Here is a 288,358-nt window from a genome sequence, read left to right on the forward strand (position 1 = left end):
AAAAATTAATCTCTTTTATTGATTGTACAATTATTGATGACAGAATCAAAGTTAAAAACAAAACAGTCACAAAACAAGAAAAAAATAAAGAATTTCACAGCTTGATCAGACCATTTTTAATCATTTTGAAAATAACCGATGTTAAAAAAAAAGAAATGATGAAAACGATGACAGAAGTGTCTTTTTATGTTTCCATTGCTTCAAGGTTTTTGCTTCCTTAGCCATGATTGAGAATTATTGGAACGTATCTCCAGATGCAGCTAAAGTAAGTGCTAATGATCCATCGTAAACAAGCGGTTCATGAAAAGCAAACATTTCCTTTTGTTAAAAATGGCGGTTCATTGCAGTATTGTACAAATAGGATGCATCATAAGCATACGCGTGTTCTAGACAAGACTTAGCGGCCTCCCATGTGAACTGACAGTTAGAGCACATACAGGTCAGCTAGTTTTGTAATCAAGTGAAGTCTAGCTGACAAAAAAAACAATTGTTCTTCCAAAAACCAGGATAAAAATAAGAGCACAGACTGCAAGTAGAAAGACAGAGAAAAAAAAGATAAAACTTCAAGCTAGAAATAATCAAATTCACAGTCATCGTCTTTAGCACTGCAGATTTTCTGAGATATTTTATTGACAGATCGCCAAAAGTTTACACGACATCCCCGTATTCGAATCAAGCTCTGCTGTATATCGTCACTTTCATTTAAAGTTGACTGGCCTTCAACGGCCGACTTGAGACCTTGCTTCTGTACCTCCGAGAAATCAGAGATAACAATCAGGTTCACCGGACAATATTCTGGATGTTTTTTCTTCACCTCGTCAAAGAGAACTCCAAAAGCTCTCTTATAGGCACCTCAATGCAAATTAGACTTGAGCACACGGGCAACAGTTATGTGTTGCAAAATTTCGCTGTCGTATTCAACGACATTCAGCAGATATTGGAAAGGGTTGAACGTTCCAGGGTAGGTAACATCAGGAATCAAAAAATCAGCTTTTGCCTGGACATCGATGTGAATGTTGAACATTAAAAGACAAAGAGAATTGTCTGGATCCAAAGAGAAAAAATGTAGGTACTTTTGCGTAGCCTGATGCATCTCGAGGTTGATATGTTCGTCATCGTTTTGATTCAATGGTATGTCCTTAAGCATAACCTCGTTAAAGGTTTCAAGAAATCGAGGAAGAGAATCAGGCCCCTTCCGCCCTGCATCAACAACCTTTCCGACGCGGTCCAAGTTAACCACAGATAAATTCTTTTCGCCCAAAATATAGCCAACACCAAACCCTTTGTGAATCTCAGAAACTGTCAATGTTGGGTCACGTGCACCAGCACCAACAATGTCAGAACGAACCCTAGAGACTAGACAGTTTTGCGGTTGCCGGGCGTGAGAGTGGAGTCGTCCATCATCATTGCTAAAGGATATGACCCACCGTCGACGATCTTTCTTTGTGACAGGACAAACGAAAGCTATTCGACAACCACAACACTTGTTTTTGAGCTGCTCGTCTGGAATTTTGAGGCAAGTGTTTCTGCTTAAACAGTCTGCTTACCCATTAGGAAAGCATAGTCTTCATCTCCGTCGTAAATTTTTTTCACGTCGTCAATAAAGAGAACCTCGGAAACACCCGAGTTTTCAGTATAACCTGGATATTTGAGCATGCCCATCGTTGCATTTTTCCAAGATCCAGAGAGTAGTGCTGCCAGAACTTTGTCAACGACGCCTGGTCTCGGTTTTCTAGAAGGCGTGAGTGAGGTGCAGACAGAAAAAGCACTCTTTGAATACAGAACAGATGGGAGCTTGACCACTTCTGGCAAAGACATTCCAAGCAAAAAAAATTTCCTGACCTCCCTTCTACCGCCAAAAACATTTCACGCAAGTGAATCGTTACAATACCTAGCGACGACGCTTGACGAATCAGTCCTGAGAGTACATGCTGGCCTTTAACACCAACGAAACTATAAAAAGGATAGGCTGTGTAATCTGCATCAACCAGATGTTCCCGCAGCCACTTGTCCGACCTGCCCATGAGAAAAGATGTTATATGTCTTTCCGAAACGGATGAAATTCCCCTATCATAAAACCGCTTCAAACAGTCAACAACTTTACGAATTTCACGGGACACATCCTGAAAACTCTGGTCGTCACAACTCTGGCAGCAGTTTTGAGCGTCCTCCTGGGGCAAGTTTGACCTGAAATATTTGACCTGAAATTTACGAAGACAATGGCCAGATAAGCCAGAATAGGCGTATTTCAGGACATCCATAAAGTCGGTTAACATTGATTTTTTGTCTCCATAAGATGATCCGTCAAGCCAGAATACACAGCGATTAATATCATACTTTTCATTCAAGAGAATAATGGCCCTAGCAGGTTGTCCCTCACGTCCTGCTCTGCCTTGTTCCTGCATCCAAGACGACATGTTTTTTGGCAAGCCAAAACGAACAACACAACGAACATCTGGAAGATTCAAGCCACAGCCATACGCAGTTGTGGCGCAGAGTATTTCAATTTTTCATTGCAGCATGAATGTGATTTTTATCCATTGATGAGTATTCTCCAGTGAACGCAGCAGCCTTGACTCCTAAACTGGAAATGGCTGAATATGCAGCATTGGCCTCCCACGCATACGAGAAATATACTATGGTTAGCTGTCCATTAACTGTTCCATTGATCCTCTTGGCAGCTTTAGACCAACTTTCAACCCAATCCACACTACCTTCCAAACCTGAAGGTGGGTTGTAATGCGAAATCTCCAGCCTCACATTTGGCCTATCGACAGTCATCTGAACTACACAGGGGTTGTGAAGAAACACCTCTATAATCAGTTTTTCGTCTTTGGGCAGCAGAGTTGCTGTCAATGCAAGGAAAGTTGCGCGAGGGAAAAAACTTCTCAAGCTCTTCAGTTCCAAAAAGGGACTTCTAAAGCCACACCATTCGCAGAGTAGATGGCACTCGTCGAAGACTACAAATTTCAACCGTCTGTCTAAAGGAGATCTATGCCTCAGAAAGAACCCTAACGATACTTCCCGGCCCATAAAACTTTCTGGAATACCTACTAAAATCACAGGTTTATTGTCAGACAAATCTGAAATGGCGGTCACTTGTTGGTCGTATTCGACAGGAATAATTTTATCACCAACAACAAAGGAATCGATGCCACGGGAAAGTAAAAAATCACTTTGATGCCTGCGCAGTGCTATGGTTGGAACAACCAAAAGAGTAATACCTGATTCAATAACAGATGGAATTTGATAGCAAATCGACTTTCCACTTCCAGTGCCTGAAACAACTAAAGCATCTTCTTTTTTAAGAATGTTTGTAATAATACGAATCTGAAAATCTTTCAACTGCGTGATGCCAAAATTTCGAAGAGCAGAGCTAGCGACAGCATCCAAGATCATTTGAGACGGTTTCGTAACAGGCACCATAACTTCTGAAACCAATAAATGAGAGTCAGGTAGACCGGAATAGGAAATTTCGGAGTGAGAAACAGGTTGACTAAGGTCAGTCAATGGTAGATCTGACACAGACAAATTCTCATGACAAGAATCATTATTGGAATTGAGTATTGGAAATTGAATTGTGGAATTGAGAGCACGATCTGGCTGCATGAAAGCTTCAGGGGCAGGTTCAGTCAACATTTTGCAAAGTTTGAAGACAGTGGGTCGAGCTTTCGGCTCAAACGCGCAATATTTCAGAAAAACTTCTTTTAGGGGACTTGACATATCTTCATGACAAGGCAACACTCCACTCCTAATTTTATTGACTATCACGTCAACAGGAAAACCATCCTTTTCGAAGGGAAAGTTGGTCGTAAAATCATGTAGCTCGTATGGAAACATTCCAAGAGAAAACAGGTCACAAGCAAAGGTAGGGCGTTTGCTGTCGTATCTTTCTGGGCTCATAAAACATATTATCCCACCCCGATTTTGCTGAGACTGATCTTGAGTAGTTGAAGTAACGACTGACGTCACAAGCGATAATCGGCTTTCTCCAAAATCTGCTAATTTAAAGAGCCAAGAGTCATCGTGCCCCCTGTTTTCAGTGACCAAAACGTTAGCCGATATAAGGTCAGGATGGATTATCTTTATCGAGTGAAGATACCTTAAGCCCTCTGAAACCTGACAAGTCATGGAACTAAATAAGGCAGGAGCGATTTCCCTGCTTACTTCACTACTCAAGACGGACAGGAAACCAAGAATTTGCCTGGCATTGTTAAAAAAATGTGGATTCCCATCTTCATATGTCAAAACTTTCTCGCAGTATTTGAGGCCGAGGGTCATCTCCTTCAAACAGACAAACCTAATCCCAACGACGTTTTCATAGCGTGCTTTATAAATGGCAGCAGCTTCCTTTAGAATAACTGAATCGTATTCGGTATTACCGCGGATTCCTATATATTTTTTAAGGCTACTTTTTGTCTGCCAAAATGACCAACAGAAACCTCACAAGCCCTCCCACTCCCAATTACTATTTCTGAAGGTGGAACAGAGTCGATCAAAAATGCTTTTGGTTCGTCTAGACTTGATATGGGCTTAGCAAAACAGGGCACTTTCAAGCTGAGAGCCATGGTACTAACAGTGCAATAGAAACAAAAACAAAAAATTAACTGGAAAGAACGAAACAATCCTTTCTACATAAACATCAATACAAAAAAAAATGGAAATGAGGAAACAATCCCATCTTCAAGACTGAGAATCGTCGCAACACAAACCCGCCTAGATTAGGCGAGGGCACTTACTTTACAAATGTCATTTCACATTATATCAACTTGGTAGAGGCTCTAGAGGCTCGGAGATGGTTCCACAACTTCGACCTGAAATAAAAGCTATACTAAATGAGAAGTTATTCTCGCACGAAAAATGTCAGTCCACGGGGTAACCTTAGGGTGGAGATTATCAACGGGATGATTAAAGCTAAGTGTCCGTTGATTTTTCAACAATTGAGATTTTTCTTTTAAGAAAAATCAGGTAAGAGGGCACGCAGAAAGCTGCAGCACAGTCTCTTCTTGTAGATGAAAGTTCAAATTGCATCCTATTTTGGGACACACTGTGAAAAATAAAATAAATAAAAGATGCGTTGAAATTTCAAACGCTTAAAAAAGATCAAATTTTCTTGTTGAATTTTCAACAAAATTTTAAAATAAATCAAATGATTGGGATCTTTAACGATTGGCTGGATTTAAAAAAAATGAAAATAAAACAAGTGAGTGTAATCTCCAATCTTTTGTTGCCTTTTCAACAGCAAATGTTTGAAATCCAGCGAGTGAATATAATCTTCACTCTTTTGTTTGATTTTCAACAATAAATGTTCAAAATCCTGCCAAACAGTTTAATACACCATGTTCTATTGAATTTCCAATACCCAAATTTGAAAGTCCAATCAATTGGTATTGAAATTCCAATGTAAGAATTTCATATTTTACACTTTGCTGACTTACCAAAAAAAGATGTCGGAAATCTAACAAAAAACTTGAAGCTGTGATAAAGCGAACTTCTAAAAGTCGAGGTATAAAAATACAAGTCAGGGTGTCCCTCGACTCTTTAGAGACTGTCAGCTATCAGAAACCTTCAAACAGCACCAGTTATCCAATTATCATGCCTCATGAGAAATTTGATTTGAAATTGCCGAGATTCTCGGGTCCTTCAGTTGAAACATTGTGAAATATCTATCTGCGCCTTGCAAAGCTTAATATCCAACAGGAGAGGAGCTAATGAGCAAAATATTGCTTTTCCTTGATGCTTTTACAGATATTAAATAAAAAACAACAAGTTTGTCTTTAACTGCAGGTAAGGAGCGTTATTAAAACTTAAAACAAACAGAAATTATTCCGTAGATGAAAGGCGTTGTCCCCTCCTAAACGCCCCACTCTTTACTCCAAAGTTTGACCCTTTCTCACAACTCTACTTTTTAAAACAATAAAAAAAAAGTTTTAGTGTAAAGAGCGGGGCATTTAGGAGGGGACAACCCCTTTCATCTACGGAATAATTCCTGTTGGTTTTAAGTTTTAATGTCGTTTCTTACTTGCAGTTGAATTTTTTTTTAAATTAATTTCTGAACGTTTTTGAATCAATACATGCTTTGATTTTGACTCATCGCATATGAATAATTAAAACGAAATTTGCATATTAATTTGTTTTGGCTAAATGGCTTTCTCATAGTTTTGCTCGGACGATTTTGATAAAAAAAAGTGTTGGGGAAGGAGGCCTAGCTGCCCTCCAATTTTCGGTAACTTAAAAATGCAACTAGAACTTTTTGTTTTTTTACAACCGTTTTTACTAGTCATAAATATACGTAGCTTACGCATTAACTTACGTAACGAACTTCTATATTTGTATACATTACTTATATGAGGGGGTTTTACCCTCGTCAATACCTAGCTTTTTACACTAAGGCTTGAATTTTGTCCCAGTTATTTAAGAATAACCCCTGAATCACAAAGGCAATAGAATAAATAGTTGAAATTACTAAGAATACTTTAGCGTAAAGAGTAGGGTATTGCGGAGGACACAAACCCCCTTATATACATAATATTTTTGTTCGTTTTAAGTTTTAATACTGCTCCTTGCTTCAAGTTGATTTTTTTTATTGTTTTTTTTTTTAATAATGCTATAATACATTTTTATAGATAGGAGTTTGAAAATTCTAATCAGGGTTCTTTGATACGCTGAATCTGCTGGTGTGATGTTTGTTAAGATTCCATTACTCTTAGGGGAGATTTTCCCTATTTTCTTTAAATAAGGCAAATTTTCTCAAACTCGTAAATTTTGATGGGTATGACTAAACTTGATAAAAACATATATATTGAAAATCAGCATTAAAATACAATTCTTTTGATGTAACTATTGGTATCGAAATTCCGTTTTTTTTAGTTTTGGTTACTATAGAGGCAGGTCCTTACCACGAACTGTCTGATATATTAAAAAAAAAACTTTCCTGAAAATTTTGAGAGTTGAATATTTAACAATATGTAGACCCTTACCTGGGATTTTTTCTTTAGAGGGGGGATGGTTGATTTTTTTTTAACAGTTTTCTGAGATAGTAAGGGCCTATACAGTTTTGACAGGCTCAGGGCTCTTACAACCAGTGTTGCCAGATGTAGCATAATTATGCGGAACGTAGCATAATTAGGAACGAAAAGCATCCAGGCATAATCTTCCTTAAGATAGCATAATTATAGCATAATCTAAGACGATGTAGAACAACTCATAACGTCACATCAATAAAACGGACACCAAAGATTATCAAATTTTTCGACCAAACTAAAGTAAAATTTTCGGCACAGCGTTTAGGTGTTTCGGTTTCTACATTACCGCAGCAACACAGACGGTCAAGCGATTCCCGCACGGTAATCCTTTTTTGAAGTCCCTTCAATTTGTAAATCCCAAGATGGCCCTGGGAACTGAAAAAACCAGTATTCCGTCACTAGCTGTTGTAATGAACCGATTTCCAAGTCTCATGCCAAAACTCACAGATATTGACTCCCAGTGGCGCATTTGCTATATGCTTTAAGTGACTCCGAAAAGATAGATTTGAGCAGCATTACTACATAATTGATGTGGACAAAAATACATGAAATGAGAAACTTTACCGACGATAGAGTTTTTCCAGATCTGGTAGAACTCGCCGAGAGGGTGCTCTCCCCACCGCATTCGAACGCAGACTCAAAAAGAATTTTTTCTTGGATCAGTAGGTAGAAGAACAAAAGTGTTGAAGCCGTGTCGGTCACAAAACCACGATTAAGAACAAAAGATACAGTTTGCTACAAATATGTCCCTACAGACAATCAGATTCCGAGAACAATTCCGCTCCACAATTCCGAGAACCTCTACGTAGCCACCCCACCCCCTGGTCAAGAAGTCGAATCCGAAAGCGAAGATGAAGAAGATCATTGAATATGAACCGCATTTTTTCCCTTCTTTTTTTTAATGTATCTGAAGTAAAATTTTGATGATGATGTAAGACACTATGTTTCTTAAATGCCACCAACCACTTCGAGAAGAAAGACGGCTTGCGAAAAAGACAAAAAACGTGAACCAAATTGTGAACCAAGATCCTTCCCCTGAATGTAAAAAAAGCCTTTTTACTTATTTTCTATGCTATTTTACCCTTTTCTTTGCCTCCTTTGCTTATACCCCGCTTTTGTTCCCTTAGCGGGTTATAAATGAATTATTAGGCTATTATTGTCAGATCATATTGTATTCAGAACCTTTATTAAGATAAGACAGAATTCGACTTGTCTTAACTGATCAGCTTTTTCGTGAAACCTGAAAAAATATAGAAGTGCAGCATAAATCTGTCCAAAAAAGCATAATTTTGGGCTCAAGAAAGCATAATCCTCTCCGCCTGATCTGGCAACACTGCTTACAACTACTTTTTCCGACAAAATGCACGCTATTTTAGCTTAATAGGAAAAGCACGTAATTTCAAAAAATACAGTACTTACCTTACCCTCAGGGGCCTCTCAATGTCGATTATTAGAAAATGCATAATGCCCGAATCACGAAATCGTTTCTTCAACAAGGTTAATGGCGCTAAATGTTTGACTTTTCTTCAACTGAAAAAACGGCGAAGGTGGATCTTACCCTAGCGCCACAAAGAAATTAAATTACGTCAGATAGAAATTTACGAGTGGAAAGTTGTTTTTCTGCAGAGAGAGTTACATTTCTGGTTTCATAGTGACAACATCAAAGTGAAGAGAAACAAAAACATTGACTGTAAATTGTATTCTCAAACAAAAATAAGGTTGGGTAGTGAATTAAAAAAAAATGTCTCGACCTAAAAAAGGTGCCGGGATGAACAAGAAAGGAAACAGTGAAAGAAACCCTAGATATATTGAAAAGGTGAAACGAGTGATAGCTCTATAGAAAGGAGACCTGAAACCAAAAGGCATCGACCAGAGTCAGCAAGCTCTTCGCATACTGAACTAATAGAGGCTGAAAGTGTGGATATAGCCCCACTAATATTGAAGCTCAAAGAAAATGAACAAGGCCACAAAATCAGCAAAGTTACTGGGTACCTATGGCTCTCAAGGCATTACCAAGTACAGGAAGAAATGAAAATCATGGTAAGAGGAGATATTCTAGTTAAGGTAACGAATAAAATTCATTTTGAAGATTTGAAGGCACTCGACTATATTAACGATTACCCAATTGAGGTATCACTGCCAAAAAGCTTAAGCCAATTTAAGAAAGTTGTTACATTGAATGAAAACATCAACCCTGAAGAAATGGACCAAATAGAAATAGAATGGAAAAATAAGTACGGCATCTCAAAAATTGAGAAACTTTTAAAAAAGATAGGGGAGGATTTGGTGCCCACTAAATCCTTATTATTATATTCAAATGTTCCAATACCAGATAGGGTTACAGTTGGACCACTAAGTTTTCCTGTTAGGCCATGGACACCCAAACCTAGAAGGTGTACCAACTGTCAATTGTCTGGCCATATAAAAGATGTATGCCGTACCAACACGCAAACTTGCGGAAAATGTGCCTGCAGAGGTCATTCTGCGGAAAATTGTCCTGAAAGTCAGATTAAGTACAGAAATTATCAAAGCACAGATCACATTAGTGGGGACAAAAATTGCCAAAAGTACAAGGAAATCCTGGAAATCAGTAAAATTGCATCAAAGAACAAAGTTCCTTGGAAAGAAGCAAAAATGACTTATGCCGAAAAAACAAAAACAGGACTTGAAAGACAAATGCCTATCGACAGCACCAACCAAACCAATAATTTATTTTTGGAAAGAGCTCACATAGAAACAATTGAACCTGCGCAAATTCAGAAAGTATTGAAACTACTTATAGAGACTGTAAAAATAGTATCGAAACCAAAAGTAAATGGAAACAAGATGATTAAAGAAATTAAAAGAGCGGCAGAAACAATATTCCCCGGGATTATTAATTCTGACGAACCTGAAATAGAAGATTTTTAGCAGTAACTGAATATGAATCCAGGGCCTAGTAAGAGTATTCAAGATAGTAGATTAGCCAGAAATAGTAAAATGAGGTTTTGGCAATTATACTGCAACAGCTTAAATAAATCGAAATTGGTAGAATTTAAGAAGATATTAATGGATGAGAACCCTACAATAGTTTGCTTGCAAGAGACATGGTGGCACAGTCCAATTATTACTAATTTTAAGGGGTATGAAATAGCCAGAATAGACCGAGAAAACACAGGAAGCCAACAATCAGAAGGTGGAGGAGTAGCTATCTTAATAAATGAAAATCATTTCCAAATAACAGAAATATTAGATGTGAGTGATAATATGATAAATCTAGAAGTTGTTATAGTAAAATGTGTAAGAACAGATGGTGCGGTTTATACTGTGGCAAACATTTATAATAGTAATGGCCAAAACACTATAAAAAATGATCTTGACTTCATTTATCAGAAGATGGAGGGGACCAAGATCCTATGTAGAGATTTAAAGGGCCACTCTTTTCTATGGGAATCTAATGGTAGACAAAATAGGTCAGGACAGGATATTACAAATTTTGCCTATGATGTATCTGATTTGGCATATATAACTCCAGTGGATACAGTAACATATATGAATATTCAAACTAATTACTCAAGCACCATTGACCTAACACTTGCATCCTGCCAAATCATGCAAGTAGCGGAATATAAAACAAGGGTAGATCTTGATATAGGTAGTCCGCATTCATCAATACAAATAAGCTTTGACCTACTACCGGAAAAGGAAATGCAGTACTATAAAAAGAGGAAATTTAATCAAGTCGAAATTAGTCATATATGTAAAAACTAGAAGAAAATTTACCAGAAAAACTAAAGTGTCTTGAAACAGATACTAAATCGCTTCTGTCAATAATGGAATCCGCAATCAAGGAAATAAGTTCAAATTGCTAAAGAAAGTTGAAAAAGGTGCATTTACACGGGTGGAATGACCAAATTCAGAAACTGGTGCAAGAGAGAAGAAAGGCCAAGAGATACTTACAGCGTCAATTTAGCACTCAGTTATACATCCAATACAAGGAGCTAGATGCAAAAGTAAAATATAGAATAATGAACTTAAAATGGGACACGTGGAGAAAGTTTTGTGAATCAAAATTAAATAAAGATACCCCTATTAAGAAGATGTGGGCCACATTTAATACCTTAACCAGGAAATTCAAAGAAAAAGCAAACAAACCAATACAGGACCCACATACTGGACAAATCACAAATGACCCTAAAACCATTGCAAATATCCTAGCGGCAGTACTTGTCAATAAAAGGGAGCAATTACCAAGTTACTCTATGGAAGAAAACAATACTATGAAGAAACAAATAGAGGTTGCAGTCAAAGAAAAGGGAGATTATGACAAAGACTTTGAGATAGAAGAACTGTATCATGCCATAAATAAACTACCAAAGAATAAATCTCCTGGGTTAGACGGAATTACAAATGATGTAATCAAAGAAATGGGGCCAAAGAGTAAGGAAGTTGTATGTCATTTGTGTAATATATGTTTAGCGAAAGCAAGATTGCCTAGGGCATGGGATACTAGCCTTTTAGGGCCAATTCTCAAACAGGGTAGGAACTCGCTAATTCCCGACAATTATAGGCCAATATCTTTGACAAGTGTGTTCAGAAAAATTCTAGAACATTTAATAAAGCACAGAATAGAAGAAAAAATAGATAAAGCCCTTAGTAGACGCCAAGTTGGTTTTAGAAAAAAAACGGAGTACAATAGATGCAGTAGTTAAACTAGAAAATGAGATAAAAATTGGAATACAGGAAAAGAACTCAGTTTATGCAATATTTTACGACCTAACATCAGCTTTCGATTCAGTCCCATTACAACTTGTGGCACAAAAGCTTTCAATGCATATTAAAGGGAAAATGCTCGACCTAATAAGCAGCTTAACTAAGATTGAAGAAACTTATGTTGCAATTAAAACTGTAATCTTGGACAAGATACAATTCACAAAAGGTGTGCCACAGGGAGGTGTCCTAAGTCCTCTTCTTTTTAACTTAGTATTGTCAGATTTCCCCTTTAAGAATGTAGACGGCCAAATATTTGCCGACGATATTGTCTCATGGGCCAAAGGGAGAACCCCAGAAGAAGCTCAGAAAACAATGAAGATTTCCGTCATAGAGGCAGTTAATTGGGCAAAATTAAATAAAATGGTGTTTTCAAATAAAACTGTAGCTATGATTTTTAATGCAAACAAAAGAAATGATCTTCAGCGACTAGAGATTGATGTGGATAGCCTACATATCCCATTGGTGAACCATACCAGATATTTAGGAGTGTCAATTGATCTGAAACTCAACATGAAGCTGCATATCAATCATATTTTAAGGGAAACTAGCAATATTATTAATCTAACTAAATGTTTAGCTGGCAAAAACTGAGGAGCTGACAGATCAATGTTGAAACTTTTTTATACAGCTGCAATACGGTCAAAAATAGAGTATGCGGCTCCATTGATGGCAGAAATGTGTGACAATAATTATTACCAACTAGAAAAAATACAAAACCAAGCCTTAAGAATAATTACAGGCGGAATGAGAACAACACTAATACCAGCCTTGAGGATGGAAACGGGAATAATGTCACTTAAAGGAAGAATTCAACAGCTTGCAATAAAATACATTTTGAAAATATCAGACGAAGTTAACCACCCTAACCAAAAAATAATCCAACTACACACTTCAGAAGCTTGGAAATTTATTCCATGGAACTATGCTAGGCCACTGGTCCCTGCTGTGGCCAATTTTATTAGCAAATTAGGAATTAATGAAGATCTCATACACATAAGACTAGAATCTCCAGAAATAAATTTCAAAGATGTTATTATCAATATAGATACTTATCCAGTTTGCAAGAAAGAAGACTAATTGCAGGTTAAAAGAAATTGTTTGCTCAATATATTAAGTGAAAAATTTCCATCTTTTCAACAATATTAGACAGATGGATCGAAAATAAGAGAGAAAGTGGGATATTCTGTATTATCAAAAGAAACAGGCATAACAATAACAGGAAGACTTGAATAAGGAGTGTCGGTTTTTGATGCAGAAATGACAGCAATAGAAAAAGTGTTAAGAATGATTCATGGAGAGTGCTCACAAAATAGCAAAGCAGTAGTACTTTCAGATGGCAGGTCAGCGATTGCAGCAATAAAAGGAAATAGTCATAAATCTGTAATGGGAATCTACCACGAATTTAAAAAATGTCAAGAAAAAGCTATAACAGTTGGATTACAATGGTGTCCAAGGCATTGTGACATAGATGGAAATGAAAAAGCGGACAAACTAGCAAAGGAGGCTATTAAGGAAATCAGAAATAAATCGGAACCTTGAAAAATCTTGTAATCGTTATGTAGAATATTTTAATGGAAAGACTCCAAATAAAAAGTATATACCAATTACACGAAAAGCAGCTAACATTATATTTCGATTGAGAACCCAACATGCCGTGACAAAAGAACACTTGAAGAAATTAAATTTAAGTGAAACAAATATGTGTGATTGTGCAAGTGATATACAGTCCATTCGACACCTATTGGAAGAGTGCAATATCACAGAAAACCTAAGGTCTGCAGTGAAACAAATATGCGACTCATTGAACTTCAGTTATGGCGAAGTGCCTATACTATTTCCCCCGCAAAGTACAAGCCACTATGCCACTCTATTAATAGAATAGGAAATGTACTTTCAGCTTCAAACCTTGCATGGATTTAGTTAGGATTTAAGTGGAATAAATAAAGAAATTGCATGGAGATTATGCACTTGCGTCTCCAGATAACCAATCAAGAAGAAGAAGAAGAAGAAGAATTTTTCTGCAGAAAAGGTTGTATCCAAAGAGATTTCACAGTAAAGTTGATAAATTTAGTGTTTCTGGGGCAATGTTGTTTGTTAGTTAGTTGGTTTACAGAATTGTTTCTGGGGCAACAACTTTTTCCAGCTAGTTGGAAAAGGAAATGTTTTCTGAGGCAAAGTATTTCATCAGCTAGATGGCTAATAAAAAATTTTCTGGGGAAAAGTAACTTGCCAGCTAGATGGTTAATGGAAGTGTTTCTGGGGCGGTGTTTCTTTCTAGCTAGTTGGAAAGAAAATGTTGTCAGGGACAAATTGCTTGCCAACTAGTTGTAAAGTAAGTGTGGCTTGGGAGAAATTACTTGCCAACTAGTTGGAAATAGAATATTTTTCTGGGGCCAATTTTTCTTGTCAACTAGTTGACAAATTTGATTATTGTTATAGGGATTATAGGCCTATTGCAAAGCTGATTATTAAGGCTAGAACTTTAAACTAGGCTTGTTAAAATTTTAAATGATGGTTTTTTCTCTATCTGGAAAAATAGTTGAGCTTGCTAAATTATTTTCTTAGGGATGGATCTAGGGTTCAACAGTGGCATCAATTGAGAGGGATTTCCCCTAAAATTTGAAAAATACTTCAGGCTTTTTTCATTGGAAAAATTTGTCAACTAGTTGACAAATTTGAATATTGTTACAGGGATTATAGGCCTATAGCAAAGCTGATTATTAAGGCTAGAACTTTAAACTAGGCTTGTTAAAATTTTAAATGATGGTTTTTTCTCTTTCTTGAAAACTAGTTGAGCTTGCTAAATTATTTTTTTTAGGGATTGATCTAGGGTTCAACAGTGGCATCAATTGAGAGGGGATTCCCCTAGAATTTGAAAAATACTTCAGAGTTTTTTCATTGGAATATATCTATTTTGGGACATCCATCAAAGAAACAAAAACACCCCCCTAGATTTTAAAACTGCACTTAGCAATGGGTATAATATATTGTGGTTACTAAAAACTTTGACAATCTTACACATTTTACCACCATTAACTAGTAAAAAAAGATGATCTAGACATTTAACATTAAATTCACCCAAAAAAAAAACCTTTCTTTAGACCCCCTAAAGGTCAGATAGTAATGAAAAAGCTTCAATTACAATTTTTAAAGCAGATTTTTAATTACAATTTTTAAAGCTTCAATTACAATTTTTAAAGCAATTTTTAAAGCAAATTTACCCAAAAAAAAAAAAACGTTCTTTAGATTCACTAAAGGTTAGATAGTAATGAAAAAGCTTCAATTACTATTTTTAACGGAGTAAGCCTCATAGCTTCTAGAAATTTAGCCATACCTTTGGAACCAGGGATCCTGAAGTAGGTCAAAATCTTGAAAATGAGCTTCTAGTATAGGTCATTTGTAAAAAAAAAGAGTATCAAAACTGAGACAAAAACATTCTTACATACCGAAAAGAAACTAGACAGATGAATAAAGGAACAAATAGCATTTATGCTAATAAAATACAAGATAGAAAAGATCAAAACTTCAATTATGCACCTGTTTTCTTTAAACAGATCAGAGGAATAAACCTCCAAGCTTTGAAAAATTCAATCTCACTTTTGGGACCAGGTAAGTAACTTGCCAACTAGATGGTTAACAGAAGAGTTTCTGTGGCATTGTTGTTTGCAAACTAGATGGTTAACAGAATTGTTTCTGGGGCAACAACTTTTTCTAGCTAGTTGGAAAAGGAAATGTTTTTTGGGGGCAAAGTTTTTCATCAGCTAGCTGGTTCATAAAAAATTTTCTGGGGAAAAGTTACTTGCCAACTAGATGGTTAAAGGAAGTGTTTCTGGGGCAATGTTTTTTGTTTCTAGCTAGTTGGAAAGAAAATTTTGCCTGGGAGAAATTACTTGCCAATTAGCTGGAAAGTGAATAGTTTTCTGGGGCAAAGTTTTCTTGTCAACTAGTTGACAAATTTGATTATTGTTATAGGGATTATAGGCCTATAGCAAAGCTAATTTTTAAGGCTTGAACTTTAAACTAGGCTTGTTAAAATTTTAAATGATGGTCTTTTCTTTATCTTGAAAAATAGTTGAGCTTGCTAAATTATTTTTTTAGGGATGGATCTTGGGTTCAACAGTGGTATCAATTGAGAGAGAATTCCCCTAGAATTTGAAAAATACTTCAGGGTTTTTTCATTGCAATATATCCATTTTGGGACATCCATCAAAGAAACAAAAACACCCCCCTAGATTTTAAAACTGCACTTAGCAATGGGTATAATATATTGTGGTTACTAAAAACCTTGACAATCTTACACATTTTACCACCATTAACTAGTAAAAAAAAGATCTAGACATTTAACATTAAATTCACCCAAAAAAACCCTTTCTTTAGACCCCCTAAAGGTCAGATAGTAATGAAAAAGCTTCAATTACAATTTTTAAAGCAGTAAGCCTCATAGCTTCTAGAAATTTAGCCATACCTTTGGGACCAGGGATCCTGAAGTAGGTCAAAATCTTGAAAATGACCTTCTAGTATAGGTTATTTATAAAAAAAAAGAGTATCAAAACTGAGACAAAAACATTCTTACATTCAGAAAATAAACAAGACAGATGAATAAAGGAACAAATAGCATGTATGCTAATAAAATGCAAGATAGAAAAGATCAAAAATTCAATTATTCACCTGTTTTCTTTAAACAGATGGGAGGAATAAACTTCCAAGCTTTGAAAAATTCAATCTCACTTTTGGGACCAGGTAAGTAACTTGCCAACTAGATGGTTAACAGAAGAGTTTCTGTGGCATTGTTGTTTGCAAACTAGATGGTTAACAGAATTGTTTCTGGGTCAACAACTTTTTCTAGCTAGTTGGAAAAGGAAATATTTTTTGGGGGCAAAGTTTTTCATCAGCTAGCTGGTTAATAAAAAATTTTCTGCTGGTTAATAAAAAGTGTTTCTGGGGCAATGTTTTTTGTTTCTAGCCAGTTGGAAAGAAAATGTTGCCTGGGAGAAATTACTTGCCAATTAGTTGGAAAGTGAATAGTTTTCTGGGGCAAAGTTTTCTTGTCAACTAGTTGACAAATTTGATTATTGTTATAGGGATTATAGGCCTATAGCAAAGCTAATTATTAAGGCTTGAACTCTAAACTAGGCTTGTTAAAATTTTAAATGATGGTCCTTTCTTTATCTTGAAAAATAGTTGAGCTTGCTAAATTATTTTTTTAGGGATGGATCTTGGGTTCAACAGTGGTATCAATTGAGAGAGAATTCCCCTAGAATTTGAAAAATACTTCAGGGTTTTTTTCATTGCAATATATCCATTTTGGGACATCCATCAAAGAAACAAAAACACCACCCTAGATTTTAAAACTGCACTTAGCAATGGGTATAAACATTGGGATCTAAACATTGAAATGGGATCTAAACATTTAACGTTAAATTCACCCAAAAAAAAACCTTCCTTTAGACCCACTAAAGGTTAGATAGTAATGAAAAAGCTTCAATTACATTTTTAAGGAGTAAGCCTCATAGTTTCTAGAAATTAAACCATACCTTTGGAACCAGGGATCCTGAAGCAGGTCAAAATCTTGAAAATGAGCATCTAGTATAGGTCATTTGTAAAAAAAAAAAGAGTATCAAAACTGAGACAAAAACTAGCATACATTAAGTGATTCATTAACCACAGAAATGACTTTACAATTCCCCCCTTAGTGTGCAAATATATACCCTGAACTGCATATATGCAATAGATTTCCTATTATTTTGAAAAATGTTAGACAAATTTGTGTTGTAAACAGTTATAACGAAATCTAAGACAATATAGATATTATGCTACCAACCCCTATAAGTAATTACAGAGCTCTTGAAGCGAGAATATAAACCGCCCCTAAAAGTCATAATATTTCAAAATATCATTTTTACTAAAATTTGACCATTAAACAGGTTAATGGAACAACAAAAGAGATAATAATGAGGACTTTTTTTCCCAAGACAGTGAACCAACAAAATTTGCAATCGCTATTTCACTTGATTAATACCAAGTGCCATAAAAAAAAGATTGCCGAAAATTTAAATAAAGTAATCACAAATATCGCACCTGAGCCGTTTATGTCGGCTTTTCGAAGGAATGATGAAATTCACCAGCATGATACTCGACATGAATCGCAGCTAGTTACAAAAACGAGATGTCGCACGTCATATGTTTTTTCAATCAAATTGACTGGACCGAAAATATAGAATTTTTTGCCAAATACATTGAGAAATACTAATAGCCTACCAGAGTTGAAAAGCAATATTAAAAGCTTCTTATTGGAAAATATTGAATTAGATCATCTTTTTTACCGATAGTTCTCTACAATTTTTTTTATTAATTTGCGTTTGTTTATTTTTCTTTTCCCTTCTTCTTCTTTTCTATTCTTACCTTATATTTCTTTTCTTGATGAACAGATGAATACTGTCACCCTTTACGGGCAGTGCTCTCTTAGGGTGCAGCTAGTTTACAGTGTGTGATTTGTTTTTTTATTAATGAACAAACTGAACTGAACTGGACAAATGAATTTCGAGTCAAACGAGCACTTATCGAAGTTTCTACAGCAACTCCTTCGATACGAAGTGCCCTGGTCAATAATAGAACAAAAAACAAACCTTGTGCCCACATTGCTCTTTACTTAGGCAGGGCTATTGCGCTGCCTATGATTTTGGATCCTTCTGAGAAGACCTGTCGATATAGTTATCAAGACAGTAAATTATGTGTCTTTTTTGTTTCATTTGTAATTTCCATTCACATTATGGGTCAAAAAAGAAGACAAGAGGCTCTCGTGGCAACGAATACTAAGAAAAAAAAGATCACATATTTGTGTGAAATGCCCAAGGTTCAATGAAGTAATACCGAGCGTTGTAGAGATTATGAACACGAAATAGTAAATGTAATATTCAAATCCACGGAGGAGGACGAACAACGGCGAATTAAAATCAACAAGATTGGTTACCAAACACCCTTTCAATCAATTCAATCAATCAATTTATTGATACTAAAAGAAAAAAACTATTACAAAAGTAAAGTGGTTACTAGGCCCAAGAAGCTTTGCTTGTAATGGACCACAGAGAACAAGAATAAAACACTACTATAAAATATATACAAAAAAAAACAAACAAAAAAAAAAAAAAAAAAAAAAAACACTGGAACAAGACAAGGACATTGAATAGATAGGAAATTTAACAGATAGAAGATTTAGGAGATTAACATATAGCTGAAAATGATTTTAAAAGAAGAGAAGAGACATACAAATTAGGAAAGGATTAATAAAGAGAGAAAAATTATTGAATTGGAAATACCCGACGAAATAATGCCTTTGCAGAAAGAAAAAGAGGGACATCCGAAGGGATGGAGTTCCATAATAGAATTGATTGCTTTAAAGCAAAGGTGTCAGAAAAATCGATACCGAAGTGAACTTTGACATTAATAAGTAGGAAAAAATGAAGAATGGTATGCAAATAGGCATTGGTTAAAATAGAGACCGCGTAAATGACAGAAGTTCAGCAACAAAGAGTAGTGATACGGCTCAAGGAAAATGTATTCAACAACACATTAAGGACTGCAAGGACATGGGAAACGTTGACCACCAAGAGAATATGACGAAATATTTTTGACTAGAAGACGAAAATTAGTTCCAGATTAATGAGACCCACGATTTAAGAGACCCAGAGCAAATAAGCAGTGTTGACAAAACGTTATACATAGCCTATTAATTATGTGAAAACAAGGACCAAGAATCTTACGAAGCACATATCTATTCTATACAGTATGGAAAAAAAATCGGCTCTTATTAAACCTGCTCTGAATGTTTGTTGTTTGTCCAAAAGAGCAATAATAAATGATGATTCAAAGTGTTTCTCAGGACAGCCTCAACAGAACAGCCATACTCAAGGGAGGCTAGCTCTTTCCAACCTTAAATATCTGATGAATGGAATTGATGAATACCACATCGAACTTGAAATTTACTCGTGCGCAGTTTCTATTCAAGTAGAATCTTCAATTGGTTGTCCAGCTATGATTTTTCACAATTTAAGTTTGACTGATGAAAAACTACTAATTTTATCTTAATGAGATTAGCTTACCAATAAGATTATCAATGAGCTACCTTTTTTATTATATTTGAAAAGATAAATTCTTTAGCTATTTCCTTTGTCAGATCCATGTCAGATGGGTACGTCAAGTTACTTCAAAGGAAATGGGTTGCTTTTAAGATTGAAAATTGACACCAGTTTAAAAATAAAAAATAAAAATAAAATAAAAAAGAACATGCCAAGAGCAGCATTTATTTTTATTTTTTTAGTTGGAATAACGAAAATTAATGAGTTAGCAAGTTGCAAATCTCAGTTTGCAAAAGAAAAAACAATATAAAAGTATGAAAAAGATGTCAAGAAACACCAAATGTTAGATGGTATTGGTGATTTTTCCTGATTCTAGCCCCAGTTTACTTGTACTCTTTAGCATAAGTTACATGAAAACTTCACAAAAAGAAAAAAATAGATGCGGTTGGCAAATTTCTATAATAATTATAACGTATGAAAACAAAGAAAGGAAATAATAAATGAAAAGAGAAAAATGAAATAGGTGAAAAACGAGGTTTTTATCAGCCAGTAACAAAATGTTAAAAACAAGCAAATATTTCGACAAGGACCTCCGCCAAGTCGTCCTCAGTGCTCAAAAAATAAGAAAGAGGGAAAAAAGGAATAAAGAAGAAACAACAACAAAATCTAACCTTCTTAAGTGAACTGTACGAGAGGAAAAAAGTCTTTCAAACCTTTTTTGAGGGATAAGTCGATTGAAGTTTCCTACATATTTCATAAGACCCAAATTCGCTCTTATTTCATTGGTTAATCCTGTTAGGAAGCTTCGTTCTGGAATAAGTCTTACAAGATTTCACTGCCCACGACGGAGATCCTTTTTCTTTGGGTTTGACACTAAAAGTGGTTGGTTCATGACCCCAATAGTTATGTGATAGGTATGTTTAAAATACTCAGCAAATGTTACCTGAAAAAAGATACTACTTTAACAAAGAGACATTATAAACAAACTTCTAAAAATAAGGAACGGTTTTTTTATAGATCCGAGGGATTAATGGATTAATTAGCAATTTGATACAGTCACTGTTTAATTTGGTGATTCAAATAAACAACTTTAAAAAAATTATTAATTGGAACAATAATAATAGCACTAATAATGTACCTAACAACAATATAATGCAATAATAAAAAACTTCTCAATAATTCAAAATCTTTTTGCGATTATTCCATTTGAATATTTGAATGGTAATTTGAAAACTTTCTTCCTCAAAGGAAAGACCTGATATTACACTTCTCATGTACTGCTAATGTTTTTAGGCTCATTTAACTACCTCCCTTCCACTTTATTGCCTTAAGACAAAATATAAGTCTTAAGGCAAACCCCGGGAAAGCAAAAACAACACGTCTATGATTGCTTTTTGATAAAAATGTATCTCAAGAGCCCTCAACTACAAATATTTTGTTCCCCTGGACTTCAACTATCCATCTGATCTTCCGAGAACGATGTTTGCCGTCCTTACTTGGCTGCTAGATTTTGAACAGAAAACGCTTCAGACACTAAGTAACTGAAAAGGCTAAATCTTAACCCCGTTCAAATTCGATATATCATTTCTCTTCCTCTGTTTGTTATATTTAAAACTCTAACATAACCTCCCTATTCATCGGGTTTGAACTATCTAAACTATTCATTAAATAATTATTTTCATTGGGTTTATTTCATACAATTCATTTTATAGTGTTATCGTACTTCTGACAATCAATTAAATCCAAAATAAATGCATTCAATTCGATTAAAAGTTTAACTAGAATCCATTAATTAAATTAAACTATTAAAACTGAAATTTTTTAAATTGGAGCAGAATCATTTTGAGGAATAATGAAATGTTTAGAGCACCATCTCCTTTCCGTTGCCGTGCTAAACCGTGCAAACAAATTAGTAACAATTGATTAAAAAGGAAGCTTCACCTTTAAAGGAAAGCTACACCTTTAAAACTGATGATAAAATCTTTTTTTAGTCTATTTTCTCTTGATACACCTTTTCAATTAAGTGTAGTTCCCTATTTCCGTCTTTAATTGTTGGGCAAATCTAAACAAGCTCGGACAGAGGCAAATACAAGAAATGTATTAATTATGTACTATAAATTTACTGTTTCAGAATAACACAACAATAAACACAAAACAGAATAGAACATATAAATATATAGCATAAATATATGTACATAGAAATATATATATACACATATATTCATGCATAAATCCAAATACATAAGTCACATATAAACAAATAGCTATAGAACAAAGATTTAATGGGTAATGTTAGGAAAAGCACAAACAACAACTATGTATAGCCATTTTGGGTCGCTGACCATTAAACAGAGATCATGGGACACACCCAGCTCCAAATAACTACCTTTATACTTGCGATTCCTACTAAAAAATAATGTTTATTAATCATTTGCAAAAAAACCCTCTATGTTCTTAAATAAAATACACTTTATATTTTGAAGTTTACATCTTTATTGTAGCTGTCTAGCACAGCTTATAATTATGATATACCTTATATTCTAAATATAAACTAAAAAGATGCCCCGTTTTATTCTCCGAAGGTACAGGACCTTTTAGAAAAATCTTGGGAAAAATCCCAAACGTGTGCAGGGGTTCAATTTCGAGGGCTAGTCAACTATTAGCTTATCAATCAATACTTTAAATGAAAAACCGATTATTTTTTATTAACAACAAGTATTAACCATGATCTCATGCTACATACAATATTTTCTGAGTAAAAGTTTTTGGAAAAGAAAATTACGATATTCCAAAGTTGAGCATTTTTGACCTCTTCTTGGTTGCAGAAACCATTGTTTGCGATCCACTTAAGAGGAAACCATTGCCCATACTAGTAAAAAATGTCTTTTTTTAAACAGAAGTCTTACTAAATAATTTACCTAAGGAACTCCTAAGGAAAGCCTAGATACATTTTTAGATAGCAATATAGGTCACGCCAGAGCGAAGTGCTCTTTTGTCCTATAATCGTCACTTTCGGTTCAAAGAGACAATCATAATAAAAAAAAAATGGATACAACAAGACAAGCCATCGAGCCATCGATTTATCATTATCAAAAACCCTGAACTGGAGGTTTACAGGTCTCCATCTTCAAAACCAAAGAAAAGAAAAGAAAAAAGGCTCTATAAAACTTTATCCTAATTAACGGATAATCCGGGAAAATCTACTCCGGTTGATACTACCTAAAAGGATCATAAAACAGAAGATAGAGCAAAAAACATAAAGATAGACATAGCAGAAACTAGTAAACAGGATTCGAATGAGATCGTTGAAATAAAGGAAGAATCAGCAAAAAAGATTGACATAATAGAAGCTGGTGAGTTAGAGTTATAGGATGGTATTAAAAAAAATTGTATCTAAACCCAAAATATATTGTAAACTTTCAGAACCGACGCCTATTGACTACGTTTATACAAACAATGAGTGTCAGCCACTCGTAGCTATTAAAAAAAAATTAAGAATATTCCAATAGGTTCTATAAGAAAGTTGATCCGGAAATAGCCAATAATCGGAAAATCTTTCTGTAAGAAAAACTAAAGCAAAGGGTCGTTACAAAAAAGAATGGATAAACCAAATAAGAAGGACTGGTCACATAAAAGCTTAATTGTGTTGTCTCAGTAGCTGATATGTTATTTTTTTCTTGAGCTTTTTCTTGTTGTTTTCATTTTTGTTTGATTTTTCAGTATTTTTGTATTCCTCTAAGTGCATTTCATGACTGCAAAGAGGGTGTAGACCAATTATTATTATTAAAAGCTAGTGAAGAAGAGTTAAGTAAAGTTGTAGATTTAAAAAAAAGATTCTATCCCTAAAAAGTCACTATAAAAAAAAAATTGAAATGTGGTATACAAACATTATATCACAAAAATATCAAGTGGATACTTGAGTATCAAGTACTAATATACTAATATCAGGTGGATACAAATTCCATTTATAATGGAGAGTTTAATCCAAAATGACTCAGAGTATCTACTTATTTGTCGAACTGCAAAATTACTACAGTGTACATTCGCCTTTGATATTTCAATCACCTAACTTAATAGTCAATTTAAGAAATTCTATTTTAAAAAGATTTAAATAGAATTTAGTTACTTTAAACATGTTAATTAAATTTTGTCTTGAATATAGTTATTTTGAATTAAATTTGAATATGTTTCTTAAATTTGTTAATTCTCTTAATATTTCAGTTTTGACTATTCTCTGTATTAAGTTATCCAAACATTTTTGATAACAATAGATTTTAAAACAAAAGCTTATAAGGCCCGGTCAATATGAGATTTTATCAACACTGACCTTTAACTGGCACCCACTTCCCTTCTTCCCTTCTTTTTCTCTCGATCTAACTTAAAAGTAAATTCGATCGGTGTATAGAGTTACAGTAATTCCATATGTCTGATTGTAATACTTCGCCATAATTGTTTTGCCCTTCAGCTCTATTAACGCAAGCTCCCTGCAAATAAAAATTATCACACTAAAATATTATTAGGAGGCAAGATGGTCCATCAGAACAAATTTTCAAAAGCTCTAGCTCGTTTCTGCTCTTCTATAAAGCAGTATGATATAGCATAGGATGTACTCAAAACTTTATTCTAAACTTTTTTCCAATGACACAGTAGGCTTTAGATTTTTAAAGGTAGGAAAGGAAGAAGTAGCTAAATTCTTGTTTGTAGTGAGACTATATTTCTCGTGAACGGTCTTGGGAAGAAATAAGGTTAAACTAAATAATTGGTATATAATGATGGCAACTGCTGAAAAGCCAATCAGTTCAAAATTTTATTTTACAGCAACTTTTTTTTTTCATTGACGCAAAAGGTTTTAGGATTTTGCTATTAGGGAAGGAGGCAGTACCCATACTCCTGATCTTTGTTCGCTTATTCGTTTTAAGGCTTATTTATCTACTTATGCTAGTGCATTTTGTATGTTTGTTTACTATGATTGTTTATTTAGTTCCTGTTCATTTTGGGATTCATTTATGCTACAACAGTAAAATATTTTTGCTTGCTTTAAGCTCAATTTGCATATTCAATTTTTGCTGAGCTCATTGAAAGATTTATTCACTCATTTATATTAGCACAACAAAAGAATAAAAACGAAAGCAATACGAAACCGGAAGAATGGAACAGCAAGAACAGTCCGAGAAGATATAAAAATAACTAGAAAAAATATTTTTTTAAAAGAAAACAAAACAAAATTTGACCCCCCCTCCTCCCCCAACACAAAGAAAAGCCTAACAAATGTATTTAAGCTAATCCAACTCATCCAGGAAAAAACAGTCCAGCCTAATGCAGGTTAGATTTTAATTACTTTTAGTTTTATTACGAGCAATTCTGATTGTCCCCTTCTCTTCTTTACTTGATTAGCTGCAATTCCTTCTTTTCTTATTGTTAGACGTTTCTGTTCTTTTCTGGTTTTTACCTGCATCAAGCATGCCTTAACTGACCAATCTAAAGATATTGGCGGTCATTCTTTCCTTGTCCTTTTTTGGCAGCCAGCGTTAATCCCCCCCCCCCCACAAAATACACCACACTAGAATTTCCCCCGAAAAAAACACGAAACCCCTCCCTCCACAAAATATCACCTCCACGCAGCAGGTTGGTCTCCAATCCCTTTTGACTTCAAAAAAAGGACTAGAAGTCTCAATTACATATCTAACGAGCGCACTCCTAAGTTTTTTTAACTTGAGGGGAGGTGTGGATAAGGATAGGGCAATACCCCTCCTGTACGGAATAAATTCTGATCATTTGGGATTTAATGTTTTTCTTAACTTTCAGTATAACAGTGTAGACCTGAAATATACTCAGAAATCATAAGGGAGTTCATATCCGTTTCACATTTCTGATGCAATACTAAAAGTTTCTTTTGTACCTCCCCCCCAAAAAAAACCTTTGCTGAAAAATACCCCTTTGCTGGGCAATTTATCACGGAGGGGATTATCTGCATGATGTCAACAAGAGCCAAGAGCTCATATGGCATGAGCTCTAGCAAAATGTTAAGAATCAATAGATAAATTTAAAAGGAAAATCAGAGCCTTAATGCCGGCCGGGATTCAAAACAAGAGTTCTGAGACACGAGGTCCTTTTAAATATGAAAATTCACTAAGATCTGATCACCCACTCGTAAGTTAAAAATACCTCATTGTTTCTAAAAGATTCCTCTTCCTTTAGCCCCCCCCCCTCAAATGGTCGAAACGGGGAAAACAACTTTATTAAGTCAATTTGTGCAGGTCCCTGACATGCCTACCAATTTTCATCGTCCTAGCACGTCCAGAAGCACTGAACTCGCCAAAGTACTTGATTCTCCCTAACTTCCCTAGAGAACGGATCCAGTCGGGTTGCGTCAATCACGTATCTACGACAATTTCTAAGTTTCGTCCTGATCTCTCCACTCTAAGCGTTTTCAAAGATTTCCAGTTTTCCCCTCCAACTCCCCCCAATGTCACCAGATCTGGCCGCGATTTAAAGTAAGAGCTTTCAAACATGAGTTCTAACTTTTCCGAATTAACACAACCTCCATCTCCCCCAAGAGAGAGCGGATTCAGTCCGGTTATGTCAATCACGTACCTAAGACTTGTGCTTATTGTTCCCTCCCAGTCTCATACTGATCTCTCCAGTCTAAGCGTTTCCCAAGATTTCCGGTCTCCCCTCCCGCAACTACTCCCAATGACACTGGATCCAGTCAGGGTTTAAAATAAGAGATCTGAGTTACGGGATCCTTCTAAATATGAAACTTTATTAAGATCCAATAACTCCTTCGTAAGTTAAAAATACCTCATTTTTCTAATTTTTCAGAATTAACCCTCCCCCCAACTCACCCAAAGAGAGAGTCCATTCCGGTTATGTCAATCACGTATCTAGGACTTGTGTATATTTTTTCCACCAAGTTCCATCCCCATCCCTCCACTCTAAGCGTTTTCCAAGATTTTAAGTTTCTCAATCCTACCCCCCCCCCCCAATGTCACCAGATTCGGTTTGGATTTAAAATAGGAGCTCTGAGACACAATATCCTTCAAAATATCAAATTTCATTAAGATCTGATCACCTGTTCGTGAGTTAAAAACATCTCAATTTTCTAATTTTTCCAAATTAACTGTCCCCCATTCCCCACCCCCAGATGGTCGAATCGGGGAAACGACTATTTCTAATTTAATCGACTCTGGTCCCTGATGCGCCTGCCAAATTTCATCGTCCTAGTTTATCTGGATGAAACTAAACTAGCAAAACCGGGACCGACTGATGGACAGAATTTGCAATCGCTATGTCACTTGGTAAATACCAAGTGCAATAAAAACCATTAGAAATTAGTCTCTTTCAAATGAAAGTGCGCAATAAACATTTTATTAACATTGTAATAGTAAATATTTGGAATAAATAGACATCCCCTGAATGTCTAAGTTCAAAACCCATAGAAGTTACTGAGTGCGGCAGATATGCATTTTTGACAACAGTGATGTATATAATGTCTACATTTAGTAGAACATCTGTTTCAAAACTCGATGAAATTTTCAGATACCTTTAGCCATTCCAGGTGTCACAAACTGACCTGTGACAAAGAGCTAGGACAAAAAGCGTCTTTTGAAATTGCTCGGTGGCCTAATTGTCATACCAAAAAAGTTTCAATTTAATACCCTTAAAAATTCCTAAATATTACAAATATGACCTCTTGGCAACCTGGATGCACGTAGCGTGTCTTTTGATTGAGTTCAATTTCTGCCTAAATATTCCCGGAAAGTTCAACCTTACTTTCATTAGCCGCTCCTAAGGTTTTACAAAAGCCAATTTGAACACCCGGAGGTACACAGTGTTTAATTTAGTCCAGCATGTCTAGAACATTCCACGAAAATTTCAAAGTGATACCTTCAACCACTTCTGAGATATTGCAGAAACACGTTTTTGAGAAGAATGATGCATGTTGTGTTTTCTGCTAGTTAAACATCCCTCAAATTATCCCTGAAATTTCCCACTAAATTACTGTGTTATGATTTGGTGCAACATCCCCCTGGACATTCCTGAAAGCAGCCTTGTGTTTAAGATGCCTTAGTCTATCACGGGACCCCAAAAAAAGATGTGGACTTTGAAAAAATCTGAGAGAAAGCCATTAAACTAAATGAAAAATAATTGTAAATGATGAGTAAGTCCTGCCCTTCTGTTGTCCGTGCCTATTTTCATCATTTTTGCTGGAATTTTATTTTATTTTTGTTTATTTTACCCGTATAAACAGGGGTTGCTATTTTCAAAAAACACGCAGGGTAAAAAGCAACATACTGAAGTTTAACATCTGTAAATATCTTATTTCCTCTGCAAAATGATTTGGCTTAAACTACACTCTTTAAAGGGTTCAATAGCCTCCTGCTCCATTAACTTCTGAAAAATTAAATTATTTATTTTCTTTCAATTCAAAACTTTTCAAACATTTTTGTACTAGGGATTTTCATATTTTAGGCAATATTCGTTCCTTTTTAATTCCAAACATTTACTGATTTTTAAGACAAAATATGTCATCAAATGTGATAAGAAAGAGACAAGCATTAACATTGCTAAACTGTGGTATACTCCGTCCTCCTGTTCCACTTGTAGATCATTTCAGCAAAGTTTTTCATCTATCTATTTTTGTCTGTTGAGTACACGGAATTCTGTTTGCAAAAATCAGACAGAGTAAAAAGTGGAAACTGAAGCAAAACAAAGTTTGTTAGACGGATCAAACCAAACAGAACAAGACTGTACTTGTTTGTAGGGCGTCTATATATATTCTGTATGTGATTATTAACTCTGATATATTTGTAATAATCCACAATTATTGTTGTAGGTATTTTTTCTACTAAATGATTAATTAAATTGATTACAGTCTTTTCTAAAGTGATTGTAACTTTTCCCCCCTAACGTAACGAGTCAATTTAGTTAATAATGAATAGCCAATTATATTTTCAAAATGTTTTTCTTTCCTTTAGATTAAAGTAGCATGAATCAAAAGAAAATCCAAATTAATATAAAAATTTGAAACATAAAATGTAGTTTTTAGTATAAATTACTATTTTGAAAAAAATTCACAATCCTGAAACTTGAAAATTGATAGTAAAACCTGAAAATTTGCTTCAAATTACAGCCTTTTTTAGTACTATATATAAAAAAAAAATGAAACTTGAGACAAATTTCATAGGATATAGGAAACACAAATGACAAGAAATATAAACACAAATGAAAGGAAATACAATAGTCTGATAGGAAATATAAATACCTGACACAAACAAGGAAATATAATATGGAAAACGAGGGTGATTTTGAGCTTTTTCTTAAAACAAAGACAGAAGATAAAAGCAGATATTTCAACAAGCTTCCTCCTCCTCCTTTAGATTTAGCACTGCTGGTCTTAATTTAAAGAAATGAATGGATCCACTATCAGAGGACAGAGGTGCATCAACAAGTGAACCCTAAAATGGAGAGCCTACTTGGAAATGGGTAAGTAAAAATATTTGAGATTGAGTAGCAACAGAAATCGAAATGTCGGAGATAAACAATGATATCTAAAAGCTGTACCAATTGCTTTCTGAAGTCATTTTCAGAAAGACAGAAGAGCGTCTCACTTCTAAAAAGCAGACCGGAAATACATTGTTGATAAGATGATGAGGGTTGACTGATGATGAACATAATTCAAGTCTGTTCAGTCTGAAAACATTACTGACGAATTGTTCTAGGCGTCCAGCATCACCTACCTCCCTCGCTCCCTACCGTTCAAGGCATTCAAGATCATATGGAGTAATAAACGTGGATCATAGAACTCGTAAGTAGCAGCAAATTACCTAGCAAAGACTCAGTACGTCGTAAAAAAGGTGCTAGTGCTTTTTGAGTTTGATCTTAAACTTGGATAAAACAGTAAACGAGATCGAAATCTGTTTTCTAATTCCCCACGTACATTTTTTGTGTTGAGGGGGGGAGTACAAACTCGAAGAATTTAGTTGTGTTTTCTTTTCTCATGATTGAACTACGTGTTTTTTGCAACTCTTGAGTTTTCTCCATGACTCTATTCCTGTAGTTTTATTTATTTATTCTTTAGTACAGAGTATACTAATGCTCATCTTTTTCTAGGTTCTCCTTCTCTCAAATTTTTCGTTAGAGTCATCAAAAGCCTTTTTTTCTAAATATCAATTAAAATAAATAAGGGGGGGGAAACGAAAAACAAGATTTTAACAAGACTTTACTTGCTTGTAGGGTGTCTCTATATATTCTGTATGTGTATACTGTGATATGATTTAAATAGAACATAATTACTGTTGTAGGTTTTTTCTAGATTTGATCCACTGATTGATCACTGCATTGTTTAAAGTGATTTAAACTTTTTCCCTTAACTTAACGATTTAGTTTTGTTCATAACCAATAGCCTTGAATCTATTTTAACTATCTACCCAATTATATTTTCACAATTTCTTCTGTATTTTTTTTAGATTAAAGTTGCATGAATGATGAGAAAATCCAAATTAATATCATAAAAATGACGCATAAAATGTAGGGTTTTGTTTAAATTACAATTTTGAAAAAAAAGAATAGAAATTCACCATCCTAATCTAGATAAGAACCTGCGTCAAATTGCATTTTTTTTGCGTAGACTTTAATTTAATAAGAAATGCATGCACTTCTAGAAATACAAGGTTTTTGCACAAAAAAGTTTTTTTTTTTACCAAAAAGATCCATGATGTATGACAACAAACAAGGAATTATTATCTAGAAATTGACGGATATTTCTAGCTGATGGGCAAACGAAGAGAGAATATAAAAACAGATATTTCGACAAGGATCTCCACCAGCCGATAGTTAGAGCTAAAAAAACTAATAATAAAAAATAAAAAATTAACTTTTGAATCATACTATGTTTTGTGGAAAATCTTCTCCATTAGATAATTCCACTGGAAAATTCCATCCCTTTACCAAAAATTCCACTTGGACCCTCCTTCATCTACGCAATATTCCCTCCGCATAAAATTACTTAAAGAAAATTTATTAATTTGTTTCATTTAACACTTTTCTTTGAGGTATATGATCGGGGTTATACTTCTCCTAATAGGCTGAGAAACGCATTGTTTAAATTAATTTGCTTGTTTATTTAAAATTAGAAATGTTGGCTAATCGTTCATGGGAGCTTTCAAAAAACTCGTAGATATAAAAGAATACACGCAAATTAATGGTTTGGTTTCCTTTCCGATAAGTAAACTAAATAGTAAATTACACTAGAATGCTAAAGGTATATTTTACAAAAGCGATACCCAAAAAATCTCAAATATCTTCTATTCTATCTCTTACATTATCCCTCTGTCTTCTCTCCATCCCTTGCCCCCTCTCCACCTCATTTCCCTTCCCTTTGATTTAACGCCTCTATTAGTAAATTTATTTCTTAACCTTTCACTTGGGCCCATCTCTTCGTCCTGCATGATGCCCTCATATTGCCTTTGACAGAGGAAGTGTAGTTTTCATCTCTTTTTTAGAAGTTGTCAAAGTATTTTCCCATTTGTTTTAATATTTATAGCAGTCAACTATATTAGTCAATATAAGAAATCACTCTTTATTTCCAAAAACAGTTCGCAGACGTTAAGTTATGATAATGTGTATCATAACTTAATCTTCCAGGTTAACTGTTACTTCAAAGAAAACATCACAACCATACAATTTGCATGGCATCATATTTTTTTAGTCACACATAATTTCAGAGACAGAGATGGATACCATTCTCCTTTTATTTGTGGGATTCAGAATGATCCCATCAAGAAGAAAAGCTCTGTAAAAAAAAAAAAAACAGAAATTAACGTAAGGAAAACCAGATTTTGACTCATTAGAATATTTGGTTAAAATATTCAGATAAAAAATAATGTAGCAGAAAGTATTACTAAGCTTGGTTAATTGTCCTGTTTTAGTAAAAATGATATTTTGAAATAATGAGATTCTCACCTTATATACCCCCAGGACACAACTTACGACCCTTCTCCCCAGCTCCGGAGGTTAGTTGCCCTCAAATCAAAGAAATCTAGAATTTTAATTTTTCAATCAAATGAGTATCGTCCAAAGTTGATATGACCACTTATTCCACAATAACCTTATATGCACGCAGAGCGAAACTTGAAACCCTTTCCCCCAAGCAATACGTGCCGAGGGTTATACGACACATGGAGTAGTTGAGGGGAGAGCGTGGGAGGCATGTAGCCCACCAATCAAATTTATTTGTTCAAAATAAAATTAGAACTTTCCATTTTCAATAAAATGAGCTTCCTGCTGAGTTGATAAGACCACCCCTTCCACAATAACATTACATGTCCCAAGGGCATCACTTATAATCCTTTCCCCAAAGCTCTGAGGGGCTGTGTCTACCCCAGAGGCACAGTTAAATGGCAGGTGGATTATAAAAAAGCTAATTGAAAAATTTGATCAGATATATTTGGGGAAAAGGGTGTTGGAGAGGGGAGGGGCTAGTTGCCCTCTGATCACTTTTTGACACTTTAAAAGAAAACTAGAATCTTAGTGGAGGAAAAATACGGTTTGACCTCGGGGAAATTGCAACAGAGTTTTTTTTTACACCAAAATGTTCAGAAAAATCAGCTTAATCACACAAAAAAATCCCTCCGAATCCCCCTTGTACAACTACCCAAAACCCCCCTTGAAGGGGGGTAAATCGAAATTTCTATTTGGACGTATATTTGGGTTTAAGTGGTCATTTTCTATCAAATCAAGCATGACGAATCCGAATCCAACGTCAGAAATCAAGTGTTTCGTACCCCAGTATCAACTTTCACCTTCACGGAACGGGAGGGGGGTGCAGGTCATTATTTGCCAAATTCCTACGGCTAAAGTATCATTTTATATCAAATAAAGTACCGTATTGCCAGATATGAAGTCAAAAAGCAGGTTTTTTTTACTATTTACCTCATTTTCACCTCTAAGGGGCCTGTAATATGAGGGGTTGCTAAGTATGACATCTTGAAAAACCGCTTCTTCAATCGAGATCAAAACTTCAGATCAATCAGTTATAAAAAGGAACGTTTAAAACTCAGATAAATTAACCACGAGAACATTTTGATTTGAAAGCACAACCTAAAGCTAATTCTTCTTCCTACTCGCCTTCGTTATCATCCCCATCCTAATTTGCTGCAGCGTTAACATATAACGCCCCTTTACACTCCCCGCAGGGAAAACCGTTCCGACGGCAGCTACATCTGAGCGACTCGCGCCCGCTGGTGCACTGGCACCGCACCATCTTCAATCGAGATCAAAACTTCAGATCAATCAGTTATAAAAAGGAACGTTTAGAACTCAGATAAATTAACCACGAGAACATTTTGATTTGAAAGCACAACCTAAAGCTAATTCTTCTTCCTACTCGCCTTCGTTATCATCCCCATCCTAATTTGCTGCAGCGTTAACATATAACGCCCCTTTACACTCCCCGCAGGGAAAACCGTTCCGACGGCAGCTACATCTGAGCGACTCGCGCCCGCTGGTGCACTGGCACCGCACCATCTTCAGCAGGTCCGTCATTATGAGAAGATACATATTCCGTGACGAAGAGAGGCGCTAGCACCACTTTTCGGGCTTTAGCGAATTGGACGTGTCTTGCCACTTTATTATTTGCAAATTGCACCTGTAAAAGTGGTACTTTGCGGCAGCCAAAGTCGGCGGATGCCGCTCTGCCTGAATGAAAGCAATTGGACTTGCAACCTGCATTGTAAATACTTGCACCCGAAGATCCTTCAGGGTCTTCTCATTGCTTTTCCCTTTGTAGATGCGGAGCAAAGTTTTCTCTCCAGCTTCTGCGATCTCCTGGTGGTTGGATCCTAGTGTCATGAAGGTCTTACAAGCATCCTTAAAAATCCCATCTTTAAGTGACAAGGAAACATCTGCTGATTTCCCTACGCCGTGAAGTCTAGATGTTGTATCGCAGCCAGACATTGCGTGTCAAACGAGTAGATTTTCTGCTGCTTCGGTTCCTAGTTTGTTATTAATCCTTTTTATGTTGTACACTCGTCGGTTATTTCCATATGTGCCTATCTGCATAAAGATATCACATGCATCAAGCTTGGCATGGTACAGCAGAAGGACTAATAGGTCGGTATGACTCCCAATCAAAGTGGTCGACGCAGTTTTAGCGAAACTGACTGCAGTTTATACAACTAAGACATCGGCATAATCCTAAGCGTGTTGAACGTTGCATCCTGAGTTCACCAGCCTCTCAGCAAGTAGGCTGATGAAGCGTTGTTTTTGTTTTTGTGATTTCTCAGAAATTCTTCCTTACTTTTGACAATCTTCATGTTAGGAGAGAATTGAATCGTTGGACATAACAAGCCTTTGGTTCTCTTCAGTTGTGTGCAGTTTTTCATCGTTTGTGTATCAGTGTAAGAGTCAAAAACTACCACTGCCTGGCCGAAATGTCTTGTGACATAACCTATGTAAGATCCTGCCACCTCAGAGTAGGTGGATCCTGGAGTCCACGGGATTTTCTGGACTAGCCAGCCACCGTCCAAGACTCTCTGGGAGGTTGGCAATGTCACTGGACCATAGAACCCCTCAATTTTGATCTGTGCATTTGTTAGAGAGGCTTTGTCGGCTGTCCTCATCACCTCGAACGAACTAAAGAGCGATGGTGGAAAGCTACAGAGCTCGAACGACAGAACCTCGTCAAGTCAGAACCACTGGTGCTAGCCACTGCGGCAAGACGTTGGAAGATCAGAGCTAGGTCGACCATAACCATTTCGCTATCTTTCACTACGGATGACCTCTCAGCCATAGTTACAGCTTTCTCCTTTCTCCTGAAAACATATTTTTCAACGTCTTTTAATTCCATATCCTTCAGAATGTTTTTCCAACATATTTGGCATCGTCTGCGTTTACAGATGATGAAGCGCGAACACCAGTAACCACGCTCAACAGATGTGATTCCTGCCTAAAGGGTTCTAGGGGTTCAATGTCTTGAACTATCTTTTCTATGTCCGCCAGATCTCTAGCTCTCCTCGAAGATATCGATTCTGCGTGATTTTCAACTGTCAATTCCATGAGGCCAGTCAGATTCTGCATGTGTTCGTTAACGAGAACCAAAGTAGGCATAGCAGACGTCCAAATTGTGCGCTGCAATTCAATCATAGCTCTACCTCCCGTCAGACCGCCACTCGTTTTCATACTTCTCATTAACGTCTGTTCGATCACCAAATCAGGAGAAGGTGCCGCCCAGTAGTTGTCAGTTCTTCGGATGAGCAGGTACTCCTGTAACGTTCTGTACTGCTCTGGGTTGTCTTTCCTCTTCTGAAACATGGACTGCATGAACATCCAAGTAGACTTCGTGTAAAGATTCTGTCCGGAAGCAGCAAAGTAAGGAAGCATTTCCAACAACGACTGTAGATAAAGCTCAAGGCTGCCACTTCGTTCAGCTCTCAGGTTCTTTCCCAGGATTCCAAGTAGGTCCAGATACTGAAGCCAAAGACGTGCAGTTCTAGACTCAGATAATCGTTCTTTTGCACTTTGAACTATCTCATAGATAAGCTCTGCTGCTTCCAGAACTATTTCATAGATAAGCTCTGCTGCTTCCGACACCTGCGCTTCGTCGATGTTATCTCCTTCAAGGAGCGACTCGTACGGCTGTTTCGCCTTTTCAAGGGGTTCTGGTAGCATGTCATTGCCATCAAACGCTCTGCTATCCAGTTTTGATGATAAAAGTTTCATATAAAGCGCTACCTCCAACAGACAATGGCCTCGCAAAGCACGAGAGACAGCTTTGCCTTGTAACATACTACGCACAGTGTTAGGCACGTATACTTGACTTAGGCTTTCCAAAAGTCCCGAATCAGCCATAAGGAAGCCAATGGCACCTAGGAAACTCATGTGTGTATGAAATCACCCTAGGACAACAATAGCATTGCTTAAAGCACTTGTGGCAGGCTCTGCATCAGCAATACACTTCGCCTTCCAGTAAAGCGGTTGGTCAAAGATAATGAATAGAGTTTTTAAAGCTCGACTAGCGCGCTCGTTAGCATGCATAAGTGTAGAATAAACACAGGAGATGTCGCTTGGGTTGTGGTTAATCATTGGCAAAAAACGAGTATTTGACTTTCCCGGATGAGGTAGCTTTTGGTGTATTGACCACATAAAGGCCGACCAGCTCATGTATGAGCTTCTGAAAAAGCCAGAGATGCGCCAGAGCGTTTCACCTTTCCATTCATTGTCACGAGTGTCACCACTATTTGTCAAGCCAACAAAAGTCCTTGGTAGCGATTTGGCGGGGTTTCGGTAAGTGTACAATAACACGGTGCCGATTGACTTCATCTCATCTCCACTTGCTTCTTTTCTTGGCACTGAAAGCTCCGTTACCGGCAACTCAGGTGTAGACACTTCAACAAGTCTCATGCCTTGAAAGGTATTCAGGCCGTCGATAGTAGCAATATCATGATCGACGTTGTCTCCTATATACTGAAAAAAAATGTGCTTTCTCTTCGGACTGTTCCAGCAACATTTGATTTACTGCTTCACATCTCTCAAATTATTTTACCTCTTAGTACGAAGAGCAGAAGCCAAGACTGTGCAGTGTGTTAATTAAAAATCAGGATTAGAAATGATGATGCAGCTGCGAAGCCAGTCCCATTTGTACAGGAGACATTAAACCACGTGGTCTGCATGCCTGCATTATAGCCTGTCCGATAGAAGATATTAGACCAGGCGTGTCGACCCCAATCGATGAAAGCAGTAGTCAAAGAGATGGGCACACGGAGTTGAAACACTTCTCTACTGGCAATATCTCGTTAAGAAATTCGTAGGAATCCTTCCTTGTTGTGATGGATTTGATTTCACTTCTTATTATCTTTCCAACGACTTTGATGAGCTGATCCCTTTCTCTGTTTTCACATTTTACTTTTTCCTCTGGGTGAAATTCTTGTGATATCCTGTCAACCGTATCTCTAAATGTTACGAGTGTCTCTTTCCCATTTGAATCGGACACAACCACTTGTTCGCCACACTCACTGACTAGCAAATCCTTGGCTTGACGAAAGCTGTAGGCCAAACTATCACAGTCAGTTTCAGAGAGAATATGAGCCATCTTTCTTAAAGTGATCGTCAGAGGTACAGGTTCTTCACTGTTGGCATAGCACCAAAGCGCTTCTTCGAGAGTGGCTTTCCTTGCACTATCGCACTGTCTTCCATTCCGTTTCTTTGGTGGAGGCACGTCACTCACTTCTTCTTGACCACGGAATTTTTGGGAATTTCTTTTCCTGTCCTGAAGTTCACTGAGCATGTTTGATAATAAACGGCATCCTCTGCATGAAGGTCAAAAGTCTTTGAATTTTTCCGACCAAGCACTGTTATGGCCAACTGATCGTTCCTGCTTTTACACATTTCACTAATAGAGTAGTCAAAGCTATGAGTTCGTACTGCACAAGCTTCAGAGAATCCACGACTTGTGATCTTGCATAATTTCACTGATTGACCACAGAACAGGCAGTTCTTCGAAAAGTCAAAACGTGGAGCTGAAGATCTAGTCGGGGGCTGTAACCGGTTCTTTCTGCTCAAGTTTCCTTTGAGCGTTCTTGTCTCTGCCGATTCGACGTCTGTCACAGAAGTTACGACGACACGTTGTATGGACTTCATTTCCAGTCGTCACAGCTATGCTATTACCTCTTTCTTTGCTTGCGTTATTCACGGCATCGGCTCCTTTCTCGGATAATATGGCAGTGTTTTCACCGGGTTCAGACCGGGTCTTTTCTTTGTGGAGGTAAATAAAACGGCACAATAGCCTTGAACACGCCAATCATCTAGCAAGTACTATGGTAGATGGCTCCACTGACTAGATCACCCAAAGAATGACACTAAGGAATGGAAACTGCAAACTGGAAGGGGAGTCTGGAATACTGGTATGAAATTAGACTGTTTGAGACTCATATTCTAAGGCGCCATTCCTAGCTTGATAGGAAATGGTTAATCAACTGACAAATGATTAAAATTACTAGTTCATGTAGGTCAACTTCCACAGCCGTCTTAGGTAATATGAGGTACTTGACCCCGTAAAATCGAGCTTTTAACTTCATTTTTGAATTCAATGCCATTGATTCCAAAGGAAACGACCAAATAATGCAACAACCTCTTGATTTCGAGTTTTGCCCCCCTCCCCGCCCTTTAAGGGTAGAAATGGGCATTAGGGTGCGGAAAAAAGGGAAATCTGAATTCAAATTTCGAGTCAGCATACTTGATTTGGTAGGAGACGACTATTTAAACTCAAAAATATTTATAAACACAAAAGTCAGGTTTTTCCCCTTATTTTTCCCCTTCAAGGGTAAATTTGGGATACTTGTGCAAGGGGGATTCGGGGGGATTTTTTTGTGTGATTAAACTGATTTTTCTGAACATTTTGGTGTAAAAAAAATTCTGTTACAATTTCCCCGAGGTTTGACGACAGTACTAGAAGGATTAAAAAATAATAAGGCCCCAGGTGCTGATAGTATGATTAATGAGTTCCTTAAATATGGTGGCTCTGAGGTTAGGAATAAGCTACTGAAGATTATGAACATGATTTTTGAAAAAGGGGAAGTACCCAATGATTTTAGGAAAACCTTAATTAAACCACTGTATAAGAAAGGTGACAAGAGTGAATGTCGGAATTATCGAGGCATTAGTCTGGTCTCTGTAGGTAGCAAATTACTGAGTAATATGATACTTTTTAGACTGAGACATGCTGTAGACAAAGTTTTAAGGGAAGAACAATGCGGTTTTAGAAAAGGTAGAGGATGTGTCGACCATGTTTTCACTCTTAGGTTAATAATTGAGAAGTCCCTTCGTTGTCAAACACCTTTGGTCCTTAGTTTTATCGATTATGAGCAAGCTTTCGATTCTGTTGATAGAATAGCGTTAACAAAGGTCTTATCGTTATATGGTATACCAGAAAAATACATTAAAGTGATTTGCGCTATGTACGAGAATAATACTGCTGCGGTTAAGGTAGGAAATGAGGTTAGCAACTGGTTTTGTATTAAATCAGGAGTTAAGCAGGGTTGTGTTCTATCCCCCTTTATATGGATCATTTTGATGGACTTCGTCTTAAGGAGCACAGGAAAGGCAATTGGAGACCATGGAATCAAATGGGGAGGAAGAACGATCCTGGACTTAGATTATGCTGATGATTTAAGCATATTAGATGAAAGTGTGAGCAAAATGAATGAATTTTTAGAGGTTTTACGAGTTCAGGGTGCTAAAATAGGCTTGAAAATTAATGTTAAGAAGACTAAGTCACTAAGGTTAGGAATAAGTGAAGATGAACAGGTGACCTTAGGTAACGAAAAGATTGATCAGGTTGGGAGCTTCAGTTACCTTGGTAGTATTATTAGTAAAGATGGTGGGAGCAGTGAAGATGTTAAAAGTAGAATAGCTAAAGCTCAGGGTGTTTTTTCACAGTTAAAAAAAGTTTGGAAGAATAGAAAGATAAGCCTACAAACCAAGATTAGAATATTGGAAGCTACAGTGATGACAGTGGTCAAATATGGCTCTGAAGCATGGACACTCCGAAAAGCAGATGAAAATTTACTAGATGTTTTCCAGAGAAATTGCCTACGGATTGTTCTGGGTACCCGGCTGACTGACCGTATTTCAAACAGTAGGTTGTACGAAAAGTGTGGTTCAATCCCGCTTTCTGGGGCTATAATGAAAGAAAGGTTGAGATGGCTAGGCCACGTTCTACGGATGAAGGATGACAGATTACCGAAGATTGTCCTTTTTGGCCAACCGTCTGGGGCTACACGGAAAGCAGGTCGTCCTTGTCTGGGTTGGGAGGATGTCATAAATAAGGATTTAAAGGAAATGGGAACTTCATGGGAGGGTGTAAAGAGGGAGGCTTTAAATAGATTAGGTTGGAGGAGGAGTGTGCGTAGCTGTGTTGGCCTCAGGCGGCTTGGTGCTGCAGTGAGTTATTAGTAGTAGTAGTAGTAGTAGTAGTATCTTTCCTCCACTACTTCCCATATCAATTCAGACATGTGTTATCAAAGGCAATATCAACAAATAAAGTGTGGGCGTTGCTAAATGGTGGTATGCCTCAACCTCCTGCTCCACTAATAGATCATTTTAGCAAGACTTTTCATCTATCATTTGTCTGTGGAGCATACGGGTTTCTGCTTGCCAAAATCAGACACAGCAAAAAGTGAAAATTCAAGTCTATCATTGGTAAAATATTTACCACTCCATGTAGGATTATTATTCAAATTTTTTACACATTTGAAAGTTTTTTTTGCAAACATTCATCACAGTCACTCATTTTAAACTGGATATATTCAAGGACACAATCAGTACTAGAACGGATTAAACAATGGAAAAGAATTACAAATATGTTATTAAAGCAATAAGTGGGTTTATCAGGAGAAGGGAGTACACTGTCAGGGTAGGTAGTTTTATTTTGAAAACTAGCATACATTAAGTGATACATTAACCACAGAAATGACTTTACAAACCCCCCTCCCCCCTTAGTGTACAAATATACACACTGAATTACACATATGCAATAGATTTACTATTATTTGAAAAATGTTAGAACCACTTGTGTTGTAAAGAGTTATAACAAAGACTCTGACAAAATAGATATTACGCTGCCGACCCATTTAAGTAGTAAGAGATCTCGTTAAGTGAAAGTATAAAACGCTCCTAAAAGTCTTATTATTTCAAAACATCATTTTTACTAAAATTGGACAATTAACCAGGTTTAGTAATACTTCCTGGTACATTAATTTTGAACTGGACATTATAAACATAAGTTTTACTGAGCCATAATCTGGTTTTTCCTATGTTATTTTTTTTTGACATCCTTTTTCTTGATGTGTTATTCAGAATCCCACGAGTAAAAGGAGTATAGTATCCATCCGTGTATCTGAAACTCTGTGCGTAAGTGAATGGCTACCGTGACTTAAAATATAAACTTTAAAATGCCTTGTAAATTATATGGCAGGGTTGTTTTCTTTGAAGATCTTATATTACACCCAATGGATTGAGATATGTGATGATACACTTTATCACATTTTAAAGCCTGCGAACTTTTTTTTTTGAAATAAAGTGATTTCTCAGACTGAATTAATTAGTTGACAGCTTTGAATATAAAACTAGATGTAAAAAAACTTTTACAACTTTAAAAGATGAGATAAAACTAGATTTATCTTTGTCAAAGGGAATATGAAAGCATTGTACAGAACGAAGAGGTGCGCCCACGTAAAAGATTAAGAAACAAATTTACTAATAGGGGTGGTAAATGAAAGGGGAACCAGGTGGATGAGGAGGTTAGGAATAGAGAGAAAAACCGAGGGATAATGTAAGAGGTAGAATAGAAGATACTTGCGTTTATATGGATCTTACTTTTGCAAAATATTGATTTAGCATTTTAGTATAATTTTCTATTTAGTTTAATTATCAGAAAGAAAACCGAACAACCAATTTTTTTATATTCTTCTTTATCTAGGAGTCTTTCAAAAGACTCAAATAAACGATTGGCCAAAATCCATAATTCCAAATCAACAAGTAAATCAATGAAAATATTTTGTCAATAATAGAGCTTAAATCCCAACCACTAAACACAACGAAAATATTTAAAAGAAATAAATTAATGTTACTACTTTCCTCTAGTGATTTTCTGCAGAGGGAATAGTCCGTAGAGAGGAGAGTCCCAAAGGGAATTTCTAGTGAAAGGCGGGAGTTTTCCAGCGGAATTCTCTTACGGAAAAGATTATCCGCAAAACAGAGTTTGCATCAAAGGTGTTTGGTCCACAATGTTTGGTTGTTCAGGCACATCTTACCTCTTTGATAGCGGATCCAACCATTTATTTAAATTAAGAACAGCAACACTAAATAGTCCGGGACAGTTTTGAAACTTTGCTGAGGTTGGCTAAGACAGCAAAACGTTTACTGGGGAATAAACAACCTTAGGTGCAATCTTTCAGATATTAATTTTGAGAGGGGGATTCAGAATGTCCGTGACCTAGAGTGTTTTAACATCACAGGAGTTTAACTTTGAGCCCAGGAGATAATGAGAGTAAAACTCAAATTACTAGAATGTTATTGATTTTTGTACGTCGCATCAAATTAAACCGCATTCCAAAGCTATTAGACAAAATCCGGATAGGATCAAAAAATATAAATCGAAAACCCTGAATTATTAAGTATTTATGGGCCCAAGAAGTGAGGCTCTTGCGTATTCTTAGACTGAAATATTCCTGTCCATGTCCCTCTTCACTGGGAGGACCTTTTGATCCGTCTACCGTAATATTTTCTCTTATGTCCCTACTTTACTTACTACACGGAATTGTTATTATGTTTCAAAAACATTGGTTTTAAATTACTCCAAGTGAAATACCAGAAAAGGGTTTTGGATCTGTCTAATGATTTATTCTTATAATAGAACTACTTCCTAGAACGAACCCTTCCAGATGTCTTGATTATACATAAAAAATTCAAAATTCTGAGCATTTTGGTTTGATATTTATTTATTTTCTTAAGCCCTCCCCCTCCCCAGTCTTCAGGGTTTTCTTAATCTTATTAAAATTGACATCCCTTTTCCATGCATATTTTTGCATCAACCTTATCAGGGGGACTCTCTTAGGCCGCTCTTAGATCTTAGATCTGCTTCTTTTGTTATTTATTTTTGGTTCCTTTCCCTTCAGCTAAAAATATCCCCGTCTCCCTTAGTAAATTTTATCGTTCCTTTGTACCAGCTAATGTTTGCTTTTCAATATCATAACTTATTTTTACGATCTAAATTCCCATGCCTCCAGCTCGGGGTAGCTTTTTGACCTTCCTCCTTAAATTGCTACCGTACTTTGTTCATTCAAATTTTCACTTTTTGGTACTACTTTTATACATTCCACACGTGTTTTTACATTTCATCATTTGATGTTAACCTCTCAATTCCCCTTCCTCCCCCCCCCCAAATGGCCAAACTACCTTATTGTTTCCTTTATTTAAAGCTATGCTTTCCCAGACGTATTTATACCTTTCAATAGGGCCACTTTCAGCTTCAATTACACCGGTTAGCTAACAGCAAGAACACTGATTACAGATTTTTACCAGCCTCTTTGTTTTCTTCGGGTCATAACCACAACCAGCCAGGCACTCATGGCAACTTTTGACAGTTGCTCCAAACTGGGAAAACGCAGATGTTTAAAATTTCTCAAGTAAAAACAATATCATAGATATTAGTACACCCTTTTTTTTCTATGGCCCTTCAAACTTTTAAATCAAAAGTAAGGCTTCTGTTTTCAAAGTTTTAGTGCCTCATATTAGAAGCAAAAAAAATTAATATTTTTGAATTTGATTTCAGTTATAAATTACTGTTTTGTTTAAAATTATGTTTAAATGTTCGATTTTGTTCAAAAAGTTGTTTTAAATTGTAATTTTGTTTTAAATATTATCTAATTGATGTTTTTCATTCCGTTGTTTTATTTTAAAACCTCTTCTTCTTCTCTCTCTTTCATCACATAATTTAAAAGAAAGAATCTAAACCTTCCTGAATTAAGTTAACATTCTTCATTTAATTGACAGAAGCCCGTAAACAAAGAATTTATTTGTTGTAATTTTTTCTTTCTCACCTCTAATAGATTTACATCTTCAGGCGAATTTAAAGCAGTTGGATTTTAGAATTAAAATCAAGCTGGTGGTCTTAAAATAAAAGAGTTAAGAGACGTGAATAGTTGATGAAAAACCCTATACTGATAGTCTACTTTTCTTTTAAAGCATCAGGGCAAGAAATTTGTTAAAGAAATTTGTCAATTTGGACAAGAAAATTGAAGCAAGACCAAAAACTGTTTCTCAATGAGACTGAGAACATAATATAAGCAGAAGTTAAAAATAAATATTACCTTTAAACTTATATTCATCCTTTACAATTGGTAGCTCCTAGTGCATCACCTTTCCTTTCACAATTATAGCAAAATTCCTATGATCAGTCCTTCTTCTTACATGATTTTGTAGTGTTCTAAAAACCGACCAGATTTCTTTAGTTTACCTACAAAATAATTGACAGTTTCAAATTTTTCTCTTTTTCATACATCTTTTCTTTAACTTTCAAATTAACGGAACTTTGAACTTTGTATAAATGCTATTTTACAGTGTCGAAAACCATGGTAGTTTCACCTCTTTATTTTAGAGCCTCTTTGTAGGTTTTACCGAAAATACTATAACAGACGGCGTCATAAAAATAGACTACGAAAACATGTTAAAAAAAAAATTAAGCAGAGATTAAAAGACACAAAATATATAAGACGCAAATTAGCGACACCTCTAGTCTTTCTCTTATATCAAGTTTCATATTTCTATAAAAAGAAACTCAATCAAGTTATATAAAGTAATCTATAGTTATGGTTTCGATGCCAAAAATTAATATTTTAATGCTTATCAGTCTCAGACGATGTATTTTATGTAATTTATTATTCCAATTTCATGATGACAGCATCAAGTGCTACATATTAAAGAAATAGCTTTAGCCCATTATAAGAACAAAGCGACTGTGCAGCCACGTTTCTTAAATCAAGTTACTTCTCTCAAATTTTGGTTGAGAACACACCTCTCCACTTGAGTTTAAAACGCCTCAAATGAGGACCAGACATTTGAGGCATAAACGTTAAACGATATATCTTAAACAGTACCAACTTCAAAATACTAAAATTATCCAATACTTTTATTATTCAAATTTGATGATGGCGACATTAAGCGTAGCATAATAAAGAAAAATTTTAGCCCATTATAAAAACAAAGTGACTGTGAAGCCACGTTTCCTAAATCAAGTTACGTCTCTCGAATTTTGGTTGAGACCACACCTCTCCACTTGAGTTTAAAATGCCTCAAATGAGGACCAGACATTTGAGGCATAAACGTTAAACGATATATCTCAAATAGTACCAACTTCAAAATGCTAAAATTACCCAATACTTTTATTATTCCAATTTCATGATGGCGGCATTAAGCGCAGCATAATAAAGAAAAATTTTAGCCCATTATAAGAACAAAGTGACTTTGAAGCGACGGTTCTTAAATCAAGTTACGTCTCTGGAATTTTGGTTGAGACCACACCTCTCCACTTGAGTCTAAAATGCCTCAAATTAGGACCAGAGTGTTGGCATAAAAGATAATATTTTACATACTACTTTTACATACTATAATTATAATATAATTTTATAGTATAATTATACAATTATAGTATATAATTATACTATAATTTATAATACTATAATTATATTTTACATACTACTGACTTCAACATACTAAAAGCTTAAGTCTAAAGTTTCATAACATTTGTTTTGAATAAAAAAGTGTCATTTATGTTGTTCACTGGGCTTTTTTTTAATTAGCCCGAAAATATCAGAAGAATTGTTATATATAGTGCATTTTTCAAAAGGAAAGTACAGGAAGAATTTGAAAAGAAAAGGTAAGTAGTCAAATCTTTAGATGTAATAACAGAGACATAAGCTTGATCCTTTAAGTTAGATGAAAAATATTACTGAGAATTACATCTGGGTGATGAGATTAACCTAAAGCATCTTCATACCAAACCAAATGAGATAAAGAAGAAAAATAATATAACTATGAAAGTTCGCATTTACAGGCCATCAAAAGGCCATATCAGTGGTATCTCAGAAGTAACAGGGTATTAAGCTAAAACTTTAGGACATGTTGAACTGACAAAAAAACATCTTATATGCAATTACGTTGTCAAAACAACTTATCAGTATTTTTACAGAAACCCCATCCATTGAAACTTTCGGGGCATGTGGAAGAAAATATATCTAATTTACTCACTTGTAACTGAATCCTTATTTCTCTATTTAACCACTGAATCTCTGGATCTGTTCAACCAAACTTAACTCAATCCCTTTTTAACTAAATCACCATGCATCTCACTACAGAGCCTTTTTACCACCCCCATTGGTTCCGTGTTTTTCAATAGCCTTTGCTTATCTCCTTGGGCCCAAGTCTATCAAAATAATCTATCCAAATAGGCATAGAACACAAAACTGCTTAACTCTTGCTTTTGAACAAAACCAGCTACTAACTTCTGTTACTACCTTGACCTTAGTAGTGTTATATTGCCAAGGCTAGGAGTAAGTCAAAATGAACAGGTGACATTGAGTAACAAAACATTGATCAAGCAGACAGCTTAATTTACCTAGGAAATATTATTAGTTAAAAATAGTGGGTGCATTGAAGATATTAAAAGTTGAATACATAAGTCACAGGACATTTTTCCACAGTTGAAAAAAGTTTGACAGGACGTGAAGAAAAGTCTTCAAGCCCAGATTAGAATATTGGAAGCTAAATTTATGAGAGTCAAGTATGGTTCTGAAGTATAGGTACTTCGAAAAACAGGAAGATTTTAAGATGTTTTCCAGAGAAATTCCCGATAGATTGTTTTGGGTACCTGACTGACTGACCATATTTCACACAGTAGGCTATACAAAAGTTTGGTTGTATTTTACTTTCTAGGGTTATAATGATGAGAAAAAGTTAAGATAGGTGGGATAGTTTCAGCAGAGGAAAGATTGTTCTTTTTGGCCAACCATCTAAGACTAAACAAAAATAAATCACCCTTGGTTGGAGTGGGAGGATGTTTTAAGAAAAGATATTAAGGAAATTAGAACATCGAGGGAGGATGTAAAGAGAGAAGCTTTGGTTAGAATGGGATGAGTGTGTAGCTGTGTTGGCTTCAGGCAGATTGACACTGTTTAGTTTTACCAGTAGCATTTACCTAAACTCCAGGATAGATTTTCCACAACCTAGTGTTTGGCATCTTTCTATTTCAAAAAAGGAACTGAAAAGTTGGCTCTGTAGTGAGTTGCATGGTGGTTCAGTTTAAAAGGGATTGAGTTAAGTTTGGTTAAACAGATCCAGAGATTCAGTGGTTCAATAGAGAAACGAGTGTTCAATTTCTCCCTATACACCCTCCCAGAATGTTCCCATTTCCTTTTTATCTTTCCTTAAAACACCCTCCCATCCCAAAGAAGTATGATTTATTTTTGTTTAGCCCTAGGTGGTTGGCCAAAAAGGACAATCGGTCATCCTTCCTCTGCAAAATCTACCCCACTCATCTCATCCTTTCTCTCATTATAATTCTAGAAAGCAGAATTGAACAACACTTTTGAATGGCCTACTGTTTGAAATATAGTCAGTCAGTTAGGTACACAACACAATCTGTTAGCAATTTCTCTGGAAAATATTTTTAAAATCATCCAGTTTTTAGGAGCACCTATACTTCAAAACTATGCTTAACCCTGTCATCAATTTAGCTTCCAATATTGTAATCTGCGTTTGCAGACATTTCTTGATATCTTTCCAAACTTTTTTCAACTGTGAAAAATTATCCTGGGACTAAATTTAAGCTGTCTGCTTGATCACTGTTTTGTTACCCAATGTCACCTGTTCATTTTGACTTACTCCTAGCCTTAGCAACCTAGTCTTCTTAACATTAATTTTCAAACCTATTGTAGCACCCCAAACTTGCAAAACGTCTAGAAGCTCATTCATTTTCCTCATACTTTCATCTAGGATGCTGAAATCATCAGCAAAATCTATCTCCAAGAAATTTTTACTTCCCCATTAGTCCCATGTTTTCCAATAGCGTTTGCTTATCTCCTTAAAACCAAGTCCATCAAAATAATCTGTCCAAATAGGCTTAGAACATAAAACTGCTTAACTCCTGATTTTGGACAAAACCAGCTACTAACCTCTTTTACTACCTTTACTTTAGCATTGTTATTTATGTACATAGCACTAATTACTTTGAAGTATTTGTTTGTTAGGCTACACTGTAAAAAGACAATACCTTTGCTAAAGGTCTTCAATAAGCTGAATCAAACTATTGCTCATTATCTATGGAAATGACGACAAAAGGTGTTTGATTACTCAGGCACTTCTTAAAAATTAATGTCCCAGTAAAACAGTGTACATTCTCCATGTTTCCTAAAAGAACACTGTTCTTCTCTTAAAGTTGTGTCTACAGTATCTCCTAGTCTGCAAATTGTACCCTGAATTGCAGTTGCTAGCAATAGGACAAATCCTGTGTGATTTTCATACAAGTCGTTTCTATATTTTAGTACCTGTGGCAATAAACCTATTACAAAAATTCTAATAGTCAATTAGAAACTAGGAAATTTAAACAATGAGATCCCTACCCCTAGTGATGTTCTCTTCTTTAAAATACAATAAATATTACTTTTATGTAGAAAACATACAGTAAAAATTAAAAGTTACAGAAGTAGAGTTATTACTACTCAAATTCATTGAATTTGCAAAGTTAAATTGACTCGTTTCGATGCCCTCTATCATCCTACCACGCAAGTCTTTGTCCAAGGATAACTAGCATATCAGGGATTCTTAAACAGAAGTGGATCAAAATTCATAAAAGGGCCATTGAATCATGAAACTGTCTAGCTCTATCTCTAAGGTTAATTAAAAGGTCCGGAGGCCAATTTAAATCAAATAAGAAAAGTGAGAAGAAATCAAACGCGGAAAGTGCTACTATTTGGCAATAATCCTTATTCGTAGGGAATTTCTGATGAGGCCCATGTGCTAGGCTCAGAAGAAATTCAACCTCTTTAAGCTCTTATGCACCTTTCTTTGCTCTTCTTTTCAAAAATCAGTTTTCACGGAAAAGCTGGGTTTTAGGCTTGTGGACATCAGGAGACTATTCCCCCCACCCTAATTTTAAGTGCCACTGTTCTGGATATCAATCTACAAACTGCCAGTCTGAAAGTGACTTGCAAGGTTAATTTGTATCTCACCCAATTAAATTGCCATTGAATTCAATGGAGCACACATTCACTTAACAAGTTAAGGTTGATAGCTGGAAAATATTTGTTGAATGCAGCGGGGTAAGAAAACAAGGCTAATATTTATTTTTTATCCTTTTATGATAAGCTTGCACTTAGTCAAGAACAATTCAAACTTGAGAAATGAATTATATTGCTTAAGAATAAAGAATTTTAATTCTCATTTTACTGCAAATAAATTTTTATCAGCTGATCTAATCATGAAAACTAATTTTCAGCAACAGTAATAATGATAAATTGGCAACGATATTAAGTACTGAATAACGCTTAAAAATATGGCGATTGACAACAGTATTTTAGGAAACTGTGAGAACATCTTCAAAACATCGAACCCTACCGTCAACAGCAAAAAAATTAGCTTTAATAACACGAATCTGGGCAAGGAGACTTTGACCCTCTGCCTTCCTAGAAACTTAGTTTGTCTTATTTTAATACAGTATTGCCTTAGATTTGGATCGAAATAACTCACAAACTGAATAGCCACAGATGAATAGATTATTACTTAATTTTGATCTTCCCAAGAGTAGCAGATTTCGCTCCTATAAAATTGAAAATTCCTGAGTTTAAAATATACGCTAGTGTACTTACTGTGGCTATTTAAGACTATTTATCCAACATAAAAGTAAAACAGCGATTAAGATACAATTCGGCAAAATTAATTGAAAAAAAGAGTAAAATGAAACCAAGCAACATAATCCCCTCTCAAGAAAATATTCTGACTTTCTCCACCGACCACCCCCCGGCAACTTCTACCCCACATTGAAGACGGCTCCTGGGTGTACCAATGACAGCACATTCATTAGTACAGGCGATATGACAGGGAGTCCGTTTTCAAGGTTGGAGGAAAGACTATTTTACCCAAGTGACCTGTCTTCTGACAGCCAATTTTTTTAGTGTCATCAATAAAATAGGGCAAGCTCTTTTATACAAACAGTCCAAAATAAAGTGAATTCTAGCCTGCCATGGCTAATGGAATGTGCAAAACGAGTGCGCGATGTTTGTGGAGAGCAGGGGTCAAGCAGCTTTTCGAGTATTGTTGATTCTCAGTTGGGCTCAGAATATGACAAAGAAGTCGATGTGAGCTACACACAGTAGAAGAATGAAGTCAACATCAAGACAGGAAAATTCGAGATACACAGAGGCACAAGGACTGGCTCTGCTAAAAGAGTTCGTATGTGCCTCAAAGAAAACCTCAAAAAATTTCCCTTCATCTCTATAACGCGCATCGCCAGCACTATGAGCTAAGGAAAGTAAAAGAAACTGTAAGAGGGGCTGACATTGTCTTACAGTCCGACTTTACTGAGAACGATGCAATCAAGAAACAAAATGAAATCATGAGTACTCACTGGGTTAGTACCTTCCTTTTAATGTTCACATGTGTTATCCATTAAAGTAGTCTGAATGAAAGTCTTGCAGACTTGAGCTATGCAGTCGTAAGTGAGGACCTAACCCATGACAAGAATGCTGTTGGAGTTGTACTAAGATTTGTGTCGACCACTTTCGTGCACGTCATTTCCAACATAGCATTATACATCACTAAAGTGATGGTGCTGGCAGTCAGTACAAAATAGCTACAAGATTGGTGCACTTATTCAACACGCATCAGATTATAAGTGTCCTGGAACAAGATCGTTTTCCGGAACAAGCCACCTTAAAGGTCCCAGGGATGGTATTGGAGCTGAAGTAAAGCGAAAGGTCTGACTGAAGACTGCGAGGCCAAGTTAATGTTAACACTGCTGAACAGTTCTATGAAGCCCTGAAAGTAGACGAGACTTCTATTATGGTCCTTTACCTCGCCAGTTCAGAACTTGAAGGTATCCGTTCATCTTTTGAATCCTCACGCTGGTCCACCATAAGGAAACAGCTAATTTTCAAAACGCACGAGATTCATTTTGCCAATGCATGCAGTAAGAAGACACTCCACGTTAAGTTTCATCCCGTCTTTTCATCCATCTCATCAGATGGGCACTTCCACATAGTTTATGATCCTGAACCATTGTAGACTGCAGTTCAAAGTTCAAGCAAACCCGAAATCGCGAACCCCAATGAAGAGAAGGATGACAGTGAAACTCCCCTCAAAGCACCAACTGGTAGATTTCAGCACAAGCATTTAAGGGCGGGTATGTTCATCACAGTTGTGTATGAGGTGAAAGGGAAAAAGGAAGTACAAGTGAAAAAGTTTATGTTGGAATGAATGATACACTTCGTCCACATTCTGTTGAAGTGATCTTCCTCAGAAAGGCTGGTGCTTCTGTGCTGCTTCAAGTTTCATGCCAATCACCATGATGAAATTGAACTTTCTAGAGTGGCCCAGATTCTGCCCAGTCCTGTTATTGATGGCAAGTCTTTCAGTTACAGGTTTCCATGTCAAATCCCTAGTGATGCTTGAAAGAAAGTGCTAAGTGCTCCTTTAGTTTTTTCCCCTATTTTTTATAATCGAAGTTAACAAAATAAACGAAACATTTAAATATTTTTTCACAGCGTCAAAAACGTGACTGAAAGTCACGAAATTTTCATGAAAGTTCATGAGATTAGAAATTTAAAACTCCAATTTTCTAAAACTGGAACGTTTTCACCTACAAATTCAACAGAAAAATAAGTTCCCTGTCTTCGTAATTCGGAACCCAATTTGACCTGTCAGAACACTGCTTTTTACTTTTTTCTTCGTTTCTCTTCATCCTTTTTTAATGTGTAAATATATAAACACTTTTTGGATAGTGGAAGAAAAAAACTGAAAAAATTGCCTCAAGTATAGGGATGAAATTAGATAATCGCATAGAGTCTAATTGTGTGACCTAGGTCTCTATAATATAATGCGTTCTAAAATAGTGTGATATAGGTCTCTCTATAAATGCTGCCTGGAATAGCACGATTCCTCTCTGCTTTATGGCCCAACAAAGATTTCTTTTGTTGTTCAGAGTGAAAGTGTTGTCAACATTTGGTCATTTCAAAGTAAATCTACCATTTTAATCAAATTTAAATTTTTTTAGCTTTGACAATCCTTTGTCTGGAAATTTCTGAATTCATGAAATATGCATGCACTACTTAAGATTATAAGAAGTTTATGAAACATGTTTCATAAGCATTTTGGGTGGGATATGGTCTACGTAAACAGGGGTGGATTTCGAGAATTTTAAGAAGTTTATTGTCATTATATTTGCCTTGGTGGAATTCATTTTCATATGTAAATTTTTAGCTTTGTCCTAAACATAGGTAGGACTATGATGGGGTCATTTTTTAAAGTTCTATAATATACTTCAAGAATCAACAGGTCATCTACATATTAGAGCCTTCGTGGGAATCTTACCAATTTCATTAATCAATACTACATATAAGAGTGGTCCTAACAAGGTTCGTTGAGGAATTGAACGCTTTTAGGGAGGGGTTCAGAGACAACATTTTGTATTTTACAGCTTTGAATCAATTTGCAAAAAAAAAAACATATATAAAATTTAGGCTAATAATAGGGTCAATTTCAAATTTATCCACTGAAAAAATGAATAAGGGCGTTGTGATCAACCCATTCAAATTCTTAAAAATACGAACATAGTATGAGGCCAAATAGCAGTTCCTTAGATGACAGAAAAATCTAGCATCTAGCATCAAATCAGTAAAACTACAATTTAAAAGAAAGCTTTCTTTAATGTTTTTCTCATGTGAAATATTATTACAAATAATAATTATCAAAATCTCTTGTTGTAGAAAAGGTACCCATAAATTGAACAACTATGTTTTCGTCAAAGGTCCCTTGAATTTCAAAACAAATTGTTTCTCATCTATTTCACATGTTCAGTGAAGTTTCAACAGAGTCACCTGTATTTCGACAGGTCCTATTGCTTTCCGTCAAAACTTTAGAGAAGTTTCTACAAGATATTCTTAAAAGCAATGAATGTCATAATAGAAGCCAATATCCCTATTTTATTCCAGCAGAAGGAACATTTTAAGTGGCTAAAATACCAGCCGGTTAATACCTGCTAAAAGGTGGTTTCTGCCGGTATGGTTCAAATCAAGTGGCATTGATAAAATCAAATTTTTAACTGCTACTATGTGATTTTGGTAGCACTCCGCTATTCTAAGACTGTCATACTTCTTCCAATAGCGTCCTTGTTTAATATAACACGGTACGATCCCCGGCATAAATAAATCGCAGGAATCAACGTGACGTGATGAATCGCTGCATCGCTAGCGACTGCTTGTACAGTAGATGCGACTTGATCGTGTCAACCCCAAACTGGTTATCTTGACTGGAGTAGGTGAGCTAATTAATCCGGGGATCACTGCGATTTGATTTTAGCCGGCAAAAATCGATTTTTATTAATAAAAGCAGATTAAAACCAACGGTATAGTAAAAATCAATTTTTTGCCGGCAAAAACGGAACCTGCCTGTACCGACATTTTCCGACGTGTAGGGTAAGCCAACATGTCGAATCGATATGTCAATTTCTTAGATGAAATGCCATTGGCCTGAAATCTGTTTCCAAATTCCAATAATAAAAATGTTCAACGAGTCCTGCAAAGACCACATATCTACAAGACTGCAAACTGTCCAAGACCACATATCTACAAACTGTCTGAATTAAATATCAACAAAAAGAGGGTTTATTGTTTTGTAAAAAGTTGATGTTATTGCCGGGATGTTCGAAAATCTGCAAAACGGGAGGGTATTGTTAATACTAAATTTTTAAGAACATCTTTGTCCAATGGTTAGAGTCAAAATACAGAAAATAAGACAACTCATACAACTTAAATGGGATGACAGATTCTGTGCTAAATCGTTAAGACATGTTCAAAAATCCGTACTTTGTTTTGCAACTAATGTTAGTTTAAATGCTTACAAATATGTCAAACAGAAAGAAGCAAAGCTGAGCACCACTTCCTACTGGAGAAGTTCCAAGCGCAGCTGCAAGGGACGAGGAATGTTAGTCGACGACCTTTTGCGCATAAACCAGGATAACGACACTCATTTGCCTGAATCCTGCACACCACACATTCAGAAAATGGCGAAGCTGCTAAAGAAGAAGGCTGTTCAGAATCCAAGCACGGGGGCGCTTCAAATCTTCAGCCAAGTCCGAAGGAAACTTGAGGACAAACATGGAACCAATATCTCCGAAACGGTTAATACATTCATTGACGGATAAATGGTCCCCTTGGTCTACCTCTTGCTCCCAAAGAAGTCCGAAAGAGTCTACGTGAAGGCACTGACGCTTCTAGCAGAGAAGACCGAAGACCTTCGACTTGATGTCTCATAGCCGACTTTCCATTCAGACTACGAACAAGCAGTCATCAAAGCATTCTTCATTGTTTTCCCGAGGGTGAAGCATATTGGAGGCTATTTTTATTTCGCTCAAGCAGTATGGAGGCATGCGCAGGGCCTGGGACTTCAGGTATTCTACTCCTGCAGCCATTAGTTTGCGAGCTTTTTCCACCAATGCTTGGCACTAGCATTTTTACCAATACACTACGTTCTGTTTGGCTGGTATGGACTATTTGCGTCTTCACCTTCAGTACCGAGGATTGACGAGTTGAACGACTATCTTGAAGGTGCGTATCTATTTAGCTGAAAAAAACCCTCATAAGACCTTGCTAGGCTTTGCCTGGACTAGACCTCCGTTCTTCCGTTAGAAATCTGCGAAAAAGTGTAGAAGCGTAACGACAAAAATCTATTGAAGGCTTTTTAAGAATCTATTCCCTGACGTTTTCATACGACTAAAGTCAAGTTCGTGTTACTGTATTTGTGCTTGCTAGAGTAGAACTTGGAAATCTGCGACACAATACAGAAGCGTAAGCCTATTGAAGGCTTTTTAAGAATCGTAAATCGTTTATTGAAAACCAACTTCATAGCTTTCTTAAGTAGAGGATGCTAAAATATTGCTTGTCGCTTATAAAAATGAAATTAAATATTTACACTAGTTCACTTTGTAAACGAATCTCTGTAAAAAAAAGGCACAAACGAATTCAAAAACCTAGTTGATCGTCCTAGAAATTTCCATTGTACTGAAGTCAAGTTCGTGTTACTGTATTTGTGATTCAACGGCATCGATTGCCAACTGCCATATATTTCCTAGTGTTTTCGTTCATTCTTTCAAGCTTACGGTCTACCATCGATTCTATCTAAAGAAATTATTAGGCGATAATCTCGAGGATAATCTTGAAATAATAACACCTCTTGTTTTCTTTATAGATACCTGGCTAAGTGCGAGTTGTGCTTATGCACCAAAACCTGGAATCACCATGATAACAACGGACCTCGGACCACGAACCACATAGAGGCCTGGCACCGAGTCCTCAACAGACGAGTTCCGGCCCGACCATGTTTGTTTTGACTTTCAAGAGAAGTTCAGACCATCCAAGACGCGGTGGAATCAGACCTTCTCCAGATCGGTGTTGAAGCCAACTTCCGACGAAGGAACCGAAGAATGGTCCGAAAGACGAGCAGATTCAAGCTTTAAAAGAAAAGTTCCAAAGGGGCTCCGTATCCGTCAGAAGCTTCCACGAGAAAGCGCAGTGCTTTTGTGACATCTAGCCGCGATGCAATAGGCCACACACGTTTCTCGTAAATCTTTAACCAGTATTGTATTATAATTGATAATATACAAGTTTAGATCGATTATCGACATTCTGGTACTCTTCTTCTACTCCTCCCGTCGCTCTCTCACCCCAAGGGTCGCTCACTCTCCAGCACCCGACGTGCACTCATTCCCAGCACCTCAGGGCACCTTCCACTTTTGTCAGTTCTTACCCTCTCTAGGATGAAATGGCCTCCCAGCACCGGCAAACGCTGTATACTCATTCCCGGGACCTTCCACTTTTGTCAGTTTTACCCTGTCTAGGATAAAATGGCAACCTCCCGGCACCTTCCACTTTTGACAGTTTTTACCCTGTCTAGGATGGAATGACACCCTCCCAGCACCGGAACCCGGTGTACATGGGTTTGGGAAAGTGAGCACAAAATCTAGGAGAAAATATATTCTTACGAATTAATCTGAATTCTCTAGTGTATTAAATGCAATATTCTATGCACAGAATTTAATCAGCTTTCCATTTGGCTAAGAGTAATTATGTCCCACCCATTTTAATTCACCTCCGGACTAGAATTAAAAATAATAAATGGTTTTACAAACGAGGAAAATAAATAAGCAGTGGGCGGGGCCTATTATTTTTAATATCGGTGACGTGGAACAGATATCAGTAAAAAAAAAATTAATCATCATTAATTGTGATCACGACAAGGAATGCAAGCGCTGTCACCTTTTAAAATGACAATGTAACTCAATCAATTACAAGCTCTCCAGACTTTAAAATTGTGGTAAGCTTCAACAAGAAGAGCAACCTAGAAAAGTTTTAAAAAGATCAATTAATTTCAATATTTGGAGGAGCTAGTTCGTTCCCTTGGTTAACAGCCCATCATTTACCCCCCCCCCATAAAAATATAAACATTCAAGCCTATATAAAACAAAATGTCCCAGGTAAGCCTGAACTAAACAGCATTATAATTTTAAAGTAAAATAGTTAATGAAATTCAAGAAATTGAGCCTATGATGTACACTTAATCAAATCAAATATAAAAGCTTTTATATAGCTAAAAATTCAACGTAGGTTATTGTTGCCCAACAGCAGTTATCATCCATGCATATCTACAAGCATCACCCAAAAAATGACAAACACTTTGTAATCTAGCTAAGAATTGCTGAAACCATCCTATGTTATGATAATGGCGGGCTTCAGCAGTTATAAAAGGCTTGTGGTGATACAATTACAATAGTAATTTTGCACCAATATTCTCATTTTGGAAAAAATGAGACAATAATAAAAGATTATTATGTATAATTGACCATTTAAGTGTTTTCAAGAAAAAGTTTCACATCTCAAATTTTGCCAGTTCCCTTCCTAATGGGTGGATATCAACCTTTAGTTAATTAAAAAACAAACTTTGCTGTTGGTATAAATTTATTTATGTGCCTAGTTCTCATTATAAATTCTTTTGATATTAGCCAAGACTTTGGTATTAGCCGAGACAAAAATATAAAAAAATTCTTACTTCATAATATGTACAAAACATTTAGCCCCAAACCCCCGATGTGCAAATATTTATCCCAGACTATATTCCATGTGTCACTCTTGTTTTAAGTGTGCACTCATAAATAGAATCAGTGCAGGAAAAAACAGGAATATATAATTTTGGTTAGCCTATATATATTTTCAAATAAGAGGAGGGGGTTTTGCATGGTGGAAAATATTTCAAAATGAGTTAATTTGAATTTTTTACATATTATGAAATAAAAATTGTCTTTTCAACATGTCCCCTTATCAGTAGCCCAAATCCTAGGCTAATTAATCCCAAGTAACAAGAAATTTAAATACAATTATATAGCCTTGAGTTTCACCTGGTTTAATAAAGTACTTTAATGCAAGTGGTGAGCTAACAATAATATTTAAAAATACTGCTGAATTACAAATCAAATAAGCAAATCTTGGTAAGTGTCGGTATTTTTTTAATACTGACCAATAAATTAGCTGAACATATTACCTCATATCTTATTCCCAAATATACTAATCATTGTTCTTGGAAATTCAGTTTTGGGACATTTATTGACCCTTAACAACAATAAATTTTTGTCTTAAATTACACACGGCAAATTTTCAAAGATTTAGCCTATAACTTGTTGACTGAATTGGATCATAATCAAGTAGTGGAAGTGTATTATACAAATTTTGCACAACAGATATACACAGAAATAATACCCTCGGCTTTAGACCAATGTTTTAACTGTCTCCTATAGCTAGCCTATCTAAAAACAAAAATGGAAAAAATGTAACATTTTTGAAGACAGGCCTAACAAAGGCTTGGAATTGAATCCCCAAGTAAATTTATTACTATGCACCAAAAGAGAGAAAAGGCACTGGGAGATGTGTATAATTAATTGTAGTTCAGTGATGTAAATGTCTCTGCTTACCTTGTTTCTGGTTCTCATAGTGTTTTGTCATAGGCTTTGTAATATTTGGGATACTGGTTCAAGAGTAACATATTAATCACAGAGTAGGCTCCCTTTATCTCTTTCAACGATAGCCTAGGCAACACCTTGTTACTTAGGCTACAAAACTCAAATTAGATCCAAATCAAAGAAATATAGCTTACCATTTGATTCCCAGGTTAATTTTTTTTCAAATTTAAAAGCCTAGGCAACGAGGTAAATTTCAAACATTTTAATGAGGGGAGGGATCCATATTCGGATTGCAATGGTGCATATGATATTTAATAGACTTTATTCCATTTTTTTGGAGGGGAGAGGAAACATCTCCCCCCTCCCAAATGACGCCCCTGCCCAGGCCTAATCAAACCTGTTGCTAGACTGTCCTAAAGATAGCCTAATCAGGAAATCTTAAACAAAGCCCACAGATTTAAATATATAAACTCTTGCTTACTGGTCAAAGATTTTTCTGCAAAGTTCAGGATTGGCTCAGCAAAATGTCACTAAACACAGATTTTCACAAAATGTTACAAAACACAGTTGTTTTGTGGCATAGACATTGATATTGTGTAAACACTGATAATTGAACAAAACAAAAGAAGTTACGAACAAAGAGAAGTTACATAAAGCACCGGTTCACAACTGTTAATCAGAAAGACAATCTTCTAAAAGCATGGAAACCAATTCACAGAAAAATATTATAGTTGAAGAATAACCTAGAAATTTTTTGCAAGTAAGATCACTGCTGCCGCTGTAAAAAAAAAACAGAAAAACATGCTCTGCTGTCGCCATTTACATAAGGAACAAAATATAATTCGACTTAAGGATTACCACTGTCAATGACAATTTTTTTTCTCCTGGACTCACCATAGGTCGTTTTATATATGAAACCGAAATTTCTCTAGAAATTTTCTATTGACTGTTATTACCTATATAAGTGGGTTACCCACTCCTCGGTACCTTGTAATCTATGCTGTTTGTGAATTTGTAAAAAGCTAGTTATCCTAATTAAAAGGTCCTTGTGTGCCAGAAGTCATTCTTAAATAATTGGAACAAAAAGTAAAACATTAGCTTAGATAATGAGATACTCAGAAGGGGGCAACCTCATCATATTCATTATTTCAGATTCATTATTTCTGATCATTTTTCCGTATATGAAAGGGGCTATCCACTCCTCAACGTCCCGCTGTTTACGCTAAAGCTTGACTTTTTGTCACCATTATTGTTTTTTAAAATAATAAAAAACCTTAGCGTAAAGAGAGAGGCGTTGAGGAGGGGAAAACCCCTTTTATATACGGAATAATGTCAGTTCGTTATTTTAATGTCTCTCCTTACTTGCAGTTAAAAAAAAAACTAGTCTTTTTTATTTAATTTCTGACTGTTTTTGAATTAATGCATGTTTTGATTTTAGCTCACCACATATGAATAATTAAAACAAAATGTGCATAATAATTTTTTTTTGGCTAAATGGCTTTCTCATGGATTTGATCGGACGATTCGAAAGAGGGGTGAGGGAGGAGGCCTAGTAGCCCTCCCATTTTTGGCTACTTAAAAATGCCATTAGAACTTTTTATTTTTTTATAGACGTTTTTATTAGTAATAAATAAGCGTAACTTACGAATTAAATAACGCAACAAGCTTCTCTATTTGTATATTTTTATTACGTATCTGAGGGGGGCATGTCCCCTCGTCAATAACTCGCTCTTTAGACTAAAGCTTGAATTTTGTCCCAATTCTTTAAGAATGACCCCTGAATGACAAAAGCCGTAGAATAAATAGCTGAACTTACTAACAATATTTTGACATAAATAGCAAGGTATTGGGGAGGAGATGAACCCCCTTATATACCTAATAATTTCTGTTCGTTTTAATGCTGCTCCTTAGTTCCAGTTGAAAAACTTGTTTTATATTTATTTCCTTATTGTTTTTTAATAATGCTAGAAAATCTTGCGCCACCTTCATAGAAATTCTCTTCCCTCATGATAAATTCCTCCATGGGAAGATCCTCCCAAATAACCTCCAAACCCCGACCCACCCCCACACCAAAGCGAAAAAACTCCCACTGAAAACGTGTGTACACTCCCCAATAACCATTACTATATGTGAACAATAGTCAAAGCTTGTAACGCAGCCTTTCCCTTAGAGCTGCGGGGGATTAAGTCGTCCTCAACGACATAGTTATTAAGTTTTTCGACTGTGTGGAACAAAATGGCTAAAAAGGGAACTTCAACTTTTAATTTCTGTTAGAAAGAGCCCTCTTACAAGATTCTAGGACCACTGGATTGATACGATCACCTAGGAGAAAAAAGAAAACAAGCACATAAACACGCAGCCGTGTTCTGTCTTTGCGCAAAAAATAAAAATTCCACATTTTGTAGATAGGAGCTTGAACCTTCTACAGTAAGGTTCTGTCTCAGAGCTATTGATGAGTACGACTGAACTTGATATTTAAAATCAGCATTAAAATCCGATTCTTTAGATACAACTATTAGTATCAAAGTTTCGTCTTTTAGATTTTCGGTTACTATTGACCCGAGTCGCCTGTTCATATAACAAATGTTCATACCTGTTATATTGGAGCTCAAAATTCTGAAATCGTTTTTTCTATCACTATTCCTTGTAATAGAAATATATGGAGGTTTCTATGGTAGTGACTTGGCTCTTCCCCCTGAAAATTTCTGGGTTCTTACGAGCTTTCTACTATGCCCTGTTTTTCATGCAATTGGCCTGCTTTCTTTTGTCTTCTTAGATTCCCCCATCCTTCCTCTACAAAATAGAAATACATATAGGGCATATGGCGTTGGTTGTGCCTCGGTCCCTCCTCCCTACTTCAGAATTTCAAATATTTTACGAGCTTTCCTACAAACCACTACATGGTTTATACAGTTGAGCAGGTTCTTTTTTTCCTATAATCCCTTAACCCATCCCTCTAAAAAAAATTTTGCCCACTCACAAAAAAAATTTCTGCGAGGATGCTTAATTAGGTTTTTTATTAAATTCACATATGCCGACCACTGATTAAGAGAGAACTGACCTAAGTGCTTTCTAGAAGTATTGAAAAAATGAAATCTTAATAATTTTAGTAATCAAAATAAGCATTACAGCATTTGTACCATATTTTTTTCCACCAATCAGTTAATTTTTTGACTTCTCAAAGATGTATTTTGTCGATATATATATATTAAACCATAAACGATATTCGATATTCGAATGATGTTTTTTGCTTTATTTACAATTCATTTATTTTCGGTCTTCTTCTTTAGAACTGAAGTTTCAAATAGTAAATCGAGACGACTTGATGTTTCTTATTGTTGTGCTGTAGGTGCTTGTCTATTAAACTGTATAAAATTATAACGTTCCTTTCGAATAGTGAATATTTTAAAAGCGATTGGACAACCTGTAAGTTCTTGTCAAAAATCTAAAACTAAAAAAAGGAAGAAACAAGTTAAGGGTTTGAACCTCTATTTTTAAATTCTTGAAAATTCCGTTTCGTAACTGCTGCTACTAATAATATTTTGTAAAGGAGAATTTTGCATAAGGAATTGGATTTTAGTCATCTAAAACTCCGAGAAGATACAGGGGATCATATATCCCTTTGACTCTTTATGTGACAAAATTGTATTTTTTTTATTTTCTAAGGGAATAAGTAAGAAGTAGAACATAAATTTTCACCCTATTTTTACGAAATTTGGAGAAAGTTTTTAGTTAGCCCAAAACCCTTGTATTTGAGCAGTCGCTCTTAAAAATTGGACAAATTGGTCTTAAATTGAACAAAAAGTCAAACCTCTGCACAAGGCCGCATCCAAAGGAGAGTTAAGGGGTTTGAGTCCCATTCCAGACAATTTTGTCCCACTTAAAACACAACCAAATGCATGCAAATTTCTTTATCCAGTTATAAAAAAGAAATTTGTAAGCCCCTCCCCCCCACAAAAAAATCTGGATGCACCCCTATGTCAGCTTGAATAATCCTCAAAATTAATCAAGCAAAAAAGATCATTAAATTCTAGCCAGCAACTTTGTCCTCTCATATCCTTCATGTTGTTTATTAGATCTACTGGAGAAGTTACATTTTGCCAAGTCAAAAGGTCCATAACGAGTAGCTGAGATGTGTTTAGTGGTGTCAGTTCGAGAAAAATATAACTCGTGGAATGTATATTTCAAAGTCAAGGGGTTTGGGGGTAAGTACTCAATAAGGCCATTTTAAATATAGTAAAATTCAAAATAAAGGGAGGGGAAGCATAATCTTGGCAGCTTAAGTCACTTTGCCTTACTACTCTCTTCCCAAGTGAAACCACTGGATGAGTTTAATTTGGTAGCTCAATTTCTTAAATCTAAGTTATGGGCCACTTAACACCTCCTTTAAGCCTAAAGATAGACTAACTCGATTGTCCCTAGCCGCCACACAGAAAATAGTACTCCATGGGCTGAGCATACAGTTTTGTCTTTTTTTGGGGGACCCCAGAACCAAATTTCCTTCATTTCCTCCTCAAATTAGCCCGGTACTGGGAATAGCCGGTATAACTACATCCAGAAACCCACTTAATAGAACAATAAGATTTGGCATCATCGGAAGCTGTTGATCTGGTTATTGAGGCTTTGGAGAAAGAAAGTATGCGAAAAGACAAACCACAGAAACCAAAGGAAAAAGAAACAGAAGAACAATCAGGGAATCAAAAGAATCCTTCGCAAAAAGGTAGACCCAAAACCAGTTTTGAAATCGAGTCAATATGAGGTCAGTGAACGTGGGGCGCCGCTGTCCTCAGCCAAAGAAAAAGATAATCCTGTGACCACCCATAAAAAAGAAAGAAGTAATACCTCCTAGTACGAGAAGGGGAGACCAGATTTAAACAAAAAGGACAGAAACGAAAAGAATAATTTCCAAATTAAAGTGATTCGAAGGATTGGAACACTGAATTTAAATGGTGCAAAACAGGAGAAGAGACAAAAACTGTCGCTAAAGTTTTGAACGATGAGAAAATTTATATACTATGTGTCCATGAGTTAGACACGAACACAAACGATGGATTGCAACATGAGATTATGGAGTGCCTCTGGAACGGAGAGATATTGGAAAAAATGTTTGAATTGTGAAAGGGGAAAAAATGAGACTAAATAGTGTGGAAAAAAGAAGAAAATTGTAAAATAAAGTTTTGAATGTGAAAAAAAATAGGAGAAAGAGCATTGGTTTTTTTTTAGTGACGTGTGTTTGTGTACTTGTGTGGAAAACGAGGAAGAATAAAGGAATTTTGAGTAAGGAATAGTTTCAGGTATGTTATGAAATGCGTGTGAATGTGATAAGAAAAAGTAAGTGGGGGTCAAAGGATATGGATGTGGAGTGGTTGATGGGAGTGAAAATGGATGAATGAATGGAAAATGATTGATTTGAAATGTAAATGTAGATTTTGTATTTTGGTTTTTGGAATAGCGGTAAAAGGAAAAGAAGAAAATTTGTTGATCTCTTTTGTTGTGTTATAGTTTCAAAGATCAGGGAGGTTGAAGTTTAAGTTTTAGTGAGAAAATTTTAAATTTTTAATGATATTTTAAAAATGATTTTTTTTTAAGATGTTTTGAGGAATTTTAAAAGGTTATAAAATGGTGTATTTAATGAATTCAGATTCGGTTTTGTTTTATTTTATAATAGATAATAAAGAATATTTCGTGTTCTTTTTATAAAATGAGAAATATTTACTGGAAAGAAGGAAATGAATTTTCATTTTTTTATTAGTAGTTGGTTTTAGTTACCCAATAATGCAAGACCCAATGGTTTGAGAGTGAATGTATTTTATTTTTAAGTTTATATATATTTGTATTATGTATGCAGAAAAATATCGTAAATTGTGATGATTTTTTTAATGCGTTTAATGTTTTTATGGGTTGGCAGTATATTTTAAGATGAGAAGGGAGCAGCCCCTTGCTGCTGTGGGCAACTAGTGACAGCTATTTTTTGAGCTATATGTTCATTTTAATTCCGGTAAATTTGTTTTTTATTAATTTAAATTTCATTTAAGTTTAATAGGTTCATTATTCTATAATTTTAATATTGAAATTTTTGAAGAAAGGTAGAATAGGATTTTTAAATATAATAGAAAGGATTAATAGAATTTTTTTAAGTTGAAAAAATTAGGGTGCTCAGAGAATTTTAGTAAAGAGGATTAATTATTTGATATACAATTGATAAGTAATAATGATATATAATGATAAGTAATTCTTAGTTCAATAGTCATTAACATTTATAGGTTGACGTTGCAATGGAAGACGTTTTTACAAGAGTTAAGATAAGAATCATCGCTTTGTTCACTATTCTGATAAGGACATTTGCCTTCACGTCGCCAAGAAGTCTTCGAGGAAAACGATTTTTGTCAATGGTAAAAATAGCTCTGAACAAAAAGATACTTAAAAACCATGTACCGATTTCCATACCCGTTCCGGCTAAATTTTTAGGACTCCCAGCAGATGCTTTGGGAAAATTATCAAAAATTTAAGGGAGAAGACGATAAAGTTTTTTAACTTTTGTGAAGTTTTAGTTTTGTAATATATTGACTGAAGGTTAAAAAAAAGAAAAAAAAATAATGTTGGAATGCTTTTAATTGGCATACAACAAGCCAACTTTCAAAAATAGCACTTTTATTTTGCTGTCATTGCATATGCATTTTAGTATATAGCCTAAAATATGTAGCCTAAAAGTCAAAATTCACGGTTGACAGTAAACATTCTCATTGGTGAATCTGTATATATTGCGATCAGATTATTGTCTACTGTTGTATTTTCATTGCGTTTATTGCTTTCAACTTTTAATTGTCCAACGAATTTTCATTTTTTTATGCTTCTTAACAATTAACTTGTATGTCAATTTTAGGGAGATTGTCGCAAATTATAGGAGACACGTTGATGATGTTGAAAATATACCCGAGGCCCCAGAAATACCCCCTAAAAACGGCGTTCCCGTCGGTAGAACTGCAGTTCCAAAGAATCATCAATCTGATTGGTACAATAAATTGACCGATTTGGATACGGTCACCTCGCTCTGGCCTGGAGACCTATTGGAATTTAAACGGCAAAAAAACTGTATGGTTACTCTCACTGAGTAATTTACATTGGTGCAATCAAACACTAAACTGAAAATGGTGAAATTATTGTGATGTAACACGCCGTCTCTCACGTACATGGAAAGTCGTCGATGCTCTCAGAACATATGTGTTCGGAGGGAAGTCCGTGCATATTTTCAAAATATAGGCCCGCCTCTCTTGCCAAAATGAAGGTTGAAATGAAAAAGAGCAAGGAATCAAGAATCAATAACGCTAACGTCCCCAGATATGTTAAAAGGGATAGATTTACTATAGCAATAATCGCCACGGCGGCACCAAGGCATGGCTCATCGCCGGCAGCCAAAAAATTTAAGAATCACAATCTTCTGTCTCGGAACTGTGGGCATTTCGTGAAGTGGGTTGCTTTTGGCAAGAAAGAATCAGAACAGGTCAAACTACAAAACATTCTAAGGTCAATTCGCCATGGGCCTGTAATCAAGACAGTTTTCGGTCTAAGTTAATACTGATATCTTGCTGATTTTTTTAATTTTATATCATTTTTATATATTTATTCACTATTCAGAGGAATTTGACCTTTCTTATCCTTTAAAATTTCTGATCTCGTGTTTGCTATGTGCAGTAAAAAAATTGATTGTGAAAAAAAGCCTAAAGATGTAGGGGAGAATGGGGTAATGGCGGCCAGTGGGTAATGCAGTCACTATGATTTCTCGTAAAGTCGATACCGCGGATTCATACCGATTGTTGCTGCCATCTCAAGACAGTTTATGGAAATACTACTGGAACGCTCGCCATCTTGCCAGCTTAATTTTTCTGTTGTGCAAGAAAGACCATTTTGACGTTTCACCTTATAAGACAGACAATAGTTTAATCCACTATCATCTCTTTCTGTTTACATTTCACGAAACGAGACTTATCTCGCAATAACAAGGTAAGCTGTATTGTTGTACCTTGTAGCATTTTATTAAGGTTTAAGCACTGACATTTTCATTTTTAGCCGATAAATAATGACCATGCGGTTGGGGTAATGGTGGTCACCGCCCTTGGGGTAATAGCAGTCGCGACCGACATTGCCGCATTAGTGCCAATATTTTTAATATATTTTTTTCCGTGTTTCAGATGCCCAGAAAATACATAAGGAAAACAGATAAAGCTAAATTGATTGCAGAGGACTTAAAGAAAGCAAAAACAGCCATTACTAGAGGATTATCGTTTCGAAAGGCTGCAGATCAGTTCAAAATTCCATTCAGACCGTTACAAGAACGAATGAAGAGTGGGATTGATTCTGATCGAAGCTTAGGCAGGAAGTGTGTCTTCCCTCCTGCACACGAAGCAGCTCTAGCTGACCATGTAAAGACTTAATCGAAGATTTTCTACGTCATCACTGCATTAAAATTAAGAAAAATTGCATTTGAATGTGCAGAAAAAAAAACAGTTAAGCCGTAGATTCGATAAGGAAACAATAATTGCTGGCCTGGATTGGATGTACGGGTTCATGGAAAGAAACAAAACTAGTGTGCGCAAACCCGAAGCCACAGGCATCGAAAGATCCAAGGGGTTTAACAAAGAGGAATTACTGTGGAGGATCCTGGTCTAATACTGGAAGAACGGGGTCAAAAGCGTGTGGGTTCTATAACAAGTTGGGAAAGGGGCAAAAACATTACAGTTGTGTGTACAATGCGTTCAGGAGGGCTTTATGCTCCACCAATGTTCATTTTTCCTCGATCTCGTATGTTCCCGCACTTAGAAAAAAACGGACCACCTGGATCACTTTACTAATGCTCTAAGACAGGCTGGATCAATGCAGAGCTGTTCGTTATTTGTTTAAAACACTTTGCTCAGTTTACTCATGCTAGAAATGACAACAAAATGCTTCTTATTCTGGACCACCATCCCACTCATTGCTCAGCTGAGGCTTATGATATTTGTAGGGAGAAAAGAATTGTTATTGTATCGCTGCCACCCCATATATCACATAGACTTCACCCTCTTGATGTAGTATTTTACTCACCCTTGAAGACCGCTTACAAAAGGGAATGTGATTTGTTCATGAAAACCAGGAACTTAGTAAAAATTATCCTTTACGATGTAGCAGAGATATTCAATAAGGCCTATTCACCAGTTAATACGATTGTAAAAGCCACAGGTGGGTTCAAAAACACTAGGATACATCCTCTTAATCCAGGAGTTTTCACAGATGAGCATTTTTTGGTAGAGGACATCCTCCAGAAGAATCAAGATTTAACGCCTGATTGTGTGGACGATTCCTTGAAAGCTAATGCAAATGAAGTCATCACAGAAGTAGACCAATACGAAGTAATGACTGAACAAGACTTAAAATCCTCGGCCCAACTTGAAAAAGTTCATATTCAGCCTAACACAGAAATTGATGCGTCTATACAAGAGATTTCTCATCTACCTGGATGCAGAAGTTGGGCTGATCAACCAAGAAAAGGAGCGAGACAAAAGCAACATTCTTAGATCTTGGCTTCAACACCGATGAAAATCCTGCTTCACGAAAAAAAAGAAAGCTAATCGATTGATGAGGAAAACATTTGTCAAGACGAGTCAAAAAGTGAGCTTTTTTTGACAAATATGGATAAAGAAACATGTTTCTATTGCTAAGACACAGGGAAAGATGGAGAGATGTGGTATTGGTGCACTTCTTGTGCATTATGGGCACATCAAGAATTTTCTGGATGGGACACTTCTGACGGGTATTTTTGTGACATATGCTCCAGAAAGTGAAATTGACTTAAAGCTCTTAACGCTCATAAGTTAAATATATTAGCACTTCAATTTTGTGAGCCATTTTTAAGTATTGAAAGATATTTTTTTCCAGTAATTGGCTTCTAATTATGTCCATACTTTCAATTACATATTTCTAATTTCCTAAATGCGGATTTATGTAACAATGTAAATATAATGATTTCAGTTTAACATGTTTATGTCTTTGAAATTTCTCATATTTCTTAATTTATAGCCATTTAGTAGAACATGACATTACCGACTGCCATTACCCTATGATAGGGGGTAATACCAGTCAAAGTTGATTTTGCAAAATTATTCATAATACCAATAGGTAAGCTTGATTAAGGCTCAAATTAAGTATTCAATAGGTAAAATATACTATGTCAGCGATTTAACATGATTTTGTGAGAATCTTATTTTTATGCTAATTTTTATTCTCATTTTACCTTAGGTGAACGCCATTACCCCAGTCTCCCCTAATCTGAACATTATCTTCGCTTGATATTTGGTTAAAAAAAACAATCTCTCTATGATTTCTGCCTATTTGTTATTAATAGTGGCAAGTTTTTAAGGGAGTGTCATTATTTATCTTCCTTATCTAACACCTTCGGCTAAAATGTCTTTATAATGTTATTTGTTCTTACTTCTTCTGATGTTAGATCATTTTCCTGTCTCTTTGCCTGCACTGGATTCTTACAGCATGACCAGTAAGATTAAGAATTATTTACCACATTGCACTCTCGCTATAAAGACAGATCTCGAAAAAAGACAAAACTCTGGGTTCACACTAAGAACTTCTATGTTTATGAATTTCAAAACAAATTTCTGTTACGGTATGGTTAAAAAAAAAATATATACCGAGAGATAAAGATGCACAAGTGCCATCCTGGCTAAACTATGATTTTAATCTGTTACATGGTGGGGATTAAAACCTCCAGCTACGAATTTCTTAACTTGTTGATTCGGAGGGTACAATTTTATCTCGATACACTACAGATTTTGAAAGGTTTCGAGCTTCTGAACTTACTAATTTGTTTGCAGTGAGTAAATATGTGACGTATGGCAACAAAAAGTGCCGTTTTGATGCCGTAGGGCACTTAAATCTGGTGTTGTCTCTAAAAATAGGACGTAGGTGCAACTATTAGCTTTCATTAGGCCATGTAAAGATCTATCTATAATGATCTGGTGGCATGCCCTCCCAGGAGAAAAAAAAATAAAGCAGATTCATCAACGTCATCTCGGCTAGAGTATACTTGATTTGCTCTGTTTTGTAAAGGCTGAGGGGAAGGCGGAGGTGGGTGAAACCCAATATTCAAGGGCTTCGAACCATGATGATTCTGAAGGTCCAGTTTTTCTTTCGATTCGCTGTTGTTTGTGAAGGCTTTTTGATTCTTATCAAAATTTCTGAAATTTGTTTTTGTAAGTAATTGTACTATTGTGTCTAAATGGGATAATAATTACCATTTCAAACCAGTTACCAATAGTAGTCTCTTGGATTTGACAATCCTGTTCAAGAGACCTTTCTTTAATTCTCAGTTACTGAGGAATTTGGTTCACTCTTTACTTGGTTGTAAATGTTGCTGCAAACACTGAAGTAATATAACGTTGTTGTGAAGGAATATAAGGATTTCATTAACTTTTGACTCGTTCTTTCCTTGCCATGGCCTTACAGCTTTTGTTTTATTCAACACATGCATATACATATCTTGTATTATGTATTCTAGTCCGTGCACGATTCAAACTAGATTATCTTGGCAAGATGTGTGCTTGAATGGCCCTGTCTCGTTCGGGCCTGGTAATCATTTTGGGGTGTTTTCAGAAAATGCAGATCAAATGGTATTGAAGGTAATTCAGAAGCTAAATCCTATCCCAAGCCTTTAAAAGGCTCATCGTCTGATGATACAGACGGAAATGTTAACTATTGCTGGTAATATTTCCCAAAGGATGCTTTTACTTTTGCTTTATTCCGTTGTGTTAGTGTTTTAAATAACCATGCTGGCTTGTTAAGGATAAATTTTAGTTTGTTTTTTGTTTTATTTTTGACAAAACCAGAGCTTGTTAAAGTCTGATTTTGGTTACGGATTTTTTACATTTTCTTTTGTATGGTGTCTTGCCTGGCACTTGGTAGTAGGGCTAATGTTTTCTTACAAGTTGGGAGGGGAGTGTTTAGATCTTAAGTCTCTAAAATATTTACATCTTCGTTGTGTTACTTTCAATTAGCATTATTTTCTGCATAATAATAACGTTTTTACTTTTTTTTTTCTTGAATTTATGTTCTCTTCACTAAGACAGAAATCCCTGAATTATATGTAGACACAGACTAACCAGAAAAGCTTGAAGTTCCTGTCATGACAAGACGAATATTGAAATTTGGCACCCGTAATTCTAGTCCCAAAGAAAAATAACTACCTTAGATTAGTCGTAGATTATAGAGCCTTGAACAAACGAGTGGTTTGTGAAAAATTTCCTCTACTTAGAATAGATGAAATCATAGATTCCATTTCAAATAAGAATAAAATATTTACTTCCCTACATTTAACACAGGGATTCCACCAAGTGAAATAACCGAGGGTGATGTATATAAAACTGCAGTCTCTACAGCAGAATGCAGCTAATATGAATATTTAAGAGAGCTTTTGGACTCAAACTGAGTTCAGGCACATTGTGTAGACTTTTTTTCCCTTATTAAAAGGTTAAAGTAACATATTTCATTTCGTTGATAACGTGAATTGTATGGTTAAAAATTCAAAAGATTATTTAATTATCCTTTAATTACCAGAAGACTATTTATATAGAAGGAAATTTTATATGCAAACCAGAAAAAGTAAATCTGCTTCAAAAAAATTAAATAATTGGAGTATTAGGTTCAATGGAGTATTAGGTTATTATTTCGAGCTTAGGTTCAATGATTTTGGATTTTTGATAAATTCAACCTTGATTTTTATAGACTATCAATTATTATATGATCAAACATGTCACAAAAATGGCTAAAGCTCAAAAATAATACCAATAGAGGTGAATCTATCGAGACTGAGGATGAAAGTTATGACAAAACCAAGATGAGACATGAAATGCAATCTCTGGGGCCTGAGGATAAAAGTTGTGATGCAATCAAGATGAGACGGGAAATGCAACCAGAAATTGTGGTGCTTAGAGGGAACGAAGAAACAGTGACTACGCGAAGAAGTCCAACAAAACCCAGCCAGTCCCAAGAAGCTCAACCAGTTTTAGATTCACAAAGACCAAGACCTAATCAAGACCAGCCGACATGGTTAAGGTATGCAAGGATCATTTTAAAAGCTTTGACCCCTCAAACTTGGGGATTTGGGGATGGGAGACGGGCAATGATACGGATGAAGCACGAGGAGAACAATTAGGATTCATTACAAGACAATTATTGAATGCAAAAATTCTCAGACCTGAGTCACGTTGACAGGGTAGGCACGAGGGATAAAACGAATGGGCTGGGGTTTCGTAAGGTGCTGGGAAAGATTTTTATTTCAAGATTTTTAATTATACTTCTGTACAACACACACAATATAAAAAGAGGGAAAAGGGGGGCTGGTTGGGAATAGTGATTCATGTCCGTCAAGAAATTTCTGGTTTGCGGCAGAGTAGGGAGAGTATAGGGCAGCATACTGTGAGGAGGGAGGAAAGTTCGGAATCGGGAAGGGTTTGTTAATTTTTAAGCTGTGTCTGATGAACTTTGATTATAAATTTTTGCTTGAGTGCGGTGCACTAAAAAAGGACGGTGGAAGGGAGGATTTTTATCTTTGGACAGGGACACTGGAACAGGGCGCCAGGGAGTAGAATTAACATCATCTACTGGTGGTGCATGGGCAAAACTACAATATTTGTTATTACAAGCTAAAACTGGACAAAGCTTCAAATGGTAAAAAACTACACTCAACGGAACCACAACTACCTGAAATAAAATTACGACATATATGTAAACATTTGCACTGCTTATTAAATTTACAACGATTATGATTAAAATGTTTGCATATCACATTTTTTTTTGTTGGAACTTGATTGATGCAGTTGGTTGAAAATCACTGAGTTCATTTCTTTGAGTGTAATTTGCCTTAACTCTATTTTCGAAAACATTTTTTTGCTGGATGTTGGTTGAAAAAAAATGTGTTCAAATACACAATTGTCTCCTAATTGGCAAGAACCTGCGAAGATTATGTTAGCACATTTACGTTTATTATCAGAAGAGACAGTCTTATTATGCAAGCTATTCACCTTGTTAATGTCCACACGTTTTTGGCCATCGGTAATGTGGTAATTAAGGTTACCATTATAATTAGGCTGTATCAAGGGTGGATTGAGGTCAATGAAAATTTCCGGATATATGTCACTTGTTGTGACAGGTATCACTGGATTTAATCCTCTAAGTCCTTCATCAATATTCAATGTGTTTATGGAAATTGCACTTTTTTATGGTCAGAGATGAAAGTTTTATTAACCTCATTCAAAATGGAATTATATGCAGGTTGATTTGCTAGATCGCTTTGGTGAATTGTCAAAAAATTGGAGATGAAAGTTAATGCATCCGTTAACTTTTCTTGTAAAACCAAGATTTTGGTAAAATCTGGTTCTTAGATGGAGTGTGTAGGGACAGTGTCCGTTTGAACTGATTTATCAATGCTACAGTCAATTGTTTGGCAAGATGCATTTGTTTTCCTTTCAGAACAGACTCGGCGCTGGGGAAGGACAAGGGAAATTATCACACAAACTAGCACCAGCTTTGTTAGAAACGGTTGGTTCTTCAGTCAATAGAGGAAACTGGTTGAGCAGAGTGTCTGGAAAATCTAAGAATCCGTCTTCTTTCAAGATGGGTACGGGGTGTCCGAGAAGTTCCGGATGGGGGGGGGATAGAAAGCACTGGAGAAGAAGTAAAATATACCTTAGACTTAGTAGAGCAATCTAGGCACATCCAGAAGTTATTCCAACTAGTAATTTCTATCCTAGCACACTTTTCAATCCCTGCATGGAACCAAGAACTGCAATTAACACATTTGACTGGGTTCGGAGTAACCCGTAATGTGCATTCAGGACAAAATTATTTTCATTTCGTCATTTAGTCTTGCATTACAGATTTAAGCCTTACTTAATTGAAAGGTCTTAATATGTCTAAACAGGGCAGAGACTGAAAGGATGTTATCTGACTGACAGAAGAGAATAAACTGAGAGATTTTTATTTACCAAAGTGAAGATCCATGGTCGCGGGACTATAATTCTGTAAAAGCTGCAACATATATTCGGCTGAATTCCGATAACACCTCAAGTTTCACTTCCTTGTGAAAATATAGACTTTCAAATTAAAAGGAACAATTCCATTAATCTATACCACAATTAATCATTATCTTTTGTTTATTATCCATTATGTCCAAAACCTAAAGTAAAAGAAAATCAGACTTTAACCAAATTTACAGAAAGATTTTTTGTTTTCCAAAACTTAAAAATGTGTAAAATTGTCTCCGCAATTTTTTAAGCTTGTGACTAGGCTACTGAAGGAGTGGAGACATGAACTTAAATTCAGCTTCCAAGAGGATATTTTAAGCTCGGATTAGTCCAGGACTTTTAGGGTTTGACCCGGACAAAATTGCAATATAAACGAAAATGGTACCAAAATGATCAGAAAAAAATTCTGTACAACATACTAAAAGTCCTCATAAATCCGAGTGGGGCAAGTACCCGAAAAACAGGGGAAAAGGGGGAAATGCGGGGGAAAATGGGAAAAATGGCGAACATGCCCAGAAAATAGTTTAAAGTGAGTTTTCTGGGGTTTTCACATACGCTGATTACGAAATTGACATCTAAAATTCAGTATAGAAAAAGAGTACTACGGAAAACGGGGGAACAGGGGAAAGAGGGGAGAAAAGAGAAGAATACAGGGTAGGGGTAGAAAGCGGTTTGAAAGATATTTTCTGGGGTATTCCTATCTGGTGATTACGAAATTGAGAAATAAAATGATATAAAAAAATCGATTAACATAAAACGGGGAAATGGGGGGGGGGAGGGGAAAAGGGAAATATACAGGGTAGGGGTAGAAAGCATGTGGAAATGTGTTTTCTGGGGTTTTTCTATCTGCTGATCACGAAACTGACCCCTAAAATGAAGGAAAGAAAACGAGAACCATGAAAACCGAACAAAACTGGAGGAAACAACGGAAAAGGGGAAGGGAGGCCTGACTCTTGAGCCAGCTGCTAATGGCTAATAAGTAGGCCTATGGACAAAATAACTCGCTTAAGTATCAAACTTGTACTTTCTTGAATCACAGACATTTCTTACAACCATTTGAATTACTAAACATAAAGAAAACAACCGCTTGGCAGTTATATATAAAATGGCTATTATATGTAAAATTTGCACTTTCGAAGGCAGTATAGTTGACTTGAAAAACACAGCATTGACATCACTAGTCGAGCTCCTCGTCTTCGACAATCTCGTTGTCCCTGTTCAAACAGTTGATGACATTCCCCTGACATTCTCCGCACACGAACGTACACGCTAATCCATTTTTCTTGCAGCTGCATCGCGAGTTCTCGCAGCCTGTCTTACAGTTGTATCTCACGACACTCAAAAGAATCTGAGGTGCGGGCAACAAATGGGTCATCACAGGTGAGTATTTATGGTCTCTGAGGACCCAACCCCAGTCAGCCGGGTCGAGGTCAGCTGGTTCCCCTTTCCAACGGGATACCTGGAGGCGCACTCGCTGGGAGTGGAATGAAGCTGCAGCTTCGGTTGGCGGAAGCCTTTCAGGCTTAACAAACGCCGTAGTATTAGACGAAGAAATTTTTTCCAAGAAAATTCGATGTCGCAGCTTAGTGAGATCTTCGTTTGGTCGTGCTTTATACAAGCTGAGGAGAAGATATTCACCCGCTTTCACAATTTCATCTTTGGACGATGATTCATCCAGAAACACTTTGCATTTTTTTTTGAACACTTCGCTCTTCTTCAAAAGAGGTAGCACAGCTTGCTTTCCAAGTCCGAAAACTCGTGAGGTCGTGTCACATCCCAAGAGTGCGTGCCCTACCAGAAGCAGCCTGGATACTTCTCCCATTTTTTTTGCACTTCGTTGAGGCACCAGAACCGTGCTATCGCTTCTTTTGCGTTCGTTGACGATTCGAAGTAAAGTGTTTTTGCATTAGGCGGGAGGTGATACAAGAGTAGAATCAGAAGGTCAGTGTCGTTGCCAAGAACTATTGTTTCAGAGTTTTCTGCTTTCGTTACGGCAGTCTTCACGATTAGATAGTCAGCATTGTCCTTCGCATGGACGACTTCAAATCCTTTGGCTCTGAGTTTTTCCCCGATGTAGCTTATAATTCGCTGTTTGTTCTGAGAGTTGCTCAAAAACTCTTCCTTCTTTTTCTGGAGCTTCATCCCTAAACTGAAATCGATCACTTGATGCTGGCTTCCCTTACACCGTCGGTTGTGCGTAGCATCTTTCGTGGTTGGACCAGCGCTGTATCCATCGAAGACAACAGTAGGGGAGGTACAGCGTCGAGTAACGAAACTAACATAGCTGTCACAGATTGAATCATAAGTATCACCAATCTTCCAAGGTACTTGCTGAAGCAGCCAACCTCTGTCAACTACAGTGACACGATCTGACACTGGCAGGTGGTGAATCGAGTCCGTGTTCGCTTCTTTCCATATTGCTTTCGCTAGTGCAGGTTTGTCTGGCTGACGCATTATGCCAGGATTCTCAAACAAAGCGGGCGGATAACTGCACAGTTCGTAACGTAGAGTTTCTGCCATGTCATTTTCAGATGTATGGGCAGCAGTCGAAAGACGTTGAAAAAGCATCGCTTGATGCTTTTGATTTGTCATCATCGCTTGATATGTCCTGCTGACAAAGAATGCAGAGTCTGTTGGAGCCACTCATCTTGTACTGAAAGAGAAGAGCAGCTTAGTTTCGGTAAAAATAGGACAGATACCTTGAATCTCACCTCTCCATGACATGAAAATTTTCCACTTCTGATACAGCAGCAGGGTTTCCAAAGAGCTTTATCTTTCATCAGCACCATTCGCACGGCGAACGTAACTCTCTAAATGAATTCTGAACCTTCCAAATGCCGCGCCATCTCGAAAGACCGTCTCTGAAAACAAGCTGAAAAACTAGATGTCGCTCTTGCTTAATCTTGACAAAACGCAACTAATAACCATTAATTCGGGCACCCAGGGAAAATAATGAATTAAACTTGGCTTAGTACTGAAAGAAGAGTTGCCGATACGCAAAATTATGCTTGAATTAAAAAAAAATCTCGTCGTACCTTGATTTATCCTGCTACCATGTCACATGTGTAAGCATCCACGCAGACTGGGGACTATTGGATCCGCTAGATGTCATTCCGTCAGGATAGGTTTTGTCGTCGGCACTGGAACTCCGCGGTGACTAGTCTACCTTGCTTCTCTTACTGGATGTCGAATTAGAACAGGATTATGTTGACGAACCCACGCGCTTGTCGATAACGGCGAGGAATACGGAATAATGTAATTTCAGTATTTTTCCGTATTTCTTTCTCGAATTTTTTTTTTGCCTTTTCCGAACCTATGGGGTAGCCGAACCTCTATAGATCTCCTGTATTTGTTCTCGAACTTTGTTTTAGATGTCAATTTTATAATCAGCAGATAGAAAAACCCTAGAAAACACATTTCCACATGCTTTCTACCCCTACCCTGTATATTTTCCTTTTTCCCCTCCCTCCCCCCCCCCCATTTCCCCGTTTTATGTCAATCGATTTTTGTATATCATTTTATATCCCAATTTCATAATCACCAGATAGAAATACCCCAGAAAATATCTTCCAAACCGCTTTCTACCCCTACCCTGTATTCTTCTCTTTTCTCCCCTCTTTCCCCTGTTCCCCCGTTTTCCGTAGTACTCTTTTTCTATACTGAATTTTAGATGTCAATTTCGTAATCAGTGTATGTGAAAACCCCAGAAAACTCACTTTAAACTATTTTCTGGGCATGTTCGGCATTTTTCCCACTTTCCCCCGCATTTCCCCCTTTTCCCCTGTTTTTCGGGTACTCGCCCCACTCGGATTTATGGGGACTTTTAGTATGTTGTACAGAATTTTTTTCTGATCATTTTGGTACCATTGTCGTTTATATTGCAATTTTGTCCGGGTTCGACCCTTTTTTGAGCTAAAAGTCCTGGACTAGATCTTATTCCTGCAGGCTTCATTTACCTGTCTTATGTTATTCAGATTATTTAGCTTTGAACTTGGTCAGTGACTGATTGAAGACTGGAAAAGGACGAACTATTTTCTCTAACTTCATCTTAGAAAAATGATGAAGAATACCCGTATGATATTTAATAATTCTCCAAATCTTGTTGTCCAAATAACCTGTTGATTCACCGAGTTTAGAATACTATACTTGAAAGAAACAAGACCTACGCCATCATTTTTTTACAAATATAGAGGACACGAGAAATCAAAATCAGTTAAATTATAATTATTGGATTCATCTCTCAGATACTTTTCATATTTCCTTTTGAATTATTGGGTCAAAGTTATGAGTCAACCTTAAATAAATGTTTCTAGCTTATTTGATAATTTCTGAATTAATTTTTATCATGTTCAAATTAATTTTAGAGCGTCATGGCCTTTAAAGTATTTCTAACAACAAAGCACCAAAAGCAAAAAAAAACGAAAACAAAAAGCAAACAAATAAATGAAAGTACTTTCGCAAAAGGCGATGGGGATTCCAGGCTAATGTGAAAACTAAATTATGGAGATAAACAATCAAGTGTTTTCTCTTGCCTTTTTCTTTTAGCTCACTCCTAGAAATAAATGGCGTTTTAACTAAGAAATTTTATTTTAAATCCAGGAATTACGAAAATTAAGGAGACAAAGGAGTGAGTTTTATCATAAATTTTGAAGTTATTTTCATCCTCCCTCCCACTCAATTTTCTATCATTAATCCATTAATCGTTTTCAAGGTTATATCTGAATGCGAATAAATTTGCGAAATGCTATACGTATATGAGCATTGAAGGGGTAAAATGCTGTATGTGTATAGATTAGGTGGAGGTGGTGTTTAGGGTTTTGAAGATCCTTGAATACCTAATTTCTTGTAACTACCCCTTCCATAATGAAACACCCTAGAAGGTTTTTGCTAGTGTCGCTAGATTCGGTTTTATGGCTAATTTTTTTTCTGTCTTTTTGACTTTAGCGAAAACGATAGTCTTTTTTTTAACAAGGCAACCGACTTTTTTTTTCAGCATTTGGACTTATCAGCAAAAAAAAATCTGAAAGATGAATAAGTTTTTACAATTTAGAATAAGTAGCTGCAAGTCGAATCAACGACATTCGCTAAAGACAAATTCAAAGTTTTATCTCGGAAGTAATACTGAGTGTGTTTATATATTTGGTTAAATAATAATCTGTATTTGCGTCAATTTGTTAAGCAGTAACGTATATCCCATTTTTTACTTTAGATATTCCCTTTAAATTCATTATATCAAACAGTTCGTGGTAACGAACTGTAGTAAGGAGCGACCCGGCTCAATAGTAACCGAAACTCTAAAAAACGGATACCAATAGTTACATCAAAAGAATCGTAAAAACTTTACACGAAAGTTTTTTACTGTTTAAAAAGTAGAGTTGAGAAAAAGAGTCAAACTTTAGCGTAAAGAGCGAGGCGTTGAGGAGGCAACAGCCCTTTCATATCCGGAGTAATTTCTGCTCATTTTAAATTTTAATGTCGCTCCTTACTTTAAGTTAAAAAAAAATTTTGTCTTATTTAATTTAAAAAAGAATCGGTAATATATGGGATTGGTCATACACAATTAAATATATAAGGCTTTTTTTATAGGCTGAAGCGTAATTAGATGCTAATCTGTCTTTATTTCATATCTTTGTTTTCCACCCCTAGACACTCCTTAGTTATCTCAGAATTTCATTCAAAATGGTCAATAAATCTGAGTAGTTGGTAGTGGCAACTAACCAAATTACGGAAATATTTTGATCATCGTAGGCAAAAATCTACACGGATTGCAGATTGTTTAAAGCCTAAATCCCTCAAACATTTTCTTTTTTAATAATTTGGAGGAAAAATTGGGTCGCCCAACCTTGCATTCCTCTTCAGTGCAATTCCTAATACAGGGAGTTTTTGTACAACCATTTCAAGCAATGGTACTGGAATTTTCAATCCTATTTCTATTTTTGATATTAAAATAAGCTGCCTCAGTTCCAAGAAAGAACTCGGTTTAAAATTAAGAAAAGCTCAAGCTGCCAGCCCCCCTAATCCTTTTCTAATGTCGAATTCATAGGGGAAAGGTAGATGTTCAAGGAGTATCTTAAGGCCCTTGCTGGTGATTGCTGCATCTATGTGGTGAAACTGAGGCCTCTTAGCAAAGAATGGTAAAAAAAAAGGTAAAAGATACGGCATTAGACTTTACAGTCCGTATCGGCGGTGCTGATCTCCGTTTCTTGGCCCTTCAGCCAGGAAGTGCAATGGGGGGTTGGGGGCCAGCCATCCTGTGCTTTCGCACACCCTTCCTTTTTACCTTCCCCAGATTTCTCCAGGTACCCATTTAGAGCTGGGTCGACTAAAAAGAATGGTGCGTAATATTTGATGACAAAGACGCAGCAAAGTCTCTTGTTGAAGCGCTAAATACTGCTAAAGACACAGATGCTCGGCTGAAGACTCCCACTCATTGTGGCATTATAAGACATGTTCCCGAAGAAATCTCCCCGAACGATCTATGTTTAATTTTTAGGAATTGCACAAAAGCCGAAAATATTTGACAAACTCGCTAAAGCAAGCCTGTCTTTGACAGTAAGAACGCTTTACAAGTAGCAATGAACAACCTAATAACTTTTGGCTATGAGCACTTCTAATTTTTTCGGTAAAAATGGAGCGAATATGAAACATGAGACAAAGGAAAAACAGGATACCAAGAGGAATTTGGGGCAGAATTTAGTTATTTTCGGCCCTTTGTGTATCCTGCTACATTCTTCTTTATGCTTTAACACAAGAAACTTACCGAACAGTACCGAGTGAGAGTAACAAAGGGAGTGTAAATTTTATGTTAACTCCTAGACTAGCCATATTGGGGAAGCAGCATTAAAGCGGTAGGAGCTGCATTTTTTTTTATCAGACTGATAGATGATAAAAATTAAAATGATCGTAAAAGTTTATAATGAAGATAAACAAAACCAATTCTTGCAACCTACAAAATACTAATAGACAAAGTATACTAAATAATAATAAACAGACATAAATATAATAGACAAAATGCTAAATAGACATGTATCGGTGTTTGCCGATAAGATGTTATCAGTGCCAAGAGTACGGTCACGCTGCTAAGGACTGTAAAAACGCTATTCGTGGCAGGGTTGCCAAAGGGACACTTTTAGTGCTTTCTTGACACTTTTTCACTCTGGGTGACACCGTGCCACTATTGAGTGAAAAAAGGCAACCTTTTGGAAAACAGGACACTTTTTCAAAATCAGCACCATATGTATTTATTTTCAGGTTTTTCTTACTGCAACTGCTTTTATTTTGTGCTTTGTACTTTTCAGGTTCGTTTTCGTTTTAGGGATTTTTTTTTCGTATCCGCACTAACCAACCAACTTTTCAGGATTATGCACACAAAACAAGTTATGAAGCGTCTAAAATCGACCACAGATATGTAAACAAGCAGAATGCCCGAAGGCAATGCTAACTTGACCAACTTGGGTTTATTCCTCATTTCACAGTTTGATGCATCTCTACATGAGGGTATAGGCCAGATGTTCATTGTATGAGTAATATAGATTCTATACCTAGAAACCTAGTAATTAAGCAAGATGTGGTCACCCTTTTTTTAGCATAATGTTTACACAGTTATTTCAGTTAGGACAGCTTTTCACATTAAAGTAGGTGTGTAACCACTTAGTGTCTCAGTTGTGATTCTCTGACACCCCTAAACATAAGAAGTTCAAATGTGAAAGGACTCTGTATTGACCTCTTTATACCATTATCATGAAGATGTGAAAAAGTGAGGATTCTATTTTGCTGAGGAAGGCCAGCTAGTTCGGCTGTAAAATCTGACATATCAAAAGTATTTTTTTTTTTCGTGGTTATTGCTGACCTAATGAAACATTAGTTTTTCTCGTCTTTCTGACAATGGTTCTGAAAAATCTGACTTTTGTGCCATTGTTTAAATCTACCCTCAAGGCACATAATTTCATATCTAACCTTATGGACTATCTTTTCAAATTTGTGTGAACTGAAAAAATCACTATGCACTGTATAAACAGCCTTTGGGGATAAACTGAGTTTAAGTTGACAGCCAGTGTCTGGTGATCTGCCATTTTGCTTGGTAAGGTAAATACCCTGAACGTAGAGTTCCTGTCTCGGGACACAATGATCCACACTTTGATAACAAGCTTCAGATCAACATTGAAAGCCATCAAGAGCTTCGTGAAACTAGAAATCTTGAACAGAAGTGATTCTTTTGAGTTACCTCATGAGCCCCAAAACTACAAAGATGTGAAAGATGTATTGTGTGGTCCCAGCACAGAAGCTTATCTGAATGAAGAAGGAGCATCAGGAAAAGCTGTTGAATAGTTTAGGCTGACGCGCTTGGGATTCTACGATGAACTGGTGAAGCAGATGAGAAAGCGGGTCAATCATAAAGATAAGATTTTACAAGCTCTCGAGTACTTAGACCCAAAAGTTGCTGTGAATGGAACTGTTGAAACGATTAGTCCTTTGACCAGCAGATTTAGCTAACTCCTGTGGAAAAGTCAGATCGAGATAGAGTCTGTTAGAGACACTCTCGAAAACTAGTAGCTGAGCCTGCCGGATTTTAAAGAAGAAATGATCCTGAAGTCTGGTAGTGAAGAGCTAGTGTCCTCACCATCTTATTTTTGGATACTCTTGTTAGATGTGAAGAATCCCGACAGCACTCCCAAATTCTTGGAACTATCAAACTTTTTGTTGAACTTATGCGCGTTACCTCACTCAAGTGCTGGTGCCGAAAGACAGTTTTCTCAACTAACAAACATTAAAACTAAGTTACGAAATCGGTTGGAAGTGAAAACTGTGGATTCCCTCATCCATGTAAAGCAGATGGTAACTCGTAGCGCTGCGTCGGTGGATCGGTGGCAGATTCCGTGAATATCACTTAACAACTTTTCGAGGTGGTACTGCAAGGCTGACGAGAAGGATGAGCAAATAGAGAATGAATCTGAACCTGACCTATTTGACTGACCAATCAGAAAACCAAATAACTGAAATCAGATTGCAGCCGAAGTTTTTTCTCCAAAAGGGTTAACCACTAAAAATTGATTTTTTTTTTTTTCAAAAGCGAAAGCTGAAGCTTTAAACAGATTTCTTGTACAGGAATTCTGTATTAAAGTTTCCCTTCATACTCTCACATTCTTGTAATTTTCTCCTTTCTTTCTTGAACAACTTGGCCTTTTCTGAATCCAAAATGTGGCTAGACCTCAGCATAACGCTTCTGAATTGGAATCCGATTCATTCTGTATCTGCTCACTTTTCGTAGGCCTTCATAACATGGAATGCAGCGTACGTGAAATCCAGCACAGTCTTTCCCTTATAAAGGTCTTTTCATGCTGTCTAGGTTTTTCGGTTCAACCCATCTTGAGTCGCGAAGATGGCTAAAGCCTATTGCAAAATATTTCGGATTTGCTTAGACATTTGTTGTGCACCATTCTGCTTTTGGTGAAAAGGATTGCGGTTAAATAAGCCTTTCCATTGTCTATTACAGACGCCGTCGACCTCTTTTCAGAAGAAAGAGAGCGGGCAGAGAGAAACGGATGTTCCTCGAAAAATCATAGCTATTCTTGACACCAAAAAGCCTTTTTCTTTGGTTTTCTGTGCTTTTTATTTTTCATTTCAACATTTGATTGAGCACATGTGATATTTGTCTTGTCACTGTTTGCAAAGATTTTGACATTTGTTTGTTTTGTGAAGAATAAATTAGCTTTATACAGAACAAGTAATATTTGGTTGTCATTATTTCTCCCCTTATTTATCTCCTAGTTAATTGGTCTCATGAATACATTAATGTTTGGATGAAATAACGATGTGGTTGTGTATTTTTGCGAGAGCAGCGCTACCAAACGCGCTGGCGAAAGCCAGGTGAAAAGGATGTGAAGCACGTTCCAAGCCAAGCTCGTTTCACTCGCTTTTCGATATAAGTCTGCGGGAAATGGTCGAAAATCTTTTGCAGAAGATCTTATATGCTACTGAAGGAAAAGAGGGAGCAAGGGCAATTAAGCCGAGTCGGCAGCGACAGACATCGTATCTGTGGTCTGCTGGCGCTAATCTTTTAAGCCCTGTCTTCATTATGGCCTTTTCCGGCCGAGACGGCTGGGGTGGCTCATAGTGAAGGCAGGTTTTATCGCCGTACAGAGTAGATATTTTGGCTAAAAACTTAAAAATTAAACAACACATTTTGTCATTCATCTTAGTTGTACTCCAACTTTTCTTTATGTTCCTGTAATACCGCAAACGCAGCACAAATGATTCAGAATCTTCTTCAGTTCATGAAATAAGACCGCGCTTTCGAATTTTTTGCCAAAAACAACAAAAATGAAAACTGTCGTCCAAAAAGCGGCGAAGCCAGTTCTGGTACCGGAAAACGCCATAATAAAAACAGGGCTTTACTGAGTTTTCGGAAGAAGAATAACTAGGACAACTGAAGGTTCGAGAGAACCCGAGAAATTGTACTTAATTCTTTTTCTTCTTCGCGTATTAGGCGATTTGAGGTTTTACATGGGATTTTACTTATTTGAAGAGCCACTTTGCTTTTACTTGAAAAAGAAGAACGTAAATCATTGCTGAATTTGACACTTTAGTCCCATAAAGTTTTGGCAAGCCTGATTCGTGGTTCTCATTGCAGTGGCAATCATGCGAATGATAAAGATAAACCCAGCAATGCCGCGATGAAGTGTACTCTCTGTAAGCAGACAGAAAATCCGTGCTAAAGTGTTATGTTTCCCGTAGCCGGAAAGCTCAAGTTTAAGTTATAATCAACTTTGAGCTAAAAAGGTCTTCGTGGAATCTGAATGGCGCTGTAGCCAATAAACTCCCACTGATTGAAAGCTTGATGTCAGACAACGACGTTTTGTGTCAACAAGAATATTTTCTTTCAGCCAACTCGCTTTCCCTGTTAAAAGTAAATGACAAATATCACCTTTTCGCGATGGCAGCTAAGAATTCGGGCATAGGAAGACCTTCGAGTGGACTTGCGATACTAACGAGTTGTCACCTTTCGGTACCAGCATTTGTCAAGATCGAGTGTTTCCAAAGCATAAAAGTTACAAACTTGATAGCATATTGCTGCTACTTACCAACTGATTACATGAACTTGGCTTCCGAAGAAAAGTTCTCTCTAGCAACAATAAAGCCTGCTAAATCTTTGCAGCAGTTTGCCTGTGCATCTCATCATAATATCCTCACCGGGGAAGACAACTGTCACCAGGTCACTCAAAATCTCAAATACTTCTGTCTGCTCTATCCAATAAGTATGCTGTCCCAAATGACCGTTCATATACGTATATCCATACTTCAAAAGTGACGGGTTCGCTTGATTTCATACTAAGCTCAAACTGCGTGGCTGCGAATGGCTCAAGCCATGTTGACTTTAGCATATCGGGTTCGGATCATTTACCAGTCTCCAACTATTTTTTTATTGATAGCGTTCTCTTTAAAAAAAGACAAAAAGAAAAGGAAGTGGGAATTCAAATGTGACTGGAAGAAAATAAATCCTCTTATATCTAAAGCAGAGCATGCTGCCACACTTGACGAAATTTGAGTAGCCTTTCCAACTGCTACAAAAATCCTCAGAAATGACGAAGGTGGAGAAAAAACTTCTAATCAACATTTACTGTAGTGAAGTCACTCACGCAATGCGTTATGCCGTTCCTCTACGTAAATCTTGTCCATTTTCGGAAATACCTGGCTGGTCATTAAATCCAGCTTTACAAAAGAAGTTGCAAATCTTCAAAGCTTTGGCACCGAATATGGAATGATTACGATCGGCAGAAATCTGGTGCCTTTAGTGACACACGGTTATATATCAAACATCGTTTTGCTAAGTGTCTTGCATATCAAAAGGCTGAGTTTATTGACTGCAGGAGTGAGTGTCTTACAACTAACCCAAAGGAAATTTGCACATATATTGGGGGGAAAAAGTCAAAATGTATCGCTTCAGAGCTTCCAAGTGAGAACGACTGGATCAACTATTTCGCCAGCGAATTTTCTCCATCTGATCCAGAGCTAGAAGCCCACTAGGAATCAGTACTAGTGGGTAGTCTAGTTGATACAGAATCAGATATTGGTTTCATAGTCACGGCTATTTTCACGGGTTTTCATTAATGACATTCAAGTGATAGGCTGTTGCAAAATCTACACATTTCTTTTACCAAATCATTTTTAATTCTTGCATTGTCCCCGATTGTTTTTGTGCTGGTAAATAGACTCTTATTCCAAAACAAAAGACAAAGTTAGCCGGCAATATTGTTCGTATTAACCTATAATAGTTTCTTCTGTTCTATGTAAATTACTGGAGTTTTTAGTGATTAATGACGTAAATAAGGCTTTTTCAACTCCGGGAAATCAATTGAGATTTGAGGAAGGCTACAGTCAGGATCACGTGTATTATAAACTTGCCAACTCTCTGATGGATACAGAAAAGTGGCGAGTTTCTCGTCCTTCCGGCTCATGATGTTTCTCGTGCTTCCGAGTCTAGTTTAGATTCCCATTTACTGTATGGTAAGCAGCAGCGATGTCTCAATCGTTCAGTTGTGCGGGTATTTAATTGTTGCATCTCAATTACGCTTAACATAATAAGCTTATTATTGAACATCGTTGACAGTGCTTACTGCTATATTGCCTACTGCTACGGTGAAATCTTTGCCAAGTTCGTGATGGCTGTCGTAGGCGTTGTTGTGTATTTGATTCTTTATCAAGTTGAAATGGCAGTGGATGTCGAGGATAAATGGCAGTTTAAAAAATAAACAGACTGGTGAGGTGTCTACAAGCATAGTGCAAGACAATACTTGGCAATGTGCTTATGGATTTGGCTTTGGCGTCCTTACAATTCAGGGACTGCTGATTTCATTAGCCATTGCCTCACCACGAACCCTTCCAGAAATTGCAAGCTCTGAAGTTGAATTTATGTTTATTATTTTATTGATGAAAAATCAACAAATGAAGACATTACGAAGCTTATAAATAAGGCACAAAGCAGATCTGAAAACAAACTGTTTCATGTGCTGCAAACTGTTGATTATGAAAACAAATTTAGCCGACCCAGGTCAAGTCTAACGCAAATATCACTCAAGACACATCGGAAACCATACCACCTGAAATTCAACCAACTCAAATCGAATCAAATATTGTAAAACGGAGGAATAAAATACCCGAAAAAATGAAAAGGTACCGAAGGCATTCAAATAACACCTAATTCTACTAATTGTGTAAGTAGACCAATACACGAATTTAAATGCCGATTTTTCTATAAAAGAATAAACGCAACAACGGAAGTAAAGAAAAATAACACAATATTCCAACATCTCAATGTTACCATCATTAGTAATATAGGACCAACCACTAGCAGAGCATCAGCATCTTCGAAAAAATGTATTTATCGCAAAGAAATATTCAACCACACCTATCTTCTGGGAATTCCGAACTCTAAACGAAGAAGACACTGCAGCTAAAACGAAATATACCACCTCAATAGATGTAGGAGGTATGATCCCTACCACAATACCACATATTGACCCAGAGTGGATGGAATTGGATACTTTAATTTCAGATACTATAACAAAACCATCCCTGACATGCTAAATCCAAATGAACATTACAACAAGTACCTAATTACACTAAGACAACCAGCAAAATCTACTAGTTGGATAAGGCACCCTCAAGAACGATAGGAAGAATACGATTCAGTATATGTTGTAGAAGTAATGAGTTTAGATATGGTTTTGTTTTAATTTAAAAAAAATGTAATAAGGAATATTTAGTTTTTTTGGTTATAAATTGAATAATATCTACTGAACAGAAGTATTTGTTTTTTTTATTAGCAGTTGCTTTTAGCTGTCAAATAATGCAAGGCCCAATGGTTTGAGAGTATATGTATTTTATTTTTAAGTTTATATATATTTGTATTGTGTATGTAGAAAAATATTGTAAATTGTGATGATTCGGTTAATGGGTTTAATGTTTTTATGTGTTTGTAGTTATTTTAAAATGAGAAGGGAGCAGCCCCTTGCTGCTGTGGGCAACTAGTGACAGTTATATTTTCAGTTGTATGTTAATTTTAATTCCAGTAATTTTTTTTATTAATTTAAATTTTATTATAAATTTAATAGGTTTATTAATTTATAATTTAAATATTTGAAGAAAGGTAGAATAGGATTTTTAAATATAATAGAAAGGATTATAGATCTTTTTTTGACTTGAAAAATTAGGATGTTCAGAGAATTATAGTAAAGAGGATTAATTTTTTGTTATATAAAAAATTCAGTAATTCTTAGTTCAATAGCCATTAACATTTATATGTTACGTTGCAACGGAAGAGATTTTGCAGGAGTTAAGATGAGTTTGCTCACTATTCTACGGACATTTTCCGTCATGTCGCCAAGGGCTCTTCGAGAAAAACGATTTTTGTCTATGGTAAAAATAGCTCTGGAGAAGAAGATACTTCCAAACCCACCAAAATAAAAAGCAACTTGGACATGGAAGAACTAAATAATGACCCTATTTTATTGCGGGTTTGAATTCCTGAAGATATATCCAATGAGGAGATTCTCAACCACTTTAAGCAATTTGGTCCCCTTTTCCCATCCTCAGTCATTTGCAGGCTTGGAGATCATCGAGAAAGCCTATCTTTTGGAAAAATTAAGTACATAAGGATCCAAGATGCTATTGAAGCTTTCAAGAATTAAGATCGTCAATTTTGTCGACTCAGATCAAATTTATTCGAAACTTCAAAGATCAAAATTCCATTGAATGAAATTGGGTACTCGTATGATAAAATATTTGGCCCCTATCTGGGAGAAAAAATAACACAAGTTATGGTGAACGATTCATACCTACGGCAACCGTATCAGATCAAAAAATTTCGCCCGGTTCTGCAGCGTGCTTGTGAGCCGCTGCCATGCTTTAAAGACAAAATATTTAACTACAGGCAAAGAGGACAGAAAAGCCCAAGAGCAAATGTTATATGAAATCATCATGGATTTGGAGTCCCATGATGTGAATATGAAAACTCTTTATTCCTCTACCCTGCAAGACATGACTGTCAGGCTCCTTGATGGGAACATGAAATAAAACATGTGTGGCAGAAATGGGGTGCGGCTTAGATATTTATGAGCCAGCCAAATCCTCATAGGGTAGGGTTAATGGAATTTAGACCTCCGACCATTCAAAGACACCTCAGTGTGCTTTGACTTTCATCAGGGGGACAATTGAGTCAGTAAAAGAGCGAGGGAGCAGCAGTTGTTAACTCCTTGGAAAAAATCTACATCCTTATTCTGTTTAGATATTGCTTGGAGGAAATCGAATGTGTCAAGTGAACAGAACAGAAAGCTATTGAAACGTAAAGTAATTGTATTTAATACGTTTTTTTTTCTGTGTAGTGAGTTTTAGCTGTTAACTGATCCTTATTCAGTTTGGACATTATTTGACGGAAATCTAATGTGTGAACGCTGTTGAAAGTGAAGAAAAATTTTTTGTTGGGTCTTTTTCTGTGTAGTTGCTGCTGCCTTTTAACTACTCCACACTATGTTTTCGGGATTTCTTGCAATTTCACAGAAATGTGGTGCAAGTTTATGCATAATCAGGGCTCCGGCGTGGTGTTGAAATTTTCGAACTGCAGTTGAAAAAATTATCTGAAAAAAAAATCATATTTAGACTTTCGTTGTAGCTGCACGTATTACTGTTCAAAATATATCACTAACAGATCAAGAAAAGCCAGTTCCAATGTTTCTATCTTTCAGTGAAACATAGAAACATTAACAACGCAAGGATAAGTTGTACTAATTTATTTCAGATTTCAATAAAAACAAATAAAATCTCAAAGACCTACCCGGTGTGGTTGCCTTATGTACAGATCTTCCGCTGTAGCGTCATTTACATTTTTAACCAGATGGGGCTAAAATATTTGTTCATAAGAATAACCAATTGCATTTTCTTGAATATGGATTTTCAAATATGAAGTAACATCTGATCTGCCAGGTGAAAATTTATGATCGCATTTCTCAAACCCTTAATGTAAAATGCGTCAGTGTACTAAACTAGATTTTTTTGTCCAAAGAAATGTTCAGAGAGATTTTACATAGCTATAAAAACGGGTTAAATCGGTGCTGAAAATATACCAAAAAATAGATGGCAATTATTGTTCAACTTTTTTGGAGGAACTCAGCCCTTTCGTTAAGTAAAACCTTTAATGAGGTGAGATTTTTCAAAGAACCTCTGTGTAATTACACCATACTTCTTGTTTTTACATCACAGCTTTTTAAAGCCAACTCGCCAGGGTTTTTCAATTTTCTCATTCCTGTCTAGCTCTTAAAATAAGTCATTAGGTAAATTAAATATGTAAATGAACTCCAACGCGGTAAATTCCATGTCATTATCGTTTTTTTATCATAGATGAATTGGAACCCATTAGAAACATCCCGAGGAACATGCCGCACATTACATATGCCCTTTTCATATTTGTCCATAGTAGTTCATCTAGTGAAAATTCGATCACTCATTTTCACAAAGTTTTTGGAACCTCTATGAAACCATATTCTTCCGGTGATTGCCCCATCAAGCTACATTTTGAATTATCTTTTTTGGCAATTCATTGAAAAATAAAACGTTGAAAAATAAACTCCCCCCCCCTCTATGTTTTCAATTTCTTTTTCCATTAAAAAAAGGAAGGGAAATTCTTAACCTCCACCTGTCCATCCTATTTTTGGAAATGGCTTGATGTCAGACAACGTGTCATTTTGCCTTGTGTCTGCGCTTTGTTGTATTTTATCATCCCTTATTGATAAAAATTTGATTTTTTATATACTCATACTTTTGTATACCATTTTTCGTGATACTTTTGACAAGACATATATTCGAAGAAAAAATTAACAAAATTGATTATTAAAAAAAAATTAGGAAGAATACGATTCAGTGTGAAAGTCCCTTTCGGTGATACTGACTATGAAAAACCAGAATGCATGGATAAAGATGAAAATTGTCCGAATAAGTGATTCCGATTATCGGCGAACTTGCATTCACCTTATTCGGTTCGTCCATCAAAGAAGATTTAAATTTACTAAGAAAAAATCTGAAAATTAAGTATAGCCATGAATACTACACAACATGTACAAGAAATACAAGCAAGCGCAGCCAACTATCGAAAAGACAAAAATGAAACGATTTCCCTCCAAAAAAATATTCAAAAACCGACAACACAATGAATTACTTGTAAAATGAAGTAGATTGAGTAATATCTGATCCATGCTTGACGATGTTTTCAATTGATATATTGATATAATATCTAATTCAAGCTTGACGATGCTTTCAAATTATAAATTGACAATGGCATTATTAAATCTGACTACTAATGTCAGTAAATTCCAGTTCGCACTGTTTGCCTTTACGGGTGGAACCCTAACATACGACTTAGTAGACCCGACATGCTTGAAAAATATTTTCTAAATGAAATAAAAACTCACTTAACATTTGATTTCCATTTGCCAGTAGAACCAAAAGAAGCAAACTTATTTTTATATAGAAGTTAATAATTTAGATGATTTTAGACTGGGAGTCGATAATATTTTAGAAGATTTTGGTAATTTTCAAGAGAACCTTAAGAACAAAGATACAAAAATTTTGAAAGATTAAAAAAAGATGATTCTCTAATAATAACGAAAACTGATAAGAGCAATACGGTAGTAATCCTAGAAAAAGATGATTATGATGGTAAAATAGAAACATATCTAAAGGATATTTCAAGATACAAAAACTTAACTCAGACCCAACTGAATTCTATGTTGCAAAATTAAGAAAGGACATAGAAGGCCTTAAAAATAATCGAAGTATCACACAAAAGATGTATTATAGTTTCTTTCCGAGGGGACCAGTTTGCCCAAGAATATATGGTTTGCCGAAAATACATAAAACAGGCATTCCTCTAAGACCTATAGTATCAACAAGCAACTCACCAACAGAAAAATTGAAAAATGGGTAGTAATGACGCTTAAGCTTTTATTACATCTCCAAAATACGTACATAAAAAACTCTGAATTTAAAAAAAAACTTAAAAATATTGAAATATCAAATGAATCTAGATTTTTTAGTTTTGATATAAAATCAATGTATACGTACATACCTTTCGATAAATCTGTATTTGTTTTATCCAAAAAACTTGAAAACATAAAAATGATATAGAAGAATGATCTGCAGGAATTGAGATTGAAACTATATTAAATTTGATTAAAATAACTAGCAGGTATACTAATTACTTCAAATTTAGAGATAATTTTTACCATCAAGTCAGAGAATTAGCAATGGGAGGACCCTTAAGTCCACTGTAAGCAAATATTCATGTAGAATATGTAGAAACGTTAGCTATTGATACATATTTCTTAAAACCTAAATTTTGGGGCAGATATATGGAAGATGTTTTAGTTATTTGGAATTATGGGGAATCGCAAATTGAAGGTTTTCTAGAACATTTAAATAATTTAGGAGGGGAATTAGTTGTCATAATTGAAAATGAAATGGAGAATAAGTTACCGTTTCTGGATATTTGGATCCAAAGAAACACTAATGAACTAGCTTTTTCAATTTACCGTAAACCAATTAACAACAACCGTTATTTGTCTTTCGCATCAAATCACCCGATCGAAGTAAAAAGGGGGGTATTTATTCCTTTAGTTGATAGTGTTAAAATTAGCTTCACCAGAATACATGAGTAGTGAATGAATTTTTTATTAAGGATATTCTAGTAGGAAATAGATATCCCGAAAATATGATTTCTCAAATAATTGAAAAAAGGAAAAAAAGTTAATGGAACCTGTAGTATTTGAATAAAATGGGTCAACTCAAAAACAAATTACATAACTTGACTTATATCTCAATGTTGTCACAGAAATTAAGGAGGGAATTAAAAAAACATAATATAAAAACAGCTTTTAAATCAGGGCATGCTATAAGCTCATGGCTAAATAATGGAAAAGATAAAGTTCCAAAAAATATACAAAAGGGGGTATACAAAATTTCATGCTCTTGTGGTAAATTTTATGTAGGCAGAACACAGCAGAATTTACAAAATAGGATACAGCATTACAAAAATGCAATAGACTGCTCGCTAAGACATAATAAAAAACTAGAAATGTTTGAATCCAGTATAGCGGAACAGGTGTATGATTTTCCTCATCATAGTATTTTATTTGATCAGACAAAAATTCAGAGGAAAGGAACCCATGGTTTCATTATAAACAATTGCTTTGGTTTTGTTTTAAAGTTATTACCATCAGTGTTAGGGAGTTTTGTTTTATAATACGAGTTGTTCTTATTTATTTTATTGTTTATATATATTTTTTTCGTTGTGTTTTAGTTGTCGTGTTTTTTTATTTGTTTGTTTTTGATGTCTTAAATTGTCGGTTGTACTTTTTTTCAGTTGAGAAAGGCTCCCGGAGGTGGGGCAGAAAATCCGGAGTATTTTTTTTTAGTTAAAGTGTAGTTTTTACATTTTATTTTTGATCACTGCTTTGTCGTTTTTGAAACACGTTTTTTCTTTGTTTAATTTTAAGTAAATGAAAAAGCCGTGTGGTGTTAGAAATTATGTGTTGCATTAAAGCGAGGAAGCTATTGGAAAGCTTCCAATGGCCCGTGAATCAATAAGAATCAATGGCCCGAGGTTTAGCAAGCCCGTCTGATATCTCATACCGAATTGACATACAGAGTAAACTTACTTTCCCTTGCAAAATTGTGGCCTTAACAACGAGATTCCAATTTAAAATTAAAATTATATAGACGGTAAATCTAAGCAAAATGGAAAGGGACATTTATCTGATTTGCATCTACCACAAAGTTTTGTATGATAAGCGTGGATAAATCCCCCTTTCAAGGGCTATAATGTGGAAAAGGTAGAGATGGCTCGGGCACGTTCTTCAGAAGAAGGATTCCAGATTTTCCAAAAGTGTCCTTTTTGGCCAATCGTCTAGGGCTAAACAGAAATCGGGTCTTCTTTCGTTGGAATGGGAAATGCCAGACCAGAGGGAAATTGGAAATTCCTAGGACAGTGTACAGAGGGAGGCTTTGAATGGCCTGGGATAAAGGACGAGCATACTTTCTGGGAATTCGTGGCTATGTTGGCATCAAGCGGCTTTACGCTGCAGTGAGTTTTTAGTAGTAGAAGCAGTAGTAATCTCTAACGTTCATTTGTGGGCTGTAAATACATAACTAATTTTAGGCAAAGATTCATATTTCCTTAGCTTCCTACGTTCTTTGGTTTTGCTTTATTAGGGTATATCAGAAATACTCCTATTATTTACTGTGGAAATTTATTTTTAGAAGCTAAATCGCTCCTCTCTATAATTGTTAATGAAAGTATTGACATGTTCATTATTCATGGCTTCATTGTGGAATTCCTAACTACAATCATGTTTGCGTGTTTCATGATCTTAGATATTATACTGATATTTTGCTTGAAAATATTCAAATTCAACCAACGGTAAGGAATAAAATAGATTTTTTTTTTTCTTGGTATAGCTTGTAATATGCCAAGAGCCAAGCATGGGCTTTTCAAATCCCGCCCCCTCCCCAACCTTTATTCTCCAATGAACTATCTCCCAGTTGCAAGTGACGCAACATTCCAATGACGCAATGCTAGGTAATTAGGAATACCTGGTGGTTATTACACAATTTAAACTAGGCTACTAAATCTATGAATTTTAATTCTTTCTATGCTACATAAAAATTTCTAAGAATAGGTCAGGTTTTTCCGGCTTCCAATATAGTATAGCTAGTTGGAGTAAGAAGTAGACATGGACACAATAAAAACCACACAAAATACATGAAATATACAAATTAAATAAAATATATACATAAATAGTTTCCTTGTGAGAAATTCAGGAATGCTGGAGGAGAACTCTGTAAACAAAAGCGATATTTACGATTATCACAAATGAAAATCAAATTAAGAGAACTATTGCGGAAAAAGGGGGTTACATTCTTTTTGCAAATCTTGATAATTACAATCCGATGCTCGGCAAACAAAGGTGTTGTCGAAAACAGGGTTCAAGTTCAAGTTCAAATTCAAGTTCTATTTATTTTCATAAAATAACAATAACAAAAACAATATCCCAAAGGGCTCAATGGCCTGTTATTTGGGAAACGGCATAAAATAAATAAAGAATCATAAAAACTTGTCATAAACATACTAAACAACATCTAAATATAAATATGTAAGGAAAAGAAATCAACTCACCGGCAGTCCCCACGAAACAGCGATTCTCACATCACCCGATAATAAAATACAAATTAAAATTCACGCGTCATCGAGGATACAACACCAACAAAACAACAACCCAAAAAAAGGAAAAGAAATAATAAATAAACCATAAGAAACGTTTAATAAGAAGCCTTTAATAAGAAACTTTTCATCTGTCTCCTAAAGGAGCCAAGTGTTCGTGACTGCCGGATCTCAGCGGGAACCAAGTTCCAAGCACGTCCCACAGTCACAGCCAGGCCGAAGTCTGAACGAACCGTGGGACTAGCTGGGATCATCACATCCTCCCGGTTACGAACGATATATAAATTTACTTCCCCTACTAGTTTAAGCAGTCCCGAAAAACAACATGGGAGATCTCCCTGGAAATATTGATATGCCAACGAAGATAGAGATAAAACATAAATATCTTTAATTCTGAGGAGGTCAAGAGGAGTGTGTGTAGCCGACTGGAAAATTCTTGCCGCTTTCTCATAAAGATTGTGAATAGGAGCAAGTACCGAGGGAAATGTGGACATCCACACAGACGAACAGTAACACATATAAGGGTAAATCAGAGAAAAGTATAAAACACGGAGGATAGGGAAAGGGAATAAACGCTTTAATTTTCGGATGATCTTAAGTCCACGGGAAATTTTCCCTCTTATTATTTGAACATGCCACTTAAATGATAAATTTTCATCCAAAAGAACTCCCAGGAATCGCACATATCGATCCGGGGGACGACTTATGGAGCCTCTTGGTGTATGAAGCTCAGTAATTGTGGGGCAGCTCACACCTTTACGAGAAAAAATAAGAAGGTAGGACTTTTTTACATTTAAAGTTAGTTGATTTATGTCAAACCAAAAGAGTATTTTCTCAGTCATTGCTTGAAGCTTTAGAATAAGGGATGATTCATCCGGAGCTGCAGCACCTAAAGTAGTGTCATCTGCAAATGCTATTAATTCTTCTTGACTATTAGGTGTGAACACCAACGTACTCTGAGAGTAAGATTTGTGACATAATCCAAATAATAATAAATAATTTATTTATAACCCACAAAGTACATTAAACTGTGGAGTAAACACACAAAAAAAGAAAAAACAAGACAAAAAACATAATAACATAAATAACATAGCAGCATAACGACATACAACATAAATAAATTACCTCCAATCAAAAAATGGCCAAAGAGGGTCAAAAACACCGACCATTTGCCGAGTTTTAAAACATATATCTTTAGATAAATGTTTCAGTCGCGAGGGCGCATCAACGATGTCAAATTTAGAGACGACTGTATGATTCCGATACCACCGAGGCAGACGCAGCAAATACTTGCAATACTTAAAATATCCTGAGCGTATTTTCTTTGTATCCTTCTTGCGAAGGAGGAAAGCAAAACCAGAAAGATAAAAAACAGCAGGGGCACAAAAACTAGAATAAAGACGGCATAGTCCATTTCGGTTATACCGACCACGATTTGGTGAAATTTTCGCGTATCCAACCCGCATACTTTTCAGCACGCTGGACGTAATAGCGGAGCAAGTAGACGAGAGTGACGGGGAAAAAGAGAGACCCAACCATTTAATACTTGCTGAACATGGTATAGTTGAAGAACCCAAGCAAAGAGGTGATGCTGGTGGAGGACTCCCAAAACACAAAAACTCACATTTGGAGGCATTAACTGAAAGGCCTACTGTGGATAGGCTTAACAAAGCAAACATTGTTAATTGGGGTGTTAAAAAGTCGGTAGAGATCGTTCACATATATGAGGAAGAGGGTTTGCCCAAGAATAGAACCTTGGGGTACTCCGTATTCAATTGGAACTTTTTCGTCTGTAACTTCTGTGGCGATAGATCTGTCAGTTAGGTATGACGAGAACCAAGACAATGCTTCCCCACGGACACCAAAATGAAAAAGTTTACCAATGAGAATCTTATGTGTAAGGCTGTCAAAAGCTTTCTTTACATCAAGAAAATGGCTGCAGGAATAAGATTAGAATCTAAAGATCGTCGTATAAACTGAAGAAGTCTATTACAAGCATGTTCTGTAGAATACTTTGCGCGAAACCCAAACTGATGCTGATGGAAAAAAAATTTAGCTTCAAGAAATCTCACCAGACGTTTGAGCATTGCTTTTTAAATATCTTAGAGAACAATGACAGAAGAGAGATCGGTCTGTAGTTCCCAGGGTCCTTTCTGTCACCTCCTTTAAAGAGAGCTATAACACGAGCAAGTTTAAGACGTTGGGGACATACTCCTAGTTCAAATGACCTATTAATCAAGTGGTAAATTGGGACGATAATCGATGGAAGAATATGTTTAATTACTTTAGCAGAAATTTAAATGTTTAGCAGGTTAGATATGTTTTGCAATTGTTGACACTTCTGCATTCCGAGGACCGGTAAAACTAGGTGTTACTATAAAAAAAGTTCAAATATCTGTAAAAAAATTTTAAATAATGACATTTTAATTAGCTGCAAATTCCTCAAATAGAAAATTGATTGACATGTTGTGAAAAGGGGGGGGGGTTTCCGAATAATGCATAATCTGGAGCGAAAGCTATTAAGGACGAGGGTTTAAAGGTCATTGCATCAGTTACAGTTTTGATTACGATTAGAAATTATTCAGTGATTTATCATGGCAAGTGAAAATTTCAACAGTGGAAGTAGTCAGGGTTCTGGATTTTCAGAACCACCAGCGAAAAAGGTAAGAGTTTCAATTAATGGTAGCTACACACAAACCAGTATTGACTCACTAGTTCAAAATTTTTTTGATGCTGATGATGATGATCTCTTCTTACAAGTCGGTTTAGATCAACCAGGTCCTTCTAATCAGTTTGGAGCGGCTCAATTTGAATTGAAAGATCATACCTTCCGAAATTACTTAAGATATTCCAGCTTTAAATCCAACGTTACCATTGAGACCCAAAGATCTGGCGAACTAGTCAATGTTTTGTGCCAAATTATCGGTGGAATAATACGGCAAATTCAAGAAGAAGAACGTACTAGTGTAAGGGCTCAACTGGGAATTAACGCAATTTTTAGTCGGGAAGGTGAAGAGGATAGACTGTCCTTTTGCTTTCATACAGGAAACTTTTTTATAGAGGTGGGGATATATCTACGAAAATTAATAAATACATCATAAAATCAACAAATCTGTAGAGAAGTATGCAGAAAATGGAAGCATATATTCACTTACGAGGATCGAGGCTCGACATTAATATTGCAAAATTTTACGGGGATTTTCCACTTCCTGTCGGCCGGAATGGACCTCGAGTCCCGCAAGTCCTTGCTAGAAAAAAAGAAATTTTACAGATACGGTTCGACCAAGGATTACAATGTTTCAATGAAGGTGAAGAGGATAATACTGTCCCTTTGCTTTCGTACATGGAACGTTTTTATAGAGGTGGGGATATAGATACGGAAATACCTCCAGCTACGAATTTTTTAACTTGTCGATTCGGAGGGTACAATTTTATCTCGATATACTACAGAGTTTGAAAGTTTTTCAGCTTCTGAAATTACTGATTTGATTGCAGTGAGTAAATATGTCACGTATGGCAACAAAAAGTATCATGTTTGATGCCGTAGGGCACTTAAATCTGGTGTTGTCTCTAATAAAAAGTACTTAGGTTTAACTATTAGCTTTCATTAGGCCATGTAAACATCTATCTATAATGATCTGGTGGCATGCCATCCCAGGAGAAAAAAAACTAAAGCAGATTCATCAACGTTATCTCGGCTAGAGTATATTTGATTTACTCTGTTTTCTAAAGACTGAGGGGAAGGCGGAGGTGGGTGAAACCCACCGTTCAAGGGCTTTGAACCATGATGATTCTAAAGGTTCAGTTTTTTTTTCGATCCGCTGTTGTTTGCGAAGGCTTTCGGATTCTTATCAAAATTCCTGAAATTCGTTTTTGTAATTAATTGTACTATTGTGTCTAAATGGGATAATAGTTACCATTTCAAACCAGTTACCAATAGTAGTCTCTTGGATTTGACAATCCTGTTCAAGAAACATTTGTTTAATTCTCAGTTACTGCGGAATTTGGTTCACTCTTTACTTGGTTGTAAATGTTGCTACAAACACTGAAGTAATATAACGTTGTTGTGAAGGAATATAAGGATTTCATTAACTTTTGACTCGTGCTTTCCTTGCCGTGGCCTTACAGCTTTTGTGTTTGATTCAACACATGCATATACATATCTTGTATTATGTATTCTAGTCCGTGCACGATTCAAACTAGACTATCTTGGCAAGATGTGTGCTTGAATATCCCAGTCAAGTTCGGGCCTGGTGATCATTTTGGTGTATCTTCAGAAAATGCAGATGAAATGGTATTGAAGGTAATCCAGAAGCTAAATCCTGTCCCGTCTTGAACAGGCTCATTATTTGATGATACAGAAGGAAAATGTTAACTATTGCTGGTAATATACCCCAATTGCTGCTTTTACTTTTGCTTTATTCCGTTATGTTAGTGTTTTAAATAGCCATGCTAGCTTGTTAAGGATAAATTTTAGTTTGTTTTTTTATTTTATTTTTGACAAAACCAGAGCTTGTTAAAGTCTGATTTTGGTTACGGATTTTTTACATTTTCTTTTGTATGGTGTCTTACCTGGCACTTGGTAGCAGGGCTAATGTTTTCTTACAAGTTGGGAGGGGAGTGTTTAGATCTTAAGTCTCTAAAATATTTACATCTTCGTTGTGTTACTTTTAATTAGCATTATTTTCCGCATAATAATAATGTTTTTACTTTTTTTTTGTCGAATTTTTGTTCTCTTCACTAAGACAAAAATCCCTGAATTATATGTAGACACAGACAGACACAGAAAAGCTTGAAGTTACTGTCGTGACAAGACGTATAAAGAAATTCGGCACCCGTAATTCTAGTCCCAAAGAAAAATAACTACCTTAGATTAGTCGTAGATTATAGAGCCTTGAACAAACGAGTGGTTAGTGAAAAATTTCCTCTGCCTAGAATAGATGAAATCATAGATTCCATCTCAAATAAGAACAAAATATTTACTTCCCTAAATTTAACACAGAGATTCCACCAAGTGAAATAACCGAGGGCGATGTATATAAAACTGCATTCTCTACAGCAGAATTCAGCTAATATGAATATTTAAGAGAGGCTTTTGGACTCCAAACGAGTTCAAGCACATTGTGTAGTCTTTTTTTCACTTATTAAAAGGATAAAGTAACATATATCATTTCGTTGATAACGTGAATTGTATGCCATGCTTCCACTCCTCCCGATATTTCGGGAGATCTCCCGACTTTTTGGAAAATCTCCTGACTGAAATTTCCTCCCGATAATCTCCCAATTTCTGTTGAATTGAGCTCTGTCCAACTTGAAGTTTCTGATCTTTCTTGATTGTCTGGCAGAATGCAAAATATGTCTTTGTTGCCCGTAAAAGGGGGATTTCAAAGCCGCCGGCCGCGCTTGATTCGCGGAAGTCAACTGCGGACCATAATTAATGATCTAGTCGGCAGCTTGTCCCGTGAGAGACCATTGTTGTGTTCGAAAAAGGGTTGATTTGATTTTATTATCAGTTCATAACTTCATCTGATCTGATCAGTCAACTCAGATAGTTCCACTGGATAATTTGTGTACAATAAGGACGTGGCTTACCTTACGTGACAGGATTTTTATAGGGTAAGTACCAAGTTTACTGGAACTGGACAATTATACATCCCTGCACGTGGGCAACCCAAGAAGTAGGCTATTGACCTGTACTAGGGGGTAGGCGGCTTTTCTGCTTCTATGATCTGTTTCTTTACCAAAATAACATGTTTTAACTTGAAACCAATTCTTAACCTGTTGCCAGTTCAAGGATTCTATAGTACAAATTCGAATACACTATTCTTACAGGTCTTATAGATATCCGGTATTCGCCAGACTACTAGCCTAGCCTATATCAAAACAACGATTTCGAGTGTCGGCGAAATCGGCTTTACAAGTCACAACAGAGCAAAATAACACTAGGGAGTAGGGTCAAGAACTATGCTTTCCTTGCTTTGCAAACGAGCCATACTCATAGCGCCACCCACTACGCTTGCGATATTTAAAGCGAGACAAACATGCGGGTTTAGAAATTTCTAGTAAAGGTAATATGCGGTCTGCACACGTCGAGGAAACTGGGGAGGTCGTATCTTTTTTTGCTTTGTTCAAAATATGAAGTTACTGGAGCCAGCGCTGGTGCAAGACCGATTGAGTTTCAGTAGGGACGTTCACTATCGCTAGTGGTGCTAGTATGGCTGCTGTTCGAGTGTGTCTCACTTTTTCCAGGTCTTGGCGCTACTGTCTAGTGTTATTTTGCTCTGCTTCACAATATAGGAGGATAGGAGGATGGATTTTAAGATGTAGGCTAAAGCCAGCCATACCAAATCTGTTTTCAAAGGGACAAATCTGTTTTCAAAGTGCCGATATGTCTAAATTTTATGTCACATTGTTCAAAGTGTATTAAAAGTGTATTATTTTGCTCTTCAAAGTGTGTTATTTTTTTCTGTTTTGGGGAGACCGGAAATGTCGAAAAACGGTTAGAATGGTGGGATCGGCGTATCAGGGACCCGATCAAACTGACTTGTAAATAAAAATTTACTCTTTCCGATAGTCGTAGGGGGAGTGGAGGAAGGGAGAATCCGCAATATTGAGTCATGCGTAAATTTGAAACGGGTGATCAGATTCGAGTGAAATTTAATAATTGAACAGAGGACATGTATCTGGTGATTATTTTCAGGTCCGAACCGGATCCGACAACTATTTGGGGGAGGGGGAGGATACGTGACCGGCTTAGACTGGAGAGATCGGGATGTAACTTTGTGGGAATTAAAAACAGATGCTCTGGATAAATCATTTTTCAGAAAAGTACGCATCATTACAGCCAAATCCAAAAATAAAATACTTTTTTCAAAACAATACATTCTCGTGATTTCCAAGTTCATGGTCATTTTTATCTCAAGGGTTTTGGTTTCAAATGATCAGAACGAAAAGCAAATTCTGTATTTCATTTTCTGAACCAGCCTTGCAAGTGCCATACGAGCTACTAGCTCTTGTTGTGTTTCATATCATTCCTTTTAGATTGTTTTGTATAACTCTGCTGGAATTAACAAGTGGGCCAAAATTAAATAAATCATTGTCTGTAGGTAGCCTACTCTCCAAGTTCCAAGGCTAGACAGCTGTTAAAATTAGAAACATTGTGAGAACAAGTGTTATAATGAGTCTTGTTTTCATCAGTTGTGTTAAAGTGATGGCTTACCTTTTGTGGCGTGAATTTTGTCTAGGGTTTGTGGCCTACCGCCCATTTGCGCTCATAAGAAATACTTCTGATAACTATAGGCCTATACTCCTGAAGAATATTAATGATTCAAACCACCTTAAACTTCCAATGTTCAAACTTTCCAAAATATTAGTCATTTTAACTAACAGCTCTCTCCTTAAAATATAAACAAAAGGAAGATAAAACAAAATCACCTTAGTAAACAGGAAAATATTAGTTCCTTACTTATTCAAGAAAATGGATTTTAACGCACGGAGAGAACCAATAAATTGTTTTCATGTATATAAGACTAATATGCATGACAAAAGTACAGCACGTGTCCACTGCAATGCGCTCTGACTATAAATCTCACTATCAACACTCCTGACTTGCAGGGTTCTCTCAAAATATAACATAACAAGACCAAAGGTTTCGATGAGATCCCATAAATTGTATATTTGATCCAGATAATTGCGTCTTGTAGATCCAGTCTTCGCCAGACTCCTTGAATATCTGTACTATTTAATATTTGACCAATAACTGGTCTTCGGAGAAAACAAACTTATATTATAAGTGCACATGAGCCTAAACAAATACATGTTGCAGTATTTCCAGTAACAAACAACACCTTCCAGGCTCATGAGAAATGTCGGACGCAGAATATTCTGACTCCAATGAAGCTCAGGAGATAAAAAGAAGGAAAATTGAAAAGAAAATCGATATTGTTCCTAGCAGTAGTGGCTCAGATGAGGAATTGGTAATTGTGGAACCAAGCCCCAAGCCCCGAAAGAAAAAGAACAGTGGAAAACGTTACGAGCAAAAGTATGTGAAATCCTGGGAGATGGAAGATACATTTAAAGGCTGGCTTTCGAAGAAGCACGGATCTGAAAATGCTATCTGTTTGTGGTGCAACGCTGAGCTTTCCAACAAAAAGGGTAAAACAGATCTCACTGCCCATGCCCGTACTTCTGTGCATGTTAAAAACACAGTGACCCCAAAAGCTATGTCTCCTGCTATTTCAGTGTACATGGTTCATGACGAGTTTCCGTCTGTGCTTGAGACTGAAGCTAAAATTGCTTCATTCCTGGTCAGCAACAACCTGCCATTTTCCCTTTCGGATCAGTTGATTCCCCTGCTGAAAGCGATGCCACCAAAATCGGTCCTTGATAAAGTGCGTCTCGGGAAACAAAAAGTTGTGAATGTTGTTCGTCAGGGACTCGGTCCTTACTACAAGCAAAAAGTTGTCGAAGAAATGAAAGTGAGACCTTTTTCTTTGGTCATCGACGAAACGACGGATGTGGGAACCGTTAAACAGCTCGCTGTATGTGTTTCCTTTTGTAAGAACGAAATAGAAACGGATATCGATGTCATTGATTTTGTGGAGTGCTCAAACGGATCAGCAGTTTCCATTTTCACCAAACTGGAGGAAACTTTGGAGTTTTTAAGAGTAAGTGAAGTGCCTTTACGGAATTGGGTCGGGTTCTGTAGTGATACCACGAACGCCATGATGGGTTGTAACAACTCAGTGGCGACTCTGATCCAAAGAAGCTACCCTTGGGTATTAATAGTGAAGTGCAGTTGTCATTCCATTCATCTGTGCGCCTAATACGCCTGCAAGAAACTGACCTGTGTCGTCATGTGTACAATCATTTCAATATGAGTGCCAAGCGTACAGCTGCCCTGAAAGAATTTCAATTGTTTTCAGAGACTGCGGTCCACAAGATATTGGCACCAGGTCAAACAAGATGGCTTTCGCTACAGAACTGTGTCCACCGAATTCTAGAGCAGTGGAATGCCCTAACCTTGTATTTTACCAGTGCCCATTTTGAAGATCCGACTTACGGCAGTGAGTTAGTTCTGAGTGCCCTGAAAAATCCATTTATGAGGATCGTTATGATATTCGTGGACTACGCGCAGGGACTTTTGAACGGCTTCAAAACCCTTTTCCAGTCCCAGCCGCCTATTTTCTACCGACTGAAAATCGAAGTCATTCAATTGGTGGAAACTCTGTTGAAGAACTTTATGAATGCTCGCGCAGTAAGGAGCTGTACCGACATCATGAAAATTGATGCTGAAGACGAAGCCAGTTATGTAGATCTGCGAAAGGTCTACCTCGGCTTAGATGCCGAAGCAGCAATGACTGGCCTTCTTGCGTCTAGTGATGGACGAAATGCCAATCCCGACGAAGTTGACAAGGTTTATTCTACCGCGAGAGAATTTTGCAAGGAAGTGGTGGTCCAGATTAAAACCGCTTCTCGTTCGACTCGGATATTTTCGCCTTCTCAGAACTACTTGACCCTGTTCAGGCTCAGGATCTGAATCCTCCTAGCCTGGAACCATTTTTGGCGAAATATAACTTACCCTCCTGGTCCAAAAGTCTGATAGACAGAGAGTGGAGAGAGCAGAGCTCTGTAAGACAGCCAAATGGCGAAGATGCCAGTTCGCTCTCAGTAACTGACTACTGGAAGCTTATATTTGCCCAGAAATACTCTAAAGGCAAACCAAAGTTTGGTAACCTGAGGCTTTTCGTTGAGTACCTGTACGCTCTACCGTTTTCGAACGTAATAGCGAAGAGACTGTTTACTACTTTGAAGGACGTCAAAACAGACAAACGTAACTGCCTGTCGACAGTTACGATTAGTTCAACGCTTCAGACTAAACTTGGCATGAGTAGGCTTAAGGTGACACCTCAGTCTCTGGTCGTAGATGGGAGCATGAGGCATTTACTGAAAGGCGTAGTTGCTTCCGCAGCCGCTACTGAAGCTAGTGCCGCTATCTTGAGATCGGCTTCTTTAGCGAGAGCTCGTCTGGCCCCAGAAAGAGCAAACAATACCGTTGACGATCAGGATTAGCTGCAGTGTGATCTAGTGAAAATTCTGACTGTGATTCGTATTCATAATTCTAGTTCAAGTTATGTGATCAAGTAGTTTTAGCTGCAGTGTGATACAGTGAAAATTCTGCCTGAGTTCTGTTACTCGTATTCGTAATTCTAGTTCGAATTATGTGAACAAGTAGTTTTAGATGACTTTCAATAAAACTATTTAGTTTGCATAAGTATTGTATGAAAGAAACATTGTTCCTTGATGATAGCTGATTTTGGGGTAATAATAAGTCTTCACCTTCCGGAATCTGGGTTCCCAGATTTTCCAAGATTTTTTTTTAATTTCTTCTGCGATACTTAAAAATTCCGGAAATCTGGAAGTTCAAAAGCCCCTTTTTTCCGGATGATTTTGATATACTTTTGGACCGGTTCATATTCGAGATGCAAGAAGAAGAAGACGTCAAAGAATAATCTGGAAGCCCAGATTCCGGAAGTTCCGGGAGGTGAAGACCGGACTTAAGACTCTAAAACATATTTTCGATTCTACTTTGTTCTGTCTCTCTATTACTGACATTTTTACCACCAATACAACTGGTATGTGAGACAAAACAGCTGTTTAAAACCTCCTAGTTTTTTCCCGGACTTAAAAAAAACCTCCCGATAATCTCCCGACTTTTTTGGAGTCGTTACTGATTTTCAGAAAAAAAGTGGAAGCACTGATTGTATGGTTGAAAATTCAAAAGACCATTTAATTATCCTTTAATTACTTTATTACCAGAAGACTATTTATAGAAGGAAATTTTATATGCAAACCAGAAAAAATAAATCTGCTTCAAACAAAAATTAAATAATTGGATTTTTAGGTTCAATGGAATATTAGGTTATTATTTCGAGCTTAGGTTCAATGATTTTGGATTTTTGATAATTCAACTTTGATTTTTATCGACTATCAATTATTATATGATCAAACATGTCACAAGAATGGCTTAAGCTCAAAAATAATACCAATAGAGGTGAATCTAACGAGACTGAGGATGAAAGTTATGATAAAACCAAGATGAGACATCAAATGCAGTCTATGGGGACTGAGGATAAAAGTTGTGATGCAATCAAGATGAGACAGGAAATGCAACCAGAAAGTGTGGTGCTCAGAGGAAATGAAGAAACAGTTACTACGAGAAGAGGCCCAACAAAACCGAGCCAGTCCCAAGAAACCCAACCAGTTTTAGATTCACAAAGACCAAGACCAAATCAAGACCAGCCGACGTGGTTAAGGTATGCAAGGATTATTTTACAAGCTTTGACCCCTCAAAATTGTTGTATATTTAACCTCTGCTCCGGGTTCTCTAATAGGCAGACTCTTCTCATTTTTTGTGATTTTATCAATCTTGGTTGGTTTTGATTTTGACAAAGTAATGAACAATAAAAAAACATAAAACTACACTTTAACTAAAATAAAAATACTCCAAATACTTCGGCTGGGTCTTATTGTTTTTCAGTTAGTATTCTTTGCCATATGAACGTTTCACCATTTTACTATGGGTAACAGTTTGTTCTTTAGCTTATCTTTTTATTTATAAGTTTCTCTGCTTATTTTTTCGTATTGTTGAAGTGCCATGTGCCACCAAGAGTCATATTTTTATGACTCATAAAAGTCTCATTAAATTAATGTTCAATTTAAAAAAAAATCTAATGGAATTCCTTACGATCAATATGTTCAATCAGACTTGCTCCACGCCAGGAAATCAGTTCAGTTTTAAAAACAGTCTTAGTCGTGAGCACGTCCACAAGATGCATACGCATCTTTTGCCCTAGCACCAGGAGAAAGTAATTACTCAGCCACGAAGCTTGAATTAATGTCAATAATTCATCACCTTGACAAATTTCGACAATATTTAGTAGTGTAAAAATTCTTGTTATTAAATGCATGGTTTATTTACCATGGAATAAAACTCTTCTTGGTGTAGCCTTGGAGATGTTTTTGTTTGTTTGAATTGATTCATGTTAAATAACAAGTACCAATTGTAAACAACAATTGTATACGAGGCACCAAACGGTTTAGGAAAGGAGTTAGTTGGTATTCGGAGCTTGGCGAGTGCTGGTAGCTTGGCTTATATGAGAGTACAATAAACTGTTCCTTTTCAGTCTCATAATGTAAACTTACTGGTTTCTATAGCGTGACAAGAGTCCCGCTGTAATAATTTTAATGCTCTGGGACAGTTTGTTAGCTCACATATTAGTTAGTAGTTAGTTTCTTTTAATAACTTAAAATTTTTATTTCAGTACAAAGACTATGCAAGATTGTACTTATATTACAAGTTATAAAACTTTTGATTTTCACCATTTTCTTTTTAAAACGATACTATTAAAACCAAAAACCGAACTACTTTCAAAAATATATCCTTTGCTCTTTTTTAACTCTTGTGTAGTGTTCACTTAATCTCAAGTATTAGGTACGAGTTATTTCTAGCACTTCATCTTGTATTCATTTATCTTCTTTTATATATGTATTAACCGGCAGAGTTTGATTTCTCCACGCTATTCTAATTCTCGTTAATTCTCCAAACTCTGTATAAACCGGTTACAGAATGGTGGTAACGACGGAGATAAAACCCACCTCCTAATAAAATTTGTTATTTGACAGTCTTGTAATTTCTACGGTACAAAGCTTGTTTTCTCTTCGATATATTATCTTCTGTTTATTTTGTTGCTTGCTATGAAATTTTGTGCATAATTAATTAGTTCATTTGTTTGGTTTTTTAAATAATAATGATATTCTTAATAACATCGCTTCTTGTGGTTTCCACTAAGGGATATTTATTCAGTTCTGGGTAAGTTTATTTATGTATTTTTTGGTTAATAGAAAGATTACAAATACCAACTTAGGTGGTTCTTTTATTTAACAACTTTCTATTTGCGAGAACTCGAAGGTCTTTGAGGCCTTGAAAAGCTCGGAAATTCAATACTATATATGGCAAAGAAGTCGCAATATTTTTATTGACACTAAAAATCTCGAATATTTCATGAAAACGAAGACTTATCAAGCAAGAAGTACCGTATCTCCTGGTTAATGGATAGTCCAATGCATATTTGAAAACATATTCCAAGGGAAAAAATGATCGCAGATATTGTTTCAAAGCCAAGAAAGGAAATAGTTAACAACAGCAAAACCCTATCTTTTAATGATGATAAGGCAGAATTTTTGGCAGCAGGGATTTTTAGTGATCCCAAAGTTGACTGACTATTTAGGGCTGGCTGACGAGTAACTAATCAGAGGGCAACTACAAGATCCTGATATAAAACCTATTGTTGAAATATTGATTAAATTAAGGAGCTCCAGAGTTGAATCCCCTGCTGCAAAGGGCATAGGTCCGGATCTGGTGTCTAAAGGTTCGGAGGGCCCTGAAAACGAATCTGGGCATCCGGATGAGCGCTCTATTGGTGATACAAAGTGTTCTCCACTTTACTGGTCTCCCTCAAGAAGGGGAGTATCTTATTGAAGAATATAAGCCCATGGTTTATTCTCATTGCTAATGAACTTGTCTTAATAAACAGAGTTTTATACAGAATAGAATATATTTCGAGTAGTGGTTTTAGGTTAAACCAAAATTTGCGAACAGAAAAAAAATATTCAAGTAGTTTTACCTAAAAGAATGATTCCGGGTATATTAAAACTTTTTCATGAGCATTTAGCTTTAGGTATTCATACAATTTTTGAGTGGACCTTGTGGAAAGTAAAATTTAGCATTTTTGAAAATATGGCCTCAACGGTCAAAGAATTTGTTAATAACTGCGATCTTTGTAACCGAGCTAATACGAGAAAAATCATACCACCACTTAGGAAGAATACTGTTCCTGAAATGCCATTTTTGGTCAAGGCACTGGACGGTGCCGGTCCCTTTCCGATTACAAGCTCTGGGAATGGATACGTTCTAGTTGGAGTGGACCTTTTTAGTAGTCCAGTAGTATTAAAGTGTATACCTGCTATGAATTCAAAATACTATAAAATTTCTCTAAGAAAATATTATTGCTTATTATGGTCCGCCTGAGACTATTTTGAGCGTCATGGTTCAAGTTTTTACAATATAGAGATAAGGAAGATCTTTTCCGAAATTAATTGTAGTAAAATCTATAGTAGCCCCTAAAATCCACAGTGCAATGGAGGTAGCGAGAATAAAGTTAAAATATTGAAGAAAATCCTGTCTCATTCTTGTAGTAAATTGAATCAGATGCATTGGGATGAAAAGTTTCCCCTAATAATGTTAAGTATGAATTCTTCTCTAAATAATGTTCGGAAATTTTCAAACTTCGCCATTGTGCATGGATTCAGTGGAGAATCTTTAGCTGATTTATGTTTCAATAACCCGACAAATGTAAGTTACTTTGATGGCAATGAATCCTATGTTACAAGATTAATACAAATATCTGTGAAACTCATCAAACTTGCTTAAATGAGATTAAAATTAAAAGATCAGAACAAGCGATTCAGTATTGTGAAGATTCAAAAGAGACAATAACTGCCTCTGGAGATATTGTATATTGCCACGATACAGTTTCGATTGGTAGAACATCTACCAATTATTTTTTTGTTGGATCGTATGTGATATTATCTGAAGTGCATAAAATGTTTTCTATTTGATTTCTTTAAATCCAAGTGAATTAAGAAAATGAATCTCCATTGCTAGGCTCCTTAAAAGTGTTAACCGCGAGATTTTTTTTCAACCATAATCCTCAATTTTGCAAAATTAATGGGAAAGAGATGAACCAGTATAAAGGAAAAAATGATACCATGAACCCTAATTGCTATGTTTGCTCCCTAGAGGAAACAAACAACGGACCATATAACCTTAAGTCTCACAAACAAAGCACTCATGTTATATTCAATGATAGCTTACCCCTTTCTAGTTCAGATGCTGCAGACTCTATAAGAGTCCTCTTCTCCTATCGAAGAAGACTCGTTTTGTTTATCTCCAAGTATCGATATGCATAATAGAAAGGTAACTGATGGAACACAAAATAATTTAATTGACTCTGAAAATGTTATCGAAACAGTAGGCACTAATGTTTTTTAAAGTACTCCTATAAAAATTGAATGTTCTAAAACTATTCCCTCAGCTAAAGAGAGTAAAATTATATTGTCATCCCGACTTCAAAGGTTAAAATAAAGGGAGATCAAAGTAAAACAAAACCTGAATAAAATCCCTTTTATTCCTTAAGAAAATTAATAAAGTTAAACAACGGAAAGTACTTGATTCCTTCTTGCAGTTGAAAGGGAAAGCATAAATTCAAGTCATGTGTAAAGGTCAAAATTTGAGGCCCCTAAAATCAATATTGGTTTAATTTCTCAATCTACAAATATCAAAATAAGGATCAATGGCTTTTATTATATGATGTAGCCAATTCCTGCATTAGTAGAAACCAGTGCTGTCACTTACTTGAAGTACTTTTACTTGAAGTACTACTTAAGAAAAATTTTCCATTACTTGTACTTGCACTTAAGTAAAAACTAGGTTGTACTTATTACTTGATACTTAAGTAAGATTACGAAATACTTATTACTTAAGATACTTTTAATGTACTTGTTTTTCAAAAACTTTACCTTTGACACGAAAATTTTGTGTGTGTGTGCTTTGGCAATGTACAAGAAAACATCACCTTTAGATTTAGAGCAAACTAAGATAAAGCTTTTGTGTGTCTGTGCTTTGGCAATGTACAAGAAAACATAACCCTTTAGATTTAGCTCCATGCCCTATTTTGGATATAAAATAAGGTATATGTTTTTGACGAAAAAAAATTATGGTATTATTAACACTTGGTTTAATTTTTGTTTAAAAGTTATATAACAAAAAAAATTGAAATTATTTCACAGTTCACTGGTCGACAGTGAGCTAAAATCCCTTGTTTTGTCCTAAATGTTGCATACTATAGTCCATTTGGGCTTATATTTCTGACATTAGTGTTTAAGTTTTGTCATCTCGTCAACTGAACCAGATTTCCACCATTTCATCATCTTCAGGACCATATTATTGGTAAAACTACTGAAGCTATGAATCTTTGCCCATCTAAATGTTGTCTGCAATAAACAAGTCTAGGGAATTCTAGCTGGATCCAATGCAGTGGTATTTTGTCAAATTCGTTCCAGCAAATTCAGGTATTCAGACGAATCTGACTTCAGATTTGTCACTCCATTCATAAGTTACAGACCCTACTAAATTAAAAGAAAACTCAACTTTCTTAAGACTTGAAACCCTCTCCCCCTCGCCCTATTTGAGATAGGGTTTGTGATAACAGAACTTGATATGAGCCCTGATCTTAGGCATCTTTGGTCTAGTTTTCATTCGGATCCGTTACTCCATTTGCAAGTTATGCTATTTAAACAGAAACTTAGATTTTTCAGGAATTAAAACCCACTCCCCCTTGTTAAATTTGAGCTAGGGTCTTTATCTCAAAACCTGATATGTGTCATGGTCTTAGACCTTTTTGGTTCAATTTTCATTCAGATCCATCACTTCATTCGCAACTTACTCTGAATTAAGCGAAAACTGTTTCTATCAGGTAAAGCCCTCTCTCCCCTGTTTTATTTGAGCTAGGGTCTTCATATTTCAACTTGATGTGTCTCATGATTATTGGCACCAAATCTGGCCATCGAAATTTTTATCCAAATCCAACCTGCGGTTCTCCCCCTATACGTGATTACACAGACAGACGGACGGACGGATTTTGCAACGTCTTATGTAGCCATGTTGGCTCATTGGATCCAAAACAGGGAAAACAATAGCATATCATCATCCAGGCATCATCACCTGTTTGGATACTGGAAAATGTCCATCAAGATAGGTTTTTGAGATCTGTCTGTCTGTCCGCCTGTCTGTCTGTCTGTCTGTCTATGGAATCGAGAATAGCGGGAGACCCACCAGTCAGATTTGTATTAAAATTGAACTATTTGGATTGAAATTGAGCTTAATTAGGGTGATTGAGCTTTAAGTGTTAGAAAATTTCGCGTTTTACATTTACTTCACTGTAACTTGCAAATGGAGAGATGAATTTCGATGAAAACTGAACAAAGATGCCTCAGAGCATGATATGCATTGAGTTCTGGGATGAAGACCCAAGCTTAATTAAGGCGAGGGTGATGGGGCTTTTAGGGCTAAAAAAGTTGAATTTTTGTTTGACTCAGAATGAGTTCATGGATCTCAATGAAAGTCAAGCCAAAGATGCCAAAATCATAAGACACATAATGTTTGGAGATGAAGACCCTAGTTTAATTAGGGGGAGGGGGCTTATAGTGCTAACAAAAAGTTGAGTTTTTCATTTAATTCAGTGTAACTTGCAAGAGCTTGATGGATCTCAGTGAAGATTGAACCAAAGGTGCCTAAGACCGTGAAAGTCATCAAGTATTGAGATGAAAACCCTAGCTCAAATAGAACGAGGGAGAGTGGGGTTTATAATTTTAAGAAAGTTGAGTTTTCCTTAAGTTTAGTAGGGCCTACAGCTACTTCCACTCATGGATTGCCCAAAGCCTGGAAATAATCCTTTTCCAAAATAATGTCATACCAAACCCAACCTTCAACCTAATATTCTATCCCCAGAGAAAAATTACTTTGTATGGCACTTGGTATTTACCGAGTGACATACAGTGATGGCAAATTCTGTTGGTCTATCGGTCTGTCAGTCCCGGTCTTCCTAGCTTAGGCACTTCCAGATAGGCTAGGACGATGAAATCTGGTTGGCGTATGAGGGACCAGACCAGATTAAATTTGAAATAGTCGATTCTCCGATTCGACCATCTGGGGGGGGAAGAGTGGGAGAACGGTTCATTTGGAAAAATTAGATCAGATCTTAATTAAATTAGATATTTAGAAGGATATCATGTCTCAGAGCTCTTATTTTAAATTCCGACCGAATCAGGTGACATTGGAGGGGGAAACCTAAAATCTTGCAAAATGCTTAGAGTGGAGGGATCGGAACGAAACTTAGTGGGAAAAATAAGCACAAATCCTAGATACGTGATTGACATATACAGAACGAATTCACTCTCTTTTGGGGAGTGGGGGGGGGTTAATTCTGAAAAAATGAGGTATTTTGAATTTACGAAGGAGTGATCAGATTTTGAATTTGATCAGATGAAATTTCATATTTAGATGGACCTCGTAACTCAGATCTCATGTTTCAAATCCCGACCGGATCCAGTGGCATTGGGGGGATTTGGGGGGGCTGGAAATCCTGGAAAACGCTTAGAGTGGAGTCATTAGGATGAAACTAGGTGGGAAGGATAAGCAAAAGTCCTAGATACGTGATTGACATAACCAAAATGGATTCGCTCTCTTTGGGGGAGTTGGATGGGGTGATAATTCGGAAAAATTAAAAAAACTGAGGTACTTTTTAATTATGAGCGAGTGACCGTTCGTGGGGTATTTTTGAATTTGATATTAAGAAGGAACTCATATCTCAGATCTCTTATTTTAAACCCCGACCAGTTCTGGTGACATTGGGGGAGAGTTGGAGGGGGAAACCGGAAACCTTGGAAAACGCTTAGAGTAGAGAGATCGGGAAGAAACCTGGTGGGTAGAATAAGCAAATGTCGTAGACACGTGATTGACAAAACCAGACGGGATCCACTCTCTTTGGGGTAGTTAGGGGGCTCCAGTGCATTGGAGAGTTCGGTACTTCTGGACGTGCAAGGACAATGAAACTTGATAAAGTTGATTTACCTGATTCAGCCATCTGGGGGGGGTGAGGGGAGAGGAAAAAATTAGAAAATTGAGGTATTTTTAACGTGCGAGTGGATGATCGGATCTTAATGAATTTTGATATTTAAAAGGACCTTGTGTCTCAGAGCTCTTATTTTAAATGCCGACCGATATTGTGGCTCTGATTTTTCTTTTAAATTAATCTATTGATTCTTATAATTTTGGTAGAGCTCATGCCATATGAGCATTTGGTTCTTCCGACCTCGTCAGAAGTGCCATATGAGCTCTTAGCTCTTGTTTTATTCCTTTTTTCTCAGAAGATTTTCAACTTAGTCTCATGGTTTTTACCACTTCATGGTGTGAAAACTGCTGCTAGAAATAGATGGGTTGCAACTTCTGCCGTATTGTCTTCTAGTATATTTAAATGTGCTTGCACCGTGCCTGCGTCCCCTTAAAAGTTCTGTTTCTTACGGTAATATTGGTTTGTCTTCTGTTGCATATGCAGACGGCGTTCTTCTTGTTGCCTGGACTCGATGTAGATTGCTTTCCAATTTTACTATATTAACCAATGAACTATCTAAGATTGGACTGTCAGTTATTGCGTCTAAATGCGAGTTTATTTGTATGTATGTATGTATGTATGTATGTATGTATGTATTTATTTATAACACATCATACAAAATAATGAAGTGATGGAGTACATTGAAGAAAAAAGGAAAAAAAAGAAGAAAGAAACAACATATCGTAATTATATTGTAAAATACAAACAAAAATAATTCCACGTCAAAATACAACATTTTGCCATTCATGGCCGGTTTGCTTATTGCATATGTGTACATTCAGCTCAGCTAACTTAGCACACGGGTCAGACAAACTATACTTTTTCATCAAATAGGAGTTGCGGGTCCACGGAGGAACTCGCAACAGAAACTTAGCAAATTTGAAGAAAACACGTTTCATCCTAAGATGGTCAGATTTACTAAATATAGGGTAAAACGGTACTAAATACAGAATATGTGGCAGGACGACATTATTGTAAATTCTCGCAAGATGGGCTCTATTCAAATGAAACTGAGAACTATAAATGGTACCAAATGCACGACGGATTTTCGTTTCCATACTTTCTAGCATCAATACCCTAGTTTTCTTCAGATTTTTTCCAATAGGAAGGCCAAGATATTACAATTTAACACAAGGCTTTACTTCAGTACCATTCAGATCAATAGATATATTATCTGATCTAGTCGTATCTATTTCATTAAAAATCAAAACATCACATTTTTCAGCATTTAGGGAAAGTCCAATATCACTGTAGTTTTTACAAATCTCCAAAAAACATTTTTCTAGCCCACTGATAGTCCTACTAATATTAAAAATGTCGTCTGCATAACATAATATCGTCAAATCAGTACCTTTATATATAGAGCACGAAGAAAGTTGGCACTGATCTGGAAGCGTTGCATTATTATAAACCGTGGGAGAAGTAACCACGCCCTGCTTAACCCCGATATGAATTTGTATATCATCATTCAGCAAATTGCTTCTAGGTATACGTATTTTTGCTTTCATATGGCGGTACATGTACAAAAGAGGTCTAACTATGTCTAGCGATACACCACGGTTCAAAAGCTCATTCATTGCTTGGGGATGCAACAACGAATCAAATGCTTTACTAACATCGTATGTTCCAAGCGCTAGAGTGCCACCGGATTTATCTGCATCGATCAATAAATTGCACAGACACTTTAGAGCATGGAAGCAATCAAGCTTAGGCTGGAAGCCAAACAGGTGAGGTGGCATATAACAGATAGAACGTAGGTTATTAATTATAAGTAATTCAAACACCTTCGCAAAAACGCTTGAAACAGTTATAGGTCGATACGATGAGCATTCAATCGGATCCTTCCCTTTTTTTAGAATCGGTGAAATAAGACCAACACAAAAAGAATCTGGAACTATACCGCAGCAAAAATTCATTTGGTACAACAAAGAAAGATGACGCATAAGCTTATCAGACCCACTTTGTAAATGAAGGGCGCATATGCAATCATAACCTATAGACTGTCTTTTGTTAAGCTTTCGTATAACATCACGTAATTCACTAAGATTTACTACAAAGGTACCCGGTCCAGGAGTACGTAAGCAATTATTTAAATCCGTTTCAAATTTCTTGAGAATGTTAACGTCAGGTTCGGTGAACTGACTTTTGAAATATGAATGCCACTGGTGCTCACTAATTGTAATTTTGCTTTCCCGAGTTTTATTATTTGCCAAACGCGTTTTCCAGAACTTATTAGGGTCATTCAGGATCGATCCCGCAATTGCAACACTTTGGCCAACCCGGTGAGCTTTGAGTTCCTTCTGAAAGCGGCGCTTAGTAAGTAACCGTAAAGTATTTACAACTCCGTTTCTAGGTTTATCACATTCATTCCGTTTATGTAAGCAAAATTTAGAGGACTGACAAGCGGATTTTATGCCCTCGTTACTGGACCATCCAAATTTTTCGGTTCCAGATCCACACGTTCTCACTAGGACAGCGAATTTTTCGGCATTTTTTAGAGCGTGGGTAATCTGCGGACAATAAAAACTCAGTTCAATACGAATGTCAGACTTGTCCATCCCAGGATGCCGTTGGAGCAGTTGAAACGGAACTCGAATTTTATCTAGCATGAAGTCACACTCCCCTTGGAAGATACCCTTACCAATCTTGTCCCAAGATTTGACACGTAAAAATTTAGATTTATTTTTGGTAAAATCAGAAGAGGGAGTATCTCGGACGGGGATCGACAGGAACAAAGGGTAATGGTCACTATATTCGCCTTCCAAACCGACTTTCACAATAAGATCTGGATTGGGAGGATGGAGAAAGACTACATGGTCAAGATTAGAAGTGTTTCCAGAAGTTGAAATAAACGAATAATTTCGGTCTTTCGGTACAATTGAGTAACCGGTTGGTAGAATAGATAGAAATGTTTCAGCTCTAGCACTTGAATTCTCAAGTAGATCACAGCTAAAGTCTCCAATAAGTATACACTTTCTTCTCGATCTTTCTTAACAGTTTGGCCACCTTTCTGCGAGCAATAGCAAATTTCCTTTCAGAAGCTTCGTCCCTGTAATTGGTTGGAAGATAAAGATTGAGTATTACCAAGTTATCAACCGTCACAGCAAGATAGCAATCACACATTTCAAGCAATTCTGAAAACAAATTGTCAGGACTGCTAAACCACCGCTTGGCCTTCCTTTAGCTTTAAATCTTCTTGCAGGGGAGAGATGTACTGTTACATTAGAGGAAAGGCATAAAAGCTGAGAATTCAAATCCGTCAAAAAGTGTTCCTGAATACAGATGACACTAAAGGATTCGCATAACTTTTCCAGGACTGGTAGTTTATCAAGAATGCCACCATTAATATTCCATAACATAACAGAAAGAAAACCATCAGTATTCATTGAAAGCTGTTAGATTTGTATTGTTCAGCAGTCAATTTCCGATTTTCGGGGCAGGACACTGAATAACATGAGTGACCCAAAGCTTTGCACACAAGACATCTTTTGTTCTGCATGCATGGCTGCTCTTTGGTACTTTTACAGTCGAGGCCAGCGCACTGGGAACAGACCTCAACATTATGACAGTCGGCCACCAGATGTCCTACATGGTGGCATTTGAAACAACAGCGTGGTAATGTTTGAAAAACATCAATACGAAAGCATTCAAAACCGATCTTGATAGGTTCCTTCATATAAGCCTCCAAGGCTTCTTTCGACGGGAAATAAAGTCTAAAAGTGCGGGACTGACCGATCTGCTCAGCTTTTTCGCAGGATGGGATCAAATTAGCCACATCTTCTGCTTTAAAATCATTTGGGACAAATCGCAGAACTCCTAAAAACCTCTTTGATTTAACGCTTGTTTCAAGTGGACTTTTTCCTACCTTCATAGCATTAGCAATCTTTTCAGCAGAATCCTTTGATTTGACTATTACTTTCCACTCGTCTTTATTTTTCTTGAGCTCTACCATATCGTCACGTAGCTTTCCACATGTAGTCAGAATAAAGTCCTTACGGGCGTTGGGAGATTCAAGAGACTTCGGAGGGTTTTTCACTACGACCCAGTATGGTAGAGGGGTGGAATGGTGTTTTGTACTGACGCCAGTGGGCCACAGCATCGGAGCCTGTTTCAGATGTTCCGTGACGCTATCTAACTTTCTACACATCTGGTTCACTTTAGTTGTAATACAAGCACCAACTGCATCGGCACTCTCGGGTACTTCATCGGGCTCATATATGACGAATCTAGGCAAAACTTTCTTGTCTTTGGAGCATCGATAGACGGCCTTCAGTAAATCTAGCACATTTTCAGAGTCCTTATTAGCTGTTCTCATTCTATCATTGTATCCCAAAATTTCATAGATTCACGAGAGAAGAACTCGACCGCTCTATTAACGAAAACTTCTGTGTTTAATCCACATGCTAGTGATCGGGTAATAAAGTTCAGCAGCGGATTCCATACAAATTCGGTTTTGCTACATTCACCCATTCTTTATCCCTCTCGCCCTAATTTACGCAGGCAATTTTTATTTTATTTTTTCAATTGTCTTCCAGAATCTAAGTCCGTATCAAAGCCGCTTATTACAATTGTTATATCTTCTCACTAAACAGGTTTTCACACGACATACAGTTTATCCTTCGGGCGTTAATTAGCTATGACCATTGAATTAATTTAAGTTCACAGCAAGTTAAAAACCAATGAATCCAAACAGGTGTTCTCACTCTGAAGACTAAATGAAGACTGATCTTTAATAGCCTTTATGCGGTCGCTCCATTCGTTGCTGGGACTGCAATTCTGCCATGCTCTTCTTTAGTTAGTTGGCTTGGTCTGTGTTTCGGTCCAACACTTTTCAAAACCTTTTCATCCCTAGTGGATTAAGCCTTGAAAAACCTACGCGTCACTTACGGAAAAATATCCCCAAACAAAAACTGTTACAACCGCAACGGTTCGTGCATGATTTATAACGCTTATTGCACCCCTGTGCTTTTGTTTCTATCAGACATGGCTCATCTGTTTCGTAAGAAAAGTCGATATACTCTACGTTTCAGATATTGCAAATACCTCCTCCGGCTTCCTAGATGGCACCAAAGCAGAAAAATAATTGCTCGATTTGGTTTAATAGATATGCCTTCTTGGATTCGGTCTTCCAGCAATGATTTATGCAAAAAGACTATCTACTTTATTCACGTTTACGACCCTCTGCAGCCTTTTTTCCATATTGATACTGGTTAATTAGTCCATGTTGTCTTTAGTTAGTGTGAATGTTTTTTCTTGCTGTTTATCATTTTTGTTTTTGTTTATTTATATTACTCCATACTTTGTGTTTTTTTATACTTTTAATGATAATAAAGTTCATTCAATCATTCATTCTGCAGTTTGACCAGCCGTATGGAATGCATCTGAATCAGCAGGCTTTTTGCAGGCCGTGATTTTAAAATATATGTTTGTAGGGAGTTTTACCGACCATCTGAATTGACTACACAGCATGCGGCTTGCTTGAGTGAAAACCAGCCGAAGGATATAGATGCCATACATTTTCATAGCGTACCTGAAATTTTACTTGAAAACTTAAGGCAGTTTCCTTGTAAAGGTGCCGAGGGCGAGACAGGTCATCAAAGTGTGAATCAAGACTTCATTTTCATACTTTTCTTTTCTTTCAGCACGACTTGTCAATAATAAAGCAAGATGATCTTCAAATTATAATGAATAAAGGGGCTAATTTCTGTCTTTCTCATCATCTGAAACCATCGAGTGTTCTTGATGGCTTGGAAAATGATTTTGATTTATTTATTGATAAGTGGTGTAAGAAAGAGAATAAAAATAAAGAGAGTTTTCAAAGCTGGAAGAATTTAATTATTAGTAGAATAAGAAATAAAATATATTCTAACTTAAAAAATAGTAACACTAAGTTATTATTTTATAATACGAAGATTAAACAAGCGATTGCTAATCTAAAAAATGAATTTGTAATTGTGCCAGTGGATAAAGCTAATAATAATTTTGCCATAATTTGTCAGAAGCTGTATTGTGATATCTTAAAAAGGGAGTTATGCACAACTAATGTTTACGAAAAGGTAAATATAGAGGATGAGAATTTAATTGAAAAGACTGAAGAAATACTTTTTAAAAATTTTAATATTAAAATAAATGACAATGATAAAAAGTTCCCTTTTCTATATTGGACTGTAAAATTTTATAAGAATCCCCCTAAACCACGGTTTATTGCTGGAGCAGCTAAATGTCCAACCCGCATTGCTGCTACTGACCTTTCTTTAATTTTAAAGGAAATTGTAAATAAACTTAAAACCTATTGTTCTGGTATTAAAAAATTTTCGAATTTTAGTCCATATTGGAGTGTTAATAATTCACTGCAGGTGATAGATTCTTTAACAATGGTTTCAGCTAAAATAATTGAGTCTTTCGATTTTGCGACAATGTATACTAATTTATCACTTAATGTAGTGTTTGATAATTTAAAAACTGTTATCAAGAAATCTTTCCTCTTATCTAGTAAAAGGTTCTTAAAAATAGACATTTATAATAAAAAAGCTATATGGACAAATTGCCTTAACACTACAGTTAACTTGAGATGTTACAGCTTGGATATGATTTTTGAGTTATTGGAATTTGTTTTATACAATACTTATATAAGATTTGGGGGTGATTTGTACAAGAAAATTGTGGGAATTCCCATGGGGGGGAATGCCAGCCCATTTATAGCTGACTTGTTTTTAAGTCAACTAGAATATAAATACATGATGGATAAGCATAATCCAATTAATTTAAAACATGCTTTGTCAAATAATAAAAGATATTTAGATGATATTTTGGTCTTAAATTATAAGGATTTCATTGATATTTCTAAAAATATATATCCATCAGAGCTTATTCTTGAGCCTAGTCATGGCGCTGGTCATGAAGATCATTTCTTAGATTTAAATATTAATATTTGTGATAAGAATAAATTAAGTTTTAAAATGTATAATAAAACGGATGATTTTGATTTTGAAGTGATTAGTTTCCCATTCCCTGAAAGTAATATACACTCAAATATCACATATTCAGCGTTTTTCTCACAGTTACTTCGTTATGGAAGGATTTGTAGTAATTATATTGATTTTAAAAATAGATGTAAAATCTTAAGCCAAAAATTGATATCAAGAGATTTTTCTGCAAATAAATTAATTTGGCAATTTAAAAAATCTAGTTTTCATTATAACGAACTTTTAAATAAATATCAAAAGAATTATCTAGAAATACTTAAAGAAATTTTCAACTAATTTCGGAGGTTTGAGAAATGTCCCAGCGCCATTTATTTTGAATTGTGTTTCTAATTGAGCGGATTTTCTTAAAAATTAGCCACATGGTAAAGATGAATTCTATAATTGTTTAGTTCATTCAGGTTTTTTGCAATGTGTTAATATTTGTGATTTGGTAAAATTTATAATATGTAGTTCACCTATTGTTGCTAAAGGGAGGGATATATTAACAGGATAAGCTTGTTTTGGTTTCACTTGGTTGTTTTACATTTGCTGTTTTTTTTTCTTTCATAGGTATATATTTTGGGGGTGATACCTGACGCGGGGATGCCATGGATATTCTGTGGTAGCCACAACACTGGGCTGGGTAGAGAATTTAGATTGGCGAAACCCTATATAGGGCAGTGTATTCTCCTGATGAGCCCTTATGTTGGGTGTTGCCTCTGAATTATTTGTCTATATTATTTTTTCTATTGTTTGGTAAATGACGACTTATACTTATTGACGACATGACTGCCTGTCCATGGATTATTCTTTATGGTTGATTGTGTGTGGCTTTGCTGTTTTACCTATGTGATTGTATGGATGAGTAGGGTTAAGGCCTCATTCTAGTGCTGGTCTATATTAATCACTAATTTAGGAAAACACTCTTCCTTTTCTCCTTCTGTCTCTCTCTCTTTTTTTTGTGTTTGTGCTGTTGCATTGGTGATTTCTCTTTTCATGATATATATATATATATATATATATATATATATATATATATATATATATATATATATATATATATATATATATATATATATATATATAGAATAAATACTTGAAGTAGTACTTGAAGTAATACTTAAATACAATTTTGGCAAGTACTAGATATTTGATACTTAAGAAAGAATTTGGAAAGAACTTATTACTTGATATTTAAGTAAAAAAAAAATAAGTTCTTAATACTTGATACTTAATTAAAAATTTGGAGAACTTGTTGCAGCACTGGTAGAAACCCAATTATTCAGTATTCTTATAAGAGTAAAATACCTAGTTTATTGTATGTGTAACGTTATTAAATTAGTGTTACTCTTAATTTTGCTAACAGAATGTCTTTAGCATTAAATGTGATTGTTTTCAAATGAGTTGCTTTAAGGTGAAACTTATACTTATAATTAGTGTATTCCTTAAATTTGAAATTTGTTAAATTTGCGAGGGAATCGACTTGTCATTAGATGGAAAACAATCTTTTGTTCGAAGAGGTATGGGCTTCCAATATTTGAGTGAACTTGGAATTGGATCAAGCGGAAACCAAAAGCTCATTTTCTTCCTTACGTAGAAAAGCTTAAAAACACGGCTTCGCTGCTTAAAGTTCAGGTGGGGAGTATACTGAATAATCTTAGAGAATAAGGATTAGATTTGAAAATATTATCCTTGGTCAAGATGTGGAAACTAAAAGGTATAATAGAATCTAAGACAAATGGTCACCATAACACATTGAATAGCGCTAATTTATTAGCTGATCAGTTCCAGCAACTCTTGGAAATTAAGAAAAAAATATTGATTTCTGAACTTGACCTTATTTCTAACATCTTAGAAGAATTACAGTTGAATATTGTCAATCCTAGTTAGAAAAGGGCCATTTTACCTATAGTAGGGCAGATCAGTGAAGTTTTAGTTGGTATAAGTTCTACCAGCACTGGAAAAATTATCTGACAAATTAAAAGAGCTAAGTAATGACGATGAAAAGGTTACTAAATTCATTTTCTGTATGAGCGTCGGTAATCTCAGAATTAGACATTTATCTTAATAAACTGCGTAACAAAACTTTAGACCAAGTAAGCAAATCGTTTAAAACCCTCGAATCTGAACTGTCTGATAATGCCTTAAAAATAACTTCTTCCTTAGTTGTAAACTTTGCCCAAATACATAATGCAGTGGAAAAAATAACTTTTAATATTTTAAATAAATTATAAACTTTTCGCTTTCATTTCGAACAGTTGTCCAATGGTCTGATTCAAGTGTTCGATGGTAATTTCCCTGTTGGCGCTATACACCCAGTTCAGCTTACATCATACTTAAACTTTGTGCAACAAAGAATACCAAAAGAGTTTGAGTTGGCTATAGACGATTTTAGAAATGGTTTGATTATGTAGTTTAGAATTTGATTTGATTAATGTTTTATTTGTTTGCGACTTCCCTCTCCAAAATTGTAGATTCCTGTTAATATAAACATTCCTTTACTGCTAGTGGTAAATATATATATTCAGTAATTACTAATGAAGAACTTCATATTGGAATAGAAAGAGATGAATCAAGCTATATAATATTAGACGACGGTTTCATGTCATCCGGTTTTTACGTAAAGCCAAAAATTGTTCGTAACAGACACTTTGTCATACATAAATTTCCCTCATCTAACTCCTGTGAATTTCCTGTATTTCTTAATAAAAGACTCGGAAAATTTAGTTTGTAAGCGTAATTTAAAGACTTTACATTCGCTTTTTAATCATTCTGTCTGATAATCAATTTTATTTTGCCGGAAGTGAAGCGAATAATCCTATTTCTAATAGATGCTTGAAAGGGAATCAGTATAATAAAACATTTTCGTAGAGATTAAACATAAATAACTCCTTAATAGTAAACACTCCATATGAGTGTTCAGTTGCAACTGAATACTTAAGAATCATAGAGGAATTCTAATATCTTACAATTCTTATTTCAGTAGGAAGACTGTGCAAGATTTTACTTATAATACGAGTTATAAAAATTTTTGATTTTCACGATTTCCTTTTTAAAACGATACTATTAAAACCAAAAACCTAACTTCTTTTAAAAATAAAACCTTTGCTCTTTTTTAACTGTTGCGGTCAATTTATCTCACGCATTAGGTATGGGCTATTTCTAGCACTTCTTCTTATATTTATTTATCTTCTTTTATATATTAATAAACCAGCAGTATGATATCTCCACGCTACACTAACTCTTGTTAATTCTCCAGACTCTGTTGAAACCGATTATAGTAGGTAGAAAATTGTATGTTACGTTCAAACCACAAAAGCTTGCAATATTTACAAACTTTTAAAAACCAAAGGGAGTCCTTGCGAGTTGGATACTTAAGATTCAAGATTTGGATTAGAAATTTGAATTAATTTATTCATTAAAGTCAAAATATGCCCCAATTAGCAAAAATTAAAGCTGAATACAAATAACCCAATCTAGGAAAGAAACCAATGCAGTCGACTTTCCTTAACTAATGCAAAAGAACGTCAAGCCAAAAAAACAGAGCCTGAACTGCCTTGATTGATTAATTCCAATATGATAAAAAACTACCTAATGCCTTGGAAATATTAAAAAAAAAACACATGATTCAGAGTTCAAGGTGTGAGGACCTATTTTTGGATTGAACCTATCACTAATATTTGGTAAAGGATTATCGTCTCTACCTGACATATAGCCAATATTTTCATAATAATTAATTCAGTGTCCAAAGAATTATAAATAAGCGGATTATTTTCAGACTTGAGTGAAAATTGCCTTGGAAACAGTGATTTCTCTTATCGATATTTTCATGACCTATATATGATATAGGTCAGGATTAAGCAGTTGCGAATATAATTATAATTTCCGATATTATAGACGATTGCGTTACGATAAAGGTGAGAGGAGAAAAGTAAGCAGAAGGATGGGGGAGAGCTGTTTGCAAGAGCCGTGGTACCCGCCGGTCTTGTCTCTTAAATTGCGGGGACAAGGTAGGCAGCCTCAAACGCTTCCCTTACGTCTCTCGCAAGTGAACCTTCAATCTAGAGAAAATGGGAATTGGTGCGAAGATGAACTTTTCTACAATCCTATCCTATGCTTTGTACAGAAAAATCTTGCTAAAGGAGTTTCGCCCGATACGATAAAAGAGTACTTGGCCGATTTCTTCGAGTCTTCTTCTCTTGGTGAGACCCGTAAATTGCTTTTTTTAAAGCTTTTTCCGAATGAAGTCCCACCGAAGCGCGTAGGAGCCAATGCTGCATTAAACTGTGCTTCGGACAATATTTCTTCGCTTGTAAAGTGCGATTCCCAGAACATAAAGCTTCCGGACTTTGTTATCAAATGTCCCAGCGAAGTGCCAATGATCCCTGTCGATGCCTTCAGTACCCTCAGTGCCAAGGTGAATTCTTGCCTTGAAAAGCTGCGTGATATTGCGTCCAAGGTTACAGAGGGACAGTCTAAGCTTGTAGCCCCTACTCAAAATACGAAAAAACCGTCCTACGCTGTCGTTGTAAGAAACCCACCCCCAGAGCTCAGCGACCCTATCCTTCGCATGAAGAAGCTCGAAACATTGGATGGTCATGACGGAATCATAAGTCTAAAATCTAAGCCACATAGCAAAAGCTGGGTTGTGATGGTACGCGATAAGCGCTCAGCCGACTCGCTTGCTGAAGCTGTTACTAGCTCCATCCCTAACGTTGGAGCCAGAGTGATTGATAAAAAGCCTTTAGCTGAAGTCCGGGATATACCCCATAATTATTCAAAAGCTGATTTGGAGGCCTCAGTGGAAGGACTTACTAGTGCTAGTCAAATCGGTGACTCTCGTACTTTTCGCCTCGAGTTCGTCGACAAAACCACTCTGAACGCGGTTCTGGAGTCGGGAATCCGTATTGGGTATGAAATTTTTCGCGCTAAGCCCTTTCAATCCATTCCGCGTCGATGCTTTCGCTGTCAAAGTACTGATCACCTGATTGGAGCTTGTCCCAGCTCACCAGCACATCCCAAGTGTTCCAGATATTCTGGCCCCCATGTGAATTCCAAGGAAAACCCTTGCCAAGCCTCATCAAAATGTGCAAATTGCACTCTGGAACACGTAAGTTTTAGCCTGAAATGCAAAGTTCTCCGATCGGCTCTCAACAACGCTAATAAATGAATGCTCAAACTCCGTTTAGCTTTGTTTCCCTTAATATTAATGGTACAAAAGACAAGGATCTACTGATAAGTGAGCTACTTGAAAATGATATTGTGTTTCTACAGGAGCACCTTCTCTCTCAAGTGAATGTTGATAGCCTAAAGCGTTCTCGGACCCATTATACCTTCTTGAGAGCCGCCCAAAAAACCCGTGGAAGACCATCAGGAGGTCTGGCCATCAGACACAAGACTCAGCAGATATTATTGCAAAGCGACGTTAACATCTTAGCGATAAAATGTGGTGATACTGCATTTATAAACATTTATTTCCCCTGTAATAAAAAGACTGTGCAGTCATTGTCTAGTTTTTCACAAGCATGTAATCGCCTACGAACACTACTTAGCGACCTTTCAAAACAAAATAAAAAATGGGTTCTCGCCGGCGACATGAACACTGACTTATTATCTAATTCTGACCGATCTGAAATCTTTCTCGATTCACTACCTGGAGGATTCCATCTTGCTGATAAAGATCTTCTATTCACTTATATTCACAATCGTGGTGGTCTTACTTCCAACCTTGATCATGTAATTGTGTCAGATTCAACTCTACTTTCATCAATAGTTCATGTGGAAGACTCTAAAATCGACGACGATCATTTACCAATCACGTGCCAACTATCTTGCTCCATGGCGACCTCTGTGCAACGTAACTCTCCCAAGTGGTTCTCAAAGTTAAATTGGGAAAATACCAATGTTCCACTTTATGTATTGACATTGTCCCAGTTATTATCATCTATTAAAGTGCCTTTCCACTTATTGCAAACATCTGTATCTACAACTTCAACTCGGATAGATATCAACTCGTATTATCAGCAAATAGTGTTCTGTCTAATGTCTGCCGCTAAAACAGCTGTGCCCTCCGAGTGCGTGCGAAAAGGGTACTCGCAATCCCTTTTGGAAAATTGATCCTAAAGTGAAGATAGCTAAACAAAAGGCTAAGTTCTGGCTCCGTATGTGGATAGCCTGTAATCGTCCTTCTTCTGGTTCAGTACATCAAATAAAACAGAAAACCAAACGAGAGTACAAATATTCCCTGCGTAGAGCGAGACTGAATGCCTGGGATGGTCCTTGTGACAAGAAATCCTGGGATCGTGTTATAAACAGTGTTAAGTGTTCACCTCCAATTAATTCGTCTCTTCGGCTATGGGACTTCGTTTCTCATTATAAAAATATTTTGCTTTCGTTTAATATTAATCTCCAAAATCATTTTACAAAGCTTGTCAACTCAATCCTCCCAATTCGTATCAACCAATCTCAAGTGTTGTCGGTGGAATCTGGTGTTATACTCCGAGCTCTTATGCAAGTGAATAAGTCTGAGTCTCTCGATAGTGATGGTCTTTGCTTCAAGTTTTTTGCTTATGATTGTCCTGAACTGCTGAAGCATTTGCAATTATTGTTTCAGATGTGTTTGGCACAGTCCGTTGTGCCAGATTTTTTTTGTCCGGTTGTATATCTCCCATAGTCAAGAGGGGTAAGGACCCCAGTGCTTGCTCTAATTATCGTCCTATCACTGTGTCTTGTTGTGTTAGTAAGCTATTTGAATATGTACTGCTACCGGCCATTAACTCCAAGTGCAATTTTACACCCTTCCAGCTTGGTTTTAGAAAAGGTATGGGCTGTTTTCAAGCTCACCATATTGTGGGTCGGCTAATGAAACAAGCTGTTGCTCAAAAAAGTCCCCTGTATTGTTTGACTGTTGACATATCTAGTGCTTTTGATAATGTAATTCATTCAAATGCTTTGTTTTTCTAGCAGCCTCGGGTGTTAACCTTTCTATTGTTTCCGTGCTTAAGTATTGGTATGCTAATTCTTCAGCTAGGGTGAAGTGGAATGGTACGGTAGGGGAGTGTATTCCTGTTAAAAAAGGCGTTAGGCAAGGTGCCGTGTTATCCCCGACCATTTTCAAATGTGTTTTAGCTTCGTGTCTCCAACGTCTTCAACCGTCAATTTTTTACAATGATAATTTAGGCATTAGTCACGTTGCATATGCTGATGATGTTCTGCTTCTTAGCCGGACAAAAAATAGTCTAATTACCAACTTCTACCAGCTTTTAGCCGCACTATCTACAGTAGGCCTTTCAGTTAATGCCTCCAAATGTGAGTTTTTGTGTTTTGGGAGTCCTCCACCAGCATCACCTCTTTGCTTGGGTTCTTCAACTATACCATGTTCAGCAAGTATTAAATGGTTGGGTCTCTCTTTTTCCAAGTCACTTTCATCTACTTGCTCCGCTATTACATCCAGCGTGCTGAAAAGTATGCGGGTTGGATACGCGAAAATTTCACCAAATCGTGGTCGGTATAACCGAAATGGACTATGCCGTCTTTATTCTAGTTTTTGTGCCCCTGCTGTTTTTTATCTTTCTGGTTTTGCTTTCCTCCTTCGCAAGAAGGATACAAAGAAAATACGCTCAAGATATTTTAAGTATTGCAAGTATTTGCTGCGTCTGCCTCGGTGGTATCGGAATCATACAGTCGTCTCTAAATTTGACATCGTTGATGCGCCCTCGCGACTGAAACATTTATCTAAAGATATATGTCTTAAAACTCGGCAAATGATCGGTGTTTTTGACCCTCTTTGGCCATTTTTTGAATGGAGGTAATTTATTTATGTTGTATGTTGTTATGCAGATATGTTATTTATGTTGTTATGTTTTTTGTCTTGTTTTTTCTTTTTTTGTGTGTTTACTCCACAGTTTAATGTACTTTGTGGGTTATAAATAAATTATTAATATGGTTTAGATGAGAAAATAGTATGTAGAATCGTAATAAATGATAGTAATAGAAATCAAACTTCCATAATACCAGTTTCAGCCCAAGGTCTAAAATCCTCTGTATTCAAATTTGTTCATTTGGATATGGGTGGACACCTTGAAATTAATAAAATCTTTCATACACTGAAATAATATTTTTTCATTCAATTAGCCTTAAAAAATTAAAAGATTATATAAATGGTTGTGAATCATACAACCTAAAAAAACCATCAAGTTTACCCTAATCTACCCTTGGTACGAACACCCACAGCCAAATGTCCCTTCAATAGTTTCTTTTGACTTGTACAGTACTTGTGGTGGATTACCCATATGTAATAAAAGTCAAACTTGCGTCCTTTCAGTATAAGACCGTTTTTCTGGTTTTACTTTTATATTCCTATACCGCGACTAAAGCCCTAGCCAAATTTATCCTTAACTCTGGGATACCTAAAACTGTAATAAGTGATAACCGAAGTAATTTTATTTCATAAGTAACCTAAGATTCAATGTCCTTCCTAAACATAAACAAATTAGTAACAACCTTTTACCACCCTCAAGGTAAATGTTAAAATTCAAAATAAATACAAAATGTTTTCTAATACCCTAGGAATTTACACAAAAGATAATGTAAGAGATTGGCATGAAACTTTGCACTATCTAACAAATGTAATTAAAACGGCATTCTCTCCAACAATAACCGATAATCCTTTCTACATACTATTCGACCGTGACTTTCGAATTTCCTATGATGAAATTACAGTCAAGACAATATTATAATGACTCCCAGGACTATAAACAAGAATTTATCAACATAACAAGAAAAACCTATAAAATCTTAATGCAAGAAATTGAAAAATCAAAACTAAAACAAGATATCAAAAATATGCAAACTATTAAGAGAACCTAACTTTCAAGTAGGAGATTGTATTTACCTACAAAATTAAGTAAGAGCCGACGACAAGAAGCTCTTTGATCAGTACTCTGGACCATATAGGGCAATAGAATAAAATGATAACGTTATTACGTTTAAAATACTAAATCAGACTTCTGGCAAAACCTACAAGACCCATGATAGTCGCATAAAAAGAACAAAATTAGTGAAGCATGGGCATCATATCCCACAGCATCTGATTCTTCAGACGATGAGAACAAACCACAAAGATCAAGGTTAAGAGAACTGAAAACTTTTAATCTTAAACAAGGGTATTTCGAAAACAATCCCGAGGAAGATTTTAACAAATTTCTAGCAATGACAAATATGGTCACTCCCAAAAATAAAATCCCAGTCGTAAAAAATAATCGTACAAAAAATAAGTTACTGGTCTTCCAATCGTACAAAAAATAAGCGACTGGTCTTCCAGTGAAAGTTCAGAAGAACAGGATTATACAATTCCCCAAATCCCAGTTTTTTCCCGATAGGATTGCAGTCCCTTATCCTCTAAAACGATTCCCAGACGACATTGTATCGCCTACAAAGCCTATAGAAAGACCCTTTACATTGTATGATGAGCTAAACAAGACCATTGATACTCTAGGTGACCAAAGGTCGGAACACCCCAGCCAGTCACAAAAGAAGACTTTACGTGAAGCAATGGGAGATTGACAGCAAAGTTGTAAATTGATTCTGTTTAAAAAAAACCCGGTTTCTCATTTCCTGAGCTTATTCATAAGATAACATTCGCTTCTATTTTATAAAGATATTAAAGAAAAGTCAATTGAATGTTCACTTTCATTTGAAAATTTTTCTTCTTCCTTCATCTTAACGACTTAGAATAATAAACCAAGTAAAAAAAAAATAATTCACGTAACAAAATAGAATAAATAATCATGACGAAATCGGCAAACGGTAAAAATTAACCGTTTTGGCACTCTTTCGTTTCTACCAAATAAACTCAAAAGTAGATTACTTAAGGAAATAAACAAGTAACCCGAAAATAATACCTTCAATAAAGAACTATGAAAAATGAAAAATATTAAAAAAAAATAATGAATGCTGGCTTTCTTAAAAGAATACAAAAATTAGAAAGGAAAAAAAAGTCACATTTTTTTTACCTAAATAAGAGGAAAAAAAAGTGTAAATTATGTTAAGAAATTAGATAAGTCTATATTCAGCTTAAACGCCGTAGAACCTTACATTTGGTAAAATAAAAACGATTAAAGTCCCAAGTAGGTGCAAATCACAGTAAAATCTAAGCCAAAGAGTGAATCAGAACAATAGTAACTTGCGTCTCTATTAGATACAAAAAAAAAAACCGAATCATAGTTGTAAATTGACTCTGTTTAAAAAAAAAACTCGGTTTCTCATTTCCTGAGCTTATTCATAAGATAACATTCGCTTCTATTTTATTATGATACTAAAGACAAGTCAATTGAATGTTCACTCTCATTTGAAAATTTTTCTTCTTCATTCATCTTAACGACTTAGAATAATATACCAAGTAAAAAAATAAGTCACGTAACAAAATAAAATAAATAATCATGACAAAATCGGCAAACGGTAAAAATTAACCGTTTTGGCACTCTTTTGTTCCTACCAAATAAACTCAAAAGTATATTACTTAAGGAAATAAACAAGTAACCCGACAATAATACCTTCAATAAAGAACTATAAAAAATGAAAAATATTAAAAAAAAATAATGAATGCTAGCTTTCTTAAAAGAATACAAAAATTAGAAAGGAAAAAAGAAGTCACATGCACAAGAGGCTAGAATTTCCCAAATAATGAATAGGTTAAATAAAACGTATCCAAAATGTCTTTATACATTGTAATACAATGCGTTATATCAGCCTAAATTGTTCCAAAATATATACCCATTGACAAGGTCTACGAACCAGTTTAAATACAGCCCTAGTCGTAAATATTAATCTTGGATCTCACAACAGTGACAGTAAAAAAACAAATATGAAAGTTAAGATAAAGCCATGACCTTTACCAGACATTTTATACAATACTAGTTTTATTAATTTAGCTTACATATATTAAATTCAATACTGCAATGGATATTCAATTATATAGCCAAATCAATAATTAGTGATACAGATATTACGGGAACTAAAAAAATCCTATATTATAGGTATACGGATTTTTATTCTTAATAACATTTTTACTACAACCACTATACTTTAATAAAACTTATAGAAACTTACATTTAGTTATGCTTTAGTAAATCTTACTAACAGGCTCGATAAGAAAAAGCATAGAAAGTTCAGATATTTTTAGCAAAAGGAATATAACAAAATATGATTTAAAAAAGATAAAAATAAACAAAATCTGACAGACAAAAAATCAACAAGCAACACTTGCAATCTAAACAGTCTCACCTACCCAAGTAAATTTACAGTTAGCAAACAACAAAGGCACTTTTTACCTCCAATTTGGGGTTTATATACCTTATTCCTTGCCAAAACTCTAGGTTCTACCATCAAAGTCTTATCTCCAAGGCTTTCCTGCTTTAACTCCATGTTATATGTTTTTTTAATTGAACTGATCTTAAATAAGTGTACTACTTACCAGCACCACACTTTACCAAAGCAGAAATCACTTTTCTTCAATTTAGATAAATTACTATTTGATTTTTGACACAGTTGAAGGATATACATTCCCATCAAAAGTTTGACGAGTATAATTCACACACCAATACAATTCATCCCATTAGATGTTCTAGCGTAGAATCAGAGGGAACTTATGGATAGAAGGTAATGATTACTTGTGTATATCTTGTCATTACCATTTGTCCAAGAAGTTCCTCTAACCAAAACAACTCACCATGCTACATAATTTACCATTTAAAACAGTCTAAAAAGACTTGCTACTGTTATTTGGATATTGTGGACAACGTTGGATTTAGTATCAGTTACGGTAACCGCTGTTTTGGTATTTACCTCTGGCCGGACATGTCGAATTGTCAGTCTTAGTGTTGAGGTATATTTTGACATGTTAATTAAGTCCCTTGAGGGGAATTGGCAAGAATTTGTAAGCCCCTTTGGGATATTTGTAATTAGATAAAAAACTTTTAGGCAATTATCTCCGATAATAAGCAACTTGATTAAAAATATTTTTTATGATTTGTTATTAAAACCCATTTATTTAACTAAACAATGTGTTTTTATAAGTTAAGTTAAATCGACAGTTAACCCCAAGTGTATTGCTTCCATTTTTCCATATTCTACTAGGTATAGAGTAAATAAAATGAGACACCAATGCAAAAAGTTCCAATTAAAAAGATTTTTAAACTTTACTATATTTTTAAATAAAAGTAATATAAAAAAAAGTATTAGTCTTCCCTACTCCATAAGTTTACTTTGATATTTTCTTCCTTATAATAACCAATAAACAAAGTTTATCATAAATTAAAACTTAATGTCAATTATTTTTTCTTTTCTCCAAGTTTGAAAAACATTGATATTCTAATATTACTGAAACACTGCTTTGAACAATATGACAAGTTGATCTATAATTGTTATTTACAATGACATGGTTGAAAACAAAACTAATTATTCCCTATTGTATTACTCCAGGATAGAAATAACCAACAACAGAATTAATCAGTAGTGAGGAAACAGGGAGGTAACCCTGCCCAAGACCTAAAATAATCAAAATTCAACAGATATTGTTGGCAATTTATTATTTTTATAAATTTATTGTATTTTTTAAATTAACAAGTAGTTTAACACTAGTGGTAGTAGAGGACACCCTGCCCTAGACCTCAACAACAGAATGTCAACCGACATATGTTGTAATTTATATTAGACGCCTACCCCACATATGGTAGTAATCCGACAATAACCATGAGCAAACCAACAGATCGCCTTCAACCTGAGCTCTGAAGAAACCCAAAAATAGCACAATCATCAATAATCATAAAGTTAAGAAATACACGACGTAAGCTGCAATGTTATAACTTATGAATTAACATATCTAAGTAAACTTTTGATAACTTTAAAAAAAACACCATTCAAAGATAAAAGTTGTCAAAGATTTAGACAAATCAACAGAAGTTAAAAATGAATTTTGTGAAGTGAGAATCTAGTGACAAAATTAAACATTAAAAGTAAGATGAGGTGAAAGTGAGAAGAGGAAAACTTAAAAAAAAACTTATATTAGTTAGTACGAACAATAATTAACCAAATCAAAAAATGAAATGGGCGGACATGAAAAATAATGTCACACATTTGAAAGAAATACATAACAAACTTAGTGACGAATTATAATAAGAAAGTGCCAGTAGTGATTTGAAAATATAATATTAACTTAGTGAAGAATTATGACAAATTTACCAGTATTGACTTAATTGACAAGTATTGTTAATCTTGACGTAAATTTAACCTAACTGTTACGCTTTAACATCTTTCACTACCTTGAATCAATTGGAAGTATAGTTGAACTAAAATCAGTTTTAATAGAAATTAAGTACCACTGAAAAAACAAATACTATTTCCCATTAAAAAAAATGTAACTAGCTATTCATAGCGTAAATCTGTGGTTCTGTTGCAGTGTATTATATTAATGTAAGGTGTAGGAATATAAGCTTTATGGCAATAAATTGTCACTAATATTAATTAATTATCATAGTTCTAGGTGTAAGAACAAAAATAATAAATACAAATGAATATTGTGCTATAGATGTAAATCAATAACTATTCCGCGATGAAGGAAACAAGGATGAATTTTAAAACATTAATAAACGATATTGAATTTCAAATTTTTATATTTAAAGATAAACTATTACAAGAATGGGAAATTAGTCTGAATGATGAAGACATCATTCTACAGCAACAAGAGGGATATGTGACATACAGTCCTATTATTCCAGCTATAAAATCTAAGGTTTTGAAATTTGTTACTTTTGCAACTCGATTTCAAAAAAGTAAAAAAAAACATTCTTTCTTGAAGTATTTAATACATTAGCTAATATGTAAGATAAAAAACTAGCCATTTAGAATCAACCAACGTTAGGTGAAAGAAATGCACTTCGAATGAAAAAAAAAATCTTATGAAGATGAAAAGTACTAAGTCGTGACTAAAGAAAATGTACATGTCTTGTCAATTCCATAAGAGAACAACATCTAATCAAGATGAAAATACCTATAATATTGTGGAGTCCTTTTCCACAACCTCCTCGTCCGTCCCAATCTACTCAAGACCCCTCTCTTTACAGCCTATACATTATCGCAAAATTATACATAATATAATGATTACATTATAATTATTCATATACATTATCCCATTACAGTGTGCATTGTCGCAAAATCAAAATACTCGATTCTTTTAGCTGAAACCATTGTTAAACAGTGTGTCACCTGCAGTGAATTATTAACTCAAGTATGGATTAAAATTCGAAAATTTTTTAATACCAGAACAATAGGTTTTAAGTTTATTTATAAGTTCCTTTAAAATTAAAGAGAGGTCTGTAGCCGCAATCCGGGCAGGATATCTAGCTGCTCCAGCAATAAACCGTGGTTTAGGGGGATGCTTTTGAAATTTTACAGTACAATATAGGAAAGGGAACTTTTTATCATTGTCATAAATTCTAATATTATATTTTTTGAAAGTATTTCTTCAGTTTTTTCAATTACATTTTCATCCTCTAAATTCACTTTTTCGTAAATGTTAGTCGTACATAACTCCCTTGTTAAGACATCACAATACAGCTTCTAACAAATTATGGCAAAATTGTTATTAGCGTTAACCACCGACACAATTACAAATTCATTCTGTAGATTGGCAATTGCTTGTTTTATCCTAGCATTATAAAATAATGGTTTAGTGTTACTATTTTTTTTAAGTTAGCATATATTAGATTTCGTATTCGACTAATAATTAGATTCTTCCAACTTTGAAAACTCTTTATTTTTATTCTCTTTCTTACACCACTTATCAATAAATATATCAAAATCATCTTCCTAACCATCAAGAATACTCGATGGTTTCAAACGATGATAAAGACGAAAATTAGCCCCTTTATTCATTATGATTTGAAGTTTCTCTTTTTTATTATTGATTTTTACAGTTTCAGATGTAAATATTTTTGTCCCTTGAAATGTTGAGAGGCCAAAGTGATTTGACCAAAGCGACTTGAAAATAAAACAATATGAGACATTATATCAATTTGGTAAATCAAATGACGTTTTTTTGTATCTGTTCCAATAGGGATGAGGTATCGAAGCACATTTAAGTATATAATTAGTCAAAATGGCTACTGAAAAATTAATAGTTACAATATAATTATCGTTATGTAATGTTTAATAATTAATTTAAACTTGTTGGCTATTTCTTGTGATATATCCAGTGGGTATATATCAATGTCGAAAAAATGAAAATGTCGGTATTACGGGGAGATTTATTAAGTGAAATGATATATAATGGGAGTATTTATTTAAAGGAGTGATATTACATGGGTTAAACGAGTGAAAGATTAAGATGGAAGTATGCTATTGATAATGTCCAAACATTTTGGCAAGAGAATCTTCTTATCATAGATTCCCTGTAGATCCTTCCTAGAGACCATAAGAATGATACCTGGCATCTGGATATATGAGCAAATGCGATATAATTATCAACTATAACTTTATTTTGGTATTTACATATAAATTGTCCTATATACCACCTCGAGTATCCAAACGAAAAGCATAAAAATAGCATCAGAGATAATGATTAGCCTATATTGAATCTTAGTTCCCTCAAGAACAGATCCTCACTGTTGCTAAAGCGTTCAGTTCTAGGTCCAAATATTCTGCCCCTTTTCGGTGTTTGATCTCTCCCCGGATTTCGTACTTACTTAATGCCCTCCAGCTAGAAAAAATTCTCTTGCTGCTCCCCATTGTTCATTTTTACAAAAGTTTTCTTGTTAGCTAGTGTCGGAAGTCATCGAGTGAGGACTGTTTCTATGAATTATGTACCAAAACATTAAGTTAATAAAATTCACTTAAATAATCTGTCTTTTTGATAAGGTTGCGAAAAAATATTCGAAATATCTTGAGTCTAAAAATAAAACATGGGGTTATCTGTGTAGGTTCGCTTTTGAGGATTAATTGGATACAAATTCCTGTTTTTATCTTCCTATTTATTTACATGTGCAATTTTTGCCCTTCCAACATCAAATGATTAAGTTATTCTGTGTACCTGCACATGCCTTTTGACCTCTTCGTTGTGTTATCTGCATTATTATGTAAATATGCACTATTGGATGAAGAATTTCTTAGAAAAAAGATTTTGTTTTGCGTCTAACGGGTATCTTACTTCTAGTTATTGAATATTTGCAACAATTGATTAGCAATATCAAGCTGGCATCCACATTTTTTCATTTTCAATGTATCAATACGTCTAGGAATACTAAATCTAACGGTATAAATGTAATCACATCTCTATAAAAGCCGTACAATATTAATATATTTTAACATTTCAAAAGGCAGTCAAAATTATATTTTTTTTAGCTTTATTCTGCGTGGCGATAGACTGGGTATAAAAGGCTGGAGGTCTTTTGACGTAATGAGATGGTTTAGGGTCTCCACTTTGTCGAAAGTTCCAAATTGTATCTTTGAAAGGGAAATCTTGCCTGCCTGGTCACATAGCGGTGCTGAGGTGAACTTTTAATGAGCTTGCTTAAATAGACTGGCGATTAAACACATGACTTTGGGTTAAGCTTGAAAATCCGAAACCTTTGAGAAAATGATAGCCCAGTAAATACCATATTAGGGTGGATTCTAATAATGAAGTAACTTTCAGGGTTAACGTTTTTTGGTAGACATTTTTGGATTGAATAACCTCTTCCTAGCTGTTATTTACTTGGGTTGTTACTCCATTACAGAGTAATATCTGTGGGCATGACCATATGACGAGTGGGAGCTAATATGATAGGGATAGTTTGTGCGAAATGTCAACTCTGTTGATAGGAACGCAATACTTAGTTCAAAATTAGCATGCACTGATATGAAGCCACTGGATTTGTAACGAGAAATAGCCAAAAACTGTGACTTAACTACCAAAAACTACATAGCGATAACAATATAGTAACTATCAATTTTTCCGTAGCATACTTTAATGTGATGTCATACCTCCTCCCTATCACAACAGACACTCAAACAAACAAAACCCGTCAATTGGTTTGTCAAAACTCATATAATAATGTCGTATCCTTTTGTTTTTTAAGTCACTTTGGTCAAAAACATTTCAGGGACAAAAACATTTTAATCTGGACTGTAAAAATTAAAGGATCATCACATCCAGTTTAAACTCATGTATTCATTGATTGACTCATGTATTAGGCCAAGTAAATTTTGCAGTTCCAAGGGCCAAGATTGGCTCTTTTTTAATTAAGCCACTCCCGTTTAAATGTAAATATAGGTGTTACTTCGAAACCAAAGGACTCGGCTCCTTGAAATATTTACTTAAACAAGTTTAAATTCTAGTATTAAATTTGTTGGTATGAACAAAGACATATTTCTAAACGAATTTAAAATTTAATGCATTCAAAGAATATAATTAACTACTATCCTATAGGAGCAAACCTGATAGAAACTTATTTGGTGATTTTAGTATAAAAGTAATGTATCTTTTATGTATAATAGAATTTACTTAAATAATCTGTCTTTTTGGCAAGGTCGTTATTTGAAATACAAGTTATGTAATAATGATAAAAAAAATTTCTGACCAATATAATATGCGAAAATGACAGTTGCAAAGTATAACAAAAAAAGAAGGGATTACACGACAATACATTTTTACATGAAAACTTAAAAACTTCACAAGAGTCTAAAAATAGAATGTGGAGTTAACTGTGGAAGAACGCATGTGTAAATTAATTGGATACAAATTCAACTTTTTTTCTCTTGTGTATTTACATGTGCAATTTTTACCCTTCTGGTATCAAATGTTTAGCTTTTTTTGTACCTCCATTTGCCTTTTTGCAACTTCGTTGTTGTCTGCGTTATTATGTAGGTATGCAGCATTGAATGAAGTATTTTTTAGAAAAAAACTGTTTGTTTTAGTCTACCACCTATCTTACTCCTAGTTATCTTAAATATGTGATACTTTTAAATTTATAATTCTGTGTTTCTATTTATGTTTGTGAGTGACAATATTAAAGTCAAAAGCATTTTTTTTTGTATATCTGTATTTGTGCATGAAGACTCCTATAAAGTTAACTGTAATTCTTAATGATATTCCAAGAGTTGACGTGTATCACTCCCCTGCCGTTAGAAACTTGAAATTGGTATTATTTCAAGATCAGTCAATATGTCTTAAAGCCACTTGTCAGTAAGTGCAACTATAGTGTTAGCAGGGAAAAGAAAGTAAAATAATATCTACTTAATGATGTTTGAGTATTGAGTTGCTATTTTTCTAATTGTGTATTGTTTTAGGAAAGTGGCCGTTACCACGATAGTGTTTTTGCTATTACTGTTGGTGGACGAAATACTCACTTGGAATATAAAAGAGAGCTCGTTTAATGAAGGCTGGTGAGAACCCCAAATGTTTGAATGAAGAAAGGATTGATGGAATATAAAGTAAAGCAAGTCAAACTGGCGAGTAGGATAGTAGTGAATATGACGGTCCCGCTACCCAGCAAATTGACGTGCCGATAAGCAGTCAGATATACGACATGTCCCAGAAACGAAGAAGATTAGCCATCATCTTTCAAAATGATACTTTCTCTAATGATGGATCTATACTCCAAATAGAACCGTTGTTTGAACCGTTGTTGAGCTTTGACTCTCGAAATTATTGGTTTTAATTTAAGGCGCCATAGAAATGGTGAAATAAGAAAAATAAAACTTCAACTAGAAATATTATCCAACCGGAAAAAATACTATTAGGAGAACTGTATAGGTGTTGTTACAAAAATGGAAGACAGGTAATTGTGTGCTCGTGATGGAAAATATACTACTGATCCAATAATTTTATATTTTGCAGCCTATAAGTGCCCAGGACTAGTCGGTAAACCGAAATTTTCTTTTCGGACGGTATAGGAGATGGTCCAAAACATAACTCAATCTTAAACTTTTCAAGTCCCGAGTCAGAAAAGTCTGTATGTAATATTTCTAGAAACGGGCACATGAGAATAGAAACTATTACAATTGAAATATGAAATATGCACATGAAAATATGTGCATATTTCGGCCCTCCAAAGGTAAAAGTACGTATATGCACAATTTTTCACTTCTCGACTTAATGCCACCACCATACTAAAAAAAATGTGCTGAATCGAATGGTATATGTAAGAAGGCTCTAGTCCAAATATTAACGGAAATAGCATATGGATAAAGTACGTATCTGAAAAATTTCTGGGCGCATCCAAAGGTAAAAGTACGTATCTGTGTAGATACGTACTTTCACCCTTGGTACGTACTTTTGCCTTTGGCCGGCACATTAAAATGAGAAAGGAAACCAAAGGTCAAAGTACGTATATGTCATGATTCAGCACAATCATCATTGTTTGTTTACCAGAGCAGAGCTGAACAACCAGCCAACTCTGAGCTATTAAAGAGTACTGGCATAGAATGTCAAGAGGCTTTCTAAATTTACAGAGAGCGTTGGTTATACAAAAGGAAAGAGATTTAAGGTAAGAAAATTTTGCTTCATGCTATTTTGGAACCTTTTCTCCAAGTAGGCCTAAACCCTCTGGTAAAACCCCATCTGTACTACCAGGTAGGTACAACAGACCCGCTACAACCAGTTTACACAGCTAGCTATGTAGCTGTCGAATTAGTACAGGAGAGCAGCGTCATACCAAATTACCAACCAACCACCTAAAGCCATTTTTTTAGTATTGCCTACAAACATGACTTACCTTTGAAATAAAATAAAAAACAAGGGATGCATCAAAATAACCCCTAGAACCTTCTCTGTCATCTGAGATAATCAGGGATTAGTTTGGTCAACTATTACAACATTGAGAAAAAATTGAGGGCCTCTAAATATTGCTTACCTTAGAAACAAAAAAAAATGTATCAAAATAGCCCTAGAACCCCCTCTTTCATCTGAGATAATCAAGGTTGATAACAAGTTCTTAGAATTCCAATTTTTCAGGACATTGGCATGTCAAGCAAGTACAAATGAGGCATCAACTTCAAATACCGACTTGCCATCTTCCAGTGAAGAGCAACGAGGAGCTAGTTCCTGTTCCCCCCCAGAAATCATCCAGATAAATCAAACAACAGACATATCACCCAATTTTTCTGGACATTCTCGATCAAGGGACACCACTGATGGAGAAGCTAAAACTAAGGCACAGTTAAAACACTTTGCTGATGAAGAATTCGAAAAAGAAGATTTAAGTAGAGGTGATAGTGATGAGTCTGATATTGACTGGGAGGACGTTGAAGGGACATTTGGGTCTTCTGATGATGAAAGGCAGACAACTTTGAAGAAGAGGAGAAAGCTCTTTACAGATTTAGTTCCTCTTTCGGTCAGTAATGATCTTACATCAGATCATCCAGAGTACAATCTGATCCATTTTCCTACCGATCCTTTCCTGCCCTTGGAAGATTCGGCTTCGGATGCAGCAGCTTATGAGACCCAAGATGACCAGCTAAATTTGGACAATCAACCATCTAATGAAAGCAACAATGCTGTTTGTGAACCTGATTCCTCAGACCATGTCATGTGTGTAATTGACGCTGTAGCAGCAAGGTCTGTGGGACAAGATAGAGAAAATAGACGTGAAGAAAATGGTGGAGGAGAAGGAAGGTCTATTGTTGACCTTACTCCAAAACGAGTTCGCTCAGAAAAAGATAAATTTGAAAGAGATGTTAAGAAGTATCCATTTCCTGACGAACCTGGCTGTAAATCTAACAAATGTACAAACTCATGTTTGAGGTTTTCCAGTGTAGAATTCAGGAAAATTTATGACACATGTTGGAGCAAAGAATATAAATCAAGACAAATGTGGCTCGCTTCTTTGCTGACATTCCTACCAGTTAAAAGAAGGACTATTGCCCCAGAAGCTGCGTGTAGAAAAAAAACTACAGTTAGGTACAGCCTTCCCAGAAATTTGAATGAATACCCCACACTTACCCCAAAAGTTGAAAACTTGCCAGTTTGCAAGTCTACATTCCTTGGTTGTCTAGGATTTGGCAAGAATGACAGAGTGATTTTTACAATCAAGTCAAAAATTGAAAGGGATGCTCTTGGGAATGAGCTCAAGGACGGAAGGGGCCATAAAGTGGCAGGGCCACCAAACAAAGTTGATCGAAGCCTTGTGATGCAGCACATTGAAAGCTTTCAGCCAGCAATTCCACACTATCGTCGAGCTCACGCTCCAAATGTTCGGTACCTTTCTCGTGATTTGAGCTACAAATTTATGGCAGAAGACTTTAATGAAAAATATCCAGCAAATAAAATCTGTGATGAGACATATAGGAAGATTCTTAATGGTATGAAAGTATCATTGTGCATGCCCCAAAGTGACAGCTGTGACATTTGCACACTATTAAAAGAGAAAGTAGGGGCTGCGAGAACTCCTGGTACAAATGGTGAGGCAACCGAGAAAGAGACTGAACTGTACAGAAAGCACAGAGATCTTGTTGAACAGGTTTCAAAAGCATTTTCTGAAGATAAGCAGAAATACGAAAAAGATTCAACTACCATGCTGTTCACCGTGGACCTACAAAAAGTGTTATTGCTTCCCATCATGCACAGCAGAAAGGAGGCCTTTTTTCTATCAAGACTCGTGTGTTTTAATGAGACGTTTGCCCCCGTTAAGGCCACCCAACAAAACCAGAACCTTTGCGTTGTTTGGAACGAATCTCGACAAGGACGTGATGCACCTGATATAGGTAGTGCCTTCCACAAGGTCTTAAAGATGAATAGGGATATCTTGCACTTCATTTTTTATACTGACAATTGCTGTGCCCAGAACAAAAATTGGACAATTTTTAGTGAATTTGTACTGATAGTCAACAGTGAAGGAGGACCTGAAACGATTCGTATCAAGTATCTAGTGAAAGGCCATACGCACATGGGGGCTGACTCCATACACGGATCGATTGAGTCTCGAATTCGAAAAAGGGATGTTCTTGACTTTGAAGATTTGTGCGACACCATAGAAAAAAGTAGAAAATTCACGAAAGCCGTGAAAATGGACATAGAAGACTTTTGCCAGTGGAAAAGCTTAAAAGCTCCTGGCATCGTCATGAAGAACTTGGGCGTGACCATTGATGAGTTCAGTGAGGTCTGTTTTAAGAAGGGAAAAACAGAACTGTTCTATAAAACTAGCCCTGAGGGTGAAGAAAAGAGTCTAAGTTTTGTGCCAAAAAAGCTGGTTAGTACAATCAAAGAGGCAAAGTATCCTTTGCCAGATCCGATTCTTGGCGCAAGGGGGGTAAAGCCAGAAAAGAAAAAGGCCATCTTGGAAAAACTTGTACCTTTTATGAATGAGAATCGCCGTACATTTTGGCGCACTATGCCTTCATCAACAGCTTCTGTCGATTTGCTGAAGCACGGCTGTGTTTCTTAGCTGCCTGCAGTATTTCAGTGATTTCTTTTGATTTTTTTTATTTTTTAACTTCTAATTATTTGAATAAAAAAATGACTTGTTGTACATGCTTCATACGTGGTTTTACCTTCGGTATACGTCATAGATACGGGGTTTTGGGCAGAGTAAAAGTGCGTTTTATGTTTTATACAGACTTTTACCTTTGGGACTTCATTCGAATTCGAGTCTCGAGTCAAAGGTAAAAGTACGTATATGTCATATACGCACTTTTACCTTTTAAGTTAAATCGACAGTTAACCCCAAGTGTATTGCTTCCATTTTTCCATATTCTACTAGGTATAGAGTAAATAAAATGAGACACCAATGCAAAAAGTTCCAATTAAAAAGATTTTTAAACTTTACTATATTTTTAAATAAAAGTAATATAAAAAAAAGTATTAGTCTTCCCTACTCCATAAGTTTACTTTGATATTTTCTTCCTTATAATAACCAATAAACAAAGTTTATCATAAATTAAAACTTAATGTCAATTATTTTTTCTTTTCTCCAAGTTTAAAAAACATTGATATTCTAATATTACTGAAACACTGCTTTGAACAATATGACAAGTTGATCTATAATTGTTATTTACAATGACATGGTTGAAAACAAAACTAATTATTCCCTATTGTATTACTCCAGGATAGAAATAACCAACAACAGAATTAATCAGTAGTGAGGAAACAGGGAGGTAACCCTGCCCAAGACCTAAAATAATCAAAATTCAACAGATATTGTTGGCAATTTATTATTTTTATAAATTTATTGTATTTTTTAAATTAACAAGTAGTTTAACACTAGTGGTAGTAGAGGACACCCTGCCCTAGACCTCAACAACAGAATGTCAACCGACATATGTTGTAATTTATATTAGACGCCTACCCCACATATGGTAGTAATCCGACAATAACCATGAGCAAACCAACAGATCGCCTTCAACCTGAGCTCTGAAGAAACCCAAAAATAGCACAATCATCAATAATCATAAAGTTAAGAAATACACGACGTAAGCTGCAATGTTATAACTTATGAATTAACATATCTAAGTAAACTTTTGATAACTTTAAAAAAAACACCATTCAAAGATAAAAGTTGTCAAAGATTTAGACAAATCAACAGAAGTTAAAAATGAATTTTGTGAAGTGAGAATCTAGTGACAAAATTAAACATTAAAAGTAAGATGAGGTGAAAGTGAGAAGAGGAAAACTTAAAAAAAAACTTATATTAGTTAGTACGAACAATAATTAACCAAATCAAAAAATGAAATGGGCGGACATGAAAAATAATGTCACACATTTGAAAGAAATACATAACAAACTTAGTGACGAATTATAATAAGAAAGTGCCAGTAGTGATTTGAAAATATAATATTAACTTAGTGAAGAATTATGACAAATTTACCAGTATTGACTTAATTGACAAGTATTGTTAATCTTGACGTAAATTTAACCTAACTGTTACGCTTTAACATCTTTCACTACCTTGAATCAATTGGAAGTATAGTTGAACTAAAATCAGTTTTAATAGAAATTAAGTACCACTGAAAAAACAAATACTATTTCCCATTAAAAAAAATGTAACTAGCTATTCATAGCGTAAATCTGTGGTTCTGTTGCAGTGTATTATATTAATGTAAGGTGTAGGAATATAAGCTTTATGGCAATAAATTGTCACTAATATTAATTAATTATCATAGTTCTAGGTGTAAGAACAAAAATAATAAATACAAATGAATATTGTGCTATAGATGTAAATCAATAACTATTCCGCGATGAAGGAAACAAGGATGAATTTTAAAACATTAATAAACGATATTGAATTTCAAATTTTTATATTTAAAGATAAACTATTACAAGAATGGGAAATTAGTCTGAATGATGAAGACATCATTCTACAGCAACAAGAGGGATATGTGACATACAGTCCTATTATTCCAGCTATAAAATCTAAGGTTTTGAAATTTGTTACTTTTGCAACTCGATTTCAAAAAAGTAAAAAAAAACATTCTTTCTTGAAGTATTTAATACATTAGCTAATATGTAAGATAAAAAACTAGCCATTTAGAATCAACCAACGTTAGGTGAAAGAAATGCACTTCGAATGAAAAAAAAAATCTTATGAAGATGAAAAGTACTAAGTCGTGACTAAAGAAAATGTACATGTCTTGTCAATTCCATAAGAGAACAACATCTAATCAAGATGAAAATACCTATAATATTGTGGAGTCCTTTTCCACAACCTCCTCGTCCGTCCCAATCTACTCAAGACCCCTCTCTTTACAGCCTATACATTATCGCAAAATTATACATAATATAATGATTACATTATAATTATTCATATACATTATCCCATTACAGTGTGCATTGTCGCAAAATCAAAATACTCGATTCTTTTAGCTGAAACCATTGTTAAACAGTGTGTCACCTGCAGTGAATTATTAACTCAAGTATGGATTAAAATTCGAAAATTTTTTAATACCAGAACAATAGGTTTTAAGTTTATTTATAAGTTCCTTTAAAATTAAAGAGAGGTCTGTAGCCGCAATCCGGGCAGGATATCTAGCTGCTCCAGCAATAAACCGTGGTTTAGGGGGATGCTTTTGAAATTTTACAGTACAATATAGGAAAGGGAACTTTTTATCATTGTCATAAATTCTAATATTATATTTTTTGAAAGTATTTCTTCAGTTTTTTCAATTACATTTTCATCCTCTAAATTCACTTTTTCGTAAATGTTAGTCGTACATAACTCCCTTGTTAAGACATCACAATACAGCTTCTAACAAATTATGGCAAAATTGTTATTAGCGTTAACCACCGACACAATTACAAATTCATTCTGTAGATTGGCAATTGCTTGTTTTATCCTAGCATTATAAAATAATGGTTTAGTGTTACTATTTTTTTTAAGTTAGCATATATTAGATTTCGTATTCGACTAATAATTAGATTCTTCCAACTTTGAAAACTCTTTATTTTTATTCTCTTTCTTACACCACTTATCAATAAATATATCAAAATCATCTTCCTAACCATCAAGAATACTCGATGGTTTCAAACGATGATAAAGACGAAAATTAGCCCCTTTATTCATTATGATTTGAAGTTTCTCTTTTTTATTATTGATTTTTACAGTTTCAGATGTAAATATTTTTGTCCCTTGAAATGTTGAGAGGCCAAAGTGATTTGACCAAAGCGACTTGAAAATAAAACAATATGAGACATTATATCAATTTGGTAAATCAAATGACGTTTTTTTGTATCTGTTCCAATAGGGATGAGGTATCGAAGCACATTTAAGTATATAATTAGTCAAAATGGCTACTGAAAAATTAATAGTTACAATATAATTATCGTTATGTAATGTTTAATAATTAATTTAAACTTGTTGGCTATTTCTTGTGATATATCCAGTGGGTATATATCAATGTCGAAAAAATGAAAATGTCGGTATTACGGGGAGATTTATTAAGTGAAATGATATATAATGGGAGTATTTATTTAAAGGAGTGATATTACATGGGTTAAACGAGTGAAAGATTAAGATGGAAGTATGCTATTGATAATGTCCAAACATTTTGGCAAGAGAATCTTCTTATCATAGATTCCCTGTAGATCCTTCCTAGAGACCATAAGAATGATACCTGGCATCTGGATATATGAGCAAATGCGATATAATTATCAACTATAACTTTATTTTGGTATTTACATATAAATTGTCCTATATACCACCTCGAGTATCCAAACGAAAAGCATAAAAATAGCATCAGAGATAATAATTAGCCTATATTGAATCTTAGTTCCCTCAAGAACAGATCCTCACTGTTGCTAAAGCGTTCAGTTCTAGGTCCAAATATTCTGCCCCTTTTCGGTGTTTGATCTCTCCCCGGATTTCGTACTTACTTAATGCCCTCCAGCTAGAAAAAATTCTCTTGCTGCTCCCCATTGTTCATTTTTACAAAAGTTTTCTTGTTAGCTAGTGTCGGAAGTCATCGAGTGAGGACTGTTTCTATGAATTATGTACCAAAACATTAAGTTAATAAAATTCACTTAAATAATCTGTCTTTTTGATAAGGTTGCGAAAAAATATTCGAAATATCTTGAGTCTAAAAATAAAACATGGGGTTATCTGTGTAGGTTCGCTTTTGAGGATTAATTGGATACAAATTCCTGTTTTTATCTTCCTATTTATTTACATGTGCAATTTTTGCCCTTCCAACATCAAATGATTAAGTTATTCTGTGTACCTGCACATGCCTTTTGACCTCTTCGTTGTGTTATCTGCATTATTATGTAAATATGCACTATTGGATGAAGAATTTCTTAGAAAAAAGATTTTGTTTTGCGTCTAACGGGTATCTTACTTCTAGTTATTGAATATTTGCAACAATTGATTAGCAATATCAAGCTGGCATCCACATTTTTTCATTTTCAATGTATCAATACGTCTAGGAATACTAAATCTAACGGTATAAATGTAATCACATCTCTATAAAAGCCGTACAATATTAATATATTTTAACATTTCAAAAGGCAGTCAAAATTATATTTTTTTTAGCTTTATTCTGCGTGGCGATAGACTGGGTATAAAAGGCTGGAGGTCTTTTGACGTAATGAGATGGTTTAGGGTCTCCACTTTGTCGAAAGTTCCAAATTGTATCTTTGAAAGGGAAATCTTGCCTGCCTGGTCACATAGCGGTGCTGAGGTGAACTTTTAATGAGCTTGCTTAAATAGACTGGCGATTAAACACATGACTTTGGGTTAAGCTTGAAAATCCGAAACCTTTGAGAAAATGATAGCCCAGTAAATACCATATTAGGGTGGATTCTAATAATGAAGTAACTTTCAGGGTTAACGTTTTTTGGTAGACATTTTTGGATTGAATAACCTCTTCCTAGCTGTTATTTACTTGGGTTGTTACTCCATTACAGAGTAATATCTGTGGGCATGACCATATGACGAGTGGGAGCTAATATGATAGGGATAGTTTGTGCGAAATGTCAACTCTGTTGATAGGAACGCAATACTTAGTTCAAAATTAGCATGCACTGATATGAAGCCACTGGATTTGTAACGAGAAATAGCCAAAAACTGTGACTTAACTACCAAAAACTACATAGCGATAACAATATAGTAACTATCAATTTTTCCGTAGCATACTTTAATGTGATGTCATACCTCCTCCCTATCACAACAGACACTCAAACAAACAAAACCCGTCAATTGGTTTGTCAAAACTCATATAATAATGTCGTATCCTTTTGTTTTTTAAGTCACTTTGGTCAAAAACATTTCAGGGACAAAAACATTTTAATCTGGACTGTAAAAATTAAAGGATCATCACATCCAGTTTAAACTCATGTATTCATTGATTGACTCATGTATTAGGCCAAGTAAATTTTGCAGTTCCAAGGGCCAAGATTGGCTCTTTTTTAATTAAGCCACTCCCGTTTAAATGTAAATATAGGTGTTACTTCGAAACCAAAGGACTCGGCTCCTTGAAATATTTACTTAAACAAGTTTAAATTCTAGTATTAAATTTGTTGGTATGAACAAAGACATATTTCTAAACGAATTTAAAATTTAATGCATTCAAAGAATATAATTAACTACTATCCTATAGGAGCAAACCTGATAGAAACTTATTTGGTGATTTTAGTATAAAAGTAATGTATCTTTTATGTATAATAGAATTTACTTAAATAATCTGTCTTTTTGGCAAGGTCGTTATTTGAAATACAAGTTATGTAATAATGATAAAAAAAATTTCTGACCAATATAATATGCGAAAATGACAGTTGCAAAGTATAACAAAAAAAGAAGGGATTACACGACAATACATTTTTACATGAAAACTTAAAAACTTCACAAGAGTCTAAAAATAGAATGTGGAGTTAACTGTGGAAGAACGCATGTGTAAATTAATTGGATACAAATTCAACTTTTTTTCTCTTGTGTATTTACATGTGCAATTTTTACCCTTCTGGTATCAAATGTTTAGCTTTTTTTGTACCTCCATTTGCCTTTTTGCAACTTCGTTGTTGTCTGCGTTATTATGTAGGTATGCAGCATTGAATGAAGTATTTTTTAGAAAAAAACTGTTTGTTTTAGTCTACCACCTATCTTACTCCTAGTTATCTTAAATATGTGATACTTTTAAATTTATAATTCTGTGTTTCTATTTATGTTTGTGAGTGACAATATTAAAGTCAAAAGCATTTTTTTTTGTATATCTGTATTTGTGCATGAAGACTCCTATAAAGTTAACTGTAATTCTTAATGATATTCCAAGAGTTGACGTGTATCACTCCCCTGCCGTTAGAAACTTGAAATTGGTATTATTTCAAGATCAGTCAATATGTCTTAAAGCCACTTGTCAGTAAGTGCAACTATAGTGTTAGCAGGGAAAAGAAAGTAAAATAATATCTACTTAATGATGTTTGAGTATTGAGTTGCTATTTTTCTAATTGTGTATTGTTTTAGGAAAGTGGCCGTTACCACGATAGTGTTTTTGCTATTACTGTTGGTGGACGAAATACTCACTTGGAATATAAAAGAGAGCTCGTTTAATGAAGGCTGGTGAGAACCCCAAATGTTTGAATGAAGAAAGGATTGATGGAATATAAAGTAAAGCAAGTCAAACTGGCGAGTAGGATAGTAGTGAATATGACGGTCCCGCTACCCAGCAAATTGACGTGCCGATAAGCAGTCAGATATACGACATGTCCCAGAAACGAAGAAGATTAGCCATCATCTTTCAAAATGATACTTTCTCTAATGATGGATCTATACTCCAAATAGAACCGTTGTTTGAACCGTTGTTGAGCTTTGACTCTCGAAATTATTGGTTTTAATTTAAGGCGCCATAGAAATGGTGAAATAAGAAAAATAAAACTTCAACTAGAAATATTATCCAACCGGAAAAAATACTATTAGGAGAACTGTATAGGTGTTGTTACAAAAATGGAAGACAGGTAATTGTGTGCTCGTGATGGAAAATATACTACTGATCCAATAATTTTATATTTTGCAGCCTATAAGTGCCCAGGACTAGTCGGTAAACCGAAATTTTCTTTTCGGACGGTATAGGAGATGGTCCAAAACATAACTCAATCTTAAACTTTTCAAGTCCCGAGTCAGAAAAGTCTGTATGTAATATTTCTAGAAACGGGCACATGAGAATAGAAACTATTACAATTGAAATATGAAATATGCACATGAAAATATGTGCATATTTCGGCCCTCCAAAGGTAAAAGTACGTATATGCACAATTTTTCACTTCTCGACTTAATGCCACCACCATACTAAAAAAAATGTGCTGAATCGAATGGTATATGTAAGAAGGCTCTAGTCCAAATATTAACGGAAATAGCATATGGATAAAGTACGTATCTGAAAAATTTCTGGGCGCATCCAAAGGTAAAAGTACGTATCTGTGTAGATACGTACTTTCACCCTTGGTACGTACTTTTGCCTTTGGCCGGCACATTAAAATGAGAAAGGAAACCAAAGGTCAAAGTACGTATATGTCATGATTCAGCACAATCATCATTGTTTGTTTACCAGAGCAGAGCTGAACAACCAGCCAACTCTGAGCTATTAAAGAGTACTGGCATAGAATGTCAAGAGGCTTTCTAAATTTACAGAGAGCGTTGGTTATACAAAAGGAAAGAGATTTAAGGTAAGAAAATTTTGCTTCATGCTATTTTGGAACCTTTTCTCCAAGTAGGCCTAAACCCTCTGGTAAAACCCCATCTGTACTACCAGGTAGGTACAACAGACCCGCTACAACCAGTTTACACAGCTAGCTATGTAGCTGTCGAATTAGTACAGGAGAGCAGCGTCATACCAAATTACCAACCAACCACCTAAAGCCATTTTTTTAGTATTGCCTACAAACATGACTTACCTTTGAAATAAAATAAAAAACAAGGGATGCATCAAAATAACCCCTAGAACCTTCTCTGTCATCTGAGATAATCAGGGATTAGTTTGGTCAACTATTACAACATTGAGAAAAAATTGAGGGCCTCTAAATATTGCTTACCTTAGAAACAAAAAAAAATGTATCAAAATAGCCCTAGAACCCCCTCTTTCATCTGAGATAATCAAGGTTGATAACAAGTTCTTAGAATTCCAATTTTTCAGGACATTGGCATGTCAAGCAAGTACAAATGAGGCATCAACTTCAAATACCGACTTGCCATCTTCCAGTGAAGAGCAACGAGGAGCTAGTTCCTGTTCCCCCCCAGAAATCATCCAGATAAATCAAACAACAGACATATCACCCAATTTTTCTGGACATTCTCGATCAAGGGACACCACTGATGGAGAAGCTAAAACTAAGGCACAGTTAAAACACTTTGCTGATGAAGAATTCGAAAAAGAAGATTTAAGTAGAGGTGATAGTGATGAGTCTGATATTGACTGGGAGGACGTTGAAGGGACATTTGGGTCTTCTGATGATGAAAGGCAGACAACTTTGAAGAAGAGGAGAAAGCTCTTTACAGATTTAGTTCCTCTTTCGGTCAGTAATGATCTTACATCAGATCATCCAGAGTACAATCTGATCCATTTTCCTACCGATCCTTTCCTGCCCTTGGAAGATTCGGCTTCGGATGCAGCAGCTTATGAGACCCAAGATGACCAGCTAAATTTGGACAATCAACCATCTAATGAAAGCAACAATGCTGTTTGTGAACCTGATTCCTCAGACCATGTCATGTGTGTAATTGACGCTGTAGCAGCAAGGTCTGTGGGACAAGATAGAGAAAATAGACGTGAAGAAAATGGTGGAGGAGAAGGAAGGTCTATTGTTGACCTTACTCCAAAACGAGTTCGCTCAGAAAAAGATAAATTTGAAAGAGATGTTAAGAAGTATCCATTTCCTGACGAACCTGGCTGTAAATCTAACAAATGTACAAACTCATGTTTGAGGTTTTCCAGTGTAGAATTCAGGAAAATTTATGACACATGTTGGAGCAAAGAATATAAATCAAGACAAATGTGGCTCGCTTCTTTGCTGACATTCCTACCAGTTAAAAGAAGGACTATTGCCCCAGAAGCTGCGTGTAGAAAAAAAACTACAGTTAGGTACAGCCTTCCCAGAAATTTGAATGAATACCCCACACTTACCCCAAAAGTTGAAAACTTGCCAGTTTGCAAGTCTACATTCCTTGGTTGTCTAGGATTTGGCAAGAATGACAGAGTGATTTTTACAATCAAGTCAAAAATTGAAAGGGATGCTCTTGGGAATGAGCTCAAGGACGGAAGGGGCCATAAAGTGGCAGGGCCACCAAACAAAGTTGATCGAAGCCTTGTGATGCAGCACATTGAAAGCTTTCAGCCAGCAATTCCACACTATCGTCGAGCTCACGCTCCAAATGTTCGGTACCTTTCTCGTGATTTGAGCTACAAATTTATGGCAGAAGACTTTAATGAAAAATATCCAGCAAATAAAATCTGTGATGAGACATATAGGAAGATTCTTAATGGTATGAAAGTATCATTGTGCATGCCCCAAAGTGACAGCTGTGACATTTGCACACTATTAAAAGAGAAAGTAGGGGCTGCGAGAACTCCTGGTACAAATGGTGAGGCAACCGAGAAAGAGACTGAACTGTACAGAAAGCACAGAGATCTTGTTGAACAGGTTTCAAAAGCATTTTCTGAAGATAAGCAGAAATACGAAAAAGATTCAACTACCATGCTGTTCACCGTGGACCTACAAAAAGTGTTATTGCTTCCCATCATGCACAGCAGAAAGGAGGCCTTTTTTCTATCAAGACTCGTGTGTTTTAATGAGACGTTTGCCCCCGTTAAGGCCACCCAACAAAACCAGAACCTTTGCGTTGTTTGGAACGAATCTCGACAAGGACGTGATGCACCTGATATAGGTAGTGCCTTCCACAAGGTCTTAAAGATGAATAGGGATATCTTGCACTTCATTTTTTATACTGACAATTGCTGTGCCCAGAACAAAAATTGGACAATTTTTAGTGAATTTGTACTGATAGTCAACAGTGAAGGAGGACCTGAAACGATTCGTATCAAGTATCTAGTGAAAGGCCATACGCACATGGGGGCTGACTCCATACACGGATCGATTGAGTCTCGAATTCGAAAAAGGGATGTTCTTGACTTTGAAGATTTGTGCGACACCATAGAAAAAAGTAGAAAATTCACGAAAGCCGTGAAAATGGACATAGAAGACTTTTGCCAGTGGAAAAGCTTAAAAGCTCCTGGCATCGTCATGAAGAACTTGGGCGTGACCATTGATGAGTTCAGTGAGGTCTGTTTTAAGAAGGGAAAAACAGAACTGTTCTATAAAACTAGCCCTGAGGGTGAAGAAAAGAGTCTAAGTTTTGTGCCAAAAAAGCTGGTTAGTACAATCAAAGAGGCAAAGTATCCTTTGCCAGATCCGATTCTTGGCGCAAGGGGGGTAAAGCCAGAAAAGAAAAAGGCCATCTTGGAAAAACTTGTACCTTTTATGAATGAGAATCGCCGTACATTTTGGCGCACTATGCCTTCATCAACAGCTTCTGTCGATTTGCTGAAGCACGGCTGTGTTTCTTAGCTGCCTGCAGTATTTCAGTGATTTCTTTTGATTTTTTTTATTTTTTAACTTCTAATTATTTGAATAAAAAAATGACTTGTTGTACATGCTTCATACGTGGTTTTACCTTCGGTATACGTCATAGATACGGGGTTTTGGGCAGAGTAAAAGTGCGTTTTATGTTTTATACAGACTTTTACCTTTGGGACTTCATTCGAATTCGAGTCTCGAGTCAAAGGTAAAAGTACGTATATGTCATATACGCACTTTTACCTTTTAAGTTAAATCGACAGTTAACCCCAAGTGTATTGCTTCCATTTTTCCATATTCTACTAGGTATAGAGTAAATAAAATGAGACACCAATGCAAAAAGTTCCAATTAAAAAGATTTTTAAACTTTACTATATTTTTAAATAAAAGTAATATAAAAAAAAGTATTAGTCTTCCCTACTCCATAAGTTTACTTTGATATTTTCTTCCTTATAATAACCAATAAACAAAGTTTATCATAAATTAAAACTTAATGTCAATTATTTTTTCTTTTCTCCAAGTTTAAAAAACATTGATATTCTAATATTACTGAAACACTGCTTTGAACAATATGACAAGTTGATCTATAATTGTTATTTACAATGACATGGTTGAAAACAAAACTAATTATTCCCTATTGTATTACTCCAGGATAGAAATAACCAACAACAGAATTAATCAGTAGTGAGGAAACAGGGAGGTAACCCTGCCCAAGACCTAAAATAATCAAAATTCAACAGATATTGTTGGCAATTTATTATTTTTATAAATTTATTGTATTTTTTAAATTAACAAGTAGTTTAACACTAGTGGTAGTAGAGGACACCCTGCCCTAGACCTCAACAACAGAATGTCAACCGACATATGTTGTAATTTATATTAGACGCCTACCCCACATATGGTAGTAATCCGACAATAACCATGAGCAAACCAACAGATCGCCTTCAACCTGAGCTCTGAAGAAACCCAAAAATAGCACAATCATCAATAATCATAAAGTTAAGAAATACACGACGTAAGCTGCAATGTTATAACTTATGAATTAACATATCTAAGTAAACTTTTGATAACTTTAAAAAAAACACCATTCAAAGATAAAAGTTGTCAAAGATTTAGACAAATCAACAGAAGTTAAAAATGAATTTTGTGAAGTGAGAATCTAGTGACAAAATTAAACATTAAAAGTAAGATGAGGTGAAAGTGAGAAGAGGAAAACTTAAAAAAAAACTTATATTAGTTAGTACGAACAATAATTAACCAAATCAAAAAATGAAATGGGCGGACATGAAAAATAATGTCACACATTTGAAAGAAATACATAACAAACTTAGTGACGAATTATAATAAGAAAGTGCCAGTAGTGATTTGAAAATATAATATTAACTTAGTGAAGAATTATGACAAATTTACCAGTATTGACTTAATTGACAAGTATTGTTAATCTTGACGTAAATTTAACCTAACTGTTACGCTTTAACATCTTTCACTACCTTGAATCAATTGGAAGTATAGTTGAACTAAAATCAGTTTTAATAGAAATTAAGTACCACTGAAAAAACAAATACTATTTCCCATTAAAAAAAATGTAACTAGCTATTCATAGCGTAAATCTGTGGTTCTGTTGCAGTGTATTATATTAATGTAAGGTGTAGGAATATAAGCTTTATGGCAATAAATTGTCACTAATATTAATTAATTATCATAGTTCTAGGTGTAAGAACAAAAATAATAAATACAAATGAATATTGTGCTATAGATGTAAATCAATAACTATTCCGCGATGAAGGAAACAAGGATGAATTTTAAAACATTAATAAACGATATTGAATTTCAAATTTTTATATTTAAAGATAAACTATTACAAGAATGGGAAATTAGTCTGAATGATGAAGACATCATTCTACAGCAACAAGAGGGATATGTGACATACAGTCCTATTATTCCAGCTATAAAATCTAAGGTTTTGAAATTTGTTACTTTTGCAACTCGATTTCAAAAAAGTAAAAAAAAACATTCTTTCTTGAAGTATTTAATACATTAGCTAATATGTAAGATAAAAAACTAGCCATTTAGAATCAACCAACGTTAGGTGAAAGAAATGCACTTCGAATGAAAAAAAAAATCTTATGAAGATGAAAAGTACTAAGTCGTGACTAAAGAAAATGTACATGTCTTGTCAATTCCATAAGAGAACAACATCTAATCAAGATGAAAATACCTATAATATTGTGGAGTCCTTTTCCACAACCTCCTCGTCCGTCCCAATCTACTCAAGACCCCTCTCTTTACAGCCTATACATTATCGCAAAATTATACATAATATAATGATTACATTATAATTATTCATATACATTATCCCATTACAGTGTGCATTGTCGCAAAATCAAAATACTCGATTCTTTTAGCTGAAACCATTGTTAAACAGTGTGTCACCTGCAGTGAATTATTAACTCAAGTATGGATTAAAATTCGAAAATTTTTTAATACCAGAACAATAGGTTTTAAGTTTATTTATAAGTTCCTTTAAAATTAAAGAGAGGTCTGTAGCCGCAATCCGGGCAGGATATCTAGCTGCTCCAGCAATAAACCGTGGTTTAGGGGGATGCTTTTGAAATTTTACAGTACAATATAGGAAAGGGAACTTTTTATCATTGTCATAAATTCTAATATTATATTTTTTGAAAGTATTTCTTCAGTTTTTTCAATTACATTTTCATCCTCTAAATTCACTTTTTCGTAAATGTTAGTCGTACATAACTCCCTTGTTAAGACATCACAATACAGCTTCTAACAAATTATGGCAAAATTGTTATTAGCGTTAACCACCGACACAATTACAAATTCATTCTGTAGATTGGCAATTGCTTGTTTTATCCTAGCATTATAAAATAATGGTTTAGTGTTACTATTTTTTTTAAGTTAGCATATATTAGATTTCGTATTCGACTAATAATTAGATTCTTCCAACTTTGAAAACTCTTTATTTTTATTCTCTTTCTTACACCACTTATCAATAAATATATCAAAATCATCTTCCTAACCATCAAGAATACTCGATGGTTTCAAACGATGATAAAGACGAAAATTAGCCCCTTTATTCATTATGATTTGAAGTTTCTCTTTTTTATTATTGATTTTTACAGTTTCAGATGTAAATATTTTTGTCCCTTGAAATGTTGAGAGGCCAAAGTGATTTGACCAAAGCGACTTGAAAATAAAACAATATGAGACATTATATCAATTTGGTAAATCAAATGACGTTTTTTTGTATCTGTTCCAATAGGGATGAGGTATCGAAGCACATTTAAGTATATAATTAGTCAAAATGGCTACTGAAAAATTAATAGTTACAATATAATTATCGTTATGTAATGTTTAATAATTAATTTAAACTTGTTGGCTATTTCTTGTGATATATCCAGTGGGTATATATCAATGTCGAAAAAATGAAAATGTCGGTATTACGGGGAGATTTATTAAGTGAAATGATATATAATGGGAGTATTTATTTAAAGGAGTGATATTACATGGGTTAAACGAGTGAAAGATTAAGATGGAAGTATGCTATTGATAATGTCCAAACATTTTGGCAAGAGAATCTTCTTATCATAGATTCCCTGTAGATCCTTCCTAGAGACCATAAGAATGATACCTGGCATCTGGATATATGAGCAAATGCGATATAATTATCAACTATAACTTTATTTTGGTATTTACATATAAATTGTCCTATATACCACCTCGAGTATCCAAACGAAAAGCATAAAAATAGCATCAGAGATAATAATTAGCCTATATTGAATCTTAGTTCCCTCAAGAACAGATCCTCACTGTTGCTAAAGCGTTCAGTTCTAGGTCCAAATATTCTGCCCCTTTTCGGTGTTTGATCTCTCCCCGGATTTCGTACTTACTTAATGCCCTCCAGCTAGAAAAAATTCTCTTGCTGCTCCCCATTGTTCATTTTTACAAAAGTTTTCTTGTTAGCTAGTGTCGGAAGTCATCGAGTGAGGACTGTTTCTATGAATTATGTACCAAAACATTAAGTTAATAAAATTCACTTAAATAATCTGTCTTTTTGATAAGGTTGCGAAAAAATATTCGAAATATCTTGAGTCTAAAAATAAAACATGGGGTTATCTGTGTAGGTTCGCTTTTGAGGATTAATTGGATACAAATTCCTGTTTTTATCTTCCTATTTATTTACATGTGCAATTTTTGCCCTTCCAACATCAAATGATTAAGTTATTCTGTGTACCTGCACATGCCTTTTGACCTCTTCGTTGTGTTATCTGCATTATTATGTAAATATGCACTATTGGATGAAGAATTTCTTAGAAAAAAGATTTTGTTTTGCGTCTAACGGGTATCTTACTTCTAGTTATTGAATATTTGCAACAATTGATTAGCAATATCAAGCTGGCATCCACATTTTTTCATTTTCAATGTATCAATACGTCTAGGAATACTAAATCTAACGGTATAAATGTAATCACATCTCTATAAAAGCCGTACAATATTAATATATTTTAACATTTCAAAAGGCAGTCAAAATTATATTTTTTTTAGCTTTATTCTGCGTGGCGATAGACTGGGTATAAAAGGCTGGAGGTCTTTTGACGTAATGAGATGGTTTAGGGTCTCCACTTTGTCGAAAGTTCCAAATTGTATCTTTGAAAGGGAAATCTTGCCTGCCTGGTCACATAGCGGTGCTGAGGTGAACTTTTAATGAGCTTGCTTAAATAGACTGGCGATTAAACACATGACTTTGGGTTAAGCTTGAAAATCCGAAACCTTTGAGAAAATGATAGCCCAGTAAATACCATATTAGGGTGGATTCTAATAATGAAGTAACTTTCAGGGTTAACGTTTTTTGGTAGACATTTTTGGATTGAATAACCTCTTCCTAGCTGTTATTTACTTGGGTTGTTACTCCATTACAGAGTAATATCTGTGGGCATGACCATATGACGAGTGGGAGCTAATATGATAGGGATAGTTTGTGCGAAATGTCAACTCTGTTGATAGGAACGCAATACTTAGTTCAAAATTAGCATGCACTGATATGAAGCCACTGGATTTGTAACGAGAAATAGCCAAAAACTGTGACTTAACTACCAAAAACTACATAGCGATAACAATATAGTAACTATCAATTTTTCCGTAGCATACTTTAATGTGATGTCATACCTCCTCCCTATCACAACAGACACTCAAACAAACAAAACCCGTCAATTGGTTTGTCAAAACTCATATAATAATGTCGTATCCTTTTGTTTTTTAAGTCACTTTGGTCAAAAACATTTCAGGGACAAAAACATTTTAATCTGGACTGTAAAAATTAAAGGATCATCACATCCAGTTTAAACTCATGTATTCATTGATTGACTCATGTATTAGGCCAAGTAAATTTTGCAGTTCCAAGGGCCAAGATTGGCTCTTTTTTAATTAAGCCACTCCCGTTTAAATGTAAATATAGGTGTTACTTCGAAACCAAAGGACTCGGCTCCTTGAAATATTTACTTAAACAAGTTTAAATTCTAGTATTAAATTTGTTGGTATGAACAAAGACATATTTCTAAACGAATTTAAAATTTAATGCATTCAAAGAATATAATTAACTACTATCCTATAGGAGCAAACCTGATAGAAACTTATTTGGTGATTTTAGTATAAAAGTAATGTATCTTTTATGTATAATAGAATTTACTTAAATAATCTGTCTTTTTGGCAAGGTCGTTATTTGAAATACAAGTTATGTAATAATGATAAAAAAAATTTCTGACCAATATAATATGCGAAAATGACAGTTGCAAAGTATAACAAAAAAAGAAGGGATTACACGACAATACATTTTTACATGAAAACTTAAAAACTTCACAAGAGTCTAAAAATAGAATGTGGAGTTAACTGTGGAAGAACGCATGTGTAAATTAATTGGATACAAATTCAACTTTTTTTCTCTTGTGTATTTACATGTGCAATTTTTACCCTTCTGGTATCAAATGTTTAGCTTTTTTTGTACCTCCATTTGCCTTTTTGCAACTTCGTTGTTGTCTGCGTTATTATGTAGGTATGCAGCATTGAATGAAGTATTTTTTAGAAAAAAACTGTTTGTTTTAGTCTACCACCTATCTTACTCCTAGTTATCTTAAATATGTGATACTTTTAAATTTATAATTCTGTGTTTCTATTTATGTTTGTGAGTGACAATATTAAAGTCAAAAGCATTTTTTTTTGTATATCTGTATTTGTGCATGAAGACTCCTATAAAGTTAACTGTAATTCTTAATGATATTCCAAGAGTTGACGTGTATCACTCCCCTGCCGTTAGAAACTTGAAATTGGTATTATTTCAAGATCAGTCAATATGTCTTAAAGCCACTTGTCAGTAAGTGCAACTATAGTGTTAGCAGGGAAAAGAAAGTAAAATAATATCTACTTAATGATGTTTGAGTATTGAGTTGCTATTTTTCTAATTGTGTATTGTTTTAGGAAAGTGGCCGTTACCACGATAGTGTTTTTGCTATTACTGTTGGTGGACGAAATACTCACTTGGAATATAAAAGAGAGCTCGTTTAATGAAGGCTGGTGAGAACCCCAAATGTTTGAATGAAGAAAGGATTGATGGAATATAAAGTAAAGCAAGTCAAACTGGCGAGTAGGATAGTAGTGAATATGACGGTCCCGCTACCCAGCAAATTGACGTGCCGATAAGCAGTCAGATATACGACATGTCCCAGAAACGAAGAAGATTAGCCATCATCTTTCAAAATGATACTTTCTCTAATGATGGATCTATACTCCAAATAGAACCGTTGTTTGAACCGTTGTTGAGCTTTGACTCTCGAAATTATTGGTTTTAATTTAAGGCGCCATAGAAATGGTGAAATAAGAAAAATAAAACTTCAACTAGAAATATTATCCAACCGGAAAAAATACTATTAGGAGAACTGTATAGGTGTTGTTACAAAAATGGAAGACAGGTAATTGTGTGCTCGTGATGGAAAATATACTACTGATCCAATAATTTTATATTTTGCAGCCTATAAGTGCCCAGGACTAGTCGGTAAACCGAAATTTTCTTTTCGGACGGTATAGGAGATGGTCCAAAACATAACTCAATCTTAAACTTTTCAAGTCCCGAGTCAGAAAAGTCTGTATGTAATATTTCTAGAAACGGGCACATGAGAATAGAAACTATTACAATTGAAATATGAAATATGCACATGAAAATATGTGCATATTTCGGCCCTCCAAAGGTAAAAGTACGTATATGCACAATTTTTCACTTCTCGACTTAATGCCACCACCATACTAAAAAAAATGTGCTGAATCGAATGGTATATGTAAGAAGGCTCTAGTCCAAATATTAACGGAAATAGCATATGGATAAAGTACGTATCTGAAAAATTTCTGGGCGCATCCAAAGGTAAAAGTACGTATCTGTGTAGATACGTACTTTCACCCTTGGTACGTACTTTTGCCTTTGGCCGGCACATTAAAATGAGAAAGGAAACCAAAGGTCAAAGTACGTATATGTCATGATTCAGCACAATCATCATTGTTTGTTTACCAGAGCAGAGCTGAACAACCAGCCAACTCTGAGCTATTAAAGAGTACTGGCATAGAATGTCAAGAGGCTTTCTAAATTTACAGAGAGCGTTGGTTATACAAAAGGAAAGAGATTTAAGGTAAGAAAATTTTGCTTCATGCTATTTTGGAACCTTTTCTCCAAGTAGGCCTAAACCCTCTGGTAAAACCCCATCTGTACTACCAGGTAGGTACAACAGACCCGCTACAACCAGTTTACACAGCTAGCTATGTAGCTGTCGAATTAGTACAGGAGAGCAGCGTCATACCAAATTACCAACCAACCACCTAAAGCCATTTTTTTAGTATTGCCTACAAACATGACTTACCTTTGAAATAAAATAAAAAACAAGGGATGCATCAAAATAACCCCTAGAACCTTCTCTGTCATCTGAGATAATCAGGGATTAGTTTGGTCAACTATTACAACATTGAGAAAAAATTGAGGGCCTCTAAATATTGCTTACCTTAGAAACAAAAAAAAATGTATCAAAATAGCCCTAGAACCCCCTCTTTCATCTGAGATAATCAAGGTTGATAACAAGTTCTTAGAATTCCAATTTTTCAGGACATTGGCATGTCAAGCAAGTACAAATGAGGCATCAACTTCAAATACCGACTTGCCATCTTCCAGTGAAGAGCAACGAGGAGCTAGTTCCTGTTCCCCCCCAGAAATCATCCAGATAAATCAAACAACAGACATATCACCCAATTTTTCTGGACATTCTCGATCAAGGGACACCACTGATGGAGAAGCTAAAACTAAGGCACAGTTAAAACACTTTGCTGATGAAGAATTCGAAAAAGAAGATTTAAGTAGAGGTGATAGTGATGAGTCTGATATTGACTGGGAGGACGTTGAAGGGACATTTGGGTCTTCTGATGATGAAAGGCAGACAACTTTGAAGAAGAGGAGAAAGCTCTTTACAGATTTAGTTCCTCTTTCGGTCAGTAATGATCTTACATCAGATCATCCAGAGTACAATCTGATCCATTTTCCTACCGATCCTTTCCTGCCCTTGGAAGATTCGGCTTCGGATGCAGCAGCTTATGAGACCCAAGATGACCAGCTAAATTTGGACAATCAACCATCTAATGAAAGCAACAATGCTGTTTGTGAACCTGATTCCTCAGACCATGTCATGTGTGTAATTGACGCTGTAGCAGCAAGGTCTGTGGGACAAGATAGAGAAAATAGACGTGAAGAAAATGGTGGAGGAGAAGGAAGGTCTATTGTTGACCTTACTCCAAAACGAGTTCGCTCAGAAAAAGATAAATTTGAAAGAGATGTTAAGAAGTATCCATTTCCTGACGAACCTGGCTGTAAATCTAACAAATGTACAAACTCATGTTTGAGGTTTTCCAGTGTAGAATTCAGGAAAATTTATGACACATGTTGGAGCAAAGAATATAAATCAAGACAAATGTGGCTCGCTTCTTTGCTGACATTCCTACCAGTTAAAAGAAGGACTATTGCCCCAGAAGCTGCGTGTAGAAAAAAAACTACAGTTAGGTACAGCCTTCCCAGAAATTTGAATGAATACCCCACACTTACCCCAAAAGTTGAAAACTTGCCAGTTTGCAAGTCTACATTCCTTGGTTGTCTAGGATTTGGCAAGAATGACAGAGTGATTTTTACAATCAAGTCAAAAATTGAAAGGGATGCTCTTGGGAATGAGCTCAAGGACGGAAGGGGCCATAAAGTGGCAGGGCCACCAAACAAAGTTGATCGAAGCCTTGTGATGCAGCACATTGAAAGCTTTCAGCCAGCAATTCCACACTATCGTCGAGCTCACGCTCCAAATGTTCGGTACCTTTCTCGTGATTTGAGCTACAAATTTATGGCAGAAGACTTTAATGAAAAATATCCAGCAAATAAAATCTGTGATGAGACATATAGGAAGATTCTTAATGGTATGAAAGTATCATTGTGCATGCCCCAAAGTGACAGCTGTGACATTTGCACACTATTAAAAGAGAAAGTAGGGGCTGCGAGAACTCCTGGTACAAATGGTGAGGCAACCGAGAAAGAGACTGAACTGTACAGAAAGCACAGAGATCTTGTTGAACAGGTTTCAAAAGCATTTTCTGAAGATAAGCAGAAATACGAAAAAGATTCAACTACCATGCTGTTCACCGTGGACCTACAAAAAGTGTTATTGCTTCCCATCATGCACAGCAGAAAGGAGGCCTTTTTTCTATCAAGACTCGTGTGTTTTAATGAGACGTTTGCCCCCGTTAAGGCCACCCAACAAAACCAGAACCTTTGCGTTGTTTGGAACGAATCTCGACAAGGACGTGATGCACCTGATATAGGTAGTGCCTTCCACAAGGTCTTAAAGATGAATAGGGATATCTTGCACTTCATTTTTTATACTGACAATTGCTGTGCCCAGAACAAAAATTGGACAATTTTTAGTGAATTTGTACTGATAGTCAACAGTGAAGGAGGACCTGAAACGATTCGTATCAAGTATCTAGTGAAAGGCCATACGCACATGGGGGCTGACTCCATACACGGATCGATTGAGTCTCGAATTCGAAAAAGGGATGTTCTTGACTTTGAAGATTTGTGCGACACCATAGAAAAAAGTAGAAAATTCACGAAAGCCGTGAAAATGGACATAGAAGACTTTTGCCAGTGGAAAAGCTTAAAAGCTCCTGGCATCGTCATGAAGAACTTGGGCGTGACCATTGATGAGTTCAGTGAGGTCTGTTTTAAGAAGGGAAAAACAGAACTGTTCTATAAAACTAGCCCTGAGGGTGAAGAAAAGAGTCTAAGTTTTGTGCCAAAAAAGCTGGTTAGTACAATCAAAGAGGCAAAGTATCCTTTGCCAGATCCGATTCTTGGCGCAAGGGGGGTAAAGCCAGAAAAGAAAAAGGCCATCTTGGAAAAACTTGTACCTTTTATGAATGAGAATCGCCGTACATTTTGGCGCACTATGCCTTCATCAACAGCTTCTGTCGATTTGCTGAAGCACGGCTGTGTTTCTTAGCTGCCTGCAGTATTTCAGTGATTTCTTTTGATTTTTTTTATTTTTTAACTTCTAATTATTTGAATAAAAAAATGACTTGTTGTACATGCTTCATACGTGGTTTTACCTTCGGTATACGTCATAGATACGGGGTTTTGGGCAGAGTAAAAGTGCGTTTTATGTTTTATACAGACTTTTACCTTAGGGACTTCATTCGAATTCGAGTCTCGAGTCAAAGGTAAAAGTACGTATATGTCATATACGCACTTTTACCTTTTGAGAGCGCCTCTTTATATGAGTAACGGTCCAATGGTAAAAGTACGTATCTACTGTTTCAGGCTTCGGGGCAGTAATAATAGAAAATTTTACTTAAAAATATGAAATCCCCATATTTGTTTACCTATTTAACTAATTTCCAGAATTAGCCAGTGTCCAGTTTCACCGTAAACCGTATTTGAAGCTCTCAAAAGAACTCAAACTTTGAGCCGTGATTTATCGAAATAATGAAAAGTGTAGATACGTACTTTTACCTTTGGAGGGCCGATTTGTATGCAAAGGTAAAATATAGAATTGAAATATGCACATGAAAATATGACAATGATTACTATTGTGATTAGAGGCACGATAGCCATAAAAACCTATTGTGCAAACACTGGTATTTAATCAACTATAACAAGACGAATGTTTTTGCCAAAAAGGAGAGGAAAAGAGTAAAGCAAACTCCAACCACTTAACCACCAGACTTTAGAAGCAGTATCTATAAGAAGGGAAGAACCCCTCTGTTTTATCCACAATGATTTTGATCCAGAAATGGGCCTTGAAAAATTTATTTATAGTGATCTAGATAAAAAAAAAATTTGGGGATGTAATCCTAAGTTTGGATTTCTTTTGAAAAATATATCAGAATCCGATACTAGAAGTTAAAAAAAAATCCTAGGGTATTTTTTAAAAACAGACTTTGGAAACGTTTACTGTTCCCTAGTGTACCTCAATTTTCACGGAAGTAGAGGTGACAAAATTAATTACAACTTTTAAAGAAAACTCATTGAAATTAAAAAAAGTTCTTGGCAACTCTGCCTTAATTATAGGCTTGATAGACTTGTAGTGTATGATGGTTTTTATTTTCACTTAGTGGCAACCCTGCTTAAAACTGAGACTTGTTAACACTCAAAGCAAGGTTATTTGCTTCAAAACATGTATAATAAGCTTATTAGCTTATAATAAGCTATTAGTTTTACCTAAGATAACCTTTAAGGTAATATTCATGTAGGTCTTGTATGATGATTTGTATGTACTTGTATGAAGCGACAAGGAAGTTTAGAAGTGATACAAGTTGAAAAGTCAATAATATTTATGGCCCTTTTTTTACCTTTATTATTGTAGTTTATTTAATTGCAAGGCATTGTTTTGGTTGCCCAAAACTGTGTTATTACTATAGTTTGTTCAGTTTGAAATAGTATAGATAAAAGATGTGATGTTTTAATTGAAAAATTTTAGGAAATAAAATTGAATTGTCAAAAATCTTGCCTTATGAACTATCAAAGCACCAACATTCATTTACTTTTAGATTAATTCATGGACTATGAAATAATAATAAAATAAAATAATGTTTAGATGTTCTCTGTACTTCTCGTTTCGTGTAGTTTTGGTAGTTGAGTAATTTTTTCATCATTGCTTAGGTATCATAATGTACCTTATATTTTATTTATTGTCCATTTTGTGATTTGGAGCTCTTAAATACATGTTGCTTGTGATAATTTTCGGTTAAATAAAATTTTATTTTATTTTTTAACAATAAAATTAAATTTTATTATTACTGACGGAGCCTAGTCTTTGTTATTTGGACAAGCCTAGTAGCTGAGCTAATGTTTTTAATTGAAGCTTAAATTTCACTTGAGAGAGGATTTTAAAACTAAACAAATATGTCGTCAATTAACCAAAATATTTGATGATAGAATGAAGGCACTGGAAAAGAAGCTACATCACATAATTAGCAAACAAGGTGAGTTTACTATTACACTATCGTCGATTTCGGACGAGGTTCAGATTTTGAAAAATGAATCGAAGTATCGTAATTCAAAGATTGTCATCCTAGAAAACCAGCTTAAAGAGCAAAAGTCGAGATGTGATACAATCGGAGCGAAACTACTTGAAATCGAAGTTAAATATCGTAAACTCAACTTAATCATCCACGGATTATCAAAAGAAAAACAGCAACAGACAGTTATCGTGAATGTGTCAACATTATTTTCATCGACAATGGAAATCACGGGTTAAATTCAAATATGGCATTGCTACCGAATGTCTCAGAAGTCGAACGTGTCTACCCGTAAGCCGACCGCCCCTCCAGTTTTCCTCTCAGTATCCTCAGAAAAAGATTTTCAATGCATTTTCAGTTCAAGATCAAAATTGAAAGGAACGGAGGCTTGGATCTGCATTGACTTGCCGGCCAAATTAAATGATATGAGAAATAAATTACTGGCTAACGGTAAGGAATTACGAGATAGTGGATCCGTTCAGCTTATACGACTGAAGCAAAAAGGTGCCACATTGTGGGTTGAATATAAATCGGATTCAGAGTCGCAGTGGGAAAAAGTGTAAGATCAGTACAGGCGACTAGTGGGAGATAATAAGGTCTACTCCGCTCTTGATTGATAAATTTTGCATCTTTGCGTTGGTATGATGTTAACTATTTACTTTCGTGTGTTACTTGGGCTAGCTTGGTTCAAGATTCTCTTCATTATTTTTGCCCAAGTTATTTCCGTTGAGTTACACCTACTCAATATAACTTTGCTCAAAGGATTGCATGTTTTTTATGATTCGTCAATGGCATGGAGTATGCGTCGCGCAGACTTGCTGGCACTAGGTAGGTTCTTTCCGACTCTTTTTATATGAATTATAAGCTTGCGGTTGTGGGGCGAAGCGATAGGCTGGCAGCTTTGAAAGGGGAACCTCCAAACCTTTCGTTACTTTCTAAAACTTTTTATGTTTTTGGCCGAAGAGAAGATAATACGTTTTCAGAAATAAAGCCATCATCGTATATTTCTCCTGATGAAATAAATAGACTTGAAGATAATTCGAAGAGAATATGATTCATAAACATACAGGGACTACTTAGTTCTATAGATGAACAAACAAGATTATTGCCAAGAAATCAAATTGATATTTTGGGAGTTTGTGAAACATTCAGTTATGCGATGAAACATAATGTTAAAATTCAGGGATATAATTTCATTGAAAAAATTAGACAAAACCATGGAAAAGGTGACCTTGGGTTATTTTTGAAAGAAGGAGTGCATTTTAAACATCTGCCAGATCTGGGAAAATATGACTTTGAAAAATTATGTGAAATTTTGGCTGTTGAATGTCGGGCTGGAACAAAGAATTTTCAAATTTGTGTCGTTTATAAGCCTCCGTCGGCACCAATCCCGCTTTTTCTGCAATCTCTGGAATCCTTATTAGCATCTTTAGACGATAAACAGGTTGTGGTCATGGGAGATTTTAATTTAAATTTACGGAAATATGATGAAAATACTCAAACAACCGAATTTATTACTCTAATGACATCAAAATCACTGACTCCCTCATGTGCAATCCCAACGCGGGTTTCACTCACTAGTGCAACTCTCTTCGACAACATATTTTTAACGACACCAGCCACGTCTTCACAAGTTGTTTTGGATTTCCGTGGAAAAATCCACGGATTTTCTGATGATTTTTTGTTAATTTTCGATGTAAAAAATCAGCTTCAGACAAAAAAAAAGTACCAGAAATATCACACCTGATTATCAATAAAAAAAACTGGACTGTTTAAGGGATAAATTGAATATTATCGATTGGTCTCGTGTATTTCATGCTGAAGAAGTAAACTCTGCAATGGCTCATTTCTTCGAAAAATTTAATGCTGCTTTTAATGAGTCATGCCCCAGAGTAAAAACACGAAACGGAAAATTTAATCAACCCATTCCAACAGTGGATATCGCCCTCCCCTTCGACCTCAAAAAAACAAAAAAAAACAGTCCTATATAAAAAACTGTTATCATTCCCAAGTGAAGAAAATAAAACAATAACATCAGAAAATAAACAATAATTATCAAAAATTTAACAGAGAAATTTAGAAGAGTCAACATTCATAGCAACAGATCTCATAGTCAACATTAAAGTATTTACAAACTCTGATGTTCCTACAAGAGAGGGTTCGAAAATCGATGATTTGCATTTGAGGAGCCTCTTTGAAGGGCTGAAATTTACTGTAGTAGTGAAGAACGATATCAAGGCCGATGTCAGTTATTCCTATCTGATTCTACAGGATATCTTGTTCGTAACATTTAATATGTTGAAATATTACTTAAATATCAGTGTTCATAATATCAAACTTAAAAAGAACCCTTTAGAATTAAATATCTGAGCCTCGGTAAAAAAAAAATTAATGAAAATACACATAAATTCAAAAAAAACGTTCACATATATATATTACCTTACCTTAGCTCCTCCTGAGCCATCGGTGGCGCATAGGAAGTCAACAAAGTCTCTCCATTCATCACGAAGCTGTGCGGCTTCAGCTGCCTCGTCTTCGTCTTCCTTCAGGCTGCCATTGATACACTCTTGAGGGCAGTCTGTCTTTGGGCATGCGTAGAACATGACCCAAATATGTCCATCTTCGTTTCTTCAAAAGTTCGGTCACTATGGGCTTGTTTGTTTTCACCCGGATTTCCCTATTGGTAGTTTTCTGATGACAACTGATTTTGAGGATCCTTCGAAGGCAAATGTTTTCGAATCCAAGGATACGTTTCTCAAGTTGTTGGTTGAGTTTCCAACATTCACTGGCGTACATCAATATAGACAACACATTGCTGCTGAACAGGCGCAATTTTAAACGAAGTGAGTATTTGTTGCTTCTCCAAATTGGTGTTAGTCTGTTGAAGGCGCCTGGTGCTTGTCCAATCCTTCTCTTGATTTCAAATGTTACATCGCCAGTATTTTCTATCCAGCTTCCTAAGTATTTAAATTCTTGGACCTGTTCAACAGATACATATATCATATGTGTATGTATGTTGTATATAACACATGTTGAACCTATACATATGTTCAACAGATACAACAGATACATATATATATATATATATATATATATATATATATATATATGTGTGTGTATTACTTAGCGAAATCTTTGGTTAATTTTGATTTTTCTTGTTACTGAGTTTGGCGTGTCCCTAATTTTTGACAGTAGATTTCCGGAGGATTTTACATTGTCCTTTCAAATAGCCTTATTTTAGATTCAATTCCTTGATTTTTATCTAAGTCACATTTATATTAATAGAAAAATTTAGACATAGTGAAAACCTTTGAATAATTGTTTAGTTTTAAGAGCCAGAATTAAGCTAGGATAAGCTTGTTTTGGTGTTACTTGGTTGTTCTACATTTGTTTGTTTTTTCATAAGCATATATTTTTGGAGTGATACCTAACACGGGGTTACCATGGGGAATTTATGGTAGGCACGCCACTTGCCTGGGTATAGAATTTAAAGTGCCAAAACCCTATAAGCAAGTGTGTTCTCCTGGTGAGCCCTTGTGTTGTTGCCTCTGGATTATTTGTCCTTTTTTTTAATGTCTGGTAAATGACGACTTATACTTATTGACGATACGACTGCCTGTCCATGGATTATTCTTTTTGGTTAATTGTGTATGGCTATGCTGTTTGACCTATGTGATTGTATGGATGAGTAGGGTTAAGGCCTCATGCAAGTGCTGATCTATATTAATCACTGATGTAGGAAAATTATCTCCCTTTTCTCCTTCTATTTATATATATATATATATATATATATATATATATATATATATATATATATATATATATACATATATATATATATATATATATATATATATATATATATATATATATATATATATATATATTAGGGACACGCCAAACTCAGTAACAAGAAAAATCAAAATTAACCAAAGATTTCGCTAAGTAATACACATATATATATGTTAACATATATATATATATATATATATATATATATATATATATATATATATATATATATATATATATATATATATATATGTATATGTATATATATAGGAATGGAGCCCACCTAATCAGACCACGAGGAATCCAATCGTGAACTCGGAATATGTATCCAAGGCTTAGTTTCATAGATATCACCAAGTTTCTACAAAAGGTCTCAGCTTTATTTTCGGGCTTTAACTAGTATGTACATGCTATAAATGTACTATTTCTCCAATACCTATTATCTGACAAACTGCGATCCACCAGCAACAAAACCATCAGCATCATCACTTTCTATTCTACTGTTCTATTGTTCTGTTCTACTTGTACTATGACTGGTGTAAATCCAATAAAACCCAAGGAACCAAAGTTCAAAGAGGATTTTAAAAAAAGTAGAGTTAAATAATGTTTCATCTATTAAAATTTATTTTCATATTGTAGAAAGAAAAAAAGGACCAAGAAATTCAAGCTGAGTGTACAGCCTCATCACATGCGATGGAAGAAGTGGAAGATGCACTGGAAGTTCACGAAAAGGAATTCTCTCAAGTAAAGCTAGAAACTTGTTTTAGCGATAGGACAGAAAACTTCCATTTGATGTAGCCCCTTGTTCTGGACAAGATAGATGTGGAGATATTCAACAAGATAACTGCAGCTATGGTAATAACAAACCAAGATACGAAACCAGCTGACCTGCCAACCTCACTTGCTGAAATGCTCATAACTGAAGCTACAGAACACGACAGGCTAGGAAGTCTTCTAATGTTAGTGACACCAGTGAAGCAGCAGTTGTCACACCGATGGTCTCTAGCCTTGCGTCCCGTCCTGGACGAAAAAGAGCCAAAAATGGAGAAGAAAAGGTGATGCGAGACAAGCGAAAATATCCGTTTATTGATTCAACCCCCTGTGAACAGTTTTGTAAGCACTGCAAAGAGCTTACCAGAGAAAATCATTTTACCATATGGAATATCTTTTGGGAACAGCAGTATGAATCGAGGCTTGAGTGGCTTGCAAGTTGTGCAAGGTTGACCCCCATCAACCACCGAACTGATGAATTCACCAAACAGAAATTCAAAAAACTGAATCAAGGCAGTATTTTCTTCCAAAGGTTATTGGAACATCTCACAGCAAAATCCCAGTGAGCAAAATACATTTATGAACACTCTTGGCTTGAAAACTGATGGACTTGTCACTGAATTGTGCAAAAAGATAAAAAGTAGCATTGTTGGTCAGAATGTTTATGAGAACCGTGGAAAAAGAACATCTCAGCACAAGATATCGGTCGAGATCGGAGAACAAATAACTTAATATTTCAAGAGTTTTAAGCCCTGTACCCCCACTACTGGAGAAAAATGCTCCGAGTTTGAAGCACTTGCATTCTTCGCCGACAATCCAGTTTATGTTTGATAATTTCGTGAAAAAGAATCCAGACTTTATTACCTCAGTTGAGTCATACAGGCGAATTTTGAAAACCATGAACATATCCTTGAGAATACCAGTGGCTGATGCCTGCCCCACATGTGAGAGACTTTCAGAGAGAAATAACAATGATGACGTAAATGATGAAGAGCCTGGTCAGGAAAAAGACACCTCATGGAGAGGCAAATGGTTGCTGCACATATACATGTTTGGAAAAGCTACTCAGAAGTATCAGGAAGATGCAAGTGAAAACGACAGTCCTGATAAAAGAGTGTATGCAGTTGACCTGCAAAAGGTGATCTTGCTTTCTGAGTTGCCGGGAATAAAGACTCAATTTTCTTGAGTCGTTTGATGGTCTTTAACGAGACATTTGCAAAGGTACACCCGAAAGATTCAGGATCTGTTGAGTCAGGAAACTCATTCTGTGTGCAATGGCATGAAGCGTTGCGAGGCAGAGGAGTGGAGGACATCGTGGACTCTCTTCTCAGTGATCACTGTAACAAGTGAAAGAGAAGGCAAGTCATTCATATTCTGGATGGACAATTGTTCTGGCCGGAACAAGAACTGGGCTTTAAACACAGCCCTTGTACAAATAATGAACCAAGTTTTTGGGCCGGAGCGTATTATTCTGAGATACCTCTAAAAGGGACATACCCATAACGCAGCAGACGGAATTCACGGGAACATCCAGGTGAAAATGAAAAAAACGGGCAAGATATATGATTTTGGTGATTTTTTCACTTGTGTTAACGGATCCAGGAAAGGAGTTAATACCATCACTATGGACACTTCTTTCAAGAATTGGACTTCAAAGAAGATAGCCTGCACAAAAAAAGTGAAGTTGTCTCACCTGAATGCTATTGTTGAAGCTGAATTCCGGAAAGGATCAAGAAATATGTTTTACCGCACCAGCTTTGACAGTGATGAAGTGCTGCTTTCAGACTGTCAGCAAGTCATTCAAGTATACAAAAATTCCATACCCTGACTCGACACCAAGAAAAACAGAAACCATTGTAAAAAAAGCTATGCCCCTTGATGCCATGTAACAGACGTCGATTTTGGCCATACCTTCCGGTTACAGCTGTTCCTGTAAGAGCAAGAAAGTAAGAGGGCACCAGACCCTTGAGGTCCAAACCGGCGGGGCTGATCTCCGTTAAATGGCCCTTCAGCCAAGAAGTGCAATGGGGGTTGGGGTCCAACCGTCCAGTGCTTTCACACACCCTTCCTGCTGTTCCTGACTTGACCATCGATGAAGATGACCCATAAGAAGAAGAATACATTTTCATATTTTCATATTACCGCGTGGCACCCTGGAATACTGAAAAATTTAAAGGCTAAATCGTGCCCTGATAGGCTTTTAAATTTAATTTATAGTTACTTTTCAGATAGAGTTGTTACGTATAAGGATGAATTTTAGTGCATTTTAGAGCGATTCTGTCCTCAAAATTTAATTATATCCCCCTTGTTATAGTCGGTTAATATAAATGATCTTCTAGAACTAAATATTCCTAACATAGAAATTCAGGCATATACTGATGTAGTTCCTACGATTATCACATCAAATAAAATATCAACTTTAGAATCCTTGTCATCGAGGGTATTTTCGTAATTCCGAATTTGGTCAGAAGATAATAAGCTTGTGTTTGACAAATCCAAGATAAATGCAACTTCATTCTCAAGGAAGCATCAGCCTCCGACAGTAAAGCTATTGTATGATGGAATTAAAATACCTGTTAAAAATAGGGTTAAATATTGGGGTGTTATTCTTGATAGAAATTTAATATGGACTGACCATGTTAGACATAAAACTAACTCTGCAAAACAATATTCTGCTCGTCTATTAACGGTTGCCAAGAGTACTTGGAACCTGAATCCACATGCATTGAGGAAGCTATATAAATTAGTAGTCGAAAGCCATTGTTTATACGTGTTTCCCATTTGGATTTCTGCACTTTGAAAAAAAAGCATTCAGCGAACGCTATGGTCGGCGCAAAGATCTTCTATGATCATAATTTCTAAATCTCATAACACAGCTCAAACGCATGTAATAACCGCTCTCGTAGGAGAACTTCCAATGGATTTAAGAGCATTGGAATTAAGTATATTAAGATACAGAAAAAATGGTCGACCTAAAAATTGGCCGAGGGTTTTAAGTCGTACCTTAAATGGATTTAGCTATTCGGCACATCATAGCGATTATACTGACCAAATTATTGCCAATTTTGGTGGTCCTGCCTTTAATGATTTTAGTGCATCTCAGCCCTTTCATACAGAACTTTAATCTTAAAGTGAGTTTTTGTATGCAAAATGGTTTGATGAGTTTAAAAATTATGTTAGCACATGGCCAGCCAACTTTTTTGAAAATAAAAATGACCTTGTCTCTGCATCAAAAATCCCCCCAAATAGCCGATTGACACAGCTTATCACAAGGCATAGTAAATTCCTTCATTTTTCAAATAGGATTGGGAAAGCTGACTCTCCATTGTGTTTGAGCGGTCTAATGGAAACATGTAGTCTTCTATTTGATTGCCCTGTTTATTGTAGAGTACGTATAGTAACGGAGTTCGAATTAAGTGAATATGAAATACGTGTGCCGTTTCCAATATCGCTGATAATAAGAAATAATAGATTTCGGACTATTGTAAACAGATTTTTATCCCGCACGAAGAGACTTGACTTCTAGATAGCGTTTATGTTTTGTTTTAGATAGTGTGTATTCTTTTTCCTCTTTTTTCTTTTTCTTTTTGTTTTTTTTCTGTGAAATACCTGTTTTTGGTTTAATCACGAAATGAAGTATTTATCTATCTATCTATCTATCTAGGTTCCCTGATTTTTGGAAATTAGGTTTTATAACATTTTATTAGGTTTATAATAAAGAAGGGTAGCAAACAAAATTTTGCTGGTGTATGCCCCATTACTCTTACTCCGGTATTTTCCAAGTTATATGAACGCTTCTTAGCTGATTGGTTGAAAGTAAAAATTGCCTTATGTTCACCTAAGGCAATTCGGAAATTTGTGCTCTACCTCTACCACACACTATCTAGTTCACCTTTTGGCATTATATATAATAAACTTGAAAAACCCAATACCTGGCTAAATTATATCGTAGTTGATTTACAAAATGCTCTTAATTTAATTAACCACAATACATTAGTAAAAAACTATACCAATGAGTTCCTAGTTGACCTCTATTACACAAGAATAATTTCTTCCTTCCTTTCTAATAGAACGTAAGTCATGGTATACCCCAGGGAACTATCTTAGGCCCAATTTTATTTCTTACCATGATAAACAGTCCTGATGTCGATTTTCCGGATAGATGGAAATTCATTGACGATGTAACCGTCTTAGAAACATGTTTCAAAAGTCTAAAAAGTAACCCAATGGACATCTTGGAGTTAATAGCAGATGAAGCTGTTAATAGTGATATGAGAATCAACCCTTTAAAGTCAACAGTTTTATCAACTCGTTTCCTAAAAGAAAACCTTTCTCTCTCCTGTTCTATCTCCCCTGAAATGTCTTAATACCATGAAAAAAATGGGGTTACCATCTCAAGCGACTTAGTTATTGCCAAATTAATGATGTATTAAAACGTACAAATGCTGTATATTCTCTCCTCAAATTCCTTAATAAGCTTAAATATCCTTAATCGCATTGTTTGAGGATTTTTCTCTCTTTTGAACGTCCTATGTTCGAATACGCTTGTCCTGTTTGGCATCCCGGCATCTCCAATGAATTGTCGGACAGAATAGAGGCAGTTAAAAAAGGGGTGCCTAAGAATTATCTTCAATGAGAGTTAAAGTGCTTTATATTTCCCTTCTTCGGAGAGCAAATATAATAACCCTTGAGGAAAGGAGAACAAAAAGTGATCATTTCCCTAGTGATCCAGTTTCATCCCCACGTTTTGCTTCAAGAAAAATCCCCTTTCTTGTCCCAATAAGGGTTTTCACTGAAAGATATAGAAGAACGTCCATCCCTCACATAGTTGAAATTTGAAATCAATAACTCCCCCTTCTCACTCCACCTTTATCTTAGAGTTTTAGTATTTATTTTTCAGTTGAGTACTTTGTAATGCTTGCTAGATAGACTTTTGTTTAATTTTGTTTTTTCCTGTTTTAACTTTACAAGTTTTTATCGATTGACTTTTTATTGATTGCGCTTCTATAATTTTGCACTGGCACTAAAGAGCGAATTCAGCTCTTTTGGGCTTGTAATTGCCGCTATTTTAAATCTTATCTTAACACCCTATGTGATCATTCAACCAAACACCAGTATTGATGGACAATATGGAAGAATTGTTCAATATGTTTCAGTCCCTTATGTCATACAACCAGTATGATGCAAGTCATTTTTCTCAACACGGGAAGTGGCAGCCACAGCATCTAGTTGTGCATGTCCCTGTAAATAACTCTAATGGACAACTTAGTGCAGTCAGCATCAGTGGTTACAATCTACCTGTCAATAACAGGTTCCAGGTTCTTGAAAATAATAATGGTTTCCCATCATTAACAACAGACTCTGATGAAGCTAGGCTAAGTGTTTACCTTATGTTGGCAGAAGGAATAATTGACAGTAGTGAGAATGAAAAAACTAGATTCCCGAGAGTAGGTTTGAGCCCCTGCTTAGGAAGAAAACGAGTAAGATCCTCAGGTATGAGTACACAGAGCAAAAACAAAAACAAGAGACTTATTCAGCAGCTTCAATCATTGTGATTTTCCTGTAAAAAAAATCGCTTCTGATAAGGGTAGACTTTGAAATGATAGATAAGAATCAAAAATTAGCAGACAAATTTTCAATTATTAAATCACTAAAGGAGTACGCTTCCCCCCTCAGTTTTGAATTTGAATCAAACCGAGAAAGAAATATGCTGTCAGTTATGTCAATACCATTCAAGAAGCAGAAGAAGTTCAAAAAATCAATCAATAGATGTAAAAGTGAAAGCTCGGAAGAAGCAAAGTACTAGAAGAGGGATTATCCAGGAAGTGATATCCCTTGTGAATATACCTTGTATTTGAGTGATGAACAATTAATAGAGTACATAAATTCATCTTTTTAGATCATATGTTTAAAAGGTTATACGGTAGAAAAGGTACAACAGGAAATGAAAGAAACTTGAAGATAACTATGCTGTTATGGTGGTGTTTTCTAGCAATTCTTTGCCACCTATTGTGTGGTGTTTTGGAAGGAAAAAACAAGTTTTTGTATACAATCGTAGAATTTTTCAGTGTTTTAAATTCCAACGTTATGGTCATTTACAGAAAAATCCTAAATCAAATGAGCCAGTTTGCTTAAAATATTCTGGAAACCATCAGTCTGTGAATTGCCCTCTCAAAAACAATGATTTTTTACAAAAAGTACAAACTTATAGATGTGCTAATTGCAAAGGTTGTCATTCCTCAACATCTAAGAAGTGCCCTATCAGGCAACAAAATAGAAATGTAATACTGATAGCAGAAAAATACAACATGGGGTACAAGAGAGCCCAGGTTGTTTACAGAAAATATGTACAAGCAGCATGCAAAGAATACTTGAACCACAGTTCATTGTGTCAGAAAAGTAACTATAATGCAGTAGCAGCTGATATTCTTATACAAATTGTCTCAGCCTTGGCAATCACACCTGAAATTTTTCAAATACAGGACAGTATTATAAACAGCAGAATAGATCATTTATAAGCAATTATCCAAACTTCGGCCAGTGTAAAATAAAACAGTCTCAAAATTAAAGCTGCTATTTTAAATACTAACTAAACTGGCCTGAACAACTAATAATGTGCCGATAATAACATGGAACTAACAATCATTTATCAGAAATAAAAAAGAAATCTTCTTAAATTGTATGAGTGAGGAAAATGTTGACATCTTCTGTATACAAGAAACTTGGCTTCAGAATAAAATAGTTCCAAAACTATATCCTATAAAATCATAAGGAAGAACAGAAGCAGTGGTAATGGTGGTGATGTAATGATAGGAATACACAAAAATGTACATTTTGTTCCACTTAGAAAGCATTCTATGGGCTCTATGAATGAGGTAGGTAATTGGGTGCAATATTATCATAAAAGGTAAAAAATCTCTACATATACTTAATATTTATAATCCATCAGGGAAGAATGACATTAGTACCGAGTTACTTGCTTTAGTCAGTGAAATTCCAAGCAATTGTGACAATATCATCGTGGGGGATCTTAATGCCCGTAGTAGTGTATGGTGTTACTGTCCAATTATAAACGAAGCTGGAAACAGTGTAGAATATCTACTTCTAGATAGCACATGTTGTTTATGGACTCCCAAAGGGTTAAGGACAAGCCATAATTCTCAGAGATTAACATATACCACAATTAATCTTCGGTCTTGTAGCCCGAATATTGCAAGTAAAGACAAATATATCAGTTTTAGAGGCGGCATCTTTTTTAAGTGACCAAAATTGTATCTTAATTGAAGTAACACAACATCTATCACCATAAAATGAAAAATAATCACCTCCAAAATTTAGCTTGAATAAAAAAATAGAATAAATATACTATGAAGTGCAGACAAACTAACATAAACGAAATTGTAAGCCATGGTATAAGTAGGTGTGACCGTATAAGCATTTTGCAAATTGAAATTTTTTAAATTGCAGACAGTACAGTGCCAAAAACTGTTTGCACCAACAAACATAAATGGTCTTAGATGGTTGAATGTAAGTTGTGAACAAGCAAAACAAAAATTTAATAATCTTAAGAAGTATAATCGTGTAATCTGTATTAAAAATCTCCTAGAACTTAAAAAGGCAAGATCCAATTTTAGACGGGTTGTAAATAAAGCAAAAGAAGAGTCATGAAAGAAATTTCTTGCCAGCCTTGACTTTCGAAAACCATCATCCAATGTTTTCATATTTATAAAAATCAATGATGGGCACTCAACCCACTTGCTCCATCCCTCCTCTATATTCGAATAGTCATGTACTAGTTACAGACGAAAAAAGCAACATGACCCAGACTCTGAGGGAGATGTCCGTGCTATTTGGAAAATTAACCACATCCACAACCAGAGTAATGAAGAGCATTATAATGTTCCATTCACAATAGTAGAGCTGAATAGCGTGAATAGCTTGCCAACTACCACGCCAGGGAATAATGGAATTTACTGCCATTTCATTAAAAATCTATCTGAAAGTTGGGTAGCAACTCTTTTAAACATTATAAATCATCAATGGTTCCATAATGAATTTCCTGAAATATGGAAAGAAGGTGTTGCAGTTATGTTACCGAAGTATTGCAAGGACCTAGCAAGTTTAAATGGCTAGAGATTTATCTGTTACCAGTTCTTGGTGAAGCTTATGAAAGACTCGTAAAAAAGGATAAATTACATCACAACAGGGAAATAATTTTTGATGAATTATCAATCTAAGTTTGTCAAAGATCGTGGCAAAACTGAAAACTTACTATATTACCTCCAGAATAAATTAATTATGGTAGCCGTATTCTTAGATTTGAAGGGTGCCTTTGATAATGTAGTTTACAGAAATTGTTTTTAATAACCTTATAGAAGTCAAATTTAAGGGAAGAATACTTATAGTAATTTATAGTTTCTAAACCAGTCGTAATGTCAAAGTCAAAGTTGGAAAGCACATCGCAGTTGACCGAATACCACCTACGAGATCAGTTCCCCAAGGCTCTGCATAGGGTCCCGACTTATTTTATTATAGGATTATTAACATCCCAATAGATGAAGAATATACTCACCCATCTGTCTTTGCTGATGATATAGCTTTATGGGCAAAAGGAAAAACAATTGAAGAAGTAAAAGATTATTTACAAAAATTATTTCGAGCTCTGGAAACCTGGGCTTGCGATGCTGACATTGAATTTGTCTTGGAAAAAACAGTAGCCATGTTAATCACAAACGAAAAACTTTTGTGACAAAACCAAAATTACTCCTTGATGGGCAGGAAATTAAGTATGTAGAAGAGACTAAATTTCTGGGCTATAAAATTGATTCTAAGTTATCTTGGATGAATCATGTTAATGATGTAAGCGGGTCATGCCAAAAAAAGACTGAATGTGATGGAAATACTTACAGGGCCTAAACATGGAGTAAAAGCTCGTTTCCTTGTGGAATTTTACTACAAATATGTTCGTCCGAAATTGAAAATGGCTTACAAATATATGGTCTGTCAGGGAGCAATTGTCAGAAAATACTTGACACAATCCAAAATTCAGCCCTTCGGATTGCCTTTGGAGCAAGGAAATGCTCCGAAAATGCGAGTCAATTTTGACTCGTATGAAAGTTCAATCGCTAAGTTATCTTCAAACAGTCTGGATCAGTGATAATAATCCTATTAAAGCCAGAATCATAAAGACCGGTAGAATACTTACCAATAATCCAGTTGGAAAAAGGAATAAGCAGTATTGCATTGAATTTTCTCTATCATTGTTACGAGAAGAAGAGGTTAGATTGAACCTAAAAATGGCATTGAAGGTTCTTACAGCAATACAAAGTCCCCCTTGGACACTGAAATCATTATCAGGAAGCACTGAGTTCCCTGCTTTCATAATAACCCATGAATCTCCTATATTTAAGAGACTTTCAGAATCCCTATATAAGTATCATATCCAGGAATTCACGGATGGTTCAAAAGACAATCAGGAAGTCAGTTTGGCATGTTCAGTATCTAGTTTGCAAACAAGTCAAAAGTATTGCCTCCCCCTACAATTTTTCAAGCAGAGTGCATTGCAATTCCAATTGCCGTTAATGCCGTCAGAAGTTAGAAGTTATATTTTTTGGCTCTTAAAGTGTTTTAACATCAATTCTATATTTTCATGTAAAAAAGAATAAAAGTTTTGAAATTCATAAATGTTATTTTATGTTGCTCGATTCATTAAATAGTGAATGGTCTATATTGGTTGGACCCGTTGGAGCACACAGTGTAGATATACAATACAGAATCACATTATGAATCTATTGACCAATGTCAATAGATAGCAGTAAATCCCCTATGAGAATTGAAGAATGTTCGTTTTCCGGAAATGAGGTACACTTATTGGAGGAAAAGAATAATCCAAGAAGTAAGATAGAAACCAGCCCTAAAACTCAAGAGGTGAGTTCTCTACCAACAGTCCTCATTTTTCTGCAAATAATGATGTATCTAATGTTGAAGCTGTACAAGCTGATAATGCTCATGGCCAGTTCAGAGACCAACCAAGGACAAATCTTGGTCCCTCTTTTCAAGTATTAGTTGATGAGCTCTGTGATACTATGTTTGGAGTGAATCTTGACGAAGGATTTGACCTAATGACAACTCCCGTAATGTCTAAGCAAGAATCAGTAGATGATATCAATGATGCTACGTTTGCATAGATTCATGACGAAGACGGATTTGATCTAGTGACAAATCCTGCACCATCTTATTAAAAATCAGTTGCTAAGTCTGCACAGATTTCTGACCCAGACGGAATTTACCTAATGACAAATCCAGAACCATCTTGAGTCTTGGTTCAGACTTTAACCTATATAAATCAAAACTTGTTTATATTGTTTGCCAGTTTTCAAAGACGTTTATCTTTTGAATATTTATTTATGTCCTTTGATCATATTTTTACTCGGCGGACAAAATCAACAAAGCAAAAGGAAACCTAGTTGTTTACGTTCCCAGTGAAGTGATCGCGTCTCTGACGAGGGAATTTCCAGACTTTGTAAAAACCCGATCGGGCCAATCTACAAAAAGCCCTGTACTTCGTAAAATTTTTCTATCCTTTTACAAGTTGACAGAAAATTACTTCCGACTTTTGTGGTGCGTAATTTGCTGTGATTCCCCTCTTTGTCACTCTCGCACTTTGATCTTGCGTGTATTAAGAGCTCATATAGTTCTTTGAAATCTCAGTTAGAGCAGCTTAAATTGTTTGTTCAGAGTATTGCGTCATCAGAAGTGTCAAACTTATAACCTTAACTTGATGAGATAAAATCTACACTTCATGCAATTGTTGCTAAGCAACAGATGACGCCCGCAACTAAGTTATCGCAGTCATCTGAGGTTCCCGGCCTCGTGCAACCCAAAGAGGCTGTTTTGACGGATAGTGCTAATGATTATACGCCTGTTCCTATTAATAGAGCAAGTAGTGGCTCCGTGACTCTTTTTTTCTAGGCCAGCGAATGGTACCAAAAGCAAAATTGAAGCTGCAACCTATAACAGTGCTACAGCGAAACCTGCTAACACACGTAAGGTTGAACCGGCTCAGGGGGCTAGAGGTTGTGGTTCACTTTCACTTGGTCTTCAAGGTCCCAAATACACTGTGGGAGCTAATATCAGGTCTGTGATTTTCGTTGCATAAGTATTTTCTGATTTCTTAAGTGATGAGCAATCACAACGATCAAATTTAAAATAATACTACAAGTAAACTAGCAATACAATGGATAGGCTAGAAAAACTAAAAATATAACTGATTGTCATCCAATGGAGCTAATATCAGGTCTGTGATTCCTAATATGAAGTCAGTCCTGCAAACTAAGGTATCATAGCTCTTTGTTAGTAGATTTGCTCCCGAAACTATTGAGGACACAGTGGCTAATGTTGTTTCAAAGAAGCTGAAGTGTCCAGTATCCTGCTCAAGAATTGTGACGACCAGTCCCAACAGTGCTTCGTTCAAAGTCGTTGTGTCGGCTACGCTACGTGCGAAAGTGGTTTCACCTGAGTTCTGGCCAACCGGCATCCTTGTTAGGACTTCTTATGAACCTAATCCTAAAGTGCGCACTAGTGAGCCCACGCCTTCCAAAGGTAAAATTTACGTAGATGGGTGAGAAACCACATATAGCGTCATATAGCTGTCACTGGGTGAAGCATAATACAGGTGCAGTAAAGGCTCTCAGAGAAGAGTCTGACTTAATTTGTCTACAGGACACCATGTTAATTGATTTTGATAATGCTTTTTTGGAGGGTTTAAGCGGGGATATTGTTTATTTTGCAGTGAATGCTACGAAAGCAGGTGATGGCCTTTAGAGAGGGAGGCAGAGATGTGAGTTAGCTATTCTTTGTAGAAAAGCTTACTCCCACCTAATATCTTTTCCATTCCCCTCAGATGAGAGGCTGCGGTCAGTCTGTCTCAGCTGTAATGATCAGGAATACTTTTTTGTAAAAGTTTATATGCCAGTTCGCTCAAGTGAGAATTTCCATGAATCCTCTCTGTACTTAGGTAAGCTAGTATCGTTTTTATCTGATAAATATACTTATGTTTGTTTCCTGTGTGACTTTAATGCTAATAACAGTAAAGAAACTATTTTCAGCCGTGAGCTGTAGGCAGTAATAGCTAAAAATGACCTGGTTAGTTGTGATGAACTGGCTCTAGAGCCATCGACTTTTACATAATTGAACTCGCCAAACCATTCGTCATGGATTGATCAAGTGGCGTGTTCAAGTTCTTTTAATAGTACTGTTATGTCTATTTCTGTAACATATGATATATTTGGTTCAGACAATTTCCCTCTTTTGTTTGAATTATCTTGTTCTATTCGTGCTGCAGAAACGTTATGTGTAGATCCACCAGCCTCTGGTCCACCGGCTGTGGACTGGGAGCGTGTGAGTGTGTCTCAGCTTGTCGCCTATGGTATGGGGGTTGAAAGGCGTATCCTTGCTCTGGATATAACTACTATTTACCATTGTACTTTCCCTTACTATACTAATCCTTCTCAAACTAATGGATTAGGGGCTCTTTATTATACACTGATTTTGATTCTTATTGTTAGTGCATGTCATAGTCTACATCTTCGTCCGGGTAGCACTAACAGGAAAAGGGTGGAGCTGAATGTTATTCCCGGTTGGAATACTCACGTTCGCCCTCATTATGTAGCTGCGACAAATGCCTTGGTTTGTGGATTACTAATTTCAGACCTCTTGGAGATGAGCTCGATTCTGCGAGAATTCTTCACAGAAGATTCCGGAGTGACCTTCGGTGGTGCAAAAGGAATATGGTGTTTGAGAATTTAGGCTCTAGACGATAGTTTGGGTTCATTTAATTTTCGTGATTTTTGGAAAAAAAGTTGCTTGTTCCAAGAGTGCTGGTCCCCAAAAAATGTCGAACAGAGTTGGTTCAGCGACTGGCCCCAAAAACAATGCTGATTTATGGAGGGTCATTACAGTGCTGTTTTCTCGTCAGTGGCTTCAGATCCCAAAGCAACAAGGGCAAGGTCCTTCTCCAAACCTTGGACTGATCCTGTTAAGCAGCTGATAACGGCAGAGTCTCTGGCACGATCGTTGACTGGGCTTTCGGGCAGGAAGCCTGGTGGACTTGATGGAGTGACAGCAAATCACAGTAAGCATGGTGGGCTATCCCTGATTTGTTTGTTGACACTGTTCTTCAATGGTTTCCTTAACCTCCGATATGTCCCAGATTCCCTTATTGAGGTTTGCCTGGTTTCTATTCCGAAGTCGAATGCCAGTGATATGGCATCGTTAAGCAATCACAGACCGATTGCTCTAGCGGCTGCAATCTCAAAACTTTTTGGAAAATGTCTATACTCTTTGATATCACCCCAGATTGATTCATCACACAATCAATTTGGGTTCAAAGATGGATCTTCGACGGAGTTCTGTGTGTTTGTCCTTGAATCTGTAGTGCAGTACTTTTGGCTTTTTTCTAGTCCTGTGTTTGCATGCGTTGTTGACGCTAAGGCAGCTTTCAACCGATTGAACCTTGAGAAGCTCCTTGACAACATAAACACTAGAGTTGACCGTCGTATCGTTGGAACTCTTTAATACTAGTTTTAAGTGTTTAAGTGCAGCATTCCAAAATCAATGGAATGGTTATTTCAGTGAGTCTTTCCCTGTTTTAAATGGTGTGCGGCAAGGTGGGGTCCTCTCGCTGTTGCTGTATAACCTTTATATGGAATATCTTAACCTGCGTTTGGCACAAACTTGGATTGGCTGTTTCATTGGTGGTGTTATCTTCAATAGCCTCAGTTACGCTGATGACCTGGTTATTTTAGCTCCTACAGCGGCTGCACTTAACCATGTACTTTCAATATGTGATGAGTATGCGTCAGCCAATAATATCGTGTTCAGCACGGCTAAGACCCAGTGTATGGCGTTTATTTCCAGGTGAATTCCTTTGAAGTATATCCCTATGGCTTGGCTTTCTGGACTGTCATTATCTTTTGTTGGATCCTACAAATATCTTGGATTCACGGTGGCTCCAACTCTGAGTGATGAACTTCATGTTAAGGCACTTTCACGTTCGCTGTACTGCAGGGCTAACTTACTCATTCGTAAGTTCGGGTGTTGCGACCCTTCTGTAAGATGCTTTCTTTTCAGAGCCTACTGCAATCCGTTGTACGGTCTAGCTTTTCTATAATCTATGTCTCTTAGGTGTGAGAATTCTCTTCGGGTTCTTTATAACAATTCTTTATGGTGGCTTCTTAATCTTCCTTTGTTTTGTAGTGCATCTGGAATGTTTGTTGGTGGTGGCCTCCCATCTTTTGCTGAGCTGCGTAGAAAATCTTCTCTTTCTATCCAGACAAGGATACTTGCTTCGGCTTCTTCGCCTCTCTCTGCCACTTTGGCTGACTTGGTCAAGTGTGATTTACACACAACAATTTTGACATGTTTAAATGTACCATTGTCATTTGAATGAACAGTTTTTTTTTGTTTTTTTGCTGATTGTTTGTTGTGTGTTATTGTTTTATCTGTTTTTGTTCTATTTTTTTGTAAGTGGCCGTAGTTGGTCTTAAGTTTAATAAATAATAGTAATAATAATAATAATACATATTTTCAATGGTTGCCTGGTCGTGCTCGGATCTCCAGTAATCAGGCAGTCGATAAATTAGCAAAAGAAGCCATTTTGGATGGTGAACTTTTAATGCCAGACACACCAAATGAAATACACTAAATTGCTAACATAAAACAAAAAATAACAACGAATGACCAACTATTGCTATGTAAGACAGCAACAAGCAAAATAAGCAGTGACAGCGTGACTTAAATCAAATCATATCTTGGAACATACAATCATCGTAGCCGACAAAGAGAAAGAGATGCTTTTCGTATAAGATCAGGACATTGTGATACAGGAAGTTACATGGGACGTCTTTATGGTGAAAATCCGAATTGTGAAAATCGTGGAATAAATGAAACATTGGAACATATTTTGTTTGATTGTCCATCATACATAGAAAAAACATTCAGGATTTTTTTGCATTGAATGATTTACGAATGCAAATAAATCATGCTACATGGAAGAGTGAACATTCATTAACAATAATTGATCTCATATTGGATTTTTTGTTTAAGACAGATAAACTTGAAAATATGTAGTGCCTTATCTATAAAAGTGTATATAGTGTCAATAGTATAAAAGTGTACATAGTTCAATTTAGTGCAGTCGGAAGTTTATTACCCATTGAAGATTGAGAAACAACCTGAAATCTAGTCACAAGGTCCTTGAGGACATTAGAAGACCGCAAATCAACTCAACTATCCTACATAATAATAAAGTTAAAGCTGAAATACAAATTATAATCGAATTTTTTAGATGACCCCTGATTTTATCTTCTTTCTAAGCTCACTATTATCGAATGAAAATAATTGAATATGAATATTATCGAATAAAAATAATTGAATATTTCAAGTATAATATTGAGTAACATAGACATTGAGTATCATGTCCAACTTAAAACGATGTGAACCTACTCTGAATAAGCGGGGGATCAGCATCCCTTCAAAATCTTTCAAACAACTGTCCTACTCATTCTTCAATGATAACTAGGCAGATTTGTGCCTAGAGTTCACCAAAACCAAAAAGCTTTTAGTAGCTTATATCCGCTTTGAGAGAGGCTTTAGCATTAATTTTAAGTCAATATCTGGTCCAAGTGGTCAGGCTGTCATTCAAAAATTTGTCATTCCAATTTCAATTTAGTTCAAACAAATTTGATGACTTAAATTTTATTATGTGGGGAGGTAGGGCACATACAGCATTCATTGATTTTTAGGCTACTAAAATCAGGCTACTTTTGAGGCTGATTTTTAGGATTATCAGAGGCAACGGTATAGTTTTGACTTCGGTAAAGACTTTAAGGCTTCGATGTTTTTTTTTGTTTTTTTTCTAGAGGTAGCTTGTGGAAGATGGTCGTAGAAGCTTCGGAGGGGGTCCACTCTATTGGAAATAGAAAATACTAGAACACTTTTTAAGAGAAAAATTGCAAAAAGACGCCAGCCCCCCATTGCCTCTTGTCTGCAATGCTTGCGATCAAAATTTTGAGATAACAATTTTGCTCAAAATAGTCCAAACATCAAATGACAAAATGTCCAACATTTCTGGGGCCGAGTGTTGAAGGTTATACCCCGGAAGAATATATGGTTCATATGTAAGGGGTTTCATATAAACTTTGTAGGAGGCTAATTGATCTAAAGTTGAAAGTTCAGTTCTTTTTTTAAAAGTCAAAAGTGATCGGAGGACATCTAGCCCCCCCCCCCCCTCACATACATACACCCTCTTTTCCCAAAATGCATAAAAAAAACTTCGAGATAGACATGTTGTCAAAATAGTCCAGAGATCGTACAACAAAGCCTCTAGGGTTGACCAAGCGCCTAAGTGTACGAGGTGAACGGTTATGTTATTGCCTGAGGACATATAAGGTTTTTATGGAAAGGGAGCTAGTCAAAACTTTGAAGGAGGCTCATTTGACTGGAAATATAGTTTAAGTTTCTTTTTTAAGTTAAATGATCAGAGAACCCCACCCCCAAAGAAGTTTTCCCCAAAACCATCCTAAGAGAATTTATAGTCATTTTGTTCAAAACGATCCAAGATCATATAACAATGTACCCGGAGTTAATACAGCCCAAAAAACTCTAAGCAAGGGTTATAAGTTATGCTCCATTGTTGTATAAATTTTTTTTGAGCGAGTGGTCATATAAACTTTGAAAGAGCATCATTTGATTGAAAAGCGAAATTTCCAATTCTTTTTTTGGCAGTCAAGATAAGAGGGTCTAGAGCCCCCAACGCACCAACTTTCTCAAAAGTATCTTATCCAAATTTTGAGATAAGGATTTTGGTTGTTAAAGATCATGTAACCATAATTCCAGGATTGACTAAATCACTCAAAGGTAGCAATCACCCGGTAGCAAGAGTTTTAAGTTATATACGGATGTAAAAGAGATTTTATGGAAGGATGTTGGTATTAACTTTAGAGAAAGTTAATTTGGATGGAAATTGAAAATTCTGGTTCACTTTTTAAGAGTCAAAAGCGATCAGATGACAACTAGAACAGATGGTTCTACGTTCAAAATGGTTAAAAGGTCAAACAACCATCGGGGTAGACAAAACCTCAAACAGCCCCTAGAGCAAGGGTTATAAGCTATGCTACTTTCCTATTATTAAAATATAATATTAGTATGGGAAGAATGGTCGTATTAACTTTGAATGGGGCTAATTAGGTTGGCTCCAAGATCCAAAGAACAAGAAACCTACAACAACTCAAACTCAAAACAGCCAGAAATTACTATTAAAGAATGAACGAAACCCGAAATGAACAGAAATTAAATAAACAATCATAGCAAAAAAACATATACAAGGTCCTAATATAAATGAATAAACAAATCTCAAAACAAGAGAAGCTTAAGTTGAACAGTTCTCATTCAGCAGTCAATGAGTGAACTTGTTTGACTGCATTGAACCTAACACAGCGAATGTTATGTAATGTTTTGACTCTGTGAATACTCGTGATAGCATGAAATAATTTTAATTGATAATTGGATAAGAAGGAGTTTCTTGCTGTAATTTTTGGCCAGCGATTTCTGTTTTATGAAAGGTATTTTTGTAAATATCTTTTTGGTGTAAGACGTTCCTTTTTAACGCATATGTTCATTGCACGCTAGGAACTAGCGTGGGTAAATATAGTTCATTTATAGTAAGCGAATAGTCTTATTTTCATACTGTTACTATGGGAAAGAAAGGCAGCGGTAAACGTAACAGAACCGAAGCGGACTTATCGGACCCTGTGATCAATTCGACAAATAATTCCGATGGTAGCGTTCTCACTGACTGTTAGAGAACTAATGCTGAAAATATTATTAAAATACTCGAAATGGACCAATCCATAAATACAAACATTGAGGCGCTCCAACATAATTTGTTGGAGTTAAAATCAGATATTAGTGTAGTGACTAATCGTGTTACAACGATTGAAAATAAAAATAATATGCTGGAAAATGAACTTGTATCAGTTAAATCGGAACTTCGAATTTTGAAGAATATTGTGGAGGGCCAAACGGATATTATTAATAAATGTAAAGAAGAAATAAATTCAGTAGTCAGCCAATCATTTGTGGAGGAAAATCGCAGTAATAAGCGCAATGTATTATTTTGGGGATTGAATGAAGTACCCTTCGAGGATGCTGAGTCTTTGATTAAAGAAGTGATGGTACATGGATTATCATTAAATAGCGAAAATTTGCCGTCGTTTAGTGTTATCCAGTGCTCTAAAAAGTTCGTTAAAATTAAAGTGGATAATACGCAAGTTCGATTTTCTCTTCTGAAAAATGCGAAGAAACTTAAAGGGAAAAAGTTCAGCACTTATAATAATATTTTTATTGGTGATGACGTTACACCTCGTGTGCGTATTGTACGCAAGGAACTCCTGGCCATCCGTAAATGTCTAGTGGATAAAGGAGTGGAATGCTGGGTACCCCTTGCCTTACCCCCTGTTATTTGTGTAAAAAAAGATAACACTGTAGAGAAAGTGCTTTGGTACAATGCAAAGGATCTGTTGATACCGTAATTTGTGTATTTTGGTGATCAAGTCTTATTGAAGTTTTGTTAAGTTAGTTTTTAAGTATTCTTACGATATTGTGATGTGTGCTTATTATTAAGTTGTGAGTCGTTGTATTAGGAGCTTGAGCTTTATATGAACGGGTAACAGGCAATATTTTCATGGCCTTTTTTTTTTCTTATTTGTGTTATTATGTGGATCATTTTTGTTTTTCTTTTTTGTGTCTGTTTGTTATGTTTATTGAAACCATGTACCGAGATTTATTTTGTTTTTAATGACAATGGATAATTATGATCGTGATTCCCGGAGCAGTAGCCGTCTTAATACTTTGGAAGCTTCTAATGTAGATTTTGGGGGTATAGTTACGGAGCAGCTACATCGGAGTTATGACATTGGAGTAGCAGGGCGTTATAAACTAGTTCCAAATATTTGTTTAAAGATGGAATCCAATCTGAGTATGGAGATACGAGAGGCCTCAATGTTTTCCATCTTAATTGTCAAGGATTAAATTCTTCGTTTAATTTTTTAAATGAAGTATGTGATCTTTCGGTTTTCCAGGTCATCGGTCTTACTGAAACCTGGCTGAATGACCACAACTCCGCTCTTTTAAATATACCAGGATATAATTTCTACACAAGGAATCGACAGTTTCGGCAACATGGAGGAAACGGTGCATATATTCGAAGCGATATTGAGGTTTTGGTAAGAAATGACTTAGTAGTATACCAGGAAATGGTTTTTGAACCATTTATTCTTCAGCTTAGGCTGAAACCTAAAGATGCATTTGTTATTATATTGTATAGGCCGCCATCTGGCTCCATACCAATCTTTATGGATCTTTTGGATAAGCAGCTGGAGAAACTAGCAACTAGTTCACATCCATTTATGATGCTCGGGGATTTTAATATTGACCTAAGTGAGCTTGATGCGAGTGTTTCTATGGATTTTTGCAGCTTTGTATGTCCTATGGTTTATTTCCAACTATAAATATATGCACACAAGTAACCGCCTCATCATCAAAGCTAATTGACAATATTTTTCCAAATTTGTTTTTTTTCAGCTCCAAGAGTTATTATTACAGATGTATCCGATCATTTTGGGATTTCAACAAGATTTGATCTCTGTATTCCCCAAAAGCCAGCAACAATAATTCCTAAGAGTCCAATGCACGTATTTAGCCAGAGTAACCTTCAAAAATTTAAGCAGGCAATTGCAGAAGTTGATTGGAATAATTTAATAGACCTTACGGATGATATAAATACGAGTTTTCAAAGATTTTACGATAAACTAATTTTGTTAGTGACAAAAACATTTATAATGGTTCGTTCGTCATCAAGGAAAAATAATCCTAAGAAACCATGGAGCTCGCCTAGCTTGTTGCGCTGTATTAATAAAAGAGATAAACTTTATAAGAATTCCATAAATAATGGAAATGATCCGATCTGCTTACGAATTTATAAAAATTATAGAAATGCCCTGAATAAATTATTGAGAAATGCAAAAAAAAACATTTCGTAAATAAATTCACTTGTGGTAACCCTGCAAAAACATGGAAAATAATTAAAAGTGTGATATCGACAGAGAACTCTATTATTCCCGATGAAGTAGTAATGCAGAATGGCCTACCAACGAAGGAACCCGAAGAGATATGTAATGCTGTTTCCAAACATTTGGCTAATATTGGCGTAGATTTATCTCCCCGTATAGTATCTTCTGATGATGATCCTCCCTTGGAGTTTTTTATGAAGACTCCAATTGATATTTCTATGTATATGAGACCCTTCTCTCGTGATGAAGTAGAGAAAATTATCTTTGGGATGAAAAATACATCGGCAGGTAGTGATTCACTCAATCTTCTGGTGTTAAAAATAGCGTTTCCTTATGTTGCTGATATTCTTACTTCTCTCATTAATTTGTGCTTGAAACGGGAACGTTTCCTGATTGCTTGAAAATTGCTAAGATTACCCCTGTTTTTAAAGGCGGTAATAAGAATGATCTTGGAAATTATCGGCCTATCTCAGTCTTACCTGTTATTTCTCGTCTGCTAGAAAAGTGTATTAACACTAGAGTTTATGATCATTTGGAACTGCATAATCTATTAAATCCAATTCAATTTGGCTTCAGGAAAGGGAGAACCACAGAGATGGCATTATCATATATAACTTCGATAATCAATGGAGCTCTTGATAATAAGCTTAGAGTAGCGGGTCTGTTTCTTGATTTGGTTAAGGCATTTGACACTGTTGACCACCAATTACTACTTCGAAAATGTGAATTTTATGGACTAAGAGGGGCTACTTTAGCTTTGATTTGTGATTATCTCCAAAACAGAGAGCATTATGTTCACATTAATGGATTTTCCTCAAGTTAGAGTCTTGTTAAATATGGTATCCCCCAGGGTTCTGTGTTAGGTCCTACTCTTTTTTTGATTTTTATAAATGATCTGGCAAATGCTGTTGCAACTACTTCTAGAATAGGGGATATAGTGAATCCCGCACCTTCGGGAACCAGGATCACTACACCCTTATTTGCTGATGATGCGACATTGATGTGTGTTGCCTCAACTGAACAACAACTTACCTCAACAATTAATGCAGCAATGACTATGACATGTCTTTGGATGAAGATAAACCGCCTTGACCTAAATATAAAGAAGTCAAATTTTGTTATCTTTTCACGGTCCCCAAATTATTATCCTTGGATTATGGAAATAGCTACACCGAAGGGAATTGTTAAGCAATCAAAGTCCGTTAAGTACCTTGGGATTATTATTGACGAAATTTTATCATTTAAGTGCCATGTAAAAGCTATAAGTAGAATATTATCGTGGAATTTAGGGATTATCCATAAACTAAAACATTTATTTCCTTCAAATGTTATACGGTTATTATATTTTTCTCTGATTCATCCGTATATTTTGTATTGCTCGTCTGTATGGCTTGGGACATTCCCCTCAATACTTCGCCCAATCCGCGTACTGCAGAATAATGCCATTAGATCACTTTGTGGAATAGGGAACCGGGATTCGGTCAGGTCAATGTATAGAATGATAAATATAATGCCTGCAGCCGGATTGCGTGATTTTTATACACTGGTTTTTATGTATAAGTACCAATATGGGTGCGTTCCAGAATGTTTTACGGGAAGTTTTCGGGATAGGTCTAATATTCATGATCATAGAACTCGAACAAGTGGAGATATTGAGGTTCCTCGCCTAGTTTCAAGTAGGACTGCTTTTTCAATTTTTTATAGAGGGGCTAAGCTATGGAATAAGCTTGTTCCAAGTATTAAAGAATTGCCCATTAATCAATTTAAGGCCGTGCTGCGTGTGGGGTTTCTTGGTAGGTATACCTTTGAAATAGATTGAGATTGATTGATTTAGTATTGAAAATAATTGTTTATTGTTTTTTTTCTTTTGTTTTCTTTTTTTTTTGCTTCGGGATCATGATATTATGTTGTTTGATTGTGTATGAATTATGTATATAATTTTTTTTCTCGGTACACGGTTTCACCTTTCTGCTAATTTTAGATTAACTCATTGTTTTTTGTTTTTGTTCTTTTTTTCTTCTTTTTGTTAGTAACACACCCTCGCAAGCAACGCTTTTGGTGTGCTACCGATTGATTTTGTCTGTGTTATTTCCTTTGGTTAATAAATTAATACTACTACTAAAAAATAAAAAATAAAAATGAAACTTAAAACGAACAAAAACATTTTGCTTTTGAGGCATAAATGAAACCCAAAACAAATAGAAATTAAATAAACAACCATAGCAAACAAACAAACAATAGTTGTTAATATAAATTAGTAGATAAATCTTAAAACGAATGAAACTTAAATTGAATATGCAAATCCAGCTAGAAACGAAAAAATAGCTACAAAGAAGAGCTTGGGTTTTGCCTCCATCTTTTACTGCAAAAGTTTAAAACCTACTGCATCATTGGCACTTTACTGAAAACTATATGTGTCTTGAACAGTCTTGAAAATTACAAATAAAATCAGATGATATATAATGCTATTAATTACTGGAAGATCTTCAGTTCAAGATTTTATTTCAATGTAATTTTATTTCCATTTTCAATGCTGCAATAACTAAAAAGAAAATATTTTTAGTATAACTCGTTTTCATTAAAGGACCAATGACGTAGTAGGCTTTAGACTTTTACAGTCAGGCACGGGGCAATATCAAAACTGTTGTTTGCAATGAAGCTATATTTGACTTGAACAGTCTTAGAAAGAACTAATAAAATTAAACTAAATATTTGATATATAAAGATATTAATTGGTTAAAGCTCATCAGTTCAAAATTTAATTTTACTTGATTTCTATGCTTATTTTCAGTGTTATAATAAGTACATAAAAAAATATTTGTAACATAATTCGTTTCCAGTAAAGCGCCAATGACGCAATAGGTTTTAGTGAAAGAAGGAGGCAAAACACAAACTCTTCCCTGTAGAATTTTTTTTCGATTCAAGCTGGATTTGCACATTCATTTTAAGTTTCACTTGTTTCAAGATTTATTTTCACATTTTTATTCGAAATCATTATTTGTTTGTTTTCGACTATTGTTTATTTAATTTCTGCTCGTTTTGGGTTTTATTTATGCCTCAATGGAAAAATATTTTTGTTCATTTTAAGCTTAATTTGCATATTCAACTTAAGTTTTACTCGTTTTTGAGATTTATTTATTCATTTATATTAGTATTTGTCGTATGCTTTTTTGCTATGAGGGTTTATTTAATTTCTGTTCGTTTTGGATTTCATTTATTCTTTAATAGTAATTTCTTATCGTTTGACTTTTTCAAACAAACTTGCTATCTCAAAATTTGGATTTTATACATTTTAGGAAAAGAGGCTGTTTGTGACAGTGGGGTACATGCGTTCCATTAACTTTTGACTCATACAAAGGGGACTACAAGTTTCAATTTCCAATCAAATGAGCCACCTTCGAAGTTAATACGACTACACCTCACTTAGGAAACCTTATGCACCTCCTGAGCATAACTTAAAACACTTGCTCCCGGGCTCTGGGGGATTGTGTTGAACTATTTTAAAAAGAATGTCTAACTCAAAAGTTGTAATGGATGGACTTGGGGAAAAAGGGCAAGGGGGCTAGTTCCGGTCAGATCTTTTTTGACTCTTAAAAAGTGAACTAGAACTTTCAATTTATAGTTAAATGAGCCACATTTAAGGTTTATACGACCGACCCTTACAAAAAACCTGATACGCCTTCGGGGCATAACTTAAAACACTTGCCTCCGAGTACTGGGGGTTGTGTCGACCCCAGAGTTTCATGATCTGGTGTTTGAACTATTTAAAAAAAATTGCTATCACAAAATTTGTATCAGATGGGTTAGGGAAAAAAGGGATAGGGGGGGGGCAAGTTGCCATAGGATCTCTTTTGAGTCTTAAAAGTGAACTAGAACTTTCAATTTCTAATCAAAAGAGCCCTCTTCGAAGTTTATATGAGCATCCCTACTATAAGAACCATATATGCCCCGAGAGCATAACTTAAAACGGCTTCCCCATGGCCCTGGGGGGCTGCGTCAATACCAGAGTTTTTCTTATCCGACATTGGAACTATTAAAAAAAACTGTTAAAATTTTTATCAGATGGGTTTTGGGAAAAAAGGGCATGGAGGGCTAGTTGCCCTCAGATCTCTTTTGACTCTTAAAAAGTGAACTAGAACTTTCAGTTCGCAATCCAATGAGCCCCCTCTGAAGTTTATACGAACATCCCTTTCGTAAGAAACATATAAACCCCATGGACATAATTACAACACCTGCCCCCGGGCCCTGGGGGGGGGGTATGTTGACAAAGAAAATTATGTTATTTGACAGTTCAACTATTTAAAAAAATAGCTATCTCAAGATTTGTATCCGGCGGGTTTGGAGGGGAAAGGTGTGGGGGGACTAGTTGCCCTCCGATCTCTTTTGACACTTAAAAAAACGAAGTGGAACTTTCAGTTTACATTCAAATGAGCCCTCTCTGAAGTTTATTCAAGCATCCCTTCCATAAGAGCCATATATGCCCCTAGGGGATAGCTTAAAACGCCTTCCCCCAGGCCCCGGGGGGTTGTATTGACACTGGAGTTTTTCTAATCTGATCTTCGAACAATTTTTTTACAAAATAGCTATCTCAAAATTATTATTCGATGACTTTGGGGAAAAAGGGCATGGGGGGGGGGTAGTTGCCATTTGCTCTCTTTTGCCTCTTAAAAAGAGAATCAGAACTTTCAGTTTCCAATTAAATGAGCCCCCTCTGAAGTTTATACGAACATCCTATCCATGAGAACCATATATGCCTCCAGGGCAAAACTTATAACATCTGCCCCTTGGCCCTGGGGGGGGGGTGTATCAACACCGGAGATTTTATCTGGATTCTCACTATTTTTAACAAAACGGCGATCTCGAGTTTTAGCAGAGGTATTTGGGAAAAAAGGGCGTAGGGGAGGGCTAGTTGTCCTCCAATCTCTTTTGGCTCTTAAAAACTGAACTAGAACGCCTACCCTCTGGCCCTGATAGATTGTGTCCACCCCAGAGTTTTAGTTATATGATATTTGAACTATTTTAAAAATATGGCTATCTCAAAGTTCTTATCGGATGTGTTTGAGGAAAATAGAGCATGGAAGGGGGGGGGCATTTCCCTTCGATCTCTTTTGACTCTTAAAAGTGATCAGGTATTTTAATTTCCAATAAAATGAGCCCTCTCTCATGTTTTTACGAGCCTCCCTTCCATAAGAACCATATATGCCCAAAGAACATAAATTACAACGCCTACCCCCGGGCCCTGAGGGGATGCATCGACTGAGGAGTTTTCATGTCTGACCTTTGAACTATTTTTAACAAAATAGCTACCTCAAAATTTTTATCAGATGGGTTTGGGGGAAAAGGACATGGGGGGCTAGTTGCCCTCAGATCTCTTTTGACACTTACAAAGTAAACTAGAACTTTCAATTTCCAATCAAATGAGCCCCGCTGAAGCTTATACAAGCATCCCTTTTACGAGAACTACTTACGCCCCCTGGGACACAACTTACAATGCCTCCCCTCAGACCCTAGGGGGTTGTATCGACACCGGGGTTTTTCTTATCTGACCTTTGAAATAAATTTTTTAACAAAATAGCTATCTAAAAAATTTTATCGGATGGCCTTGAGGAAAAAGGGTGTGGGGAGGGGGGCTAGTTACCATCGAATCTCTTTTGACTCTTCAAAAGTTACTAAAACTTTCAATTTCCAATCAAATGAACCCTTTCTAAAGTTTATACGAGCATCCCTTTTTTTAACAAAATGACTATCTCAAAATTTTATCTGATGCATTTGGGGGAAATGGGCGTGGGAAGGGGAGGACAGGCTAGCTGCCCTCTGTTCACTTTTGACTCTTTAAAGGGAACTAAAACTTTCAGTTTCTAATCAAATGAGCCCTCTTTAAAGTTTATACTTGCATCCCTTCCAAAAAAAACTATATGCTCCCAGCGCATTACTTCTGCTCCGGGCCCTGGGGGGCTGTGTCGACACCAGTTTCCATTACATGATCTTTGGATTATTTTTAAAAAGATGGCTATCTCAAAGTTCTTATCGGATGTGTTTGAATAAAATAGGGCTTGGAGAGGAGGGGCTAGTTTCCCTCCGATCCCAATCGACTCTTACAAAGAGAGCTAGAACTTCCAATTTCCGATCAAATGAGCCCTCTCTGAAGTTTATACGATCATTCTTTCCATTGGACCTATATATGTCCCTAGAGCACAGCTTACAACGCCGACTCCGGGCCCTTGAGGGTTGCGTTGAATCAATAGTTATTCTTATCTGACATTTGAACTATTTGTAACAAAATAGCTATCTCAAAACTATATCTGATGCATTTGGGGGAAATAGGCGTGGGAAGGGGAGGACAGGCTAGCTGCCCTCTGTTCACTTTTGACTCTTTAAAGGGAACTAAAACTTTCAGTTTCTAATCAAATGAGCCCTTTTTAAAGTTTATACTTGCATCCCTTCCAAAAAAACCTATATGCTCCCAGCGCATTACTTAAATCACCTGCTCCGGGCCCTGGGGGGCTGTGTCGACACCAGTTTCCGTTACATGATCTTTGGATTATTTTTAAAAAGATGGCTATCTCAAAGTTCTTATCGGATGTGTTTGAATAAAATAGGGCGTGGAGAGGAGGGGCTAGTTTCCCTCCGATCCCAATCAACTCTTACAAAGAGAGCTAGAACTTCCAATTTCCGATCAAATGAGCCCTCTCTGAAGTTCATACGATCACCCTTTCCAGTGGACCTAAATATATCCCTAGAGCACAGCTTGCAACGCCGACCCCGGGCCCTTGAGGGTTGCGTTGAATCAAGAATTATTCTTATATGACATTTGAACTATTTGTAACAAAATAGCTATCTCAAAATTTTTATAGGATGGATATGGGGAAAAAGAGCGGGGGGGCTAGTTGCCCTAGGATCTCTTTTTTTTACTTTTAAGAAGTGAACTAGAACTTTCGATGTCCAATCAAATGAGCGCTCTTTGAAGTTTATACGAAATTTCCTTTCATAAGAACTACACACGCCCCCAGCAAATAACTTACAATGCCTACCCCAAGGGTCCAGAGGGGTTGTGTCAACACCGCAGTTTTTGTTACTTAATTTTACTTAATTTTTGAACTATTTAAAAAACAGTGTCTAAATAAAAATTTGTATCGGATGAATTTGGTGAAAAAGGGCTTGGAACGGGGGGGGGGCTAGTTACCCTTCGATATCTTTTGACTCTTAGATGATAAACTAAAACTTCCGATTTCCAATCAAATGAGCCCTCTGAAGTTTATACGATCATCCCTTCCATAAAAACCTTATATATCCCCAGGGTATAACTTACAATGACTCTCCCGGGCCACAGGGGTAGTATCGACACCTGAGTTTTTGTTATTTGATTCTTAACTGTCTTTTACAAAATAAGCGCAGGGGGGGGGGCACATGCCGTCCGATCTCTTTTGGCAATTAAAAAGTAGAACTTTCACTTTCCAAACAAATGCGCACTCTCTGAAATTTATACAAATATCCCATTGCACAAGAACCATATATACCCAGACTATAACTTAAAACGTCTGCCCCCAGACCCTGGAGGTTGTAACATGACTGGAAATTTTGTTATATGACCATTGAATGATTTTTTTTTTACAAAATGGCTATCTCAAAATTTTTATCTGATGCATTTGGGGGGAAAAGGCGTCGGAGAGGGGGGTGGCAGGCTAGCAGCAAGCATCCCTTCCATAAGAACCATAATTACCCCAAGGAAATAGTTTACCATACCTGCCCTTGGGCCCTTGGGGGTTGTGTCGACACCGGATTTTTTGTATATGATCTTTGAAATATTTTTAACAAAATTGCTATCTCAAACTTTTTATTCGATACATTTGGGAAAAAAGGGGGATAAACGAGGGGAGGCAGTTGCCCTCCGAAAACTTTCAACTCTGAAAAAGTGATTGACAACTTTTAATTTCCAATCAAATGAGCCCTCTCTGAAGTTTATACGAGCACCTCTTCTATAAGAACCATATTTATCCCTAGGATATAACTTACAGCGCCTGGCCCCGAGCCCTGGGGGGATGTCGACCCCGGAGTTTATCTTATATGATCTTTGAACGATTGTTAACAAAATTATTATCTCAAAATTTTATCGGATGTATTTGGGGAAAAGGGCATTGGGCTAGAAGCCCTCCTATCACTTTTGACTCTTGACAAGGATACTAGAACTAACGATTTTCAATCAAATGAGCCTTCTTTTAAGTTTATACGATGACCCCTTCCATTTGTTTCCTTCCTTTCGCCTGTGGGGAAAAAAAAATAATAATAATAATAATAAAACACTAGAGCCGTATAGCTTTTACTATAGGCAACGCTACAGCGTTGAACCTCCCACCCCTTGAGGCAAGGGCTATAGGTTATTCAAGTTGCTTATTGCTATTTTGTTTAATTTTATTGACTGATGGCAGGTCAACTTTAAATTACTTGGCAAGAGCTGTAAGTTCTAAAAGTTGATTGTTGTTTAATTTACACTTTGTTAACTTTACTGTTAACCTTGATTTGTTGTTTACTTTCACAGCGTCTTTGCCTTGATACTTTGTTACTTCGATGCTAAAACCTCAATACTAGTTTTGATGCTTTGATTTTGAAAAAATATGAAATATGTAATGTTGAAAAACTTGGGAATTTCGGTAATCAGAAAAGTAAAGGCCGTAATAATCTTAAAGACCTACAGAAACAAATTCTTATTGTAATTCAAACTCATAACGAACAGAAATTACTATATAAGAAACAAGAAAACCCTAAACGAACAGAAATAATATAAACAATCATAGCAAACAAGCATACAACAAATACTGATATGAATGAATAAATAAATCTTAAAATTAGCAGAAATTAAACTGAAAATGCAAATCAAGCTTAAAACGAACAAAAATCACTACAAACAAAAGTTTGGCTATTGCCCCCTTCCCTCATTGTTATAGTCTAAACCCAAAGGGATAACTGGCGCTTAATTGAAAACTAAATTTGTCTTAAACAGTCTTGTAGAAAACTATTGAATTTAAACAGAACATTTGATAAATAATGATATTAATTGCTGAAAACTCCCCAGTTAAAAATTTTATTTCAGTGTAATTATTATTTTTATTGTCAATGTTTGTCAATGTAAAAAAAAAATGTTTGTAATATAATGGTTTTCCTATAAAATTTGTTTCCTAATGAGTCCTGGCAGTGGACAAACTCTTGTTTCTTTTGAAAACTACATCTGTCTTGAACAGTCATTGAAAGAATTAATAAAACGAAAATAAATATTTGATATAAATTGCTGAAAGTTCATCAATTCAAAATTTAATATCACTGTAATTATTTTCATTTTCAATATTGTAATAAGTACAAAAGGAGACATTTGTAAGAGTTATCAGTAAAGCGCCAACGACGCAGCAAGTTTTTAGACTTTGACATTTGGGGAAGGTTCAGTATCCAAACCCAGGTTTTGTAAAACCCAGGTGTAGTAAGTTTTGCTCGTTTTCAACTTGATTTGCATTTTCAATTTATTTTTTACTCGTTTTGAGATTTATTTTGTTATTTATGTTAGTACCTGTTGTAAGTTTGTTTGCTAAGATTGTTTATTTAAATCCTTTCGCGTTTGCTTTCATTTATTCTTTAATAGTATTTTCTGGTCCTTTTGTGTTTGAATTATTATAAAGGCATGTTTCTGCTAATCATAGGTTTAATATGGCCTTTACTTTTCTGTGGAAAACTTATTTTTCGAAAATTTCCTTTTAAGTAATAAGAAACAACTTACAAGATCAACATGAGAATTTATTAAAAACTCTTATAAAATGGTTGTAGAAATTGTGATAAATAAAACCGAAATACTGCAATTAAAAATTTTTTGAACAGCCAAAAATAGATAACTGACTGAACCTGAAGTTGTAGGCAAAGACAGTTATAAACTAGTAAAACAAACAAAAAAGACAAAAACAACTTACGTTCGAGTCATTCCTTGACACTGCCTTGTTAGGTATTGACGGAACTGAGGGCTGCTGGACTTTTTAAGTAGTTTTCTTTTAAGGACATTCTTGATCCTGGAATACAGAACGAATAACTAGACGAAACTAAAAACATTCTAAGCTGAGCCGGCCTTTAGTCAGGAAAGGCCTTTTCAACTAAAATTGAGATATTTTATGATTTTCATAAATCTTGATCTTTTAGCCTATTTATTCTACTTCTTTATTTTATTAATGAAGCAAACAATAATTTGGTTAGTATCTACAATTCTTGCAGTGTTATATATTATCACAGGGATTACTATCACAGGGATAAGAATATTATGGGACATAACAGTAAACCCAATCGAGATGGGCACCTCATCGCGAATCGGTGAAATTCATCTGTAGCGTATACCGTAGCCCTACCTGGACTAGACTTCAATTAATATTATATTTTGGTAATGAACAGGCTAACCAAACTCCGACTCAAGACCTTCTGTAAAGAAAAAAACGTTCAGAATTGAGAAACTTGAAGAACTACCCAAACACGCAGCTTTCAGGCAGTTAAAAGAAATCCTTGGTTCCAAACTTGAGTCAGCTGCCTCGTCAGTAACTTCGGATGTCTTGGATAAACTTGTCTAGAAGGTGAACAACACATTTCTGGATTCAGAAAAGGATATTCTTGATTAAAAATCCCAAGCCTGTACAAACGTAAAACTCCTGACCAATGTGAACCAAAGGTGAGTTAGGTGTACCAAGTGTACAAATACACAAGCAAAGCGATTACAGGACGATCGACAAAGAAATCAAGAAAAGCTCTCAGGCGGATAAGAGAAACTACATTGAGTAAAAAGTAGTACAAGCTGAAGATGCAGCATAGAGAGGGAACTCTAGGACCCTTTATAAACTTAAGAATGAAATAGTAGGCAAGAAACCGATTCAAGATGGACCTGTTATAAATTCTGATGGCGTTCTCATCACCGAGCGATCGGCTGTTGATGAGACATGGGCCGACCATTTTGAATAGGCTTTTAGACATACTAATCTATCAAGCTTTCCTCAAGCTTGATATCAATGCAGAAACCACGACTCGTGGTGAATTACTGGCAGTCACAAAAAAATCAAAAACGGCAGGGCACCAGGCGAAGACCGTATCACGGCGGAGTTGATAAAGGCATCTATCAGTTCATGCATGCCTATATGGCTGCCCTTATTCCGAAAAATTAGGATGACACAAAAAGTACCCACAGATTGGAAGCTCAGCACGCTCATAAAACTCTTCAAAAAATGTGATAAAACACTATCAAGGAATTGGAGAGGCATTAGTCTATCATCTATACCTGGTAAACTTCTTGCACTAATAATCCTCTAAAAAATACAGAGTCCACTCGATAAGTACTTGAGAGAAGAGCAACATGGCTTTAGACCAGGATGTTCATGTACCGATTTGATTTACACCCTAAGGGTGTTAATAGATGATAGCCGAGAGTGACAAAGCAAATTGTACATGGCATTTATAGACTTTGAAAAGACCATTGAATCGCTGCATCGTGAGACTCTATGGAAACTACTAACTTTTTATGAGATCCCAGAGAAGTTGGTAGCCCTCGTAATGGCTCAATACGAAGATTCTGAATGTTGCGTTAAAACAACAGAAGGAAGGAAAAGATACTTTTGTGTCCTCTCTGGTGTTAAACAAGGTTGTGTCTTGTCACATTTCCTGCTTGCCTTAACCATTGACCATCTGCTCCGTAACACTGGCACTAGAAGCATATAATTAAACGTAGTACACCAAATAAATGATTTAAACTTTGCCGACGATATCACGCTCATTGAAACCTGTAAGCAAAGACTACAAAAATTACTAGAAGCTGTACGTGACAGAGGCCGACTTATGGGACTAAGAATCAACGCTGATAAAATAAAAAGTATGTCAGTAACAGATTGACCTTTACATCTGAGATGCGATAACCAGTACATTGAACAGGTTCTACATTTTAAATACCTAGGGAGCACAGTGATAAATACGGGTTCTATTGAAAAAGATATATTACGCCGCATCGGACAGGCCTCCTGTACATTCAATAGACTGAAACCGGTATAGAGATCTCAGAGTTTTTACTTCCAACACAAAATTCGTCTATTCAATAGCAACATGATCCCCGTCCTGTTGTATGCTTCTGATACCTGGCATCTGAATAACAAACAAGAAAGGCGAATTCTAGCTTTGGAGAATATTAAACATCCATTGGTCACAAAAATCTCTAATGAGAAGGTGAGACGGATAACCGGACAACCCATAGTGACAGATATCATTAGGACACGTCGGTAGAAATATCTGGTGCACGTGTTTCGTATGAATCAATCCCGGATCCCAGTGACGGTCCAGAGACAACCCAAAGGAAGAAGAAGAAGAGGCGGGCCTCACAATACACTCAGGGGCACCTACCAGATGGACCTGCGTTACATACATGCTTTCCTTCAACCGATGCGGGAAGATATTCTTACTGCAGCGCACACGACGGATGACTGGTGGCTGCTTGTACATGCCCTGGGCGCCTATGGAGGCACAGGAGGATATAAGGTCTAAGGAATGTGAATAAAAACAGCAAGTTTGCAAAAGGTCGGACCAAAAAAGTAGGGACAAGTACAGAAGGATTCAATGGAAAGTACACTGACATATTTAAACAACCCTCAGAAAATACGCAAGTGAGGAATACGAGTTTAGCAGAAATCGAGAAATTCTTACAAATGTGCAAAACAGTTAGTAGATTGCAACAATAACAACAGACACTACCACCACTATCCCAGACAAGGATAGTGGGCTCCTTGGCCATTGGTAAGGTTGTTAAAAACTGAGGGAAAACAATACAAAAGTTAAATTGTTTCATAAAAAAATCATACCGCACTATCAATATATCCTAAACCGGGCGCGGCCCCAATCCTCCACCATTATTGAATTAGGTAAAAAATGAAATTTGCAAGTTTACGAACAATAGAGCCCGAGGTGCTCACGGTATCCCTGTTCAAGTACTTAAACTTAGTCCTAAAATGCTAGACAGCACACTTCATATGACTGGGGCCGTCTGGACAACAGATCACACCGATTTGTAATAAAGGCCCTGGAATATCTTCGAAATTATCCACTCAAGAGCCTTACATACCACCCTAATTCTCACAAAATAACAGCTAAAATTCTAACAAAAACTCTCCTAAAAAAATCAAAGCCATTACAGATTACATAAAAAAAAACTTTTACGATGACTACCGCAGCTTTGTTCAGACCCACGAAAGAGACATAGAAATTTGGGACAAATTCGAGCGTGTTTCAGGGTTGCATACTTCCTCCTAAACTATTGAGCATGTTTTTTTACGCCAGCCTAACCCTACACCCAATTGGTAACGTACAATAGTTCGGAAGAGACAAAGTCATGCACAAAACAAGACACCCTAACCCATCTCCCGTCTATGTCACAGTAAACAGCGAAGTTATTGAGTTCCATGCTCACTATGAAGGTAAATTCAGACAACCGCTGCTCTAACAACATAAAAAGAAAACATACTCTAGGAAGTACGACATCGAATAAATAGCTCCCTTCTCCTCAAGAACAAAAATTATCAATGCACCTAAAGCTAAGGCTTTTCCACTCCTTAATCGCTCCAGTTGTTCTCAATGCTTGCGAGTTGTGGGCTATGAAACTAATGAAGCAAAACATCCTAATATTCAAAACAAGTAACTTCGTCGCATAGCCGATATGATGAACCATGATAAATTCTTTAACCAAAAATTTCAAGAACAGCTAAAGATGGGAACAACAATGCTCCAGAGAGTGTGACTTCAAAAAATTAGGTATCTTGGCTACGTTCACCAGATAGAGAAGTCATGACTGCCAAATTTGTTTCTGAAGATCCAGTGGCAGCCATCGTACTGGCAGACAAAGGAAGAGACCAAGGGAGACGTCCTCATGCAGCTACTAAGAAAAGCGGGGGACTGCACATCCTACAAATAGCTGATGCATTAAAATGTAAATAAGATGGCACCAATACGATTCATGATGATGTCTGGGATATAAGCAAGCAATAGTAAAATAGACATAGGTTTCATTTAAATAAGAATTGCCTCCCTCAGGCATAATATCAAGGTCTCCCGTAGTTTTCTCAGAAATTTAACGTAATAGCCCTCCCTAATGTAACTCACCGTAGCACACTACTTTCCTAAAAGAAAAACATAATATCTCTCTATACTATGACAAAACAAACTACTACTATAAGAATCATTAGAATACCAGTATTTTCAGAACAAAGCCTGTGATGTTATGTTGTTGCTACCAGTATTACTGCAAGTGTTAGGATACAGTGGAAAGTAACCCGTGCTCAGTATGGTGACCAAGAGAAATCACCAATAGTCAACTGTTATAGGATAGCATTCCTAATCTATCCCTGCTAAGCTGTATATCAGGACTTAAAAAAGAAAAATACTCCGGTAAATCCATGTCTCTAGGAACGTGGCAACCAAGCCAGAGAACAATATGCCTAGACAGTTTTGCTGCCCTCGTTAAGAGCCAAAATTGATCAAAGAAAACCAGCCCCCAAAGCCCGAATGCATCAGTTGAGAATCATGAGATACTCATTTTGTTCTAAACGGTTCAGACGTCAAATAACTACGCCCCCAGGGTTGACATACCTCCCTCGAGACCCTGTACAATGGCTATAAGTTGTGTAATTTGCCGATAGTTAACATATACATATTTTTATTGAAAAAAAAGCACATGTTTGATTATGGGTCTCCAAAAAGATTTAAACTTTTTTTAAAAAACTTTTACGATGACTACCGCAGCTATGTTCAGACCCACGAAAGAGACATAGAAACTTGGGACAAATTCGAGCGTGTTTCAGGGTTGCATACTTCCTCCTAAACTATTGAGCATGTTTTTTTACGCCAGCCTAACCCTACACCCAATTGGTAACGTACAATAGTTCGGAAGAGACAAAGTCATGCACAAAACAAGACACCCTAACCCATCTCCCGTCTATGTCACAGTAAACAGCGAAGTTATTGAGTTCCATGCTCACTATGAAGGTAAATTCAGACAACCGCTGCTCTAACAACATAAAAAGAAAACATACTCTAGGAAGTACGACATCGAATAAATAGCTCCCTTCTCCTCAAGAACAAAAATTATCAATGCACCTAAAGCTAAGGCTTTTCCACTCCTTAATCGCTCCAGTTGCTCTCAATGCTTGCGAGTTGTGGGCTATGAAACTAATGAAGCAAAACATCCTAATATTCAAAACAAGTAACTTCGTCGCATAGCCGATATGATAAACCATGATAAATTCTTTAACCAAAAATTTCAAGAACAGCTAAAGATGGGAACAACAATGCTCCAGAGAGTGTGACTTCAAAAAATTAGGTATCTTGGCTACGTTCACCAGATAGAGAAGTCATGACTGCCAAATTTGTTTCTGAAGATCCAGTGGCAGCCATCGTACTGGCAGACAAAGGAAGAGACCAAGGGAGACGTCCTCATGCAGCTACTAAGAAAAGCGGGGGACAGCACATCCTACAAATAGCTGATGCATTAAAATGTAAATAAGATGGCACCAATACGATTCATGATGATGTCTGGGATATAAGCAAGCAATAGTAAAATAGACATAGGTTTCATTTAAATAAGAATTGCCTCCCTCAGGCATAATATCAAGGTCTCCCGTAGTTTTCTCAGAAATTTAACGTAATAGCCCTCCCTAGTGTAACTCACCGTAGCACACTACTTTCCTAAAAGAAAAACATAATATCTCTCTATACTATGACAAAACAAACTACTACTATAAGAATCATTAGAATACCAGTATTTTCAGAACAAAGCCTGTGATGTTATGTTGTTGCTACCAGTATTACTGCAAGTGTTAGGATACAGTGGAAAGTAACCCGTGCTCAGTATGGTGACCAAGAGAAATCACCAATAGTCAACTGTTGTAGGATAGCATTCCTAATCTATCCCTGCTAAGCTGTATATCAGGACTTAAAAAAGAAAAATACTCCGGTAAATCCATGTCTCTAGGAACGTGGCAACCAAGCCAGAGAACAATATGCCTAGACAGTTTTGCTGCCCTCGTTAAGAGCCAAAATTGATCAAAGAAAACCAGCCCCCAAAGCCCGAATGCATCAGTTGAGAATCATGAGATAGTCATTTTGTTCTAAACGGTTCAGACGTCAAATAACTACGCCCCCAGGGTTGACATACCTCCCTCGAGACCCTGTACAATGGCTATAAGTTGTGTAATTTGCCGATAGTTAACATATACATATTTTTATTGAAAAAAAGCACATGTTTGATTATGGGTCTCCAAAAAGATTTAGGGTATTAAAGCAAAGCTTTGAGAAATATTGAGAGAAATGCCGAACACAATCAAAACACTGTATGTGCTTGCTGGTTGTAAAAAGAGAATTTTAGTAATATCTAAGGATCGACTGAGGATATTTAACTGAAATTTCGAAGTATTTTGAGGAGATGTCAAAGAAAGATTTTAAGATAACCACCCCAACCCCCTTGATTTTAAGGTGCCCCCTCTACTGAACACTCATCGAAATTTTTATTTTCTATTTTGTCCAAACGTGTTAAAAGGTATATATCTATGCCTGAAAGCTATATGACCTGGGTAAGAATTAAATACCCCATAGTAAAAGGATTGTAAGTTATGCAATTTGCCCTTTGTTTATACGCAGGATTTATCATTAGAAAAACTTTCGGGGATGACAAAACCCCCTAAAGCTTTGGTATGATGAACACAATATTTGTGTTCACAATATTTGACGATTTGGTATGAAAGGTATGATGAACACAATAAAAAAAGATATAAGTTGCTGATTGTTAGGAAGACAAATCATCAATATCTAAGGAACAGTAGAAGGTATTAAGTGGAAACTTTAGGGATACTAAAGAGTTATTAGGGGGTAATCAGACTTCCTTACCCTTTTTAGAGGCTCCCTCACCTAATCACTGATCAAATTTTTTTAAGCGATTTTGTTCAAAATAGTCGAAGTCTAGTGGCTATGTCTCAAGGGATTTTATGAACCCAATAGCCCCCGGGGAAAGGACTGTATGTTATGCAATTTGTTGTTTTTTACATGGAAGGCTTACAATCAGAAAAAATGACGAGTTTTATATTCTAGTTGTGTCCGAAAAGAGTTAGGGTATTAAGATTAAACTTCGAGGAATGTTAAGAGATATATTAAACTACATTTAAAGATATTATGTTCATCCTATTTATCAGAAAGGAGTATCTGCAATACTATAAAAATAGCTGAGTATATTAAGTTTAAAGTTCTAGGGCATGTTGAGAAACATCTTAAAAAGGTGACAGAGGGCAACCACCCCCTCTGCCATTCCCTTTTTAGCTGCCCTTCTTCCAAAAATAGCTGATAAAAAATTTGGAATAGCCATCTCGTTCAAAATAATCGATAAAGTTCAATAACTATACCTCCAAGGACCACTTAACCCCCACAGCACCTGGGACAAATGTTGTAATTTACGTAAATGGCCCATTGTTTATATACAAGGTTGGTTATAGAGGAAAGGCGGGATGTTTGACCCCGAGTCTCCAAAAAGGCTATGAATATTAAGATAAAACTCTTAGAAAATGTCGAGGGATTCGAACAAAGTCAAAACACACTATATAAATCAGGACTTTTGAAAGGACACAAGAGCAATATTGAAAGAAGGGCTAAGGGGTTAAGTAGAAACTTTAGAGCCATGTCGATAAAGGAACGAAGGACATCCGCCCCTTCCCCCTCCCCCCACTTGCCCTTTTAGATTCTTTCCTTGACATCGATGGATATAACAAAAAACCACGTGATTTAAAATAATCAAAACGTCTAATAGCAAAGCCACTGGGGATGTCAGGTTCTTGGGAGTCAATAAGTGACCTCCGGAGGATATTTTTTCTTGAATATCGTGAACATTCCTAATTTTCAAAAATAGCAAAGATATGTAAGATATACCTGTAAAGTCGGGGATATGATTTTTTTGGTAAATAATTATATAAATAAATGTGTTTTGGAAGTTGTCCTTCCAAACAAGTCTTGGGAAAATAAAGATTCTAAAATAACATCGATTTTCCTTTTTTTAAGGGGAAATTCTTTCTCCTTGAAAATTAAATCAATGCATGAAGGATAGCACCGTATAAGACTGCTTTGTCTTACAGGCAATTATTCCCCCCCCCCCGCCTCTCATCAACAGGCAAAAAAAGTTTTACCCAAATTACCATTTTTCTTGCTAAATTAAACAAAGGTTTAAACAAAAAGAAGGTTCTATGTCTATTTAACTTTAAAAAATTACCTCTCTTTTGTAAATATTAAATTATGTTAAACCAAACAACAAACATTCAGTGACTGCACGTAAAGACATTAAAACACTTCAAATTCTTAGGGAAAAACTTAAACTCGTATAGTCTGTAAAGACAGTCTGGGTGTGTAATCCATCTTGGGATGATCATTACATGAAGAATTTATCATTTCTTCTCAATTGCTAGAAGAGAGCCTATACTGCCGTATTTTATGGAGGAATTATGGCGGGGATTGCGTTTTTTCAATTTATAGTGAAGGTGCAACTTTGATTGTGTAATATAACTTGTTACATTCTCAAATATAACAAAATTAACACTTTTCTCAAAGTGTTCTCAAATATACGTTGTGCAAATAGTTTTCTCAATATATGTTGTTCCTAAGTGCTCTCAAATATATGTTCACAAATAGTGTTCTCATATATGTTACATGTTCTCAAATATAATACTTTTCTCAAAGTGTTCTCAAATATATGTTCTGCAAACAGTGTTCTCAATATATGTTTTTCCTAAGTTTTCTCAAATTTATGTCCACAAATAGTGCTCTCATATATGTTATATGTTCTCAAATATAACACTTTTTGTTTATTGTAATTTTAAAGCCCTATGAATGTGTTTTGATGAAAAAAATATTATATGTTAAAGTTACTATTGATTGGCTATTCTATATCATAATTAAAGTATGAATACTAAAATGTCTTTTATTGACCAGTAATATTGCCAAAAACCAAGATATTGTAAAAAGGCAATCCATGAACGCTATATATTGTTAAATACGTGAATTCTTCATCCATAAATAGTATGAATTGAGGTGTGATATTAGCGTTAGTGAAACATACAATATCGTAAGGTCAGAATTTCAATTATTTCTGGAGAAAACCTTATTAGTTATCCTTATAAGGAGTTTTTCGGCAAGGATATCAGCCCGGTTATAATGAAATGCTTAGAAAAAATATTATCATTGCTCGGCATCAATTTCTTACCTAGCAAAAAATAAGGAGCTATGGGATGAAGCCTCGCTTATGGAAGATGCTTTTAGCTATCAGTGTAAGTATATATTATAAAGAAACGACAGGAAAAGATTAAGGCTTTGAAAAGTATATCTTTAGTAAGATTCGGGTAATTTTTACGTCAAGATAGATTATTGTTCTTCTTGACTGTCCATCTCGAAAAAGATTAAAAAATCTGTCCATCTCGAAAAGAACGTATTTCTTTTAGTGATTGAGTGAAAAAATTAAAAGCCTGATCTAAAAACTGGAAAAAGAAAACTACAAAATTCACAAATGAGAGCATTCCAGACCTTGCTGGAGGACAGCACTTCAGATGGGATTTGGAACAATTAATTTCTAGACTTAAAATAAATCTATTCAATCAAAAAATACCAAATATATCACTTTCGATGCCACCAAATTTATTGGAGGCTTCTTTAGAAAGTGTTTTTTAAAACAACAATAAATAGCAATCAAAACTAAAAAAAATAATAATTTAAGAATCTAAATCAGCCAAACGAAAGTATTTAAAGCTTACAAAATAAAAGCAGAGACACAGAGGGAAAAATAATAAATTTCCCTGGTCAGGGAAATTAGCAATTGACTATCACTGTTGTGATATTTCAATTTCGACTTTGTGCTATAGATTTGCACCATCCATAATGAAAGACTCCTGATTTTATATACATGACGAAAAGAACACAATAAAAAATCCTTTGTTCCTTATATTGTCAAGAGTTATTATCCAATACTGATCAGTGTATTTGATTATTTGTTGGGGGAATATTTGTTTCCCCCTTCTGGTACCCTTGACATGTCTTATTCATTCATTTTTAAAGTAAATAGCGAGACACAAACACGAAACAATCTGTTAAAATTAAGTTTGGCTACATTGACGTCTATTATCGAAGTTTTCAATCCAAATTACTTTTATGTTACATTAGTTTCGGTTGACAGAGCCCTTCAACTGAACCTGGATACTGAATATCTTAGCAAGTATTCAACCAAAACATTACAGTTTAGAACTACATTTTTAGTAAGATACGTTTGTTCTAAATATTGAATAGTTCGGGATCACCAACTCACGAATAAGTTAAACAAAAAAAGGCCCCACCCCCTCCTCCGTCGTAAAACTTTTTAATATAACTTTTCTAGATTTAGCTAAACTGAGATTCATTATTTTTGCCAAGCCAGTTCGTTAATTTTAGTCATTAAACAATACAACGGCCAAACAAACTTATTATTCTAAAGTACAGTCTGAAATAGCATTTTTTTTTTTTTTTTTTTTTTTGATATCGTGCAACTAACTATCAAAATTCAATTGACCCATTTTGTTAACGTTCAGAGCGGCTAATTAATTTAACAACCCTTGCATAAAAATTTAATATAAATAGGAGATCAAATCCAATCCAATGCAAAATCAACCCAGTACGTAATTGACACTTTAGCTATATGTAGATAATAAATAAATAGCTTTTAAACAAAATATTGCTGGCTCATACCTTGTTAGATTGTTTTCATCCATATTCTTAAAATAACGACCTTTTCAATGTTTTTATTTTCTCTGCGAAACTCATTCCCTCGTGTTCAAAATGTTGTGTCGAACACTGAAAGAGGGGCTGAGGTTTAAAGTCTAAGGCTTACGACTTGAATCCCCCACTAAGAAATATCCGAATTGAAAAATTTCCAATTATACAGTTGAAATTTCACCAACAAAACAGATCCCTTTCAATCCCTCTCTAATGAAAGTAAGATAAAATCAATTTGCAGAGTTAACTTTTACTTAATTCGGGAGCCATTATAATGCCTTCTTGACTACATTTGTAGCTTAGTGTATACTAAATGAAACCTTTCCATGGTTAGAGCAATATTAATTAATAGAGTAATTCTTCAAAGCCGCAAGAAAAAGGTGTCGACCAGTCAAGATACCTGAGACAGGCGTACAGGTTGGTCCAGAAATTCTTAGGAAAATAAATTCCGGCATTAGATTTTGTACTAATTATAGCATATGTTAAAAATCAATAGAATCTTAGAAATTAAGGCAAACCATCTGAAGACATTGGATCATCAGTATTGTTACATAGTATTAGGTACTATTTAGTATTAAATAATAATCCATCTTAACAAAATGAAAGTCAAATATAGTTAACTAATTTTACGCTTGAACCTAATTATTTACGTTGAACTTACATGCAAGAATTCTTTTTTGAATCATTTATTTTTTGCCTATGTTTATTATAAGCTATGCTATTATGATTGATAAATAACAAGCATGGTCAACTTTATCTAATTAGTTTTATTTATTTATTCAAATACAATACGGGGTGCACCCTTGAATGTAATTTTGTGTTGATTTATTGGTGTTCATTTTTTTATGTCCAAGATTCTTTTTTCAGTCACTAGATCAATATTTTGTTTTAGATTTTTCCCTTTTTTAGATTTTTCTTTACAGATGAAAAGCCTTGTTATCAAATTTAACTAATTTGTTCTGCTTCGTATTTACATAAGTAAGCATTTATAGAATTCAATTATTATACATTAGAATTGGAGCTATTTTAAGGAACGCATTTGGTTTATTATTTTGTCCACAAATTTTCGTTGGTCTATAGCCAAAGCTTCTTTTTATGGTAATTACACAATCCGGTATGGAAGAAAGTTTGCATCCCTAAATTTACCTTTCCTGCTTTGAATAACTGTTTACTTCGAGCTTTCCTCATTTCTGTATAATCGATCCTATCTCCAGAATTTATTTTTCAGCCACGATTTGATCTGAAAGACCGAAAAAGAATACTTATCAACATAGCTTGAAATTATAAAAGTAAGATTTCTTCCAGGAAGATCTTGAGCAATAAAAGACTTCAAAAATAATCCTTTGATAAAATTAAAAAAATACTTCAGATGTAGGAAGGCTGAAAAATTCATTAGTTAGATCATATTTTTCCCAGAGTTTTTTTTGTAGGGAAAAAAACTAATTTTGTTTCCTTTATTTCTTTCTGTTGGAGAAAAAATTATATTTAGAAATTTCGTTCTTTGTCAAAATCCTCCTCCCCCAAACCAAGGCAATTAATTATCGGCTATAAAAAAAATCAAATCGCATAGTTTCTTTAATCCTTAAGGAATAATCTTGAAGCGAAAACCAAAAAAGATTATTTAAATCATTTCAAAAACAGACGATTTTAATAATTTTGAAATGTATCTAATTGTCCAAATTTAAAGACTGAAATGCTCTTTTAGAAGTTCCTTTCCCCCTCCATCATAGTTTCATCTAATAGCAACTTTTTTGGCCGTATAAATGATATAATTTACAATTTATTCAGCTGACCCACAACAATGAATTAATGTATAATATTTATGAGGTTTGACGTATATTTTGAATTTAATTATGCGATTCACAAAACTTTTAATACCGATTCATATTTACCCAGGAGGAATCCATATTTTTAGAGTGATGAAATCAGAGCAACACATAGATTGATTCTTTTGCCTTTTAAAATTTTTAGACAATTGCATAATATAAGCTGAAGTGAAATTGGGAAGGATGAATAATTTGGTAGACCCTCAGGGAGGTTACTATAACCTTACTATTGCCAATGAACCCTTACTACAATGGAAAGCCAAGGATGCTGAATTGGGCTCAGCCTTATCAGCTGAGTCCTGCGCAGTATGGACATCCACTAGGTTGGCATAACCAGTATCAGGGTCAATCTTCCTATAGCCGTGGCTATGCTACAGCACCATCAAATTGTGTCAATGTTCAACCAAACTCAGTGATCCTACAAGAAATAGTACACAACCCCCCATGTTGCTATGTGCCTATAGCTAATAGATTACACCATAAGTAGAGAGCGATTCCCAGCACTGCCATGTGAAAGTGATGATGAGATTAGGGTAGTTGGAAACCTATATGACGGGGAAGGAGTCAAGAGACAAACAGAAATGCTAAGGCTTGGTCAAATCCAGAATTTTGGCCGTGAAAGAAGAGATATTTCACGAGATAGTAATAAATCCTATATTCTTGAGACGAAAAGACAGAAAATTGAAAAACCATCCAAACAAGAGCTTTTAAATGTTAACATTCCCACAGCAGAACAATTTGCCACCAAGGTTGAAATAGAAGTAATCAATAAAGGGGAAGTTTTACCACCTGACTTTGGTAAAGTCTTTTAAGGTATTGCTCACAAGCCACAAGTTTGAGTTTGATGTCATGAAGGGCAGGTCTGTAATGACTCTATGCCTTCAAAATGAGGATGTAACAAATATAATTCTAAATATTGAAAAAATTGGTGATATCAAGGTAACAGCAAAATTTAAAGTGCCCCTTGTGAGAGGAATTGTAAAGGGATTTCCTCTTAACCTAACAACAGGAGGTATAATGGAGCACGTGCAAAGTATAAGGCTAATACATGACATAGTAAGACAAAAAAGGTTATACGGGGACACAAGAAAACTAGAAGATACTTTCGCAGCATTGGTGATATTTGAAGGTGATACATTACCTCTAAACATTTGGTTTTGTGGAAGGAAAAGAGAAGTTCATGTTTACCATCATAGAAACATACAGCGTCACAAATGCCAGAAGTATGGTCACTTGCAAAAGGATTGCAGAGCCAAGGAGCCAGTATGCCTACGTTGTTCAAATAAACATTAATCAGATAAAAGTCTTTTGAAAAGTTATATCTCACCAGACAGAGCAAGGGCTTATTTGTGTGCCAATTGTAGAGGAAATCATGGCTCTTCTTCGTTTGCTTGCCCAGTGAGGAAACAAAGTCGTGAAACACATCAAGTGGCAGAATGTTACCCAATCGGTTAAAGGATGGCTCAAGTAACTTATAAGAGCTATGCAGATGCAGCTAACAGAACAAATTTGAAAAGACTAGCACCAAATAATTCTATTTCAGCCAATAGTGTTGAACAAACAAGAAAGGCTACAAAACAAGAAACTGCAGAAAAAATAGTAATAGGTTTACTCTGTAAAGCCGAATCGTCGGAAATGAACAATTTATCACTATCTGATCGAATTGAAAGACTTTTTTGATTTGTAGAAGAATTAGACGTAGGGAGTCTCAATCAGCAAAAGATTCCCAGTGTTTGTAATATGAATGGAATAATTGAAAATGCTCAAAATGAACCTTAAAATGTTATCATGGAATGCCTAGTCAGTAATGAAAGAGAAAAAAGACCTTATTTTAGAATATTAACAGGAAAATGAAATTTATGTAATATGTATTGAAGAGACATGGTTACAGCCATACATAAATTTGACTTTTAAGGTATACAATATGATAAAAAAAAAGACAGATCAGAAGGTACAACAGCATTAACATTTTACTGAATGGGAGTTTGAATTGCAGGAGCATCAAGATTATAAAGTTGAAATCAATGACTGCAGGCTACTTCTGGATCAACCATTAACATTATAAATGTATATAATGCAAATGGCAACAACAGTGAAACTGGTGGCATTATTAATCAGTTATCAAAGAAAATTCCTGCTAATGAAGAACTGATTAAAACAGGTGATTTTAATGCAAACAACACAGTTTGTTAAGCTCCTCCTTTTTGAGCTTTAATTGGCCCTTATTAAATTTGGCAGTCTAATCTGTTTTAATTTTCATGACATGCTATGAGCCTTATATGTGTATGCATGTTTTTAATCTTTTATTTGATTGTTATTTTTTTATTTTGCAAAAATAACGTTGCATTCCTTTGCCATTTTTATATGTATAAGCATTTTTAGCCTTCTAACCTTTTTAAACTTTTCTATTTTCTGTTTTGACCCCATAATGCGAGTTAAGCTCAGCCAGGCTTGTAATAGTTATTTAGAAAATGTTAGATCTTATCTAGATGATGTTTGCATTTATTCAAAAAATTCTGTTTTGCAATGAAAAAGTTTTAATATTTAAAATGTTGACCTATAAGTTACTGTACTAGGCTTCAACTAATCGATTACCTATGAATGCGCAGACACATTCTGTAAAAGCAAAGTCAATCCTAGGTTTCCCCTTTAAATTTCTTTCAATAAAACAAAATTGTTTTAGCATGCAAATTATTTTTCTGACTGATAATAAAGGGCGAATTCGCACCAATTATTTCAATAGTAATTCTATATTTTATTTTAATAGATTTTTTTGCGATTTCCTCCGTTAGGCATAAAACTCAAAAAGTAAAATTTGATTCAAGGATAAAAGGTTAAAGATTATATCGGATTCGCTTGCTATTTCCTCCTCGTCCACAATCTCTCTGTGTAAGCCCTTAAATGCGTTTACTTTCAATTCAAGCTGTAATTATATAGAAAACTGCAATATCTATTTTTACAAATAATCTACCCTCTGCTAACGCTTCTCTTAAATAGGGAAACTCCTAAATTGAGATTGATTCTCAGAGTTGCAAGGCTTACACCTGTCACACCAAAATAGGTAGCCTCTCCCTAGTGCCTAGTTCAAATGGAAATAGTGGAGCTTCTTTTGAGAGCAAATAGCAGAGAAGGATACCAGCACTTGCTCATAATAATATGAGAAAATAAAATAGATAAAATTACCAACTGAGAACGTCTCAATAAATTTCAGTTTTCAATCAAGTTACCGAAAAAGTCATACCCCTTTTTATATCTGAGACTCAATAAGCCTCTAGTTATAATAATAGTAAAAAAAAAACTGTTCACAATTCATGTCAACTACCTTATATTCTACATTGCCACAGATTATTGGTATATCATTGGGTTTTGGTGAGTCTCTTCTTCTCTCTTAATAAAATGCTGCCATCATCACTGTTATCCATTTTTGACTTTTTCAACAGACCCTGTTCTTCTTCTTTGAAATTTGAAATATTTTCAATTTATGATGAGACTCTTTTCCATTTCTGAAAAAGCACAAAAATGTTGTAAAAGTTATGTTTTTCTGGTTCACAAAATATACATAAATAGACATTTATTGCTCAGGGGGACTCCATTAAAGTACAGTTATAGTAAAGTGCACTCAATAAATTAAGTCCTCTCCCTTCCCCCAGCAATACTGCACAAATTTAATATCTAATCACACCTGGATTAAATGTCTTATTAAATAAAATAAAAAAACAGGTTTTTTCAACTGAAAGTAAGAAGCAACATTAAAAATCAAAACAAAAAGAAATTATTCCGTATATGAAGAGGTTTTACCCATCCCCAGCTCAGTACCCTTTCTCTTCACACTAAAAGTTTTATCACTTTTAAAAAAAGCTGAATATTCTAATAAAACTACTCATGTATTTTAGGATTCATTCTTTAAAAAAATGGAAAAACAATAAAAAAAAGGGGGGAGAGATTAAAGAATAGCGGAGCTGCATGCAAAATGTGTTAGCTACAATTATTCTTAATATTATGAAGTAAAAATTGTGTCATTAGAATTAACCTAACTTCACTTCTTGGATTTGGTGGCTATAAGCCACAAGTGCCAAACAATGTTACCCACGAAGCTATAACACGTATCTACTTCCTTAAACTTCTGAATAAGCTTTGTGTCCCACTTCAGATTCGTTGAAGAACCAAGGACATAAAAATGAAAACATATTTAACCCTCTGAATAATCTAAAAACTCGGCTTTCATGCAATTTTTTTAGCTGCTATGAGCATTATTTGGTTAAAATTTGGCCTTGTGTTCTTATGAACAATGTTGTCAACGATAAAAAAAATAATACACTGTGAAACAGAAAACAATTAGCGGAAATTAACTCCTCTGAGTCTAACAATGCAATTCATTCGACAAAATTTAAATTTACAAAATCTATTGATTTTAGCCTAAAATCTAAGAAATATTAAGATAGGCCTAGCTAAGATAAAGACAATATTGTAAAGTCAGAAATCCACTGTGAATAAAAATATAACATTAATTCTAACAAAACGCCCTGTCTCTAATGTGGGGCTCCACTTGCGTCATGAAATTGACATTTTAAGAGGGCGTATATACCTTAACCCATAAAAGGAAGTCGTATGTCCCAAACTACTCCGTAAATGGTCGGAATCTTGTATAAAACTAGGTTAGGTCACATATAAATATCTGGCCCACAAGACAACAATCTATCCAACCTACTAACAGCAGAAGACCTTTTTCTGCCTATTTTGGTATCAAAACAAGGCAACAGCAGAACAAATTCAAGATCAACTGATAGTGTCTCGCAGACGACTGCTAATTAGGTAAATTCGGCACTGTTTGCTTGCAGGATCTCTGTGAGGTATTTATTTATTGTCTGTCATTCATGGAAAAATACTCTGAACCTTAGAGCAATTTTAAGTTTTCATCCTTCAAATATTAATAGCCCCCAAAAATAGGTAAATAAGTATTAATAGCTAATTAAAATTATCTAGAATCATACCAAAACTAGTACCCACCCCCTAATGCTTAGCTCAAATGAAAATACGGGAACTTATTTGAGAGAAAATATCAGAGAACGAAACCAGCTGCTGCTCGTAATAATATGATAAGACAAAAAAAAAAAGATTAAATTCCCAGCTGAGTACGTCTCATTAAGTGACAGCTTTCAATCAAGCTACCGAAAAAGATCGTAACCCTGTTTAGAACTAAGACACTCACTAAGGCTTAAGCTATAAAAACTAATGAAAAAAATAAATAAATGAAAAAAAAAACAAGAGCTAAGAGCTCATATGGCGCTTGTGAAGAGCTCGGAAGAGCCAAGAGCTCATAAGCCATGAGCTCTGGCAAAATTATAAGAATCATTAGATTGCCTTAAAAGAAAAATCAGAGGCTTAATGCTGGCCGGGATTAAAATAAGAGCTCTGAGTCACTAGGTCCTTCTAAATATCAAAATTCATTAAGATCCGATCACCCAATCGTAAGTTAAAAATACCTTAATTTTTCTAATTTGTCCTCTCCCTTCAACCCCCTATATGGTCGAATTGGGGAAAACGACTTTATCAATTCAATTTGTTCAGCTCCCTGACACACCTACCAATTTTCATCATCCTAGCACGTCCAGAACAACCGAACTCTCCAAAGCACTGAACCCTACACCCTAACTCCCCCAAAGAGAACGGATCCAGTCCGGTTACGTCAATCACGTATCTACGAAATATATAAGCGTTTTACAAGATTTCTGGTTTCCCTATCCAACTCCCTCCGATGTCAACAGATCTGGTTGGGATTTAAAATAAGAGCTTTGAGACATGAGTTCCTTCTAAATATCAAATTTCATTAAGATCCGCTCACCCTTTCTTAAGGTAAAATACCTCAATTTTTCTAATTTTTCCAATTAACAACCCCCAGCTCCCCTAAAGAGAACGGATCCGTTCCAATTCTGTTAATCACGTATCTATAACTTGTGCTTATTCTTCCCATCAAGTTTCATCCCGATCTCTCCATTCTAAGCGATATCCAAGATTTCTGGTTTCCCCCTCCAGCTCCCTCCAATGTCACCAGATCTGTTCACTAAAGAACAAGATCCTTCTAAAGATCAAATTTTATTAAGATCTGATCACCCGTCCGTCAGTTACAAATACCTCAATTTTTCTAATTTTTCTGAATTGCCCCCCCCCCTTAAACTCCACCAAAGAGAGCGAATCCGGTCCGGTTATTTCCGGCACATATCTTGGACTTGTTCTTATTCTTCCCAGCAAGTTTCATCCCGATCTCTCCTCTTTAAGCGTTTTCCAAGATTTTCGGTCTCCCTCCCCCTTGACACTGGATCCGGTCGGGATTTAAAATAAGAGAACTGAGTTACGAGGTCCTTCTAAATATGAAATTTTATTAAGATCCGATCACTCCTTCGTAAGTTTAAAATATCTCATTTTTTCTAATTTTTTAGAATTAACCCTCCTCCCCAACTCCCTTAAAGAGAGCGGATCCGTTCCGGTTATGTCAGTCACGTATCTAAGAATTGTGCTTATTTTTCCCATCAAGTATCATGCCGATCCCTCCACTCTAAGCATTTTCCAAGATTTTAGGTTCCCCCCAACTCCCCCAAATGCCACCGGATCCGGTCGGGATTTAACAAAAGAGCTCTGAGACACGATATGCTTCGAAACATCAAATGTCATTAAAACCTGATCACTCATTCGTAAGCTAAAAATAACTCATTTTTTTCAATTTTTAGAATTAACCTCCCCCCCAACACCCCCGAAGAGAGCAGATCCGTTCCGGTTATGTCAATCACGTATCTATAACTTGTGATTCTTTTTCACCAAGTTTCATCCTGATCCCTCCACTCTAAGTGTTTTCCAAGATTTTAGGTCCCCCCGCGCAACTCCCCGCAATGTCACCGGATCCAGTCGAGATCTAAAATAAGAGCTCTGAGACACGATATGCTTCCAAACATCAAATGTCATTAAAATCCGATCACTCCTTTGTAAGTTAAAAACCTCATTGTTTCTATTTTTTCAGAATTAACCCCCCCCCCCCCAACTCACCCAAAGAGAGCGGATACATTCCGGTTATGTCAATCACGTATCTAGGACTTTTGATTATTTTTCCCACCAAGTTTCATCCCGATCCCTCCACTCTAAGCGTTTTCTATTATTTTAAGTCCCCCCCCCCAAATCCCCGCAATGCCACCAGATCCGGCGAGGATTTAAAATTTGAGCTCTGAGACACGATATCCTTCCAAGCATGAAATTTCATTTAGATCCGATCACCCATTCGTAAGTTAAAAATACCTCATTTTTTCTAAATTTTCCGATTTAACCGTCACCCCCCTCCCCCCTCCCGGTGGTCGAATCAGGGATACAAAATATTTCTAATTTAATCTGGTCTAGCTCCTGATACGCCTGCCAAATTTCATCGTCCTAGCTTACCTGGAAGTGCCTAAAGTAGCAAAACCGGGACAGACAGACAGACAGGCCGACAGAATTTGCGATCGCTATATGTCACTTGGTAGATACCAAGTGCCATAAAAACTGTTCCCAATTTACGTCAACTACCTTATATTCTACATCGCCAACGACTATTTGTATTGCTTGTACTATATTTTTATATGAATATGAATTTTTTTAACTATTTGTATTTGTATTTGTACGACTATTTGTATATCAATCAATCCACTTAAACACTACTTTGGAAGAAATTCGAGCTTTCAGGAAACAAAAATTGATGAAGATGATAGAATGCGAAAAAGTAAGAGAGAAATTCGTATATTGACCCGCTTTTATTATAAAATAAGGTTGAAAATTGTTCAATAGCACACCGAAATATTGATTTTCTGAGGATAAGAAGTTGTGCAGTAGGAAACCAGAACAGCTTAATTTAAAACAACCTGAAACACCCAAAGTTACCGCCAATAACCCTAGCCTAGCCTCCAGTAATACATACCTAAACAATGAAAACAAATAAGTCTAGCAGTCTAAATTCCTCAAGAACTAAAAAGTGGAAAACCTTTTCGTCCATTAATATTAATTAGACTAAAACACTGAAAATATTATTCAGTCTTCAGGACTGTAAATTTCACTAACACACTAAGAAGACTTCTTGATTGAAATGATACCATGGCTCAATATTGCAAGAGGGGACTTGAGAGCTTTCTTAGGAATTTTCTGGGACCTGCAAGAGGCCCTGTCACTATTATTTAACTAGATACCAGCTGATAAAATTTTCATTTTGTTCCCATTATTTACCCATTAGAGTTTGAAAGACGAATCGGGATGCTAAGAAAAAAGTTAAGCTTTTTCCCGTCCCCCTAACTGCTAAAACTATTCCCAAAACTATATGAAGGATTCGCTGCTGATATGCTGAAGAAAATAATCCTTATTCATACAAGCCTGAGGTGGTTTGGGAACCACAAATCCGTTTCTAACTCCTATTACCTTACATATCTTGTATAAACCACTAGAAAATGCCTTGAAAATTTGATAACATCCTTAATTTAACTTCCATTTAAGATCTCCCAACAGTATTTTACCGTATGAAATACAATGCATTCAGAAACTAGTCACTGAATTCAATATTGACACCCTAGTTCCTAAGGAGTCACCAGCTGCAGCTTATGATGATATGGTAAATAAAAACAAGAGCTAAGAGCTCATATGGCACTTGTGACGAGGTCAAAAGAGCCAAGAGCTCATGTAACATGAGCTCTAGCAAAATTCTAAGAATCAGAAGATTGATTTAAAAGGAAAATCAGAGGCTTAATGCCGGTGGGGATTTAAAATAAAAGCTCTGAGACGCAAGGTCCTTCTAAATAACAAAATTCATTAAGATCCGATCACCCAGTGGTAAGTTAAAAACACCTCATTTTTTCACATTTTTCCTCTCCTTTTAGCCCCTCAGATGGTAGAATCAGGGAAAACAACTTTATCAAGTCAATTTGTGTAGGTCCCTGACCGTCTACCAATTTTCATCCGCAGAAGCACCAAACTCGCTAAAACACTGGACCCCCCCCCCTAACTCTCCAAAAGAGAGAGGATCCAGGCCAGGTATGTCAATCACGTGTCTAGGACATTTGCTTATTCTACCCACCAAGTTTCATCCCGATCTCTCCACTCTAAGCGTCTTCCAAGATTTCTGGTTTCCCCCTCCAACTCCCCCAATGTCAACAGATCTGGTCAGAATTTAAAATGAGAGCTCTGAGAACATAAATTCCTTCTAAATCTCAAATTTAATTAAGATATGGTCACCTGTTTTTACGTTAAAAATAACTCAATTTTTAATTTTTTTTTCCGAGTTAACACCCCCCAACTCCTCCAAAGGAAGCGGATCCCTTCCAATTACATTAATCACGTATTTAGAACTTGTGCTTATTCTTCCCATCAAGTTTCATCCTGATCTCTCCACTCTAAGCGTTTTCCAGCCCTTATGATTTCCGGTTTCCAAGATTCCCGTTTCCCCCCTCCAAGCCCTTATGTCCCCGGATCCGATTCGAATTTAAAATGGAGCATCTGAGGCATAAGATCTTTCTACATATCAGGTTTCATTAAGATCTGATCACCCATTTGTAAGATAAGTTTACTCGATTTTCATATTCTCCAAGATTTCCAGTTTCCCCCTCAAACTTCCCCCAATGTCACCAGATCTGGTTGGGATTTAAAGTGAGAGATCTGAAGCACAAGATCCTTCTAAATATCAAATTTCATTAAGATCTGATAACCTGTTCGTAAATCACAAATACCACATTTTTTCGAATTTTTCCAAATTGCCCCCCCCCCCCCAACTCCCCCAAAGAGAGTGGATCCGGTCTGGTTATGTCAGTCATGTATCTTGGACTTGTGCTTATTCTTCCCACCATGTTTAATCCTGATCTTTCTACTCTAAGCCTTTTCCAAGATTTCCGGTCCAACTCCCCCAACCCACCCCAAATGACACTGAATCCGGTCTGAATTTAAAATAAGACGTCTGAGTTACGAGATCCTTCTAAATATGAAATTTCATTAAGATCCGATCGCTCCTTCGTAATATAAAAATACCTCATTTTTTCGAATTTTTTTTAGAATTAATCCTCCCCCCAAATCCCCCAAAGAGAGCGGATCCGTTCCGGTTATGTCAATCTCGCATCTAGGACTAGTGCTTAGTTTTTCCACCAATTTTCACCCCAATCCTTCTACTCTAAGCATTTTCCTTTATTTTAGGTTTCCCCCTAAACTGCCCCCCAATGTCATCGGGTCTGGTCGAGATTTAAAATAAGAGCTCTGAGACACGATATCAATCTAAATATCAAATTTCATTAAGATTCGATCACCATGTCGTAAGTTTAAAAAACCTCATTTTTTCTAATTATTCCAAATTAACCAAATCGGGGAAACGACTGTTTCTAATTTAATATTGTCTGGTACCTGATACGCCTGCCAAATTTCATCTTCCTGGCTTATCTGGAAATGCCTAAACTAGCAAAACCGGAAGAGACAGACTGACAGACCCAACAACCAACAGAATTTGTGATCGCTACATGTCACTTGGTTAATACCAAGTGCCATAAAAAAGACGAAATTACCAGCCAAATGCATCCTCTCCCCAACCAAAACCACTGTTCTTCTCTTAAAACATGACCTAAAGAATCTCAAAATCAAAAAATTATCATCATACAAAACAGGTTGCTTCCTACGGAAACTAAGCTAGGGTTTCTATAATTACCACTCACATGGATTATTTTACTAATTAATAAAAAAAAATTACAAAAATTTATTTTTCAAAGAAAAGTAAAAAAGGCATATTAAACTTAAGACCATCAGAGAACACTTCTTATAATAACTCATACTCAAAACAACCAGAAACTATTATTAAAGAATTAATTAAAACCAAAACAAACCGAAATTAAATAAACAATCATAGCAAACAGAGAGATATAGATACTAATCTACAAGCAAATCTTATTTGGCTTAGGAACTGTTTAACATTTGTAAGTTTTTCTTAGTATTAATAGGTTGATAATAAATTGAATATAAATGAATATAATATATATATAATAGAATATATATATATATATAATATATAGAATATATATGATATATATAATATATAGAATATATAGAATATATATGATATATATATATATATATATATATATATATATATATATATATATATATATATATATATATATATATATATATATATAGTTAAAATATTTTGCAGGGGGAGAACCTTAATCTTCACTTCTTTCCTTGTTTTTCTAAGAAATTCGGGAATTTCTTAGAACCTATATATTTACAGAGTATATACCCCATCTCCCCAAAATGCAAATATATTCTCAGAATTGCATCTTGTACCTAAATCTACCATTCATTTGCATCACAAATGAGCTTTACAGCCATATTAGCCATATGAAGGATGTCACTGTAAATTAGCTCTAACAACATCCTAAACTCCCAGAACTATGTCCTAAAAGCTCACCTTTCTGAGTCAAAAGGCTAAGAAATATTCAATTTTTAGTAAGCAAATTAATTACTAGGCTTGCCTTGTGGGCCAGCTAAGCCTACTGGTTATTCAAACCCAATACTCCACAATGGCAAGATAAGAATATTTTTAAGAAATACCCTATAATAATTACCTCTATTTCAGAATTAGTCTTCACAAACCGATACCACAGAAATTTGAAATGAAATTTGGAGTCTTATTTTTTTTACATAGGCTTATAATCTTCCTTTCATTTATAAACGTCTGACTCGTTGAGTCTCGATTTAGGTAGCGCTGCAATCGTACTAACAGCTAATTTGTTACATCTTCCTAATAAATGTTTCGGCCTATTTTTTTGCTTTTTGTTCAATTAGGAGCAAGGAAATAAATTGGTATGGGGTAACGGGGGCGATTGCCCCTCAAGACCACAGTTTTCCAGCATGCTAAAATTGGGTTTCTCCAAAATGTTGTCAAAACAAAAGCAAGATTGCATAATTCAAGCATCCACAGAAACAGGTCAGTTTTCTTTAGTATATCTTTTCTTTTTTTATTACTAGATAGCTAATTTTCAAATTCTTATCATCATTTTACTTAACTTGGGAAAAGGGACTCTCATTTTGCCTCTTCCCTCCCCAGGATTTTGACCAGGATTTGACCCAGGATTTGAAAACTTGAAATGCAGTTCTAAAGAGAATAACTCTAGGCTGCCACGACAATTCTATCTCCTTCATAGTAAAATAACGTTCAGGTCATTTTTGTGTGCATATCCTGAAATTAAAATATAAAAGAAATTATTGAAAAGTAAAGAAAAACTATTAGAAAAATCATCGACGTTTGAAAAAAAATATAACATTCCAGTTATATTAATTAAATTAAAAGAAATATTTTGCTGTTGTGATTAATATTGCAGGAATAGTATCAATGTAGTAAACGGCAAACTTCTACCCATAGTATTTAAAAGTTAGAAAGTTTGTTTTCAAAGAAAGTGTCATACAGACACGAATACAGACAGCCATATAGACAAGAAATGTAGACAGACATGGATGGGCTACGACATAGCAAGAAAAAGAAGATGGAACATTGTTCAGTGAGTTTATTCACTTAATAAGGTGTAATAATATTGTTTTGCCTTAACCATAAACCTATTTAAGTTTAGTTTACAATGACTGTAGCTGAAATAAGGAACAAGACGTTTAAAATTAGCAAGCTATATGAAAAACATTATTTATGCTGCCTCAAATGGCCCCAATCTGCGAGATTTCTGGTCTCAAAACCACAATACAACTAGCCTCCCAAGCTCATCTGTATATTTTAGATTCTACAAAAATAAGAATAAAACACTTGACACTATAAACAATAAAAAACTGCCTAACTAATTGCAACTTGTTAACAGCACTACATCATAGCTACAAAACTTACCCCCAGCTTAAATTTTGATTGCCCCCCCCCCCACCCTATGAGAAGATAATTAAACATAAAACACACTCAAGGACTACAAAAAAATACTACAGGACATGTAGACTGAAGCAGCCTATGATAAATTAGCACTCCAAACTGAGACTATAAAATAAAGGGGCAATTAATGGTCTGCTCTGAAAGGATCTAAATACTTAAAAAGCAGATGAAAGCCTTATGAAGCCGGAAGGAGAATTTTTCAATATCAAATAAAATTTGACTTTGAGTAGCTCCGGCTTTAACAAACATTTTCCCCAGAGAATTTGTGAGTCACGGTGATTAAGTAGTAAAAGAAATGGGGGAATTAAGGCTTTACATATCTACCTGGTGGCTGCACAGTAGTGTATTCCAAGGCCTTTCTATTTGACTATTGCTAGATATACGTCAGGGAAGCACATATTTTTTCGCCTTTGGTGGCTCATTCCTAGCTCATATTATGCCTATTCTATTGAAATTTGATGAGTGGTGGTCACAAGTGGCTGTCTTGCTGCATATCGAGTTCATAAATAAGTAATTTTTTAGTCCTATGAGTTTAATATTCTCCCAATAGAGGTACATTTGAATGACTGGATTTAATTTGCTTCTCCAGGCTTCACTTCAATATCTCTGAGGCGTATAATAGTGCAGGCAAGGTATTCCTTTTAAATAATCGTAGCGTCAAGCAAAGTGGGGAATCCTGGAAGTGGTATGTTTTACGGGCCCAATCGAAGATGCTATTTGCCTGTCTTACTCTGGGTGACCTATAGGTATTAAAACTAAGTAAAACACAACTATTCTTCTTCTAAAAGCCGAGTAAAGATTTTGAAATAGTTACTGCTGCGCAGAGAACAAAAAAAGAATATGACTATTTTACAACTGAATTATCATTCATATTGGAGAAAACTGATTTATTGAATGTATACTAAATAAATTGTATCTACTCTTTTTTCATTATATTTATACAAAAAATGGTGATTGTTTACATTGAGTTTTGGTACGAGCCCTTATCAATATTATCGATAAATATCTGAGCAATATTGGACTACTGAAATATAATAATAATAACAATAATAATGTTTATTACCCACAAACATACAAAAGTATAAACAGTGGAGTACAGAGAAAAAAATTAATAAACAAAGCAAAAACAAAAGTACACGTAACTCCACAATGTCAAGCACAACAAAGCTAATAAAACAAATAAAAATTGTATAATAAAATAGACTAACAGATCAGTAGAACAGACGGAGTAAAGCTGCATTGATAACTAGACATATTTACAAACACAGTATAGACCGCCACTCATGTTTCACATTCATCAAGTTCATCATTTATTATTAACCCACAAAGATAACCCTATGATGAAAAGAAAAAGCAAACGAAATTAACAAAACGACCAAAAAACTGAACACTTATCCCACATAATACATAAATAACAAGAGATAATATAACAAAACTATAAAGATAACTTATAAGAAGAAGGATATTATGGCACATCGGCCCATACAGGAAATTATTCTTGCAGAGAGATCGGACATAGTGAGAAAGCCGATTTTGGACGGCCAAGTATGAATCAACAATGCCATATCTTTCACTAATCCAAGAGTTTCTGGTCCAGGGTGGTAGGCCTAACAAAAACAATAAAAGCATGACCGGATGGTAAGTTTAGTTAAAACAGCCCAAAACAGGGAAAGACCAATAACGTGTGGCTGCACCAGCGCATTGAAAAGCCTTGCTCTGATATGTCTATTATAATTTGTCTTGGCAGATATGAGGAGACCATGAGATTTGCAGATCTTGCTGGTCAAATAGTCAACTAGCAGTGATCTTGTAGATTTATAAATCACAACCGATTGGGAGCCCGAGGTAAACTAAACTAGACGCTAGTCTCATGACACTATTTCTAAGTCGGATATCAGGAACATCATCTGAGCTTTGACGGTTGAAAACAACAATTTCACTCTTACTTTCGTTAAAAGACAGGTTTATTTCGGAATAAGCGTTTCTTAGAACATCAACGTTCTTTTCTATCATCCAAAAAGAACTCCTTAAATCCAGTATATCCTCAGCATAATATAACAGTGATATATCTCTACCTTTAAACACAAGGCTCATCTCAACATCTTTTTGTGGTTCTATAACACTATTATTGTAAAGGGAAGGGGAAAAAACTGCCCCTTGCTGTAAACCTTTTTCTACAGGAACTGCTACAGCCGAAATTCGGGTACCATCAATCATCGGGAAATTGATTCTACCCTTCAGTTTCTTGTATGAGTGTCGGAGTGGTAGGACGATTGATCTGTAAAGGCCACGTTTGAGCGCACACGACAGTATCTGAGCATGGACGCCAGAATCGAACGGTCGGCGTACATCATGACTAGCTGCTATAACCCTTTCCCCTGTCTGGCCAAACTCTAAAAGTAAATTACAAATGATATGGTGAACATGTTCCCTACTAACAGATTGTTTAAAACCAAATTGATTATCAGGGCTTTCACAAACTCTACATAACTCATCAATAAAAAGAAGCTCAAAAATTTTGTAAAGAGCTGGGGCAGCTGTTATGGGATGATGAGAGCCGCATTGTGCAGGGTCTTTTCCTTTTTTTATTACCGGGGTGACAACCCCAACACAAAAGGAATCTGGCACTTAAACCGCAAGTGAAGATCACCTGGTATAACAGAGTGAGAACCTCGAGGACTCTTTGACTGCCATGAGTTAAATGCATGCCACAAACTTGGTCAATGCCTCGTGAGAACTTTTTCTTTGCTTTAACTATCGCCGCCAGAACATCAGAAACAGTTACCATAAACCAGAGTGAAGGCGATGCTTCACTTAACAAGGGATCAAGGTTATCTTCATATTTCGAAACAAGCTGAGCATCGGGTGCCGCAAATTCTACTTTGTAATAACTATTCCACTGGTCTTCTGTGGGCCAGAGGTTGGGATCGTCCCAATCACGTCTTTTTTTCCTTTTAAGGAAATTCCACATAGCATTTGTGTCGCTTTTCAGTGTGTTACTATTTTCATCCAGAATGGTAGTATTGTGCTTCTGCAGGCATTTGACAAACTTTATTTTCAGATAAATCCGCACCGTATTCATAGCAGCTAACCGGGGCTTTCTTATATCCATCCAAATTTTGTGCCAAAACTTAGAAGCATGACAAAGCTGAGCTGGGAGTGGGTTTTCTTTCCAGCGTGGAACTTTAGTACCACTGCAAACCCTGCGTTGTGGTACCGCAGCATAATATAACAGTGATATATCTCTACCTTTAAACACAAGGCTCATCTCAACATCTTTTTGTGGTTCTATAACACTATTATTGTAAAGGGAAGGGGAAAAAACTGCCCCTTGCTGTAAACCTTTTTCTACAGGAACTGCTACAGCCGAAATTCGGGTACCATCAATCATCGGGAAATTGATTCTACCCTTCAGTTTCTTGTATGAGTGTCGGAGTGGTAGGACGATTGATCTGTAAAGGCCACGTTTGAGCGCACACGACAGTATCTGAGCATGGACGCCAGAATCGAAAGGTCGGCGTACATCATGACTAGCTGCTATAACCCTTTCCCCTGTCTGGCCAAACTCTAAAAGTAAATTACAAATGATATGGTGAACATGTTCCCTACTAACAGATTGTTTAAAACCAAATTGATTATCAGGGCTTTCACAAACTCTACATAACTCATCAATAAAAAGAAGCTCAAAAATTTTGTAAAGAGCTGGGGCAGCTGTTATGGGATGATGAGAGCCGCATTGTGCAGGGTCTTTTCCTTTTTTTATTACCGGGGTGACAACCCCAACACAAAAGGAATCTGGCACTAAACCGCAAGTGAAGATCACCTGGTATAACAGAGTGAGAACCTCGAGGACTCTTTGACTGCCATGAGTTAAATGCATGCCACAAACTTGGTCAATGCCTCGTGAGAACTTTTTCTTTGCTTTAACTATCGCCGCCAGAACATCAGAAACAGTTACCATAAACCAGAGTGAAGGCGATGCTTCACTTAACAAGGGATCAAGGTTATCTTCATATTTCGAAACAAGCTGAGCATCGGGTGCCGCAAATTCTACTTTGTAATAACTATTCCACTGGTCTTCTGTGGGCCAGAGGTTGGGATCGTCCCAATCACGTCTTTTTTTCCTTTTAAGGAAATTCCACATAGCATTTGTGTCGCTTTTCAGTGTGTTACTATTTTCATCCAGAATGGTAGTATTGTGCTTCTGCAGGCATTTGACAAACTTTATTTTCAGATAAATCCGCACCGTATTCATAGCAGCTAACCGGGGCTTTCTTATATCCATCCAAATTTTGTGCCAAAACTTAGAAGCATGACAAAGCTGAGCTGGGAGTGGGTTTTCTTTCCAGCGTGGAACTTTAGTACCACTGCAAACCCTGCGTTGTGGTACCGCAGCACCTTCAGCGACTCTCACAACATGGATTATTTCCATGCAGTATACATTTAAATCAACATGTTTCTTAGTGGTTTCTAGACTAGGATTCGTTTGTAGAAGGTGGTAGGGTACCTTGATCCTTCCCAGAATTTCATCACAAACACACTGGTATATGTCTATATTAATCTTCTTCCAGTCGGATTTCTTACGCCACTTCCTGACTTTGCTGAGACCTATGCTTGGCTTTATAGTTGTATCGAAAGAAAAGGATACGGGTAAGTGATCGGAAATGGTGATGGTAGTGTTCACATATGGAGAGGGGAGAGGCAATGTCGTTTGCTTGGTATGAAGAAAGAAATCTAGGGCCGAGGTTACTCCCGAATTATCGATGTATGTAAAATCAAGATCGTTCAAAAGAACTTCAAGACCGGTTAGGGCGTTTAGGAAGATTTGTGAACGTGGATTTGTGCCAGACAGATTATAGTTCATATCGCCCGCTAGTATAACGTTCAGTCCTTGTTGTTTTGAACCGCTAACTGAACTTACTAACTTTTTGCAAGCAATAATGAACTTGCGGTCAGACTTAAGGTCTCGGTAGTCAGTTGGCATGTACACTGAGTAATGACAGTCTCGTTTATTTTGACCGCAACATAATTGTCAGAAGATGTGTGAAGAGCCAGTAGAAGTTCCGTTCGGGCGAGTAACAGTATACCACCGGATGGTCTACCTTTTCCTCTTTGACCAGTTATCGCTGAAACCCCAAATACTTTCAACCATCTGTCCAGTGAAAGGATGTCCAGACTTTCATTGGAGAGAAAGTGTTCTTGTATACACAATACATCACATGATTCAATTAGGTGATACAGAAAAAGTCTTTTATTAATAGCACCACCATTTATGTTTCAAGAAGTAATCCTCTAAGTTCGACTGTTCATTTCTTAAGCAGTAGTTTCTTTGCTTCTGGACATTTATACGAATAACAGGGGTGGTCGGAGGAGCCACAGAGAGTGCATTTCATGACAAGTCGACACGGGTTTTCTGTGGAGTTCTGGTGGTCACCAGTGCATTAAGAGCATCTTGGGGAAGCTTTACAGTTATTTGCAGTATGACCGTATCATTAGCACTTGTAGCACTGGGTAGGCAAAAACTTGTACTCAGTTATGGGTAAACGCTCGTAACCAACAACAAGGGGATTCTCAGTGGCATGTTTTAGGGGGTCACGTGAGTCAAAATTTAATCGAAAAGACCTAGTACTTCCTAACTGAACAGCTTCTGTACAGTTATTAGCGAGATCGCATAGGTCACTTTTAGATGTTCCGTCAGGCACTTGGTGTACTATACAAAAAAAAGGCAGGACTCTTCACCTTAGCATTGATGGATTGGTCTGCTTTGCTTAATGCGTCTGTCAGATTATTGGCGGCAACCTTGTCCGACAGCGCTACTTGCCATGGATCCCTGCTAGGCCTCAAAACAACTATGCTTGAACTGACATCCCCACAAGCTGTATCCAGGAAATCTTTTCGAGCGTCAGGATTATTCAAGTTTTTATGTGACTTTTTGACAATAACTGAGTAGGATGGTTTTGCGGGTCGGGGACGTTTCATTTTAGGAATAGTTTGCACGACTAACCTTGCTTTATGGTGCTCAGCGAAGCTTTTAAATTCCATGTAGAGTTCATTAACCTTTCGAGTTAGCGTAGCTGTTGTCTCCCCTGGCACACAAGGGACCTGATCTGGATATAGGTAGCACTAGTGTACCTCTCATTTTTCTATGATTTCAGTAAATCGTCTATACTAAGTACAGAGATCCAATCCAAAATGCCATTTGCCTGTCCTATTCTGGTTGACGTATAGGTATCAATTCCAAGTAAAAAATGATTTCTCTTCCTATAAAACCTGAGTAAAGATTTTGAAACAGTTACTGCTACGCAGAGAGCAAAAAAAGAACATGACTATTTTACAAATAAATTATCATTGAGATTTGAAAAACTAATTTTTGAATGTGTAATAGATGAAACGTCTCTAAAAATTCTTTTATTACATCTATACAAAAAAGGGTGGTTGTTACATTGAGTGTTGGTACGAACCCTTGCAAGTTGTGCCAGTTAATATATGGGCAATATTGGATGCTGGAAAGAAGGTAGCACAACTATACCTTCAATTTTTCGTTTCAATGAATCGTTTATGTCATACCTTCTGTGGTACCTATAGAACACGCGCCCGAAAAAAGTTTAAAATTTTTTTGTTTCTAAAGGGAAGAGGTGTAGGGGTCTCCCCAATGAAATCCATTTGGTTTTTCGGTTCCAGACTAACATTTTCTTTTTCTATATTTTGCAAAATTACTATAAAAACACAGTATTAGACGATCACATAACATAAAAAAGGGTAAACTGCTATAGTCTTGACATTCAGGGGTTTCTGTATAGGTGTTTGCAACCCCACCCACACCCTTTAAGTGTTAATGCCAGTTTGCATAGATATCCTTTATAGTTCCAATTAAATATAATTCTCCAATTCACTAACAAAATTCTTTCTCGGCAACCCCACCCGTGTGTAAAAATTCGTCTGTTCCAAACCTTTACTTTAACTCACTTTAATAGGCCTACTGCTTGTGATTTTGTAATTTTTAGCGTCTAATAACCAATTGTAACGTATTAACTGAACCGCTCTCAAATACCCTTATTAAGACCTATAACAAATTATTATCTGCTTCTGTGCATCAAAGCTCAAGACCTTAAGCTCCAATTGCTCCTTTTACAGACAGAAAACTCTTAGTTGCAACCTAGTAAAGAGTGAACCACAGTCCATAGTAACCAAAATGTTTAAAGGTTTTTTGAATAAAACTGGCTGGTGCGAAAAAAATATCGTATGTAGCTGATACAGGAATGTTAATTGTTAGTTCGCTTAGTCTTATTAGTGTAAGGGTTAGTGTAGGTTTTTTTTTAAAACAAAATCCCAGGAATTCAAAAAAGAACCCTGAAACCCTGTAGGAAATGGTATTGGATCCAAGCAAAACTATACCAGCATTTTTTTTCTGTAGAGAGAGGCAGAGAGAGAGAGATAGATAGAGAGAGAGATAGAGATAGAGAGAGAGAGAGAGAGAGAGAGAGAGAGAGAGAGAGAGAGAGAGAGAGAGAGAGAGAGAGAGAGAGAGAGAGAGAGAGAGAGAGAGAGAGAGAGAGAGAGAGAGAGAGAGAGAGAGTATTCTGTCTCGTACAGCTGACTGTCAGGTCTTCTGGTGGTAAAATGTAAACATTTACATTACAAACCATTCCTGGGAACAAAATCCCAGGAATTCAAAAAAGAACCCTGAAACCCTGTAGGAAATGGTATTGGATCCAAGCAAAACTATACCAGCATTTTTTTTTCTGTAGAGAGAGGCAGAGAGAGAGAGATAGATAGAGAGAGAGAGAGAGAGAGAGAGAGAGAGAGAGAGAGAGAGAGAGAGAGAGAGAGAGAGAGAGAGAGAGAGAGAGAGAGAGTATTCTGTCTCGTACAGCTGACTGTCAGGTCTTCTGGTGGTAAAATGTAAAGGTGAGCTGGGTAAAACAGCAGCGTTTTGCCAAACCTCAGGATAAGGTCTCCCAAACGGAGTTCCAAACTTTGAAGTTCAAGGGATGCTAGGGCATCGTGGTAGGATATGCCTCTATTACTCAGGAAGATCCTAGTTGGCCGTTTTTGGACTGACTCCAATTCCTGCATTAGAAAGAGGGAGAGAGAAAGAAGAACGAAACACACAACATAGTTACCAAGAGTTGAAAAACAAGTTTTGAAAAAAATGCCTAATGAGAAAAATTTGCCATATGACACTGATTCTGGAAGAGGAAATATTTCGGTTAATTTTGAAAATAAAAATTTATTGCGAAAACAAATTCATGGCTGATTTCTAAAAAGAGCCTAAAATCCATCGAAAATGGTGTCGGATCGAGAGGGAACTGTAATATTAGAGTCACCATGGTCAAAATCCCTATGTAGGAGAGTTGCAATCCTCTACGTTGAGGAACAAGGAAAATCATTTTTTTTGCATGTGTTATATCAGTGGTTCTCCGCTGATTTTGGGCCACGCCCCATCTAGGCATTTCTAAAATTCCGATGAAATCCGAAAATTTTACGCGTTTTCACCTGAAGGAAGTTGAAAAGGTCATTAAATTGGTATGTTTTTTCCGAGTTGTCTTCTATGTGTATTTTGTGTGAATGAAAATTTGTGTCTGTGTTCAACACATTCCTTTTATTGGATGACGTCGTTGCAATACTATCATGTATTTATTTTGCTCTTTAAATGAATGTGATTCCGATGTCATTTAAATCAAGGCTCTAGAGTATTGTCAGTCAAAGGATGTACGTCCTGCCCATGACAACCCAAAATATCCACATGCCCCACTGGCAGGGTATGTGCCCCAATTTGGGAATTGTCGGTTAGATTGATCCGTCTCTTTTTGTTCTACAAGGAATAGTGGGCTACGTGAGCATCATAGAAGAATATTTATTGGCTGATTTAAAAGTTATTACTCAAATCTATGTGCTTCTTATAAATTCTACCATCTTTAAATGCCATATGACAATAATAATGGACTACTGACAATAGTATTGTCAGTCAAAGGATGTACGTCCTGCCCATGACCACCCAAAATATCCACATGCCCCACTGGCAGGGTATGTGCCCCAATTTGGGAATTGTGGGTTAGATTGATCCGTCTCTTTTTGTTCTACATGGAATAGTGGGCTACTTGAGCATCATAGAAGAATATTTATTGGCTGATTTAAAAGTTATTACTCAAATCTATGTGCTTCTTATAAATTCTACCATCTTTAAATGCCATATGACAATAATAACGGAGTTGTTGGCGCCATTCATGCCTTTTCGTTACTTTTGACTTGTCAAACATTTATTTTGCTCTTTTTTAGAAGGGGGGGGGGTCAAACCAGGTATCCCTGACCCTCTGGATAAGGCACCGTGAGAAGTTAAACATTCTTTGCAGCATTGTGGCAGAAAAAATTCCAAGAATTATCACGCAATTTATTTTTTATCATATTAACTTTACATCTAAATAAAAAAAAATTTTAATGGGTTGTCCTTAGAGGTGCCATTTGGAGGGGGGGCTAATGCCCATCCCTGACTTTCAAGGGGGCCCAAGCTTCCATCACAATGGGCCGTTTGCCGGCCATAATAATCCATTATGTCCAACATAATCCATCCTGTCCAATTGATTTGAAATTACTGCACGCCAATTAACCATTAACCTATTAACCAAAGAGCATAATTACCTGACGACCCTTGGGGTAATTACGCTCATTGCTATTAACCATTAAGCCTTAAGGTATTAATAGACTAGCTTTAGTTAGTATAAAATCATTATCCTAGTGCAAACCGGGTCGGGGAAGGATTGGAATAGGAGAGACAGAATTGTTTGTGATCTTGTTGATTTAACATCTTATTTGTTTGTTATCATAAGTTTGTCAGAAGCTCAAAAGCGGAAATTGGCAGCCTTGAAGAAGGAGAAAGAAAAGGAGTTCCAGACGCTTTATTCGTATCGATTTTCGAGAAGGTTAAAGAGTTTGCGACAGAACTCTAAATCAAAGTACCTGCTGCGAATGAACCCGCGACTATACCCTCCTCTGTTGGTCAGAAAGGACGATCTCGAAGAACTCAAAAGATCACAAAGCATCTGAAATAATTTGTGACAACTTCTACGCTAGAAATAAACTTCATCGAATCTGGCAATCGGACTGCAAGCTTTGGCAGATGAAATGAAGCGAGAGTACTTCGATATTTTCAACCATCTACTAGCCAAATTTGACAGAAGGTTCACAGATAAGTTGCTAGTGCTAAGCACACTCGAAGTCTTTGATCCAAGCTCAACCAAGTTTATGGATACAGAGTTGCTCAAGCGTTTCTCTGCTTTTTACGGCAAGCTGGATAACGACGATATTCTTCTCGATTCTCAAGAGAAAAAGCCGAAAAACTTCCTAAACATTGTCGACCATCTTCAGACATTACCACTGGAATTACTCAGAAGCAGTTAAAGTACTTCAATTGCTGCCACACTTCCTGTGACAACAGCGAGCAATGAGCGTTTGTTTTCTAGCCAAGAAATTGTGAGAAACTACCTGCGGTCTACAGCAGGGAATGATTGTCTCAGTCACCTCCTTTTGATATTTGCAGAGAAGGTAAAAAAATTTAACTACGACCAGCTTGTTGACGATTTTGCAAAGATGAAACCTCGGCAGTTCCCCTTGTTACCTTGACTGTTGTAATATTTTGTTTCTCTTGTTATGTTTTTTCTTTTTGTAAATATATTTGATCTGAAATATTTCTGCTGAAGGAAAACCGAGATTTTGGTTACAATCTTCAGCATAACAACGAAGATTACTTTCACCGACGTATTGTTTACTTAAACAAGAAATTTTCTCGCTGAGGAAGGCCAGCCTGTATTCTGGTTGAATTTTCCACTTTCAGTTTAATCACTTAACCTCGTTAATTGTAATCTTCGTTGTTATAATTAATCATAGAGGTCAGTGTGGCTGAGTTCCACATTAGGTTACAATACATTTCCAAGCAACACACGGGTGCTGAAAATGCGCTTTTACTTAGAATATTCAATCGATGTGCTGCCAAAACCCGCATTTATTCTTACGCTACAGGAAATGAATCAGGGGGGGGTGCGATGGAGTTCATACCCACCCCAAGATTTGACCCAAATGGCGCCTCTTGGTGTACTCTGTTTTGCACAAAATACAAACGCACAAATATGCAAATGATGGCTCATGTACTCTATGCGGCTCAAAACGTGTTGTGCTTTGTTATGCACGAAATACGAATTCACACATACACACACCAACTTTAATTCACTCTGTGTGGTTCAAAATACAGTGCACTCTGTTTTGAATGAAAGCTGAATGCACACACAAGCATTAAGAAGGTTCATGTAGTTTATGTGGGTTAATTTTTGCTGTTCTCTGTTTTTCACGAAACACGAATCGAAACACTCGCATACGATGGCTCATATACTCTTTGTCCTCTTGATGGCTAGAGTTAGATGGCTAAAAAACTTAAGATAGCTTATCTTGCTCAAAATAGTCCAAAAATCATACAACAATACCTCCAGGTTTAATACGAACCCCAGATCCAAGGGACAAGGGTTGTAAGTTATAGCCGAAGGCCAAATAAAGTCTTTGTGGAAATGGTGGTCGCATAAACTTTTAAAGAGACTCATTTAATTGAAAATTGAAAGCTCGTGTTCCTTTTTTTAGAGTTGAGAGTGATCTGAGGGCAAATAGACACCTCCCCCCCACCGCCTCATTCCTCTTTCTTACAATGAATTCGATCAAAATGTTAAGACACGCTTTTTGTTCAAAATAATCAAAGATCATCTAAAAATACCTCCGGGATTGGCAGAGCCCCCCAGAGCCTAGGGCAAAGGTTATAGGTCATGCCCTGGGGCCAGGTAAGATTTCTATGGAAAAGATGGTCGTAAAAATTATTGGGGGGGGGGTCAAGGGGAAGTGCCCCCGCAATAATTTATAGAAAAAACTACAATTCATTTAGTAACTTTAAAACTGTTGCTTGTTTTAAGCTTCAAATTTGCTTTTTACTTCGACCAGATAATTTTTTTACTTCGACCAAAAATAATGGTTCATTGTGCTTCCTCATTAATACAAATATACCACCTTTGAAGTCTTATCATCAAGGAAATAGGTCATCTACCTGCTTATACAAGCTCAGCGTAACATCAACCAGAGAGAATTTTGCTCTTGTTGGCAGGTCTAGTGCTTGAAGTATATTTTTTTACAGCGAGAAACAAGTTCGAATGTTTGTTTTCAATATCTGAATTAGACTTTGGTATATTAATTTTACGTCTTAAGCTAGATTAAGCAACTATTTGAGGCGTTGATGCTTAATCTAGGATATTCCATAGGGCAGTGCCGAAAGATCTCAGACCTACAGAGATTTAAGAACCTAAAATCCAGAGTATTGAATGGTATGACGCTTTTTTGCTATCGAAAACTAGTTATAGTGGCACCAATCATGGAGGAGGGATAATTGCCTGCTGGATTGACCCCATCCCTTGATTTCAAAACTAAATTTTTATTTGGTATTTTCATGGGAAAAAAAAAGCAATTCTTAGATCTACTTCTTCATATGTAGAATGATTGTAGTTAACACATTTTGACTGCAGCTACACTATCGTTTACCTACAATCCCACTCCCTATTATGCAAATACATAACCCAAATTATACATTTCTCGTGTGTTTGAGCAACAAACGTAATACTAGGTGCATACGAAATAAACAAAGACAGTGTAAGCTCTGTGGGTAAATATTCTAGCTCGATTTTAAACGCTGCATGTCTGAGCTACGTAGTTGAAGATTAAAAAAGAAGCAAAATCATTCTAGAGGGAGCATCTGTTTTTTTTTTTTGAAACTGTTTAAAATGTGTTACCCCTGGTATTTGATCCATTTAAACAGTACTTCACTATTCCTATGAATTCTGTGTCGTGTGAAAAACCTTTTTCTTGTCCGATGATTTAAAACGAATTGTCGCAACACCACGGGGCAAGAAAGATTATCTAAGATTAAATTCAATTGCACTGTTGGCAATTGAAAGAGAAAACGTAAAAAGACTAGAATTTTTGTTAGAAGTCTGTATGCATTGTAGGTTTATTTTGTTCATTCGTCTAATTTTTGAAATATCATAAGATTCATGTTACAATATAATATTAGACTTGAAATTATATGTAATAAAACTTGGAATTATCCTGTTTTTTACTTTTGATTAATGTGGCCTGCTTATTTCAATGATATTTAGTAATATAAAGTAGCGAAGACACCACTAAATCAAATTAATAAAAAGTCATAAATAATATTTCAATAAAACACGCATAGTAAAAGTTTAGCATAACAAATTTAATCTTACAGAGTCAAAATATGTTCAAAATTGAGTGCAACTTAGCAGCACAATACATGAGGCTGGTAGAATGGTGCTTGGTTCAACAACAAGATAGATTCACCGGTACTTGTGTATTATTCAGAAAACACTCAATAAGTGAAGTTAAGTTCTTTCTTGAAAGAAACCACGATGCAGGTATACATTAATGAAATATTTTATATAGAGAGGTGGTAATGTTAGGTTAAGTTAGGTATTTGATATAATGCACCCCACTTCCCAAATTCACAAATATCTAGCCCAAACTTTTGATAAAGCTAATGAAATAAAACAAAATATGATGAAAATATAATATTTTATAAGAAAAATTGTAAAATTACAACTTTGGATTATTTATCCAGGACGCAGAAATGTCTTTAAGAATCTGCAAATTGACTTTTTTCAAACATGGCCTTTTGTTACACTTCCAAAAACGCTCCTTATCATAAGAATATAAAGTCATATTATGTCCATTGACGCACTGCTTTGTTGTGGGCAACAACCCTTATCCTGAAAAAATATAATTGCCTCTTTTTCAGTCTTTGGCAAATCCCAAATCTTCATTTCAAAATCTATCTTCAGACACTGTCTTCTATCACTATACGTAGCAAACTAAATTGAGTTTTGTCTTTGTGGCTATGAGCCCGAATTTTCTCAGCAAAATTCTCGAGTGTGCTCTGAATTGAATTGAATCAATTGAAGAATGAACAAGTACCAGATATTTAATTTGAATGTACCTGCCTCTTAGATTGCTTCACGAAAGAACCTAACTTACTTATTAAGTGTGTTCTGAATAAAACACAATTACCCATTTACCTTAATTCACCTTTGCCCACGCAAAAGCTTTTTTAAACTATTCTTCTGTTGGCTCCAGCAACTCTTTGCTGATAATCTTAGTAAAAGCTGGATAACCAGGGCTTAATTTTATGTTTATTTAATGTGCGTCTATAGTTTCTTATGTGTTGTGTAACATTTTGAATTTAACCTAGAAGCGCGTCAAATGGTAACTTATATTCAGTAGTGCTCAAATAAAATTCTTGCCTCCCCCCTTCCAATAAAAATACTGGTGCTTTGCCTCGGTCCCTCTAGATTTGTCCTATTTAAAGATAGGAACAGTGCCAAATATTAATGATAAGGAAATAGTTAAAGAGAGATGGGCGGAACATTTCGAAAAGGTCCTAAACCGAGATACAGTTGTAGGAAAAGATATACTGGAAAATGAAAAACCTTGTGATACCTTGGATGTGAAGGTAGATTTGTTTTGTGAGGATGAATTAGTGACAATACTAAAAGGATTAAAAAAACAATAAGGCTCCAGGTGCTGATAGTATGGTAAATGAGTTTCTTAAAAATGGTGGTTCAGAGGTAAGAAATAAGTTACTGACGATCATAAATATGATTTTCATAAAACCTAAAGGGGTAAGTACCTAACCATTTTAGGAAAACCTTAATTAAACCACTGTATAGTAAAGTGGATAAGAGTGAGTGTTGTAATTATCGAAGCATTAGTCAGGTCGCTGTAGGTAGCAAATTACTTAGTAACCTGATGCTTTTTAGACTGAGAGATGCATTGTTGACCAAATTGTCACTCTTAGTTTAATAGGTGAGAAGTACCTTGGTTGTCAAACACTTTTGGTCCTTAGTTTTATAGATTATGAGCAAGCGTTTGATTCTATGGATAGAAGAGCTTTAGCAAAGGTCTTATCCTTGTATGGTATACCAAACAAATACATTAAAATGATTAGTGCTAAATACGAGGTTCTATCCCCCTTTATATGGATCATTTCGATGGACTTTGTTTTAAGGAGCACAGGAAGGGCAATGGGAGACCACGAAATCAAATGGAGAGGAAAAACTATATTGGACTTAGATTCCGATAATGATTTAAGCATCCTAGATGGAAGTGTGAGCAAAATGAATGAACTTCTAGAGGTTTTGCGAGTTCAAGGAGCTAGAATGGGTTTGAAAATTAATGTTAAGAAGACTAAGTCATTCGGGCTAGGAATAAGTTAAGATGGAAAGCTAAAGTTGGGCAACTACATTTTTAGTATTACTAGTAAACGGTGGGAGCAGTGAAGATGTTAAAAGTAGCCAATGATCAGGGCATTTTTCACAGTTAAAAACAGTTTCGAAGAACAGGAAGATAAGCATGCAAGCCAAGATTAAAATATTGGAAGCTACAGTGATGTAAGTGGTCAAACATGGCTCTGCAGCCTGGGCGCTCTGAAAAGTGGATGAAGATTTACTAGATATTTTCCAGAGAAATTGTCTACGGATTGTTTGAGCACTCGGTTGACTGACTGTACTTCAAGCAGTAGGCAGTACGAAAAATTTTGTTCAGTACTCCTTTCTATGGCTATAACGAAAGAAAGTTTGAGATGGCTAGGGTACGTTCTGTGGATGAAGTATGACAGATTGCCGAAGATTGTCCTTTTCGGCCAACCGTCTGGGGCTAAGCAAAAAGCAGGTCGTCCTCGTCTGGGGGGATGCCAGAAAGAAAGATCTAAAGAAAATGAAAAGTTACTGGAAGGGTATAAAGAGGGAGGCTTTGAATGGAATGGGATGGAGGAAGAGCGTACGTAGCTGTGTTGGCCTCAGGTGGCTTGGTGCTGCGGCGAGTTATTAGTAGCAGTAGTAAAAGTGATTGGAGGGAGAACTAGACCCCCGACGCCCTCTTTTCCACAAATAAATTCAATTGAAACTTCGAAATAACCATTTTGTTTAGCGTAGTCTAACGATTATACAACAATGTATCCAGGGTTGACACAGCTCTCCAGAGCCTGGAGGTAAGGGTTATGAGCTATGCCCCGGAGGTGTATAATGTTTGCATTAAAATTAGAAGCTCCAGTGTCCTTTCTAAGAGTTAAAATTAAAATTGATATGATCTCTCTATGCCCATCATTTCCCAAGACAGCCAATCAAAATTTCTAGAAAGACATACTGTTCAGCATAGTTGAAAGGTCCCGTAATTATCTATGTAAGGATGTAAACTACCCTCCCTTCACGACCCACAGGGCTGTAAGTGAGGCAACTTATCCATTATTTACATATAGTCCATGTGATTGATAAAGGTGGAAATTTTTGACATGTTATTTCTAAAAAGAAGAAAAGTATCCAGGTGAACTTTTCAGAAAATGCTGAAAAAAGTGTTGAACTAAACCAAAACACGCTAAGTGCATGCTACTAAAATACTGTAATAGCCCTTTATATTTAATACCTCATTGACAAAAAGTGTCTTATAGCACCATTAAAATTTGAAAAAGGAAGAATAGTAAAATTGAAAACCGTGGGAATGCCGGTATAGGGCATTGAGGCCTGAAATTTATCCTCCAATTGTATTCCTACATTTGATAGGAAAAGACCGACAAGAGGAAAATATTTAAATATAGATTGCACCCACTTTCTACCATTTGCTGTACTTCTCAGAATGCCACGTGTTCCACACAGTTACGCAACACTAGGTAAGGGCGTAGCTACAGTATTTTTATTGTGGAGGGGGCAAAGGCAAGAAGGGGATGCTATTGTATTAGGTCCTATTCTTATCTGTCTCAGTATTCCGTTAATCAGAATTTTTATTCGAAGATCTAGGGATTACGAAAGAAAGAATCCACCAACATGGGTCAATTCATTAAAACTTATGTGAAAAACACAGAAACTATTAGGAACTACTAAGTTTTAGTTGTGGCGAGCCAGGTCTAAATCCTTTAAATTAAAATTGGTCAGCCTGACGGTGGCGTCAATCCACAAAAACTTAAAGGTGGGTCAAAATACTGTTTTGTCTCGGGGTGGAGGCATATTTGTCGTTATCACCAAATGAAAATACTAAATATTTCATTTTTCATTTTGCAATGAAAACAACCTTCAGAGACATTTTTCTGTAAACTAGGGGATAGGGTTAAAATTTTGGGGGAGAATCCCTCCTGTCATCCTTAGTTGGTGACGTTAATTCCTTGGTTTGTTATGAATACGATTAAAAGTACTAGAAAAGATATAGCAAGAATAAACTCTCTAAAACCTAGTTTTCTAAAATTTATTCGTCATAAAGACACATCCAATATAACATGCTAATATTCCCCAAAGGCTTTTTGGTCTGTAAAAAAGGGAGAAGGCAAATAAGTTATTTAGAGAAAAGGAAACAAAAAAAATAAATGATCACTTACTCACAGAGAGAAGAGCAAAAAGGAGAAGAAAAGAAAATAAAACGAAAATTATAGACAACAAAACTAAATAGAATAAATAACCCAAATAAATTATGTAGGTCAAATGAACCCCCTCCCCTCCCCGAAAAAAATAAAAAAATAAATTGACCAAAATAACTTCTAAGGAGCCAAAGAACTTTGAACAATTGTTTTTAAACAAATTGAAAGAATGGCATCCTCGAGCTAATTAAGGTAACTTATTCCCAACAATGTGACTCGCCATTAGAGAATAAAAATATGACCTTATACAAGGAGTAAATGAAACTTGAATATGATTTTTTTGTATCGCGAAGATTATAATTATTTTTAATCAGAGGTAAAAGATAGTGGAACACTTAGAGGCTGAGGAGGCCACCATGAAGCTGAGAAAAAGTAAAAAATGCACATGAAAGAATGTACAGTGACTCAAGATCAAATAATCACATAACCGTTCAGTTACGAACGGTTAGTTGTCTGACTGAGGTTTCCTTGCTATATTGCAAGCCTTTTAGCTATATTGTATGACATCCATACTATTGGACAATAAGAAAGGTAAAATTCGATCCAGCTGTGAAAAATGTAATGCGTTCTGGGCGGCCTACCTCCATAATTAATTGTTGTACTTTCCATGATTATTTAACTAGAGTATCATGTTTTCATTAGATTTCAGTATATTTCATTATGGTTAACATAAGTTCACTTCTTCAGTGTGGTCGAGATAACACTTAAGTACCAAATATTTTGCTATTTATACTTTGAAAAATCTAGATTTTTGTTTCCACAAAAAAATGAAAAAATATCAAAATTGCCTCTCCTCATCCCTACAATTTCTTGCGTTGGTGCCACTGGAATGTTTTCAACTGTAATTTTCGCATCCGTGACAGTTGCGTCCCAGTGCTTCGATGGAGGAAAAATATATCCCAAGGCTATAGATGGGATTTCTATGTTATTCTATTTCAAATTGGAATTATGTGTGCTATGCGTATACATAATGCAAAATATTTTCAGGTTGAAAAAAAAGTTTGTATATTAACTTTTGTTGAGAAATTAGATCCAAAAAATATAATAAACATAGTTTTGGATATAGAATTTGGCTATGTTTAGCCTCATTGGGGAGGGGGATAAATTCAGAAATTTTCTTCCTGGGGGGGGGCTATTGTTTTGGAATTTTTTCAACTTCAAAAATGCATCAACTAATTGTTTACATGCATTTTCATTACATTTTACTAGGCAAACACACATTTTTTCTTAGATGCAAATGCGGTCTCTTTTTGGATGCGGTCTTGCCTCAATGTCTCTTAGTTTTGATGAATTGTTTTCCAATTTTCAGACAGTTGTGTCAATTAAATGTAGGGAGAGGCAATTATTTTTTTTTTACTGAGGTTTTTTTGAAGAAAAACACAAGCAGAGTGAATTTTCAATCCCCTTTTGGCTCTTTTTCAACAACTGTGTTGTGCCACATGTGATGCGAATAACGCCATTTTTGTTGCAAAGAAGTGTAGCATGGCAGAAATGTGTTGCCCACGAGAGTCCGATATGTACACTACATACCTGAAGATAAGCCACTCTTTGACTCTTAATAACTACTTCATATTGTTTTTTAGGTTTCACAAACGAACAACGAATGAAAAAGGATATATATATATATATCAAACAATTCGTGGTAACGAACTGTGGTAAGGAGCGACCCGGCTCAATAGTAAACAAAACTCTAAAAAAACGGATTTTTGATGCTAAGATATACATCAAAAGAATCAGATTTTCATGCTGATTTTAAATATTAAAGTTTCATCAAATTTAGTCTTTGTCATCAAAAGTTACGAGCCTGAAAAAATTTACCTTATTTTAGAAAATAGGGGGAAACACCCCTTAAAAGTTAAAGAATTTTAACGAAAATCACACCATCGCATTCGGCGTATCAGAGAACCCTATAGCAAAATTTTCAAGTTCCTATCTACAAAAATATGGAATTTCGTATATTTTGCCAGAAGACAAATCACGGGTGCGTGTTGATTTATTTCTTTTTTTCCAGGGGTCATCGTATCGACCAAGTGGTCCTAGAATGTCGCAAGAGGGCTCACTCTAACGGAAATGAAAAGTTCTAGTGCCCTTTTTAAGTGACCAAAAAAATTGGAGGGCACCTAGGCCCCCTCCCACGCTCTTTTTTTCTCCAAAGTCAACAGATCAAAATTTTGAGATAGCCATTGTGTTCCGCATAGTCAAAAACCATAATAACTATATGTCTTTGGGAATGACTTTCTCCCCAACAGTCCCTGGGGGAGGGGCTGCAAGTTACAAACTTCGACCAGTGTTTACATATAATAATGGTTATTGGAAAGTGTACAGTCTTTTTCAGGGGATTTTTTTTTGGTTTTGGGGGTGGGGTTGAGGGGAGGGGGCTATATGGGAGGATCTTTCCTTAGAGAAATATGTCATGGGGGAACAGAAATTCAATGAAAAGGTCGCAGGATTTTCTAAAATTACAATTAAAAAAACAATGAAAAAATAAACATGGAAAAGTTTTTTCAATTGAAAGAAAAGAGTAGCATTGAAACTTAAAACGAACAGAGATTATTACGCATATGAGGGGTTCTAAAAATACTTTAGCGTAAAGAGCGAGGTATTTAGGAGGAGATAAATACCTCGCTCTTTATGCTATAGTATTTTTAGTAATTTCAACTATTTATTCTACGGCCTTTCTGATTCAGGGGTCATTCTTAAAGAATTGGGACAAAACTTACGATTTAGTGTAAAGAACGAGGTATTAACGAGGGTAAAAACCCCTTCATATACATAATAAAATTTAAAGAATATAAGAGTTTGTTACGTAAGTTAATTCTAAAGTTACGTATATTTTTTACTAATAAAAAAATTAGTTAAAAATTAAAATTTATAGTTGCCTTTTTATGTAACCGAAAAATTGCATGGCAACCAGGTCTCCTTCCCCATCCCATATTTCTCAAAATTGTCTGATCAAAACTAAGAGAAAGCCATTTAGCCAAAAAAGGAATTAATATACAAATTCCATTTTAATAATTTATTTGTGGAGAGTCAAAATCAAACATGCATTAATTCAAAAACGTTCAGAAATTACACAAAAAAAACTAGTTTTTTTAACTGAAAGTAAGGAGCGACATTAAAACTTAAAATGAACAGAAATTGCTCCGTATATGAAATGGGTTGTCCCCTCCGCAATCCCTCGCTCTTTACGCTAAAGTTTGACTCTTTGCCACAATTCTGCTTTTTAAAGCAATTAAAAGCTTTAGCGTAAAGAGCTAGGGATTGCGGAGGGGACAACCCATTTCATATACGGAGTAATTTCTGTTCGTTTTAAGTTTTAATGTCGCTTCTTACTTTCAGTTAAAAAAACTAGTTTTTTTTATGTAATTTAAAATTAAAAGCAGGGGTATTCGCTTTCTCTGAAGTTTTTACCATCGCAAGAACAAGTAGTCTAAATATAATTAAATAGAAAAAACAATTTTTTTTTAGCTGAAAATAAGGAGCAACATTAAAAATTAAAACGAACAATTATTAGTCCGTATATGAGGGGGGTTTCTCCCTTGTCAATGCCTCGCTCTTTACGCTAAAGTTCAAATTTTGTTCCAATTCTTCAAGAATGACTCCAGAATCACAAAAGGCCGTTTAGTTAGAATACATAGCTCTTTTGAAATTACTAAAAAAAAAACTTTAGCATAAAGAGTGAGGTATTGACGAGGGGGTGAACCCCCTCATATACGTAATCATTTGTGTTCATTTTAAGCTTTAATGTTACTCCTTACTTTCAGTTGAAAAAACTTTTTTTATTTTATTTCTGGTCGTTTTTTAAATAATGCTGGGGAATCCGGTGGCCATTTCATGGAAAATTCTTTTCTTCTCCCATGAACCCCCCTCCCCCTCCCCCGCCGAAAAAGCTTCCTCTGAAGACGTCTGTATACTTCGCAATAACCAATACTATAAGTACACAGTGGGTAAAGTTTACAACTTGCAGCCCTTCCCCCGGGAACTTGGGGGATAACTTTATCCTCAAAGACATAGCTATTAAATTTTTCGACTATCCTGAGAAAAATGGCTATCTCAAAATTTTGATTGAGCGACTTTGGGAAAAAAATGAATGTGGTAAAGGGCCTAGTTGCCCTCCAATTTTTTTGGTCATTTTAATTTCCGTTTTAATGGAAATTATGTTCAACGGAAATCAATGGAAATTACGTTTCAATGGAATTATGTTCTCTCGCTATGTTCTAAGACCACTGGGTCGACACGATCACGCCTGGAAAAAAAAAAATAAACACACATCCGTGATCTTTCTTCTGGAAAAAAATAGGAGCTTGAAACCTCTACTGTTCGGTTCTCTGATATGTTGAATCTAATGGTGCGAATTTCATTAAGATCCTATGACTTTTAAGGGGTGTTTCCCCCTTTTTCAAAAATAAGGCAAACTTTTTCAGACCTGTAAATTTTGATGGGTACGATGAAGCTTGGTGAACCTGTAAATTTAAAGTCAGCATAAAAATCAATTCTTTTGATGCTATTATTGATATCAAAATTCCATTTTTTTATAGTTTCCGTTACTACTGAGCCGAGTCACTCCGTACTTACAGTTCGTAATCACGAACTGTTGGGAAAAAAAGCATTCTTTAATAAATGGTCCCTTCTTATTCAATTTAACATGTTTATGGAAGGGCGGAAGATTTTTTCAGGGCCGTATATAGGATTTTCTTTGCGGGGGGAATACAAACGGATTTTTTTTAGGAAAGGGGGGTTGGGAATGGATCTTTTTGGGATACAAAAGGATTCTTTCAAGGGGGGTTACAAAAGGAGTTTTTTAGGGGAAGAAGTACAAAAAAACTTTATAAACGTGTCAAAATTCAATGTTTTTTTATTCAGTTTTGCTTTGTTTTTACATTTTGGAGAAATACTTTTAGAGGGGGTAGACCCCCCTCCCTCTATGGTACAACTTTTGCCTAAATTTGATGGTTTCGACATCTTCATACATATCGCCAAAGTGGCGGCAAAATATTATTTTATGGAAACTGCATACTTTAAGGAACCCCACCGCTTTTAGATGCCCATTTTGAAACCACCCATTCCTTAAATGTGAGAACCAAAATGATATGCATCCTGACCAAACCCTTGATAAAACCCCTTTTTTACTCTCGCGGCCATGACAAAGTAACCCAGTAAGTTGATAGAATTTAAAACAATGACGCTTGGCAACCATAGAGAATGACTGATACCATAATTAAGAAAAAAACAAACAAAAAAAACAGAAGCATTTCGCTTGTTAACACATTATTAAACGCCGATGAAATAATGATTAAAGGATTAAAAACTCAAAATTAGCAATTGATTTTTGGTTACACAGTGGCTTATTTGAGGGGGGTTGTCAAGCTCTTTAAAATAGCCAAATCAGCCTAGTATATGAAAGCCACCTTTTGGGGGTTTCACTTGATTTGACCGAAACAAATTCTTTAAACAGAATGGAGCGGAGAAAGATTGTTCCGCCTGGCATATAGACAAGGGGGTTATCCTCAGATATTTGTCATCCTCTCAGAATCGTCCATACACTTTTTTTATCGGTTCTGTTGACATTTACGCATCCAGGATTCTTTGTGGGGAGGGGGCTTCACAAAAAACTTAAAATCATGCATCAGAAATTTGCTCAAATACATTTTTATTACATACGAGGCTGCATCCATGGGAGAGAGTGTTAGGGGTGTGAACCCCCCCCCCCCCCGATATATTTGTCTGACTCGTAAAAACGTGAAAAATGAATATAAACCAATTATTGATGCATTTTTTGAAGTTTTCTGTATAGCCCTTCCCGAAAAATCGTTTTGCAAGCTCCTCCTCTAACAAAAAAAAAATCCTGAATACATCCCTGGTTACGCGTTTACGATTCAGGCAAAAATTTCGGTGGGGGTTCAAAAATTCTAACCCTATGGCCTTTTCCTATATTAAATCTATGGCCTTTCCTGTTGGGTTCAGCTCTTTTGCAACCCTCCTCCCCTTCAATGACATTTTGGGGCCATCTTAAAGTGAAAACTCCCGTTCGAGGGTGCAACATCTTGAAATCTTAAAACATTGCAATGGGTAACGATTTATACAGCAGTAGATTTATATTTGCTAGCAGTTCACGGAACAAAAGATTTTTGCCACAGGTACTGCAACGAGACGAGCGTCCCCTTTTCTGAGTTTCTTACGATCATCCCCATAATTTCATATGCTTTTTAAGTTAATTTGTGTGTTTTGCCCTCCTCTCGTCCTGAAATCAACTCCTCTGTGAGGGCGCCGGCCTCTGGTATGCTCAATTTTCTCTCTTTCTATTCTTTTACAGAGGAATTGTGAAACTTCGTAAATCACTTGCTGGAATTGTGATTGTTCACCCCCCGTAATAACCCCCGTAATATTTCACAAGAGTTTATTTTGAGAGGGACATATGTTGTTGACGTCTCTACGTCAGATATGACTCCCTGGAGAATCGTTATGTCACAGGTGATTACCTTTCCGTGTGTCATCCGGTATTCAAAAGAGCAATTAATGTGATCATATATTGAGGAGACCGCTTATTTTATTGACAATGTAAATATATGGGAGGTTGTGAGAAAAGTAATAAGTTCTTTTCCCTTTGATTGAAATAGGTTATGAAAAACAAGGCCTGATCCAGGGGGTCTAGGGGGTATGAGCCCCCCGTCCGAAACCTTTCTCCGACTCATAAAAATGTAACAAAATGAATATAAACAAATCTTTTATGCGTTTCTTATAGTTCTTTTTTATAAGCCTCCCTTAAAAAAATTATTTAGGGGGATGTAACATTCCTAAATCTTCTATATTGGTAAAACCCCAACAATTGGGAGAAGGGGTTGCTGGAACACAAATCTTCGATCGGCAAAGTCATAGTTTGCACCAAAGGCCCGATAATTTTGATTCCACCTTGGCCCACCACGAGCATGATAACCCTCACTACTTCATTTTGTTGGAAAACACTTCCATTATTGCCTCCGTTAAAGGTCTCTTGCAAGTTTTCAGAGAGGAAGTCAAAATTAGCGAAATATTTAAACCAAAATAAGCCCTTAATTAACATTAATTACAACAAAACTATCAAAAAAAGAAATGTTTCAAGGGAAAGTAAAGACCCATATTAATCTTAAGACAAACAAGTAACATATTCCTATAATAGTTCAAACTCAATGTTTCGTATGAAACCAAGAAAGGAAAGGATTTAATTAAAAAAAATCAAAAAATTTAATAAAAAAACTTAATAAATAAATTTAATTAAAAAAAAATCAAGTAGGTGTTTGTCTGCCGTCAGCGAAATATGAAGACGAAAATCAAGCAAATATTTTGACACGGACCTCCGCCAAGTCGTCCTCAGTGCTAAAAAAAATTTTTACTTTTGAGCACTGAGGACGACTTGGCGGAGGTCCTTGTTGAAATTTTGCTTGATCTTCGTCTTCATATTTTGCTACCGGCTGACAAAATCCTTGTTTTCTCACCTATTTGATTTTTTTCATTTATTATATCCTTTTCTTTCTTGGTTTCATACGTCATGTATAGCCAGTGTGGTCTTAGAAAGTATTAACTCAAAGTTTAAAAAATAAAATAAAATATTTGTAATATATATCGTATAAAGTAAAGCAGGAACGATGCAACATGCTTGAGACCCATACGGTTAGGGAAGAGAGGAAAAGATTAGTAGCCAAATTTCTGTTTTTAGCAATTTTTGTTAGTTTTAAGTTTCACTTGAATGTTCAATTTAATTTCTAGTCGATTTAAGGTTTATTTAATTATGTATATTAGGACCTGTTATCTCTATGTTTCTTATGATGGTTTACCTTAATATAGTTTGTTTGAGTTTGATTTATCCTTTAATAGGTTTTTCTCGTTGTTTTGAGTTTAGATTCTATAGGAATTTATTTTTGCTGATCATAGTTTAATATATCTCTTTACTTTCCTTTTAAAAACTTTTTCGGATGGTTTTTGCAATTAGTTTCTAACCGTTTTTAATTGCCAAAGCTTTGTTTTGATTAATATAATGGATTTTTTTCCAGTATTTCATGTTTCTACTGTAAGTCTTAAAATATTTGAGTCTAATTTAATTGTTTTAAATAGTGGCCTTTGATCTATTTCTACATACCCTCGACATTCCCTGAAAGTTTCAACCAAATAACATTAGCCATTCCTGAGATATTTCAGATGTCCCCTTCTGACAGACGAGGTGTCAACCCCCTAAATTAGGTATTTTTTTATCTCCAATATCACACTGCTTTTCTGTAACGAACAGATGAATGGTCAAATGGAAATAATTCATTTATTAGACAGTGAAAACAAATACAACAGTCCGGATATTTCGACCACACATCCAGTGATCGTCATCAGGAGATATACTGCATCAGTATATCTACTGATGACGATCGCTATATATGTGGTCGAAATATCCAGACTTTTGTATTTGTTTTCACTGTCTAATAAATGGACTTATCACCTTTGAGCGTGCATTTGTTAGTATCTTTTGACTGAATGTTTTTACCATTAGCCGCTCTTACGATGTTTCCTATATACCCTTTTGATAGTCTGGATGCACTTAATGTTTTTAGATCTAGTTTAACAACCCTCCCAGCATCCCGAGAGGATCAAGTACTACTACTACGACAACTACTACTAATAGCTCACTGCAGCACCGAGCCACCTGAGGCCAACACAGCTACGCACGCTCTTCCTCCAACCTATTCTATTCAAGGCCTCCCACTCTACACTCTTCCAGGAAGTTCCCATTTCCTTTAAATCTTTATTTATGACATCTTCCCAACCCAGACGAGAACGACCTGCTTTCCGTGTAGCCCCACACGGTTGACCAAAAAGGACAATCTTTAACAATCTGTCATCTTTCATCCACAGAACGTGGCCTAGCCCTCTCAACCTTTCTTTCATTATAGCCCTAGAAAGCGGGATTGAACCACATTTTTTGTACAACATACTGTTTTAAATACGGTCAGTCAGTCGAGTACCCAGAAAACTCCCTAGAAAATTTCTCTAGAAAACATGTAGTAAATTTTCATCTGCTTTTCGGAGCGCCCAAGTTTCAGAGCCATATTTGACCACTGTCATCACTGTAGCTTCCAATATTCTAACTTTGGTTTACAGACTTATCTTTCTATTCTTCCAAACTTTTTTTTAACTGTGAAAAACACCCTGAGCCTTAGCTATTCTACTTTTAAAATGTTTGCTGCTCCCACCGTCTTTACTAATAATACTACCGAGGTAAATGAAGCTCCTAACCTGATCAAAATTTTCGTTACCCAACGTCCCCTTTTCATCTTCCCTTATTCCTAGCCTTAATGACTTTCAAACCTACTCTAGCACCCTATACTACCTCTAAAATTCATTCATTTTGCTCACACTTTCATCTAATATGCTTAAATCATCAGCATAATCTAAGTCAAGGAGCGTTTTTCCTCCCCATTTGATTCCGTGGTTTCCAGTTGCCTTTCCTGTGCTCCTTAAGACGAAGTCCATCAAAATGATCCATATAAAGGTGGATGGAATACAACCCTGCTTAACTCCTGATTTAACACAAAACCAGTTGCTAACATCATTTCCTAACTTAGCCGCAGCAGTGTTATTCTCGTACATAGCGCAAATCACTCTAACGTATTTTTATGGTATACCTATAAGGGTAAGACCTTTGCTAACGCTCTTCTATCAGCAAAATCGAAAGCTTACTCATAATCGATAAAACTGAGGACCAAAGGTGTTTGAAAACGAAGAGACTTCTCAATTATTAACTTATGAGTGAAAATGTGGTCGACACGTCCTCTACCTTTTCGAAAACCGTACTGTTCTTCCCTTAAAACTTTGTCTACAGCATCTCTCAGTTTAAAAAGTATCATATTACTAAGTAATTTGCCACCTACAGAGACAGACTAATGCCTCGATAATTACGAAATTCACTCTTATCACCTTTTTTATACAGTGGTTTAATTAAGGTTTTCCTAAAATCATTAAGTACTTCCCCTTCTTCAAAAATCATATTCATAATCTTCAGTAGCTTATTTCTAACCTCAGAACCACCATATTTAAGGAACTTGTTTATCACACTATCAGCACCTAGAGCCTTATTATTTTTTTATTCTTTTAGTACCGTCACTAATTCTTCCTCGCAAAACAAATCTTCCTTCACATCTAAGGTATCACAAACTTTTTCATGTTCATCTATATCTTTTCCTGCAACTGTTTCTTGGTTTAACACATTCTCAAAATGTTCCGCCCATTTTTCTTTAACTTTTTCGATTATCATTAATCATCCTTATCACTAATTGGCTGAGTGGTTGGCGCGCTGGCGTGGGAATTCTTTGTCCAAGAGGCATGGGTTCAATCCCAGTTGTGACCAGTTATTTAGTTTGGGACGCGAGTCAGTGGCGTGACTCTGTAAGCTCAGCCAGAGTCGACCCAGCTCTAAATTGGTACCTGTAGAAATCCGGGGAAGGTAAGCAGGAAGGGTGTGTGAAAGCACAGGATGGTTGCCCCCCCCCAAATGCACTTCCTGGCTGAAGGGCCATGAAACGGAGATCAGTACAGCCGGTTTGGACCTTCAGGGTCTAGTGCCGTCTTACTACTACTTCTTACTTTTACTTACTAACATGCCAGTATAATATCTTACTATTATGCCGTCTAGCTGCATCTTCCAGATCCTCAGCAATTTTATCCATGGCCTCCACTTCACATCTCCTTAGTTCATATTTCAATGCTTTCTACAATTTCTTTTATTCCTTTTGTTTTTATACGATCTATCACTCAGATAATTCTTGTACAAACCCCTTCTACGATCTATTAAACATAAAGCTTTTTCACTAATATTCCTAGTTGCAGTCTTAGCACTCTTAACTAAGACACCATCAGCAACTTCACAAATTGTTTTTCTAAAATTATTCCATCGATCTTCCATATTGTCAAATTTTAAACTCTAAGCTTTAGTATTCAACTGTTCCTGGAAGGTTTTTCTCAAATTTTTATCCTGGAGTCTACCAGCATCATAACTTTCCGGGAGGTAGTTACCCTTCCGAAATCTCAGTTTTATATTAACCTTCGACACTACTAGATTGTGATCTTTACTTTTAACATCAATAACAGTACTCCTTTACACCCTAGTATCTTGCACTGATCCTGCTAGTCTTCAGTTTACAATAACATAATCAATAAGGTTTGCGGTCTTACCATCACGTGAATACCATGTTAACTTATGGGCCATTTTTTGACCAAAGACTGTATTGATTATAACTAGGTTGTTATACCTACAAAAATTGCAAAAGTCTATAGCCATTACTGTTTTCTTTTCCTTCACCAAATTTACCAAGGCTAGGAGACCATCTATCCCTATTTCTACCAGCCTGGGTGTTAAAATGTCCTAGCAAAAATACTATATTTCTACCTGGCACCCTGTCTATTTGCTCCTGTAACTGTTAGTAAAATTCATCTGAGTCACTAGTATCTCTGTCAGTTGGTTCAAGAGGGGCATATACTACTATAACTGATACCCTGAACTTTTTAGTCATAAAATGAGTAATTAGTATTCTATTATTAATACCTTCTCAGCCTAAACAAGACTTAGTAGCTTCCTTATTCACTATGTACCCCATCCTTCCTGCCTGAGGAAACAAATTCTATGTCACCTAATTTCATACTTCTTGCTCCTGGGATATGAGTTTCTGAAACTCCTAATAAATCCAGTTCAAACCGTCTGAGTTCGTCAGTCGAAATGTCGACACGATAGTCATTTTTTCCAATTTTCATGTTCTTCAAATCTTTGAAATTATTTTGGCCTCAGGAAAAGCAATGATCCCGGAATACCAGTGCAGGACGGGTACCAACATATTTTCTCAAGTCTACCCCGAAGCGCTTAAGCCGGCTTAGAACCGGACAGCAAGAAGTCCCTGGGGCCTCCGATAAGTTGGAGGCTTTGTGCAATCCTGGGCCCGTCTTGGTTACAACATGGTTTTCCGCACTTGACGGTGCTCTTCTATCAACAAGATTCTAGACCCTGCACAGACAGTCCCAAGCCTATTACCTCCGACTCATTATACATTCATGCCTACAAATATTATGCTACAATGGGGAGGCAACCCATAGTAGATAAATTAGCTAGGAAGAGGTTTTTCTGCCTGAAAACGCCCATCAAAACAAACCAAGCCCGGAAAAATATCCAATCATCAGAATCCCGTGCGAGTGCTGTGTTGTTTACTAGGCTATAATTTCCTCAAGGGGCGCCACTCCTCAAGTGGGAAAAGTTGACCGCAAGTTTCCCAGTCTTGGAGGTACCCCGAAAGGGTCGAGGCAGCCCTTTACAGAGGCCGTTGTCCATAGATCTGGATCTTACGCCCTGTCGCAGTTGTCCTCCTATAGAGGATCCTCCCACGGTGGTGTTCTGCATCACCATCCGATTAAACCCATTACTGGGATAAATTGCAACTGTCCAACATTCCCTGAAAGTTTCAATCCAATGTTCTTAGGTGTTACTGAGATATTTTTTATGCGCTTTTTGACAATCAGCATGCACATATTGTGTTTTGATTTTGTTCATCATTCCCTTACCTGGAAATAGTCACAAGTAAATTTAGTATCAGTTGGAAGTAGTCTCCGTAGCAACCAGTTGCATTTGCAGCCACAGTAGTGCAGTACTAAAAGTCAACCGGACATTTTCAAGTTGATACTCTTACCTGTTCCTAAGACACTGCAGAAACGAATTTCTGATAACTTGGATGCATATAATGTCTTTTGGAATAGCTCAACATATCCCTCAAGCCCCAAAATTTCACCTCAATGCCGTTACTCTTTTCGAATACACCCAGGATCAAACATTTCCACCTTTCTCAATGACAGATCCTGTATGTTAAAAATGGAAAACTTAGATAGTTTACAAGCCTTGCTCTGGGGCCGTGGGGGCATAAAATCCCTCGAGGCATAGCTATTAGACCTTGTAAAAATTTCTAATGCAATGGAATCTTAAGATTTCTATCAGCGTGAAGTGAAGAGCCGCCTTGTGATTTTTAATTTCCATCAAACCATGATTTTAAAGTTCCAACCTAATATTCTAAGCCATTCTTTAGACCAGTGGCTCTCAAACTGTGATATACTAACCCCTTGGGGGTGCGTAAAAATTTTAGGGGTTGCGCAGCCAGCCAAAAAAAGAAAAAAAAACACCCTTGACTCTAGAACCGGCAATTTTATTTGCATTTAGCTATAGTTTACTTAGTACCGGCAACTGAGATGGGAAACCTAAAATGTTTTGTGGGTAAATAGGGGTACAGTGTCTAAATAAGTTTGAGAACCACTCCCTTAGACATTACTATTGTAGCCTTTTAACAGCCATCCTGCATATAGTAAGTTTTGATTGTGTTTGACAACCTTTCAACATTTTCTAAAGGTTTTACTTTAATACCCCTTGTATTTTTGGAGGTTTAGGATCAAGCATGCCCTTTCCCAATAACTAACCATGCATATAAACAGTGGGCCACTTACATAATTTACAAAACCTGCCCCAGGGGCTTTGAGGGGTTTCGGCATCCATGGAATTATAGCTACTTGACTATTCAACCAATTTGGACAAGATGGCTATTCCAAAATTTGATTAGATGTCTTTGGGGAGATTGCATCTAAAAAGGGCGTGGGAGGGGGACTGGTTGCCTTCCAGACTTCTTTTTCAGTTTCACCATCAATATGCCCTGAATGTTTAAACTTAAAACCCTTAGTCGTTTTAGAGATATTGCAGATGCGCCTTTTAAAAAAACTAGTTTCACGTAGTAGGCTATGTTTTAATTTACCTAAAATGCACCTAAAAACTCCCCAAATTTAACATTAATACAGATGGGTCCTTTAAAAAGATAAAACTTTGAAAAAAAAAACACACTCCGAAATAAACATCCCCCTCCTTTTTCTTAGGATACGTCCTGCAACTAAAGAGGATAAATTATATAATTTACAATGCTTACCCTCTGGTCCAACGTTGATGGGGAATTTATAGCTATATTAAAACCACTGTTAATAAAATATTTTGCAAAACCGATTCAAAATGAAATCCTCCCCTGAAAAGTATATTACGGATTTTGACCTCATAAGACAATCGAAATTTTTTCTCGATTAAAATGTCCCTAAGAGTTCTCAGAGGTGAATCTCTTATTCATAGCACGGACCATAGAATTTAGTATTTACTAATTTTACTCACCATATAGGCGTACTCATCCAAGACTAAATGGAAGTTCCATTCTTTTTTGAAAAGGAAACTCTTATCACATTCAAAAAATTGTGTATAAAAGATCAGAAAGTCCGTTTTCCATAAACTTTATCAAAGGGTAGGCCATATACCCTTACAATTTGTTCTCTGGTATCCATCGATACAAGAGACAGAATAAAATTAGTTTTACTACAATAGGAATAAGTGTTTTGCGAAGTTCTTTAAAAGATATGTGTCCTTTCAAGAACAACAGTTTTCGATTTGTATGTACCGATTCGGCCCGCGACGCTGCATGTTGCTTTGTATGCTTTAATGTGCCTTTTTTGATGGGTATATGTGTGTTCTGACATTTATTTGTGATAGATATTTTTTTGAAAAATAAATAATTTTGGATAATCAGCATGCACATATTGTGTTTTGATTTTGTTCAACATTTCCTTACCTGGAAATAGTCATAAGTAATTTTAGTACCAGTTGGAAGTAGGTCTTCGTAGTAACCAGTTGCATTAGCAGCCGCGGTAGGGCAGTAGTAAAAATCACCCTAACATTTTGAAGTTGATACCCTCACCTGTTCTTAAGATATTGAAGATACAAATTTCTGATAACTTGGATTCAGATAGTGGCTTTTAGAATAGCTCAACATATCCCTAAAAACCCTGAAATTTCACCTCAGTGCCTTTAGTCTTTTTGGATACACCCAGGGTCAAACATTTCCTCTTTTCTCAATGATATATGCTGTATGTTAAAATTGGAAAACTTGGATAGTTTACAAGCCTTGTCTCTGGGCCTTCGGGGGCTTAGAGCCCGTCGAGGCATACCTATTAAACATTTTAAAAATTTCAAATACAATGGAATTTTAAGATTTCTATCAACGTGAAGAATAGCATCTAAATGGGCAAGAGCAGGACGGCTGGTTGCCCTACGATCTTTTTTAATTTTTCTCAAACCATGATTTTAAAGTTCCGACTTAATACCCTTAGCCATTCCTTAGACCAGTGGTTCTGAAACTGTAGTATGCTTTCCCCTTAGGGGTGTGTAAATATTTTAGGGGTTAGACAGCTGACCAACAAAAATAAAATAAATAAAACAACCCCTTGACTCAAGAACTGGCAATTGTATTTATATTTTAGCTATAGTAAACTAAGTACCGGTAACTGAGAAGGGAAACCATAAGATGCTTTGTGGGTAAATAGGGGTACAGTGCGTAAACAAGTTTGAGAATCATTGCCTTACACTTACACATTACTATTGTAGCCTTGTAACAGCCCTCCTGCATATAGTACGTTTTGATTGTTTTTGACACGCCTTCAGCATTTTCTAAAGATTTTACTTTAATATCCTTGCCTTTTTGGAGACTCAGGATCAAACATGCCCCTTTCCCAATAACCAACCTTATATATAAACAATGGGAAACTTATATAATGTGCGAAACCTGTCCCAAAGGCTTTGAGGGATTTTATCATCCCTGGAAGTATAGTTACTTGACTATTTAACTAATTTGAACAAAATGGCTATTCCAAAATTTGGTTAGACGTCTTTGGGGACAGTGCAGCTAAAAAGAGCATGGGAGGGGGACTGGTTGCCTTCCAGGCTTTTTTTCAGTTTCATCATCAACATGCCCTGGACGTTCAAACTTAATACCCTTAGCCACTCTAGAGATATTGCAGACGCGCCTTTTTTTAAACTGAATTCACTTAGAATGTTTTGATTTACCTAAAATGCACCTCAAAATTCTTTAAAGTTCACCTTAATATGGATAGGCCCTTTAAAAAGATAGAACCTTAAAAAACACACTCAGAAATAAACATCCCCCTCCTTTTCCTTAAGATACGTCCTGCAATTAAAAAAAAGGAAATTATATAATTTGCAACACTTACCCTGTGGTCCAACGTTGATGGGGAATTTATAGCTATATTAGAACCACTATTATTAAAATATTTTGCAAAACCAATTCAAAATGAAATCCCCACCCTAAAAAGTATATTACGAATGTTGACCTCATAAAAAAATCGAAATTTTTCCTTCATTAAAATATCCCTAAGAATTCTCAGAAGCAAATCTCTTATTCATAGCACAGACCATGGAATTTAGAATTTATTAATTTAATCACCATATAGGCCTACTATTGCAACACTAAATGGAAGGTCCATTCTTTTTTGGTAAGGAAACTTTTATCACATTCAAAAAATTGTGTATGCAGGACCAGAAAGTCCGTTTTCCATAAACTTTATCATGGGGTACATACCCTTACAATTTGTTCTCTGATATCAGAGTAAGTAAGTAAGTAAGACGGCACTAGACCCTTAAGGTCCAAACCGGCGGTGCTGATCTCCGTTTCATGGCCCTTCAGCCAGAAAGTGCAATAGGGGGCTGGGGGCCAACCATCCTGTGTTTTCACATACCCTTTCTGCTTACCTTCCCCAGATTTCTCCAGGTACCCATTTAGAGCTGAGTCGACTCTGGCTGAGCTTACAGAGTCACACCACTGACTCCCGTCCCAAACTAAATAACTGGTCACAACTGGGATTGAACCCGTGCCCTTTGGACACAGAATTCCCACGCCAGCGCACCAACCACTCAGCCAAGACTGATATCAGAGACAGAATAAAATTAGTTTTACTACAATAGGAATAAATGTTTTGTGAAGTTCTTTAAAAGATATGTTTCCGTTCAAGAACAATAGTTTACGGTTTGTGCGTACCGATTCGGACCGCGACACTTCTTGCTGCTTTGTATGCTTCAATGTGCCTTTTTGATGGGTATATTGTGTGGTCTGACATTTATTTGTGATAAATATTAAAAGTGCACGACTCTTTGACAGCTGAGTGTTGCCAAGTCCTATCATTGTTGTTCTCGTTTGGTATTGTGTATATTTTATCATTAATAAATGATATTGCCAATCTATTGGCAATAAAATTACTCTTGCATCACTAAGTAGGAGAACTATGACAAATGCTGGAGCTCCCTTGTTATATAGCACACACGCGAGAAATTTTATCACGAAAATGAGACAATACCGCTTTACCCCCACCCACACCACCTGATGCGCGAATATATAGCCCAAATGTGTTACTAAACTATTATATTTTCATCATATTTTGGTATATCTTATTGTGATTAACCCAACTTCAATTCTTGAGTGTGTGTTATATAACAAGAACAGAGGCACCATTTGGGGGGGTCAGGGGCGGGCAAATGCCTACCCCAGATTTTTCAGGGGGGCCCAAGCTTCCACCACAAAGGGCCTTTTGCCGGCCATAATAATGCATTATTGTATTAATGAATCAATATAGAATGGATTATGTCCAACATAATCCATTCTGTCCAATTGATTTGAAATTACTGCACGCCTATTACTTTCACCGACGTATTATTTACTTAAATAAGAAAGTTTTCGCTGAGGAGGGCCAGCCTTTAGTCTGGTTGAATTTTCCACTTTCAGTTTAATCACTTAACCTCGTTGATTATGATCTTTGATGTTATGATTAATCTTAGATGTCAGTGTGGCTGAGTTCCACATTTGGTTACAGTACATTTCCATGCAACACACGGGTGCTGAAAACGAGTTTTTATTTAGAATATTCGATCGATGTGCTGCCAAAACTCGCATTTTTTCTTACGTGAAAGTTGGGGGACGGGGCCAAAATGAAGTTCATGCCGCCTCTGAACAAGAAAGTACCCAAATCATTTTTGGTATGTTGATGTGGAATAATCCTTCATCTTATTTGACCAATTATAGTCAGAAAAATTTAATATGCAGTCTGAATTAAATTATATGCAAATTAAATCCAAATATAAAAATACCTCCATACTAAGGAGAAAATGCAAAGTAAACCCTAAAATACGAAATGCACCGTTTATAGACTTTGTTCTTTAAATGTTCAGAGAGAATCCCAATGATGAACATAGAAGCACAACCAAAGACCTAGAGAAGGACAGGAAGTGAAGAATAAACTAGCATGAAGTAGAAAAGACACATCATTATGCTAAAATATCCGATTTTATGGAAAATTCTTATTTCTGTATTTTAATATCATATTTTTGATTTTTAAAAACATAATATTCTATTTGGCACTTGTATAATATATCGGCCAAAGCGAGTAGGCTTCCCACGTTAAGAAAGCAATTGTTACTTCATAATATGCAGAATAATAATAGTTAACACACTTTGCAAGCATGCTCGTAATAGTATACCCCTCCCCCCAAATTTACAAATATATAGCCCAAATTATACGTTTTCAATGCATTGTAACCTCTTTTTCCAGTTTTTGTTACGTCACAGTTGATTCAACTTACAGGTACACGCGTTCGGAATAACTAAGAAGAATAGATAGGAAATCTACAGTACTTGCACATCAGGGGGCTGAGGGTGGAGTATAGAGGGACCGCATGTAAAATGTGTTAACTATAATTATTATACATATTATGAAGTAAGATTTGCTTTCTTGACATGGGTACTTGTGTGATATAGCTGTGGTCGATATATCACACAAGTACTTTCTATTTACTGTATATTTTCTTTTATAAATTTTTATATTATATTTGGTTTTTATTTTTAAGGAGTTTTTTCACTTTTAATACGAAATTCAATTTTTCAAAATTATCTAATTTTGTAATATTTGTATTAAATCTGAAGAGTGAATTCATCCATCAGCATCATTTAACTTGCAAGAATTTATTTAGTCTATATTTCAGAAATGGCAGCCCTTGTTTTTGGTAAAATTGCTAGAGAGCAATATGAAAGATAACACATATATATTTCCTCGTACAATTGCAACGAAAGGCGTTTTCAAATTTAATTAATTAGTTTTGCTTTCTTTTTTTTCGTTGAACGTGGTGCCACTGATGAAAATGTGATACTACACTAAACTTCGTAATTTTGAAACAACCAAGAGGAAAAATCATAGAAAATCAAAGCTTTCAGATATGAATGGACCTAGAATGGGTCTAGAGGGTAAAAAAAAAGATTTATTTATTTTCTTTTTACTTCAAGGCTTTCTCTCTCTCTATCTATCTTTTTACTAAGCTAGAATGATTTCAAGGATATAAAAACCAATATATCTCTGGTTTGGTCTGGTGTCATAACAATAGGCAACCTGAAAAAAAAATATTTTCAAGGTTCAATGTGGCAACACTGAAGAAAATGTCATACTAAAACTTACAATTTTGAAACAATCAAAATGAAAAATATTAGAAAATGGCGGTTTTCTGCTATGAACAAAAACAGGCAAACAAACATGCCAAAGGATCCGTTTGAAATCTTGCTCCTTTTTCCTGTCTTGCTGAACAAGTTTGAAAATTACTTTCAGCCACAATAATAAGATAAGTGAGTTTTATTTTCCCAAAAAGCGACAGCTTAACTTGTTCTAATTTTCTCACAATCATAACGCTGCATATGTAATTTATAATAAATGGAAAAACTAAAAGAAAAGATGCCCGAGCGAATTTCGTGCTTTTTATACCAGTTCCAAAAAGGGAAATTGAAAAACCCATCTAGTGCACCAAGTACTTAAAATCTTTGAGACAGATTCTCGTTAGTTATACACGCACAATCTCAAAAAGAAGAAAGAATTTATCTAAATTAAGATTCTATTTCGAATGACGTATTTGTTACAAGTTTGTGGTTGTTTTTCACTCATAAACTCGATTTACAAAAACTCTATAACTAACTGACCAGGATGATTAGATTTTAAACTATTTTCCGTACATGTCTTAAAAACTAAAAATGTTAAGCAGCCATTGTTTTAAGCCACTGCTATATATTAGTGAAGCAAAATTTAAGTGCAGAATGAAATATCTGCATACCAGAGCTGAGGGTGGCAACCCCTTAGGGTGGTCATCGTTGGGTTTTTCCACGTTCTTTTACTCGTGGAGATTCATATTTCAAAATGATGCATTTAAAGGGGTTCAGTTTTAACGTGATTCAAGTTAAGAATAATAAATGTGTAAACTAAGTTCGTTTTCAAAATTGATTAAAAAGTAGAAATTCTTTTTTCTCGAGAACATATCAAAATAAGGGAAAACGAGGGGAGAAAACAGAATGGGTTTATATAAAACACATAAATTTAATCCAAGTTATAAATGCATAAACGGAAAAGTTGGCGAGTTGAGGAAAACAAATCAGTAAGACCTAGTTATGTAAAGCCCCGTCCGTTTTGCACCCCTTGTTTTCACTTATATTCATAGATTCTAGAGAAAAAAATATTTCCCCTTTTTAGTCCATTTTGAAAACGCGTTAAAAATATATGTATATTTAGGCCTACGATTTTTGACTTTTTAGTCTTCTTTAGGACAAAAATTTATCTTATGTAAGATTCAAACCACAGGCGAGTATTCTTACTGCTACACTATCACGTAATGCATAATAATGTTTGTTTTATACCTTTTCTGGTGCCCAGTCCAAGGTTGCCAATTTGCCCACTTTTGGTGTGAAATGTACTCTTTTTTTTTACCTCAGAGGGGATACAGAAGAGTGGAAATCACTATTTTTTGGTGTCGGTTTTCATTTGCTTTAAATGTCAGTAGTTGGCGTATTCGTCGAAAGTGCCTTAAGCTAAGGAACAGGGTTGCCAACTAACACGTTTTTTGTGTGAAATCCACTCTTTTTTAAAGAAGAAGGGATACGCAAAATTTTTGACTTGCATTCTTTTTTAGTAAAATTCACTATTTTTTGGCCTTAATTTGCGCTCATTTTAGACATCGGTAGTTGGCAACCCTGGCCCAATTACCCATTTATGTTGTTTTTGTAAACAGGGGGGTCATGCACCAGGGGTAATTTGATTTTATATTATTAAATTTTCTTCGTCATTGCATTGTCTTTGCATTGTCATTGTCATCGGAAATGCACGTACGAATAAAACTTGGAAGTAATTGACTATACATAAGTTGTCCAAAAACAGCTAGAAAATTTAGCAAATTCATGTGAAAAGCAAACAAAAAAAGCGACGATAAGTGACAAAAATACAAGAGGGTGAGTTAGAAAAAGAGTTATCCTTAACTTCCAAGACATTGGTTTACGATATTAAGCCATAATTTTGTTTCGAAGCAGTTTTAAGACTTTAGCGTAAAAAGTTTTACTTTGCTAGGCCTACTCCCTATTTTCAGTTATTTTTTGCTTTATTTAATAGACACTAGAATACATTCATAGACCCCTAGACCACTAGAATAGACCCCTTCGTATATAAATGCCGCTGGATAATTGCGATCGTAAGACCGAAATAAGTAATGTATGCGCGTTCAGGTTTTTTATCTCGTTTTCAACGGACTTGATTACATTAAGGCCGTGATTAAGTGAACTGATGGAACTCGAAAATCCTATGTTAAAATTGAAAAATTATTTTTAAAAGTACTCAAGTATTCATTGGCGGAAGACACCGGTTTTAATATCAGGCCGTAGCTTCTTGAATATGCTACAAAATGTTTGCTAGGATTTTGCTCTATTTCCTCTAAATGCTTAGAAATCTTAGAAAATGTCTAGCTCTCTTTCACAAGTGTACTCTATGAAGGATATTGCTTTAGAACGAAATCGGTACTATCATGAGCAGAAGACAATAACCTGTAAGTTCCTATTTTGTCCCAATTCGAGAATGACTCCTGAATCACAAAGGCCGTTTAATTAGAATAAATAGCTCTTTTAAGAATATTAAAAAAGAACTTTGGCGTAAAGAGCGAGATATTGACGAGGGGTGACCCCTCATATACGCAATAATTTCTGTTCGTTTTAAGTTTTATTGTTGCCCCTTACTGTCAGTCGAAAAATGTTTTTATTTACTTTATTTCTGATCGTTTTTAAATGGTGCTGGGAAATCTGGCTCCCTCTAAATGGAAAATTCCTTTCCCCGTGAAAAATTCCCCCCACATAACCCTCCCCCCAACCTACCACCAGAAAAATCCCCCTGAAAAAGTCTATATTTTCCAAAAACCAATACTATATGTAAACAATGGGCAAAAATCATAACATGCAGCCCTTCCTCCGGGGACTGCGGGGAGTTAAGTCATTCTCAGAGAAATAGTTTTTTTTAGATTTTACGACTATGCTGAACAAAATGGTTATCTAACAATTTTGATCGGGTAACTTCAAGGAAAAAATGAGCACGCGATGGGACCTACTTGCCCTCCAATATTTTTTTACCCTTAAAAATGGCACTAGGGCTTTTGATTTCTGATCAAATGAGCCCTCTCCCTATCTTCTACGATCACTGGTTCGGTATGACTTCCACTGAAAAAAAAAACAAACAAACAAACCAAAAAACAAGTAAACACGCATCCGTGATCTTTCTTCTGGCAAAAATTGCAAAATTTCACATTTTTGGAAATACGAATTTGAAACATTTACAGCAGGGTTCTTTGGTGTGCTGAATCTGATGGAGTGATTTTCATTGAAAACACTTGATGTTTTGGGGGCGTTTCCCCTTTTTTTTTAAAATTGGGCACATTTTGACAGGCTCGTAACTTGTGATGGGTACCATTTTACATATTTCAAAAAAGCATCAAAATTCGATTCTTTTGATTTACCTATTGTTATCAAGACTGCAATTGGGTTTATTCTAAATTTTGGGTTGCGACATAATGCAACAACTGATACGCTTTATTTCTTTTATGTTGTGTACATTCGTAAGCCTCTTATTGATCATCCAGGAAACACCATACACCCAGTAAAAAAAGATACATCTGACCATAGAATATCTCTTTATATCTTCATTAACTGATATCAGGAAACGATACAAATTACAAAGAAGCAGAAATGGACCACCCAAATGGATAATTAATTTTTTATTTAATCTTTATTCTAGCTTCAATTACGTATAAGACTCATAAAGCCTTTTCAAGTCACGTCCCTTGTTAACTTGATTTAAAGATGGAAAAGATCAATTGACTTGGTTAGACAGCAAAAAGAGGTATTGAGTTTTAGAAGAAGCAGAATAAAAGCTAATGAGGTACCAAGATAATTCAAATGGATTAAAAGTAAATCTGGTCAGTAGATTGCAAAGTCACAAATGTTTACTTCATTTGCCCCATGAACCCAGCGGCATTGATCCACGAAAATGTGGGGGGAGAGAAGTAAAATAAACTTTTCAAAAACTAGGGGGATTTCGCTATTTTTATTTCAATGAAATTGTCTATAAAGGCATATCTCAGTGAAAATTACAAAAAAAAGGCATTTTTCAATAAAAATACCAAAAAAAATCATTTTTTTTCGAATCTAGAGGAAGCAAAAATCTATAAGATGGACAATACCCCACCACTCCCCAAATTGATATCACAAAATAGATCAAATAGATATATACAAAATAGACAAAGAAAAAAATAGACAAAATAGAAATTCAATATTAATCCTAAAATATAAAACAGCCGATCCAGAAAACTTGTTTTGAGACTAAACCATAAAATCAGTTTTCATTAGTAGCAATCAGGGACATAGCTCCGGCACTGGTATTGGAGGGGAATAGAGATCAACATCCAGAGACTCAAGGGGTGGGAACCCTATAATATGTTTTTTCCGAATTATGGGGGACAACTGCCCCCCAAATGACGCCGCTGGTAGCACTCCCTCCTTACGCTGGTGTTTAAAGTTATGTAAGGACTATGGGTATGTTTTACTGTCTTGCGCTGCATATGAGTGTTGCTCAGTGTTTAAAGACTATTCAGTGTTAATGTTTAATAGTTGTTTTTATTATCGTTGTGACGTTTTTTTTCTCTCTTTTGCAGTCCCACTGTTGACTGTTTGTATTTTTTTTGTGTAGTTACGGTTAGAACTAAATAAACAAATTACAGCAATTTATGCCTGATTTCGTCATTGTAACAAAATTGTTATTGGCAATTTTAACAACAATTGTGTTTCAACCAGCTAACAAAAAACGGTTATAAGCCTTTATTAGGGTAATTATTTAGCAGTAACATAATTGATATATTGGCTTTGCAAAATTGAACAAATGCAATAAAACATGCAAATTTACTCATTTAAGAAATACATATGGGCGGCTTGTATGCTTTGATTTTATGCCTGTTTTGAAGTTTGAAATGCAATTTTAATCCTTTATTTATTTTCGAAGGTTCTATTTTTAAATATCCCGCCCATTAATACGTTTCCACAGTTTGAAAAAGACAAGTGCAAGAAAGAAAATTCTGGAAATCTTGCATGAAGAAAAGACACAGGGAAACTGCTTAATAGTAAACAGGTAATTTGAAGAGACCTAATTTAATTCTATTTAATGCAACATTTCTGTCTAATCTTATCAAGGAGGGGGATTTGCCAAGAGCCCCCTACTTCTAAATTTTCATCAGACTCGTACAAAAGTAACGAGAAAAACATATTGACAAAATATTTTCCGTTTTTTGGTAACTCACCCCCCCCCCCCGCCCCACAAGCAAATTCCCCCCAACAGAATCTTGGAATGAATATGAAGGGCCATAATATGGCCCTATCTACAGGCTACTAGAAAAAATACAGAAAAACACGTTTTTCTTGCAAAAGTAAAGTGCAAAATTGAAACTTAAAAACAAAAATATTGCACAAATTCGCACTGTGCCAAGTGTTTTGGTAAAAGAGAACAATAAAACTAACTCGTGATGCTTCCAAATATTTGTAGCATTCTAAAAAATTAACTCTTTTACTACCCTTGATTAAAAAGGTGAGTTTCCTTTAGGATCAATATGAGGAGCAGTAATTTTTCAACTAAGGGTTTTCGATATAGCGATTCTAGAGTATACTTTTCATTTCGATCCGCAACCATTTTTTAGAGGGGTTTTAAGCTCTTAGTCAAAATGCAATTTTACAGAAAAGGCAAACCCATATAATAGTTATTCTTCCTGAATCACATTTAAATAAAAAATGTTTCCTAGTAGACATTAAAAAAAAAATGCCTCTTTTAATCTTCTTCAAATATCGACAGTGGCTATTTCGGCTGCGCTTGCAGCTATAATAGTTGACTGTTGCCGCAACCATAATAAAAAGTTTAGAATAAATGAAGTAAAAAACTGAAGGGTGGCAGCTTTCAAAAATTCCCTGCACCAGGTGGTGAGTGCCAAGTGTGGCGACAGCGTGCCATGCTTGGCAAAACGGTGTGACGTAGGTGGTGTTCCGATATATTCCCCAGGTCGTGGAAAGTGGGTAATGCCTCCCAAAAAACATGTGTTCAAGTTTGATCTAGGAAAGTGAAACCTGACAGAAGGATCCAAATAAGGGTGTTAGTTTAAATTTTAAACTATTAACATAATTATTAAATTAATATAAACTATTTAATACATTTAAAATAAACCAATTTAAACCAACGAACTAATTTAAATTAAGTTAATAAAATGTATGAACTTATATTCATAAATTATTTAATTAATTTAGTTTAATTTTTAAATTAAGAAAGATTTAACTCGGAGGATTCGACAAAACAGGAATAAAAGTAGCTAAGAACATCAGAAAAGTATGGAAACCAATAAAGATGGGGGAAACAAAAAATGTTGCTCCCACAGATGAGTGGGGAAAGGATATAAAAAGAAATCTAAAAGGACTTGGATTTTGTATCAGCAACAAGAGACTTGTTGTTGTGATGATTTATTAAGGTAATGTAGCGTGTTTGCCTGCAACACAATTTCAAGTAAAGCCAAGCGTTTTTTTTTTCAAGTTGGTAAGGGTAAAAAGAAAAAAGTGAAGAAAAAGCAAAAATGAGGAGTTCTTGGTAAGAATAGGAGAGTAAAAGATTGCAAGAGGATTCACACAAGGAAAAAAGGTGGGATGATTCGACAAGACAGTGATGTGGACAGCTAAAAACAGTGAAGAAGAATGGTAACCAGTATGGCGTAGGGGGGAGGGGAAATAAAACAATATGACCACTAATGGATGGCAAAGATTATAAGAGTATTCTAAAGGAACTGACCCTTTCTTGGGAGGTAGCACAGAGTGAAAAAATTAGAAAACGCAAATAAAGAGGAGAATTGGATTGAGAACAGACATATAAGAAATAATAGGGAAGATCAGGAAATCTTCACATCTCATGGAACAAAGATCTTTTATATTAGTTTCTATGTTTGGTATCTCTTTATTCCTTGTTAATAGAACAGTTGAGCTCCTACTGACGCCTATACTTACACTATGACGTACAAGGAGGTGCAAGTAGAGACGAAGTTAGGACTAGGAAAAACAATTCCCCACAAAAAGTTCGTATCACAAAAAAAGATCTGAAAAACTTAATGTTTCGATACAGTGAAAGCTATTTGACCTTATGACAGAAATAAAAGGATTATCCACTCTCTGTCACCTGGTGCACCTATCAGAGCGTGTCATACAGTTAATTATCATATTTATGAAAACAATGAATCACCTACTCCGATTTTAAAATTTATCTAAATTATGTTAATTTATAAGGTTTAGAGCTATGAGAATATGTCAATTCGAAACAGAAACACGCCTCTCTGCTTAGTCCTAATCAAATAACTGTCAAATGCCTCATTAGCTCTGAACTGAATACATATTGCCTGTCTAAAAACCCATAAATGCCATAGTCACTCAACTCATAGTTGAAGGAGGTACTTCAAAGTTCGTTGGAAAAGATACAAGAAACGAAAACATTTTCAAAATATCACGCAAGATTTTCCCAGCAAGATCAAGAGATATCGAATAAAGAGCGTAATTACTAATAGCTACAAAAAGTACTTAATAACTCAATATATTTTTACGGGCACTATATCATGAAAAGAGAAATCACCAATGCAACAGCACAAACACATAAAAAAAAATAGAAAAAAAAAGAGAGACAGAAGGAGAAAAGGAAGACTGTTTTCCTAAATTAGTGATTAACATAGACCAGCACTTGAATGAGGCCTTAACCCTACTCATCCATACAATCACTTAGGTCAAACAGCATAGCCAAACACAATCAACCATAAAGAATAATCCATGGACAGGCAGTCATGTCGTCAACAAGTATAAGTCGTCATTTACCAAATAATAGAAAAAATAATAAAGACAAATAATTCAGAGGCAACAACCCAACGCAAGGGCTCATCAGGAGAATACACTGGCCTATAGGGTTTCGCCACTTTAAATTCTCTACCCAGCCAAGTGTTGTGGCTACCACAGAATATCCATGGCATCCCCGTGTCAGGTATCACCCCCAAAATACATGCCTATGAAAAAAAAACCAGCAAATGTAAAACAACCAAGTAACACCAAAACAAGCTTATCCTGTTAATATATCCCTCTTTTTAGCTACAATAGGTAAACTAAATATAATAAAATTTACCAAATCACAAATATTAACACATTGCAAAAAAAAATTCATTCGATCAGTCATTCGATCAACACAAAGATGTCGCTAGAATTTAATCGTTTTTAGGAGAAGCTACAAGCACAGTTTGGCTCTTTAATCATGTAGATTGATATCCATTGTTTAAATATGCTTCAAAGAAGTTACAGCATTACAGCAGTTAGCGGTGAGAGGACAGAAGATTTTTTGGGGGACTTTTGGCCCTTTCATTCATATGGACGGGAGCTGAAAACATGGTTCATAATAACTACATCTCAGCAACTAAGTTGGCAGGAAGACGGGGATAATGGAAGGGTCACAGTCCAGCTCTGTGACATAAGCTTTTTTCGTAGATTTTTAGTAGATTTTTTTAGTAGATTTCGAGATTTAGCTTGTTTTTGTCCAAATCAGAATTTGGCTGGTTTTTGGCAGTCGTATACCTACTTTTTTGCACTTTTATACTAAACAGTTGACAGGGAGATGGAGAATTACAGAGGGGTAATGAGCAAGATATCTGTTTCCCTTTCAGGATTTAGATTAATCTTACAGAGCATAGTTAATCAATTTTTTTTATGTAAGTGTTTAACATGGAATTGCAAATGACAGCCACTCAACATTATCATGCGAAGACATTGTCGTGATCTTGTTAAGGCACTTTTGTGATCTTTTCAACAAATGATTTTGACTTGTGTATGTTCTTGTTTTGTCTTCTTTTCTTGTTTTTTTTTGTCATATATTTGTTTACATTTTGTGGTGCCAAGTACAAAGTGAGTAAAAATCACTTTAAATTTTTTATTGTGATAGGCTATCTTTATGACTTTTTCATTGTTGAAAGAGTTGATTTTTTCACAGACACAAAGGCTGGAATATAATCACTGCAAAACCACTCTTTACTTTAATACCATTTGTGCTCATTATGTATTAAAAGGTTTTTTTCTAGTTAATTTTTGCATTTTATGGTAAAAAAAGAAAACGGCATTGGACTTTACTATCCCTACCGGTGTTGGTGGTCCCCATTTCACGGTCCTTCAGTCAGAAGGTGCAATGCGGGGGCTGGGGGGGGGGGTTGGAAGCCAGTCATCCTGTGCTTTAACACGCCCTTCCTGCTTACCATCCACAGATTTCTCCAGGTGCCCCTTAAGAGATAGGTCGACTCTGGCTGAACCTATGGAGTCATGGCACTGACCTCCGTTTCAAATCAAATAACAAGTGACACCAGGACTCAATTCCCCGTCCTCAGGACAAAGGATTTTGAATTCAGGGTTCAGGGAGAATGGAAAAGTTAAGGAATTGGATATTTTGTAACTGAAAATGTGTCTGTCTGCTTCATTAAAAAAAGTGTTTTCAGATTTTTTTTTTTTTTTTTAGCATTTTCAGAGTGCTTCAAAATATCAACAATTTTGTTCAGGGAGGGGGTCCACAAAAAAGTCTTCCCGCGAACATGATTTACGTGTGTTATACATTTATTAAATAAGTTTTTGCCACTTCTGTATGGTTTGGAACAAAAGTTTTGGGGACAGGGTAAAACCCAGATAATCCTTCCCCTGGATTAGCTGTATGTCCAAGTCTTTACTTGTAGTGTTTTCTTCTGGTATTTTCTTTAGGCTACATATTCTAAAAATAAACAGTCAAATCGGAGATATATTAACTAGGGAAGATAGAAAAATGAAAGCCTTAGTATAAAGAAGCCTTAAAGAACAAAGATCGTCAAATAACCCATTTTTAGCCCCGTGACCCATACAACCTCTATTTGCAGCTGAAAATCATGATTTTCTAAGACTTCTCTTTAGATTGTTTCTAAACTACATAGTTTTAGGTAAGGTCATGTCTAAGAGGTGGGGAAATTACTTTTTGGAGCCCCTTTCCTACCCCCCCCCCCCAAAAAAAAAGAATGTCTCACTCATGAAACTGTAAAAAAAAGGCGTACAAAAAAATTTTCAATGCCTTATTCAAATTACGCCCATCCAAAAAACCTCCCCCTAAAACAAAAGTCTTGGATACGCCTTTGTCTCTAGGGTAAGTAATACAATTTTGCTAATTTGAACTGGGAAACTCAAATAAGAAAAACCAATTAGTTAAATTTAACAGCACTTTTTGAAAACTTGACAGCTAAACCTTCAAAGAAAATTTACCTCTTCTTAAACTATTAGGTGTCATTCATTTTTTACTCATTATTACTGTTTTCATTCGCGTTACTTTTTTAATTTTGTGCTTGATGCCACCAATTAATGGATATGAAGGACTTTTTCATCAAAAATTGAAGACCTGGTTTTTTAATTTTTAGTATGAAATTGTGCAAGTTTCCATTTAATCAGTTCAGACAACCAGATTTCAATATCACTTACATTGGCGCTTTAAATATTCGCTAAAGGAATTTCAGCTCTGCGAGTGGTTCAACCCCCTGCCAAATAATTCCGTATACATTCCCTACAAAATGTCTTATTTTGGGTCGCTAGTATGTTTTCATGTAGTATCGCTTACTTGGTCTTAAATGTAGATAGGACAAGATATTTATTTAAGTAAATCAGCAGACCAATTTTTATTCGGGAATTTTTTTTTTAATATTTAGAAATATAATATATGAATGAATGACTGTATTTAAAGCCATTTTTCAGGCCGTATACATACATATACAACAACAAACTAAATCATATAACACTCGACTTTCGAATGATAAGACCCTTCCGGACAAAATTTCCCACTGCTACTATATTTACTTTCAGCGTCGACTTCAAAGTTCCATGAAGGGGCTCACGACCACCCACCCTAAGAAAGCTCCCTCTTAGCTCTTTTAGCCCCTCACACCTGAAAAGAAAATGGTCCAGCCCATCAAGATCACCGCAATGAAAACTTCTATAACGGGTTGTCAACAATCATAGATATATAAAGCACCGAATGGCATCTTACTGTACTAGGACCCAAAATGGATTGATTGACCTCATAATTTGACGACGATTGGCAATAGGAACGTTTCCGGATTTTGCAACACTGCAGCAACTTGCTTGCTAGTAAGGCTGTTTTCTGCTAATCAATCTGGCAAGATTTTGCTTCTCTGATCCTACAAAATCTTGGATACACCCTTGTCTCTAGGACAACATTACAATTTTGCCAATTTGAACCGGGAAACCCAAATAAGAAAAACGAATTAGTTAGATTTGACAGCAATTTTTGACATTGAATTAAGAAGTAAAATCAAATAAAAATAATCAGTCTATATTATGTATCTATATTAGAATATACAGATCGATTGAAATCGAGGTAGTTGATGTTGTTATTTTGTTTGTTTTTTATTGCACAGCTCTGAAAGTTAAATGGCATAATTGTTCGAAATTGCTTTAAATAAGAGTTTTTTTTAAATTTGTTAAAGATTTGTCAAATTTGTTAAAGACAACTGGTTAATAAAACACCTGCAGGTACCAAGTGGCTATATATGCTGCCCTTTAAAAAATTTTCAGGAAAATACTATTGAAGATTGAGCGTGAAGAATGGAGGCTAAGGGGTTGGTATCGCCCCTAATAAGTACGACATCACTTGCCCAATTTAAACTTTATACCAGTGTTAATTATCATGAACCCTTAAGTAGTTCTTTGCTATGTTCCAGTGGCTTGATAGAACCTGGAGGAAAGAGGTTACACCAGTGCAACTGAAGCTAAAATGTAATTTTCTTTGAATACTTAAGATGGGAGGCTGAAAACCTTCGGATAAGAATTTTCAACCATAGTGATTCCAGTAGTATATTTTTTAAATCAATCGGCCTTTACTGTTTCTGAGACTTTACAGCCCTTCCAAAATTTCTTACTTTAGTATTGTCATTACTTTTTACTTCCAGCTTTTTAGCGTCAGCGTTTTTTATTTTCGACGTGGAAAATAGTTATCGTTTATTAATCAATGTCAAAAACGACTAATTTACATTAAAAGATTTTAAACTTTTTAGTTTTATAATTTTAAGATTTTGACAAGTTTTTCAGAGGCCAGGATCCAACAAAGGACAGGTATGCTCAATATCTACTAATGTTGAGTTTAGAGTCACTTGAACTTTTAACAGATCTTGAGGAAAGATATTTTGACATTCACAATGTCACATAATGGTAGTAGTATTCCATTCCCTCTTCAGGTGATTTGAAATTGTCCCAGTCTATAGGTATTTCAGAGGGGGGTAAGCCGAGTAAAATAAACTATATCATTTTTGAAATTGTTGGCTTTTAAGGATTGACGTTGCAAGAGTGGTTTCATTAAGTATATGTTTTAGGATATCTACTGGACCAATATTCAAATTTTTCTAACATAATCTATAAGGCAACTAAATCCTCAACAAAGGCCGCTGTATATATGTCCCCTTTTTATTATTTTCAAAAATAAGTCTTTTTACTTTTAATTAAATTTTTACTCTCTATTAACGCCTTTAAAATGCTTTAACTTATTACGATCACCTGTTGATAAATTTTAACTTATTATCAACGCTTGTTGATAAACCAATCATTTGTGAAATATACACACATAAGGAAAATATAGGTAATTATTACCATATTGGAAGGGCGACCTTATACAGCTTATGAGGTACAAGGTAAAGATCATCAGAGGTAAAATATGACACTTGTTTTTTACTTTACTCGAAGTTTAGTTGATTTATGTCTTTTCAGACATGCACACGTGTGGGTAGCACAGTTTCAGCCCCCCCCCCACAGAAATTTATTATACTTGTGATTTTTTGCTTAATTTTTTTTTATGTTTTCAGCATTTTATAAAAGGTGTTCCCTGTCTGACATAACATCCCACATCCAGCACCATTTCCCTCCAAAAAATTTCTCTTCTGTTTCATATTCCTAAGACGAAAAGTTAATGTCCCTCCAGATCATGAACATGTAGAAATCACAACCCATCGGAACGATTTTACAAGCTTTTGGACAAGAGGGAATGAAACTTGTATATATAATATTCCCTTACCGGTATGTTAAATTCAGCCACGTTCTAGTGATAATTTTCTTCCTCATAGCTCCAATATCTTTTTGACAAGTTGACAGTTTCAATCAGAAAGACATAATGCCTTGCGGAGTAAATCCGACCTTTCTTTTGGTCGGAATTAACCTCATAAGCTGTATAAGGTCGCCCTTCCAATATGGTAATAATTACCTATATTTTCCTTATGTGTGTATATTTCACAAATGATTGGTTTATCAACAAGCGTTGATAATAAGTTAAAATTTATCAACAGGTGATCGTAATAAGTTAAAGCATTTTAAAGGCGTTAATAGAGAGTAAAAATTTAATTAAAAGTAAAAAGACTTATTTTTGAAAATAATAAAAAGGGGACATATATACAGCGGCCTTTGTTGAGGATTTAGTTGCCTTATAGATTATGTTAGAAAAATTTCAATATTGGACCAGTAGATATCCTAAATTATATACTTAATGAAACCACTGATGCAACATCAATCCTTAAAACCAACAATTTCAAAAATGATATAATTTATTTTACTCGGCTTACCTTCCCCTGAAATACGTGTAGTCCTTTTTGGTAGTCGAAAGTGATCGGAGAACAACCAGTCCCCAGACACATCCAACCAAAACTTGAAATAACCTTTTTGTTCAGCTTTGATCATAAGTCCAGAATCTATGTATTTTTGCATGACAACCCCCCCTCTTCCTACAGCCCTCAGGAGTTTTAATTTATTTCCCAGGGGCATATAAGTCTATAGAAATGATAGTCGTATACACTTCAGAGGAGGGTCGTGGGATCGGAAATCAGAAATTCTAGTGCCCCTTTTATGAGTCAAAGTGATCAGAGAACAGTTAACCCCCCCCCCTTCACGTCTTATTTTTCGCAAATGAATCCGACAGAAAATTTAAAATATCCATTTGCAAAAGAAAATGTCCAAAGATTTCATTACAAAGCCTTTGGGGTTGAAACAACACATCAGAGTCTGAGAGCAAGGGTTTTAAGTTACGGCATAAGGTTTTTATGGAAGGGTTGGTCCGGTGAACGTAAAAGGAGGCTCATTGGAATGGAAATGTGTAGTTCTAGTTCCCTTTTAAGAGTCGAAGTGATGGAGGGCAACTAGTCCCGCCTCCCTGAGATACTCTATTCCCAAAACACATCCGATCAAAAGCGTGAGATAGCCATTTTGTTCACAATAATCCGACGAAAGTATAACATTGTCCAGGCTGACTCCCCCCCCCCCTAGAGCACAGGGATAAGGGTTGTAAATTATGTCCTGGGGCATATAAGGTTCTTATGGATCGCGTGGTCGTAATAGTGCGCCCTTTTTAAGAGTCAAAAGTGAATGGAGGGCAACCGGTAATCCACCTTAGCCTATCATTCCTTTAACAGGTGTGATCACAATTTTAAGAGAGTTACTTTGCTCAGCATTGTTTAAAGGTCAAGGAATTATGTCTTCGGGGATGTCAATCTTCCCAAAGTTCTCAGCAAATGGGCAGCAGTCGATTCCCATTTGGAAAATTTGCCATGGGGAGGGAAGTTTCAGGGGTGGACTTTTGTGGGGAAATTTTAGACTGGTGCATTTGACAAAATTCCTATACGACATTTTTTTTTAATTTGTAATAGTTTCTCTCTACCACCTCAATTTTGCATGTGAAGATGTTCTGAGGGAATTGCCTGGGGAAATTTTCAGTAGGTTTGATTTCCCAGAAAATATTTCCACGGAAGGGGGGATTTCCGGAATATATCGGAAAATCATAATTTCGGTTCATTTTAAATTTAATGTTGCTCCATATTTACGACTTTAAAAACTTTTAGACTTAATATTTGACCTTTTTAAAGTACTGCTATGGAATCCCCCATCCCAGTGTAAAATTCTCCTGGAAAATTCCCTAACTTTACTTTCCACGAAGATTCGCTCCGTGGAATACTCTCCCCCATCATAGATTATAAATTTCCAAGGGCTCCGGGGCGTCTTGCCTTTCCCAGAGATATAGCTATTGGATCTTTCTACTATGCTGAACCAAATGGTTTTCCCGAACTTTTTACCATATGACTTTGGTGAAAGAGGGGCCTGGGCAGGAGCTAGTTTCCCTCTAATAACTTTGGTCAATTAAAAGGGAACCTAGAACTTCTGATTTTGGCTGGAGCGGGCCCTATCCCGACCTTGTAGGACCATTGGTTGTATACGATTATCCATCGAGAAAATTCATCTTTGATCCGTGTTCTTTGTTCTGGCAAACAATACAAAACTACCCATTTTTGTAGATATGACCTTGAAACTTTTATAAGAGTATTCTCTGACTCACTGAATCTAATGGTGTAATCTTCATTAAGTTCATTTGAACTTTTGGCAAATCCTCTTTTTGAAAAATAATGTAAATTTTCTCGGAGCCGTAGCTTATGATGGGCAACATGAAACTTGACAAATTTTAGTTTATTTGGATTAAGTATAAAAACCAATTCTTTTGATCTATCAATTGTTATCAACATTCCCTTTTTTACAGCTTCGGTTACTTATGGGCTGAGCCACTTCTTACTTACTGTTCATACGACGAACTGTTTCATAAAAGAAAAGACAGTTTATTCTCGTTGCATTAATTTATAATTCATTGGGCTTATAAAAATTGTCTTATTATCTCTCTTTATACTGAAGTTTTCTTTATACTGAATTATACTATATACTGAATTTCTTTATTCTTTATACTGAAAAATATGTTTATTTTTAAATTTCAGTTGCCTCCCTAAAAGATTGTTTTAAGTCCTTTATCGTGGAAATTGAAGTTGGCTTGTCAAACAAAACTAAATGGTTTAGTTATTCAAAGGCATGGTGAGCCAAAGCAGTCAAAATGTTCATTTTTATTTTTCGGCGCTAAATAATTATTGGTACTTACGTGTTAGCCCAACAACACTCAAGAAGTTTGCTATGTTTGTCTGAGACAAACAGGTTTACTGTCTGTAATCGGTTCTGTCTTCGTTCGTATCAATGAAAAAAGCTACGATGCTAGTATATTTGAATTAAATAATTTTACGTAGAGGTGGTTAGGGTGAACTATGTTAGGTATTTAATATAATGGGTTCTGGACGGCCTGGTTTCCATAATTCTTTGTCGTAGTTTCTATAATAATATTGTTACCAAAGTCTTATATTTTCATTATTTTCTGGTATATTTCATAAAGATTAAATAAAAAAAAACTAGTTTTTTTTAAACTGAAAGTAAGGAGCGACATTAAATTTTAAAACGAACAGAAATTACTCCGTATATGAAATGGGTTTTCCCATTTTGAAATGGGTTTTTCGCATCTCTCGTCTCAACTGGTGGAGGTAATTTAAAGGTAATTACAAAGGGAGTTAAATTTCTCTAAAATACATCCTAGCTAAAAAAAATCCTTTTACGTTTCCTTATTTTTATTATATTAAAAAAGCCCATCAGACTAACCGTGTTTCAAGCAATAAACTGTAGGAAAAAACGGATTTTACAGCTTTAAAGTGTTATCAAATAAAAAAAAAAAACATTTTTTTTTAACTCAGAGTAAGGAGCAACATTAGAACTTAGAACGAGCAGAAATTACTCCATATATGAAAGGGGCTGTTCCCTCCTCAACGCCCCACTCTTTACGATAAAGTTTGACTCTTTCGCTGAACTCTGCTTTTTAAAACATTAAAAAAAACTTCTGCGTAAAGAGCGGGGCGTTGAGGAGGGAACAGCCCCTTTCACATACGGAATAATTCCTGTTCGTTTTAAGTTTTAATGTCACTCCTTACTTTCAGTAAAAAAAAAATATTTATTTAATTTCTGAACATTTTTGAATTAATGCATGTTTTGATTTTGGCTCTCTGCGCATGAATAATTAAAATAAAATTTGCATATTAATTTTTTTGACGATTTTGAGGAAAAAGAGCGGGGGAGAAGGACTAGTTACCCTCCAATTCCTGGTTACTTAAAAAGGCAACTAGAACTTTTAATTTTACGATATTTTTATTAGTAACAATATACGTAACTTACGAATTAACTTACATAACGAACTTCTACATTTTTATGTTTTTATTACGTATATGAGTGGGTTCGCCCACTCCTCAATACCCCGCTCTTTACACTAAAGCTTAAATCACAAAGGCGGTAGAATAAATAGTTGAAATTAATAAAATTACTTTAGCGTAAAGAGCGAGGTATTAGGAGGAGGTGAACCCCTCATATGAGTAAAATTTTCTGTTCGTTTTAAGTTTTAATACTGTTCCTTACTTTCAGCTGAAGAAACTTTTTCACATTTATTTTTTCATTGCTCTTCAAAAAAATACTAAAAAATCCGGGGCCCCCTAGATGAAAATTCTCTTCCCTCACTACAAATTCATCCATGGAAAGTTCCTCCCGTATAACCTCCTTCCCGAACCAAAAAATTCCCCTAAAAGTGTCTGTACACTTCCCAATAACCACTACTATGTGTAATCACTGGTCAAAGTTTGTAATTTGCAGTCCCTTCCACGGGGACTGTGGTGGAGTAAATCGTCCCCCAAGACACAGTTTTTAGGTTTTTTTTACTAAGCTGAATAAAATGGCTATCTCAGAATTTTGACCCGGTGACTTTAGGAAGAAATGAACGTGGGAGGGGGTCTAGGTGCCCTCCATTTTTTTGTCACTTAAAAGGGGCACTAGAACTTTTAATTTCCGTAAGAATGAGCCCTGTTGCGACATTCTAGGACCACTGGTTCGATACGATCACCCCTGGAAAAAAACAAAAACAAAAAAAAAACAAATAAACACGCATCCGTGATCTGTCTTGTGGCAAAAAATACAAAATTCTACATTTTTGTAGATACGAGCTTGAAACTTCTACTGTATTCTCTGATACGCTAAATCTGATGGTGTAATTTTCGTTAAGATTTCATGACTTTTAAGGGGTATTTCCCCCTATTTTCTAAAGTAAGGCAAATTTTCTCAGGTTCGTAACTTTTGATGGGTAAGACTAAACTTGATGGAACATATATTTATTTAAAATCAGCATTAAAATGTGATTCTTGATGTAATTACTGGTATTAAAATTCTGTTTTTTAGAGTTTCGGTTACTATTGAGCCGGGTCGCTCCTTACTACAATTCGTTACCACGAACTGTTTGACAATGAGAAAAAAGTTGATGGCTAGGAGACGTGCTGCGAATGGAAGATGGCAGATATTCACAGATTCTCCTTTTTGGTCAATTATCCGGGGCCTAACGAAAAGCAGGCCGCCCCATTTTAGTTGGGAGAGGTCTTACGGAAGGATCTAAGGGAAATTAGAAATTTTTGAAATTAGAATATTCTCCCTTTTTTATTTATATTGCTAAATCAAATTATAGTTAAAAAGGCTGAAGTCAAATTAAGCACTAGTTTTCTATAATCCTAGAAACATTGGGAAACTTCATGAGTTGGCTTATTTGTACTAGTTTTATTGATATATATTTGATAGGCTGTGAAGTAATAATTTTTGTCCGTTTTAAGTTTCAACTTCGTTCTTTACTTCCCTCGGAAAAACTTTGTTTTTATTTAAATTAATCTTTTCTAAGACAGAGCTATTGCGCTGCCTATGATTTTTGTTTTGGTTTTATGTGGCCCGCTGATATCAAAGCTATTTATTAATATGGAATGGCAAACCAAAAAACAAATCAATTTAGTTAAGAATTTAATAATATTTCAATAAATCACGTATTTTAAAACTGTAGTACTAAAAATTAAATCTTACAGGGTCAAAATCCATTCAAAATTACGAGCAAATGAATAGCGCAATACACGGGGATATTAGAGTAGAGCTTAGCTCAATTATGAGATTGAAGATCCTGCTGGGTTTGGGGCTGGAGAAATAGAAGGGGATATGTACTGCAGCATTAGTGGTGAATCTAGCTGAAAAATCCATGCGTATACAACATTCACCTTCGCCCCCTCGAAAGCTTGTATATGCTATACAACTGTCGTCTGTAGCAGCTCATTACTGACAATTTTAGCAAAAGTCAAACACCAGCACTTAGATTTGAGATTGTTTGATTATGGCACTTGGTATTTACCAAGTGACATATAGCGATCGCAATTTCAGTCGGTGTTTCGCTAGTTTGGGCACTTCAAGATAAGCTAGGAGGATGACCTTTGGCAGGCGTATCGAGAGTCAGACCAGATTAAATTAGAAATAGTCGTTTCCCCGATTAAACCATAATTCGGAAAATTAGAAAAAAAGTATTTTTAACTTCCGAACGGTTGATTGTATCTTAATGAAATTTGATATTTAGAAGAATCTCGTATCTCAAAGTTCTGATTTTAATTCGTACCGGAATCGGTGACATTGGGGTGAGTTGGAGGGGGAAACCAAAATCTTGGAAAACGCTTAGAGCGTAGAGATCGGGTTGAAACTTGGAGAGAAGAATAAGCACATGTCCTAGGCACATTACGGATATAACCGGACCAGATCCGCTATCATTGGGGGAGTTGGGGGATTTACTATTTTGGGGACATCCAGATAAGCTAGGACGATGAAAGTTGGCAGGCGTATCAGAGACCAGGCTAGATTCAATTTGAAATAGTCTCTTCCCTGATTCGACCATCTGGGGGGGGGGGAGCAAGCGAACAAGATAGTTGGGAAGAATTTTAGTTGCCAATAAAATAAATGATTGTTCTCTTAAGTAGTTTGTGGTCAAGGGGTATGATTCTCGCTTAGGGTGCGAGAGGTCTCATATTCGAATCCCAGACCACACCAATTTTTACATGAAGAAGATCCAAAACTAGATGCGTGATCAATATAGCGATCGCTGAAAGTTGGCATGCGTATCAGAGACCCGACCAGATGAAATTAGAAATAGTCGCTTCTCCGATTTGACCATCCGAGGGGAGTGAAAGGACGGTCAATTCGGAAAAATTAGAAAAAATAAGGTATTTTCAAACTACGAACGGGTTCTCGGATCTTAATGAAATTTGATATCTAGAATGACCACGTGTCTCAGAACTCTTATTTAAAATCCCGATCGGATCCATTGATCGGTGACATTGGGGGACTTGGAGGTGGAAACCAGAAATTTTGGAAAACGCTTAAAGTGTAAAGATCGTAATAAAACTTAGTGGAAAAAAAGCTCCTGGCTTTTCCAACCTCGTCACAAGTGCCATATGAGCTCTTGGCTCTTTTTTTCATGATGTATTGAATATGTTTTAAATTCACCAAGTAGTGTTTGTTAAATAGTTACTGTTCTTCACTACTGCTTGAATAGCACCTGCTTCAATAGTAGCCCCTCTTTTGCCCCCTCCCCGTCAATAAAAATTCAGTAGTTAAACTCCTGCCCAAAACAGATACCTTTTTAGAAGGGAAATCCCCGAAACGAAAGCACACTGCTTTTTAGCACTTCAATCTTCCATTGATACAAATAAACAGGTTTGACCGGCTTTGCGTGAAAACATCTGCGCGTCAGACTGGACTCTTTCCAACATGAATTCATTTGTTATCTTGCTTCGTTCATACGTATTGAAAATTGAAAGTCAGTCAATGTGGAAGGATTTTAATTTTCTTAGATGTGAGTTTCTGTTCGTTTCTTCTTCTGAGTATTGTAATGGGAGTAAACGCAGTTTTGGGTCATAGTCAAAAGACTGATATTGGGGATAATGTTTGTATTAACGGACTATTCAGGTAGTTGAGAAATAAACTTGTCTCTATAGGATAGCCAGAATTACATACAACATCGATTTGTGGCTCTCCAAAAGGAAAAACTAGGCCTATGCAGTAAGGCTGGTAAAATTCTAGGTAAAATTCTAGTTAGTTGAATTTTTGCTAGCTCGGAAAGGGTTTAGGTTAGGTCAATGAAACTTACAGGGATGGGTCTACTGGCTAAAGTATGTCACCGGAAGGTATTTTGAAGTACCCACCTCCACTCCTTCTCCCTCTTGAGAGCCCTGAAATTTGTCTACATGACAGGTCTATACCTATTGAAATTTTGACAAAACAACATTTTACCTTAATTTTCAGTGGTAAAATTCTAGTTAATTGACTTCTTGCTATCTCAGAAAGGGTTTAGGTTAGGAAAATGAAACTTTCAGGGATGAATCTACAGACTAAAGTATGTCCCGGGAAGGTATTTTGAAGCAACTACCTCCACTCCTCTTTCTAGAGGGCCCTGACCTTTGATGACCTTTAAAAATATGTGTGTTATAAAAGTGAAACCTTGCAAAATAGATCTTCTGCTTAATTGAAGTACAACAAAATTGTTTTCAGCTACATAAATTTGCTCAATTACATTTTATAAGGTTTTAAAGATATGCAAATACATTTCCTAAATGAAAAAAAAAATCATTGACATGACTCAAAATTCTACTCAAATACAGGAATTGCATTTCCAGAACTAAAGGCAGAGAAAAAGCAACTAGTATCTGAAAATTAAGGTAAAATGTTGTTTTGTCAAAATTTCAATAGGTATAGACCTGTCATGTAGGCAAATTTCAGGGCCCTCTAGAGGAGGAAGGAGTGGAGGTAGGTACTTTAAAATACCTTACCGGGACATACTTTAGCCTGTAGACCCATACCTTAAAGTTTCATTTTCCTAACCTAAACCCTTTCCAAGATATCAAGAAGTCAATTAACTAGAATTTTACCGGAAAAACTACGCATTAAAAGGGGTAACAATTAGCCTAGGTTATTTTGTTTAATGTTTAAATTCGTTTTTGTGACAATCCACTCCTCTCTAAATATTATGGAATAATTAATATTTACCAAAATGATTTAGCATCTTAAATAAAGGTATTAGCCTACAAATGGGGGTAAATATTTTGTTTTTCATATTATTGACATTCAAATAAATTGATCATACGACTAGATGGCATTTTTTATGTTCTTTCGAAATATAACAATCTCTTTTCTCCTAAATTCAATTTTAAGCCCTCTTAGGACCCTTGAAAATATTAATTTCATTCTATATTTTTTGGACATAAATATGAGTTGTAACATTTGTTTCAAACTTGCTATTTCATTATAAATCCATTTTGTAAAAGTTGTATAATTCCAATCATTGATTTGTCAAGATTAAGTTAACTAAAAAAATTCAAAACAAATCTGCCATGTTCTCTTCTTTTTCTGTAAGGTCACTTAATCACTGCCGTTTCTCCTTTATGTCGAAAAAATGCCGAAGCCGACAGAAGAATCATGAACTAATGAAACATGAAATAAATGAACTAACATCATTTTTATACAATCCTAATTACCGGATTAATGCCAGATTTACCTCTCACTCAATCTGACTTATCTGTCTTGGCTTTTTCTATAATTAAATACAAAAAAACAAGTTTTTTCAACTGAAAGTAAGGAGTGACATCAAAACTTAAAACGCACAGAAATTACTTCGTATATGAAAGAGGCTGCTTCCTCATCAACGCCCCGCTCTTTACGCTAAAGTTTTTTACTGTTTTAGAAAGAAGAATTGAGAGAAAGAGTCAAACTTTAGCGTAAAGAGCGGGGCGTTGATGAGGAAGCAGCCTCTTTCATATACGAAGTAATTTCTGTGCGTTTTAAGTTTTGATGTCACTCCTTACTTTCAGTTGAAAAAACTTGTTTTTTTGTATTTAATTTCTGAACGTTTTTGAATCAATGCATGTTTTGATTTTGGCTCTCCGCAGAGGAATAATCAAAACGAAATTTGAATATTTTTTTTGGGGGGGGGGCTAAATGGCTTTCTCATAATTTTGATCGAATGATTTTGAGAAAAAAAGAGCGGGGGCGAAGCCTAGTTGCCCTCCGATTTTTTGGTTAATTAAAAGGCAACTAGAACTTTTAATTTTTTACGAATCTTTTTATTGGTAAAAGATTTACGTAGCTTATAAATTAGCTTACGTAAAGAACTTTTGTATTCTCATGTTTTTATTACATATATGAGGGGATTCGCCCCATCGTCAGTACCTCGCTCTTTACACTAAAGCTTAAATTTTATCCCAATTCATTAAGAATGACCCCTGAATCACAAAAGCCGTAGAATAAATAGTTGAAATTACTAAAAATACTTTAGCGTAAAGAGCTAGGTATCATAAGGAGGTGAGCCCCTTATATGGGTAATAATTTCTGTTTGTTTTAAGTTTTATTGCTGTTCCTTACTTCCAGCTGAAAAAGCTTTTTCACATTTATTTTTTATTTTTTTTTTTTAAATAATGCTAGTAAATCCTGCTCTCCCTTCATGGAAGTTTTCTTTTCCCATGACAAATTCTCGATGGAAAGTTCCCCAGGCATATCCCCCTCTTCTCAACCCCTCCCCCCAACCAAAAAAATCCTCCTGAAAACGCATGTATACTTCCCAATAACCATTACTATATGTAAGCACAGGTCAAAGTTTGTAACTTGTTGCCCCTCCCACGGGGACTGTGGGGGAGTAAGTCGTCCCCAAAGACATAGTTATAAGGTTTTTCGACTACGCTGAATTAAATGGCTATCTCAGAATTTTGATCCGTTGACTTTGGGAAAATAATTAGCGTGGGAGGGGGCCTAGGTGCCCTCCAATTTTTTTGGTCACTTAAAAAGGGCACTAGAACTTTTCATTTCCGTTAGAATGAGCCCTCTTGTAACATTCTAGGACAACTGGGTCGATACGATCACCCCTGGGAAAAAAAAACAAAAAAAAACAAACAAACAAATAAACACGCATCCGTGATCTGCCTTCTGGCAAAAAATGCAAAATTCCACATTTTTGTAGATAGGAGCTTGAAACTTCTACAATAGGGTTCTCTGATACGCTGAATCTGATGGTGTGATTTTCGTTAAGATTCTATTACTTTTAGGGGGTGTTTCCCCCTATTTTCTAAAATAACGCAAATTTTCTCAGGCTCGTAACTTTTGATGGGTAAGACTAAACTTGATGAAACTTATATATTTAAAACCAGCATTAAAATGCGATTCTTTTGATATAGCTATTGGTATCAAAATTCCATTTTTTAGAGTTTTGGTTACTATTGAGCCGGGTCGCTCCTTACTACAGTTCGTTACCACGAACTGTTTGATTAGCCATGGCTTGATGCCCACAATTATTCGATTCTAAAATAAGAGTCATGCTTACTCCCGCCGTTTACCCGTGCCATTTAACCAAACACTTGGAAAACTATAGTTTCTATGACTATCTACCTTAGTTCTTCTGCCCTAGGAAAAAAGACGGACGGAAGAAAGGAGAAATTGTTTTGAATATTTTATCCAACTGTCGTGGTAAATTGATGCTTTTGGGTTATATAACTTCAAAATAATGGATTTATAATCAAATAGTAATTCTGGAATCCGTGGTTAAAGCCTTCTTTACATTCAAAAATCAGAAATATTTGGTCATTTTTAAGGGCTTAAAAAGGGCTAAAATTTGAATTTGCGGGATAAGTGAGTATTATGTTCGTAAAGAGCATAAAAAAAGTATCGAGTGGTATGTTTGCTGTATTCACTAGTCAATAATATAAACAGTGAAATATTTACCCAAATGGGTAAATATTAGGGAAACAATTAGGAAGGAAACACTTAGGAAACGTATTAGGGAAACAATTCTTGTTTCATAATATGCCGAAAATTTTTAGTTAACCCATTTAAAGGTGTTTCCACCATACTTTATCCTAACCAGAACTGTTCAAGGGTGGTGGGACAACAGTATAGCGAGGCTACATGCAAAATGTGCTAACTATGCTTTCTCTGCATATAATAAAGTAGGAAATTGTTTTCTTAACATATTTCCATCTCTTCAGTTTTTTCTTTAAGAAAATACCCCTTGGGCATTTCTCATGCATTTTACCATGATTTACTCCTGTTTCAACCGGTTTACCCATATATTTATGTTGCTTTATCATCCGGCTTTATTTGATTCACTCGACATGCATTTGGTCACAGAGTACACTTTAAGTATTTCATTTTATAGTTGAAAACCCTGATTTAATGTTTGTTAATACGAATAAAGTGCTGACTTTTTTTTATATTCTTACCAGATATAATAATCGTTGTTTGTCGCAAATCCAATATGGACCTTCAAGGATAATTAAATTGAAAAACAATAAGTTTTCCCAACTGAAAGTAAGGAGTAATGTTAAAACTTAAAGCGAATAGAAATTATTACGTACCTGAGGCTGGTTGCCCCCTCCTCAACACCTCTCTCTTTACGTTAAAGTTTGTAAGTACTTTTAAAAAAGCTTCTTATTGTTCTAGGTAAACGAACCTATTGTTTCAGGATTCATTCTCAAAGAATTGGGACAAAATTAAACTTTAGCGTTGAGGAGGGGGGCAACCCCTTTCAAATACGTAATAATTTCGGTAAATGTTTAGTTTCGTTTCAGAAGTGCTCTAAAGTGCCTATAACTGCATATAGCAAGATTCTGACTATCACATATTGTTTCCTTGTCATTATTAGAGAAGCTCATCCATTTCTGGTTGACCCTCCTCCTCCATGGGGATAACTAAAAATGCATTAAGTGGGCTTGCTTACAGGTAACATTGCCTATAGAGTGAAGCGTATTAGTCCATGAGCCCCGCGGGCAGTCGGGCGAGGTCTAAATTCTATATTTATTCAACAAAGGGTGATAAAACTAAAAAAAAAAACAAAAAAAAAATCAAATGAGGTTTATTAAATAAATATAGAATACAGACCTCGCCCCGCTGCCCGCGGGGCTCTTGGACTAATACGCTTCGCTCTACAGGTAATGTTACCTGTAAGCAAGCCCACTTTACGCATTTTTAGTTTGCCCCATGGAAGAGGAGGTTAACTAGAAATGGATGCGCTTCTAGAATTAGCATTTCCAAGTGCTCTAAACTGGAAACTATGCTGCTTCGCAGCATAGTTTCCAGTTTAGACTATTTGTAACGAAACTAAACATTTACCATTATTTCTGTTCATTTCAAGTTTTAGTGTTGATCCTTACTTTCAGTTGAAAAACTTGTTTTTTAATTTAATTTCTGATCGTGTTTTAAATAA

At 35.8% G+C, this 288,358-nt stretch overlaps 2 protein-coding genes and 2 long non-coding RNA genes across 10 annotated transcripts in view; 3 read left to right on the top strand and 1 right to left on the bottom strand.

The window, feature by feature from the left end:
• The first annotated feature begins 4,795 nt into the window (after window positions 1–4,795).
• On the top strand, window positions 4,796–9,935 carry LOC136038998 (uncharacterized). The gene is made up of 2 exons (XM_065722516.1): window positions 4,796–4,862; window positions 8,842–9,935. Exons 1-2 carry the CDS (start codon window positions 4,796–4,798, stop codon window positions 9,933–9,935), a joined length of 1,161 nt encoding a protein of 386 aa, XP_065578588.1.
• Window positions 9,936–66,562: 56,627 nt separating this feature from the next.
• LOC136038999 (uncharacterized) lies at window positions 66,563–67,174 on the top strand. Its single transcript, XM_065722518.1, has one exon. The coding sequence runs from the start codon at window positions 66,563–66,565 to the stop codon at window positions 67,172–67,174; it is 612 nt and encodes a 203-aa protein (XP_065578590.1).
• Window positions 67,175–86,884: 19,710 nt separating this feature from the next.
• Window positions 86,885–224,369, bottom strand: LOC136038524 (uncharacterized). Of its 3 annotated transcripts, none has more exons than XR_010620234.1 (5): window positions 224,270–224,369; window positions 215,989–216,169; window positions 211,987–212,080; window positions 199,977–200,072; window positions 86,885–88,323 (listed from the first exon to the last, which is right to left on the bottom strand). It is a non-coding gene; the product is annotated as an uncharacterized LOC136038524 (long non-coding RNA). The 3 variants fall into 3 exon arrangements; XR_010620233.1 differs by lacking the exon at window positions 86,885–88,323 and adding an exon at window positions 96,791–97,204; XR_010620232.1 differs by lacking the exon at window positions 86,885–88,323 and having other exon boundaries at window positions 199,666–200,072.
• A 58,525-nt stretch (window positions 224,370–282,894) lies between these two features.
• The window catches only part of LOC136038525 (uncharacterized), a 171,077-nt gene continuing 165,613 nt past the window's right edge, over window positions 282,895–288,358 (top strand). For 4 of the 5 annotated variants that reach the window (XR_010620238.1, XR_010620235.1, XR_010620236.1 and 1 more), the window contains exon 1: window positions 282,920–282,967. This is a non-coding gene — a long non-coding RNA (uncharacterized LOC136038525). Of the gene's footprint in view, window positions 282,968–288,358 lie in introns of all 5 variants that reach the window. The other variant, XR_010620237.1, reaches the window with a different exon arrangement.

The sequence above is a fragment of the Artemia franciscana genome, chromosome 18, assembly GCF_032884065.1.
Source record: "Artemia franciscana chromosome 18, ASM3288406v1, whole genome shotgun sequence".
Classification (NCBI taxonomy): domain Eukaryota; kingdom Metazoa; phylum Arthropoda; class Branchiopoda; order Anostraca; family Artemiidae; genus Artemia; species Artemia franciscana.

Bases quoted from the DNA above. Each gene is read 5' to 3' on its own strand.
- LOC136038998 (XM_065722516.1), top strand. From the start codon at position 4,796: ATGGTTCCACAACTTCGACCTGAAATAAAAGCTATACTAAATGAGAAG. The intron at 4,863-8,841 runs GTCAGTCCACGG...TATATTGAAAAG, and splicing joins GTTATTCTCGCACGAAAAAT to GTGAAACGAGTGATAGCTCT.
- LOC136038999 (XM_065722518.1), top strand. From the start codon at position 66,563: ATGCTTCTTATTCTGGACCACCATCCCACTCATTGCTCAGCTGAGGCT.